The following is a 288,358-nucleotide window of genomic DNA, read 5'->3' as shown; positions in this document are numbered from 1 at the left end:
CTTAAAAACAGTCATTGTCTCACTTAAACTTTCTTAGATAAAAGTGAAAAGTCAGGATAGGTGAGAGTAAAATATTTGGTTTTTCTGTCCAATTTTTGGAAAATTACAGTTTCTAGATTTCTTCAGTTCCGAAGGAACCATATGATGAAGTATGCAGTCTTCTAAAATGTATTGACTTTTTACCATCATTTTGATTCAGTTTCCTGGGGCACATGTGAGAAATGTGTTAGGGGTAGTAGAAAAAGTTCTTGCGAACTGAACATTTAATGGTAGCAGAATATCGACACAGGTTGTTGTGAAAAATTAGTTTCTTAACCTGATCAATGTGCTGAGGTCATCTAAGTGAGTTCAGAGGTGAGAGAAAATGTTGACTATAAACTAGGTTTGTGTATCTTAGTGTGCACACACTATGAAAATAGGGGATGGAATTACAACGGTTCCTTTGGAAATGGAATAATTGTTTGTAATGTTTGATTGTTGAGGGCTAGTTCCAATGATTTTATGATTTTAGTTGAAATGTTTTGTTGAAATATTTACCTATGCTAGCAGTGACAGTATGTTTTGCCGTCTTTTCAATTGTCTTGCTTGCATGACCTGCATGCGTTTGGTGCAAGGGTACAATGTATGGTATGAAACTTTGTTAGACTTGGACCAAGATCTGTTGTACTTGCCCTGCTTACAACATTCTTTTACAGTATGCTTTTTATGTGCTTTCCAATTCTGTTCCCAAAATACCCAATGCTAAGACATTTCTTTCACGATATTGTTCACGAAGCGACCTATTTTCTTTTCTCTCTCCCTCATCAAAGTGTCCATAAATACTGACTTCTAAATCAATCTATCCAGGCTTGGAAGTTTGTACACAGTATTGAAACATTCAGGCCTACTTGCACTGAGCCACATCTTGTAGTTAAGTTGCAGAAGCTGAAGAGCTGAGATCAGTTTGTGATGTCAGTCCTTGTTTGTTTCATTTAATCATTGGATATTCTAATTGATACAACTCAATTGTTCTCCTGGTATGGTCCGATTAAAGTTGGTTTTATCAGCTCTGGTCAAATTGCTATTAACCACCTTTTTTGATTTTTTAGATATTCTTTATTAAGTTTTCTAACTTGTACAAACAATGCACATGATCTGTACATAATACTAGCTGGCGTGTATTTAATTCAGTGCCCATAACCCAACATTGCATCATGTATTTAATGTCCATCTCAGCTGAGGCCTATGTTCATAGAGTGAATGGGGTAAGTGGGAGGTATTATGTGTGGTTGAATGTCTGACCAAATCCATTGGGATGAATCACCGTTGATAGCATCTGATTCATCCTGTACATAGCTGTCACAGTTGTTGACAGTTGATCACACTTTGTATGCTATTGTGAACCTGTGTAATCTTCATTACGGCATCATATTTTATATGGCCTTCGGTCATATCGTGGGTGTTGATACTGTTTGTTCTGACAACAGCATGGTATTTCCTCAACAGCTCAGTTGTGTATTACGGAAATTGACATGAAATTGACGTTTCTCATTTCATATCTCTTTCCACGTGTTGCTGATGTAGAGATGTAATAATTTGGTAGATGATCAGCTGTACATATATCCTATTTTTTAAGTGGTTCTTAACGTTTGGATTATTATTCAACCATGTTTATAGTGTACAATAATATCTGAAGGGTTGAAAACTAATTTGGTGAATGTTGCAATGTGCAACATATTTTTTTGGACCATGGTGTAGTCTCATCTCGACATGCTATGTACAGACATGCTACACACTGAAAGTTGCATCAGTACTCATGGGTTCTACTGATATCTGCTATGTAAGTGTTCAGCTACATTGCAGAAAATAAAATGTAAGATATGATGAATTGTTGTTTTTTGTAATCCTAATTTACAAGAAAGGTGAACATATGTACTACTCCACTTTTGATAGCGATATTATCATCTTTAAATAATACACGAAACTTGATTCTCATATGTCAAGTGTATATTTAAATAGATATATCTGATTGTCCCTATCAAAGTTGAGTAGTATAGTTGTATAGGATGCTTGTGGAGTGATGTATATTATAGAATGCTGCAATCAGCAATATACCAGCTGTACCATATTCATTGTAATAAGCGCCCTGTACTTAGAAAATTGAAAAAGGTGGCGCTTATTAAAACCATACACAAGTGAAATTTGTTTTTAGATATTGAGCAGTTGGGAAAAAAGTTAGTACAAACATCGATGAAATTCAAACGTTTTCAGTGAGAGTTACTTGAAATCATAATGATCAGGATTCTTGTAAACTAAGATTTAGACTGTAATGTTTTTTGCCACTTCTTACAGTGCAAGTGCTGGGGAGTTCATGCTTTGATCACTTTTTACATAAGACAATTTCACTAGTTTCCCTTAGTCCAAAACAGGGGCCGTCGGGTAGCCTAGTGGTTAAAGCGTTCGCTCGTCACACCGAAGTCACGGGTTAGATTCCTGACATGGGTACAATGTGTGAAGCCCATTTCTGGTGTCCCCCGCCGTGATATTGCTGGAATATAGCTAAAAGCGGCGTAAAACCATACTCACTCACTCACTACTTGCAATCATAAATGCCCCTCTTACGCTCTGTTATCTGTAAAAATCTGTAATATGCACAAAGAAATACAGCAGACTCTTATATAGCTGGTCAGGAAGTGTTTTATATGGTTAATACCATATATGTATTGAAAGCTGGAGCAGGGGAGACTGCCTTCGTGGTCTAGTGGTAGAGTGTCCGTCCGGAGAGCGGGTTGGATCCCTGGCAGCATCATACCAAAAGACGTTAAAAGATGGTACTTGTTGTTACCCTGTCTGGTGTTCGGCATTAGGGGCTGAAACATGGACTGGTTGGCTCAGTCAGAATGCTGTGTCTGAGTGGGGTATTCATGTTAAACTGCGACATGGTATCTCAGTGGGCTAGCACTATAAATTGGCATCAGTCTGCACGCACCGCACCGCACCACGGCAAGTCCCAGAGCATGCCAAACTTTTAGCATTGAACATTATATATTGGTTTCTTTGTTAGAAATGACTTTTGAATCCTGATATTGATGTATACCACTCAAAACAAGTTAAGAACACCCACACGTTGGAAGGTAGTGTGTGGCAATACCCTACCAAACAATCAGGTGTTCTTAATCTTCTTTTGAGCAGCATACATCCATTTCATGATTCGAGGGTCATTAGTAACATGTATTACACATTTAAGAATGTGTACCTGGTATTCTTAACCGTCTTCACAATCCTCGCCCAACATGGTATATCCTTGGTAGGTGTTGAGTTCAGTAAAAGTCACAGGTAAAGCAATGTTAAGTGGAGTAGTTCTTGCAGTGTGCATTATGATCTGTATGGTGCAAATCTGGTCAGGACTGATCAGTCAGTTTATTGTATGTAAGTGGGGTAGTCATGTTAAACTGCGGCATGGTATCTTTGTGGGCTGGCACTATAAAACGTCATTTGTCTGGACTTGTAGACACACTGCAAATAGCTATATAAGTTGCAATAATCGATGAACACCATCTCACCTCACCTTAGCATGCCTTAATTGTCAGACAGGATTTCATTAGGGACCACAGTATAAAGTGTTGATGCTCTATGACCAGGATAAATGTTACCGTCTTGCTCTGAACCGAACCTGTTGATGATGTGCCCGGGCAGAGTTGTCCCCCTTTGACTACGCCACTATCATTATACTGACCAAGTTTTAAGCGTTGATCTTGGATCTGAGTGATCTTGTCCAAAGGGAGGGGGGAGGGGGGGAGGGGGGAGAGGGGGGGTGGTATCAGGGAGGGATAACAGATGGACCCTTTTTTGAGACACCTTACATGTTAGCTGTGCCTTCTCACGTAACTTCATGACTTGGGGATTATATGCACAGAGACTCACACCGTTTTCTAAATCCTGGAGTTTTTTATTCAGTTGCAACAAGATGAGAAATGAACTCTTTCAATATACATGGTACTAACAATTAATGGCAGATCCTATTTTGGACAGGCCTCGCAGATTATCACTGTGACGTTTACACACCACTTGCCTTTATTGTTTTTTAAAAATGTGAATATGCATGCCAAATACGATTATATTTGCATCATGCGTACCACACTGCCGAGTCCCAAATATCCTCTAATAGGCCATGGAATCCTGCACACCAAAAGGATGGCAGTGTTGTAATTGATATCAAAAGACATGAGGGTGAGATTCTGTTACCACTTAATCCTCATTTATGACCTGGTTAGTACATGTCATATCCCAATTGTGTAGATCGATGCTCATAATGTCAATCACTGGATTGTTTTGTCAGAATCCATTATTACAGCCTGCTGTCATATAGTTGGACTATTGCTGTAGTTGTTCCTGTATGTACTGCAATCAAGCATGATTTTCTATCTAACTTCCAGGGGGCTCCATCCTCTATATCTCAGGGCTCACAATTCAGTTACCTATACGAGTCTCTGGATCCATTTCCATGGCTCCCATGTTCTCAAAGAACCCGGGTTTGAGTTTCATTAACCAGTTTCATTTGCTACGTTGCTCAGTCTTATTTTTTGGGTTTGCTCTGAGGAAATGGTGGAGAAAGGGCCTGCTTCTCGAGTTAATAATTGTTTTTTCTTAATCCCTCTCCAAAAGGCCTATATAAACCGATTCTTGAAAAAACAATTGCAAGTTTTTGAATATCTGAGAAAGTGAGAACAAGATTTAATGTCAGGTGCAGATCTCAATTTGATATCAATATCACTAAATGCCTGATATTTGTTTGGACATACACTCAAAGACTCCTCTCGTAAACTACTCTGCCACTAAACACTTGAATTCCTTTGTCACAATTAGCTAGCCTCTCATTGATGCGATATATATATCTGCTTAACTGTTTATATATTTAAAACCGGCCTTTCTAAATAATAAACAATATGTTATATTTGTTTCATAAATGTTTTTTTCCCCGTTTGTTATATCTTATAGTAGCCCAGGGCCCAGGTTGTCCTGTGCATAGTTGCTTCCCTTAGTTGTGTCAGGATACACTGATCACTCAGCCAATACATAAAATCTATGAATATATTGTAGAATGATAACATTAGTTTTAATGGACACAGACAGTCACTTAGTGTGCGTAATGCCACACTCGGCAATATTCCATCTATATGATGGCAGCCTGTAAATAACCAAAGCTGGAGCATACAATTCAGTGATTTATATTGAGAGATGATCCCCGCCATTGGGTTAGATGCCACACCATCAACAAAGTCACTGAATCTGACCACTGGACCCATTAAGTCGCCTCTTAAGATCAGCATAGATTGCTGGGGACAAATTCTAACCAGGATCCTCACAGAGGTGTGGACCTGTGTGTTCCTGGAGATCCTGGTGCATCATTGTTCCCACACTTACATCATAAGTTGTAGCAGTACACATACTGACACCGAGCCAACCAGCGCCGGGCAGCGTAACAAGTACTATCTTTTAACATCATTTGGTTAAATGTGGTCAGGGGATTGAACCGCTGAACTCCCGCTCTCCGGGCAGATGCTCCATCCACTACACCATGGAGATGGTCAAAGTATTAAAACACAACACCAAAGTTAAAACGCTGTACATGTTTTATTGATGGTATCAAATACGACTTTTTTAACTGTAAATTCACATCCAAAAGTGCTTCAAATGTAAAACAAAGACAAGTAGTCTAAAAACGATCTGCCATCACAAAACTTGCTACATTAGTCATATGGTACAACAACCAATAGAAATGAGGCTTCCCTAAGGACATGAAACAACACTCACAGACAACATCACTGCCATAGAGCTACATCCCTGACTAAACCTAATGTACAGCAGCAGCATGGTGGGAGAAGGCGTTATCACGGACTCGGGCAAAGGAGCATCATGTCGATTATTGAGGGCCGTCTCACAAAGACAGCACTATGACAATCTTCGACAACACAGTAGCGTTAAGACTGCTTTGTGGAAGCATTCCCTACAGCAATCTCAGTGCTAAGACTGTCACAATTTCCATTCTCTAACAGAGCATTAACAGTCATAGCGTCAAGATTGCTTTTTGCTTAAAGCGATCTCGGTGCTGGGAGAGGCACATCGTCCATGCTTTAGCAGAACCATACAAAATAGACAAAGGTTCATCGATAACAACTTCTATACCGTACGGTATTTAACAACATTTTCTTGCTTGATAACGGTATAAGGATCTATACAGAAACGTTGCTATTACAGTATAACAAAGAAGTTGTTTTTCATAAACCTATGTCTACTTGTCATCTTCTCAGAAGTGCCAATCAAACTGTAGAACCATACAATATTCGTAGAGATTGCTTTAAGTGATCTTAGCCCTAAGACTGTCGCAATTCTCAATCTCTATCAGAGACTTACAATGGTCATAGAGCGAAGATTGCTTTTTGAGAACCTCTGCTCACAGCGATCTTAGCCCTAAGACTATCGCAATTCTCAATCTCTAACAGACACCATGGACCTTGTGCTTCACTTTGTAGAAGTAACATCGGTTACCTTAGAATAATCATCACTAACAAACTATGTCCCCCAAAATAACTGATGCCAAGTTGAAAATGAGAAATGGTACTTTGGAGGTTATGAATGAACAAAATAATATTCAATGCCCCATTCCATCCTTGTGGAACAAGTGAGTGAGGACGGTATTATGCCATGTTCAGAATATCGCCAGCCTTATCTCCATGGGGACTCCCCAGAATTGACCTCCCACTGTACCCCCACACAGAACGGAACCAGGAGTGATGACCTGAACTACTGGGCTAGCCCGCCACCTCCTTCATTCAACCCTTCCCCTCTCAGCTGTTTCAGCATCTGGTACGGATGTAACTGTGGTAATTATCTCTATGCTGCCACCTATAAACGATTTTCATTTTAACATCATGGACGTTTATCGGGAGCAGCGCAAACACACGGTTACCTCAGCTTAAGCTGTTGAAACAACTTTGTTCCTATTGTTCGTATCATGAAGAAGGCAGCTTGTGTGGCATGTACCAAGCACAACATTAAGCATCCCCATTCGTAATCATTCTTCACAGATTCAGTTCTTGAAAGATTCCTGATTGTGAACTGCAGACTGACGGAGATGGGGGTGTGGGGATCCGGGGGCGTGGATCCAGGGGGTGGGGATCCAGGGGGTTGGATCCAGGGGTGCACATCCCTCTTTTTGAAACATATTAAACTCTTTTACATTTGGAAGTTTTATAGTTAATTGTTAAGTGATATCTTTTCCCCAACAGGAATTGCTAAATCAAAAAATGCATTCACAGTATTTGACACTTGACTGCACCCTGGTAGCCATGATTCTGCCAGGCTGGACCCTTAATGTTTGTGACATGATAAAACATATCTACAGATTGCACAAACTTTATGTGGAGACCCCTTCATGTACAGAGATTGTTTACAATTCAGTTTTCCTCATGTCGCTTCCTTTCCCATCCTTAAGTAATAGGCCCTGCCTGCTTTAGTTGTATATAGTGATATTGTTTCTGACTTGTATTCCTCCTGTACACAGACTGAAATAAGCCAACGTCAAATATCAAAATATATAAAAATCATTGTTATAGAATGATGTACAATGACTAAGCATGTCATTCATTTCATGTTTATGCTTCTTGAAGATTTGAATTACATCAATAAAATCTGTAAAATTCACTTATATTTAGAATTTGTGTGTTAAAATCATGTCTTTACAGTTTAAACATGTTCATAAAACATTAGAATAAAATTTCAGCTCACACATTTATGTAATATGGAAAATTACAAAATGTTTTACAAAGCACTAATTTAAATATCACACTGTTCAGAAGATATCCAAAACCTTGTCAGGATTTAGATTAAAATCTGTTCTGCTGCTGTTTCACAGATGCTAAAACATCAACAACATTTAAATGAGTTAAATGATAAACCTGTTTGCTGTGGACTCGGCAAGCACCATATTGTTAAAGCTCACATCTTATGGGGGTTGTGAGCTGGTCAAATACTAAATTATGCTCAGAATACACAAAATTGCACCAAAACACTAACAATAAGCCTCACTAACACAAAAATCACCCAAAGTCTTAAAACCTGGACACAACCATTGTCTTTTCGATGTGAAACAATAAACATTAATCCCTATCACATAAAATGAACCCTCTCGTGCTATACATGGACTCCCTTCCTCATTTGTTGAAAATATCTGTCTGATGTTATCTAATATTTCACCTGCTTTTTTCAAAAGCCTGGCTTTTAGACAAAAGTATTGCTTTTTAAATAAAACAAACAACTTTGCAAACTAGTTTTACAAATTAAAAAAATTATTTTTCAAAAAAAAAAATGAATATAAAAGTGTATAATTTTTTGTTCCTTATTATTTCCCAACATACCATGTCCAAAGTTCCTTTGAATGTTTGTGTTAGAGAGGCTTCCTGTTGACTCCTACTATATACAAGGGTGCCATTCCTTGAAAGTCAGGTCAAAATGAAATTAGCATTTTGATGCATTTTTTGTTTAGCAACTCAATAAACTTGATCCGAATCTGCCTTGATTAAATATGAGTTTTTCTTCTTGAAAGTATCAAACATTCTCTCTGTACAAAAACTCTACAATCACAGAACTTATTTCAAGCTAAAGGCCTGTGTATAAATCGGGTAAACCATTTTCCGATCAGTAAAGCCGTGATGACTTTCACAGGTAGCAGCTCTGATGTTATGTACACAGTAACCATGGTAACATCAATAACAAATACAGATGACAATATACAAACGTATTGAGCTATAAACATACTCTCACAGCACTCTTCTGCTTAAAATGAAGTCCCATTTTCAACTCCTTCCTCCATTTCGTCACTCAGCTGCAGGCGTGTTTGAGTATTATACGAGAGCGTCCGTCCAAGTGTGTCCCAATTTTACACCAATCAGGCGGCCAGACTTTTTGTCTAGACAAGAACCCAGACCAACAGACAACACATATGAATATTCATACACTCTAAATGACGCACATCTCTGAACCTATGGTTTTGGAACTTACCATTCCAATATTTTGATTCCACTCTTAAAATGGCTAGCACTGAACTCATAGACATCCATGAAGAAATAGTTTGTCATCTTCATTTTGACAACTCCTGACACCAACCCTGCCCTATTTTTTGTAATATCAGCTGTTGTGTTGTTGCCATGACAATGGTGGAAGATGGTGCCGAGGCTTGCGCCGAACTGGCAAGAAATTGTTGGTGAACTATTTCAGTTCAGGCTCACTGGAACTCTGTCTCCAACTCTTTGACAGTGTCGAACGTCTGTGTATTGGAGTTATCCTCCAATCTGAAAGTTCCAAAGAAGCCCTTGGAGTTGAGCGTATCGTCCGACTTGAAGCGGATCATCAGCGTCTCGCCTGATGACATTATGTCGTCTGGGATCTGCAAAGCAATTTATACAAATATGTACTGAGAGAGATTTTTAGCAATGTTCCTGCAATATGCAAGGGACGCAAGACACGGACTTCACACACTCGTACTCATGTGGGGAACTGAACCTGTGCATGATGAGTTTTAATATCCCTTTTTTCTATTACCAGATCTTTAAGGCACATGAAATGTACTTCTTTCTTCCTCATTCAATGCCCATGCAGTCTATTTGGATAAGGAAGGAATATTAAATAAATGAATGCATATTGTTTCATGCTCAACAGTTAGCCATGTCCCAGCTATATCCTGATAGCTGGATTTCCCAATTTGACGCATCAGTGACAAAAATGATGTCTGATGCAATTCTTATTTTGACTTGTACCACATGTTCCCGGCTATTTCAGGAGAACAATTGACTTGCCTCTGCATGTATGTGACAGGTGCCCCCAGTGGAGCAGGATGTGCACACCATTGTTCAAATACCTGGTACATGTATCACTATTTGATAGTCATTCATAGATACATTCTCATGACATAACGACTTGTACAATAGACACTGCTTTTAATGGAGATTTCATATGATTTGATAGGGTTTTTGCCACTTTTCTTTATATAATTCAGTCCAGGTCAGGTAAGCCAGTGGTTGACAGGAAGAGCAATGTCCTTGTGGTTCGATGTAATGAGGATGGAAAGGATTCGCAAGGTGAAATTATGAAGCCAATGAAGTGTAGATAATGTCAGACAGAAATTCCAATAATACATTATGTAAGTACTTTTTTATGTAATACTTCAGAAACTTGGCAGTCCTTGACCTATATTGATCTAGATTGTTATTATCGTATTCGACATAATAAGCGCCCAGGGCGCTCTCAAAATTAGAAATAGGGGGCTCTTATTAGAATATTATTTTGGTGGAAAAAACAGAGTTGAAAGATAAATTTCGTGGTTTATGCTGACGGCCTGACTGTTTATATATGACAGATATATTTTTTCAGAATTTAATTGCCCATAATTAAGAGTGCACATAACACACGAGTGAATATGAGTGAATAAATAAGTCTTGTGTACATTGATCAATCGGAAGGGGTGCTAATTGGGATTGTTCACTTGCCAATATATTAGCAAATATCGCTGTGGGCGCTTATTAGAACGGGGCGCTTATTACGTCGAATACGGTAACTATTTTGTAAACAGCACACAATGATGTTCATCGAAATGCCAAAATACCTGATACCCCAGACTAGTGCCAGCCGTTTCGACACGACCCATGTCTCCCCCCACAAACAAAGGACCAACAAGGTCACTGTAGAACGCCCTGAGCTGTAAGCATTTTAATCACGAGGCCATGATCAATTGTGGATCATATCATGATCAGCTGGTATAAAACAAACCCTACTAAGACTGGTCTCACTGTAGCTTATTCTACGCATTGAGTGCAATGACTGTAAACAGGTCACCAACTCATTTATTTTGTTTTACAACTGAATGTAGGAATTACGTGTAACACAGGCGTGTATATTAAAGAGAGACTACTCACTGTAGCACCACAGTGTCTGCCCAAGGTGGGGCTTGTGTCATGGGCACCGTCAAACACCTCGATGGAGTCATAGCTGAAACCAAAACCAAAACATTTAGGTGTTTTATAAAGAGTAATGTAGACTCATCACATATCCATTACAGAGACAAAAGAGATTTCTTTCCTTTCCTCTTGCAATTGAAGAAAGAAAGAAATTTGTGTTGTAATCTTTGGCCCTGCCATGTCTGTCAAAGAGATACCAGACTGGAGTAGATTAGTGGTTTCGATCCCACATGAGAACAATGTCGGAAGCTCATCTGTGTGATTCAGATCTCTATGAGCCTCCACTGATGAGCCTCTCTCACAGTGGGCCTCTCTCACACAAGCCTCCTCCCCAATGAGCCTTTCTCCCAGTGACCCTTATCCTCCATGAGCCTCCTCCCCTATGAGCCTTTCTCCCAGTGACCCTTATCCTCCATGAGCCTCCTCCCCTATGAGCCTCTCTCCCAGTGACCCTTATCCTCCATGAGCCTCCTCCCCTATGAGCCTCTCTCCCAGTGACCCTTATCCTCCATGAGCCTCCTCCCCTATGAGCCTTTCTCCCAGTGACCCTTATCCTCCATTAGCCTCCTCCCCTATGAGCCTCTCTCCCAGTGACCCTTATCCTCCATGAGCCTCCTCCCCTATGAGCCTTTCTCCCAGTGACCCTTATCCTCCATGAGTCTCCTCCCCTATGAGCCTTTCTCCCAGTGACCCTTATCCTCCATGAGCCTCCTCCCCTATGAGCCTTTCTCCCAGTGACCCTTATCCTCCATTAGCCTCCTCCCCTTTGAGCCTCTCTCCCAGTGACCCTTATCCTCCATGAGCCTCCTCCCCTATGAGCCTTTCTCCCAGTGACCCTTATCCTCCATGAGCCTCCTCCCCTATGAGCCTCTCTCCCAGTGACCCTTATCCTCCATGAGCCTCCTCCCCTATGAGCCTCTCTCCCAGTGACCCTTATCCTCCATTAGCCTCCTCCCCTATGAGCCTTTCTCCCAGTGACCCTTATCCTCCATTAGCCTCCTCCCCTATGAGCCTCTTCCCAGTGACCCTTATCCTCCATGAGCCTCCTCCCCTATGAACCTTTCTCCCAGTGACCCTTATCCTCCATGAGCCTCCTCCCCTATGAGCCTTTCTCCCAGTGACCCTTATCCTCCATTAGCCTCCTCCCCTATGAGCCTTTCTCCCAGTGACCCTTATCCTCCATGAGCCTCCTCCCCTATGAGCCTTTCTCCCAGTGACCCTTATCCTCCATGAGCCTCCTCCCCTATGAATCTTTCTCCCAGTGACCCTTATCCTCCATTAGCCTCCTCCCCTATGAGCCTTTCTCCCAGTGACCCTTATCCTCCATGAGCCTCCACCTCCATGAGCCTCCTCCCCTATTAGCCTCTCTCACATGAGCCTCCTCCTCCATGAGCCTCTTCCCATATGAGCCTCTTCTCACATGAGCCTCCTCCCCTATCAGCCTCTCTCCCAGTGACCCTTATCCTCCATGATCCTCTACCACTGTGAGCCTCCCCGCTGTGAGCCTGATCCCCCAAGTCTCCTTCCCTCCTCCTCACCCACAGTCTGTCTCCTCCTCCACCTCGAACTCCACGAAGTGGAACCTGATGTGGTAGCCCTCCCTGGCCTGGATCGTCCACTCACACTCCTCTCTATTGTCGTAGTGCTGGTCACCATATTTGGCATGTGAGAACAGGTTCTGATTGTTTTTTGTAGCAACAAGGTGACCGCCACAAACTACAAGAGAAGAGGAAACATGTGGTGGATTTATGTAACTTAGGGCTTATTAAAGAACACTTATACATAAATCATGATATCTGTCTTTCAAAGTAGTCATGACCCATCAGATTATCTCCCCTTGCCTAGTACAGGCTTGGGTTGTATGGAGAAAAGATGAAAAGCATGTGAGAAAAACAAACTTTTAACATGTTCACAATCACAGCATAAACCATCTGGATTTTTCAACACAAGTCATCTCAAGATGAAGTTAATGCAGACCAACCCATCATAAAATTACAAAAATAGGACAAGTTATCGTTTTCCTCAAATGCAAAACACTTTCTCAATTCTTTTTAAAACGAAATCGTATATCCATTCCCAAAATGTTTTCTCATAATCACAAACCAACATCAACAGCTCATTGTAACGAAGCTGGAGGCTTGTCTCACCTGATTCGTGTTCAGCATGGAATCCCTTGCGTTGTACTGACGCATCCGAGTAGAACACCATGTACATCCTATTCCCACTGGAGGTGATTGGATCTGGTTGTTTACTCCCGCAGAATTTACCCAGACTTCTTGCGCTGTTATCGTCTCCATCGAACACGATGATGTGGTCGTATGTGCACTCCTGATGGGGCTCCAGCTCGAAGTCGTGGAAGGTGAGCTTAATTCGGTGGCCGGGTTTGGTTGTGAAATGCCACACACAGTCTTTCCGACTGGGGTAGAAGTTGGGCCAGTTCGGGCTGCTGATTTCACCATAGGGGTCGGAGATCTCATGTTGACAGCCGCCTGTCAATCAAGGAAGTAAACATCAGCCGTGGATCGTCAAACAACAACTAAAGAGAAAAGGAGGGATGTTTCTGTCCAAAGTGTGTTTGGAGGATAAATATTATGTTATAATGGCTTTCTGATTGTTTGGTTAGACCTTGTTTAGCTCATTAGCTCCATCAGACAGATGTTGTGTACCTAGAATTCACACCTGGACAGTTTCAGGAATACTTTCTTGGAATACTGACATTCTTAAAATGATGAAGGACAAAGTGATCAATATCCCCTGCCCTCTTGTGCATTAAATCACAAAACGTATGTCGCATACCTCATCATTCCCAAAAATGGTTATCCCAAAAGCTTGCGAGTACAACTGACATTATGACTGATGGCTAAACCAAATGATCTCCTCAATTATTTAATATGCTCCAAGTATGTATCAGTATAATTCATACATTTTCTTATGTGTTATAATCTCATGTTATGGACAAGGTCGTGAAACATGTCAGTTTCGTAAAAGCAAAATCATTCTCAGTAAGATCATGTCTGTCAAAGTAAAAATATCCAATATTATTTATAGAGACACTTTTCCTCAAAAACAATATACCAAGGTAGGGCCATTTTTGATAGTCTTAAACATCTTTCGTTTTAACTTAAAACACATCTAAAATCATTCTGCAAGAAACATCCATGCATGATGTTAACAGCCCGTGTGCTGAATGGTCATAAATCTGCTTCACTTGACTCTGTGCAATGGACATATGTTAATATCATAACAAAGTTATCCCAGTGGTATAAAGGAATTCCAGACAGCAGTTTTCAGCGTGACGGACATTATATAAGTAACTTTTAATGCCATTCACATGTGTTGTGAAGCGTACATACACAAGTGCTCATTGCATCAGCAGTGTGTTTGGTGTGAAAACATTCTTTGATTTACATGAATGATATCCTGGTATGCCAAATGTCTTAAAAAGGAGACTGTTTTTCTTGAAGATTCAACTTGCATATGGTATATAGTGCTTTCTGACATTTGAAAGGGGTTTGGGTGCGCCCTGCATATTCATTCACCCAGTCGCCATCTAAATGTAATTATAACAGTGAATCTTGATATCTCAAAATCGTGGGACTATAAAATCAGATCCTAATATTCATACAACATCAGTGTCCAATTTAGGTAATTTTACTAATGCTGATTCTGTTGGTTCCATACAGTTACATCTAAACCATACGTCAAGTTAAAATACAATGTATTATCATGTTATCTATATCATGTTTGTTGCTATTTTATGAGAATTATCCTGGGGCTAGATGTAATGTGTGCTGAAAACTTGGATATGGACCTCCATTGTACTTTGACATTACACGTGTGAGTAAGTTGGGTTTTATGTTGATTTGAGCAATATTTGAGCAATATTTGACATTATGCATCATGCCAAATCTATTGTCAGAAGAATATCAAGTCAAGCCAATAAAATGTTCAGCAACTCTTTTGAAGTGTGAATTTCAGTGTGAGACCACTTGACCACTGGTGCCTCTTCTAATCAAACATGGCTTGCCCACCTTCTTTACAGTCATGCTGGTTCTCGTGTAGTGTGAATCCGTTGTAGCAGGCACACTTGTAGGAGCCCACAGTGTTCTTGCAGATGTGCTGGCACCCGCCATTCTCCACGGCACACTCATCCTTGTCTAGATTAAAAAAAACAATGTGATATTGTTCAAAATGATATTTTTTTAAAGTACTTATTTTCGTAAATTCCGAGAAAATGGGAAGTTCTTATTCAAATTGGGAACTTTTTTTACTATCATTTGCTGCAGAATTGGGGCCGAATATTGGCCTCTTAGCAGGTTTAGATAAATCCCCTCAATGAAACACCACTATCTTGTTTGTTATTGATCAGGATTCTAAAATTTCTCTTTGAATTTGTCTAAAGAGTGATCTTTTTTTCCTACACATTTTGTTTATTAACATTGTTTTGCTGTAAATGATAGCTAGTTGTGAAATGATAGAACTAAAAAGGATTAGATTGAAAAAAAGTATTTAGGAAAGTGACTGATGTCATCTTTAGATGTAGAAACGCTTGCTTACCTGTCATGTATTTGGCCATGAAGCCAGACTTCTGAACTGAGTTGTCAGAATTGAACTCTATCCTCAGTGTGTTGACCTCGGAGGTGACAGTGGTGGGTAGGGAGGCACCACAATAAACCCCGTGGAGCTTGGACTCTTTGCCCACTCCGCTGCTGACTCGCACCGAGTCGTACTCACAGTCACGCTGGAACACAGACATTGGACCTGAATAGACGGACAGTTTCATGCCATGGTGGCAACAACATCAATACTTTGTTGCGTTGATTAACTCTGCACCAAGCAACACTCCAGCCATATGATGATGTTTAATTGATCGAGTCAGAGCCAGACAATCCACTGATTCAGATTATAAGCCACCTTCCATGCGGTCTGGGTACAGTGACATGCAATCAACGAAGTCACCAAGCGAGACCACCCGATACATTAAGTCATCTCTTATGACAAACACAGGTTGATGGGGACCTATGTTAACACAGAATCGCCACGAGGGAATATCCATACTACCCTGGACCCTGGACCCTGGACCCTGTATAGTACCTTGGACCAGGCAGACCAGAGGTCGAGGGTGAGGTCAACTGCAAGTAGCAGATCCATGCACTGCTGGTTAACAAGTGCTGACCCTTGTGGACAACCAGTAGAACCCAGGTCATGAGTGTGAAGACCAAACGCTGTACCCACTTGTCTATCCCACCTCTGTTTAACCCAAGGTATCCATGTTTAACTGCAGATTGGTATCTGAGTGGGGTAGCACTATAGAACCGGCATTAGTTTGGAGTCGTACTAGCAGCCAGCCACCCACCCTCAGACACACTCAGACAGAGACACATACACACAGACACAGACACAGACACACACACAGACACAGACACACACACGGACACAGACACAGACACACACAAAGACACACAGACACAGACACAGAGACACACACACGGACACAGACACAGACACACCGACACGGACACAGACACGGACACGGACACACAGACACGGGCACGGACACACAGACACAGACACGGACACAGACACAGACACAGACACAGACACATACACAGACACAGACACGGACACACAGACACAGACACGGACACAGACACAGACACACACAGACACACACACAGACACACACACAGACACACACACACGTCACAATGTAAGTGTAATATCCCCATTTCACCTCCATTTTAACACTATGGGATGAAAAGTGGCCAGTTATGTATATGAGCATGTTAATCTTGTCCTGCTATATAAGACCTTGACCTTCTAGTTTAATGAAAAGCTTTGATCCATGTTGGACACAGGTCTGCTCTGGTAATACCCAGCATGCTTTGTTTTTTTCAGAGCGATGACTCAGTTGTGTCATCATAACATGTGTTTGAAATAGAAACCGTTAATGTCATGCTCTTTTCACATTATCACTGTTGATTTCACAAACACAGTTGTTTGGCATTAAACCTGCCTTATTTTTTAATGTCTATAAACATAATGTAATTTGTCAGTTTCTAAGTCTCTCACTTTCTAACACTGAGTGGGTTGATGGGTGGGTTTGTGGTTGAGTGAGTGAGTGAGTGAGTGAGTGAGTGAGGGTGGGTGGGTGGGTGAGAGTGAGTGAGTGAGTGAGTGAGTGATGCAACAGTACTTCAGTGATGTCAGTGTCAGTGTAAAAGCCGAAGAAAGCCATCACGCCATAGACATTGGAAAGATTTCCTCCTGAAACTCCTGCTTTATGTTGGGCCTGGGTTAAGGCAACCTTACCCTAACCCGACCCCTACATTAATGATTTAATACTTCCAGCCATGAATTATGATTTTCTTAAATTTCAAAAGGCAGGGATAATGGGTGGAAGTTTTACCTCGGTGTTTATCAACTTAGTGAAACCTACAGGTCCCAAGAACAAATTAAATGGTCCTGCAATTACTAAGGGATGCAATTCAGCACAGCAAACTGTGGTGCCTTTGATCACTAGAACTCCCCATATCTTCTGTGCCCTTGCAAAAGTTTAAAGGGTGCATCCAAAATAGTATTTTTCAATTTTCTTAGGATAGAAATTTCATTGTGAGATTTTCAGGTGAGGTGAAATGGGGTTTAACATCGTTTCCAAGATTACTGCACTTATATAGCAACGTGCATGCACGTGTGTTAGGCTGCTTGTACTAGTCTGGACTAATGCCAGTGTTATAGTGCTAGCCCACTGAGATACCATGCCACAGTTTACCATGAATACCCCACTCAAGACACTGTATACTGACTCTGAGCCGACCAGTCCTTGTTCTGTACCCTTAATGCTGAATGCCAGGCAGGGTGACAACAACTACCATATTTTAATGTCTTTTGGTAAGACGTGGCCGGGGATCGAACCCCAGACCTTCTGCTCTCTGAGGAGATGCTCTACCACTAGACCACAGAGGCGGTGAGAATTTCAAAAGAAGTGGGTGGGGCTATTCACTCCTCCCCTCTTGACCCACCTGTGTTTCAGGGACTTAATGAGATGCTGCATTTAAACATTAAACATCAAAGCTCACATTTTGATATTTGAATGCTTTAAAGTTTAATGTAACCAAATTGATTTTTATTAAAAAGTACGATTGAAGAATTTGTTATCAATAACATCCAAATCAATATTTACAAGGTTCAGTGTGAACGTAGATACACAGGTGGAGCCAGACTGATACTAACTGCTAGTGTTTCATGTCCAACACATATACCCTATGACATTAATTATGAAGAACTTGTACTGACTGGTGTGGGATGTCAGCTGGAATGTCGGTTATGCATGAGTTTCAGCAGATCGGTCTGACCGGTGACTCATCAAGGTAATCACATCAATTATTAACAGGTAAAATTAACGCTTGTCAATTTCATTCAGCTGTATCCCTGTTTAAAGCCAGGATAGTTATTTTCCATATCAAGTTTCTATGGCATCCACAAGATGAGGTTTCATTTTTCAAATTTCTACTTTCAAAAAACCTTGTTTATATTTTCCAACACTGTGGCATCTTGATGTGGTTTCAACAATTTAACTATCCACTGTAAACTTGCCTTACACACATAATCTTAGGTTTTAGTGAGTGAGTGAGTTGGGTTGGGTTTAACGCCGCTTTTAACAGTATTCCAGTTATATTGCGGCGTGTCAGCTTAATGTGGGAGGAAAGCCTGCAGTGATGCAGGTCTCAGATGTTTCCCACTTCGGTGAAACCCACGAACCTAGAAACATAATTAGGGCGAACCGGGATTCGAACCCACAATCATAGGTTTCTGGCGTGCCCAAGTGCCTTAGACGACTGGGTCACCCGTGCCCCCTGTTAGGTTTTAGCTCATAATACTCACAATACAAAATGATATATATTCAAATAAGGAGGAAATATTACAAGGAACACTGTTTCTTATATACTATCAACAGTTCTCAAACTTATTAGACATATTTTGGTCCCCCATAGCTGATGTGGTGATTGCATATCCTCAACATATCCTTAACATACATTGAGCCTTTATCAGGATACTATTGAGGGAGTTTCCTGTTGTATCAAGACATTGCATATTTTTACAGGTGTCAAAATTGACACCATTTTCATAACCATTTGGCAGTTTGAAGTGATGGTGGAACCATGTATAAAACTTACATTGTTTCCTTCCAGGTCAAAGTGGGAGAAGTTGAGCATGATTCGGTACTGTTCCGGCGCCACAATCTGCCAAACACAGTTCTTGTTGGGGGGATACAGTTCTGGGAAGGAGGGGCTCTGGATAGTTCCGTTCTCCTGGTCAATGTAACCTCCACATGCATCTGTAACACACAATATATACATTGACAGGTCACCATTGTCAGCAATACCCAATGACAGATCAGAAGTGTCAGGAAACACACAATACATCTTCCTGAGGCAAGGGCGTTAACTGACCATAAAAGTCCAGTTTTCACCCTTGCCCAACTGGGCTGGAATTTCGGAGTTACACTTTGGCTGGACTAACAAGTCTTAATATTTTGCAAATCTTTTTATGTTTTTAATCAAGGTGCTCAAGAGATTTGATGTACTGGGGTAAGACCCGTTTAATTACAATAAAGATCTTGATTATCGACCAGATTGTCTTGACTGGCCGCAGCCATTTTGTTTTAAGCAAACGCAAGTGATATGAGAGCTGGAATCTGATTGGTCAATAGGAAGGACATAGAAGGGACATAACTCTTACTAGCCAGAGGTGGCGCTAAGATTGAGCATGGAAATTCCAGCCTAGTTCGGCAAGGGTGGGAACTCGACTTTTGCCTCGGGAAGACGAACACAATACCTAATGACAGATAAGTAGTGTCAGGAAACAAACACACAATAAATGGTAGCTTGGCACTGTCAGAAACAGTGTTGAGCAGCTGCAAGGATTCCATTATGGCACTGCCAAGTTGGCTCTCCTGTCCAAACTCAATACTTCCAGAATGACATCAGCTTTTCTCAAAGACCAGGCCACTGTTTCAGGGTTCATTTACAAAGAAATTCAGATTAAAACTGATATAAACTGTCATAGCAACTCATTTACGACAACCATTGTCTGAATGAACATTTAATTCCAAGGGCTAATTACCCTGGAGCCATGACAAATACATGCCTTGAAACACTTAATTGGTGTTATTTATAAGATGCTAATCCCAATTCTTAATCCCCATTGTATTGTACATCGACTGTCTGCCATCATGAACGAGATGTGCAAGTATGTCACTGATGAATTACTGTTGTTTATATCTATGACTTACTAAATGTCAGGTGACCTTGGCTATATATAAGCCTTGGTCCAGAGATGAAAATAAGAGAGAGAGGGAGAGTGGGAGCGACAGCGAGAGAAAGGTCTTACCCTTAGCCTAGCTATGGTTAGGCTGGGTGCTCTGGGGCACCAAGACAACAACCACTACCAATATGTGCTGACCTGGCACATTGTCTTTTTTGTATGTATATCTACCTGTATGAAGTAAAATTGTATAAACCGCAACCCATTGTCTCAAAGTTGTCACTTCCTACCGAGAACCATGCGCCAACCCCTTGCATATACGAGTAGCAACGTCACGTGTGTCAGCAACGCACGTGCACCAGCGCGTTGTTAATAAACAAAAGTTAATGCATATGTTATGTTTTAAATGCCTGATGATGAAAGGGTTTACATTTTATTTACCTCAAAAAGATCTTGATCCAAAAAACCTAAAAGAACCTACAAACAGGTAACATTCGTTGACAATCTGACAACGCTATTATTTCTTTAAATATGAATTCTTATAGGATGCATATAAGAAATGTCTACATGAAAAATGGTTATCTTAAAAAAAAATGTCACATACATTCATTTTTAACACATCCTTGAAATTTTATATTCATCAGTTCTGTGTAATAGGTTAGTTTCTTGACAACTCAAGGTTTGTTTATTCTAAATATAAAACTTCACAGGCATAATAACTGACATTTCATGTGTTTCAGGGCATGATTTGCTCATACACAAGCTGTTTTTGTTTTAAGTGATATTCTGGCCTTTTCCATAACATTTTTTTAAAAGATAATTTACACTGACATTTGCATTGCTGAAGTATATGGTTAGCTGGCCTTTATCACAACACTCTCACATTACAACAATTAAATTCAAACACATTTGTACATTTCACAGGTGTCAATTATTCGATTTTACTAAATTTACAATTCCACAGAAGAAATCTGCATCACAAATAGATGTAAATTCATCCATAATGAGATTCAAACAATTGTTTTAAGATTATTAAGACAGACTGACATTAAAATTGACGACATAATAACTTACATCTGAATTCTACCATACTTAATTGACATTTATACTATAAATATTGTCACCTTCACATCTCTTTCCATCTGAATGAAGCTCGTAGCCGATCCTACACTTGCACTTGAAACTTCCCAGGGTGTTCACACAGATGTGGTCGCAGCCATGAACGTCCGTCGCACACTCGTCGTATTCTGAAATGATATGTACTTGTAATGACAAATATCATAGCAATGTGATTCAACAATTCTCATTCTGAGAACAGGAAGCAGTTGTATATACATATTAATACAAATCCTTATTTTTGTTAGCTCACCCGAACAGGGTTCATATAATAATAAATAAATATCAAATAATTTTGTGGTAAGTAAGGATAAGATATATGGATGAACAACGTTTTTATTACAATTAGGAGCGAGTGTAGGTTCTAACACTGTTATCAAGCTTGTGATTTTGTGGCATTTACTTGGCTTTCCAAGCAATTGTTTTCACATTTATGTTTCAAAGGCCGAAAGCAATTTAGGCCATCCCCCTGAACATACTACCATTTCCAGATTTGGTGATGACAGAAAGGGCGGGGCTTGTTTTGCATCATTGTTGTGTTGAATGATGTCACTGATTCTGTACTGTTGTCTACAGGTTTGTATGAGCTATTTATTAACTAAGCAGTCTGTGAAGTTATCATTGTTGATGATATATCAATAAGAATTCGCTTCAATGTGTTTTTGCGTTTATGGAGTTTTAAACATAGAAACCGGATTTACACAGTATGCACACCAGTTTCTACATACACCTCCTGACTTACATGTTTCGTCCACAATATGACACAACTCAATGATTGTTTATTTGAAGTCGATTTCCCTCATAAAACAACTTGAAGAGTTTTTAAGTACTTACAAACATAAAGGATGTTTAAAAGATAAACACTTCCTTCTCAACTGTTTGTTTACTAATGTAACATCAAGGGTTATCCGTGAAACAAGGTATAAAAGATAAAAAATCAATGAAAGAAATATTTAAAAAAAAAACAGAAGGTCAGGAGGTCAATCAAAGATTTCTATTCTGGCTGATGTTGATCGGCACAAGCCTCACCTCCAACTCATGTCTGTCTTGCAGACCATAGAGAATAAATTAAAAAAATGAATCCAACTAAAGTCTGAAATATTGTGGCAAGTCTAATTTGGTGTAGCTCCAAATTAAGCATTGTAGAAGTCCAGGCTCCATTTGGATTTTAATATTTTATTTTGAAGATATATAGTTTTAATTAAGATAACTTTATTTCTGGGTCTTAATGTTAGTCTACATAACCTCAAACGCAGGATGTACAAATCTTGAAAGGTGATGTAGATAACATCATCAGTCTCAGCTTAGAACTGTGACTGTCACCATGATGCGACACAAAGGATTCTATTCAAACAATGGCTATTTGAATCACTTTACATAATTTAAACGACAACGCCTTCATTGAATTCAAATACACACACAAAAACAGTATCTTCCTCAATACTTCATCATGTTAACAGAACAAAGTTAATTATTTACATGCACTAATATTAGCATGAACACATAATTCTATAATAGTAATATGAATAATTGAGCGCACTTTATCTTAATAGAGCCTCATAAGATAATAAAAATTCCGTTCCAGCACTGAAATGCACTCATTCAAGGTGCAGAATAGTTACAATAGCACAAAGGAATATCCCAATGCCATTCTACTTCCTTAAATTCCAGTGCAGAAATTTCGATGAACTTCAATCATGCATTTAAATTATGCTCTAAAACATTAATAGAATAGAATACAGACTAACGGCCTGGCTGTCCTGAACCCGACTCGTTGTGGAATTATAAAATTCACCAATCAATACCATCATGCCTTGCCATGTTTCTGTCTGCTTGAAAACAATCAAAGATGACACTGTGACACTCTATTGATTAGGATGATCAATTTTGGCAATATCTCTCATTTGATAATTACCATGTTTAATGCAATAAGCATCCTACCAGACAAGGCCATCTTGTCATTCACTTGTTAGTTACAAAATATTCTTAATCCTAATTAGAATTGTTGCAAGTAATTAGAATGATTGTTTGTGATTGACATTGTTTTAGATTAACAGGCAGACTCTGAGGGGCTTTGTGGTTTTATGAATACTGCTGATTAAACAGACAAAATCCCTTTTTTATCTCTGAACCATAAAGCTGCTCTAGTGGTATGAACCCTGAAGAGTCATAGCACTGCGTTCAGTAGGAGAAACAGTTCTTACGTGTCCTGCTTCTTTATGAAAACTTGTCACGAAAATCATCTACAATGGTAGATCATATAAAATCTCTTTCATGCACAGTGTGGATATTATTCAGAGGGAATCTCTAACGGGTAATTCTGCAATGTTACAACTTTTAGGCTGAAGGCCCCATTGTGAATGATCCTGCTTGAGTTCGACAATCAAAAGGCTACCTTTCTTGTGGTCTTATTTTCTCCCATTTATCCTTTTTTATTACTTGACTTATCTAAAACTGAAAGTTGTAAGATGAAATGAAAATGAAAAAAATAAAAAATAAATATGAGCTCCTACGGTGAAAACATGTAAAAATATATGAAAATAATTTTTCCAATGACAAGTCAAAGGTACCTTTCCCACCAAGATAAAAAAATATTTTTAAAACAACTAAAATTAAAATTAAAACTAAAAGTAAGTCTTGGAAAGGAAAACAAACTATCCTTTGGATAAAAAAAGTCTCCAAGCTTCCCACTCATGCACTAGGTTTAAATATATATTTGTGATACTCGCATTGTTTTACTGTCCCTTGACACTAGGTATTATATTGTCTAAATGTATTTATTATTAACCTTTAAGTTACTATATGGCTGGAAAATATGTCGATGTGACTTTAGATTTTAACTCCCTCCCTCCCATTGATGTGGGTTGTATGCTACATTTAACATGTCGACTACGGCACCAGTCCACCAGCCGCAGCACTTCGGAAGATTCAAGTTGGCTGCAGTAACTCTACACATGTTTGCAAACAGGACAAATAATGTATCTGGCGTCCTTATTAATTGATTTTAGCAATTATCAAAAGCCATCCTGTTTTCTCTTGTACGGTGCTATGGATTTCCATTGCCGAGGTCCGCTGGGTCACGGCCCAGTAGTGATATCAGATCAATAGCATGCCTACCACCTCATGGAGCAATCACATTCACAGATACAGGGAGCAATTAGCTCATGTAATTCTAATCCACTGGTCAGTGCCGATAGAACGGATGGAAGAGGGTGTCTATCTGTTGGTCAGTGTGATGCTACTATCACAGTGGAGATTGGGTGGGTAGGGTCACACCCAACTCATATACAGCAGCCCTGACTGACTGATTCTCAATCAGACAAACAAGGCAGTTTGGGTTTTATTCACCCCAGGGAGCTGAGAATTGCCTCCCTCCCTAATACACTGCATCCTCCTTTGAGAGAAAACATTAATAAATCTTGCCGAAATACTCCAGTAGTAAAATGTTTTTTGTTTTTTTTAAAAGCGATAAAATCTTTTTCAAAATCAGAACAGAGCTCTGCTTGAAGCAGAGTCCATAGGACATTTCCGACTATATCATGAGCATGTGTTTATGAATCTTTAGCAAATAGTGATGATACCAGGTGTTTGCGAAAAGGTCAGCATATCCTGCCCCACCGCTGGCACCCAACATACATGCAAAAGCAAGTTAATTATTCTGAATAAAAAAACAAGTAATTGAAAGTAGAATAAGTATTTCAAAATACCTTTCACAAAACTTGCAGCAAAGCCAGCTTTCTGTACGGATCCATCTGACACGAACTTGACATACAGCTTGTTGCTGGTTGACTTGATGTCTTCAGGGATCTTGTAGCCACAGTACTTCCCGATCAGTGTGGACATCTTATCATGGCCGTCACGTACCTCCAGATAGTCGTACACACAGTTGTCGTGATTCTCAATCTGGAAGGTAGCACATGGATTTTAAAGGTGAAATATCACATTCAATTACCTTGTTGACAGGAATATATTACCACTGAGAATATGTGCTTTTACCTTTGTTTTTACTCAATGCCTATCTTCATGAAGGCAACTGGAATTCATGCCGTGTCACTAGTACAGGGAGGTAATACCAATCACAATGGGTTTGTTTGTTGGTTGTTTAATACCGAACTCAGCAATATTCCAGCTATATGATGGCGGTCTGTAAATAATCGAGTCTGGACCAGACAATCCAGTAAATGACATCAAGAGCATCGATCCACACAATTGAGATACGATGACAAGCATCAGCGAGCCAGACCACCCGATCACATTAGTCACCTCTTACAACAAGCACAGTAACCTATGGGTTTCTGATGACCTATTCTTATCTAACCTGAATCTTCATGGATACAATCAAAATAAATAAGCCTGTTTGTATGTTACTTATGATCAAGTGAATAAGTAAACAAGAAAACAATTTGTTTTGCCTCATTCTCATGTCAAATGGTAGAGACTTTTGCACAAAAGCGTAGCTTTTAATCTTGAAAAAGTTGTTTCTGTTTCTTCAAAAATAAAACAATTTTGTAGAAAAGAAACATGTTTGTTACACAGGGCAAGTGTTCTTAAGCACCCAAACAGGTACTCAAACATTATCTTCTAATGGACATTAATTTACTTGTGAATATTTTTACATAGCATATGCAGGCCACCAGACAAAAGAAGGTAAGGGTTTCCAGTGTGAAACGACAGCCAGCAAATGTGAATGAGTTATTGAGTGTGTAATACTGATCTTGTGAATAATAAATTCAAATACAAAGTTTTAACGTCTTTCTTCCTGAAATAGAACAAACATCTTCCCATTTAAAAAACATATATGAAATGCAAATTTGCAAACTATTCATAAAAGGCAACCAGGAAATTAGAGTGAACTTATCTTAACAACACACCAGTCGTCTGTTTTCAACATTAATTTGTTGTGGACCTATTCACCTTTCCAGGATGATATCAACTACAACAGCAGTACTGTTGTGAATTTCATAAAAAAAAAAATTGAAGCACAAATACATCAGTCATGAATATTACCAGGTAATCTCTCCATCAAATGCACAATGATGTCATACTTTCTTCAACAGTTAACTGACTGTACATAATTATCAAACATCTTTATAATTAATGTATAGTTATGTCTCTGGAACCCATAAATTCAGTAAATTCACAAAGACGTTTTTCATTTGAATGCAATCTTCCGATCAGTATAAAAAAATAATAATCAAGGAACAAATTTAATACACAGGAAACAGTATGTTAAAAATAAGTCCAACACTCGTTTAATTCAAATTAAATAAGCATACTAACGAGAAGTTATTAAATCACATGTCTCCGCACAAAACGATGCTCACATCAAGTCCCATTTCATGATTGGCTGTTCAGCCAAAAAACCTACTTCATCATGTCTTTCATTAGTCCCTGAAACTACAGAATTCCCCCATAGTGATTCCCAATCTTTTATCAAATTCATACTAATCAGAACCTCCTAAAAAAGTCAGACAAAATCCTAATATTCTTTACCAGGAATCTCTTGATCCCTGTTGAGGGAAATTAAAGGGCTTGGCTGAGCCAAATTGAACAAATCAGTACCTTTAACTCTATTTGATGTGTGGTATTTGAAACAGAACATGGGGTGTTGGATAGATGGAGATGTAATAAAAAAAGCCTCCATCATTTCTCTTCAGAAAGTAGCTTCAACCTATACACGCTGATGAGAAGAAGAAAGCAGTAAATTGAAAGCTAACGCAGACCATGGAGTAATCATACCACGTTCAGCTAAGAGAATTACATTCAGGGGATGTGTCAAACACCGCAAATGATTTCCCATCCTGGAACACGACATGATTACTGGTGAAGGTTCACTTTTCTTGCTCACAAATTAATTTCTGTATTGTTTTAAAGTGTGTGCAAAGACGATGAAATCTCACCTTGTTCCTTCGTATCCTTCAATGATTTATTTTCTAATGAAACCCACTCTCCTGTCTTGAATGTATACTACTCAAGAAAGTGAAGGACCCCTTATTCTTTCATATAACTTTCATAACTGTCATGTCATTTTGAATTGTATAGGTATGAATGTGGAGTAGTTATATTGATGATATTGTTTATTCTGTCAGCATAATATATTTGTCCTTGACCTTTGATGCTTTTTGTCCTTCACCTTTGACATGAGTGAATGACTGCTAAACAAACTTTAGAAAGTCACCAGCTGAAAACTGATTCTGTGGATCTGCATATTCTCTGCAGTAAATTACAGAAGAGGTGGAAGGAAACTGACTTTTAATTAGCACTGAAACACTAGCTAATAGCATCCTCTGATGTTGTGGCTTTATTGCTTACTATGACTTAAAGAACTTCACCAATCTAAAGACTACGATTTCTTCAGTGTTTCACACCATGATTGAAGAAGCCACCAAAACTGATTTTACTTCAACATAATCCTCCTTAACTAAGTGATCTATCAAAAGTATCTCTAAGGTTGAGACCTGCGCTGTGTTGGTCCTCAACATCAGGAGACACAGAACAGTATGTTACCAGAATCATTAGGTCTTTGTAGAAAACAGATGTGGCAGAAATACTCTTCCTTGATTAACAAATATTATAGCCCACCCTAGTAACAGCACTGTCTGTATGAATGTTACTTTACCATGTCTGTCTACAACATATACAGGGAGTTATCAAGGATTCCAAACAAGGTGCCCTTGACTGGCAAATTGAGAAAAAAACATTATTTTGTTCAATCTTTGGATTTAAAAAAAGTTCTTCCTAATTTCAGACGTGTTTTACTCTATATTGGTCCTGTTATCACTCAAATACAAGTGACCTCCAAAAAGCTATAATGTTAGGTATGACCAAAGCAGTATTGAACAGGGAAATGTTTAATTCCAAATTAGGAATAATTACAGACATTTGGTGCAGATTTGGGGTCTAGACAAATCCCTGACATATCAGAAGCATTCATCATTTCCTCTCAGAATAATGTCTTATCCGGATAATGTTGAAAAAAATAAATGTTCCGAGAAGTTTGATTTGTTAAGCATTGTTCAAATTTAAGCATGAAAGTCAAGGGTACTTGTCCTCACACTATTTAAAGACTGAAAGATTTATACTGTCCCTTGACTCAAATACCACAGCAGCAAGTCTCAAGAACCCTTGGACTCCCCTTAATAGTCCTTATAACTACATGTCGTACAACTGGTTTCGATATGCTTAAAATAAACTGATGGTCCTTATGCTCAAACATAAATACAAATGAAAGTTAAGAAAAATAATATCATCCTTACAACTTTATAACAGCACTAACTAGGTCACTAGGACTAGGTTTGAACTCTGCATTGAACCATAAATTAGTTCCTCAGTTGAGCAGCTTTCAAATTACTTTTCACTACCGAAACCTGATTTTTAGTTAAAAAAGAGCATGATTTATGCACTATTGTTCTGGGTCCGAACTGAGAGATTACAATTAATTTTCTCATCAAGGAATCAAGTCTGATCATGGGCTAAAATGAAGGAAAAAAATACAATCAAATTCTCCAGCAGAAAATCAAAAAGCTTGATAACGAGGTGGCTTAATAGATAATCAATAGAACTTGGGTATAAAACATGATTTTCAATAGCAATGAACTTAACTGAATGTCCATAAAAGTGAATAATTAATGGACTTGTTAGATCGCAACAAAAGTGGAGTACCATCACATGTCATCCCCTCTATTGTAAATCCTTTGTATAAGTTGGAGGCAAAAACAAACAGTCCAAATTGAATTCTTGCTAACAAAGGTCATCTTTCAAAACAGCAACGATATACATACAGAGTAGAAATGGATTGGTATTTCCAATCAACAAGGATAACTTAAGTTTAACTGGTACAATTCTCTTTGAAATGAATAATCAATATGACATATTTGATCTGCTATTTCAGCATAGCGAAGACTGGGTGAGGATAACATGACATCCGAGTAGCTCCCGATCACTAAGTGTACTTTAGCAGATGCTCCCAACACACAATAGACTTTGACCACAGACATATTTTCATAATGTCAATTCATTTTACCATGTTCTTCACAAATGTCAATGTATAGTTCTTTGATGTTTGCGTATAGATACAACAATGGCATGTACTGGAGCTTGTTTCATCTTCAAGTATTGTTCGATACACATTGATGAACAAAAACAAAATATAACAGAACATCCACATAATCCGACGCAAGTCAACAGGAGATAGACAATGCCAATGTTGTTTCACTTGAAGTTGGTACATTCTTCTTGAAAACTCTCATAACTGGGGCATGCCAACATGGACAGTTATTTACTTTTAAGTGAGTAAGGTTGAACACCGCTTTGATGATTTTCATGATAACAAACTTCTATGGCTTCTTGGGAAGGATATTTTTCAACCATTTAGTAATATATTAATATGTCATCATTCACATTATAAGTTGTAGCAGTATCACAAGGGTACATGTGGCTTATAAGTCCCTTATAAGGTTTTATACCACTTGCCGAATGAACCCCCCAAAGATAGAAAAAAGTGATTCGTTTCAGCTGAGGTTAACTTGTGCTGTGTCACGTGCCTTTCGTAGCCTCAGATAAAGCATTCGGCCATTTGCTTTGTGGTGGGGTACAAGGGATTTATTCTCCCGCTCAGAAATGTATTTCCCTCCCAGGCGGTATACATAGTATTTTATGAAGATCACGTGAACAATCACATCTCAACATTCTGACATGGAGGTATGATAATGGCTATTCATAGTTTTCTTTGGGTATGCATTACATGTGTACTCCCTTGGGTCCAGTCTGTTGGTTATTTTTAATACAACTGGATCATTATAGAAATAATTTTGCGTAAACTCCTGTTTCAGGTGACTTCTAATTTGCATCTATTCAAGTGATGCCCCAAGTGTGTCACATGTCGCATAAGCTCACATGACATGACTCAGTTAAAATAAACGAGACATAGCACTTTTGTGCATTATTCATGTGATGCTTGAACTCAATCAGTAAACAAGGAGCTCTGAAGACATACAGTATGTAAGCTAAAAAGGCTACATTGGGCAACAACACGCAGTATTCTATTAGGGTTTTTTTAACGAGTAATTGTGTGCAAGCAACTCCTAATTGACTGGGTGAGCCCTGGGACATGATATACAAGTGTCTGAACATTGTATGAAGCTGTCAGCAATAATCCACAACCACGAAGACTAGGCAGATCAGAGGTTGACAGATTCACACCTTCGGGTATGATGACACACCCTCGGGTATGATGGATGACACGCCCCTTGGGTATGATGGATGACACGCCCTCGGGTATGATGGATGCCACATCCTCGGGTACAATGACACGCCCTCGGGTTTGATGGATGACACGCCCTCGGTTACAATGACACGCCCTCGGGTATGATGGATGACACGCCCTCGGGTATGATGGATGACATGCCCTCGGGTACAATGACATGTCCTCAGGTATGACACGCCCTCGGATACGATGCCACGCCCTCGGGTATGATGGATGATACGTCCTCTGTTATGATGGATGACGTGTCCTCAGGTATGACACGCCCTCGGATACGATGCCACGCCCTCGGGTATGATGGATGCCACGCCCTCGGGTATGATGGATGACATGCCCTTGGGTACAATGATATGTCCTCAGGTATGACACGCCCTCGGATACGATGCCACGCCCTCAGGTGTGATGGATGACACGCCCTCGGGTACAATGACACGCCCTCAGGTATGATGGATGACACGCCCTCTGGTATGATGAATGACATGCCCTCGGGTATGATGCATGATATGCCCTCGGGTACAATGACATGTCCGCAGGTATGAGACGCACTCTGATACGATGCCACGCCCTCGGGTATGATGGATGACATGCCCCTCGGGTATGATGGATGACACGCCCTTGGGTACAATGACACGCCCTCAGGTATGATGGATGACACGCCCTCGAGTATGATGGATGACACGCCCTCTGGTATGATGAATGACACGCCCTCGGGTACAATGACATGTCCTCAGGTATGACACGCCTTCGGATACGATGCCACGCCCTCGGGTATGATGGATGCCACGCCTCGGGTATGATGGATGAAACGCCCTTGGATATTATGACACGCCCTAAGGTATGATGATAGGCCCTTGGGTATGATGGCGCCCTCAGGTATGATCGATGACATGCACTTGGGTATGATGACGCACCCTTGGGTATGATGACACACCATTGGGTATGATGACACGCCCTCAGGTATGATGACACGCCCTCAGGTATGATGGATGACATGCACTTGGGTATGATGATGACCCTTGGGTATGATGACATGCCCTTGGGTATGATGACACGCCCTTAGGTATGATGATAGGCCCTTTGGAATGATGACGCCCGCAGGTATGATGGATGACACGCCCTTGGGTATGATGACGTGCCCTTGGGTATGATGATGACCCTTGGGTATGATGACACGCCCTTGGGTATGATGACGTGCCCTTGGGTATGATGATGACCCTTGCGTATGATGACACACCCTTTGGTATGATGACACGCCCTTGGGTATGATGACACGCCCTTGGGTATGATGATAGGCCCTTGGGTATTATGACGCCCTTAGGTATGATGGATGACGCGCCCTTTGGTACGATGACGTGCCCTTGGGTATGATGACGCACCCTCGGGTATGATGTCATGCACACAGTCACATGGCATCACCCACTGTTAGTCAGTTCTATGGGGCGTGATACTGGGGATTATTCTGCCCTGAAATCCCATGGGATGTCACAGAAAGTGCTAAACTGTATAATACATATTTGTTGTTTAATGCTGCACTAACCAGAATTATACGATGACATTCATCTAACCAAGTCAGCACGCCTGACCTGCCGATCCTGTTGGTTGCCTGAGTCTTACGTCAAGCACATATATTATATGAGCATCACTGAAGGGAAGTGCACAAACTAGAGTTGTCTGTTTGCTTACCTCAAATGACTGGAACTTAAGAGCGACAGAGTAGGTTTCAGGGACTGTGATCTTCCATACACACTCCTTATTTGGCCGATAGTCATCAGGGTAGTTTGGACTTGTCAAGTGAGCCTCAAATTCTCGGACAATCTCTCCACCACAAATAGCTGAAGACAGAAAACTTGACCAGTGAATAATAATATGGATGGCCATTAGTTTTAATATCTATACAAAACATAGCTCTGACACAATATGCAGGGGGTTACTGGTTGTTATAATGGTGTCTTATGGTTGTTTGTTTGTTTGTGCTGCAATATACCAGCTATATGGCATGGCCTGCAAAATAATCAAATCTGGATATCTTTAGAACAGATGTTTGATGCTGCTGCTGCTGCTGCTGCTGCTGCTGATGATGATACACAACATTCTGAGATGTGGAAAGCATCTGCACCTACCTTCATACTCAGCCAGGAAACCCTTGCCCTCTTTCTTGCTGCTCTTGTACTCAATCCACATTCTGGTGTCCGTGGAAACCAGCGTATCTGGCACTAAGTCACCACAGAACCGACCTACAACACACAAACACGGGTCACTCAACATCATTCCTCGGATGATATTCAAACTGGTATATACAAATCTTCAATTTACCTACAACTTTGATTGCAATGGGTACATGTTTGGAAAGGGCCCCTTCAGTGAGACTTACTGTCTGATATTATTGAACCAAATTTCATGGGAATTATTTGAATGATGAACACTGATTAAATTGAAGTATGCATGCAACATTTATCTGATATTTCTATTCCGATAAGAATACAATGAATGTTCTGAAAGTCCAGGTAAGATTCTCTTCACTCATCCACTGTTTTGATTCACACAAGCAGCGGGTGTTCAATAAGTATGCCCGACCTGCCTGACCCGTGAAAGTAAGACATCGGGTAAATGGGAAAATCTACTCTAGTTGCCCTCGGACAAGTCTGAAATCCGTGGTATTGACATTGAAACTTAGAAAATGCATCGTGTGTTTGTCAACTGCAAATGGAGAACCTGACTTGTCATTTTCCTTTTCTGCACATTACCCATAAGCTCTTGCTTCAGTTGATAAAATTGTGTTCTTTATTTCTCTGATTTATCAGGGCAAGTTGAAAATCATACTGGGCAAGTAGGAAATTATGGCATTTCAACACCCTGCAATAAGCATAAGGCATTACACATACTTTTTATTAACTACATGGTACGGTGGTCACCAAGCTGGGACCACCATTTTAATGCTTATGACTCCAAAATGTATTACCAAGTGATCACAGGACATGTGGACCAAGGTACTTGGGTACAGACACATGCATTCTTGTATGTTTATGTATTTACCACAATGACATATTTACCTGTTTGGTAATGGTCAGAATAGTTTCAGAAATTTCTACTTTGACAAAAATAAACATGTTTCAGTTTTTTAAAGTTATCTTTCCTTGCCTGAACACTGCCACCATGGCTGCTGACATGTCTTAGTTTCATTATGAGGTAATCTGATGAGAACCATCCTGTTTTTTGATGACCTATGCTAAGTTAAAAGGATGATGCTACAACTCACCAAGTAGTGAAGACTTGACATAGTATCCGTCCCGCACTTCCAGATAATCCTTCTCACAGTTGTAGGACTTGGGGATGTCCAGCTTGGTGATGTTGAGGACAATCTTCTCTCCGTGGGTAGCCGAGATCCTCCACTGGCATAGGTTACTCTTGGATGTGACAGGGTTATGGGCAAACTTGCCGCTTGATTCTTGTAACGTGCGACCACACTCTGATGGACAGAGGACAACATGGGTTGTGAAAACTATACTACTCAGCTGATTTTTTCATTTGACTATAGCTAATCTGTCATGGGATCGGTTTTCTTTTACTTCTTTTGAACAGTACCTACCCCCCTATTACTTGACTCTAACCGGGTACCCTCTGTTGGTCTCAAGAGATTGGTACAAAATGTCCGATTGGGAAACGTTTGACCGTACTACTGTCAAAATATATTTAGATACATGTATAAACCAATCTGGTCATGCATACACTGAAGTTGACTGAAGTTTTATCTTAATTCAAACATATAAAGTCAGAATGAATGTGTGATTATAGTCAGAAAGAAATGTGAATATTTGTCACTTATAGTTTAACCTTAGAGTTTTTTTTCCATTTAAAAATTTATAATCATGTGACTAACCACGGGTCTGGGTAGTCCTGTGGGTACCCACCAATTCAGTACCCTCCCGACCTGAGTACCGGAGTTACCCGTCCCAGCCCTAAATTACACTAATTCAATACTCTGAGGTTGATTTTGGGGGAAACTTTGGACAGTTTGGACAAACATCATGATAAACTGTGAGTTTTGTATATCAGAATGATGAGGTTGTGTGTGGATGTCGGGACTGGGTGTGGATGTGTATTTATGAGCAGTAGTTCCATTTTAAATACTAAATTATTATGAACCAGATTCATAGAAACAAGATCACACCCCAACAATTAAAAACCTGTTCATCAGTTGTTCTTTCCAAAGTGAGGGTATGCCAACAAACCTTTTCTGTTTTCTAATGTGACTAAATGGCAACATTAACTGTTTCAGATGTTCTTGAATCTTTTAAGAATGGTTATGGATTTCAGCAGTAGAAACTAACAGGTTTAGTCCACTAGTCCTTATAATGATAACATATAGCAAAACCCTTAAAAATGGCAAATATCAACTAGTCCTTATGATACCTTAACTATTGGGCAGTTTAGCAAGGACTATAGGACTAGTGCCAATTTCTAACCCTGGATTTGTTTTAAGGAATTAACTAACAATTAATTTGCTGCAGATCAAATAGCCAGTTGATGCATTCAATGTGAAATTAAGGTAATAAAAGTATCTTGTCCCTATCATCAAATTCTCCTGTTATGCCTGTCTTACCACACTCTGATAAAGAAGTAAGTCTCAAGAACAAATGTTTCTGAGGTCTCTAACGTTTTGTTAGTTAGTTTTCAACAGTTTTGGCTATTCAATATAGGTGGTTGACATTTTTTACATTAAATTTTCGACTTTCAGATTAGTACTGCTGAATGAAAATCAAACTCGAAGGTCACACTATAATGTAAGTATGATGACAAAATTATACCGAAAGATAACTGATTCTTATTTTGTTGGAATAATTATTTTTATTATTCACCATTTCATACAAACAGCAGTGATAAAATTTCTAGGGTTTTTCATTTCACCTAAATGTAAAGCAGAGTACACTTTCAATTTAGTTTTTACTGTCAGTCTGTCTCGTAAACCAACTAAATATAAGGCCTAAAGTAACGTGCAACCCACAAAACTTCAGGTCCTATAGCTATGTTTAGGGTTAAACTAGCAACTCATTTCAAATTTCCATGCATACTTTACAAGGAGCAAAGAGCAATGTATGTCTGACATACATATCCTGCTGTTTGACTTGAATAAACTTGTAAATTAAACATCACTTAAAATACAAACATCATAAACAGTTGAATATGGTTAAAAAACCAGTGGGAGGAGTGTCTTATTTAAACAGCCCTGATCTACTGCCTGACTGCTTGTGATGTGATAACACGAATGCGTGCTGCCCAAACAGCAGAAACAGTGTTCATGCATCCCAGGTGGTGCTTCGTCAATAGCAAGCTGCACATGCATTTATCAATGTCATTTTAACCACAGGACAAAAAAATACACCAATACATGATTCAGCTATTTAAATTTTACAAAAAACTATTAGAATCAGACAGAGACCCCTTCCCGTATGCTAAGACCTTGTGAATGAAATCAAAAATGCATCATAAGCATAACAGAATATTTACCTACACTAAATGAATAGTTGTAAAAAAAATATTAAGGCTATATCAACATTTGAAGAAGAAATCTTTAAGTGCAGCTGTTTTAATGATTATTCGGGTTTATTTACATTACCTTTATGAATGAAATAGGGTTCTTAAACCAGGAGTGCTACTTCAAGTTCACTTACAAATAGTCAATTACACGTTTTTCAGTCAGTGGAAAAAAACACCATTATTTGGGGCTTATTACTCACGTTTGCAAAATGGTTTGTGAACCTTGTATTGTATTGCTAGGGTTCAGTATCTGCACTCTAACACCTGTCTACAACAATGGTGCTATTCATACCTGTATATAATCATATGCAGGGAACATGGACGTACATTTCAAGTTGTCTATTCCCTTTCATCTGTCTTAACCATTAGCATTGTGTTTTTTAGCTGAATATGTGTTTATGTATTGTGGAATATTACTTCAGATGCAATCTCTCTATTCATCCTGAACGTGTTGTTGTAGAGGTACATACAGAGCCAGTATTGCTGAAAGGCCAATTGATCTTGCTTTATTGACAAGTCCACACTGAATTATACTGAAATCTACTTCAAAACATTGCTTCAGTTGTATTTTTTGTCATTTTTTAAAAACCTTTTTATTTTAATATCTGTGTACATAATACATTTCATCATATTTAAAAGGTGACATAAAATTGCAGTGATTGGCAGCAAGCTAAATAATATTAGTGAGTGAGTGAGTTTGTTTTACGCCGCTTTTAGCAATATTCCAGCAATATCACGGCGGGGGACACCAGAAATGGGCTTCACACATTGTACCCATGTCGGGAATCGAACCTGGGTCTTCAGTGTGACGAGCTAACGCTTTAACCACTAGGCTACCCGACTGCCCCCTAAATAATATTAAGAATAATAATTAGGTTTCACCTTTTTTTGTTTGACAGCATTAGCAACGATCCACGCTATCAGTACATGATCTCCACATTAAGTAAAACATGTACATATGCAATTCAGTCTTCTTGAAATAAGACATAATAATTTGTGTTAGTATACGTACTGGGACATCTGTAGAGTTTGTTTGCTTGTCTGATGTCCCCAGGACTGAGTCGTACCCTCTGTCCAATCTCTGGCCGCACCAGCACTCCCGGCTTTCTGCTTGGCAATATCGTGTCCAGGTACGTGTTACGGGCAAATGTGTTGCGGGCATAGTGCATGATGCTGCCGTAGTCGTACTCCTCGCCGAGAGAGTTCACTTCGCTCGGTGTCAGCTTGTTGAAGTTGTATTCCTGGCCTGTAACATGACATACTTACACCATTGTAACTCCAAACACTTTAATGACACCACATAGATGTCCCCTGGGCTGTTGAGGTTTACACAGGGTTGTACGATTACAGTAATATTACAATGCTTGGTTAACTTTGTAAATGTTGCTGTTGGTTTGATGTGACTGCATCTTTCTGGCTATCAGCCTTGTATTTTGTTCTGGAAATTTATTTTATTTCAAATCAAAACACATCAACATGCCAAAATATATCTATTTCATATCTCAGCTTTGTATAGTAAATGGGTACACTGTTTTTATTTGTTTTTCATCAATAATCTAGCTATATGATGGTGGAATGTAAATAATTTAGTCTGGAATATATAATCCAGCAATTGACATCATGAGCATCGATCGACGCAATTTTTTTAACATAACTGGTGTTGAATGGTACCACCAATGCATTATTTGAAGCACATCATATCACACCATGGTGGTGTTGAAACTCAGACAACATACCTGGCATGATATGATTATAGTTGATCTGTACGTGATTGTCACGATCAGGACGTGTGTGTTCATGCCAGAACCCGATCACATGACCCAGCTCATGAACGACAATACCAAACTTGTCACAGTTCTTGCCAATGGATATAGCTTGAGGGCCGTTGCCACGTTTTCCTACGAAGGAACAACATCTGAAACATAGATAACAACCATCAGCATCTGCTTCGTAATAATCATCAAAATACCCACCACAGATGAAACACCAATATCACTCCTTCCCCTCAACATGATCCCTTCCTTGTCATCATCATAATGATCACCATCCTCCTAACCATCATGAACCATAATTATCCTTATCATCATCACCACCACCATCATCATCATCATCATCATCATCATCATCACCACCACCACCACCACCACCACCACCACCACAGCCACCACCACCACCATCATCATCATCATCATCATCATCATCACCAACATCACCATCACCAACATCACCACCATCATCATCATCATCATCATCACCACCACCACCACCACCACCACCACCACCACCACCACCATCATCATCATCATCATCATCATCACCACCACCACCACCACCACCACCACCACCACCACCATCATCACCACCACCACCACCATCACCACCACCACCACCATCATCACCACCACCACCACCACCATCACCACCACCACCACCATCATCACCACCACCACCATCACCACCACCACCACCACCACCATCACCACCACCACCACCACCACCACCACCACCATCACCAAAATCACCACCACAACCACCACCACCACCACCACCATCACCACCACCACCACCACAACTACCATCATCACCACCACTACCATCATCACCAACATCACCACCACCACCACCATCATCACCACTACCATCACCACCAACATTACCACTATCATCATCATCATCATCACCACCACCACCACCATCACCATCACCATCTTCATAACCACCATCCTCATCACAATCCTCAACCTCCTTCTCATCATCACCATCCTCCAAACCATCATCATCTCCATTAAACCATCATTATGTTATTTTTCTGTCACCATCAGTACAACAGCACACTTCTCCTTATCATAATCATTTTCATCACCAGAGAAGGGACATCCTCACCATTGCATTCTAAGTGAATTATTTAATGGCTCCTTTGTAATCTCTGCTGACAAGGGTATAGTAGGGAATCCACCAGACCATAAAGTATTGACAAACCTGACAAGAAAATAGACACTATAGTACTTTGCAGTGGAATGTAATAATGTACATTTCTTAACCTTGAAAGGTCATGGAAAAGGTCATAACATTCCACAGCCCCTTTGGCCAGTCCATCAAGAAACCTATACAGCCATAACAAATGTATTATGCATGGATCCTGTCCTTCTCTGTATCAAGGAGCCATTCGAGAACAGCTTATAATGACAAACATGATATTAGTTCAGTGAGTATGGTTGTATATGTCTCTCAGTTATATTGTAGTCATATCCAGTGGTAGAAACTAACATTTTTGGTCCACTAATGATAAACCCCTTAAAAATGGCCAATTGCTACCGGTCCTTATGATACCGAACTTTGGGGCAGTTTGGCAAGGACTACAGGACTAGTGCCAATTTCTAACGCTGATATCATGGCAGGGACACAGGTCTTTGCACAATATTCCATTGACGGGAATCGACTAGTCTGCCTCACTGTTCCTGAACAATATTATTTAACTTTCGCCCAGCCCTCACAGTAATGAAGTTATTCTAGACTTTCCACAGGTTCCGAAACTCCCATCTCAATAGGGCTCCTTTTCAAATTAAATGTAGTTGCTTGTTTCTATCAAAATCATATCTGTTCAGAGACTGAGTGTCAGTCTAGGGATCAACCAATGTCTACAGTTTGACAATTAGCTTAACCACTACCCTCCATACTTCTTTGGAAGTTTATAATAGACCACAAATTTCAAAATAATTCCTTTGAAACCTTATATAACAAAATGATTTAACCCTACCAAAATATCATAAACCACACAGAAGACATTATGTGCATGCATGTATGCCTTTCACAAAACATCAAAGCTGTTGTAGAGGAACCTTATGCTGGAGCAGCCCTCCTTTCCTTCCAAGTCATGCTTTTCTATCTAGGAACAACTACCCTAGAGAACCAATGCTGGCATAATTGGCAGTAAATTCAATGAGACAATAAACAAGCTCATTATGTGAGCCAGAAAGAGTATACAAATCTCTGCCTCCCAGCAATGACCCTTGCTAATTTGTCTGTTATAGTTTACAGGCCAAGCCAACTGGCTCAGCCTCAAGACAGACTAATTGACTGCATATGTGGTCATCGATGATAGGGGCCTTGAGAGGGGGGAGGGGTATGGGGGGAGATGTGAGGAGAAGGGGGGTGTGAAGAGATGGGGAAGGAGGGGCTTCAAGGCGATTAATTTCTTTCTGCCAATTTGTTGTGGCGGGAACAAAATACATCCTACCTTTCCTTCCCTCCGTGTCTGCTACTAGAAGTGTTTGTCATATCACCAAATTTCCATTAAGTGAGAAATAAACAAGGAACACTTATTCAATTTGGTAAATACTAAACAGGGAACCGTTCATCAATGAGGGCTTTTGACCATTCCCCCTTAACCATTAACTATACACTATTGTACTGTAGATACAACGTAGAAGGCATTTCACGCCACTTTCAACCACAGTATTTCAGATGCATCAGGCATGCAAGCATGATGGAAGCCCAGCATGACACCAGTCACAGACGTATGCCTCTTTGGTGGAACCATCGAGAAGCCAAGGATCATAAGCAGGGCAAGTCCTGAATTCAAACCCACAATAAACAGATGACTAAAACTAAGAACTCTGAACAGTGAATTTTAATGACCGCAGAGCCACCCATGCCCCCAAGTCAAGAGGTTCCTCCAGAGTTGAGTTGAGTTGAGTTGAGTTGAGTTGAGGTGAGGTGAGGTGAGGTGAGGTGAAATGGGGTTCAAGATTATTGCACTTATATAACAATGTGTGAGCCCATTTTGACATGGCTACCCGACTCACATAGATTAATACTGACTCTGAGCCAACCAGTCCTTGTTTTATCCCCTTAAAGACGAGGGCCAGGCAGGTTAAGAATGAATACCATCTTTTGGTATGACATGGCCGGGACTGAACCACCAACATACTGCTCTCCGGATAGATGCTTTACCCACTAGAATATGGTGTAAGTATGCTGAAGGTTGAGGGAGGTGTGCACTTACCCACAAGAGCGTTCTGTGAACTTAATGTAGTCCTGATCCTCCGCCCTTTTCTCTATGAAGGTGATGCATGTGTAGTTCTCCCAGTGTCGCATGGCCAGTTTGAACAACGCCTTGTTGGCACCTACACAAGGAACATAACATTAGTTTACAGGGATCTATGATTTTCACCTACCGTAAGTGCCAAGGAAGGCATATGGGAAAAATATGCGAGGTAATTTTAAAAATGGTAACACAACCAAAAATCTTGTTTTCACAGGTTTCATATCATTGCAATCAAAGCAATAATGTTAAACGCTTTATAATTAATTGGCCCTGATGTCAAGTGAACCTAAGTCGCCTTTGCAAACCTTAACGTATCTGGTATTACAGATTATAATCACAGTTGGGACATTTATAACTCAAATTTTGGGAATTTTTAGGACAAATGATAACAGTAGAATTATTTGATACATGAACACATATTTTGGTCAAACAAATATTGATGAGGCTTTCCTAAAAACTTAAATGCTGTTTTTAATTGAAAATATGCCTATCATAATTAATAATTGTTATAATATTAATTTCTAGAAATATTTTAGCCACTTAATCTCAAGTCAACCCGATAACTGTTCTTTCATTTATTATTTTATTTCCAGCAGTCCAACAGTTAATCCACCTTAACTGATCACACAGTAATACATTTAAACAAAATATATCTCAATATTATAGATATCTGACATTGGATGGCCTTCTCTTGTACATTGGTACATTGATAACATACATGATTAGTGGGCCCTGTGATCTTAGAGTCAATGCATAAACAAAATGACAATAAAATGTACATATATTTGTTGAATTTTCAAAACTTCTACACAGGAAAAATTCCTTAAAAAACATGCAGAGTGGAAACATCGTGGGAAGGTTGATTCGGAGGCAAATTTATGTGTTCAAACCATTACCTGATGGTAGCCCTACCAATGGATACTTAAGTTTTGAAAGTCTCATTCTTGACATTGTAATAGTTCTGTCAACACATATTTCACCTTAAAAGCCCTGGGGTATGAAGGCTTCTCTACAACTCCCAGTGTCCATATCAGAACACTGAACATACTGTTTGCAATTCGATCTGCATTTTGTGCATGAAATATTCAGGTAATGCTACGTTTTCAGCATATACACCTTGCAAGGACATTTTCATAAGCAGACTTGAAAATTGATATGCTGTAAAATAAGCCTTGTTATTTCTGAGTTGAAAGACTTGAGGGAAATTATGCAAAAAATGGAAAAAATGTCCTTAGAAATAATTTTGCTTAACGTTATTCACTTTTGTCACTTTTTCTTGCATACTGAAATTTTGTTGATAAAATGCATGTTAACACTGTTTGCTTTTTTCAGTGCCTGAGAATTCCTGAATTTGACACAACTAGCCCATTGTGCTTCCAACTTGTGAGCAGATGACAAAACATATTACTTCAATTCTTTATCTAAAAGCTCCATACATCAAAAATTACAAGACACTAATTATTTCCAAAGAAGCAACAAATTCTGACACTGTGGGAGCTTTAAATCAGATTTTTCTATAATGTAAAACAAACTTGCAAAGTTATTTCGGCACTTAACCATGTCTATCATTCCTTTAAAAACGTCCCCTTTTTGCAGAGAGCTATCCTATTTACTGAAACGTAATTCCTTTTAAACCTGAACAGTTTACATTTTGTCAGGCAATTTAAGGTTCAGCTTTTTCATGACAATTTCGTTGCCAAATATCACACAACCTGCTGCATCCCACTGGAGCTTGCAGAGTGCTGGCAGATTTATCTCCGAGATTCTCCCACAAAACTCAATCTTGTAAAAGAGTTTCAACTCTGACTTCTGTGTCTGTCAAGTTAGCGAGATAGGCATATAAAATATGTAATATTTGCCAAACAGTGCTCTGCCTCACAGGAAACTGTAGCTCAAGGTTTCAGATCTTGAAGGCAATTGGAAACTGACACCAATTCTGATAATATATTTCATGTGGATTATATTTGGCATTAAAGAAACTGCAACAGCAAGCACAACATGGTTCATGCTTTGACATATGATAAATCTGTATGATGTGGTGAAGTAGGAATTGTGTTTGTGTTTTTCAAATGCTGTTGCGGGCTATGTAGTTCACGTGTTTGTGTGTACGTCAGCACTGTTTGACATACTGACTGATCCAATATCAACTTACCATATTAAACAAGCTTGACAGCAATACAGAGGATCGATGTTAGATAAAAATTCATTTTTTTAATGATGACAAAAACATAAGAAGTTTTATGAAATTGATCCTTATTCAAACAAGTTGATAAATGTTTTATGGCAAACTAACTTTTTCTGATACAGCAAACTTTAAAATCAATGTTTTCTTGTCAAAGTTACACAAATTGTGGCCTGAATAGCTATGCTCAATGATTAAAATGTCCCCAACCCTCCAAAAGAACCCTATCACTGATACAATTGTTTTACGAACATATACATGTGATTCATTAACACATGCTCCAGATGTAATCAGGGGTTAAAAAGAGGACGTCTGACGTCCTGGCGCATCAAAATTAGACATGGACTCATTAAAATTATAGGTTAAAAGTCTGATGACTTATTTTAAAGACTTATGTGTTTCCATGGCCAAGCTTACACCATCAAAAATTGCAGACAATCTTGCTTCTTATATTCATTGTTCACAACATTAGCACCGAGTGGTTCCTATATTTAACAAACCAACAACGTGGCTTGTCCTTTCGCTTAACCATGCAACCATGTTGCCACAACATCCTATGAGAATGAAGAACTGATGTCGCTCACTGATAGCCAATCGCTAGTGAGGTTATATAAAAAGTGTTAATGTAAAGTGGGAAGATTACGTATCATAAATAGAATCAAAATATGTTATTCTATATAAAAAATCAAAATATGTGTAGCTTATTTAACATTATACTTAAAACAACTAGCTGTGTGATTGGTGATCATGATAATTGTGTTTTGGTGAAGAATAATTAATAACAGTGTGTCATTTGTCATGTTTGTCCACGTGAAATAGTTTTTGTATTATCCATGTGCAGATTCGCATTTCTGGATGTCAAAATGAGTTTGTTTAATTTTGAGATTACTAGTGATTCGGTACTTTTACTTTAAAATTTTATTTTTGACTTGATACCTTTGGAACTGGACTTGCTTGAAATCAGTTTTGACTCCTGACAAAATATAGTAGTAAGTCCTGACTCACTAGGGATTGGAGATTCTTTTAACCCCTGATAATCGGAATCTTTCAATGGACTTATGACCATGGAAATGCTTTTTTTTCTTTTATTTATTCATCTTTTTCATTGCTATCATTTTTAAAATAATTTACTCACCAGTAAAATTGGACTCAATTTCATAGGGTATGACTCCATAGTCCCACAGTCGGTTGGGCTTTGCCGTTGCTGCTCGCCGAAACCTCCTCCTTGAGGACTGCTTGGGCTTAGAGGACTTTTTATCCAAGTCATCTTCTTCAAACATAGATTCTCGGTCAATTTTCAAAACTCTGGAAGGATTCTTTTTCCTTGCTTCTTGTCTCAATTTCTTTGTGATTCCTCTTTGACGCTTCAGCTCGGACCTCAGCTTCCTCCATTTCTCTCGTAATTTTTTTATTTCTTCCTTCATTGTATGTCGATCTTTCCGACATATTTTTTTACTCCTGAAATCATAATGTTGTCAGTTAGTTTCATTTGCTCAGGATTTAATAGAAAAAAAAGAGACCTGATGTTCCAAATGAATCCATATTTTTAAACTACATCAAGAATGTCCAGGTTTAGCTCCTGCACCATGACTCTGGAATGTATGTTTTTAATGAAAACAAAACCAATATAGATTTATATTAAAACAAGTCTAGCCAGCTCTATTCCACAAATCAGCATCAGGAAGTTTGTTTTCTAATTTTGGAAGAAAGAAATGTGTTGTGTAATAAAAGATATCATTGACTATATATGTCTACACTTTACATAGACTTCACTCCTCCCAACAAAGACCCTGGTCAAGTTCCTCACATGGGTAGGATGTTGGTTGAAAAAGCTGCTTAAGCAAAATTTTTGCTATACAGCTTAACTTTTGAAATGGATAATCAGACATGTCATTCTATCTAAATATACACTTGACATATGAGAATCAAGTTCTGTGAAATCATGAAAAGAAAAAAATATCCCTATCAAAATTGGAGTAGCATATATCATGGTGTGTCAGCTCGGTGTGGAAGGACTCGGCTCGTGCATGTTTCCTACCTTGGTGAAAGCTACCAGCAAGGGTTTGGTGCTGACAAACGTAGAACCCGAATCAGGGTAAATCTGGGATGTGAACCCATGATCACGTTTCTGGCACACCTACAGGTTGCATCTCTGCACAGTGAATTGTGGCACCTGAGACAACTGGAGCACCAATGACCCCATGTTGGAAGCCCAATACTCCCTGCCATTATGTGGCAAAGGCGCCAACAACAATACCCACTTATCTAAAGTATGGTTTTGTACAGATCTCCTTTCTCAATCCTATGATCTCTGTTTTGATGGCTGGGACATAATCATGTTTACAAACAAAACAGAACTGAAAAAAACCCTAATCAAATGAGCAACACATACGTAAACAAGAACCAGAAACGTTCACAAAATCTACTCATTATTCAACAGTACATGTCAGAACCTTTTTGTCCAGAGTAAAAAGAACTTTTAAAAACTTACAACCAAATGGAATTTTCAAAAGCGCGACAGCACATGTCTGCACAGACAGGTGGTAACAATTAAAGAGTCACTCAGCACTTAACAGGCACCGATTCTATCTGAAAACAATCAACTGCATACATGCAATGACATAGTTTCACTGCAGTGTTTCTTGGCGCCAACGGCCTCTACCATTCTGTCTGTCTGAATTTGTCATGCAGGAGTTGGCCCACATAGTGCATTGTGCACTCCTAAACAATATGCTGAGGTTAGACCTATAAAAGTCCATGAATCAGCTGTTTGTCAACATATGGGCTCAATGTTATTGTTTTGTTGATACTGTGAAAGTTTATTGCAGAGTAAATTTTCCACAGGTTCTGTTATTGAACACTAGCCACCGAAACAGTCTTAGAAAAAGCAATCATGATTTTTCACAAGTGCAAACTATCCAGAGAGTATCATAGATGTATGCATGTCCTTGTGTGAGAGTGTGTATTTTTTTCACTTTTATCAATATTCCAGCAAAATCACAGCAGTAACACAGTAACAGACACAAGAATAGGCTCCATCACTTGTGATATTTCAATTTTTGCCAAGAAAGGCAAACCCTTTAGTCACAACTCCACCAATCATACTAATAAGCCAAAGAATTCAGTGAACAAGGGGTGACCCCAGTCTCAGACAAAAGTCTGTTGCCTTTCATAAATGAAACAACTTTTCTTCATCAAAATTTCAAAGCTCAACCTCCCAACTGAGATTGTATCACACAGGAGCATTAATCAGTGCATCTTGCCTGTCAAAAAAAGTAATTAGGAAGGTATCAACCCCTGATATGCGCTCCCAGACAATTCCCTGACAGGCCAGGCCCCCCAGTGCAGACAGCCATGTGCTGACCATCTTCCCCTGCCCACATGTCCCCACAGAGGTACACACCTCCTCCACCCCTGCCCACAGTGGCACCCAGGGTCCTTCTACAAGATAACCTGCTAGAGATGCTGTAGCACCTGTCTGGGTGTGCTAGCCTGGGTGGGTGTTCAATACAGACTTCTTGATACCATGCTATCTAAATTCTAGGGTTCAGGTAAAGTGAAGACTGCATATGTATATTTTATCAAAGTTCAAAGATGGTGTGCTTCCATCTGCTACATATGTTTTTTCAGATCAGTTAACTTTGGGATGGGAAGCTCGAACTTAACGAATGTTTGCTGCACATGTTTATTTGAATTACTTTTTTACACTAAGTTCTTTCAAAGTGATTGGGGTTGGTTGATTAGTTGATGATGAAGCGTACTTCTGTTGAAAATCAGAACACTTTTTAGTGTGATGACAGACATATTACAGGAATTATAGCAATAATGTATTAGAGGTAGAGCATTTTCAAGAATTGTTCAAGTATACCATTACCAGTACATGATGCCTAACAACAGGCAACCTGACCTAACTCTTGTACTGGACCCAAGTCAAGAGATCTGTGCAATGAAGATCACGAAGACATCAGCTTAGATATAACATAAAAGCTCTTTCAATTTCATACCTATATAACGGAACCTGCAGTGACCCATTCAAAATACTTGGAAATGATCCTACTATATTAAAGACTAGACAGAACCCAGTTGTTCAGTTTATTTTGTCGATTAGATCCTAATTATTGGTTGGATGGGCACTATATATAAAACGTCAACGCCAGAGAATAACCAGGCTCCATTACCTGCCAAAAGAGATTCCATTGTGCCTAAAAGGCAAAACGGTGATGAAAATTATATGCATGGACCACTGTATTCTAAACTTATTAGTGAGTGAGTGAGTATGGTTTTATGCTGCTTTTAGCAATATTCAAGCAATATCACGGCGAGGGACACCAGAAATGGGCTTTACACATTGTACCCATGTCGGGAATCGAACCCGGGTCTTCGGCGTGATGAGCGAAAGCTTTAACCACTAGGCTACCCGACCGCCCCTCTAAACTTATTGAGGGCAGGTGTATTGAAACATTAGAAAAATGAAAGATCAATTTACATTTGCCCTGGGTGAATGTTTGAACCGTTGAGTGAGTGAGTGAGTGAGTATGGTTTTACGCCGCTTTTAGCAATATTCCAGCAATATCACGGAGGGGGACACCAGAAAAGGGCTTCACACATTGTACCCATGTCGGGAATCGAACCCGGGTCTTCGGCATGACGAGCCAACGCTTTAACCACTAGGCTACCCGACCGCCCCCTTGAACCGTTGAAGACTGGTGCCATCTAAACTATTCAGTTTGTTGCATCTGGTTCAGGTAGCACCCTTCCCACACATGCTCAGCATTACCGGGCTGATTCTCACAGGTGGAGGTTAATATCACCTCTATATACTCCTTTAAACAGTTCCCAATGTTGTAATCGGTCCCTTTGGAAGCCTCCATGTCTGGGGTAGACTAACCCAGAGAGTGTTTACCATGCCCACATTCCCCCACCTGCTGCCAGCAACACAGCAGTGAGTGTGTTCTGCTGAGGGGGCTAGGTGGCCTGATGTAGCATGAAGAACAATGACACAAGTACCCTTCTGACACTGCATCGTCCCTGACTCCCCTTCTGACACTGCATCATCCGCGACCACCCTTCTGACACTGCATCATCTGTGACGTCAACAACAGCCTAGTCTGGTTCCCAATGAAGAATACTACCTGTCAGTCTGACATGGTCCCCTTTGAACAATACTGCCTGTCAACCTAGACATGGTCCCCTGTGAACAATACTGCCTGTCAACCAAGACCTGGTCCCCTGTAAACAATACTGCCTGTCAACCAAGACCTGGTCCCCTGTAAACAATACTGCCTGTCAACCAAGACCTGGTCCCCTGTAAACAATACTGCCTGTCAACCAAGACCTGGTCCCCTGTAAGCAATACTGCCTGTCAACCAAGACCTGGTCCCCTGTAAACAATACTGCCTGTCAACCAAGACCTGGTCCCCTGTAAACAATACTGCCTGTCAACCTAGACCTGGTCCCCTGTGAACAATACTACCTGTCAACCAAGACCTGGTCCCCTGTAAACAATACTGCCTGTCAACCAAGACCTGGTCCCCTGTAAACAATACTGCCTGTCAACCTAGACCTGGTCCCCTGTGAACAATACTGCCTGTCAACCAAGACCTGGTCCCCTGTAAACAATACTGCCTGTCAACCTAGACATGGTCCCCTGTAAACAATACTGCCTGTCAACCAAGACCTGGTCCCCTGTAAACAATACTGCCTGTCAACCTAGACATGGTCCCCTGTGAACAATACTACCTGTCAACCAAGACCTGGTCCCCTGTAAACAATACTGCCTGTCAACCAAGACCTGGTCCCCTGTAAACAATACTGCCTGTCAACCTAGACCTGGTCCCCTGTGAACAATACTGCCTGTCAACCAAGACCTGGTCCCCTGTAAACAATACTGCCTGTCAACCTAGACATGGTCCCCTGTGAACAATACTGCCTGTCAACCAGGACCTGGTCCCCTGTGAACAATACTGCCTGTCAACCAAGACCTGGTCCCCTGTAAACAATACTACCTGTCAACCCTGACATGGTTCCCTGTGAACAATACTGCCTGTCAACCCAGACATGGTCCCCTGTGTACAATACTGCCTGTCAACCAGACATGGTCCCCTGTGAACAATACTGCCTGTCAACCAGACATGGTCCCCTGTGAACAATACTGACTGTCAACCAGACATGGTCCCCTGTGTACAATACTGCCTGTCGACCAGACATGGTCCCCTGTGAACAATACTGCCAGTCAACCAAGACCTGGTCCCCTGTGAACAAAACTGCCTGTCAACCAGACATGGTCCCCTGTGTACAATACTGCCTGTCGACCAGACATGGTCCCCTGTGAACAATACTGCCAGTCAACCAAGACCTGGTCCCCTGTGAACAAAACTGCCTGTCAACCAGACATGGTCCCCTGTGAACAAAACTGCTAGTCAACACAGACCTGGTCCTCTGTGAACAATACTGCCTGTCAAGTCAGACCTGGTCACCTAAATTGCATATCCATAATCTCCGTACGACAGATATCATTTCATCACTATGTTTTATACTTTATCAACAGTACATGTCATCCCATCTGTGGCACAAGGAAGAAGACCCAGGTGAGACTTCCCAAACAGAAGGCTCTGAATCAGCAAGAGGTATCTCCAAATAAGAGCCATTGCTATGACTTATAAGTATTGTTTTGCTACCAAATTCTAAATTGTTCAATTCCAATCCATTATTCATGTGAGAACCCAAGAAGAGAACCAAAAATGAGAAACTTTTCACCAAAGGAGGGTTGTGTTCAAAAGCTGTTCGAGTGGGGCGCCCCCCACCTTCTAGTTGTCTGGGGGCATGCTGGAAGCGCACCGTGGCCTTGATAGCTGAACATCCACACCAATTTACCGTTTATTTACTTAGACAGAAGGAAAGCACGCTGCTTCCCACTTCATGACAAGGAAAAACATTCAACCCTGAAAACACAGCTACACCGAATTATCATATAAGCTGCTCGCGCTCTGTTTCCTTGCAAGGCCAACTTTTTCAACAAATACGAACTGCTTTAACAATATTGATGAAGACCAACATTGTTTGTTAATAAATAAAAGTTGCATTTTTCTAACAATGGAATTTGGTTGTTTCACCTATTGTGAAAATAGACATTGGATTGGTATGATAGGGTACCATCTGTCTTGGGCAAGTATTTTGCCACTTTTAGAGGCTTTTGAAAGTCAAAATGTTGTGTCAAATACTTTTGTTAAGAAGAGAAATGGCAAAATAACCTATACCCTGACAGGACATGTTTTGGGAATAAATAAACATATTTTGTCAGATTTGGTTATCATAATATAAACAGTATGAAAATGCATATTCAATTTTAGGAAGTATTTGGCCACAAAAATTAAATAAGTTTTTATGAGTACATCTTTTCGGATTTTGATTTAAAGTTGATTTTGTGTTTTCATTCTGTTTAGGTATATATTGGTATGCACTATTACTTTTCTGAATTTTACGCTACCAGATAAAGTTTACAAATAGTTTACAATATTTGTTTGGATTATATACACACACTCATGAAAATTAGGTATACATAAGATATTAGCAAACTGTCAGTATTTTTTTGCATACACCCAAAAATCCATTACTGTTTTGAAAAGAAACCATTCAGTATGTTCTTATCATATATTTTGACATGTGCCAGTGTTAAACTAAATCAATTTCCACAAATTGCTGCTATCTGACAGAAACATCCAATAATTCATTTACAGGGTGTCAAGATTGTAAAATCATGTCAATCTCTGTATATAACAAGTGAATGAAATTCATGTCACTGACACAGTCCACCGAGAGCCTAGCTCTGAGCCACTAGATTATCACCTACTAATCTTCATCGTCACGATATGGCTGAAATATTGCCGATGTGACGTAAAGCATTAACTCACTCACGCACTAATCTTCGGGGTTTGGTTGAAATCTCGCTAACCAAATGTCAATCAATCGTCTGTTTCAATCCAAGTGTTTATTGCTAATAGCTCAAGTGAAAACAAGATAAGTGAAAATTGCTTTCGCTTGACTTGACCTTTGACTTGTTTGATGTGTCAATTTCTCCCCGCAATTAACACCCTGTTATCGGCTCCAAGGATGAAATATACATCAATACAAGATCTGATATCTTTGGCCTTAACCTGTGGCTGTTTGTTTATTTCAGTGCTGGGTTTACCAGTGGCAGAAGTTAGATAAGCCAGAGAAACATGCATATTTCATTCTGAAACTGACACTTGCATGCTCAATCATGCGTATTTAGCTGTAATCGGCATCTGACATCAACGCATATGGAGGAAAAATAACATGTGTCAAGTGTCATAATTTCTGTGTATGAAATCTCTGCTGATGAAGGTTAAAAAAGTACTCCTGTCATTCCACAAATGAAATGATACCCAACTTGAACATTTTTTTAAACAGTTTCAGAAGATTTTATTGTTTTCAATCAACACTTTATCTATACAAGGCATAGTAAAGATAACTTAGTAACGATAGCGTTTGCAGTTATTTAAAATATCGGAGAATAAAACAAAAAATGCTGCTGATATGTTTGAAATTTATGATATTTAGAAATGTGTGTGCTTTCAGAGTTCTCAGTGAGATTATGAGTTTTGAACAAGTATTCTGGTTGTTTGACAGACTGTCACCATAATTTGTGAGGAACTTTGTTTGTTTGTTTGTTTGTTTGTTGCTGAACGCCATACTCAGTAATAATCCAGCTATATGACAGCAGTCTGTAAATAATGGAATCTGGCCCAGACAATCCAGTGATTGATATCATGAGCATTGATCCATGCAATTGGGATACAATGACATGCATCAACCAAGTCAGCGAGTTAGACCGCCTGATCCCGTTAGTCGCCTCTTACAACAAGCATAGTCGCCTTTTACGAAAACCATGGGTTGCTGAAGACCTACTCTAACCCAGATCTTCAGGCATGAGGAACGAAAGAATGATTGAATGTTGTTTTATATTGCAGTAAGCAATCTACTAATATATCTTTTCTTGGCAAACCAGTGATTGATAGCATGAGTAACAACACCTCACATTGTGACCACTTTACCGTTATATCCCTGTTATCTATTACTTCTATGTCAAAGGATTGATCTATCGACCTGCGTCACACCATAAGACGTTTAAAATATGGTACTTGTTGTTACCCTGCCTGGAACTTGGCATTAACAAGATAAAACAAGGACTGGTCAAATCAGAGTCTGTAAACTGTGTCTGAGTGGGATATCTATGTTACACTGTGACAACGTACCTCAGTAAGCTAGGCAAATGAAATCAGCATTAATTGGGACTAGTACAAGCAGCCACACACAAACGCATGCATGTTGCTATAGAAGTGCAATAATCTTGAACGTGATGTTCAGCCAGAATTCACCGCACCTTATATGAAAAATAGGAAACTGAACTGATTTAGCCCCAGAATACACCCAAGAGAATTTAGAGGACAGAACTGAGTTTTGGTGAAATCCAGGAGCATGCTGACAAACTAAGGACCGAAATGTCACTCCATTAAATGTAAAGCTTATAAACCAAAACAGCTAACTGTGATTGTAGTTTGGATTGACTGTGGTTGATAGTTCTAAAATATGGCACACATTTATTATCCGCATGCTCTCAACATCTGACTCACAAATCATATTTTTACCTGTATGTGTTTTTTCAACATTTTACATCAACTGCCTGCCAAAATCAGCACGCAACATGTTTCAAAACAGGACAACTATCTCCTTATACATTGTATATGCATTTAATAGGATAAAGATTTCATGGTATGTTTTTAGAAAATCTGTAAATGAACTACATACACTGTGTTGCAAAAGTCATCATAACTTATGAATGTTTCTCGATAAGCTGTTGAAGTGTATATTTTCGTATTATGACGACATTATACACAAAAACACATATAAATCACCAAAACAACATACAAATCTGCCATATTGCAAATTACCCTTCGGAGAAAGTGAACATTGTGTAGAAATCCGAGGCCAACGACTTACAAACACACAAAAGATGAAAATAGACAAACACTCCCAGGCTGATGGATCATACACGTCAAATAAAACTACACTATTTTTCTCACTAGCACTAAGGTTTCTGTTTTCTAAATACACTTGACGAAGAAACTGAGTTGTAAACATTCCTAAGCTGTATCGTTTCTCAGATAAAATGACTTTTTCAGACAAGACCCTCGAACACAGATCATAAAAGCTATACTTGATGAGCTCAGCTAGTACTAACTCTTAGTTTCCCCAAATGTTTGACAAAGATATTTCTCTTCAACCAGAGGGGCACCCAGTATAGGACACTTCAAGTTCGTCTTCTGACACGTTGATGTTGGCATCAATCTAAAAACATATGGAATCATTTACGAAAGCATTTTTAACAAGACATGTGGTTTCAATGTTGTTTTTTAAAAATCATCAGCCTTATAATCACATAAATCTATGTTTTTAAAACAAGCCCACCTTCCCCATAAATCAGTTCATCTGTCTTGTGTTCCAGACCTAAATAAAATCTTAAAGCTGATCAGGCTATGGTGTGTCCTCAAGTTGAGGTTTTATCAAACCTAAATCATTTATTAAATTGGAAAAGATATTTGGATTTTAAACATTATTAGTGAAGCTTTGTAGTAAAATATTCATAAATTACGAGCAGCAGGGATTTCTGGTTTATATAATGAGTTGAAATTACTGTCACCATCAACCTTTCTGGAATACATCAAACTCCTGTGTAAATTGCACAAGAACTTGCTTCATGGCGTTCTCTTTGGCTCTCTGACTGAGCATCCCGATCGTAATCTTGTGTTATAGTCACCGTTTCATTACCAATCTCCCAACAAGGTGACATTAATGATGTAGTAAAAAAAGTCTGAATCCACATCCAGGCCGCAAAAAAATGTCTTTCCGTATGGTCCAAAAAGTTTTAATTCCATTTTAAGCAATGTTTTTGTTTCCTTTAACGTTCATGTTTCAGCAGATTATCAAGGCTGGTTATTCTCTGGTGCTGACGTTTCATACTTCACATGGATATTACAATTCGGTTATTCAGTGAAATTAAGGGGGCCAAAATTGGGCAGGATTTCTTTGAATGGAAATACTGCTCATAAAATGAAGACTAGTCAAATTATTCCTGGCTATATACCCTAAGTATCTTCAAAGGAGAACACCAGTTACATAATACCATGAAAAAAGATATTTAAGATAGTTTGTTTTGTCAAAGGCCAGTATGGTGTCTGAGGAACCATGAAATGGTCGTGTTTCTGTTGATGTGGAAGAATTTGATGGCACTATTGTGAATCTGGCATTATAAAGTATACATTAACCTCAACATATCCGTGGGGACTCCAGGTAAGAGCATAGGTCCCCAACAGCCAATGCTGGTCATAATTGGTGATAAAATGGATTGTGTAGTCTGGTTCGGTGACTTGGTTGATTGCGTGTCATCATATCCCAACTGGCTGGACTGATGTTCAGATTGATGTACATAATGTCAAACACTGGATTGTCTGGACCAGATTTGATAACCATATTCGACGTAATTAGCGCCCAGGTCACTCTCAAAATTAGAAATAGGGGGCTCTTATTAAAATATTATTTTGGTTAAATAAAAAACAGAGTTGAAAGATAAATTTCGTGGTTTATGCTGACAGCCTGAAGTGTTTATGAAGGACATATGTTTTTCCAGAATTTAATTGCCCATAATTAAGGGTGCATATAACACACAAGTGTGTATTATACACAAAAATATAAGTCTTGTGTACATTGATCAATCGGTAGGGGTGCCAAATGGGATTGTTCACTAACCTCATATATTAGCAAATATCGCCGTGGGCACTTATTAGAGCGGGGCGCTTATTACGTCAAATACGGTATTTACAGGATGTACGTAGTCCTACAGCTGAACACTGCTGAGTGTGGTGTGAAACAAGAAACACATGAACAAGCCTAGTACCTCCATGTTATGTCCATTCATTTCTCTCATGATATTTATGACAACTATAAACAGTAGTAAGAAAATGGCTTCAAAACTTTTATAACTACCTACCCATCAATATATATCTATAATACTCAAAACAAGTTACGGACCACCAATTCTTTCATATTACCATAATTAATCTGTCATGCAATCGGGGGTCCCAAACTTTTTTTAGTAGTATATTACCCAGATCAGAATTGTTTCGTGTGCTTCTGGAAATGTGTGAAATATTATGAAATTTATATTACTTCAGCACCATATAGAACATTACACACCATAACAAATGTGTTATCTTGTTTTTAGTTATGATATGATAAACACTACTGACCTACATTTCTCTCAGATAATTAGCATGGAACCAAAAACGTAGGTGCACAAATGCTAAGTGGCCCCTCCCTGAAATTAACCTGCGAAATGTACAAGATGAGAGAAATGAACGTGTGTGGAGCAGATGAAATGGGCAAGTGTTCTAGCCAGCCTCTACTGCTGGCACTGCAAAAGCCATCAGCTTCCATGTAAGTGCCTCACCTGTGTCTGACACTCATATCAGTGTCAGCAGACGTGACCATACATACTTCTTACACTAATTAGGCAGGGTGTTAAATCAAACCAACTTCTACGAATGTCGAATATCGGCAGAGATTAACTCGAGCATGTAGTCTTACATGACCTGCAAGTACATCCAGACCTCTCATTTCCATACAAACCACCCATTTCTGTCTATGGAAATAGGATAACTTACAAAATAGGATTCTGTATTCTGGGTCAATTTAGCTATATAAAACATGCACAAGTGAAACCTATTGTTGAAAATTGCAACCTAATGTTTATGACTACATGCATCAAGTGCATGTCAAATTATTTCATTTGTGTCTGACTAACCTACTGAGCCTGTTCAGACAAAATCAAGTCATTGAACACACTAATGACTCCTAATCATATTTAACACTATACATCACTAATCCCTGTGTTACATGTGATTTATCGTGATTTCTTGAGAGTGACATTATCAAACTATGGGTACTTCAAGATATTGTGCACATTTTCCTGTTACGTTTTACAGCAATGCATCATCAATATTTTTGACACTGGCAGCCGACTGGCCTATGTTTCAACCTTGATGAATTGATGGAACCAGGTGCAACCTGGTTTTGTTTGGTGCAACTTGGTTCAAGTTAAATCAAGTTCTTTAATCTAGCTGTAGTATTGAAATTCCAACTTGGGCCAGATGTAAGGATGATCTACCAATGATGCATGACTCTGGTGCTAGTACTTAAGCATTGCACGACCTTCAGCATTATGCAAAGGTCGCCTGGTCATGACCACGGTCCATCAAACTTGACCTTCCTGTCTTTGACATGAGTGTCCCCCTTCCTGTTGCATTCATTGAGTACAGTCAGATCTAAGGATGGTTAGATCTCACAGGATGTGTATGGAAGGAAGTTGATGTCAATGAAACCGGACTGGATGTTCATGTGTTCCAAAGCAACTTGGGTTGTAAAGATTAACCAAACTAAAATCTGAAATTGCCAATTCTTTTAGAATCTGAAGATGTTAATGTCTTGTTGACTGGTATACAAAGTGTTAAAACAATGGCTACAGAAATATTTTCTTGAATAAAAATCTTTGCCATTTCATGGACAATAAATGAACAATCTCTACTGTTTGCATGTACTATCGCTATCAATATGTGTTCATTAAAGCTCAAAATTTCATGAAAGCAGAGACCATATAATATTATATGGTCTCTGATGAAAGTGAATGGATAAAGTAGGCTCATATTAGTTAAAAAGTCATGAGTGAAAGCTATTGAAATAGCGCTTTTGTGTTTAGTACTAGTGCAGTCCTATTGCCAAAGAAAAGCATTCATGCTGTTCCACATGCTATTGAGTGAGTGAGTTTTCCCTGCTTTAGCAATATTTCAACAATACCATGACAGAAGATACAAGAAAGAGCCTTACAGATTATGCCCATGAGGATATGGAAATCGGATCTTCAGAATAAAGTGCAAATGCATAACCATTAGTCAACTACTACCTAGAGAAAACATTCAAGTTTGTTTCAGGCTACGTCAAACATGGTCAACCTGTGACCCAAACTGACTTGACCTAACAGAGATTTATATAGGAGCTTAAACTAAGTGTACCTGCAGGCAACATAGGAATAGATTGTTATCTTGGTCAAAGGTGAGTTGTTTTTAAAGTTCTTGTTTCAGAGGCATTTTACCATTGTATTGTAACATTGCATTTAATGCAATAATGTAAAAATAATGTTCAAGGCTCTTCATCTTTGTTGATCCTGTTATCAGTAAAATACAAGTGACCACATTAGTTATAACAATGCTACTCAATGTTAGATAGGCATACTGAGCTATTTCATACTGTCACAAAGCTGTAACAGCTTAAGGGAATGTCATGCTGAAAATGAGTCCGTTCTGCGGCCATATTGAAAGCCATCTGTATGACAACGTTTCCCAGCAATCATTCATGGTCATTCATTTCCTGCCTGGACACACAATATTCCTATCAAAAGTTGAGTGGTATATATTGACATGAATGAGCAGGTCCAGATAAATCCCTGCCCGACATCAAACACCGCCACCTGTGAAGATCTGGGTTAGAATAGGTCTTCATCAACTCATGCTTGTCGTAAAAGGCGACTATGCTTGTTGCAAGAGGCGACTAACAGGATCGGGTGGTCAGGCTCGCTCAGATGCGCGTCACCGTGTCCCAATTGCGTAGATTGATGCTCATGATATCAATCACTGGATGGTCTGTTCCAGACCTGATTAGTTACAGACTGCCATCATATAGTTACACAACAAACAAAAATTGCCAACTAAAGTGGCACAAAATCTCAATAACAACATGTCATGAACATAGAAATGAAGAATAGAGTACTCACCCTTTTGTACATGGTAACTTCATCTGTTTAACTTTTTGTTTTAAAATTTTCTTTAAATATCTTTTATCTTTTAATGTTTTTGGATTAAACATATCCTTTTTACTGAACTTTTTATCCTCATATCCGTAATTTCCAGGGTCTTCGACTTGAAGTTCCCACAGACCCTGATTCCTCTCACGATATCTGTGTTTTTGTGCTTCATATTCATCTGCTGTCATTGCTATGTCTCCCATGAAGCCAGCTGAAACACAAGTGATTGCCATTTATACACACAAATAGACAACTCACGGACAATATGGACGTCAGGCTGGGGCAGTGAGGTAGCCCAGTGGTTAAAGTGTTCGTTCATCATAAAGGGTTTGATTCCCCACATGGGTACAATGTATGAACACCATTTCGTGTGCACCCACCATGATATTGCTAAAGTATTGGTAAAACAGGCATAAAAACCAGCTCACAGACTCACTCACAGTTTGCTCAGATGGTGAAAATGTCTTTCTGTGAGGTTGAACTGCAGGGCTAGTGGCCCTATTTCTACTAGTACCTTGAAAATGTTACTAGTCATGGGCTAGTTTGCATCAGATTATTCAGAGTGAGTGAGTGAGTAGGAGTGAGTGAGTTGTGTTTAATGCCGCTTTTAACAGTTATATCGTGGCGTGTCAGCTTAATGTGGGAGGAAAGCCCAAAGTGATGCAGGTCTCAGACTTTGTTGAAACCAAAGAGCATTGGCATGGTGCTGACAAACCCAGAAGCATAATCGGGGCAAACCAGGATTTGAACCCACAATCATAGGTTTCTGGCATGCCCAAGGGACGCAACTCTGCACAGCCCCTGAGTGAGTAGGACTTAACACCAATTCTAGAAATATTCCAATCTTATTACAGCAGAGGTACACACACTGTTCTCATGTGGGGAATTGAACCATGTCTTCTATGTGGCAAGCCACCACCGGAACCACTTACTTACAGACCACTGGATTCAGGAGGAATGTATGCATTGCATCTTCAAAAGTTACAGAACCTGACTTATGCTTCTATTAGCAACATTTCACTACACTAACATTTAGTCCCAGAAATATAGTTGGCTTATTTAAAAATCTATAAAAAAAAAATACAATACAAATGGACCCCCAAACAACGCTTAATTTTTGAGCAGAGGCAATTTGGGCTTGATTCTAGACTTTAGTTGAATTCATTTATGATTTATTCTCTAGGTTCTGGGAGACCGACTACTCTTCGGCAGTCATGGATCAGTGCACCATATGGGAATAGAACCCAGATCTTTGCATAACAAGCAAACACACCAACTACTGACCACCACTATGAACAAAAGGGATTGTGTAAGCAGGCTTTGAGTGGAAGTCAGCAACATAAACACTACATCATGGAAGTGAGTGGGGCAGTTGGGGTAGCTAGTCGTTAAAGTATTCGCTCATCATGCTAAAGCCTCGTGTTCGATGCATAATAATGTGTGAAGACCATTTCTTGTGTCCCCTCCATGATGTTGCTGGAACATTGCTAACAATGCCAATATTGTGTTATGACACAATCAGCTAAGTCAGCTTTTAGATGGCAAACCATCCAAGTGTTCAACATGCACACCAGTCACTGTTACCAACCAATCCACTATTTAACCTTACATTAAGTGTGAGGCACATCTTTTCTACCATGGACTTTCCAACAGGAGTGAGAAAGTGAGTATGTCTTTAAATCACTTTTGACAATATTCCAGCAACATCAAGGTGGGTAGACCATAAATGGGCTTTACACAGTGTACCAATGTGGGGAATTGAACCCTTCGGCGTGACTATCAAATACTTTAACCACTAGGCTAACCATCTCTGCCTCCCAAAGGAAAACATAGACGCAAGACTAATTGTGACTATGTGCATGAAGAAAAAAAGCCAATGTAATAAAGAAGATTAAATTTGAAACAGCAGCTGACTTGAGTAACAAAACATACAAAAAATAATCACCACAGAATAAATACCACCATTCTCGCTAAAATAACCAGTCATATTAGCTTCTAATCAGCAGGTGTTTGTGAGATGAGGAAGTCACATTAATACTAAATACCCCAACATATGTGGAAATGTCAATCTGGGGCACAGAGATGATGACCATTAACAAAAATCAACAAAGACTTAATGGATAACAGTCCCTGACATTTGTTGTGACACACTCAAGGGGAAAATGGCCACAGCTGGAGGCAATTTTTTTTGCAAAATGACAAAAAATTATCCATGGATCAGTAGATACATGCTATCACTTATCAAGCAAATTACTTTCATTTTCATTTCAATTGGCAGGAAGAGGGTGCAGAGTAGTTTCACCTTGACCTTAAAGGTCTCTCTGCACTGGAAATATACATGCAATTATAATCATGTCTGGGATATATATATATATCATATACCACATCCGTAGAGACATACAAAAATTGCAAATAAGCATAAAACTTGCTGATATGAAAGTGTCACCATAGATATATATGTGCATTAATGATCATATCATATGTTCGTTTGAAAAGAAATAGCTCATAGAAGAAGTCAAAGAAGTAATTTTTTAAATATTTAAGGTATTTTATGTTCTAGTAGTTCTGATTTTGATAATTAAATTTAGATGGGAGTGTTGATAAAGTTGACACCTGTGATGTTGAATTTAATGTTTGTGGTAATTATATTACATCCTGATCAAAGACCAGATCTTTATCTCATTATATACTGCTGCGCAAAAGAAGCATTCACTTGAAAATTAGATTGGACCAAAAATTACAAAAGATATCAAAACATTACTGAGGCTGCCCAAATACTGCAAACTTAAGGTCCAAAACACCACTATGATGTTTGTGTCAAATACTTCCCCATCAAATAACCATTTCTTATTTGTTTCATTTCAGCCATCATCAAACATGGGTGTATATTTTCTTTTGACCTGTGAACTGGTTGGTCCAATGGGCAATCAATTTACATGTTGTCCAACAATTCAAAGCCCCTTCCCCCATTACACACTCATAGATAAATCATAGCAAGTCATCATCTGAACCAAAACAGAAATAAGTCTTTTACAAAACTTACCTTCCATTAACAAATTAAAACAAAAAAATAAACTGTCTGTTTGCACGAACTGTGTTCTTGACCTAGGTTATAAAGTCGGAGCTAAATAGCACCTAGCTCCCTTAAAACACATCAGGGATTAATAAAGGATTCCAAACTAAGTGCCTATGCAGACAACTTGGGGGAAAAAACTTATTTTTTAAAATTGGATTTTCTTAAAAGTTTTATTTTAATTCAGGTATATGTTAATATTTCATTCAATTTAAAAATGTAAAACTAACGTTAAAGTCTCTGCTTGTTTATTGGCCCCGTTGTCAGAGAAATGCAAGTCACCTCTTCATGACGATAACATTAGTTCTTACTAAAATAAGATGACTTGGCAAATTTTTAATTTTGCTTCATACTTGGGGCCGAATATGGGCCTCTGAGCCTGTCCAGATACATGTGACCCTGCACAGATACATGTGACCCTGCACAGATACATGTGACCCTGCACAGATACATGTGACCCTGCACAGATACATGTGACCCTGTCCAGATACATGTGACCCTGTCCAGATACATGTGTCCCTGTACAGATACATGTGACCCTGCACAGATACATGTGACCCTGCACAGATACATGTGACCCTGCACAGATACATGTGACCCTGCACATTCACATTCTGTTTCTTGTACATGCCTTCCCTCCTCCCAACTTAATGACCTCTCTGCATGTGGGAAATATACTCATCACCAAAAGAAACTCAAATACCATACATGTTGGTTAATATATGAAGACTTACTGATTTGTTTGTTTAACGCAGCACTCAGCAATATTCCAGCTATTTGACGGGGGTCTGTAAATAATCGAGTCTGGATCAGACAATCCAGTGATTGATATCATAAGAATCGATCCACGCAATTGGGATACGATGACATGCATCAACCAAGTCAGCGAGCCTGACCACCTGATCCTGTTTGTCGCCTTTTACAGCAAGCATGGGTTGCTGGAGACCTATTCTACCCCGGATCTTCACGGGTCTCCTTCTGAGTAGCATATACAGAATATTGTTGAGTGGGAACCTGTTCTAAATCAGAATCCGCATGTGTGCAATGTTTATGACCTTCAATATTATGTGACGCTTTAAAAAAGTACTGGATAGGACATAAATTACACAATTTTACATTACATCTGTTATAAATAATAAAGGATTCATTTTACAATGACCACAATCATTAAGTTGATATTGATAAAGTAAGACAACTGCTTTTTTCTAGATGTTAAAGTGTATTATTCTTGTTGTTGCTGACAAAAAAACAGAAACAGAGTCATCAAATGCTTTGAGGTGGGTAGTGGTAAGATGGAGTTCGCTTCCATACACAACATTGTTTTGAAGGCCTAGCATCTTATCATTGTCCCAGATGAGGTGACTGAGCAAGGGTCATCTGCTAATTGCTTTGTGGTGTGGGATGTCTGTTACAAACATGACCCTTCACACAACAGCTTCATTATTCTATAAATAGCGCTTTAACCTCAAGCTGATTACCATGAACTCTGGTCATAACTAATTACATATTCAGAATAGTTATGACTTTGAACTTCAGTCATGGATAATTGGTCAATTTTCACAGACTCTTGAAATTGTTGAGACTTACTTGAAGATCAATTTGTGGATTATAATCACACAGTACTAAACATGTCATGCTTATTAAGTTTTGTAAAAAGGTCATAAAATAAAACCTAGGGAAAAAAGACAACACTGATAGTTTATTTTGGCAACAAATATGCTTTTAACCCAACTTCACTTACAGTATAAATAACTGTTTTTATCCAAAAAAACCCAAATCATTAAATTCAAGATATAGATCTGGGCTAAAGAAAATATATAGTTGAAAATTAGATTTGACCAAAACTTATACTGCAAACACAGGTCTAGTCTTACATCTAGTCTCTGAAATGAACATATTTTACAGAAAAAAACAGTTGTTAAATTATAGTTATAAAATATAATAAAAAGGAGCCCAAAGACTTTCTTCATTTTCAGATACTGCAGCAACCTAGACTTGCCAAACATTATAGACTTGCGTGGGCTGTTTTGGACATATTTGTTTCAGGGTCTGTATGATGACTGACTAACTAAGGTCTAAAACACAACTATGATACCAGTATCAAATACACCACCACTGCATAACCATTTCTTGTTTCGCTTTAGCCACCATCAAACATGGCTGCATACTTTCTTTGCCTGGCACTTACCATAAATTCAACTCAACTGATGGGTCACTGATTAGCAGCTAATAGGCTACCCCATCGCCACTTAAACCAAAAACTGAGCCATTATCAAATAATGTTTAGAATAAAACACCAGGCAAAGAATATAACCCTGACCCAGTCCGCACATATCAAGGCTGAACTGTACCGGAAACAATGACTCTTAATTTCCTTCTGTTTTAAAGAATTAAACATTGTCAATTTTCCTGCAAGACATTTCCTGTGTGGGGGCAACATTTCAGTGAAGATAAATGTTTATAAAGATGCCTTGATTAGACTGTAGACAGACAATGCCAACGCTGGCAGAGAAAGAGCTTTCTATGGTTAATTTCTTTAATCAAAACATTTATATTACATAGAATGAAATACCACATCTCTATCGTCAAGGTTTACTATCCTCGTACCATGTATTTGAAACAGACCTAGGGGTGATGTAGTGTATTCTGTTTTGTCTATGTGTTTTGTCTATGTGTTTTGTCTATGTGTTTTGTCTACGATTAACACTGATGTATATGATCCACATCAAGGATCTTGGCAAGGAAATGTTTCTACCAAGGTTTGAACATATGGTCAGTCAAAATAATCACCCCACCCCTCACGCCAGCTGTTTGGTGTTATCGGCAGACGATCACCTCCCCCAAAGAAATACGTATCTCGTTCAACTCTTTTGGCAGATCTCCTAAGTGATAAAACATCAGACAATTTTGGTCATTATTTTGTTTTCCGTTCCGTATCGACTACCTGTACGCGTCGTGTCTGTACCACTTCATAAATGGTGTATATGCACGCAAATCTGTACGTGACCATGCATATTTATCGGGGAAACTCCTAATCAGCGCGTCAGCTCAGAACCTTTGGGAACCCTACAATACTTTCACTACTGGGTTTTGCAGTGGTTGCCCTTTTAAATTTAAACACAGCGCCACACGGAGCTATCATGGAGCCAGAATTTTGAAGAATGTTTAAAGAACAAAAAGCACCGATATAAACACCTTACTTCTTTGTTAAGATCCCATTGCCTTCTTTCCAATCAAAGGCACTTCTTCGAGGCTATATATTTTGAACGCGCGTGCATTCGGTATTTACCTACAGAGAATTATTTTGTTCCTGACGATCTCGGTGAGTCTGCTGTAGATTTAAAAATAACATTTAAACCTTGTCATTATATCATGTAAATCACGTTTTCGAAATTGCAATTTGTAAAATATGTTTCGAACAATAAACTAAAGAAGTCGCTCTTTGTAATCGTCCTGCTAAACTCCTCTGCGGCGCCGTCGGTTATAAATGGAACAGCTCCAGTCTCTTTATTAAATTTCATGGACATGCCGTGACGTTAGTTTAATAGGCGATGAATCACGATCCGACTTTCAAAGAACATCAACATTTGGGCGTAATGGGTTCCATGTTGCGACCACGTTTACAACTCGGTAATGAATCTAAAACAATTTCAAACAATTTATCTAATAAAGTCCTGATGAATTTTCAGCGACAGTGCGCGCATTCATTAAATAGCACGTTCAGCGTCCCACTTGGCGGGATCGCGCTGTGATGTTTGAATACACACCAGCACGCGAAGATTCGCTTGGTGTCATTGCCAAACTATTAAGTCCTTATACCCCCGAATCCCGGGGGTGAGGATGTGCCCAGTTAACCGTCAGGCTTGCTGGACAAGGGGACGGGGGATGTGTCCGGGGGATATTTGAAGGACGTGGGGTTACCGACGGGTCAGTTCCAGTCAGGACGTGGCACCATTGTCCGCCATTAAGGAAATACAAAATACCAATATGTGGGTAATTTACAAGACGCTGATGTTGAACTTTGTCAATCTGTTATTGATGAAGGAAGATGCTGACATTTAAACTTGTCATAATCTCACGTACATCCGGCTTTAGGCATTGAAATTTGTATAAAAGCTTTTAATGATCAATTTGAGAAGTAGCGCTCTGTAATTGTGTTGGTAATATTTATTCAGCACTTTGCTGTGAGTTAGGGAATGTTGTTTTACACCGCAGTCAAAAATAGCCACGTCATACTTACTTTATTCAATGGTGTGATTCATATCATTAATATAAAGAAACAAACGTTATTGTATTCTAAATTTTACGGTTAATTGTCGTGACCTTAATGTTTGAATGCTTTAACCATACATAATATTTTGTATTGGTACTTTGTGTGGTTATCCTGACTTCTTATGTATCTGTTTATATAGTTTATGAGGGGCGGTCGGGTAGCCTAGTGGTTAAAGCGTTCGCTTGTCACGCCGAAGACCGGGTTCGATTCCCCGTATGGGTACAATGTGTGAAGCCCATTTTTGGTGTCCCCCGCCGTGATATTGCTGGAATATTGCTAAAAGCGGCGTAAAACCGTACTCACTCACTATATAGTTTATGGAACAGTGTCACTGTTTCTACTTGGAATGTTTTCGCAATAAGATCTTGTATCTTGTATCTTTACATCGTGTTTGAAATAAATGAAATGGAATCAGAGGGAAAACTTGTATATTTGATGATATCCATGTCAGCATCCATTAAATCCTCACAGCGAGAGTACTAATGCATACAAGATGTACTTGTATGTTTGTCTAGATAGCTCCAGCAAAGAAACAAGATTACTCTCAGTATGTGGCTGTGTATACACTGAGTGCGACTCGTGTGTCATATTCGATGATTTCATAATGAATTCCGCACGGCTTCACCTCAAGGGGTTAAGAACTTAAGATTTTTTAATATAGAAATATCAAATCCGTTACCGATTTGTTTAAGTTCTTTGACAGTAAACACATACGGGTCATATCATTATCTGATAAACCAAGCAATTACTTAGTGCAAAGATCGCATATCAAGATTTAAGCGTAATCCAGATAATCGCTTTATGAAAGAAATTTAAGACAGTAAAACAAGTTGGTTATGTAAGGATGAACGCCAAGTTGAATACAGGAAGAAAAATATAGCTGACGAATGACAATTTGACTGAGCTGCCGGTGACGAACAATCGTCCTTCTGCACGATTTGCACGGATTGTTTTTCGCGGCGCTCGGAAACCGCTAACGACAAGCACGTGTTGCACGGGCCAAACGAACGGATGAGGTCACTCGGTATAGTAGATCGGAAGCGAAACGTTGTAGCGTAACAAGATTGTATTTGTAAATACGAGCTCTTGTCCAGACGCGAGAGATCTTCTATGTAAGCACTTGAGGATGAGTGGAAGCAAGCCAGGGGGTCCTTACGGGGGGTCGCCGTGTGACCTACATTACATTACCATATGCAAGACCCAACCTTAATTCCATTGTTGCTTATGTGAGCTGGCTTATGTGTTTTCGTTTGTCTATCATAGACTGGTACAGAGCGTAATATATTTGCGATGAGTAATAGTACCCTGTCGTTGAACCCTGACCTAGACTGAGGTGAATACAAAGTAATTCAAGGTAAAAGAAGAAAAAAAACCACCCCAGATATGAATCGGGATGAGTCAGATATATCCAGACCAATTTTCTATTCAAGTGTATTAACTATATGTGAGCAGTAGCGGTTATCCAAGCTGATAAGCCAGGGGATTGAGCAATCAGGGCCGCGCCAGCGTAGTTTTGTAAAACACTTGATTCACCAATTCAAACCGATTCAATGACTGAATTAGTGAAAAGAAGCATTAATTGACGTTAACCTCGATTTTGGCGATATTTAACCTACACTTAACAGGTGGTGTCTACTTAGGCAAGCGATTGTTCGAAATATGCCTCTGTTCACACAGCAGTCAATTGTTACTAGGTATAGGAGGAGATTGTAATGTGATTGATAACAGGCTACTTGGGTTGTATGATCCTCAGGAAGTTGAGAATGAAATTATAGTGAACACTGATACAGTGACCGAGGTAATAATAAGATCTATCATGGCCAAGGCGCATTGAAATGATTATGCTATAATACACTGAAACTTTGCTATTCAGAATCCAGCTTCACAGGACAATGTAAAAAATGCATCTCAGTAGTACGCACCCTCATTAACCCGGACATTTGTAAGGAATGGAAAGCTGTCCGCATTAAGGGAGAACCAGTATCAAATGAGTAAGGGTTGAGTTTGTAACCGAGGTTCAACGCCACAGAATCCAACCAGACCATTACTCTGAATATATCAAGGGCGAAAGTGTCCCTCGTTCAGGGTGACAAGAAACTTTGTTTTTGTTGCTTGAGCGTCAATATCAATGTAGATCGGTGTTCATGATTTCAGTCACTGGTTTCACATGTCGAGACTCGATTAAGCTCAGGCCGTCGTGATATGCCTGGAATATTGACATTAAACAACATTCTCTAACAGTCTGTACTAATCAAAAGAGTGAGTGAGTGAGTGAGTTGGGTTTAACGCCGCTTTTAACAGTATTCCAGTTATATCACCGCGTGTAGGCTTGATGTGGGGGGAACCCCGAAGTGATGCAGGTCTCAGACGTTTACCACTTCGGTGAAACCCACGAGCACGGGTATGGTGCTGACAAACCTAGAAACATAATCGGGGTGAACCGGGATTCGAACCCACAATCATAGGTTTCTGGCGTGCCCAAGGGACGCAACTCTGCACAGCGAATCGCGGCGCCTTAGACAACCGGGCCACCCGTGCCCCCACTACCCAAAAGAAGATAAAGAACACCCGATTAATTCATATTACTATAGTAAATCTGCCATGCATGCAATGCTATTGTAATAGGAAAGAATAGGACCCGTGAAGTTCCGGAGTAGATGAGGCCTTTAGCAACCCATGCTTGCCGTAAAAGGCGACTGTGCTTGTCGCACGAGGCGACTTTCGGGGTCGGATGGTAAGGCTCACTGACTTGGTTGGTGCATGTCATCGATTGCGTGGATTAATGCTCATGATGTCTATCACTGGATTGTCTGGTATGGTCCAGACTCGATTATTTACAGACCGCCATCATATAGCTGGAATATTGCCGAGTGCGGAGTTAAACAAACAAATCAGTAAGTCTTCATATATTAACCAACATGTATGGTATTTGAGTTTCTTTTGGTGGTGAGTATATTTCCCACATGCAGAGAGGTCATTAAGTTGGGAGGAGGGAAGGCAAGTACAAGCCACAGAATGTGAATGTGCAGGGACACATGTATCTGGACAGGCTCAGAGGCCCATATTCGGCACCAAGTATGAAGCAAAATTAAAAATTTGCCAAGTCATGTTATTTTAGTAAGAACTAATGTTATCGTCATGCAGAGGTGATTTGCATTTCTCTGACAACGGGGCCAATAAACATACGGACATACAAAACACATACGGAATGAATCGGGTGTTCTTTAACTTCTTTTGAGTAGTATATATGCCCTTAAAGTACACGTCATGCAAATGTCCAGTTTCTTCATGGTTGCCTCCTCCATGGAGTTCCCATATCCCCATTGTCCACAGTTCCATGCCATTCATGCAACGCAGTGGAATTCCATGTTGGTACAAGTTCTGAGTTACAAAGGGGGAATATATAAATACGGTATTTCCTAGCTCCGTCTCTCACGCGATACTTGGTCTATATACTCACACACAGAGGTGTATTGTGTGGCGACAGCGAGTGAAAAGCTCGAGAATAAGGATCTAGCCACGACAAATACAACATCGGATATAATATCCAAGATATCAAAGATTCCTTCTGAGGCATATTTACCAACTTGTAAAAAGAAAAGGTTCTTGTTCAGATATACTTTCCTGTCTATTCTATTATATGTTCATGTATGTCTGTGTGTGAGTGAACAAGTGGGGTTTTTCGCCGCGTTTAGCTATATTCCAGCAATATCAAGGTAGCGGACACGAAAAATAGCTTCACACCTTGTACCCATGTGGGTAATAGAACCTGGGCCTTCGGCGTGATTTTCAAACGCTTTAACCACTGGACCAGGCAAACCAACGATTACTGTCACCATACCTGGCCACCCAATCCACGCAGTCGCTTCATACAGCAAGCACGGGTTGTTGGAGAGACAAGCACGGGTTGTTGGAGAGACAAGCACGGGTTGTTGAGAGACAAGGCGGGTTGTTGGAGAGAAAAGGACGGGATGTTGGAGAGACAAGCCCGGGTTGTTGGAGAGACAAACACGGGTTTTTGGAGAGACAAGCGCGGGCTGTTGGAGAGACAAGGCGGGTTGTTTGAGAGACAAGCGCGGGTTGTTTGAGAGACAAGCACTGGTTGTTGGAGAGACAAGCGCGGGTTGTTGGAGAGACAAGCGCGGGTTGTTGGAGAGACACGCGCGGGTTGTGGAGATCAGCTCTACTCATCCTGATACACGTCACGTTTATTACATTAGTGAGACCACGAACACGCGATTAGGGCCACTTTGTACCCACGACAAGCAGAGCCTAGGACCTTCCAGTTCCATGGACTCTAGTATCTTCGTCGAGAAACTTGAGAAGCTTTTGGTTCCGACTCCAGCATGACAAGACGTCAACTTCAAACGACAGCAGCAGGCGTCGTCAATGTCGGACAATACCCAGCTCCCTCCCTAATGGCCAGACGTCTTGCTACATCCCCCTGCTGCCCCCTCCCAGCCCCATGTCCAGCTGGTACGTCTCTTGACTGGGTACCGCCTCAAGTCCCACCCGCTGGCGTACCTGTAGCGACACCGCCGGAAGTGAACAATCCTGCTTCGGAGCTGTCAAATATAGGCATGGCTAGCGATCCATAAGGTAAGGTTTGAAACGAGTTGATTCTCTGTATAAAAAGATAAAACCCTTTCCATATCCAACAGGAATCTCTGCATAAAGCAGAGTCGATTTTACTATCAAATAGTAATGATACCCGGTGTTCACCTGAAAGAAAACCATCGCGGAAATCATTTTTAGGTGTTTCGAAGAAGGGTGTAAGAAAATATTAATCCGATTTGTGGTATTACTAGATAATACTAGATTAACGGATTAGGATGCTCAGCAAATGAAATTCATTGTCCAAACCATGGCCTTTGTCATCTGTGTCATACAAGGTGAGGTGAGGTGAAATTGGGTTTAACGTCGCGTCCAAGATTATTGCACTTATAAAGCGACGTGCATGCACGTGTGTGTGTGTGGCTGCTTGTACTAGTCCGGACTGATGCCGATTTATAGTGCTAGTCCACTGAGATACCATGCCGCAGTTTAACATAAATACCCCACTCAGACACAGTATACTGACTCCGAGCCGACAAGTCCTTGTTTAAGCCCCTTAATGCCGAGCGCCAGACAGGGTAACAACAAGTACCATCTTTTAACATCTTTTGGTATGACGCGGCCGGGGATCGAACCCCGGACCTTCCGCTCTCCGGGCGCTCTACCACTAGACCACGGAGGCGGACTGTCATACAAGGCAAGAGTGACATCACAAGGAACGTGACAGTTTTATAGTATCTCAAGATTTCGCTGACGTGTACAAGGTACCAAAGTTAAACTGTCACGGCATTACAAATTACCTATAGGAATATTAATGAATCGCGTGTTTTTTTCACTTCTATTGAGTAGTATATGTGTTAGAGTGGGTTAAAGCAGCTAATGTTCATTTCAATCCCGAACAAACTTGAAACGTATGGGGTATCTAATACCCTTTACCTTTCAGAGAGTGAGTGAGTTGGGTTTAACGCCGCTTTTAACAGTATGCAAGTTACATCGCGGCGTGTCAGCTTAATGTGGGAGGAAAGCCCGAAGTGATGCAGGTCTCAGACGTTACCACTTCGGTGAAATCCACGAGCGCGGGTATGGTGCTGACAAACCTAGAAACATAATCGGGGCGAACCGGGATTCGAACCCACAATCATAGGTTTCTGGCGTGCCCAAGGGACGCAACTCTGCACAGCGAATCGCGGCGCCTTAGACGACTGGGCCACCCGTGCCCCATCTATAACTTTCAGACAACGGGAGCGTACTGTACATATATGTGAACGCGTACAATATCCGTGAAAGTTTACTTTTTCACGTGGATGCCTAGTGAATATAAAAGACAAAAGGCCACGTCAAAAGTTACAGCGTCAAGACCCTCTCGCTTCAAAACAATTGCCCCCCCTACCCTTAGTTTAGCAAAAGATCAAGTGTTCTTCACACCTGTGGAAAATGCAATAAACCTGCCAGACAGATTAATCCACAGTATGGGGTTGTCATCGACCAGAGTGTTGACAGAACATGCCCAGAAAGCCACGCCGAGCGAGGTACAGAGACCGCAAATCGAGATCCACCCTTGGCAACAGCCCTTCCGTCAGGAACCTGGGGACGTTTCTATCCAAGTGGACAACGCACCTGCCCCATAAAGCTAAATTAGTATTCAATACTCTCGTGTACATTGCTCCCTCTGGCCTCAACACCTAGAAACGGCAGATTCTCAAGGGGGAGATTCTCATATCTCGTCTAACGGGATTGAGCAACAAGTGTAAAATCTCGCGAGATCACGCGAGCGATTTGGAAGGACGGTACCCTATATCAGAACACGGTCCCTGCAAAAACGGGGTTCTGGTTCACCTTATGAACTGTGAATGAAAGTGAATTTTCATATCTCGTCTAGCCGGGTCAAGCAGCTGTGTAACGTCTTGGACATCACATGCGAGCAATTTGGGAGAACAATACCCATACAACACAGGCAGGGTCTCGTACAAAGGGTCACAGTTCGCCTTGGGACCTGTGAAAGAATCTGCGAAGCTTCCTATCTCGTCTAGTGGGATTCAGTGGGCAGTGTACCGTCTCGCGAGATCACTGCGAGAATTTGGGAGAACAATACACCTATAACAGAAAAAGGTCCATGAATACATGGCTTCGTCCGCCGAGTGACCTGTGAATGAAATCCTGGGCAGGGCGCAGGGTGCGAAATGAACAAGAGGGAGTCCTCATTGCCCCGGGTGCAATCGTGGCTATAGACAATGCTTCTACAAGAATAAGAAATCTACAACTAACATGTGTGATTTGTCATCGGTTAGAATTGCTGAAAGAACAGTTACCGTGTAGGGAGAGGCGGTATAAAATGGTCTGGGAGTTGGTACGGAATTGGTACGTAACCCTGTCGTATTGTCAACAACTGAAGTCTGTTAATGAAGCTATGCTAAAGTTGCCGAATGTGCAGTTTTAGCATTGGTCGAAAGTTTGTGGATCATACGAAGTGGGTAATTAAACTTTTGAAGACAATTGCAGGTGGTTCGAGTTAAGATGTAGGATTGTGAAGGAAATAACAATGAGGGAGCGATTCAAACCAGCTGCTGATGAATCACAGGGTACAGCGACGATCTATATATACATATATACCTACTGAAGTCCATGACGTCACAGACGTACGGCAATCAAGCCATTTAATAGCAGGGGGCGCAAAGGGTCTAGACTTTATTATTACGCTGTTTCAGCAATTTATAGATCAACAAACACAATTCCAAACACAAACAAACGTGTAGTCCCTTCAGCCCTAAACGGAAAAAAGCAATGCCATTAAGCGCGTATACATTCCAATGTATTCGAAATATGCCCGTTAAAAAGCATGTCGGCGGTGCGCCTTTACCTGCGCGAGTTGCTTGTTCGGATCACAAAGTCGGGCATACCACTTCTGGAAGCAGTTGAGTTCCGGTATTGGCTGTCACATACCCACCAAGTGGAATGGCCTCAAGCCTGGCTGTTCTTTCCCTCGTACTGGTTTCCAGATGAACAATCATGGTACAGCCCGTGTCACACGAGCTGTAGGGAAGTGGATTTACCCCCATAAATGGTTGCGCAAATTGGGCGATGGAAGGCAGGACTGGTGTCGCGCGTTTCTTGCGCAGTCGCACTCAATAATACACTACTACTACTACTACTACTACTACTACTACTACTACTACTACTACTACTACTACTACTGTGTTGGCGTGTTAGCTGTAATATTGCTGACGAGAAGTATTTTATCGTTTTCGTCATATTCAGTGTCAACTCTTGCCCTTAAAAGAAACACTGTGTGAAAGTTCGGGCATTACGTTAAGACAAATAGCATGACATTGACAAACGATGCATCATAAACAGGGAAAATATTGCATGGAAACACGTTTGAAGACCACAAGAAGCAAACGAGCCTATGGCCCCGTCATCGGTATCGTAATCTGCCTACCGGAATGGAATGGAACGCAAGTCTGGAATGTTTTAGAAAGTCTAGAATGCCTCAGGCTGAAACTAATGATTGTTCGCGGCTCCATTTGGATTTTATTTTGGTGATATCGGTATCGTCACATCTAACACAGCTACTCTGGCAATGGCAGAATCGAAACTGCACATCGACAATCTGAAATGCCGTAAGCGGGAATCAAACCCGACCGTGATACCGCGACCGGACTAACAGAGCCACCTTGTCTACACCCAATCTCCAGCAGGTCAATTAGCACAGCGGGGTAGGCTCAACTACGTGGCATCCATTATGCAATTGTGGTGGTCAGAAGACACTATCTGATTAGCTCCACGTGTAATCACGCCCCCGGGAGCGTAGATAGCATCACAACGGTCTCATGTCTGGCGTTACCGACCACATACAGTTCACGTCAAGCCGGATACCATACCTACATTAATGATGCACACAGGCCTCATTAAAGTTGTAACGAGTGTGTGTGTGACAGTAAGGTTCGTATGAGCGCGAGTCAATGGAATGATAGTGGTAAGAATGCAGTATTCATACGTGAAATGTATCTTCCAATCCTCTGAATGCAATGGCATTGGATCCTGGAGTGTCTTCGATGCCATGGAAACGTTAAACCTTCTTGCTTCTAAGGGAAGTGCTTTCGCTACCAAAAGGGTAGACCTGTACCAGTCTCTAAGGCAAAACTTTTAAATAATAAGAACAAGTTGTCCCTATGAGAAACTAGCGTCTTTCTGCTTATCTAGACTTGCTATTACAAGGACAGAATTGCTGCACACCCATAGACTTATCAGTCAGCACATCCTTGGAGCAAGGCTACCAAAAGGGCAGCTGATAGAAATGTGTTGATATTCTGTAAAGCAAACCCTTGCTAAACCAATGGTCTGGTTTAATTCGGAGCTCCTAGTCATCAACAACACGTAGTCTGCAATACCGATGTCTAGAATAAGGTATTTTCGGTTTAATGCATGTCGTGATCACGCCTTCCCACAGCAATTACAATTGTAACACATTCGGTTACAACATCCAAAATAACATCAGATGTTAAGAAGAGGGGGTGGGGCAGTTCCCCCACCCCTCTGGATCCGCCACTACAACTGTTACACCCTAAAATGAATCTTTACTAGACGCCCCTTACCCAGAAAGAACTGATGTGTTTAAACGGTCCAATTAAAACAGCTTTAAATAAGCCCAAGTTAACCGTCATGCCAAGTAACGTTAAACTGCGAAATGCGTTGAAAATAACATCAGTGTATCCGAATGTCACGACAGGTTGATAGCGAGACGCATAGAGGGGACGAGGCTGCAATTGACAATCGTTGTCTATATCATTATCATGTCAATCTCGAACACGCAGCAGATCAGCTGACGATGGGAATGTCTACTACAGTCCCGTTTGCGAAAAAAACATAATCGTTTTGTGTAAGCTAACACATTTGTTTTATCGCTGTGTGTTTTTTCACAGATCTGTGGCCAGCTTGGTGCCAAAATTTCGTTCGCGCTTAACCTTGTGCGTGTTGTGTGGTGAAGCTGTGGAAGAGGTTTTGCGATATGACATGTTTCAGTTGGAATATGAGGTTCCATGTCTCATTGTTTAAAGGATGATGTTACGAGCGAGTGTCCGTTCTTGTAACGCAAAACGTTCTCCGTGGGCAGTGAACTACTCAAGACCGTGAACAGAGCGACTTTATCGCACAGACGATGTCTACGCTTGAAGGCTACACCTTCCAACAATGAATGTCGATGTATGTTATAAACTTATTGTTCATTTATCCTTTACGTTCCTGTTTCATCTACAATATGTACTACCTTCGTATCGCACACCTCGACCCTGATACCGAGTCTGAACAGCCGCACCACGTTAAAAGGTTTTATTTATTACCCGAGAGGAAGGTTTTTGTTTGTGTGTTAACGCCGCACTCAGCAATAGTCCAGCTACATGACGGCGGTCTGGAAGTAATCGAGTCTGGACCAGACGATCCAGTGATTGACAGCATGAGCATCGATCAGCGCAATTCCGAGAGGAAGGTACGGTTTACCATTCCAGGGTCCTCGGCCACGCGTTTGGACTATAACTCCTGACCATGTCTGAGACCGATTCGTACAATGCTCATTGTATTTCGCGTCTATAAGTGAATTTGAAATGAACATGATGAAGAAGATAAATGTCAGGGTAAGACTTGCGCCCGTATTCCCACTAAATAAATAACTAAAGGGATTGATCGGCTATGCATACACATACAACGTTTGGAGGGGGATACGGGCGGAAGTTTTTCCAATGTCTGATTCTAAGAACTTTGGATGAAGTTCCACATTCTTAATTCACCTTCGAAGATCTTGGGGCATTATTTTAATGGGCGACTGCCGCGGACATGCACCGGACACGCTTCTGCTGCCAAGGGTTTCTCATTGATTTTCTCCAGATATTCCATGTGCGATGGAGCACAAGATGCACGTGAAGTTCGTGGAATGATGTATCAAGATTTGTTTCCAACAAGTCTCCCCGAGAATGTTCATCGTGTGATATTGCAGCTCGAGCAAAACGTGCGTCTCGTGACGAACACAAGTAACATGTTTTCTCCATAACTCAGCCACTTACAAGATCCAGTGCCTCCCACCATCCAGCGTCTACTCTCCTCCCGCCGTCCCCACCCACGACTTCCAATGCTAGCTAGATCACTGACCCCATGTTTCACATCCCCACAACTGAGCACTAACAACAGAAAACCTTAACCCTCAAAGCCCCACCGCAACAACTTGTTGTAAGAGCGTTTCTATATTTCCCTTTATAACAAGGCTGAATCCCAGACGAGTTAAAAGACTGCACAGAAACACATTAGTGCCTTTCCAACCTGAAACTCAGCTTACGGAAAACACCATATGCATCCATGCGCCGGACCTAACCAAGCAATTGTTATTCAAACGTATGGCTTATGTAAGTTCGACGTGCAGCTTTAAACGCTCAAGCTCATCCTATGAAATATATTTGACTTTAAACATTTAAACATATAATCCACCCCGTATATGTCACCGTGTCATCGTGCCCCAACCCCTCGCAAATGCCCCTACTTGGATTTACATTACTGACACTACCCCCTCCCTCGAATCCCACCCCGTCTGAGTCACCCACAACCTCAAGTGTAAACTCAATTCAGCTGATTCAGACATTTACGCCCCCCCCCCCCCCTCCCTCCCGTAGACGTGTCACGAAAAGTCAACTAGTATACCCGCCAGTTTCTCTACCGACGGTGCATATTTCATGAATGCATGATATTGATTAGTTGTATATGTCACAGCCAGACCTACAGCGATGTCAGTGCCGTATACAGTGTCAACACCGCCGTGCTGACGGCGCACGTGTGTCACTAACACAGCTCCTTGCTTACCCATCCATTGTCACTTGGTAAAAATCAACACACATGCCACTCTCAGCATAGTGGGAGACTTTACGCGACCCATTCACCAACGCAAGCAATGAATGAAAGCACAAAACAGCCGAACATCCTGCGTCACAAATGAAATCGTTCTATCCACGTTAAAAAAACGCTTCTGCAATTTTCCGGGAAATGCATTCACCATAAAACATTCAAACTACACTAGCAAGGTCTGTTTAAATTTGTACATTTCACTGAAATGTACACATTCATGGTGTGAATTCACATACACGATTTCAGCATGTAGTGCTACGTATTTGTCGATTTCAGTGCAATACACACCATGGTATACATCACTCGTTATAATTGCAACGTACCTGTCGCTACATCCTGTATACTACTCGAGAGCTTGCACGAAGCCGCCTCTCGAGACACTTACAAACACTTTGATATATACATGCTATGTACAACTGTCACTCACCTGCTTTACAAGGATCCATGTATAAATCATTAGAAGTCTTGTGAGGTATCACAGATGTCGCCTGCGCAAAGGAAGAGGACCTCGCACTCATGTCAATATCAAAATATACACATATCACCGTTTGTAAAAACAATAGCCAATGTGGTATATGCCCCATAGTGAAAATGATACGAAGTTACACACAAATCCCGTTGAAACCTCCCGATGAAATGAGTAAGTTAAAAGGTCCAGTTGCACTGTTATGAGTCTGGGTATGTGTCATTGATTTACCCTAACTCGTGTTCAGCTTTATATAGCATATCCAAGACATCCCCGTCTGCTAGACCCACAAGCTTTCAAGACGTGAGTGTAATCCCTCGGTTCGAGCACGCACACGCATGAAACCCAGTCGACCTGTCAATATCAATTAATGCTGACCAACCAGACAGGAGGGGGCGGGGCTAGGCGATGACACACGTTTAGGCGATTAGCGATTGTCGATTTCACAATTTGGAGTGAATGAAGTGATCAGCAAGGCTTTGTTTCTCCACTGTTGTTTAATCTCGCAGTTTTTATTGGACTTGACGGATTTCTACAGTGGTTTAGAAGGAATCTCTTAGCAGACCGACGAAAGAGTGTTTAGCTTTCGATGCCTGCCATGGAGATTCACGAATCACGAGAGCGAGATAATGAGTCCGGTTTGATAATTGACCACGAGTTAATTAGTCTGTCATGCTGTTTTATTAATAATCAATAGTACAGCTCATCTCGATTACGGGCCGCGAAATCCTCACGTTTCGTAAATAATACAGGAAGCCTAATGGTTGTAATATTATGTAACCACTGCTATTATTTGCATACAGCATGTCGCATATAATACTATCAAAATAAGTAAAAGAGTTACTGTTGAGAGAGAGAGAGAGGGAGAGAGAGAGAGAGAGAGAGAGAGAGAGACAGAAAGAGAAAGAGAGAGATATTTTTTAAGAGAGTAAGGGATACAGAAAGTGAGTGAATGAAAATGTGTGTACGTGATTGAGAATTTGTGTAAGTAAATGGGAATTTCTGTAAGTGAATGAGAATGTGAATTAGAATGTGTGTAAATAAATGAGAATGTGTTTAAGTTAATGAAAATGTGTGTAAGTTAATGAGAATGTGTACACGAATGAGAAAGTGTGTCCGTGAATGACTATGTGTAAGTGAATGAGAATGTAAATGAGATTGTGTGTAAGTGAATGAGAATGTGTGTAAGTAAATGGGATTGGGAATGTGTGTAAGTGAATGAAAATGTGTGTAAGTGAATGAGAATGTGAATGAGAATGTGTGTAAGTGAATGAGAATGTGTGTAAGTGAATGGGAATGTGTGTAAGTGAATGAGAATGAGTGTAAGTGAATGAGAATGTGTGTAAATGAATGAGAATGCGTGTAAGTGAATGAGAATGTGAATGAGAATGTGTGTCAGTGAATGAGAATGTGTGTAAGTGAATGAGAATTTGTGTAAGTGAATGGGAATGTGTGTAAGTGAATGAGAATGAGTGTAAGAGAATGAGAATGTGTGAGTGAATGCGAATGCGTGTAAGTGAATGAGAATGTGTGTAAGTGAATGAGAATGTGTGTAAGTGAATGAGAATGCGTGTAAGTGAATGTGAATGAGAATGTGTGTAAGTGAATGAGAACGTGTCTATTTTTTAAAGTGAATGAGAATGTGTGTAAGTGAATGAGAATGTGTGTCAGTGAATGAAAATGTGTGTAAGTCAATGAGAATGTGTGTAAGTGAATGAGAATGTGTGTCAGTGAATGAGAATGTGTGTCAGTGAATGAAAATGTGTTAGTGAATAAGATTGTGTGTCAGTGAATGGGAATATGTGTAAGTGAATGCCAATGTGTGTATTTTTTTAAATGAATGAGAATTGGTGTACGTGAATGAGAATGTATGTGTGTGACGGAGAATGTGTGTGAGTGAATGGGAATGTGTGTGAGTGAATGGATATGTGTGTACGTTAATGGGAATGTGTGTAAGTGAATAAGAATTTGTGTAAGTGAATGAGAATGTGTGTAAGTGAATGAGAATGTGTGTAAGTGCGTCATTTAGGCAAATGGCTGTGCGAGAGAGGGGGAATAATGCGTGGAAGTGAATTTTTACAAGTGAAGTTTCGTTTTAAGGTCGTACTGCATCTGTGTGAGAGCGAGAATGATGTGTGTAAACGTAGTAAAACTTCTTTGTTAAAGAATGAGAACGCGTGTAACTGAAACGGAATATGTGTGTTTTATGAGGAGATAAAAAGTGAATTATTGAAATGACTAAAACACATGTATGTCCGAGAAATAAATAACTTATGCGAGAGAGATTTCGTGACGAAACGGAAAGGAATTGTGTCTGAGATACCATCTGATGCGTAAGAAAAGGACTGCGAAGAAAATACGAGTTGTGACAGGAAGAGAATGTTGGTCAAAGAAGAACGTGGGAATAACAGTGAGAAGGCAATGAATTATATGACATAAGATGTGTACAGGGATGGCGATATGACAGAAACACAAGAGAACGTACACTAATTATGTCAGATCATCCAGTTTGCATCGCATCTATTATGCAACTTCAGGCAACGCCTATTACATCATAGACACAATCCAATAAGTAAACCAATTATGTATTCTCTCGAGTATTGCGTCACATGGCCCTCGAAGTGACAGATGAGCAAGCAGATGGGCGTGGTTGGGTGTATAACTTATCAAATGAACCTGACATAATGCAAACCCTCACAATTGAGGTATTGCCTGGTCGGCTCTGCCTTTGTGCCGCGCTTGTGTGCAATAGATTGTTTGATACCAAGTGTCTCTTGAGATATTATATGTTCTTTACCATCAATCAAAACCTGTACATCTTGGCCTTCTCTTGGTATAATAATATAGGTAGGCAAGTTAATATTGTTTAACTTAGGGCAATGCGCGCTGAGCTTTAACAAAGAACCCACCACTATGAATGATAGGATTACGTTTGGATATTAGTTACGTTTTATGTTTGTTTGTTTTGTAGTCATCCATTATCCAGATACACTGGTGGATTATATATAATATTTACACATTCCTTACATCGTCGGGACACAACTAACAACATTATGATGTGTAAATATTTGCTTTAGATGCATCCTAGGGCAGGCATGATGATATATTGTCAAGTTATGCAAGTCCTGTTTTTCTTACCTGAAGAGATTTGGGGTTTTAGACTACCTATATTTTGACACAAGTTACTTTTTCAACCTTGAACGTTTACAAAACAAATAGTTTCATAATAATCTTAGAGAAGAAATTGCTTTTTGAAAACCTGATCTAAGCGTCGACACAACCTCTGTAACATAGATACGTGACTCCGGTAGGTAGCGCATGTTGAATGTCCCTCCTGAAGGCACTAATTGGACATACACGAATGTGTTCTCCCGACGTTGCACGTCGTTAATATCACGGAGATCAACCATTTCATAACGAACATCTGAGCTCACCAGAAGGCCTGGATATATCCAATATACAATTTATGTACCTCATTCCTGTTCTCACTCGTCCTTAAGTCTGTCTGTTCTCACTCTTCTTTGAATCTGTCTGTTCTCACTCGTTCTGGAATCTGTCTGTTCTCACTCGTCTTTGAATCTGTTTGTTCTCACTCGTTCTGGAATCTGTCTGTTCTCACTCGTCCTTGAATCTGTCTGTTCTCACTCGTCTTTGAATCTGTCTGTTCTCACTCGTTCTGGAATCTGTCTGTTCTCACTCGTCCCGAAGTCTGTCTGTTCTCACTCGTCCTTACGTCTGTCTGTTCTCACTCGTTATTAAGTCTGTCTGTTCTTACTCGTCCTTGCAATGTCTGTTCTCACTCGTCCTTGAATCTGTCTGTTCTCACTCGTCTTTGAATCTGTCTGTTCTCACTCGTTCTGGAATCTGTCTGATCTCACTCGTCTTTGAATCTGTCTGTTCTCACTCATTCTGGAATCTGTCTGTTCTCACTCGTCCCGAAGTCTGTCTGATCTCACTCGTCCTTAAGTCTGTCTGTTCTCACTCGTCCTTGAATCTGTCTGTTCTTACTCGTCCTTGAATCTGTCTGTTCTTACTCGTCCTTGAATCTGTCTGTTCTTACTCGTCCTTGAATCTGTCTGTTCCCACCCGTCCTTGAATCTGTCTGTTCTTACTCGTACTTGAATCTGTCTGTTCTTACTCGTCCTTGAATCTGTCTGTTCTCACTCGTCCTTAAGTCTCTCTGTTCTCACTCGTCCTTAAGTCTCTCTGTTCTCACTCGTCCTTGAATCTGTCTGTTCTCACTCGTCCTTAAGTCTCTCTGTTCTCACTCGTCCTTAAGTCTGTCTGTTCTCACTCGTCCTTGAATCTGTCGTTCTCACCCGTCCTGGAAAGTGTCTGTTCTCACTCGTCCTTAAGTCTCTCTGTTCTCACTCGTCCTTGAATCTGTCTGTTCTCACTCGTCCTTAAGTCTCTCTGTTCTCACTCGTCCTTGAATCTGTCTGTTCTCACTCGTCCTTGAATCTGTCGTTCTCACCCGTCCTGGAAAGTGTCTGTTCTCACTCGTCCTTAAGTCTCTCTGTTCTCACTCGTCCTTGAATCTGTCTGTTCTCACTCGTCCTTAAGTCTGGCTGTTCTCACTCGTCCATAAGTCTCTCTGTTCTCACTCGTCCTTGAATCTGTCTGTTCTCACTCGTCCTTAAGTCTGGCTGTTCTCACTCGTCCTTAAGTCTGGCTGTTCTCACTCATCCATAAGTCTGGCTGTTCTCACTCGTCCATAAGTCTGGCTGTTCTCACTCGTCCTTAAGTCTGGCTGTTCTCACTCGTCCTTAAGTCTCTCTGTTCTCACTCGTCCTTGAATCTGTCTGTTCTCACTCGTCCTTGAATCTGTCTGTTCTCACTCGTCCTTAAGTCTCTCTGTTCTCACTCGTCCTTGAATCTGTCTGTTCTCACTCATCCATAAGTCTGGCTGTTCTCACTCGTCCATAAGTCTGGCTGTTCTCACTCGTTCATAAGTCTATTTGTTCTCATTCGTCCTTGAATCTGCCTGTTCTCACGTGTGCGTAAGTTTGTTCTCACCCGTCCGTTATTCTTTCTGTTCCCATTCTTCGCGACATCATCTCTTTCTGATATCAATGTATCAGTTTTCATATTTTGTCCAAAATACCGGGACTGTGTGGTAACTGGTGTGACAGCCTTGTGGTCAAAGCGTTCGTTCATCAGTCCGAAGACCCGGGTTCGATTCCCCACAAGGTTACAATTTATCAAGCCCATTTATGGTGTCCCCATTTGTGGTGTTTCTAGAACTCACGAACAGTGGCATAAAGTCATACCCACTCAAAACCTCATGATGTCAGATCCAGCTTAGAATTGGGATGCAAGATGCGACTAACGGGATCGGTTGGTCAGTCACGGTGACTCATTTGATGCATGTCATGCTCATGATGTCAATCACTGGATAGTCTTCGTCCAGTCTCGATTTTTTCCAGACCGCTGTCATAGAGCTAGACTATTGCTGAGTACGACGGTAACAACAAACAAAACATTACTCACGTCGCCACCCAACTCTCACCCATCTCGAACGCTCCAGGAATAGCCTTGTATGGTACGGTTAGCTTGTAGATTTCGCTAATCGTCGAGCTGTATTTTACAACCTGGAAAAAATGTCCTCATTTACTTAAATAGTTTGTCGAGGATAAAAAGCGAGGTAAGTCATAAGAGGTGCACGCTGACAACCGCTTTAAGTAAATACAGTGACGTCCTACGCGAGGCCAGAACGCTCACACCCCCTCAACTCGGATACACGGGGGACTCCCAGTCCACATCAGTCATGCCGCCGTGTCTAGGATGTGTCCTGGGACTGTCGACAGAGTATACAGGCTGACCGCTAGGGGAGTACTTGTAGCATGTATTGGCTGCCTTGGAGTATAGGGACTACTTCATATGAAGTGGCAGGCCTGTAATATTGGGGAGACATACGAGTATCACAAAGCGGCAGGTTCAAGAGTACAGGGGGTGCGTCTCATGTAGTGGTCGGCCCTATAGTATTGGGGAGACATACTAGTATCACATAGCGGCAGTCTCAAGAGTATACGGGGTACGTCTCATGTAGAGGTCGGCCCTATAGTATTGGGGAGACATACTAGTATCACATAGCGGCAGTCTCAAGAGTATACGGGGTACGTCTCATGTAGTGGTCGGCCCTATAGTATTGGGGAGACATACTAGTATCACATAGCGGCAGGTTCAAGAGTACAGGGGGCGCGTCTCATGTAGAGGTCGGCCCTATAGTATTGGGGAGACATACTAGTATCACATAGCGGCAGTCTCAAGAGTATACGGGGTACGTCTCATGTAGTGGTCGGCCCTATAGTATTGGGGAGACATACTAGTATCACATAGCGGCAGTCTCAAGAGTATACGGGGTACGTCTCATGTAGTGGTCGGCCCTATAGTATTGGGGAGACATACGAGTATCACATAGCGGCAGTCTCAAGAGTATACGGGGTACGTCTCATGTAGAGGTCGGCCCTATAGTATTGGGGAGACATACTAGTATCACATAGCGGCAGTCTCAAGAGTATACGGGGTACGTCTCATGTAGAGGTCGGCCTGGAGTGTAGGAGGTCTCATGTAGTGGTCGGCCTGGAATGTAGGTGGTCTCATGTAGAGGTCGGCCTGGAGTGTAGGTGGTCTCATGTAGAGGTCGGCCTGGAGTGTAGGAGGTCTCATGTAGAGGTCGGCCTGGACTGTAGGAGGTCTCATGTAGAGGTCGGCCTGGACTGTAGGAGGTCTCATGTAGAGGTCGGCATGGAGTGTAGGAGGTCCCATGTAGAGGTCGGCATGGACTGTAGGAGGTCTCATGTAGAGGTCGGCATGGAGTGTAGGAGGTCCCATGTAGAGGTCGGCCTGGAGTTTAGGAGGTCCCATGTAGAGGTCGGCCTGGAATGTAGGGGTACGTCTCATGTAGAGGTCGGCCTGGAATGTAGGAGGTCTCATATAGAGGTCGGCCTGGATTGTAGGAGGTCTCATGTAGAGATCGGCCTGGAGTGTAGGAGGTCCCATGTAGAAGTCGGCCTCTAGTGTAGGGGTCTCATGTGGAGGTCTATATTAGTATATATATTACTATATAGTATATTACTTTATTAGTTACCTAGCAGATAATATAAGACTATGTTAGTTACCTGTAATAGTCTGCTGAGCTCCAGTGAAATAGGTAACTAATATAGTTTGCTAGGGTCCAGTGATATAGGAAACTAATACAGCCTGATGGGGTTTAGCGATATAAATAGTTTAGTACCCGTGAAGATGCTGGTAAGAATTGATATCCAGCAACCCGGGAAGCTGCTAAATGGATCGGGTGGTCGGACTCGCTGACTTGGTTGATGCATTGTATCCCATTTGCGTAGATCGATGCTCATGATGTTAATCACTGGATTGTCAGGTCCAGAATCCAGTATTTACAGAATATTGTGTGTGGCTTTAAACAAACAAACAGTGTAGATAACTAATGTAGTCTGATTGGATTTAGTTACATTGGTAACCAATATAATCTCCGGGGTTTAGTAATGTAGGTAACTAATATAGTCTGGTGGGGTTTAGTGATATAGGGAACCAATATAATCTCCTGGGTTGTAGGTAACTAATATATATAATCTGCTGGGGTTTAGTGGTATACTGAACAGTGTTATGCTAAGGTTATTGAGTACTTTCATAACATCATACGGCAGAGGTGTTTACAAGGAGAACCTTAACGACACCCTGAATAGGTTCCGGGAATATAATCTCCCTATTCTGTTATATTGTAAACATTTAATATTTTGGCATATGTTACTCGTCAGTTAAGCCACCCCAAAAGTGACGTGCAAGATTCAGGATCTAGGGTATCATATTGCATTGAGCAAGGCGCAGCAAAAAGAAATTAAAACAATCGTTGTTACGTATCCTTGACTTTATAAAAAAATCCATCAATACAAGCCTCCGTTGTGGATATGGTACAGTCACAGACACGGATGTAGGGACAGTCATAGACACAGATGTAGGTACAGTCATAGACACAGATGGAGGTACAGTCATACACACAGACGTATCGGCAGACACATAGGCACAGATGTAGGGACAGTCATAGACACAGATATAGGTACAGTCATACACACAGATGTATAGGGAGACACATAGACACAGCTGTAGATACAGTCATACACACAGACGTATAGGCAGACACATAGACACATATGTAGGTACAGTCATACACGCAGATGTATAGGCAGACACATAGACACAGATGTAGATACATTCATACACACAGATGTATAGGCAGACACATAGACACAGATGTAGGTACAGTCATACACACAGATGTATAGGCAGACACATAGACACAGATGTAGGTACAGTCATAGACACAGATGTATAGGCAGACACATAGACACATATGTAGGTACAGTCAAACACACAGATGTATAGGCAGACACATAGACACAGATGTAGATACAGTCATACACACAGATGTATAGGCAGACACATAGACACATATTTAGGTACAGTCAAACACACAGATGTATAGGCAGACACATAGACACATATGTAGGGACAGTCAAACACATAGATGTATAGGCAGACACATAGACACATCTGTAGGTACAGTCATACACACAGATGTATAGGCAGACACATAGACACAGATGTAGGAACAGTCATAGACACAGATGTATAGACAGACACATAGACACATATGTAGGTACAGTCAAACACACAGATGTATAGGCAGACACATAGACACATATGTAGGGACAGTCATACACACAGATGTATAGGCAGACACATAGACACATATGTAGGGACAGTCATACACGCAGATTTATAGGCAGACACATAGACACAGATGTAGATACAGTCATACACACAGATGTATAGGCAGATACATAGACACATATGTAGGGACAGTCATACACACATATGTATAGGCAGACACATAGGCACATTTGTAGGTATGTCCACCGTAGCAAAAAGATGTGGGGATGTGGTTTCTTGCAACGACACAAATGCAAGTGTAGACACATACATACATATTCACACACATATTCTCAGACAGAGACAGAAGCACAGAACGACGCTCTTGATATCACTTCTTTCATCTACATCTAGACCAGCATTTAGTCTATGAAATTTTATATTACACAATGCCCTTCTTGACTCTAAAAATAATTTAAAAAATTCCTGATACTGATTTCATAGAGCTAGCGAGAGCTTGCTTTTGTATACGTTTCTAGATTGTTGTTTTGTCTCATAAAATAAATATATACCACACTCATGGTTCTTGGCGAATCTACATCCTACTACACATAATACTACAAGCTCTCACTAAGGCAATAATTATTAGTTTACATGATAATTTCTAGATTATGTATAATTTATGAACACGCTGTCCCCATAAGATACAGGAGTGCTCATATCTAGACTTGCCTATAAGGAGGTTAGAATTGCTACACATCCACGGACTTATCTTTCAGTACAGCCTTGGAGCAAGGCTACCAGCTACGCGCCACCATGCCATCACCTACTATAGTTGCTCGCGTTCTACGGGAAATAGTTCACCTCAGTGTAAAAATAAGTTCCCACAGGAGACAAAAATGCTTATGAGCAATTGCTATGTGCAAAACTTTCGTACACTATTTGAGCAGATATTCTGATGATCTAAGCAATAGATGATCAGTGTATTCAATACTTATATCTTGGTGTAAATTAAACTATCTCAGTACGTTTACCACGTGTATGTATACCTTGATTTCACCTGGTGTGTCGTATGTTACATAGTAGATGCGACAACGCTCGGCACATTGATTATCCAGCAAGTAGGTTGAACTAAAGAGGTACATGTAGAGCTATACTTCAGTCTCTGATGGCACATTCCCAGCCCATAGATTTTAGTAGCTTGAAGTTGTTTTGTGCAATGGCACCCTGACCATGCAATATGTGTGAGCAAGCCAAGCATATATTTGCATGTCTCGATTCAAACCTGTTAGGACTGACACGTATCTCCTACTTTGGTTCTCCATGTTAATTTTATAATGTTTTAATAAGGTTTGCCCTGATATACGAACATCACAGGTCTTCGTTACGTACACAAACTACCACATTCTCATGACGCCACGCTACATTCATTTATAATCCCTTTCCTTTACATTCTTTGTGTTATAGATCGAATACCATCCATTTATCGTATCATCGTTAACAGCAACATAACAAGAGGGGTGTCATGCAAGGGTGCCCTTTGCTTCCGCCTCGATCTATATTAATGACTTTATAATATGGAATTGCGTAATAATATTGACACACGCCAGAATATAAGGAATGGGATTAGCACAATGTCATTTTGTAAATGAATAGGGCATTATAACCATAAAAGATTGTATTACCGTCCGCTTTATAAATGTCATATTGTGGACAAACACGGTTTCATACAAACCTCTCTTATGCGTTATATCTCAATATTCTCACATGGTTTACCGTATTCACCGAAGGAAGATTAAAACTCGTAAAAAATGTTTTGAGTGTTTATATTGAAATTATTTTCCGCCCTAGTACCCTTTTTTCGTGATATCAGGGCGTGAATTGGGACCCAGCAGACACCCGTTAAAGTAAATTTTAGGTTTTACGTTCGTGTGAATTTTGTTTGTTCACATTTTATCAAAATCCGAAGTTGAGTGAAGTGTTTAGTATATGATAAGCATTACACTACAGGAGATTCCTCACACAGCAAATATAATATTTACAAAGGGAATTTGTTATATGAATGCCATTAGGACCTTTCACGGATCGTATCTTTACAAACTAGTTTGAAAACGATATTATCAAGAGAAAAATATAATATTAGTGGTGAGTTAATATTTCATCTTTTTTAATAATGACATCTACGTGTAATCAATGTTGATGGTTTAATGGAAGAACATATCAACCTTCATACCTTTATACAAAACAAAGTAATGTTTCGAAAACTAATAATATTTGTTTCTGCAAGCTTATTAGCAATTACTACATTACGGTTAGAACTCTTATTCAGTTTTCAAAACTGTCCACCTTCTTGTGGATCTGGAATAGAGATGCTTTGTTTTAAAATACCAGTATTAGTGAGGCTTCGGTTAAACCCAATATATGTATTGAAGACTGACTAAGTATTCACTACGTTCAAATAAATACAAATATGATATATACTCTTCTTCTTGGGTACTCTCCCAATGTCAGTCAACAGATCTGGAGGTACCAAACCTAAGGCACCGAGAACAATGGGAGTGACGAAAGCGAGGTCTGCATATTTTACATGTTTTTGTCCTGAATCGTGTCAATAACAGTAGTGTCCAAAAGGGACCGAAAATTCAATGCAAAAAGTGATTTCATTGGATTTATCAAAAAGGACAAGATCAGGTTTGTTCCCCTGGATTTTGTATTTATCATTTTCCATGACTGGTGACTGGTCTTGAGCAGCAAAGAGAAAGCCTTCTGTGTCACTTTTCAAGCAAGTCGATTTCATCCAAGCGAAAGACTCTGCTGGGCTGCTGATCTTCTCAACACACATAAACTCGATGCAGTGGTCGTTCATATAGCCTACTCTTGAAGAGCTGAGTTTGGACCGATTTGATATGGCACGTCACTTCATTGACACTCATTTCTGTACCGTCCAGCAGTTCAGAACCATCAACAAAACCAACACTGACATTGGGATTATGTCCCACATCCTTGGCTCGTTTAAGAAAACTGTGGAATGCCTTGTTTTAATCATGAGTCTTGACATGCTTCACAAAAGGATCATCAGACATAAATGTTTGCAAAAGCGCACGACACAATTACATCATGAAGAGACTTCACGTTACTCAAACCACGCTCTCACATTATGATTGGTACATATAATCGATTGAGGGAAATGAGATCTTTTGTCTGACATTTTTCTTCGTGTGAGGGTGTCAATACCCTGGATTCCTTGTTTCGCCCAATCAACAACACCTAAAGAATATGAAAGGATGGGTACTGCATAAGTATTTATGGCTTCAACTTCATCGTGAGCGTTCAACTCTGAACTCCATATTTTCTTAGGTCTACATTTGTACTCTGTCCGAAGTGTTTCCTTGATATGGGCATTCAGGAGTTTGTCCCTAACCTGATAGTACGTATAGGCCTGACCTTCCACGATATGGTAAAAAACTCCTCCCCAAAGTAAACTGACTGATCCTCCCTCTTCTACCTTACCACGTTGAGTGTGGATCCTCCATTATTATTATTCTTCTATACCATAGCTATCCAGGAACTAGAATCTGCTCAAATGCGGTTTTATTTGTCCCCCGACCAGTGGATCCGTTTGCATTCCAGTTATCATTCTCGTATCCCTGGGGAGTATACAACCCACGCTTCCTATTGGCGCTAGAAGGTTTTCACATCCGCCTCACATATCGGGTACCCATTCCCTGCTGGGTGAAATTTACACCTTCTCAGATATCTAAGTCAAAGATCTCTGAACCAGAAAAAAAGATATAATAGTTGAACCATTAAATATTACAGTACACATAATACGTTAACACAGTTGCCCGTGAATGGAAAGATCCGTTATAAAAAGTGTCTTCTTTATACAGTTCCCAGACGCCACCAAAATGCCTAAATGTCACCAGGCAATGTTTACTCTTCATGTCGAAACTCCCCAACATGACAATGCACATTTGTCTGTTTCCACGGACCTCCCTTCCTTTCGTTACTTCAAAATAATTCCAAACAGAAAATAAATACATGACCTCATTTCTCTGATTTACACGTCAGCATTGTTAGTTAGCGGAGTAGTTGATCCTCCCTGCTTGTCTCAACCAACGGGAGTCGCCACGCCTTCTGGTTTCCGCCGTCGTATCCATCCAGGCCGAGCACTTCTACTTTGTCATAACATCGCCGGGTTGCTGAGACAGGATATTTAGGATAATTATATTACTTGTAGGAAATTCATTTGCTTAGAATAACAAGCTCATATATTTATATCATAGTGTCATTTTCATCTTATTAATCATGTCATCGTCCCGTGTTTATTTCAAAACGTTTTCCGATTACAATTGAAATGACAAAGGGTATTCTTGCAAAAATCTTCCTAGATATGTTACAGATTGAATTAAAAGTTTTAATATATGTCGTTTGTCGAGTAGTGTATATATCGGATGTTTGTATACTTATCTAATATCTAATATATTTGCATGTCGTCACGAAGTAATTGCGCACCGGAGTATGATCTCTGCATTATGACTGACCCAACCATAACCACCTCTACTACTACTACTACTACTACTACTACTACTACTACTACTACTACTACTACTACTACTACTACTACTACTACTACTACTACTACTACTACTACTAGCACCACCACCACCACCACCACTACTACTACTATAACTACTACTACTTCTACTGCTACAGCTGCTGCTACTACTGCTACTGTTAAAATTACTACTACTACTACCACAACTATATTACTGCTACTAATACTACTACAACCACTATTACTACTACCACTGCTACTACTACTACTACTGATACTGCTACAGCTGCTGTTACTACTACTACTGTTACAATTACTACTATCACAACTATATTACTGCTACTACTACTACTGCTACTACTACTTCTACTACTACTACTACTACTACTATTTCTATAATTTCTATACTTCTACATACCCGCGAAGATCCGGGTTACAACAGGCCTTCATGACCCATGCTGGTCGTCAGAGTCGACTTACGATCGACTGATTGGGTGGTCAGACTCGTTTACGCGGTTGATGCATGTCATCGTATCCCAATAGGGTGGATCGATGCTCATGTTATCAATCACTGCATTGTCTGGTCAAGACTCAATTATTTACAGACCGTCATAACATAGGTGGAATATTGCCGAGTGCGGTGTTCACAAACAAATAAATTACTCATACAACTACTACAGCTAGTGTTACTACAGCTACTACAATGCGTGTGTTTGCTTGTCCCATGGTGTTCGCAGCTGTTCTGCTGCTGTTTTCACAACACCCACTGACCCGTGAAGATCCGGGGTAGAATAGGTCTTCAGCAGCCCATGCTTGCAGTGGTTGATGCATGTCATCGCATCCCTATTGCATGGATCGATGTTCATGATGTCAATCACTACATTGTCTGGTCCAGACACGATTATTTGCAGGTCTTCGTCATATGGCTTGAATATTGCTGCGTGTGGGGTTAAACAACAACTACGCCCACTACAAGTCATCGATTATCTGTTAGTCGCGGCTTTACTACTGCTTTTGTTACAAGACTCACTACTTCAAGCACATGCTGATGGTGCAATATTTGTTAAGATATAATCCCTCTACCACCTACTCAACTTAAACGACGTATTCGAATGACACATCATGCGCGTAGGCCCATTTCAAGTTTTATCTCCATCACGTCACATTTCCAAGAGTTCTCACTTATCGATATTTATCAGTAGTGATATATCTACTGATACGCGGCAGTGGATAGAATGTCGGCCTACCCTTCCGTCACTGTCGCTGTAAGTAAGTCACTCGGCATAGCCGTCACTGCTGCTTCCTCAAACAGGAAGTTATTGTATGAGGTATTTACACACACCAATATATACTACTCAAAAGAAGTTAAAGAACACTCAATTCTTTCATACTACCAGGGGGGCACGGGTGGCTCAGTTGTCTAAGGCGCCGCGATTCGCTGTGGAGAAACCAGAAACCTATGATTGTGGGTTCGAATCCCGGTTCGCGCCGTTTACGTTTCTAGGTTTGGCAGCACCATACTCGTGCTCGTGGGTTTCACCGAAGTGGTAAACGTCTGAGACCTGCATCACTTCGGGCTTTCCTCCCACATAAAGCTGACACGACGTGATATAACTGTAATACTGTTAACAGCGGCGTCAAACCCAACTCACTCACTCACTCATACTACCATACTTAATCTGTCATTGCATGAATACAACCTGGTGTTTTGGGAACATTGCTGAAATATTGCTGGACTATTGCTAAAGTCGGCGTTAATCAATACTCACTCCCAATCCTCAAATAATTTCCTTGTATTCAACAGAGTGTGATGCTTCACCTGATGTACAGCTAATGATTAATGTATGCTACTTCAAAACACCACATATCATGCAAACGTCCACACATAGTTTCTGTATTGTAGGAATTCTCCACAGAATTCTTTCAACATTCGCGTGATACTACACAATACATGAAGTAAGGCTTACTCTGTGATGAGTTACTGAAAAGCACAAAACATCATCTGCGTACATGGAACTAGTTACAAATACAGACAATTTTAAATTACCCTTTTCAACAAAAGAGTCAAAACCGTGTACATCATTTCAAACGTTACTGTGTTTCCGAAAGTGGGATTGTAAAATGAAGGAAAAACAAAACAAAGTACAATGCTATTTCCTTGAGACGTGAGTTAGCGAGCCACGCATCTTTACGCAACATACTGCCCAACATAAACAAGCTACGTCGTACCTGGTAAAGAACACAAATAAAAACGTCTCTTTGCCTTCACAAACAGCGTTAAATCACGATCAAGATAAACCCTCTGGCTAGTGGTTGACGTAAGTGAAAACACCAGAATCCTTCTTCCGCTGGCCCCGAGTCAAGTTTTCAATGAATCACGATTTCTTGGGATATATGCTATGCTATATGGTGGGGGTTTGTTGTGAGATGGTGGGGATTTGTTGTGAGATGGTGGGAGTTTGGTTGTGATAACCTGCAATTATCGGTATTTATACTTCAGGTTTTTCACAGAGGCAGATTGTTGTGGAAAAGGGCAGTTACAAAATTGAACGACTGTGCGCGTTTGTGTTAATGCCGCTTTGCGAAGTGTTTCAGATGTATCACGGCGTGTCAGCTTGCTGTGGGCTGAAACTCGCTCCCAAGTGATGCTGGTCTCAGATGGTTACGACTTTTGGTGAAACCCATGAACACTGGAATGGTGCTAATACACCTAGAAACATGAAATGATTGACTTATATCACACATAACCGAATCTTTCGAGACGCCAACGCGATAACGTAGTGAGAGCTTGTCTTCGTGGTAGAGGTTAACATTAACTACCTTTAAATCATCTTCATCCTCCCTGATATGTTTAAAAAAGGAACCAATCTTTGAGACAATGCGAGAAATTAAGTTAATCCCTAATATAAATATTATGACTTCACACTAATGTATTTCATTGTGTGTACGTCATCAATTGGCTTATTATATATATATATCACTACTACTACTACTACTACTACTACAACCACCACCACCACCACCACCACCACCACTACTACTACTACTACTACTACTACTACTACTACTACTACTACTACTTTCGAAATGTCACGCTTGCAAGTGACAAGTACCAAGCGTCCCCATTGTACACGTTGCCTTGGGTTTGATACCTCCCAATCTGTTGACTGTCACTGGGAGAGTACCATGGTTTGCTGCCAGGAATTCAGCCCTTCTAATAATAATTACAATAATAATAAACACTCACTCGAAGAATCATGTCAGACAATAGACCCCACCACCCTCGCGTAGTTTGATTAACGCGGAGGCTCTTCATGATATCCATTGTATTGCGCACTTTTGCACACATTTATTTGTCTGATGATCCTCTTGTGAAGCATTTCAAGACTCATGATGAAAGCAACAAGGCATTCCTAAGTTTTCTTAAACGAGCCAAGGATGGGGACATAAATCTCAGTGTCAATGTTGATTTTGTTGATGTTCGTGTACTGCTGGACGGTACAGAAATGAGTGAGTGAGTGTGTGTGAGTGAGTATGCTTTTACGAAGCTTTTAGCAATAATCAAGCAATATCAGGGCGAGTGACACCAGGAATGAGGTTCACACATTGTACTCATGTCGGAAATCGAACCCGACGGGTGTTCGGAGAGACGAGCGAAGGTTTTAACCACTAGGCTACGTAAAGGAATGAGTGTCAACCAGGCGAAGTGCCTTATTAAATCTGAACGACCACTGCATCGTGTTTATGTGCAGTGTGTTGAGAAGATCAGCAACCCAGCAGAGTCCTTCGCTCGGATGGCATTACAAGTGTAACACAAGGCTTTCTGTTTTCTACTCAAGACCAATCACTTCCCACTCGAAACCGAAATGTGTGATTTTGTCCAACACATGTAAGAGGATGCCCAGTATCTTCAGCGACAAGGATCCTTTAGAGGATGCCGAGTATCTTCAGCGACAAGGATCCTTTAGAGGATGCCGAGTATCTTCAGCGACAAGGATCCTTTTGAGGATGCCCAGTATCTTCAGCGACAAGGATCCTTTAGAGGATGCCCAGGATCTTCAGCGACAAGGCTCCTTTATTACCCTCTTCCCCATGCTTGTGGTTTTGACTCCCTCCATGGACCCATGAAAAGTTCTTGGTGGGTTCGACAAGGCAGCGCTTCCTTGGAGAAGTCCCAATTACTATTTTATGCAATATATACATTATATGTTTATTTACCTTTTATGTTTGCAATTGTATTTACTCCCAAATGTAGCTAGCTTGTACTCTACCCTATGGGGTGTTTGGTACATTATTGATTCTTGATTCTTGATTCACCGTTGTCACTTTTTGACATTTTTCTATGACCGTTCATCAGCTAACTGAATTGTTCGCACTAGTCAATGACGGAACTCCCTTTTCCTCCTTGGCGACAATTTCACGAAAGACGTGTGTCACCAGCGGGTTCCCAACCCGCAAATTCTGTACCGAAGGCTAACGATTGTAGTGTTCAGCCACGGCGACATCAGGAATTAACAATGACAGACTAACTAACATCAATACCAAAAGTTAATCCGTTTATACGCGGTGATATTTGTGATATATTCAGTTTGCTTCCTTTTTCATAATCAGAGCTTTGCTTGTTCATGATAGATCCATCAACATGGGCAAATATTGATAAATATGTTCGACTTGGTCCAATGAGAATTATTTACTTGACCCTGAACGTGCATTTTATAACCCGTGTCGTCAAAGTATAAAAGCGAAAGACCGTTCAGGTAGGGGCGCCTCACACAGTGTTCTCACAGTTTAGCATAGAACTCTTGAATATCTTTTTAAATACGGTTATCAAAACAATGTTGTTTTGGGTGCCAGCGTTCTTTGAATGTTCTTTGAATGTTGGCCATGGTTTAAATACTTTAGAGCACTCTACTAGTAATCGCTCTGGTTAATGTTCTAAGCTGTACTTCGGTGTCATTGTGTGTTAGTCTTTTGACGGCGGGTTATACACAGAGCCTGAGCCTGAGAGAGTACCATCTCTCCATCCTCCCCTGAATCCCGAATACCATATACTTTTTCACTCTGAGTATCATTGCCCACCCCTGAATCCTCCATACTACTTCACACAAAACCTAAAAGCATTGAGAAAGGGTGTGATTTTTTATGTTAAATTACTGAAAGCATTTTTGAAAAATCAAATATATGAAGGACAATTTTACGCACACCATTATTGTTTTATAAATGTTGAATCTGTGTACCAAATACGATTTTATTTGGGTCACGTGCACCCTGCTACGGAGTCTTGATTTCTCCAAAATAGACTCCGAATCCCGAGAACCAAAAGGGGGTTGACCACCTGACCACCTGATCTATTGTCATATTGACATTGTTATTGCGCTTATGTTAGCTTCCACGTTTGCCATTTCACGATAATAATGATCTAGAAAATGGTAATGTTGATAAAACGCTGTATATAATATATCATTTCATTTCGGAATCAAGTTCATATAAAAGCATTCGCGATATGTCACATTTCACACCAAAGTTGAGACCCACACTGACTCACAAACATCCATTGTTAAATGTGTCAGTGCGTATAATATTCTTTATTGGGGTTCGGTCCAAGGTGTGGAGACAGAGAAAATGCATGGCAAATTACGAATAATTCATAGAAAAACTCACATTGTGAACACATACGTGTTATGGCACTGAGTGACTCCAGTGACTGTGCAGTATACAATTGATGCTGTAACGCATGTATATAGTCGGGTCATGTTAACGATCGTCATTATGGGACGGGGGTAGGGAAGGGACGTGGGTGTGGTGAAGCGACCCTGGAGAGTTGACGATGAAGTCATTTACCCTTTAAGTCTCACACTCTCCTTGTTTTGCATAGTCATGGAGTCAAGAAAACTCATCATGTTGGGCAGTGCACGGATAGAGGGAGCCTACGTCATCAACTCTCCATCCCCGCCGAGTTCCGAACAAAATACTCGCACATTTAATCCAACCTAAGTTTAAGAAAAATATAAAAAATAGGATGTTAAGCTATTGAACAAAAACAAAACATAGCTAACGCATAACGCACTGCTTGACCTAATCAACCAGCCCACGCAACAAACCCTTTCCCAATAAAAACACGGTAAATAACAGCAACATTTGACATTAATCAAACACATCACATGGGAAAACAAATCGAACCTAGGAATAATGGGATGGACTAAGATGTAGGAAAAGAACAGCCGTGTTCCATAGTATCCGCAAACCAGAGGTTAACAACCCCCCCCCCCCCTCCCCCCCCCCCCCTCCCATCTCCAGCTGTATCATAATACGTTGGGATGGCTAAGGATACACTACAGTCGGAATGAAGTACTTCACCCACACTCCCCATACCCCTGCGTCACCACACTCCCATTAGCCCCCCAACTACCCTCGCACACCACACAACCCTGCCCCACCCAAAGAATCTCATTCCCACCTTCACTCCCGGTAGGTCACGTGTCAGACAGCAACGAATGCTGTCACATAGAGATACAGGCCAACCAGAACTCAGTTGCATGCTCAATCAGGGCATGTAGGTATAATAATACAGCCCTAATCGAAACTGTGTTTCATATGTTAAAGATGTGGCAGTAAAGCCTTGCGACTTAACAGAAGGCTGCCATTACTGAGAGTCAGAGGCCGAACTGTTGGGTAATCTCGGCCGTGTCATATTTCCCTGTAAATGCTTTGTAAATTGATTAGCTGAAACACGCATGTGTTTTGAGTCATTTTCACTCATTTCAGTCGCACTTCCCGGTTCAAAGATAAAAGAACGGATTAACAGTTTGTTTAGAAGACATTTGACGAGGAGTTTTAGTACATGCTGAAATTAGCCACCAGTATTTCTTGTGACGTCAGTCTAGGAAGGGCAGACTACCACCATGTCTCTCGTGGAACGGTGTTCGCAATGGCGACGTGTTTACGCCGTGTTATGTTTCGACTGCACACTGTCAGGACGTGAGAATATCGCAAACAGGGACTGCCGTATCTGAAAACATTTATATTGTCATTTGTTTCTGCATGTATACTGGAACTCATTTCTGTGTTAAAAGGTTTCCATTATTCCAAATGACGTGAACGTGGTAATAAACGAGCGTGTACACACCTACATGTCAACGAGGACCAAACAATATGCACCGGATCTGGGATTCGAACCGAGTGGCTGCGGTGAATAAGGCATGGTCAACTCCACCCTCTGGTTCTTATGTTAAGCTCTCGATTCATGATAGGGAATGGGGTTTGTGGTAGCAACTCAGAGCCAGCACGTGTGAATATCCTCGAATAGGCTACAAGTAAAGCACTATATGGTTCAAGTATTATTCAAGGGCGGTGTGATAGCCTTGTGGTTAAGGCGCTGGTTAATGATGTCGTAAACCCTGGTTCGATTACCAACATTTAGAAGTGATACACAATAGGAAGAGAATTTATGGATGTCAACTTCTTTATTATGAGCAACACAACGTTTCGGAGTATACACTAACTTCATACTCCTTGTGTTCCTCACAATAAAGTAGTTGACATCTAGGAGTTCTCTTCCTTAATATTGCAATGCTTCCCTAAACACATACTCATAAAGTCAGACATGTTTCAGTTATTAAATTTGAGGTGTGGTGGGGTAGCCAAGTGGTTAAAGCGTTCACTCGTCACGCCGAAGGCCAGGGTTTTGATTCCCCATATGGCTCCAACGTGTGAACCCAATTTCTGGTGACCCTCGCCGTTATACTTCCAGAATATTGCTAGATGTTGCGTAAACCCCATTCACTCACTAATAAATGTGAGGTGTATAAGCTTCAACGTCGCGTTCAAGATTATTGCATTTTCATAGTGATGATTAATGTTACCGTATTCGACGTTATAAGCGCCCCGCTCTAATCAGCGCCTACGGCGATATTTATTAATATATTGGCTTGTGAACAATCCCAATTAGCACCCCTTCCGATTGATCAATGTACATTCTGTAAATTCTGGAAAATATATCTGTCGTATATAAACATTTCAGGCTGACAGCAGAAACCACGAAATTTATCTTTCAACTGTTTTTCCCCCACCAAAATACCATTCTAATAGAGCCCCCTATTTCTAATTTTGAGAGCGCCCTGGGCGCTTATTACGTCGAATACGGTATTTTTAGTGCAATACGTTTTCAGAGAGGGTACGGACCCACCAGCACCACCTGTGTACGGCACATTGCTTGACTGTATGGCACATCGCCACGTTCTCCTTGAGCCGACGAGCTCCTTGATTCTGTGCTCTCCTTAAAGCATGGTCATCTTGCTCTGTTATAAACATACTTTATTTTCGAGAGAGACAGATGGATGAGGCAAAAGGTGCGAAACTTACATATTCAAGATGCTAACAAATAATCCTGAGAGTTCTAACTCAACCTCGTGCCGATTCCGTACAAGAACAGGTCCCGACAACCTGTGCTGGTCGAAAGTGCGACCACATGAATGGGGTGGTATTGCTGGATTGTCTGATCCAGACCACCGTCATTTTTGTGGAATATTGCTGTGTGAGACGTTAAACGTCAACTAAACAAAGAAACAAAGAAACAACGTTTAACAAAATAAGAAGTAGAACATAACACACGTATTTCTGAGATCTTCAGTGCAGTTTGTTTCTTGGCATGGGGATACAACCTTATTTGTTTAACTTACATACGTTTTTATACAGTTGATAAAATGTGAAGATCCGGTATAGAATAGGTCTTCAGCAACACATGCTTGCCGTAAAAGGCGACTATGCTTGTCGTAAGAGGCGACTGACGGGATCGGGTGGTCAGGCTCGCTGACTTGGTTGATGCATGTCGTCGTATCTCAGTTGCGTAGATCGATGCTCATGATGTCAATCACTGGATTGTCTGGTCCAGAATCGATTATTTGCATACAAACAAACAAACAAACAAACAAATGTCATGTTGTTGATTATTGAAATACCTGCCAGATTCGGTATGTTATCCTATGACGTAAATGGATAACACTGGTACGTCCCTTTTATGTTACTACGGTAACATTAATACCAACAATGATTCCATAATCCGAAAATCCGTTAATCCGGACGATTTCCTCGGCAACGGTAACGTTCGGATTAACGGGGTTTCACTCTACACCATTTAATGATGTTAGTGCTCTCACCTGTGTGATTATGATTGACACATGTTTTTTTGTTTTGTAAATAGCTGTACTATGTGGTTCATTTCGGTGTACTGTTTCTTAGCGTAAAGTGCCAGACAAAAAACAAGTAAAGGTTTTTTGATGGTATTATCTTTGATATGTGCAGCCCGGTAGTGTCTTGGACCTTGAGTTTGCGTTTCGGCGACTGTTTTCAGCCTAGTAATGTTTTGATAACGTTTTTGGGGCAAAACACGACTAAATTACCTTAATGTCTTACCAACGATTACGGTTAAAAGTACATCATCGCTAAGACATCTAGAGAGTTAACGCAACAATTTAAAAAATGCCATGAGAACCGGGTTAATTAAATATGCTGATTTTCCGTCAACATACTCAATCTGTGCACATTGTTATTAAAGTGTGTATTTCTGTGAAGCAATAATCCTTGGCATAATTTTTGAGTGTGTGTTTTTGTATGGAAATACGTTTGTGTTTGTGCTAAACGGTGTTGATGTTGTCAGAAGAAATTAAATATCCCCGGCCATCTGTTAAGCGAGCGTTGAACAGATAGTTAGATAGGTTTCTTCAACTAAACGTTCTTTCGTTCAGAGTGCATTCTCATTATTTCGTCATCCACGCAACACTGTGAAACGTTTCTTTGCAGCTTTTTAGCAGAGTTTGTGATTCCAACAAATCTAGACAGACAGAAAAGAAGACATGAGCAAAATGCATTAAAGGATAAAGACAAAGGATGTTTCCTTGCTTGACCTCATGTCGTGCAGAGTACGATTGGTTGTATCTTGTCACTAGCCACATCTCAGTGACTTGCACATTTCCCCCAATATGCAGAACATGTTACAATGGGTTATTGGGGTCATTCCTGAACTCCCAACAGCTACCCGTGTGGTATGGATGTGTCTCTCTGCCCACACCTTGATCTCGAATGGCGACACCGCCGTGTGACCTTTAGCGCATAACCTCGGATTAAATTAGGGTTTTACGTTGCCATGAAGTGTATCCGATTGTAATAGGCGCACGACACAGTGTAACCTCTTCGTTGTGGCTCACTATACAATTACACTGAGTTTTATCTCAGCACAAATGGGGTGTTCTCATAAATATTAGCTAAATCCGTTCTTTAACTGGCGGATTAAGAGATCAAAGGGACACCGATAATGACAAGGCTCGTCAGCTCTTGACTTCCAAGGTCGTCACTGGCACGGCAACTAACGTCGAAGTCTCGCGATAACGTTCATTGGCGTTAAATGGAGCGTCCCCTCTTTCTCAATTCGTGCCAAACTAAGCGAAATTACAAGAGTGTTCTTTTGCTGTCCCGCCTATTTAGTGAAGATATTCGATTACACGGTAAACTGTGGCACGTGCACGTTATATGCCGTATGGCCTCGGTATATGACGTCACATTTTATGTCTGGAATATCTGTTAAACTGAAGTCACCAGACAGAGTGAACTAGATCAGAACAAACTGACTCCACATGTGCACGATACTTTATGTGAGAATGTATGATCAGGTGTATAAACTTCTTTAATCTAATAATCGTGTTCATACACTACCATGATTCCTTCTATAGATAAGCTAACCTGCATCTTTACAGAATAAGACTAGACCTCCCATTATACGGAAATTGAAAAGGACACTGGTGGCCCAGTCGTCTTACTTGTAGAAATGCGTTGAGCCGAGGATAGTCCGGTATGCGTACCAGAAACCTATGATCGTTGGTTCGAAACCGGTTCGCCAAGATTATATTGCTAGGTTTAAACCGATACGCCGTGATGTAACTGGAATACTGTTCAAAGCGGCCATATACCCAAGTCTCTCACTCAGTCACTCAACTAACCAACACAATAAAACTAGACCTCCCGAGTTTGGAAATTGAAGGAGACGCGAGTTGCCCAGTCGCCTATAGGGCCCCAATGCGTTGTGCGGAGATGCGCCCCATATGAATGCCAGAAACCTATGTTCGTGGGTTCGAATCCCTGTTAGCCCTGATTATATTTGTTGGTTATCTCGTGGATGGTCTACTGAATGTGTTCAGTTAGGTTTCAGTTTTATGTCACATAAGTAAATCATTTCAGTTCATTTCAAATCCCATAGCTGTAAGCGCCATACTCTGATCGGCCTCACTTCAGGGGAGGTAACCCTCTTTTTTTCATAACACAAGGGGAGATAACCGTGTTGAAGGGAAATATCCACGTTTGAGACAATACAGGAAGGTTACTCATGTTGCAGATAAACACAAGGGAGATAAACGTGTTAAATGGAAATGTCTCACCTTTGATACAATCCAGGAAGGTAAATCATGTTGTCGATAAACACAGGGGATATAATCGTGTTGTTGATAAAACACAAGGGAAATATTAGACCGATAATATTTGAGATCTGGTCACAAGGGGACAAAGTGTGTTCGTAATAGTGAGTGAGTTGGGTTTAACGCCGCTTTGAACAGTATTCCAGTTATATCGAGGCCTGTCAGCTTAATGTGGGAGGAAAGCCCGAAGTGATGCATGTCTCAGACGTTTACCACTTCGGTGAAACCCACGAGCACGGGTATGGTGCTGACAAACCTAGAAACATAATCGGGGCGAACCGGGATTCTAACCCACAATCATAGGTTTCTGGCGTGTCCAAGGGACGCAAATCTGCACAGCAAATCGCGACGCCTTAGACGACTGGGCCACCCGTGCCCCCTGTGTTCGTAATAAGCACCAGGGTATATGACACGCAATGGAGATAAACACCAGGGGAGACAGCCACGTTGAAGATATACACCAGGGCAAATAAGTAGTCGCGTTGAAGATCAGGGGTACTTATTTGAGATAATCAGGGTAGAAGATTTGTGTATGATTGATATTGTTAGGAGGCAACAACCAATACTACTCACACACAACAGTATCCGGGAGTAATTTTAAACTGCAATTTATTTTTTAACATTATTTGTGTTCAGATTCAGTAGAAGCTCATTGCATTGTATTTTGACAATGTTAAGTTGTCTGGAATATAGTACTATTTAAAGCAGTGGTGAGGAAGCTACTATATTTAGATGATAGTGTGATGTGTAAACTTCAGGAACGGCGTGGACTTATGTAGAGCGTTAGAGAGTATTCTGCAAGGTGTTTGGGCTGAAAAGAGGACGAAGGCGTGATTATATCATCTGACATTACATCTGACATTACATCAAGACCAGCGGTTGTGTAGAGATCACTTATCGCCCTGGCGTGCCTACTGTTGCGGAGAGGAGATTCTTCTTCTTGTCGTTGTCATTTCCTCTGCTCTCAATTTGGGTATCGACACGTAACAGAAAATGGGGGTTCGTCCGGGATCGAAATTCAGTATATCACAAATTATTTGTCAAATTATTGGATAAACATTTCATTGTCTTATATTGTGTGGAGCCAACAATCACTATGATGTTAAGTGTAAATGAGGTGGTTAACCAGCCTCCTACGGAACTAGTCTCTTTGCTCAAAAAAGTCTGAACTGGTCGAAATGGCCAAACATTACAAACTTGACATCAAATCAGGCATGCTTAAGGCTGATGCCAACTGAACTGGTTGAGGAGGAAATTTTGGATGATTCGATGATTGTTTGATTCGATATTCTCTATCGTACAACAGAACGCTGGCCCATATGTACTTACAGCCGCAAACGTCTTGCATATATTTCAGGTAGTCAAGGATTTCTTGTGAATTCATATCTCCTGACTTAATCCCATCCATTAACAGTCCCATGTTTGCGTATGCCCACATTTCAGTGGTAACTTTGGATAGATTAGGCAGTTTACGCCCCAAATCGATGCTTACACCTTCACCAATATCTACTGTTTGACTAGGAGTATCAAGGGAGTCAACCCATAAATAGTCCATGAAATCTCTTTGTTTACCTCGTACGCCATTTTGTTGAACTGTGGCGGGAATTCTTGTCACGTGACCTCGCTCTGCCGATTGTAGCTTCTCAATCTGCAATTTAAGATCGTTCTGCTTCTTCTCCAGACTCAAGTGAGGCAGTTCTGCCTCTATCTTCTGACTGTAACTTCAGTACATTTGCCTCAAACCCGTCATCCGCCGGTCTCCCGCCATTAGCACCTTCCAACTCACTCGGCAGACTAGGCCTTGATCTAGATTCTTCATGTGGAGAGTCATACAATCTAAAACTCTCGGTCATAGGACCGTTCAAAGCCTCCATGATCTCAGGCATTCGTTTACCGGCCGTTTTTCGTTTGGGTTTCACATCAGGATTAGATTGCGCCATTATAATAACGAAAAACAAACAAGCCTGTTACGTCGTTCTGTCTTACGTCGTGACGCCATGCATTTCCAACTGCGTCCTCTAATGAATAAGGGGAGATAACTCTGAGCCACTTGGAACACAGAATGCAAATTTGCGGTCTAAAGGGAATAACTCTTAGGTACACCGTCAAAATATATTTTAATTAAAATAACACTTTGAAAGAGAGAAACTGGCTATGAAAATTGAAAAAGAAAATCGGCTTAGAGAAATGGAAGCAGAAAAAGAGAAAAAGAAGAGAGAAAATAACGGCTGAAAGAAATTGAAGCTGAGAATGAAAAATTGAGATTGGAAGCTGATAAAGAAATTAGTCTGAAAAAAATTGAATTTCAGAATGATCGCTCTCTCAGTCTCCAACAGGTATGGATCGTTTGATCCTTCCAAGCAGCTTAGACTTGTTTCTCCCTTCTCTGAACGTGATGTTGAAAAGTTTTTCTTACATTTGGAAAATGTGGCTAACAGTTTGAATCAGTGGGCTATGTTATTGCAAAGTGTTTTGGGGAAAAGCTCAGGAAGTTTATTCTCCTTCACCTATGCATATGGGTTCTGATTATCAGGTTGTTAAGGCTTAAGTTTAGAAAGCTAAGAATAATTTATTGGTTCCTGAAACTTACAGGCAAACGTTCAGGTCTGCTAAGAAAAGGGATGATTCTACTTTTGTTGAGTTTACAAGGGAGAAGGAAACTCTGTTTGACAGGTAGTGTACTTCAAAGGAGGTCAATGGTGATTTTGATGGTTTCAGGTAGTTGGTGTTGTTGGAGGATTTTAAGCAGTGTATGTCAACGGACATTCGAACCTTTCTTGATGAACAAAGTGGATCAGTTACACATTGCTGCTTCTTTGGCTGATGGTGAATCGCGATCTCACGGGGTTAGGTTTGTTTTAAGTAGTCAGGGTTTACTAGCAGGATAGTTCATCCGCTCCTAGATCTAGTTCGGGTTCTGATTTGTTGACAAAAAGTTCTACTCCAGTTCAAAAGATACTTCAGGATTTTCGTCAGAGCCTACCTGTAAATATTGCCGCAAGCCAGAGCAATCAATTCTGAGTGTAGAAATCTCGCTTTCAAGAACAAACTACCTTCCCCGATTGCTTTTGTGAATGTCAGGTCACAGCCTTTTTGTGGTTTGGCTAATGAGGAGTTAGCAGTTGTAGAGTTGTCATGAAAGTCTGTTGTAAGAGAGAGGAATGCTCACCTTTTGTTAGTAAAGGTTTTGTGACAGTTCAAATGTTCAGCTCATTGCCGTTTTTGGGGAATACTGGTGATATTCAAACTCTGATTTTGGATGGTATTTTGCCACATTCTTAGGAGTCATCAGCAAACATTGAGGTTTGGTGGTTTTACCAGTGCACCTCTCCATTTTGTGAATTTGAAGACAGATTTGGTGTCTGGGTGGGTCGGTGTGGGGGTTGTAGAAACTCTACCTGTTAAAGGTGCAGACTTGCTCATTGGGAATGATTTGGCAGGAGGATGTTTGGCTCAGACTTGCTCATTGGGAATGATTTGGCAGGAGGATGTTTGACTCAGACTTGCTCATTGGGAATGATTTGGCAGGAGGATGTTAGTCTTGAGCCTAACTTTTCTGGAAGAACTTGAAAACTTGAAATAGAAATTCCAGGTATTTTTCCTTTGTAACTCGTGCTATGGCTAAAAAAGGAGTTTTTTTCTAAGAATGACTCCAGTTATGATTTGGCTGGGACTGTAATAGATCATTCTCGTGACCTTTCTAGATTTCTAGAGAGAGTACTCAAAATTCTGACAGTATGGCTGTTGTAAGAAAACAGTTCTGGGTAGGGAGGATTTAGTTAAGTTACATAGGGATGATCTAGAACAGGTCACTCTGTTTAAAAGAAGCCAACAAGGTTCCAGTTTGCTATTATTTCAAGGCCAGTGTTTTGATGAGGAAATGGAGGCTAGCAGATGTACCTGCTGAAAATAAACGGGATGTTTTCCATCAAATTTATCTTCCAAATTCATATCGCAAACATGAATCTCCTTTGGCACGTCATTTGGGTGTGGACAAAACTTGTGACAAAATTCTGTCCCATGTCTTTTGGCCTTATTTGCGATATGATGTGGCTGAATTTGGGTGTCAAAAAGTTGGCAAACTTGATCAGAAAATCCCAGCTGCACCTTTGAAGCCCATTCCTGCTTTTGAAGAATTTAGCAGGGTCATCATTGATTGTGTTGGTCCTTTGCATAAAACTAAGTCATGCTTACTGTGTGCTTCCACAAGGTTTCCAGTGGCTATTCCCTTACGAAACATTATAGCTCAGGTTATCATCAAGGCTTCGGTAAAGTTCTTCACCATGGTTGGTTTGTCTAAGACTTTCAGTAAGATCAGGGCTCTAATTTCGTGTCTGGTGTTTTCCAATAGGCTACTCACCAGCTGGGCATATCATCCTGAATCAAGAAGCATTAGAGAGGTTTCATCTGACTCTTAAGAATATGATAAGGACTTATCCTGAGAAGGATTAGGATGAAGACATTCATTTGTTGTTTGCTGTGTGGGAGTTCAGGAGTCCCTAGGTTTTAGTCCTCCTGACTTTGTCTTTAGCCATACTGTTCGTAGACCTTTAAGGCATTTGAAGGAGCATTGGCTTAATGATATGGCTGACATGTCTCATTATTTCGGACTAGACTTTGAAAATCTTGTGAAGACGCTCAGGATAACTTGAGGGAACCTCAGGCCAAACTGAAAGCACATCATGACAAAAAGTCTCAAGAGAGAAATTTCAGTCCTGGCGAAGGGGCGGTCGGGTAGCCTAGTGGTTAAAGCGTTCACTCGTCACGCTGAAGACCCGGGGTCGATTCCCAACATGGGTACAATGTGTGAAGCCCATTTCTGGTGTCTGCCGCCGTGATTTTGCTGGAATATTGCTAAAAGCGGCGTAAAACCATACTCACTCACTCACTCACTCAGTCCTGGCGATAAAGTCGTAGTGTTTTTGCCTATCCCTGGTCAACCATTACGTGCTATGTACCACGTTCCGTGTGTCATTGACGTACGTATCATGACAGATATGACAATGTACCTGCTCAGTGTAGGTGGAAGGTCAGGTACAGCCTGTACCAGCATAGGTGGAAGCTATTTCAATATTCCATGTCCCACAAACAGAAAAGAACTTATGAAATTTGAAAAATTGACAAACATCAGAGAAATTATTCCACGATTGAAAAGAATGCTTTACAACAATTTGAAGTGTCCTTGGGTACTACTTTGTTTCCAATTCAGGTGTACACTGATCACAATCCAGTGACTTTTGAAGATCAAAACACAATGCCTGATGCGCTGGAGTCTTTGCAAGAATTTAAACATCAAGCATATCAAAGGCAAAGACAATGTTATAGCTGATGCATTGTCTCGAGTTGGTTGAATGTGATCAATTCTGACTGCAAACACGTTTTTCATCCTTGTCAACATTTCTCATAATTATCATGTATGATGTTTGCTATTATTTACTGTACTCAGCAGTGTTTGTACTTTCATCAGCCGGGAAAGTTCTCTTGTTCTATGTTCAAACACCGCCTCCGTGGTCTAGTGGTAGAGCGTCCGCCCGGAGAGCGGAAGGTCCGGGGTTTGATCCCCGGCCGCGTAATACCAAAAGACGTTAAAAGATGGTACTTGTTGTTACCCTGTCTGGCGCTCGGCATTAAGGGTTAAAGCAAGGACGGTCGGCTCGGAGTCAGTATACTGTGTCTGAGTGGGGTATTCATGTAAAACTGCGGCATGGTATCTCAGTGGGCTAGCACTATAAATCGGCATCCGTCCGGTCTTGTACAAGCAGCCACACACACACACACACTCACGTGCATGCACGTCGCTATATAAGTGCAATAATCTTGGACGCGACGTTAAACCCAATTTCACCTCACCTCTATGTTCAAATATTCTTTCTCCGAAGGGCCAGAGTATTACATGGCAGGGTAACAATTTGTAATTGTGTTTACTTTTTATCATTATAATCTCGTAAAATAAAATGGATACAAATATTTTTCAGACCGGATTTACACGTTACACTCTAACCATGGATATGGTATTCTCCAACAAATATGTTCCTACCAGGAAACTATCACCAATTACCCCTTGTGGTTTTAACAAAATGATGTCCTATCGCCAGATCTCGAAAAAAACATTATTCATTACGTCGAGGGGGTCTGATAAATATTTCAATACAGTTTTGCAAATCAAACATGCAAACACACAGACAGCGTGAGATATGTACATGAAATTGATATTCCTTCTTCGCACAGTGCCCCTTAAGGTATAACGATGGTCATGTAGGACAAAAGCAATTCACAAGCAACACGCACGGGGAACGGGGATACCTGCATACAAACGCTCCAATTGTTCATTGTTCACCGACTCCTTTGTGTGAGTTCAAAGTCAACGGTTTTCTCTGTCCCTTTATCTAAGCGCATCGACATTTTTGCTCATTTGGGTATGAAAATGCGCAATTTCCTTCTAATGTCCCCTGAAACAAAACCTGTCTGTTGTCTGGGTCTCACAATTGATGTTGTCAATAGGAAGGGATATGATCGTGCATTGTTCCAGATCTAGACGTAGAAGACATTGACCCTCATAATGCCCTTTTTAAGAAGCATATATTTAACATACTATGTGTTGGTAGGTCGTTATGTTTCAGGATGGTCTCGTATAGATTTCACACATGAGCTTCAAAGCGTTAAAATACATTATACATACGGTAACAACAATAATAGATTTCGGTAAGTGTAAACCTCGTGTTAGAGAGCACCGAGTGCGAATTAGTGGTTTAGGGTTGAGGACTGTGTCGATTTAATTAAAAAACAATCTAAGCTTGGTTGGTTGGTATGTTGTTTAGCGCCGCACTCAGCAATATTCCAGCTATATGACGACGGTCTGTAAATAATCGAGTTTGGACCAGACAATCCAGTGATTAATATCATGAGCCTCGATCCGCGCAATTGGGACCGATGGCATGTATCAACCAAGTCAGCCTGACCACCCGATACCGTAAGTCGCCTTTTACGACAAAGCATAGTTGCCTTTTACGGCCAGCATGGGTTGCTGAAGATCTAATCTACCCCGGATCTTCTCCGGTCCCATCTAAGCAACCAACTGGTTTATTAGCAGTGGGGCGTGAGTTTGTCACGCATCTGTATAATTCAAATAATTTCGTTTCACATCCCAGATGTCATTCTGGCAATTACACTTAGTATTATTTACGAGGGAGTGAAATTGGCTCAACGCCGTTTTGAAAAGTATTTCAATAATGACAGGGCGTGTCAGTTTGATGTGGGAGGAAAGTACAAAGTGATACTTTGACGTGTACCACGTTGAGGTTGGTTGGTTTGTTGTTTAACGCCGCACTCAGCAATATTCCAGCTATATGACGGCGGTCTGTAAATAATCGAGTCTGGACCAGACAATCCAGTGATTAATATCATGAGCATCGATCCACGAAATTAGGATAGATGACATGCAAGCATGACCACCTTGGGGAAAACCACGAGGACGGATGTAGTGCTGACAAACCAAGAAACATAATACATATGTTAAAGTAAGGGCGAAGCGTGGATAGTCCTGGTATGTCAACGGGGCACAACTCTGCACAGCGAATTGCGGTGCCTTAGACGACTGTGCCCTGCGTATCATTTATAACAATCCTGATTAGACAGGGTCTGGACTCGAGTCCATTTCCATTTTACTACAACACCCTAACTTAAACTGAGATTGTTTCAATGTAAAGCTTTACGCCGTGTTTCGCAATGTTCCAACAAAATCACGACGGGTCGACAGGAATGGGTTCTATACATTGTGGGGATTCGAACCTGGGTACTGTTCGTGACCGAGCAAACGCTTTAACCACTAGACTCAACCCATTCCCCTGTATCTCCGTGATAGGGCAAACATACTTAGAAACCGAGTGATGTAACGGGGAAATGTGATCGGTTGTTCATACCCTATGCTATATTTGATGACAATTAAACACGAAGTTATACATTCGTCAGTTTCACGGATGTAGTCCCAGGATCAGCTGATTGTGGGTTCGATTCCCAGAATAAAAGCAAAATGATTATGATTATTTTGTTTGTCAGCACCATACCCGTGCTGGTGGGTTTGAACCAAGTTGTGAACATGTATGCTGCGTCATTTCATGTTTTACACATTAAGCTGAATGACTCTAAAATAATTAAAATGCGGTTCGGTGCGGCGTGAAATCCATCTCATTGGCTCTCGTGCACTAAGGTAATGCCTTCAAGCATACTTTTTGCACTGACGTATAAGTGCACTGTCATCGAGTACATACATATTTACACTCAACTGTAAACAAACCCTATTTCCAAGACCCGACTTCATCTGTTTTGGCAATGTACCTAAATATATGTCAAATTTCAGCACAGATGCTTAGTCGTCATATGATCTTCAGCGGAAATGTGATGGGGCGGAACCGGAAGTTATGCCTCGTTTGAAACAAAATAGTTCGGTTGTCTGCAGGTATGTGTGCCCGAGTTATGACGGTGATGGCCGCCCATCTCACGGGGATTGGTCTGGTGTATCTTATCAAGGTATCTGCTAGGAATACTTTAAGAAATAACCCATACGTTACGTGGCGCAGTGATACACAAGATCGTTCATGTCAGTTGGTACGTGAACAGATGGAAGAGAAAGTGCACGTCTTATGAGTGCAGCAATAACCTGCCACTTTGCTTACGTTAAGAGCATGGAATTCTAACCATGGTAAACACACTGTTTTTTACATGATGTAATAGGATTTAAACTACATGTGCACTTTAAGAGAGGCTTCTGCTTCATGTACATTCGATTCATAGATTGTTCCCATATATGGAATCGAATCTGGGTTTCAGCCTGTATTTGAATAACAGTACTTATTGTCAAATGGTGAATATGTGCACGTGTAAATGTTATGTTATTGAAAATGTTTTATCATAACAAATACATTGAAAAAACTAATACCCGGTAACATGACAGAGCGAGACACGAGGGGTGGTGTAACAACTCAGTTCACAGTGTCATTATCAGGTGTGACCACCATTTGCCTTGATACAGGACCGCCTCCGTGGTCTAGTGGTAGAGCGTCCGCCCGGAGAGCGGAAGGTCCGGGTTTCGATCCCCGACCGCGTCATACCAAAAGACGTTAAAAGATGGTACTTGTTGTTACCCTGTCTGGCGCTCGGCATTAAGGGGCTAAAACAAGGACTGGTCGGCTCGGAGTCAGTATACTGTGTCTGAGTGGGGTATTCATGTTAAACTGCGGCATGGTATCTCAGTGTGCTAGCACTATAAATCGGCATCAGTCCGGACTAGTACAAGCAGCCACACAAACACACACACGTACATGCACGTCGCTATATAAGTGCAATAATCTTGGACGCGACGTTAAACCCCATTTCACCTCACCTCACCTCACCTTGATACAGGCGAAGCCAGGCGAGCTAGGGTTGTGTTGTTCCAATGTCAACCAAAGATTGATCCAACTGAGCTAGTAGTAACAGGCGGACAGGACAGTACAGCAATATTATACTGCCCCAAATAGTCTGTTACAACACGTGCAACGTCTGGGCGGACATGATCCTGCTGCAACGTGACGTTACGTCTTCTTTTTGCACAAAATATAGAACAGGGCCTCGAACAATGTCGTCCCGATAGCGTACGCCATTCACATTATCATCATCAATGATGAGTTGTGTTCTCCAATGTCATGCCACCCCATACCATGACACATCCACCCCCAAACTGACGACGTTAAGTAACGCAAGCGTTGCTAACACGTTCTGGACGTCTGTAGACCCCTAGGCCTGCACGATCATCAGCTCTGCCCAGATGAAAGCTGGACTCATCTGTAAATAGTATACTGCCCACTCTTGTCTTCCTCAAATGCTCTCTTCACAAAGCTAGGCTTGCCTGACGGTGACGTGGCACAAACATGGCGCATCGCTTGACGTCGGGGTCGGATGTTGTGCTCCCTCAACTAGAAATTAATCTCAAACCAGGAATTGCCCAAACTGTTTTTTTTTGTATCGATTCCGTAGATGCAACCGAATATGTTTGTCTTGATGACGTGACGTCACACGTGGATGACTAGGCCGTGTTAAGTCATGAGTGTTGCCCTGCTGTAGATAACGTCTACAAAGAGATGAACATTAAAATATTGGCAGCATACCTACGATTATGAATTTTGAAGCCCTGACACAGCGTTATTTACGGTTATATACATATAAAAATCCGCGATTGAATAATAACAAAACATATATTTTATTGAAATATATATTTTATTTCAAAACGAGAAAAATGTATAATTCCCATATCCTCAATTAATATCTGTAAAAATATAAACAGAACACGCAATAGAAAGACGAATCTTTGGTGCATCAGTGCCATAATTCTGGCAGCTCTAAACAATGAGCATCGTCACAACACCTCTATAACACAAGCCCCAGGGGCTGCCCTGTTAGACAGGGATAAATGGAATGACGTTAAAATGTCCAATAACACATATCGTGAAACACTTATGTCCATCTTGAAATTAATGCATAGCAAGTGTTAATAAGTGTCAAAACTTTCAGAGGCCATATGTGTAAATGAGTAAGTTAATGTTTTATTCAAGAACTGTCAGTAGAAAGTTACTTCAGTGAAAAAAGAGATGGATACACACGATGGCACCACGGGGGCAGTTGGTCAGAATCAGTGTTTGGACGTAGAAGACTTGGTTATCTACGTGATGGGAATACCTTGTGTGTCATTTCAAATATGACAAATCAAATTGAAGAAACGCCAAGACGGATATATTTCACTTTTTGTACTGTTGTTTTTCGTTTTGGATAATAAATATTTTTGACAGTTTGGTATAATTATCAAACACTGGGAAAGAAGCATGACAATATGTCGGGCAAAAGAAAGTATACACTTGAAAATTGCATTGAACCAAACCATTACAAACGTTACAATAAGGTTACAAGGCTGAAAACAGTCGCCGAAACACTGCTTATCTAAGGACATCTAACCTTGATATCCTCATTAAATACATAACCATCCAATAACTATTTCTTGTTTGTTCATTATTAGCCACAATCAGTGATACGTGTATACTTTCTTTTGCCGTCAGTATATTGAGTGTCTCTCCTGGGATCCCCATTGGTTGAACATATGTGACATGTGATATAAACGTACTTTACGAATGTCAATATCATGAATGGACTGGAATAAAATATATGGTAAAAAGTGGAAGTAGAAAAATGCAAAACCATGGAATGTGAATTAAATTGTATAGCTTGATACATCCTCTAGTCACCAAAGGTAAGATAATATTATGTGTAATAAGAATTAGCCAAGACTTTCAGCAACAGGTGTTTCATAACGTCAGCTTTAGGTAAAACAACAGATAAATCTTTGCATAGAAAGTAACGAACGGTACTGAACTGTATCGTATAGTCAATATTTCAACCACAGCCAGGCGATTTTGGCTTTTTTAGACACACATGATTAATAAGTGCGGTGTCTCATGCTTGGATATATTGAGCCCATGAAGGAACTACTTATAAGGAAGATTCATCCTCCAGCTCCGGGCTGTTGTCTTCTACATCAAAACAAACCAAACCTCTTCTTCATCTCGAGTTGTTTCCATTTTGGTTTGGAGAGATAGTCATGTTTTGTAATCTTGAAAATCTTCTTGAATTCTTCATCTGACAAGTATTTCTGTTGAGAGAAGAGCAGGTTTTCATCAAATAATGGCGATATTTCATATACCCTACCAAGCAAAAGAAAGTAAACCCCAATGTATGATGGCTGAAATGAAACATACAAAAAATGGATGTATTTGATATGGGTATTATTGTCGTGTTTTGGACTTCAGTTTAACGTATTTCGGTGACTGTTTTAAGCCTCGTAACGTGTTGATAACATTTGTTCTGTTGATAACAATTTTTTTGTAAAAAATACATACATGATCATAATATGTTATCTATTCTCATCACAATGCATTTTAATGTATTGTTTTCTCACATTGATACCATAAAATATGTATGCACTTTGTTTCACTGCACGTTGGGTTTTACAAAGTTTCATGATGTTGATAACATTAAAATGTCCTTGCACAACGCTCCTCAAATTGTCATACAAAGTACAGATCAACAGAAATTGTTCTTTATCTTTCTTTAAACGATCATTTTTTACAATATAAACATAAACTTATCCCAACGTCCAGAGTCAATTCGTAACATGATTTCAACAATGGAATGTACTTAAGCATTTCTTAGTTTTTTCAGGTGAACATTTGACTTGCCTTTGCATGTGTTTGTGACGGGTGCTACCGGTGGGGCAGGATACGCTCACCTTATTTGGCGAACACTATTTGACAGTGATTCTTAAACACATGCTCATGATATAGTCGGAATTGTACAATCGACTCTGCTTTATGGAAAATATTCAATTGGATATGGAAAGGGTCTTGTCGCTTTTATTGAATTACTAACTTTTAATATTTAAAATGTTCACAAATGTACACAGTTCATAAAATCTTTATTTTACTTTCCCCTGTAGATTACAAAGTCAGCTGTCACGTGATACATCTTTCAATCGTTGAGTAAAGGAAACAAACAGATATTTGCCGGTTTCCATCATCCTCATTTAGCCAAACGATTCCTTACCTCAAACAAAATATTTTCTCACAAATCCAATCCATGTTTGCCTTCGAACTTTCGACATTATCAAGTGAAAACAACATATAATTACAAATTATGTAACTGGGGCATGAAATGGACAACAATTATATCCAGTAGGATATATATTTCACAACATAAATAGATATAATGGGTACCTTCCTAATTCACCGAGTGTCATTGCTGACACTGCTTGACATTGCTTGAGAAATGCCTATGATTTATTTACAAAAAATGTATGATAGCTGTACACTTTCAATACATGTTAAATGATGATGTGCACGCACTTCAGAGGCGTAGATTGAATAGGTGAAGTCATCCTGTCAAACGAGAACATTGAGCTTTTTTAAATTGAATCAAACCTCAAAGATAAAACGTGTCTTTGTTAGCTTGTTGTGATGTGTGTCGACAGGTTTTCCCTCAACTCAGTGTACGTGTGAAATAAATACCGATATATTTGTAATCAGATACAGTTTATATAAATATGCCCGCCTTAGTTTCATGTTTCAGTTGTTTTAACTCTTGTTTTATGGGGGACACGGGTGGCCCAGTCGTCTAAGGCACCGCGATTCGCTGTGTAGAGTTGCGTCCCTTGGGCACCCTAGAAACCTATGATTGTGGATTCGCCCCGATTATGTTTCTAGGTTTGTCAGCACCATACCCGTGCTCGTGGGTTTAATCGAAGTGGTGAACGTCTGAGACCTGCATCACTTGGGGTCTTCCTCTCACATTAAGCTGACACGCCGCGTTATAACTGGAATACTGTTAAAATCCAACTCACTCACTAACTCACTCTTGTTTTATGCGGCATATCTTCACCCTGGCTGATATGTTGAGTCATTTTTTACAACTATGGCCGCCTTCGTGGTCTAGTGGGTAGAGCGTTTGCTTTGAAGCGGAATGACGGTGGTTCTATTCCCGGCCGCGTCATACCAGAACAGAAGAAGTCAACGGATGGTACTTGTTGTAACCCTGCTTGGCGCTCAGCATTTAGGGGATAAAACAAGGTCTGATCGGCTCAGTGGGCTACCACTATAAAACCGGCATTAAAACACACATACAAGCACACACTCACAGACACACACACTCACAGCCACTGACACAGCCACTCGCTCACAAAGACACACACAGCCACTGACACCGACACACGCTCACACAGACACATACACAAAGACACACACAGACGCTCAGACACAGATAAGACACACAGACACACAAGTACATAGCCTCACAGACACAAACACCCTCATACAGACACAAACACATACAGACAATGACAGATACACACACTCACGCACAGACACACACAGACACACATAGACACACATGCACACACACGCACACACAGATACACACACTCACGCACAGACACAGACACACGCAGACACACACACACACACACACACACACACACACACACACACACACACACACACACACACACACACGCACGTCTCTATGAGTTCAATAACCGTGATCCCGACGTTAACCACATTTTATATCATCTTATCAACACTACAATGTCCTGGAACATTATACAATGGATTGTGAACATTAAATGTTAAATATCCTACTAGACACGAACATCCACACATTGCAGCACTAGGGGCTATTCTAGGTACACACAATCAGGGTGGCAGCACCCTGGGGCAGCTGGAGCCGTCTATCAATTATACACAAAGATCAACCACTGGGTCTGGCAAGCACCCCTGTACCGTTAGTAGCAGGTGCCACCTACACGTCTTGAAGTCTGCATTGGAAATTTCATTGGCCTTTGCCGACGTGACATTTTCGTATCTTTTCGAGATTCACGCTCCAAAGTAAAAACAATCTTTCTGTATCCTGGTTAAAGTAGAATTGTGGCAGGGATCAAAGTTCTCAAGCTTAGCACAAATGTCTAAAGACGAGATAGGATAAATTACTTTTATGGCCGACGAAAATGTCAAATATTTAAATTGCGAAAGACTCTCCAAAAGTGGTATAAAAACGATCACGCATGTACATAAGTACATTATGGGGCTAAACTATGTGAGTCAGTCACGAAGATGAATGTTTTACCATACATTTGTATTCTTATCATCTACACTTCCTTAGAAAATCGGATTGTATCAAGGACTCGCTCATGTTTCAAGTATTATACAAATGCTGTTGGAAACCAAAATATGATAGGCAGTAAAAGTATCTGAGAGAGGATTTTGATATTTTGGACCCCTCCCTTTTCAAAATGCTGGATCCGCCCTTGACATCCGTTCACGGTACGTGCATTTATTTATATATTGCGTTTTTAAATTGTTTGAGTATATTTGAGAATGTTAAGTCTGCAAATGAGAACAGTTTTCATGATGGCAAAATCCTCCCGTAAACAACTCCTTCCTCTGACGATAATTGCCCGGAAACACTAACACTGCAAACGTCTTGTATCAAAGGGCAACAACAGTAGTGAAGGCATATTACGCAGGACATATTAACTCTGCTGCAACAGTTGAACCAGCGTAAAGATCTACCAGGTTACAGTTTAAAGTAGAAAGCGTTGAGCACGTTCAGCCTAACGTAACATTGTAGCAGAGTTAGAAGGGATATATTGGTCACTAAGTTTTTGAATTACGATATTTGAACTCATGTATCGAAATCTTCATTAAACGTTGTTCATCACACTCATATCACATTATCACACTCCGACATACAACTGAAATACTTGTCAGGCACGTTGAAGCGAAGTTACTCACTCACTCAGTAAATGCCCACTCACTCACGTACTCACTCGCTCACTCATTAATTCAGACTGCACATGATGGGCATATCGTCTGAATTTGATTGTTTAGAATTTTTTAGATAATGTTCGACAAGAGGTTCCCATGGATATGTGGAACTAGATGTAACCACCCCAGAAGACCAGAAAAAAAGAATTTTTTATTTTGATCATTTGATCAGTTGTATATATATATATATATATATATATATATATGTGTGTGTGTGTGTGTGTGTGTGTGTGTGTGCGTGCGTGTGTGTGTGTTTGTGTGTGTGGTTGTCTCTTTCTCTGTGTTTGCGTGTGTCTGTGTGTGTGTGTGTGTGTGTGTGTGTGTGTGCGTGCGTGCGTGCGTACATGCGTGTCTCTGTGTGTGTGTGTGCACGTACGTGTGTGTGTGTGTGTGCGTGCGTGCGTGCGTGCGTGCGTGTCTCTGTGTGTGTATGTCTGTGTGCACGTGTGTGTGTGTGCGCGCGTGCGTGTGTGTGCGTGCGTGCGTGTGTGTGTGTGTGTGGGGGGGGGATTGTGGGGATCAGGTTGGGGTGAGCAGGAAGTAGTTTCAGTGGCTTGACAAACGCACGAGCTATGTCTTTGACAAAATGTGCTTAAAGAGTGAGGGGGGGGGGGGGGGGGGGGGGGGGGCTATGGGTAAGGGGTGAAACAACAAGCACTAGAAGCGGCGAAGGACGCAAGGAATGGGCTTCACACTTAGCTTCCCATGTCTTCACCGGGACAAGGTAACGCCTGGATCTGAGTGGAAAACGGTGAATATTGTTAATTATGCCTTAATCTCAGATTTAGTGTTGATAAAACGTTGTTGAAAGGACCTGTCCCGACAACACTATGTGACACTCGTCAGTTAGAATAACAAGTATAGTAGCTGGGCTACTGGTTTACCACTCCAGACATCTGACAGGGATTTACAAGAACCAGCTATCCTTTCACTGGTAAGGGAAGCAACTCTTCATAGCGAATCACGATGTGTTAGACCACTAGGCAGGCGATGGAAGGCGAAAAATGAGTCGCGTTCAAGCTTATTGCACTTGTATAGTGTGTGTGCGTGTGTGTGTGTGCGTGCGCGGTTGGATGTGTGTGTGTGTCTGTGGATGGTTGTGTGCGTGCGTGCGTGCGTGAGTGCGTGTGTGCGTGTGTGTGGCTGCTTGTACTGGTCTGCGGCTAATGCCGGTTTTACAGTGTACAGTATACTGTAAAAAACGACCAGTTCTTGTTTTATTTCCAAAAAACCAAGGGCGAGGCAGGGACACAACAAGTACCGTCTTTTGGTATGACGCGGCCGGGGACCGACCTACCGCTCTCCGGGCAGACACTCGACTGCTTGACCACGGAGGCAGTCATTGGTCACCGAAAACAAGTTCAAGAATATATAGAAAGAGTTCAATAAAAATGTTTCATTTAATACAAACTTACGGAGCCTAATGTTATTATTAGCTATTCTGTAGACCCTGGGGCTAAATACCAAATTTAATACGACACAAATGCATCTTTTATAACTGTTCCCTTATTTCTGCCCGTCAGCATATACCGTCTCTATTTGACACGTGTTTCCTTTTAGCTTTTTGATTATGGAATCAATCATTTGTTCCAGTACAAAAACGCTAAATGCATCTGTTAACAGGAAATTGTCTGGATCAGCGTCAATGGAAGAGGCCAAGAATTTCTGGAGAGATTTCAAGAAGCTCCAGCTAATTAGATGAACAAACTGGGGATTGTGTGATGGGTAGCAGTCACTTGTCAGGGATGATGAAATATGTCTCTCTGCTAATTGTAGCCAGTCAGTTGCGTCTTGCAGGATACAGCCGAGGATGCTGACACATTGAAGCTATTCACCATGAAGCAAGACACACATGATGCACAGAAAATAGACGAAGAAGGAGAACCCATAAAAGCAATGAATGCACATAACATATATATGAAGGTAGCAAATAATAAAATATTATTTGAATTACCAATGTTATGCATTAAAACATTTAACATTAAAACTATTATGTATATAGCATAGAAACGTTTGTGATAAAGATTGTTTCAACAAGACTCCAATCATTTCCAATCCAAGTTCGAATCCTACAGGATGATATGGTATTGGCGAGGTGAAACACGAACAAGAGGTTGGGAAGGTTGTTTTACGCCGCACTCAGCAACATTCCAGCTATATGACGGCGGTCTGTAAATAATCGAGTCTGGTCCAACAATACAGTGATTGATATAATGAGCATCGATCCGCGCAATTGGGATACGATGTCATGCATCAGCCAAGTCAGCGAGCCTGACCACCCGATCCCGTTAGTCGGCTCTTACGTCAAACATAGTCGCCTTTTACGGCAAGCATGGGTTGCTGTAGACCAATTCTAAATCCGGGATTTCACGGGTCGAGACGGTAACTATGAACAATAGTATGTCTGTACGCATGATGTTTGTTGCTAAAGGTTGATTTTCTGTTATTATGCTACTGGAGATATTACAGTGTAAAAATGATACATTTGTCAGTAGAAGTTGGTTAAACATAGACTGTAGACGTTCGCACAAGCAAGAGGCATGAAACAAGAAGCAAGAAATTGATGAACATTTGGCACATTTTTACAAACATGCATCATTCTCTGACGATGCATGAACTCTCACTAGTATTTATTTTGTAAAATATGTTGATGATACTCTTTAGACAGGAACAGATGATCGTAGCGAATATTTAAGACTTGTCTTCCACTTTGTGTGAGTTCATTGGACTTTGAACCTTCATTCTGTGGACATCGGACGTCAAAATGGCCGACACGATAAACGTGAGGGGACATATTTCAAGATGTTAATGAACCTGTGGCGATCACAAGTGTAAGTCGTCATTAATCAATTTGCCTATAATTGAAATGTAATTATGAAGATGTGTGAAATAGATACTGCGGTAAATTAATAGATCGCTGTAGACTGTCACTGTCAGTCTGGACGCGGATCGGGTCGATACTTTGGATGTGCATATATATCTTGTTCACAAGGATGGGTCGTAGCGAGGATATTCGTGAACGACCATGCATTCAAAATATGAGGACTTTCCAAATGTATAGTAAGACTCTGAGTTCAAGATTAAAGAGCCCAAATGACCAGAAACAACGCCTCTGTATTTATTAGTTCTACAGAATTTATAGAGTTTTCTCCGGGAATTTGGAAATAGTTGGTAAATGGTGACGTCATATGAAGTCATGAATAGTGTCTAGTGAAAAACGTATGAAAGTCAAACTGAGTCGTTTATAAGTTTACGAACGCCAGTTTCGCGATCATCCAACCGGCCTCTCGTCCAACGGAAAGTCGTATATCGTGTAAACTTCACATTAATAAACTATTAGAATATCAATCAAGAAGATAACACTGTCTCAATGTTCAACTATCTACTTAGCAAGTGTTACCTCTTGGATTAAAAGGGGCGATTGGGAAGCCTATCGGTAAAAGTGTTGGCTCGTCACGCTGAAGCCCCGGTTCGATTCCCGACATGGGTACAATGTGTGATGCCCATTTCTGGTTCCCCCGCCGTGATATTGCTGGAATATTGCTAAAAGCGGCGTAAAACCACAGTCACCCATTCACTCTCGGATAATAAGGTCTACGACTCCGTAGAATCGACCTTCATAGGTGGTGTTGATGATATCGTCATGACCAAGACCAGCAGAAATAATATCAAAACCATAATTATGCATTTCATGACAGAGAAATCAATCTCAGGAATTTGATGATACAAGTTTCCTACAGAAATAATTATGCCTGTAGAATAATTCCTAGTACTCCTACTGATAATAACAGCTTGTATGGCTGGATAGTCGAAACAGATTTCTAAAGAACCCCGATATGAAGATGGGGTGTGTATAGCATAGCCAGAAAAGCAATGATCGTCCCCGTAGCGAGTCTAAAAGATTCCTGGAATAGTCTTCTCGGCTACAATTAACGGTTAGGGGTTTCAGTGCAAAGTAGTCCAGGGCAACAGACCATATCTGTTACTGCGCAGAACAAAGGCTTCCCATCGGAGCCTTAATAGCTTGATCGCAATAAAATGCCACCACTGTTACTGAACATATATCAACATCAAGCACCGCGTTATTACAGATCTTGAGGGGCACTAACAAGCTTGGTATTAATTAAGTAAGGGAAAGCCACTAACAAGAATCGATATATTTCGATTTGTTCTTCAACTCCGCCATGTGTCGGGGGAAGATATGAAAAAGAGGCTTTTAATGAAATCTGTGACTGGAAGTAAATGAATGTGGATCAGAAGTAATTGGGGGCTTTCATGCCTAATTGTGTGATTACTGGCCGTGTATTTAACACTGAAATGACAAGTCATAGGGATCGATGGATATCGACAAGCACTGGGATGCTTCTACTAACGATGAGTGATTGGCATGTTAATGATGACTGATTGACAGCTACTGACAATAGGTCTTCTCCTCGGACCTGTCTGCTGGCCGTGTCATTGAATTACTGAGCTGAAACCTTACCAGGCCGCTCTGAAATCGACTAAATTTATGACGGCAAAATTTCATAAAACGTGTTGGGAGTTAGGAATTGAGAATTACTATGTCTGGAACCGGAATTAGAACGTCTGAGAGAATCAGAGCGTAATGGGGAAAGGAGGATAAATTCATTAAGGACTGGTCAAGCGACCCTGGTCATCCTCTTTAGTATTCAAATGGACACCTGCAGTAGACAGGCGAACTAATGTATGTTCTCTTTGCAAATTCCAGTCGTCAATATCTACACCGTAAACTCAAGGTCGCAATCACAATATATAATCATTACTACCACCCTTTACATTTATATGTCTCCAATAGACGTTTTGTCACCAGCCATAGACAATGTACATATATAACGTCAAAGCCAGAGAATAACCTGTCTCGATTATCCTACGAAACAGCTTTGCGTAAAATGCAAAAGAGAGGCATAAATTATAGGAATGGATGACTAAAAATGAATGATGGCACCAGGTGTTTGAGAAAGGGTAACTGGTCCTGCCCTTTTTATGATGTGTAAAAAACATAAACTGATTCAGGAAACAATATTTCCCGTGTCATAAATGTGCTTATATACAAAAACTAGTGAAACGTGTTTCAACCAAATACGCTCACCAAAAGATATATTAAACTGTGTTCAGCGAGGCATGATTTGGAAATATGAATTTATTGTACCTGTATATTGACCAGAGGTCCATATACAAACAAACCTACTTCTACTTCATTCAAGTAAAAATACATCAAATATTAAAACTTTAATGGTATTGCTGAATCGTGTCTCATTTGACAGAGAATACGACTAATTGTGTATCATATTGTAGACTGAAACATGTACACATACACATACAGGTATTGCCTTGCATTCTTTCAACATAATATTTCGAGGCCTCGCCATGGCTCCTTATACATGAATGGTGAACTGGCAAGAAGCCTAAAACGTCGCCAATTCATCTTAATGCTATCAGATTGTAAAGGGCGAGGTGGGAGAAGGGATTTGAAATATTGACATGCAACTGACATATTTTCATTTGCACTCCTGTAGGTTATGGATCCCTGACATTTGTAAACGCGTGAAAAAAAACGATTATTTGCAAGGGAAGCTCTAAGTATGTCCGTGGCCAAAGATGATTTTTTTGTCAAAAGAAATTCAAGTTGGGCCAAAGGCCTGCTCATGTTTAAAAATTAGAAAACACACACACATTTAAGCCACGATTGAGTTTTCATCCCAAACGTGCAATAGTTTAAATGGACACAGTCTAAATCACACAAAACTAAGAATGAACACGAATGAACGAGAATGAACACATCTAATACTAATCATCTTGATACGTCTAAAGGTTTTCCCCATTCTTAATATCCCACGGTCCAAAGAGTGTCATCTTAATACCTTGTCCTTTGGCCTCAGTGACCATGACAGTCCGAGCCAGTGGTCAGCTCTGAGTGGTCTGGTCTGGTTGGACTGTCAGTAAAGGTCGCTCGGCCTTCAGACTGGAGACTCACGGTGTGAGTGTTTCATAGTGAGTCATATACATACTTGTCTCTGATGAACGTGTTGCTGCAGCCGTCGGGAAGACGTCCCGGTTGTAGTTTACACGACCACTTCATTAATGATATCTCAGTAATGGACACCATTGTGATCTATGTATCATGCCGACATGAATACAATACAAGCTTTCAGACAAATCATTATCTATGCTTTGCTATTTTTAGAGTTAGAATAGATAAGAAGATGGCTGTCACCTTACTGAAACAAAATGTTATGATTATGTTTGAGGCATATTTGTAATAAGAAACACGACTGAAAAGAATTATGAAACTGATATCAAGTTTTGTTTTCAGTATTGATTTTAAATCAAATCAGTGTACGTTAGTCCGTTGATGAATCACCATGTTTGGAATGGGTTATAAATTCCCGTGTTTAACCTTGACCATTAAATATTATCATTATATGGACCTATCTTTAGCATTGGTATTTTTAAGATTATATTTAGTTGCCTCTCTCGCATCAGTTGACTGGAATGTGGTCAGAATATTGCATATCTACATAGTTTGTTCAAGACCCACAATGTCTCGTTCTTATTCAGTGGGGTCAAGTCACCTTTCACCTTGTCGTTGACCTTTCGCCAATATATAAGCATACTGATTGATTGGCCATCGAACGTTCTGTGTGCTTACATCGCATATCAATACAGTAAAAAGGTTTCATCTGAATCCCGACTCTTGTTGGTCAGTTGGAGGCTCAATAATGTGACCTCTGACCTCTCTCATATCGATCAATGTGGCTGACTATCAAGTTTGACTTGTGCTAATATAGAGGTTGTCTACCAATTGAATTCCGGTCAAAGCCATCAGTATTTTGGTATCCTCTGAAAACTACTCAAATGTGACATTTGACCTACTTAATATACTGATAAGGGTCATTGAACTCGTCCATGACTATTGAGAACCAGAATTGTTTTTATACTGATTTCATATTTTGTAAATTAATCAATCATCACACTAACGGGACGTCGGGTAAGTGGGTTTCATAATCTCGCCTAAAGTCTCCCATCGTTTGTTGGATGTAGGGAAATTATCGAAATGTGTTGTCTCTCAAATGAACACGAGTATATAAATCCTCCGTTGATTTATTTTCAATACGGAACCATTAGTATAGCATTAAATCTAAGTGACGCCGTCATAAATCACAAATATATGAACAGCTAGGACATATTCCTGTTTCAACAGAAATAACGACAAGATTTATGACAAGAGATCCCCAGATCTCTTCAACCTAACCATAAATACAGGAATCTGATTCATCAACGCCCAGATGGCCGGTGTATATTGCATCGATAAGTGAAAGAGACAGCCTTGCATTCATGTCAATTACGCTAAGTTAAGCGGTGACAGATGATATCCACAGACAACCAAGACTTGATATTAGCTGATACCCAGGTAGACTTATCAATCATTGTTAGGCCTGCTATATTTCATGTGTATTTGTAAATGTGAACTATCGCCACAATCATTTTGTTTTAATTTCGTCATCCATTCATTCATTTTCATTTTCTCCCACCCATTATTTAATTATTAAATATAAAACGTCAACGCTAGAGAATAATAAGTCTCTATTATCCAATAAATTCAAATTGGCGATAAAGACAAAACAGTGGTGAAATTATATGAATGGATCACTGAAACTCGATTGTGACAACAGTGTCCCGTTCCACAAAGCCATCTTAACGCTACGACTGTCGTAAGCCTATGTTTACGTATGGTAATTACGATCATCTTAGCGCTAAGACCGCTTTATGGAACGGGTCTCAGGTGTTGGTCATGGGTTTCTGGGGCAGAATGGGTGACCAGTACCCTATACTTTTAGTATGACCCAATTGCAGTGGGGATCGGGTGGTTACAATGGACCGAGCTCATTGGGTGACGTCATGTTTCGACGACGTAGGAGGTCAATACTTTCAACCATTCTTTTTTCCATTTTGAACTTTCGACCATTCTTTTTTTATATCAAAAGTGGTAGTGCGTCCGCCTGGAGAGCGGAAGGTCCGGGGTTCGATCCCCGGTCGCGTCATACCAAAAGACGTTAAAAGATGGTACTTGTCGTAACAAGGACTGGTCGGCTCGGAGTCAGTATACTGTGTCTGAGTGGGGTATTCATGTTAAACTGCGGCATGGAATCTCAGTGAGCTAGCACTAAAAATCGGCATTAGTCCGGACTAGTACAAACAGCCCTACATACATACACACACACACACACACCCACACACACACACACACACACACACACACACACACACACACACACACACACACACACACACACACACACGCCCTCCTTTACGTTCATCCTTTACATCATCATCTATCCATCCATCGGTAAGACAGATACACTAAATATACTACTCAAAATTTGATAAGGATCACTAGGTGATATGTGTGTAAGTTACCACAAACATAGCAAAAGACATGACTCTGACTCAGAAACGTGTTTAATCATGTTATGAATGAAAATTCATGAACGGCATGAACTTGTATCAATATGGAATGTTTGAAATCTGCAAACACCAAAAGGCATTTCATTAAAAAATGTTAACAGCAAACAAGAGAAAGAATTACACAGTTATGAGGGATAGTCCATCATTACACTTAGTCAATGAAGTGTCAATATCGAGTATGACCTCCCCTTGCATCAATGACGGCCTGACAACGTCGAGATATGCTGTCAATAAGCACCCGGATGTTCCCAATGGGAAGGTTGTTCCAATCTTCCACGAGGGCATGTCCGAGCTCTGCCAAAGTCGTGGGTTGTGCTCTACGGCGTGAAAGGGCAACCTGCAGCATGTTCCAGACATGCTCAATCGGGTTCAAGTCCGGCGAGCGCGCTGGCCAATCCATGCGGACAATTGTCTCCTGCTCAAGGTACTGCTCAACCACCCTGGCGCGATGAGGACGGGCGTTATCATCCATCAGGATGAACTCAGGGCCAACAGCACCAGCGTAGGGTCTGACGTACACATCGAGGATCTCATCCCGGTACCTCACCCCCGTCATTGTTCCTCTCTCCAGGACATGAAGATCTGTCCTTCCATCTCTGTTGATTCCACCCCATACCATGATGGAACCACCACCATAACGGTCCTGTTCACTGATGTTGGCATCATGGAAACATTCACATTGTCGTCGCCACACCCGCTGCCTCCTGTCTGTAAAGTCCAAACAATACCTGGACTCATCGGTGAACAGAACTGGAACCCAATCGTTCCGTGTCCAAGTGACATGATCTTCAGCCCATTCCAATCGCTCCCGCCGGTGTCGAACAGTCAGGTGGATTCGGACACATGCCCTTCTCGAGTAGAGACCTGCATTGTGAAGACGATTCCGTATCGTCTGAGTGGACACATTCACCCCCATGTCGGTGTGCTGCTGTACCAAACGTTTGCTGTCGGGACCAGGTCCTGCTTACAACGCTCTGGCTGACGTTTGGTGCATTGGCAACGTCACGTTGTGAATAGCCAGCATCAAGCATTCCAATACATCTGCCCAGTTGTTCTGTCGTAAGGCGACGCCTTACACGTTGAGGGGGCATTGCGTAGATAAACGTAGTGTAAACACTCAATTGAGTTTACAGTTTCAGAATGAATCAGACACCGTTGCCTGATTGGCAATCGTGCAATGGTAGCGAAAGCATGAACTGTGATGTGAAACGCATTTCCCATGGCATGAAATGCACGTGCACGTGTGTTGGAGACGTTTTTGATTTCACTTGAACACAATATTGCCAGTTATGCAGTTATTTTGTTTTTTTATTCAGAAAAATATCTACGATCCTTATCAAATTTTGAGTAGTATACGTTACTATTGTTTCTGTATATGGCACAAAACCGGCATACCTCCTTGTTGGTAACATCCACTCCCTTCGGTGGCAAGCGCTTGGTCAGTTCGTCGAAGGTGTACGTTTGATCATAACACGCCAGTTCCTACAAGGTAAAGGGCACGTTATAATATCAGGTACATATTACTTAACATCTAAACCTCTCAAGTTCACGACCCAGTTCTAATGTTACATTGTCTCATAGAATTGACTACTAAATATCATTACCGTAAAATTAGGATTCTACTGAGATACTTTACGTCTTTGAAAGGCATTTAGGAGTGATACACACAAGGAAGAGAATTTATGGATGACAACTTTATCATCAGGAACATAATGTTTCGGAATATATACTTACTCTTTCGTCAGGTGAATAAATAAATTCTCTTCCTTATGAGATACAAAAGTTGGGTCAAAATTGCAACGTAAACTTTCCGCGTCTGGGATCACGACGGGTGAAATGGGTTGTCAAAAATTGTACCCATGTGTGGAATGGAACCCAGGCCACTAGGCTACACTACCATCCTTAGGAGTGCGTGAGTGAGTATGGTTTTATGCCGCTTTTAGCAATATTCCAGCAATATCACGGCGGGGGACACCAGAAATGGGCTTCACACATTGTACCCATGTCGGGAATTGAACCCGGGTCTTCGGCGTGACGAGCGAACGCTTTAACCACTAGGCTACCCGACCGCCCCACCATCCTTAGGAATAAAGGGAATTAACTATGATGGCTATCTGATGATTGTCAGATATACAGGCAATACACTGAATTCTCTTGTCACCGAACGAATGGTGAAATAAGTATCGATCTGTTTTTCATTGCATCGGTTGTAAAGCTTGACACTCTCACTGTTTTACACCAGACTTCAGCATGTAAACATGTAAACCGCTAAAAGGCGACTAAATTTGGATCTGATGGTAAGGCTCTATGACACCAACAACTGGTTCATCTGACCCTAACGCAATTGTTTACAGGACGTCATGATATAGTGTGGAATATTGGTCGGGTCAACAAACAAGCAAACAAACAAACATAACGGGAGCTTGCAAATCATAAAAAGTAATTGCGATGCAATCATACTCCCATTTAACCATCTCGTATAACGGGTACTTGGAACGTATCCTATCTCCAGGAGGGACACCGACTGATCAGACAGTGATGTTGAACGCCACAGTCAGCACAAATTCCAGTTTTATCACGACGTCCTTTAAATAATCAACCCTGGACCAGGAAAACCCGTGAGACATGAGCACCGACCCACGACATCGGCCCGCGATCATCCACACCCATAATCATCCACAACAACAAGCCTGATCACACTCCGGTCATTCGTCTCTTTCTACAAGCATGAAGTACTGGGGACATAGTCTTTCCATGTCAAGCCAAACGACGTAAATCTATGTCGTCATCGTTATCTAGTCTTTATGTCAGCACTCTTATCTATGCTCTCTCTCGAGATGATTTCTGATCTATATTCGGAACAACCCAACCCCGAGACAATACTAATCAGGGATAAGGTTCCAATATTTTGAAAAAGAAGCACCTTCGTTTACAAAGTCTTTAGACAGTAAGGGCATCCAATCCATAGGATCAGAAACCCAACAAAATATAATCTCCCCATTTTCATCTGTACTTATTGGTTTAACCTGATATGACCCTTGAACATATTAGGTTAAGATAGAATGGCATCCTCATCACAGGAGTGGCCATAGCGATGTCGCCTATTCTCTACCAGAAACCACAGACATTGCATCCGCTTGTTTCATAAGTTTCCCAATCGTTCTCGCTCTACAGAATAAGTCTATTCATCCATCTCAACACCAACCTCAACACCTCTTCTCAGAGTCTCTTAGTATACCACTACAAGACAAATAATGACTAAACTCGGAATCAACAAACATTGATGTGGTTTCCATCACTGCGCCCTGGCGAAACACCCGCGCGGTATTTAACAATTTGACCAAAGAGGTTTTCCTTCTGTCTTAATTATCCGCCTGCAGCATGGAGAGGATCATCTTCAAGTTTCACGTGTTTTCAGAGGCTGGCAATTAGTAAGCTGTGGTGTATAGGCCGGGCGTAATTGAGCCGCTTTGAATGAGGATTGAGAACGGGGCTTGCGCTGTTAATTTTATCACGGGTAAAGAAATGTCAACAGCATTTGGCTGCTTCGACTGGCGATTAATTGAGATACTTTGAATCATTGATGTCCGAAGATGGAGACTGTTCCTGAGAAGGCTATTGTCTTTATGTCGTTATGAATTCCAAACCTCAGATGTATTGGTACTCGGTGGGAATTGAGGGACGTCTCTTAACTATGAGTCATTAGAATACGCCTAAGATTGACTTAATTACACACGATGAATGTCTTGACTCACCAGAAACATGGACGTATTAAACACTGCACCAGAGCAGAATGGTATGGTATTCAATGAGCATTGAGCAGTGTACATGCGTTGTGGTTGTGGACATTATGCAAATACATTGAGCTTCGATCAAAACGTTGTCAGTGCAATTTAAAACATCGATTGTAACGATGTGAAATCATTGTATAAAACCATACTTTATTTGATCTGCCACCGTCCAGTTCAGACATATGTTGCTAGGAGACATAATGGACACGTCCGTCTTTATGTATCTTTAGGGCCTCACCAGACTCGTTACATGGGAAAAACAAACAATTTTACAACATAAACCTACTAAATGAATCATGCACGCAAGAGTGAGTGAGTGAGTGAGTGAGTTTGTTTTTGCGCCGCTTTTAGCAATGTTCCAGCAATATCACGACGGGGACGACAAAAATGGGCTTTACTCATTGAAACAGTGTGGGGAATCGAACCCTGGCCTTTCGCGTGACGAGAGAACGCTTTAACCACTAGGCTACCCCATCTGACGCATTAAACTTAACCATTGGAAACATGCTGAATGAGGAACCTTTTTGAAAAACGTAACAATAAAACCCATGGGTTGAGGGGAAATCAAGTTTAACATCGCGATCAAGATTATTGCACTTTCAGAGTGACGTGCATGTAAGTGTGTGTGTGTGTGTGTGTGTGTGTGTGTGTGTGTGTGTGTGTGTGTGTCTGTGTGTGTGTCTGTGTGTGTGTGTGTCTGCTTGTACTATTCGGAACTAATGTCAGTTCCATTGTGCAAGCCTACAGAGATACTATGCCGCAGTTTGACATGTATATCTCACCCAGACACAGTATACTGACTCCGAGCAGACCAATCCTTGTTCCTTGTTTTAGCCCCTTAATGCCGTGCGCCAGACAGGGTAACAACAGAGAGGCATTTCATAATGTTTACAAGGACTAGACATCCACCTAAAGACTACGTATGAATTCAGTGCATGCTATATGCTAAAAAACGTTTTCATGGAACCCATGCTGACTAAATTCATAAGAATGCAAGAATTGGCATCCACCTGTATATTAGACATACATCCATTGCATCGGAAATGCAAGGAATTCAATAATATAACGCAAACGGATATAAAGCATTGTACTTGCACGGAACAAAACCATTAATTGTATAACTCGAGTAGACTAAACGGTGTTTACATATAAAACCACGTGGCCAAACCGAAGAGCCCCAGCGGAACACAGTACAATAAACTACGGTTATAACGAACACGCTTATAACGAACCGACGGATGTAACGAACTTACTTATTTGGTCCCGACTATTTGCTGTAGTTATGCTGTTTATATGCTTATAACGAACTAAGGTTATAACGAACTAAAATTAGTAGTCCCTTTGAGTTCGTTATAACCGTAGTTTACTGTACATGACACGTGAGTTCCATTGAAGATCAGAGTTAGAATTGGTCTTTAGCAACCCATTCCTATCGTAAGAGGCGACCTACGAGATCGTGTGGTCAGGCTCGCTGACTTGATGCGCGTCATCGTATCCCAACTGCGGAGATTGATGCTCATGATGTCAATCAGTGGATTGTCTGTTTCAGGTTCGATTATTTACAGACTGACGTCACATAGCTGGAATATTGCTGAAGTGCAGCGTTACACAACAAACAAAATAAACCGAACACAGCAGAAACTGCAACAGACTAAGCGCGTACTGAAAGCGTGTCTCCCCATGTGCTCACCTCTTGCACTTTTGTGGCTGCCACGTTCTCTTGACCCAGCTCTCTCTTCATGTCCTCGTAGGACTTGCCGTGCTGTAATGTACAATAAATGTTGGTGAGTAACTAAGTTTTTAACTAACACCGCTTTGAGTGAGTGAGTATGGTTTAACGCCGCCTTTAGCAATATTCCAGCAATATCACGACGGGGGACACCAGAAATGGGCTTCACACATTGTACCCATGTCGGGAATCGAACCCGGGTCTTCGGCGTGACTAGCGAACGCTTTAACCACTAGGCTACCCGACCGCCCAACATCGCTTTGAACAGAATCGAGCTCCTATCACGACGTTGTGGTCAGGCTCATTGATATCATGAACATCGCATTCCAATTCCGTGAATCGATGTTCATGATATCAATCACTGGATTGTCTGGAATATTGTTGATTTGGGCGTTAAACAACAATCAATCAAACAAACAAACAAACATCATATCATGACGTGTCGGTTTAATGTGGGAGGAAAGTTCGAGGTTATGCAGGCCTTAAATCTACTGATATATCTAGAAACATAATCAAGGAGAATCTGGGATTCGAACCCACAGTTATAAGGAACATAACTCTTTACAATGAATGACGACGCCTTAGACGACTGGGCCACCCGAGCCCCTTTCAACTGTTGTTTTTCAACAAATTAGATCGACACTTCGTACCCATACGGGCAATCGAACCCGGGCTTTTGGTGTGTCGAACAACTGATTTAACCACTAAGCTACTTAGGAATAATAAGGCCATGCTTGCCGTAAAATACGAATATGTTTGTAAGAGCGACTAAGGGGATCGGGTTGTCAGGTTCGCTGACTTGCTTGATGCATGTCATGGTATCCGAATTGCGTGGATCGATGTTCATGATATCAATCACTGGACTGTCTTGTTTAGACCAGATTATTTACAGCTCGCCGTCGTATAGCTTGAATATTGCAGAGTGCGGCTTTAAACAATAAACAAACACAATTAATAATAAGGAACACCTACTCTAGTAGATAATTTATAGAAACAATAAATTTGGAAATGACTTATTTATAAACGTTATGAGTTCATATGACTAATGGCTAAAGCAGGGTTGAACAACCTGCAACGAACATCATGGGCATCGCCCTATAGCGAGCAGCTGTTATTGCTGTCAACACCGAATTCTTGCAATGCTGCCCAGTGCATATGGGCACTGCATATTTCAGGCCTTAACCACGTGATACCTACACTCCATTTGTCGGGATCCCAGGCATGGAAATGGCCGGTGAAATGCGGGGGTTCGAATCCCTGTTTGATCTGCATGGTGAGGGTGTTGTCTGGGGTCCGCCCTGCAGGATCCGTGCGTATGTATTCCTAGGAGACAGCAATTATGATATTATACTGAAGAGTGTGAATGAACTATTATATGATGGAATATATACATATATATAATTCTTCAGAATATACAAACGAACGCTTTAACCACAAGGCTACCCCACCACCCCTCAGAATTTATCTTATAATAATGTCGTTTCATTGTCATTATCTTTCGTAAGACCCCTGCTTGTGCTTGTGCAACTTCAGGGACAGTGGACGTTAAGGCGAAGTTTTCCACTTACAACACATGGGTATTTGGTTGGGATGAAAGGTATTTTCGATTTAGGCAGAAATAAGGACTCAAAGGTCGGTTCAGATAGAATTTTAGACTTTAGGATTAGGTTTAAACATGATGTCAAACTCAGTTGTAGGTTTTAGACAGAATGTCGTACTCAGACATTGGTAAAGACAAAATGTCGTATTCAGATGTTTGTAAAGACAGAATGTCGTACTCAGATGTTGTTAAAGACAGAATGCCGTACTCAGATGTTGGTGAAGACAGAATGTCGTATTCAGATGTTGGTGAAGACAGAATGTCGTACTCAGATGTTGGTAAAGACAGAAAGTCGTACTCAGATGTTGGTAAAGACAGAATGTCGTACTCAGATGTTGGTGAAGACAGAAAGTCAACCCAGATATTGGTAAAGACAGAAAGTCGAACACAGATGTTGGTGAAGACAGAAATTCGTACTCAGATGTTGGTTCAGACAGAATGTCGTATTCAGATTTTGGTAAAGACAGAATGTCGTATTCAGATGTTGGTAAAGACAGAAAGTCGTATTCAGATGTTGGTGAAGACAGAAAATCGTACTCAGATGTTGGTAAAGACAGAATGTCGTACTCAGATTTTGGTAAAGACAGAAAGTCGTACTCAGATGTTGGTAAAGACAGAATGTCGTACTCAGATGTTGGTAAAGACAGAATGTCGTACTCAGATGTTGGTAAAGACAGAATGTCGTACTCAGATGTTGGTAAAGACAGAATGACGTATTCAGATGTTGGTAAAAACAGAATGTCGTACTCAGACATTGGTAAAGACAGAATGTCGTATTCAGATATTGGTAAAGACAGAATGTCGTTCTCAGATGTTTGTAAAGACATAAAGTCTTACTCAGATGTTGGTAAAGACAGAAAGTCGTATTCAGATGTTGGTAAATACAGAAAGTCGTACTCAGATGTTGGTAAAGACAGAATGTCGTATTCAGATATTGGTGAAGACAGAAAGTCGTACTCAGATGTTGGTAAAGACAGAATGTCGTACTCAGATGTTTGTGAAGACAGAATGTCGTATTTAGATGTTGGTAAAGACAAAATGTCGTATTCAGATTTTGGTAAAGACAGAATGTCGTACTCAGATGTTGGTAAAGACAGAATGTCGTACTCAGATGTTGGTAAAGACAGAATGTCGTATTCAGATGTTGGTGAAGACAGAAAGTCGTACTCAGATGTTGGTAAAGACAGAATGTCGTATTCAGATTTTGGTAAAGACAGAATGTCGTACTCAGATGTTGGTAAAGACAGAAAGTCGTACTCAGATGTTGGTAAAGACAGAAAGTGGCACTCAGATATTGGTGAAGACAGAATGTCGTACTCAAATGTTGGCTGCTACAGAATATTGAACTCAGATGTCGTTTCCCGAGATTATCTGTCCCTGATTGCACTGTCCACTGTAATATCGTACATCCATTTGAATTGATGGATGGGTATTCTGTTACATGGACAACATGAGCAAACTGTTATTTAAACCATTGTATTCCCGTGTTCCCCGACAACCCTGCCATTACGTTTGATCCACTTTCAGTGCCAGCCATCTGTTTGTGTTATTAGAACACCTACCATAGCAGTTGAGAGGCTCTCCTTCCGTTCAATCTCGTTTGCTCCTTTGCCAATCCAAACAAATATCTGGATGATAAAAAAAGATAAGTTTTAGGAAAATATTGTTACAGTAGTGTGTTGTGACGTAAGTCATTAGTTTTGCCTGAAGGTAATCATTTTGGGTGTTTAAGGGAAGTAGCATCATTTGATCGAAAGAAGGAGAAGTTTGATTTTAGTTATTTTTCAAGTTAAAAAAAAGATGCATTTACTGTATATTCCAAAGTGCATTTTATCTTTTTTGTTGTTGTTTTGGGCGCTATCTTTGATTTCAAAATGGTTCTCATTTGAACTTTCTTTTCCATCAAGTGTTAACTTCCTTTACCTCGTCAAACGTATCCAGGAGCATGACGTCATCTTCGACCAGATCCTGGAAAGCCATGAAAAAGAAGTCAGATGGTCAGCTCTTCATACAAGACATACATCGTATGATGGAAAGTTGATCCTATTACAAGACGCCATGAAGGCCTAATAAGAACCATTAAAATATTGTTGTGATTACTTTCTTTTGCCCGGCAGGTTACATGTCTCAATGTCTCATGGAAATGGGGATCTGATGGTCACAATGGTTGAATTCATCTTAGATGAATGGCCAACACGGACGACCAAAGTCGACCAAAGGGCGGGTTGCTACATCATCGACCAAGATCCGGGGTAGAATAGGTTCTCAGCAACCCATGCTTGTCGTAAGAGGCAACTAACGGGATCGGGTGGTCAGGCTCGCTGACTTGGTTGATGCGTGTCATCGAATCCCAATTGCGTGGATCGATGCTCATGATATCGATCACTGGATTGTCTGGTCCAAACATGATTATTTAGAGACCGCCGTCATATAGTGCGGCGTTAAACAACAAACAAACAAACAAACAAACAAACAAACAAACAAACAAACAATCAAACAAACAATCAAACAAACAAAGAACACAATCGACAACTGAGTTGACTGACTGACTCACTAACTGATTCTCGGCACTCACTCACAGATTCACTCACCTACTCACTCTCTGACTCACTCACACGCGCGGACACACGCACTCATTGAACAGGTATGGTGATGATGGACCATTAATAATAAAAGGGGCGAATTTGGGACTTCTTTCATGAAGTGTACATAAAAAATATATATATCATGAACACAACATTCATACATCCTGCACCTGACCCGTGAGGATTCCGGGAAAGAATAGCTCTTCAGCAAACCCCTGCTTGCCGTAAAAGGCGACCATGCTTGTCGTAAGAGGCGACTAACGGGGTCGGGTGGTCAGGCTCGCTGACTTGGTTTATGCATGTCATCGATCCCAATTGCGTGGATCGATGCTAATGATATTAATCACTGGATTGTCTGGTCCAGACTCGATCATTTACAGACCGCCGTCACATAGCTGGAATATTGCTGAGTGCAGCGTTAAACAACAAACAAACAAAACATCCTGCACAATCCTACACATTTCCAATAAACAAAAGCGACAAGAATCGTTTCCATTATCATATAGAATATATCTACTAAAACTGAATTCACTGTTATATTTATATTATCATTGTGTAAACGCCTCTCATATCGGATTCTTCCGCGCTGCGTCATAAAGTAAAATCAATAACATACAGGCAATTAGTGTCATATGTGTTTGTTATGGAGTCGACCTGGGTGTTATCACCAAGCTCGGAGAGACACCCTGGACGTTAAAAATATGACGTAATCGTCACATACCATTGATACGGTGTCTTAATTAATATTAGATAACTTATCAAAATGATTGATGGTTGTTTTAGAACATAAACTTTAGCATGTGGTGGGTATAAATCTTTTAAAATCTCTGCAAAAAAAAATCCACACAGAGTCTGCTAACATAGCGAAACCGCGTGTTTACACTATTTGAGGAAAACTATTAAAACGTTACCCATTGCTTCATGGATAAAATGTGAAATCGAATGTTTCCTTTGTTTAAGAGAATCAAGTTATCAAATCATCACATGAAGACTGCAAATTTCAGTTCCATAAATGTTTGTACGAGTTGATACTAACAGTTTAAACCCTAAATGTCTACATGCAGATCACAAATAAAGCCCTATTGATAAATATCAAATCAAGAAGAAAACTCGTTTTCAATGTGCAGCAGATGTACCTAAAGTCAGCACCAACTCGTCAGGGCTTCCACAGAGAACTGAAAATACACGTATTGCCATGTGGAAGACAACTACAAGAACATGAAGACTTGGCGATCCGTAGGTGGAAATACTGTTATGGGCGTCTTTTTGAACCGCCACATTATGTTTTTTGTAAGTACAATTCATTGTAAATCACACGTGAGGAGCTTTGCTGGAACTCGACGCTATATTTATTATAAATACATGTAGATGATCATATTATTATTATGTTAAAAAACCCAAGGAATATGCTTCATCACCCCGTGATAAATATAGTTACTATAGAAATAAGCTTACTTATCTTGAAAACAAATCTCTACATATATCAACACAAAGCTCAATACTCGGAGCGAAACTACTGGGTATCTTGCCAATAAAGTCCACGTTGTGAAAGCCCTCGCCTGGTATACCAGAACGGTGGAACACCCATTTAGCTCGCCCCCCATCCATGCATGATAGCTCTGGCACCATTATTGGCCATAAAATGTCCACTCACGTTCTGAGTGCGTCGTCTGAATGCTTCCAGGGTTCCAGTCTTGCTAAGAAGACCACCAAGATAATGAGCATAACTGCCCTTATAACCAGCCTCACGGAGCAGGATAATTAGAACGTGCGATTGATAATCAAACGAGTTAATGAGAGGGCCAACTCCAGGGTGACCGCACCTATGGTCAGTTTCAGAAACTTGGACGATTTTGAGAAGGTGTTTGTGTGTGTGTGTGTGTGTCTGTCTCTGTGCGTAAGTGTGCCTGTGTGTGTCCATGTGTGTCTGTGCCTGTGTATCTGTCTGTGTCTGTATGTGTCGTTGTGTGTATGGGTCTGAAGGTGTGACTATGTACTTGTCTGTCTGTGTGTCGTGTCTGTGTCTGAGTGTCTCTGTGTGTGTCTGCATTCAGTAACATATGGTGTTTGGTCTTGTGAGCATTGATCCATGCCTTCGGAATACGAGACCACGCAATCAACACGTCAGCAAACTTGACAACAATATTTACATGGTCGCCTCTCACAGCCAACATCGACTACTGGGAACCCCACACAAACGCGAGATTATTCTTAGGCGGATCAGATTGATAATTACATTTTAAAGTAAACGAGATTTGTCATTAGATGGTTTATCGCACCATGAAAACCAGAATGAATGAAGATGATCTGATGACCGAGTGATAAAGTTGTCTGGTCGTCAACGACGTGGTATCGGCCAGTTTGTCTTGAAATAGTATACAGTGAAAACCATTCGTCAAGACGGAAACCACTCCAACGGAAACCTTTTCTTCCTTAATAATAAGGATAATAATAATAATAATAATAATAATAATAATAATAATAATCATCATCATCATCATCATCATCATCATCCATGGTTACAACCCAGAATATGTAGAGGGTGTCATGGAAAATTATAAATACAAAATTCTTTGGAATAGGCCCATATACAGCCGTAGGCGTTTCCAGGCCAACAAACCTGAATCCAATATAATCAGTTCTGTCATTGAAATTTCTGTCTTATTGACACAAATGTAATTAACAATCTTCAGTAAACATGTCAAATATGCAGACCTCGCTTTCGAAATGTTACACTTGCATCCCAGGTACCAAGTTGTCCGACTCCCCATTGGTCTCGGTGCCTTAGGTTTGGTACCTCCCAATCTGTTGACTGACATTGGGAGAGTACCCGGGTTTACTTCCAGAAATACAGCCCTTCTGACAGTCTTGGTAATGCAGAAGGCTGCAGCGCTGGGGAGTCTTCACATTCTCCGGAAAGTTCTGGGTAGGTTTGACTAGGCAGCGTTTCCTGGGAGTCCCATTCGCTGTCTGGGCTGCGTGTAGAGGGGGCAACGGCCCTGAGCTGATGATGAGCCTAACCAGCCTCACTGTGTCAGGATCACCCACACCCTCTTTGTTGCATTTTATATTTAATCTGTACTTAATAACGCCATATATATTGCGCTATATTTCCACACTACACAGGGACCTTCTCAAATCACTACATTATTATTACCCCGCTCAATTGATCAGCGTGCATTCGAATTTCGAACAAAGTCACCTGTCCCAGGAGACACCTGTGTTACATATGCTTTAGCGTGGGGGGGGGGGGGGGGGGGGGGGGGGGGAAGCCCAAGAAACTCACAGGAACCAAGCCGTCGAAGAAGGCCACCCATCCACCTACTCTCCGTCACCGACGTTGCTTGATAGTGACCTGGCCACCAGATACGACGTGCCCTTGTGCCCTCATCAACACATGACGTTGTCCATGCATGGATGTCACAACGTCCAAGAAACTCACAGGAACCAAGCCGTCGAAGAAGGCCACCCATCCACCTACTCTCCGTCACCGACGTTGCTTGATAGTGACCTGGCCACCAGATACGACGTGCCCTTGTGCCCTCATCAACACATGACGTTGTCCATGCATGGATGTCACAACGTACCGCGATTCGTAAATCCGGTATTTTGTATCAGGACAATTTCACAGGGTATAACAGAGTGAAAGGTTGGAATTTAATTGTTCTTAATTGGCCTTCTAGAAGATGTTGAGCAAGTAAGAAAACATACAACTTCACGGATAACAAACTTGCTGCATTGATGATGATTCTTACACCGTTATCAAGCTGGTTGGAATGTAGTTATTAACAACTGATCTATATTATCAGGCAATTGTCTCAACAGTACATTAATCTGACAGTACATTTCAGTCCAAACTGTGAAGCAGAACCAGCTTTCTATGGTATCCCGTCCCCAAATCAAACTAAATATCAACGAGTGAAATAAGGGATGGCTGAATAAGCTAGTGGTTGCAGCGTTCTCTCCTCGCTCAGGAGGCTAGGGGTCGAATCCACAAATGGGTAGTATTTGAGACCCCATTTCCGGTATACTTTGCTGTAATATTACCGAAATATTGCTGAAAACGTTGTAGTAAACACTCACTCGTTTGCTCAAAGGGAAATTATCCGTAATATTTTAAAGATATTCCTGTAAATCCTATTTTCAAATATTTAGTGTGTGAGGTTTAACGCCGCTTTGAACCGTATTCCAGTTATATCACCGCGTGTAGGCTTAATGTGGGAGGAACCCCGAAGTGATGCAGGTTTCAGACGTTTACAATTTTGATGAAACCCACGAGCACGTGTGTAGAGCTGACAAACCGAAAAACATAATCGGGGCGAATCGGGATTCGAACCCACGATCAAAGGTTTCTTGCGTGCCCAAGAGACGCAACTCTGCACAGCGAATTGGGGCGCCGTGGCCATCGGCGCCTTCTTTCAATCACTACTTAGACGTAAGCTCATATTGAATTCACCCTCAGTAAATGTTGAATATTATTGTTTAGTGGTTACTTTTAGTGTGTTTGGGGCCGCCGTAATCTAGCTGGGATATTGCTGAGAACGGCGTAAAACAACAGACAAACAAACAACATGTTACAGGGCAGGACATGCTTACCCTTTTCGCAAACAATTTACTGTCGACATCACTGATTTTTAGTGATCCATTCATATAATTTTCACCGCTTTTTTGCTTTTTACGCTCAACTAAATGTGTCTCGGCGGAAAATCGACACGGGTTATCTCTGGCGTTGATGTTTTAAATTTACTCCCTTCTTAGTAAAAATAAAATCAGTATGTTGAAACACGATACAAACAAACAATAACTTGTTTCTGACGATAATTCAAAACCCCGAAAGCAATATGTCTGGTTGAAGAAAACAAAATATACAAGAGGCTTAAAAGACATATGGATGGTGTGAAAGCGTCAGACAGTATCAGTGTTAAATCAACACCTAACAAGAGTACTTAATATCAGGACCAGTTATCCTTTATAATTATATAAATATACACAGTTTATCGTGCGAACTGATAACGAAGCCAAATAAAATCCTCAGCAGCTTTGCCTAACCCATTGCACCCGTAGGCTTACAGGAACAAGCATCTTTACCCACACATACCAAACCTACATTTACAAACACATTTCTTGAATAATCCATTTCCTGCTAACTAATGGCATTTTGATTACTTTTGATAAAATGTGTGAATAAAACGTAATAAAGCACTGCCCTCATATTTCACATTCAGAACAAGTTGACCTTAAAAGAAATCTGTAAAATACATCACTCTCGTACCAATAACCCTCAGCCGCAGTTGCTCTGGCCATGTGGGCAATGAGTACACGAACGCAGCCGGAGAAGACTTGATATCCCCGCGTCGTATAACGGGATTACACAGATAAGAACTTGAAGTATATTAAACTTCGAGAACGCTTTAATCAAGCAGAAGATTCGGCTCTTGCCACGAAAAATACAAGTTAGTATCGGGATTGAAAGCACAAAACAAACCGATGCCATGTCTAACTTGGAGCCTTGGCTGCAAAACATTTCACTACAATCTGAGCGTTAAATCTACGCGTACCTTGCTTAGGAGCTGGTAAATACGACCGTTATCATTCAGGATTTATTTTGATACACTTAAGCTACCTGTTTGTGTGTTGTTTGATGAGAAGGGTTAGGCGTATTTTAGGTCGCTGTAGATTTGTTATGACTGGGGTGAGCTTATATATTGGGTCAGACCTTTGATGTTGCCAGACACAAGTACATCCTAGAACTTGAGAGTTTGCCGTCGGGAAGCCGAAAATTAAATCGATGCTTATTCCATAGAATCATAATGGTGTATAATGGCTTCACGTCAACATCTGAACATATCTATGTTGCAAACGTTGATTAGTAGAATTAAAAGCATTATCCGGTGCAACGCCAAAAGTGATGTTATATCCGTAAGGGCATATGAAAGATTTGTCTTTCCCTTAGGGTACTGTAACATATGGCGGTGGTAGGATTTGTAGATTTCTCTTTGACTAAGTTTTGTTATGTCGATATTAAATTCATTTTTAAAAAGTACTTATTCACCTCAGTCTTAGTGCAAATCTTGATTTTTCTAAATCTGTTGATCACCTTCCAAGTATTTTAACTCAGTGCACTGTCGTTGTCCTAATTCAGTTTTGTTTACATTTTAATACACTACGCAGTCTAGAGTACATGCACCGACCTCAGATCAGTTCGTTAGAATTCTGTTTGTCGTTCAATGAGTTCGTGGTCAATACAGTTCACATGAGTCATGCACACTGGTCCCTGTTCATCGTTGCGACCTTTGCTTCCAGCTCTCCTGGTCACGGGTTTGAATCCCAGATTCACCTGATTATGATCCGTGGTTTGCTCACAGTATTAAACGCCTCGCACTTATATGCACTTATACAGCACGTGTGTGTGTGTATGTGTGGCCGCTTGTACTAGTCCGGACTGATGCCGATATATAATACTAGCTCACTGAGATACCATGCCACAGTTTAACATGTATACCCCACTCTTAATGCCGAGCGCCAGACTGGGTAACAACAAATACCATTAACGTCTTTTGGTATGACGCGGCCGGGGATCGAACCCCGCTCTACCTCTTGACCACGGAGGCGGTCTCGTTCAGTAACGTGATACCAACTGGGTGCTCTGACGTCAATCTCATTAAAATTAGATCTTATTACTCTGAGGACATCCCATTACGGGTCACAGGTAAACTTTCGCGAACTTTGACCTACCAATGACGTGACTGACAGGATGCCGACATTAGCCAGTCAGAAAGCAGCTTTCTAGAACTTTACGACACTCGTTTCAAAATGGCGACTTCCATTCCAGACTACGCATTGAAATATATTTAACGAGGTTCTCGATTTAAAATTTGATAAAAACACAGTTTGAAGAAAAGAAACTCTGGTATGTCTATAGATGGCCGAGATTGCAGGATAGAACTAACCACGGGCTATGGAAAATCTCTTCCGTTTCAAATATTTGATTCCATTGAAGCGCAAGATCGACGATGACTAGCATTCAGTAAGTCGTACAACCCATAAACGTCGTTACGAATGCCCCGTGTTAACCTTTTCGAGGTTGTAGGATTAGAAAAGACATTCGGTCTTTCACTTTCGCCATCTTGTAAGTGACGTGGCCTGTGATTGGATCCCCGATCTGATTTTAACACGACAGATAAGTTAACATGATATTAAATGCCAGATCTGTTCCCAATCGGTCACAGGGGCGGTCGGGTAGCCTAGTGGTTAAAGCGTTCGCTCGTCACGCCGAAGACCCGGGTTCGAATCCCGACAAGGGTTCAATGTGTGAAGCCCATTTCTGGTGTCCCCCGCCTTGATATTGCTGGAATATTGCTAAAAGCGGCGTAAAACCAAACTCACTCACTCACCCAATCGATCAGTGGTTATAGCCTATTAGCAAACACATAATACGTACATTTAGTACACTACGGTACCAAGGGAGTATACGCAGTATATTGTGGTAAGAAGATTAAACCGTCCCGTACGTGTCGTGTTCCGGTTCAGGGATGAGTTAGCTCCAATAAAGTCCTCTTAAAGATTTCCATCAAAGTTTAGCGATACGTATACCCATCATGCACTGTATCCACAGGTGGTCGTGGATATCGTGGTTGTATCAGCGCCGATAACATAGTTGCATCAAAGTAAAAAAATGATCTGCTTTACACGCGATTTTTGAACAGCTGTTACGGCATCGCAACGCTTTATTATTATGTGCATGGTCTGAGCTGAGGATTGAAAACATCAACAATATCATGCTGGTTGACAACACTGGTGCATGGAGTACCAAGAGAAGATCATCAGCTCAAAATGATGATGACTTCACTTCGTTGATAATACGGGACGGTCGGGTAGCCTAGTGGATTAAAGCGTTTGCTCGTAAAGTCGAAGACCAGGGTTCGATTCCCCAGATGGGTATGATGTGTGAAGCCTATTTCTGGTGTCCCCCGCCGTGTTATTGCTGGGATATTGTTAAAAGCAGCATAAAACCACACTAATTCACTCACTGTTAATAATACATTTTATCAAATAACACACACCGATATATGGTTTTTGATATCAAATAATATCAATAACTCAATACTCAATAACATCATTGTGCCTCATCGAGGTCTTGAACATGCTTTTCTTCAATAATAAACTGGCATACCGTGATGTAACTTCAATACCTTTTTAAAGCGGCGTCAAAACCAACGCACTCGCTCTTTAGCCTACTCTGCAGAGTTCCGTCCCTTAGCTGCCAGGATGCACTGGTTTGTTGATTCGAAAGATTCGCCTGATGCAAGATTCATTGTGTGTACACAGTGTAGCCGCGCTCGTTGATTTTACCCCAGGGACAAATGCCTTCAACCTGACACGCCCTAATGTCACTGAAATACTGTTCAAAGCGCCATTACACGCAACTCACTCACTCACTCCAGCTCAGTGGAGGAATATACTCCTCGGAGCTTTAGTGAGTGAATGAGTGAGCTATAATACCGCTTTGAACAGTATCTCAGTATTACAACCACGTCAAGTTCCAGTCACACCAGGCGGTCGGGTAGATTAGTGGTTAAAGCGTTAGTTCGTCACGCTGAAAACCCGGGTTCGATTCCCGACATGGGTACGATATGTGAAGCTCATTTCTGGTGTCCCCCGCCGTGATATTGCAGGAATATTGCTAAAGGCGGTATACAATCAAACTCACATACTCACTCACTCTAGCCACATCGAGGTGGGGATACCACGAATGCATTTTACCCATTAGGCTCCTATAAATGAGGTCCACAGAAACCATATGCCGAGACCTTACTCTTCCTATTTGTCCAGTGATAAAACATGACGTCCTGCGTCATGGAGTTTTTCTCCCAACACATATATTGCGACGAACGGTGTTAAATTTTACATGGGAATGAAATTATACGCCGCCTTCAGCAATACTCCTGCAATATGACGTCTGTGGTCACAAGGAATGTTTCACAAATTATACCAGATTTGAAAACTTGAATTCGAGTCTTTGGCGTTCTTTACCGCTCAGTGATTCTCTGTTTAGGATACCTTGGTGGCGATGACCTTGGCAAAAACCAAACTGTGTTCGTTTAAAAATGACAATGTGTGAAGCCCATTTCTGGTGTCCCCTGCCTTCAATTTGCTGGAATATTGCTGAAAGCGGCGTAAAACCATACTCACTCACTCGTTTAAACTGATATAATACACCGCTGCCATAATTCAAACTTCGCAAACTGTGTTCGATTAAACTGCCATAATTTAAACTTGTGCCTTGTGAGGCACTCTGTCCCACCCTCACACGTGCATCTCATTTCCCCATGTCAAAACACGTCGAGTTTCGCTTTCTAAACACGACATGAAGATAAGCAATCCATATTACCACTATCCCCCACAAACACACTTAGAGTCCCATTTTATTTGTGCATCTGTTCTCCGGGACCACGTGGACGCATGCGCGCATATAAACATGTCACGTGGAATTGTTAGATGTATTTCCGGGGACGCATGCGCAGTTACAATGAACCTCATACTCACTTCTTGACTGAAGTTGACGATTTCCTCTACAAGGAACCTGCCCGAAGCGTTGGAACATTGAAAAAGACGAGGCGGCATGTCGTTGCCTGGTGTCTGGAAAGGAAAAGCGAACAACATGTCTTGGCATCCAGTAATAATAATAAACCAAACTTCCCATACAGTCAGGGTTATTAAACAAGTTGTGTCTGTGTTCTGAAGAATATGCTCACGAACACAGGCCGGGGTGTCGGAAATTTTATTCGGTTAATCTATGAAAATATTATTTAGCATGGTATGTTGTATGTTATTTATATATATTTGTACCGCCAATCTCTGTCCGGTCGCGTAGTGTTCTTTTCCGCCTAATATGTCCCAGAATTCCGCAGGTTCATCGCCTTCTGGAATTTCCACTGCTGATCTATAATAAAGTCAGTTTAAGAATGACAACACTGGACATGGCAAAGGGACCCCCAGAATAACATTTAGACCCAGAAATAAAGTTATCTTTTAAAAAACCCCACCTGTCTGCAAAATATAAAAAAAGTAAAATCCAAAATGGAACCGACAGCAATGTTTAATCCTGGAGATGAGGCAATCCAACTTGGGAAATAATTCTAGACTTGTGTTGGATTCATTTTTAATTTATTCTCTAGGGTCTTAGAAACAGACAACGGGGCCCTTAATTCGTCCGTTCTACCGAAGTTTGTCACAAGGGCCAATTTGCACAAAGAGTGAGTGAGTATGGGTTTACGCCGCTTTTAGCAATATCCCAGCAATATCACGGCGGGGGACACCAGAAATGGGCTTCACACATTGTACCCATGTCGGGAATCGAGCCCGGGTCTTCGGCGTGACGAACGAACGCTTTAACCACTTGGCTACCCGACCGACCCTTGCACAAAGCGATTTTGGCACTACGACTATTGTAAATCTATGTTATGTGGGCGACACCCAAGTCATACACTAGGATCGCTTTGTGAAAGTGGGCCAGCAGTAAATTCTCTCATTAAGAATTGACGTCGTTATAGCCACTGGCCCAGTCTTTCACTATATCCATCTTTGTTGCATCCGCATGTGACTTGTTTCATACATGAAGTTAAACGAAGACTCGTCATTATATGGTATGTCAGTTTTATACTACGGATATGAAATATGAATATCTACCATCAAATTGAATGTGATATAGTGTAAGGTGTGTCTCTTGTCATGGAATATGGTTTTCAAACACATACAATTCGTGTATATACAGGACGTGTGTGAGTCGTGTTTTACGCCGCAAGTTTTCAGTCATATCGAGTAATATAGTATAAGGTGTGTCACTTGTCATGGAATATGGTTTTCCATCACATACAGTTCGTGTATATATATGACGTGTTTGGGTGTGTGAGTCGTGTTTTACGCCGCAAGTTTTCAGTCATATCGAGGCGGGACACCAAGAATGCATGTTGGGCATTGAAACCCGGGTGTTGGGCGTGATGAGTGAACTCTTAATAGCTAGGCTACTCCAGGTCATGATAAGGAGTCTGTATATATGTTAGTGAGTGAGTTGGGAATAACGCCGCTTTGAACAGCTTCAGGTTCGGTTATACGACGATCTGGAGAGACAAATGCCGAAGGAAAGGTGAAAATGACGCAGGTGTTAAGGCCGGTGCACAGTAGAGCAGTGCTGTAGAAGCGCCGTGTGTAAGAGCCGAGCCGAGCCGAGCCGAGCCGAACCGAGCAGGGTAGGGCAGGGCAGGGAAGGGCAGGGCAGGGCAGGGCAGGGCAGAACCGAGCCACCGAGCCGAGCAACAGCAGAAAATCGTAACATCTATTTGGTGGAATTGGTACTGATTCTGGCACATCTGCAGTTAAGACACACGACAATTCTGCCAGTACCACAGTTCCCCATCAAGGCGGTGGGGTTAGGTGTTCGTGAATGAATCTCAAAAAACAAATCAGATAATTGACATATACTCGGCGTTTGATAGTTAGAAAGAAACTTCCTGGCATATAAAACCAGGAAGTGTGATTATAAATCTTAACAAGAGTTTTCTTTGCTGCATTTTTTCTTGTGTAGTGGATATACGATTACCTCCTTGTTACATGTGAAACTGCTGCTGATGACGATGATATGTGTTACCTGGAGCAAACGGTGGTACATGTTTCATGTATAACTGCTGTTGACGGTGGTATATGTTACATGTATAAGTGCCGTTGACGGTGGTATATGTTACATGTGCAACTGCTGTTGGCGGTGGTATATGTTACATGTACAACTGCTGTTGACGGTGATATATGTTACATATGTAACTGGAGCAAACGATGGCACATGTTACATGTATAACTGCTGTTGAAGGTGGTATATGTTACATGTACAACTGCTGTTGACGGTGGTATATGTTACATGTACATCTGCTGTTGACGGTGGTATATGTTACATGTACAACTGCTGTTGACGGTGGTATATGATACATGTACAACTGCTGTTGACGGTGGTATATGTTACATGTACAACTGCTGTTGACAGTGCTATATGTTACATGTACAACTGCTGTTGAAGGTGGTATATGTTACATGTACAACTGCTGTTGACGGTGATATATGTTGCATGTACAACTGCTGTTGACGGCGGTATATGTTACATGAACAACTGCTGTTGACGGTGGTATATGTTACACGTACAACTGCTGTTGACAGTGGTTTATGTTACATGTACAACTGCTGTTGACGGTGATATATCTTACATGTACAACTGCTGTTGACGGCGGTATATGTTACATGTACAACTGCTGTTGACGGTGATATATCTTACATGTACAACTGCTGTTGACGGTGCTATATGTTACATGTACAACTGCTGTTGACGGTGGTATATGTTACATGTAAAACTGCTGTTGACGGTGGTATATGTTACATGTACAACTGCTGTTGACGGTGATATATGTTACATGTACAACTGCTGTTGGCGGTGCTATATGTGGCATGTACAACTGCTATTGACGGCGGTATATGTTGCATGTACAACTGCTGTTGACGGCGGTATATGTTACATGTACAACTGCTGTTGACGGTGGTATATGTTACACGTACAACTGCTGTTGACGGTGATATATCTTACATGTATAACTGCTGTTGACGGCGGTATATGTTACATGTACAACTGCTGTTGACGGTGATATATCTTACAGGTACAACTGCTGTTGACGGTGGTACATGTTACATGCACGACTGCTGTTGTCGGTGGTATATGTTACATATATATACCTGGAGCAAACGGTGGTACATGTTACATGTATAACTGCTGTTGACGGTGGTATATGTTACATGTGCAACTGCTGTTGTCGGTGGTATATGTTTCATGTACAACTGCTGTTGACGGTGATATATGTTACATATGTAACTGGAGCAAACGATGGCACATGTTACATGTATAACTGCTGTTGACGGCGGTATATGTTACATGTACAACTGCTGTGGGCGGAGGTATATGTTACATGTACAACTGCTGTTGACGGTGATATATTTTACATGTACAACTGCTGTTGACGGTGGTACATGTTACACGCACGACTGCTGTTGACGGTGGTATATGTTACATGTACAACTGCTGTTGACGGCGGTATATGTTACATGTACAACTGCTGTTGACGGTGGTATATGTTACATTTATAACTGATGTAGAGTAGGAATATGGGGGTGTTAGGTGACCAGTGTGTGATCCTCCATCCGGACAACCATATGTTTCCACTTCGATGGTGCTATGTTTAGTTTGTATGATCTCACGGCTTGTGTTGAATCTCGCCATAGAGGGACATTCATATATATATATATATATATATGATATAATATACGTACCTATTTGGGAAGAGGAAATCCAGGAGGTCTCTTGCAACATGTCTCTCCTCTTCGCTGGCTCCCTGGATATAACCAACAGGATGATTACCCGTTACACTCAACAACAAAACCTACGTCACTTGGCAAATCAATACCTTATTACAAAACGAACTGTTGTTGGTTCAATTACTAGTATATGCATTCCTTGTCAAGTAGGACGTGACCACATCTGTACAACACATTCATAGCATCCAAGATACATTTGGAGCAGAACTATTTGGGATTAAATTGAGAATAGAAAACATCACACCTGGCAAGAATTTAAGATAAAGAGAATTATTTCCCATAAGCTCGTGACTACACCCAACCTAACAAAGTAACTGATAAACACACGTACTGTATAGTGAAATACCATTTCAAACACTGACACTGGTATAGATTTGTTTGCGTGTTGTTTTGCCGCATTCTGCAATATTCCGGCTATATCGGTGCACCTGAAATAGTCGCGTATGGTACATATACATGTAAGCCAGTTACTACTACTTTGAGAATCGTCACACGATGGGTACGATGGCACGTCACCAACTACGTCATATAGCCTGACCATTTTTGTCGCCTTGGGACAAGTAATAGAGCGCTTGGGATGTAACCTTGCTCCACTGTTTTATGGAAAACTGAAGCATATCTTACCTTTGAATATGATCGTTTTGAAGACATAATATAACTGGCCAATAATCACATGGACAAGAAAAGAAATAGTTTTACGTTTCTACTTTTGTAATCGACCCCAATTGCGTGGATCGATGCTCATGATGTCAATCACTGGATTGTCTAGTCCAGACTCGATTACTTACAGACCGCCGTCATATAGCTGGAATATTGCTGAGCGCGGCGTTAAACAACGAACAAACAAAACTATTGTGACAGTTTGATTTACTATGATTGAAAATGTTCTGCTACCAATATGGCGTGTGTTCAGCGTCAGACTCTCAGATAACGTCTTTTCTTTAGTCTAACATCTGGAACTTATTACGCATCACGTCTCAAATTTGACACACAAGTTATCATTTCCGGTGAAAGAACACATCAAAAATATCTCCGGGCAGAAACTGCGGACTAGGAGCAAACAATTTGCTCAGCCAATCCAGAAACACATGTACTGAGTGCACGGCTAGTTTTGTTCCATTTTTTAAATCATTTTTTTAAAACCTAATTTGAGACACCAGTGTAAACGTCGAATATGGCATATGCTTTGGATACAATCCAGGATGTAAAGTAGGCATGAAATGGTTTTCGTTCTGGAGTATTTAAAGATCTAAAGACAAGGCATATGAAAATTTAACGTCAATGACACTCAAGCGTTATAATCATGATGAGGTAAATATCGAGAAAGATGTGTCAGTCTGTATTCGTTTATTTATAATTATTCTGTTTACTTGAAAGGTGTCGACAAAATAGTCGTTAACTGCGTTTATGCAACATCACGCGTTACGTTTTTTCGTAAAAAATGAGGTATTTATAGTGGTGTTACCCGGAGTTAGTCACAAACAGTGATTGGTTGCAAATGGAACCACACACTATTCAACTGGCGTGGGTTACAGAAACGGAACAACGTTTCACAACCTTGTGCCCGGTCGAATCTAGATCGACACGTTGTTGCGAAGTTCCCTGTGTGGAACGGAGACATTGTCCCGATGTAATAAGTTGACCATTAACTGCTAGACTGATGGTGGTATGTGATAATAGAATTTCAGTTTGCAAACAAACAGGTATGAATCAAAATTACAAGGATTGCCACTTGAACCGAGTCTCATCCCCCGTTAAACGTTACAGCTGTGATCTAACCAAATATCAACTCATCCTTCAGTTTCGTCAATAATGTTTGTTCCAACATCTTTTGAGGGAAATGGTCCATTAGATGTACCAGCAATAAATGATGGTGGTTCCAATGCCAGATGTGAATGTTTTTTGTTTTGTCAGCGCCATACCCCTGCCCGTGAGCCTCACCAAAGACATCTAAGACCTGCATCACTTTGAACTTTCCTCCCTCATCAACACAACTGAAATACTGTTAAAAGTGCCGTTAAACCAGATTCATTCCTCTTTTGTAACCGACCGCCTCCGCGGTGTAGAGGTAGAGCGTCCGCCCGGAGAGCGGAAAGTCCGGTTTTTCGATCCCCGGCCGCGTCATACCAAAAGACTTTAAAAGATGGTACTTGCTGTTACCCTTACTGGCACTCGGAATTAAGGGGCCAAAAAAAGGATTGGTCGGCTCGGCGTTGGTATACTGTGTTGTATTCATGTTAAACTGCGGCATGATATCTCAGTGAGTTAGCACTATAAATCAACATCACTCGGACCGGAACAGCGACACACACACGCTATATAAGGGCAATAATCTTGGACGCTATGGTAAGTCCTATTTCATCTTACCGTTTGTAACCGTACCACGACCACCAACAACATTCTGAAGTGACAGGGTCCGTGAGAAACTCACCTTTCCAATCCAGAGATACATGTCAGCACCGGTCTCCACGACGAAGACATCATTTGAGTTCAGAGATGCGGCTCTTGCTACAACCTGCAATAGTTGGCCATGGCTTTATTAATTGAATATATATATATATATATATATATATATATATATATATATATATATATATATATATATATATATATATATATGCAAAAACCTTGGACGTTTTTAAACGTCCAAGGTTTTTGCAGAAGAATCATGTTGATATTGCACATTCGGAAAAATCCAAAAATGCTACCCTATAAGAAACGCATACGTGTTTTTCAAGAGATCGAATCAGTCACAAAAGCGATTCGTTGAAGATGTTAGGGTATAGGAAATTACAAAGAGTTCATCAAACGTTAACGTTAAAGTATTCGCATGTGCCGTTTACGTCACCATCTCCAGCAAGCAGTCGTGACGCTTATTTCCGTGTGTGTGTCCACCTTTGGCCTGAATGACTGCAGGACACCTCCTCCCCATGGAACAAAGAAGCCCCTGGATGACATCTTGTGAAATGACAGACAGCCCATTCTTCCTGAAGACCTTGGCGTAATTGCGGCGTATTCTGTGACCTACATTGGCGTTGACGTAACCGTCTGCCTAGTTAATCAGCTGCTCAATTTGGTTGAGATCGGGTGACCTTGACTGCCGTTTGTGTTCTGAGTTCTCGTCCTGACTCGTGTTGTGTGTGTGGGGACGGACATTGTCATGGCGCTCGGTGTTCGGGGCCGGGGAAACGTGAGGATGTATGATCTCTTCACGATAACGCACACCTGTTAAGTTGCCCTGAACACGATCTGTTGTTCGCCCCACCGAATCTGTCAACTTATTGTGCGGAACATCCGGTAATTATTACACATAGATACGCCCATATCTCCTTTGAAGAAGTAACGGGATTCGTCACTAAACCAACGCTACGCCAACGTAGGGTAAGTCGCTGGTGATGTGTAATCAAAACCACCGTAGCCGTTGAAGTCGATTACGTTGAGGTAAAATAACATCATGAAGGGCTTTCTTGCTCTGATTCCGGCGGCTCGTAAAGGGCTATGGGCAGTCTGTGCAGAGATGGGACGTTAAGCCAGTCATTTGTGTTTCAGTGTACGGTGTAGTGATTATCCTGTTTCAAAGGTGTAGGATTCAGATGTAGGCTGCTGTGGTGATGCGGGTCTCCCTGATCTTGGACGATCTCTGATGGTGCCCATTGCGGATCTTTCCAAAATCGGGAGATTGATCTCTAGGCAAGGTCACAACGTCTTGCCTCTGATACCAATATCGTTATTTCTCGCATTATTATTGAGTCTTGTTGAAATGGAAATTTTCAAGAGTCACTTCGTGAACGGAATAATTTATGAAAACATGTTTTATAAACCTGTCAAAATTAATGACAAATTCAAATGTCAAAGGTCATCGATAATAACTCTATCAAAGTCATTAAGCAATAAAACCGTTTTCTGGCATTTTATCTTCAGAAAACATGTTGACTTTATTTTCATGTAGCAACGCAACCTGGAAGACTTCCAATCCGCGAAATAAAAAATATTAACATGTTATGCGTTTCCATTTTGGGGAGAGCATGCAATTTAGTTCAATGTGATTAAAAGGGATTGTTTAATACATTTGATAAGACATGATATGCATGAAGTTCTGAACATAATATAACAAGTTAATGACAAGACATACAGAACACAACAAAGGTGTCATGCCAATATTGCTGGATTGCGGTTACTGTTACTTGGAATGTAAATACCATATTTCAGATTTGCAAGTGTTACAGGTTTTACGCTGAAGGAGCATCGGAGGTGAAAAGCAGGTCTGGTTTCCCCGGCTGTGGTATTGCTGGAATAGTTAAAACAGGGAAGTAAAGCTATGTTCATTCGATCAAATGCTGAAATCGCCGCTCATCAAATACTCAGTTAGTCCGCAAATCTGAAAACACATTATATTTATTTACTAAGTTTTTCTTCTTCTTCTTCTTCTTCTTCTTCTTCTTCCTCTTCTTCTTCTTCTTATTCATATTATTATATACCGCATGTATCCGGGTACAAGTATCTGCTCAAATGTGGTTATATTTGTTCCCCGACCAGTGGATCCACATGCATTCCAGTTATTATTCTCAACTCCATGAGGAGTATACAACCCCGGCTGCCTAGGGGCGCTAGAAGGTTTTAAGTAGCAGTAACCACAATCCTGCAATATTGAGAGACAGTACATGAAACAGAGAACCGTTATCAGTGATTTGCCGTTCAAAATGCAATGACGTCATGATACGAATGCTGACGTCGTATGCTTCCGCGTAACATGAACCCGTCTTGTTAGCAGATCCTGGGAACAAAATGCACCTTAATCACAGTAGTTCTGATAAATATTGATTAAACGTGATCAAGAAAAGTATCCATTCGCTGTGAAAAATAGAGAAACAATCCCACGTGTGTCAACGAATAAGACCAAATACACTCCGTCTCGTGTTACAATACACTATAACATTTTTCATGAGCGTGTATCCTGTGCATTGCTATCCTTCGGGGAAATTAAAATATTTGTTGCCAAACACATGCTTCCTATAACTCTTTTACCGTTCCCTCATTCAATTCCATTTGTATAGATGTTGTTACCTAGATTCTTTTATGTCAAGCGGAGAGAGTGACACTTGCCACAATGGGTATTCAATATGAGGAGAAAGTGGCTCCTACCTTAATGGGTATTCAATGTCAGGAGAAAGTTGCACAGACCGACAGTGGTATTCATTGTCAGGAGAAAGTGGCACATACCTCAATGGGTATTAAATATCAGGAGAAAGTGGCGCATACCCCGGTGGGTATTCATTGTCAGGAGAAAGTGGCACATACCTTCAGTGGTATTCAATGCCAGGAGAAAGTGGCACATACCTTCAGTGGTATTCAATGCCAGGAGAAAGTGGCACATACCCCAGTGGGTATTCATTGCCAGGAGAAAGTGGCACATACCTTCAGTGGTATTCAATGCCAGGAGAAGTGGCACATACCTTCAGTGGTATTCAATGCCAGGAGAAAGTGGCACATACCTTCAGTGGGTATTCATTGCCGGGAGAAAGTGGCACATACCTTCAGTGGTATTCAATGCCAGGAGAAAGTGGCACATACCTTCAGTGGTATTCAATGTCAGGAGAAAGTGGCACATACCTACAGCGGTATTCAATGTCAAGAGAAAGTGGCACATACCTTCAGTGGTATTCAATGCCAGGAGAAAGTGGCACATACCTTCAGTGGTATTCAATGTCAGGAGAAAGTGGCACATACCTACAGCGGTATTCAATGTCAAGAGAAAGTGGCACATACCTACAGCGGTATTCAATGTCAGGAGAAAGTGGCACATACCTACAGCGGTATTCAATGTCAGGAGAAAGTGGCACCATCCTACAACGGTATTCAATGTCAAGAGAAAGTGGCACATACCTACAGCGGTATTCAATGTCAGGAGAAAGTGGCACATACCTACAGCGGTATTCAATGTCAGGAGAAAGTGACACCAACCTACAGTGGTATTCAATGTCAGGAGAAAGTGAAATCTACCTTGTTGATGTTGTATCTCAGGATGTATTATTGATATCATTCATGTTATTAAATACATGCTTATTAATGTCATTATACTGCGTTAACAACAGGGGATGGATATGTGTTTGTGACGGGAGCCTAGGTGGAGCAGGATATGCTCTGCTTTTCGCGAACAAATGTTATCACCACAATGTGACTGTGATTCTAAACACATGCTTATGATACTGTCAGATTAGCACAAAGGATTTTGTCGATTATATCTATATGGTAAACAATGAAAATATGAAATAGTAACACAATGAATTTGATGAACAATGTACAGCCAAACCTTGTTAATCCGGTAAACTCGCTTTCTGGAGGATGACCGTGCATTGAACATGCTACATTATAAAGGGACATTATTACTATGTGTATTCGTTAATCCGGACGTGTTTGCCAGGAAAGTCACCATCCGGATTAAGTGGGTTTCGCTTTACTTAACCATTGGAGAAACGTAATTAGCCAGCTTGATGTTAACCTTACGATCACATTAACTTGAACGGTATTTCTTCCACAGTACTTGCCTCAAGTGCTACAGAAAGCCACTTCGCTAGGATTCACACTAAGTCGATAGTGATTAGTTAAGCAGACGGAGTAACCCCTTGACCTACACCTGGTACCAACATTCAGTGACGTGCGAGTTGGGATAGGAACCTATTTGCAGTGGTATTCACTATCAGTAGAAAGTGGCACCAACCTGCAGTGATATTATATATCAGGAGAAAGCGGTACCTCCCGAAAGGGGTATTCAATATCAGGAGAAAGTGGCACATTTTCTACATGTCAGTAGAAATTGGCACCTATTTTCAGTGGTTTTCAATGTCAGGAGAAAGTGGCATTTTATCTTCGGTGGTATCAAATATCAGGAGAAAGTGGCACATTTTCTACATGTCAATAGAAATTGGCACTTATTTTCAGTGGTTTTCAATGTCAGGAGAAAGTGGCATTTTATCTTCGGTGGTATCAAATATCAGGAGAAAGTGGCATTTTATCTTCGGTGGTATCAAATATCAGGAGAAAGTGGCACATTTTCTACATGTCAATAGAAATTGGCACCTATTTTCAGTGGTTTTCAATATCAGGAGAAAGTGACATTTTATCTTCGGTGGTATCAAATATCAGGAGAAAGTGGCACCGACCGTAAGAGGTATCCAATTTCTGGGTTAAGTGGTACATTTCGTCACTGGTGTACATATCAGTTTAAATTTGTACCTATTTTCAGTGGTATTAAATTGTCAGGAAATGGTATTTCTTTTCGATATAAATTGGCACCTATAGTTAGTGGTATTCAATATCAGGAGAAAGTGGCACCTTATCTTAAATGGTATTAAATGTCAATAAAAAGTGGAACCTATTTTCAAAAGTATTAAATTTCGGGAGAAAGATGCACCTATCTTCAGGAGTACTCAATATTAGTAGAAATTTGGGTGTTACCTGAATAGCTCGTGTGTTGAACTCATTAGTTCCTCGAATGTGATACACCTTAGCTGGGCTCTCTTCCATTTCGTTGTTAATGCCGCCCTGAAGAGAAACAGCGACTTGAAATCAACTCGTACACAGCTGAATCCTGTTTTGTTTGCCTGAGTTGGTTATAAACCGTAGAGTTCCAACAACAGCCAGGCTTGAGCGCCATCAGTACTACGCACCATTACGTCTCGAAAAGTGGTTATCTCAGCACATACATGTACTCGCACGTGGCTATTTTATAGACATGTCCAGGATTGAGAGGTTAACGCCATTTCGCTTCACCCAGAATTTGACTTTAGGACGAGGTAGGATAATAACACTTTTGGTCCATTGAGAATATAACAGAAAACTTTGAAATAGTGTGGTGCCAGACATTTCCAATGGCCGAAACTAGCCTTTAGTCTCTGTTACACTTGGCATAATCAAGAGCACAAAAATAGCTAACATGTGGAAAAAATGTCATTTTTACCAATTAAAATCTAATTACGAGCAAGTCCGTGACCAAAGATGTATTTTTAAACTATGTGTTTCTCCTGACATCGTGGTTCAAAGACTTGCTTATGTAAACTATTACAAAAAATATCTTCCTGAAAACCTATCATAACATAAGTCCTTTTAACCCATGTTAATTCTACCTATATATGTAGTGTTGTATACGTGCTGCACCAGTATATATAAACGTTTTATTCTCAATCATATGAACACATCTGAGAAGGCACATAACTTTCCAAAACTTTACTCGTTTTTTTAAAATTTGCTTATCCTGTGGGCTATAAGGTGGGCAACCTCTTCATCTAAATATGTAAATATGTTCTTTTTTTGAGAGAGTTTGTTTGAATAAGGGTAAATGGTGAAAATTTACTAACCCGGTTAAAACTTGAAATTCATGTGTACCTATTCACTACATATTTGTTTTTGTTTAGGATTTATAAAGCTAGAGCACAGCCATGTCACAGTGATATCTTCACGCATCCAATACTTACCAAGAATATAATCATTTTCCCCTGAAATAACCGCAGGAAGTGCTCAGGCTCTTGTCCCTGTACAACCCGAATCTGAATAGAAGTAAAAACATGAGTGAGCTCCGCAATAACAGTAGAGGTAGAATTCCTATCCCGGGCTGTCAGGTTGATGGGGGAGGAAATGCCATCATGAGGCATGTCGAAGATGTCAGCGACTTGAAAAGCACGGGGATGATGATGACAAAGCAAGTATCGCACTCAGGATAATTCTGAGATGAGAACCCATCACCAATGGACAATGTTCCTGCTATGCGACGGATGTCCGAATAGCAAACTGTGGCTCTGTTCCCTTTTGGTATGATTTAGTAAGGAACACTACACAACCTGCCGGGCAAAAGAAAGTATACACCCATGTTTGTTGGTGGTTATTCAATGAGGATGCATTTGACACGGCTGTCATACTTGTCAAGGTAGACACAATTTTATGGATAACAACTTCTTTAATACTGTAAAAGGCGAAGTGTTGGTATAGATCCTTATACCGTTGTCAAGGAAGACTGAATAGATTTGTCATAGTTGTGTTTTGGACCTTAAGTTTGCATCGTCTCGGCGACTGTTTACAGCCTAGTAACGTTTTGATTTTGTTTGTAGTTTTTGGTCAAATCCAATTTACATGTAATACTTTCTTTGGCCCGGCAGTGTATTCTGCTGCTGCTGATGTGTTTTTCCGCTGAAAAAGAACATGAGTGTTACCTGCTTGCCAGCAATCAATGGCGCACTGTCAATAACATTGGCCAACCAAGTCGACCATGGCGTCAATGTCTTAGTGTTCTTATCGGGATTCATGTAGAATGACAACTGGACACTGCTAGTGGGAAGTCGACCATTACCTGTATAGCTTTACCGTGGAGATCATTGTCGTCCAGTCGCTGGGCAAGTATTGCGGATCCTCCCCTCTCGTCGATGGTGCTCTTGCTTCCCTGTAAAGACAGATCGGAAAGAGGTTGAAGTGGCCCTCACTTCTTCCTTACACTTGTGTGGTTCGTTTTGGTTTATTCCACCTTGATATCTGAACGGTTACATACCTTGCATGAGGTTCTGTGTTTCTCTATTTCTATGTTTGTCTACATGGATGTCTACCTGCTAGCTAGATCTGTATACGGCCTATAATTTTTGCCTTGCCTTGATATAATGTACGGTTTGACATGTGAGATTATATACCTGCTATACCTGCTAGCTAGATCTGTATACGGCCTATAACCCATGCTCATATTTTCGGCAGTTGTGATATGCAAAGGGGTTTGCCGCTTTTATTTACATACACAATTGTATACAATGTCTTTACCTCGAGATATGTTAGGGCTACTACCTTACTTGGCATGGATAGTGCATGTGTTGTACACCATGTCTTTACCTTGCTCGGGGCACGGGTGGCCAAGTCGCCTTAGGCGCCGCGGTTCGCTGTGCAGAGTTGCGTCTCTTGGGCACGCGAGAAACCTATGATTGTGGGTTCGAATCCCTGTTCGTCCCGATTATGTTTGCACCATACCCGTGCTCGTGGGTTTCACCGAAGCGGTAAACGCCTGAGACCTGCATCACTTCGGGCTTTCCTCCCACATTAAGCTGACACGCCGTGATATAACTGGAATACTGTTCAAAGCGGTGTTAAACCCAACTCACTCACTCACTCACTTTACCTTGCTTGACAGGCCAGAGTGTATGTGTTGTATTTATACCTTGTCTTTACCTTGCTTGGCATGCAAGAGTGTATGTGTTGTACACCATGTCCTTACCTTGCTTGGCATACAAGAGTGTATGTGTTGTACACCATGTCTTTACCCTGCTTGGCATGCAAGAGTGTATGAGTTGTACACGATGTCCTTTCCTTGCTTGGCATGCAAGAGTGTATGTGTTGTACACCATGTCTTTACCTTGCTTGGCATGCAAGAGTGTATGAGTTGTACCCGATGTCCTTACCTTGCTTGGCATGCAAGAGTGTATGAGTTGTACACGATGTCCTTACCTTGCTTGGCCTGCAAGAGTGTATGAGTTGTACACCATGTCCTTACCTTGCTTGGCATGCAAGAGTGTATGAGTTGTACACGATGTCTTTACCCTGCTTGGAATGCAAGAGTGTATGAGTTGTACACGATGTCCTTACCTTGCTTGGCATGCAAGAGTGTATGAGTTGTACACGATGTCCTTACCTTGCTTGGCATGCAAGAGTGTATGTGTTGTACACCATGTCTTTACCTTGCTTGGCATGCACGAGTGTATGTGTTGTACACCATGTCTTTACCTTGCTTGGCATGCAAGAGTGTATGAGTTGTACACGATGTCCTTACCTTGCTTGGCATGCAAGAGTGTATGAGTTGTACACGATGTCTTTACCCTGCTTGGAATGCAAGAGTGTATGAGTTGTACACCATGTCCTTACCTTGCTTGGAATGCAAGAGTGTATGAGTTGTACACGATGTCTTTACCTTGCATGGCCTGCAAGAGTGTATGAGTTGTACACGATGTCCTTACCTTGCTTGTAATGCAAGAGTGTATGAGTTGTACACCATGTCTTTACCTTGCATGGCCTGCAAGAGTGTATGAGTTGTACACGATGTCTTTACCTTGCATGGCCTGCAAGAGTGTATGTGTTGTACACCATGTCTTTACCTTGCTTGGCATGCACGAGTGTATGTGTTGTACACCATGTCTTTACCTTGCATGGCCTGCAAGAGTGTATGAGTTGTACACCATGTCCTTACCTTGCTTGGCATGCAAGAGTGTATGAGTTGTACACGATGTCTTTACCCTGCTTGTAATGCAAGAGTGTATGAGTTGTACACGATGTCCTTACCTTGCTTGGCATGCAAGAGAGTATGAGTTGTACACCATGTCTTTACCTTGCATGGCCTGCAAGAGTGTATGAGTTGTACACGATGTCTTTACCCTGCTTGGAATGCAAGAGTGTATGAGTTGTACACCGTGTCTTTACCTTGCATGGCCTGCAAGAATGTATGAGTTGTACACGATGTCCTTACCTTGCTTGTAATGCAAGAGTGTATGAGTTGTACACCATGTCTTTACCTTGCTTGTAATGCAAGAATGTATGAGTTGTACACGATGTCCTTACCTTGCATGGCCTGCAAGAGTGTATGCGTTGTATACCATGTCTTTACCTCGAGATATGTAAGGGTTACTGAATTGCTAGGCATGCAAGAGTGCATGTGCTATATACCATGTCATGACCTTGATATATGAAAATTGTTTAACCTGTGCATGTAAGATTGTGTGTGTTTTGAGCCATTGAAGATAAATGATTGGCTATATGCTTGTGTAACACCGTGTGGGCGTACGGGACTGTATGTATCGTATGACATATCAATGTCTCGTTTTTCTATTCACTGAATAAGTAATCACTCAGGTATATATTCCATCTATGGTACATGAATACATGCTAGTGAGATATCAATGTTCTTGCATTTTGTTCCTTGGCAAATACATGTAAGTGTCATGCAATGCCATGTGTGGTGTTGTGCAACAAACACACTTTTTTTAAGCATATTGTGTGACTGGTAGGTGCAACAGGTAGGACAGGACGTGCTTACTCGTCACTGATTTTCAGTGGTCCATTCCCACAATGTACATGCATTTTACGCTCAGTGGAATCTGTTTCGGCAGATATTCGAGACTGATACTTTGGCGTTGAAGTTTTGAACTGCTGCAGTACTGACCTGCCAGAAGTAAATGATGTAGCTCTCCCTGTTGCCGACCTTGTAGGTGTAGAGGACGATGTAACAGTCGCCGGTGTAGAACACGCCGTGCATCTCTTCGGGCAGGATCACCATGGCGTTCTGTTCTATACGCCAGATCTACGGGGAATTTTCACAGTGAAACATAATTGATCCATGCGTTGCTTAAGCTGCTTGTTGCCGAGTTGGCAGATCACCCGTGGAACAAAGCACGTTTGTGTTCACGAGCACGAGGATGTGTTAAATGAATCCATGGAATCGAACCAATATCAGAGTTCCTTTTGTTAATAAAAACGAATTATCAGGTAACTGCAGTTAGTGGAAGACTGTCTACTCTGTCCTCAACAGTGTGATGTAATGCATGTGTTGTAGGAGATGAGAAAGCAATCAATTATTGAGGCACGAATTACCTGTTTTGTGCCCAAGCCATTGTCGGGGATGAAATCCTTCTTGGATTTGGATGTCTTTTTATGTAGTCCAGTGGCATCAAATTTCTCATTGCTGTATTCTGGAGAAGAGGAAGTGTAAAGGATCATGCTGTTACAAGTGGAATGTAGGAACCATGTGCTCGATTTGATGAAGGAATTAATGACATTACTACTACTACTACTACTAACGCTACTACTGCTACCGCTACTACTACTACTTCTACTACTACTACTACTACTACTACTACTACTATTACTACTACTACTACCGCTACTACTACTACTACTACTACTACTGATACTACTACTACCGCTACTACTTCTACTACTACTACTACTTCCACCGCTACTACTACTATCACTACTACTACTATTACTACTACTACCGCTACTACTACTACTACTACTACTACCGATACTACTACTACCGCTACTACTACTACTACTACTTCCACCGCTACTACTACTATCACTACTACTACTACTACTACTACTACTATTACTACTACTACTATTACTATTACTACTACTACTACTATTACTACTACTATTACTACTACTATTACTACTACTACTACCGCTACAACTACTACTACTACTACTACTACTACTACCGATACTACTACTACCGCTAATACTACTACTTCCACCGCTACTACTACTATCACTACTACTACTACTACTACTACCGCTACTACTACTACTACTACTACTACTACTGACCCCTGAAGACCCGGGGTAGACTAGGTCTTCAGCAACCAATGCTTGCCGTAAAAAGGGACTAAGCTTGTCGTAAAAAGCGACTAACGGAATCGGATGGTCAGGCTCGCTGACTTGGTTGATGCATGTCATCGTATTCCAATTGCGTGGATCGATGCTCATGATGTCAAACACTGGATTGTCCGGTCCAGACTCGATTATTTACTGCTGTCATGTAGCTGGAATATTGCTGAGTATTATATTTAGATGCTCGAATTATCTGTAAACTTCCGGAATAGCATGGATGGACGTCAAGCATCATAGAGACATGTGGAATATTCTGTGATGTTCTTGTGACACTGGACTGGTCTGGCACTGTGTGGAAAGTGTTGGAAGCCTGTCACCTCACATTTCATCTGACATTACATCAAAACCAGCTTTGTGTGAAGATCACTTATCACCACAGATTGACCTCTGTTGCGGATGGGTATATATGATTATCACTGAACTTTTTGCTATCAACACTGCCACATATGTTGAATTTGATACTGCCTTTGAATATTGTACTACCACTCTATTGTGTACTGTCATTGTAATTGCTGTGCAGTAATTTGTATTGATTTGTAAACCTAGTTAATTGTGTAATACAATTGTTGATTGTATACCATTTATTGGTTGTGCGTTAGTTTAACACTAAATTCTTTAACGTACAGATGTCTGGTTAACATATTGTTTCAATTTGACAACTGTTACGTCTTCGTCTACTACTTCTACTACTGCGCGTGTGTTAGGTGCTATGTCATCGTAAACAATAAACGCACTGGCAATTCTATTGGTCTTGTAGACCTGTCCCAGCCCCCTCTGGGCGTTAGGGGGTGCCCATAGGGAGAAGTATTGTTTGAAGAGGGGCGTCTCCCCTCCCTCCACCAGCTGGGTGATCGACGTCCACTCGGGGTACCCGCGCATAGACAGGAAGTCCTGAATAAACATAAACACTGGAGTCAGTGACCAAAAAATACATATTGGCATTAATTTTAGTTACATAGTTACTTATATATCATTGCCTGGAAGCCATTTCACTACGTCACAAGGAATACTGTTCAAAGCTGCACTCCACCCAACTCTTTAACTCACTCACTCACTCTGGAAATCAATCAAGATGTAAGACGTATAAGTATGGTGGTAACATCGGCGTGAATCGCCGTGAATCAAATTGAATTGGTTTGAATCGGCATTCCCAGTTATAAGTACCACACAATTATCATGCTTAGGGACGTCGAAGTGCAGGGGCTGCACATTTGCTAAAGGAAGCGTAAAAGCTCCCCCCTTAATAATGATAGTACATAATTCTTAATCAAGTTTCCTTTTCCTCATTTCCTAAGTTCCCGTGTTTTGTAAGTGAACAATTGACTTGTCTTTGCATGTGTTTGTGACGGGTGCATCCCATGGGGCAGGGAAGGCTCAACTTTTCGTTTTCGCGAACACCTGATATCATCAATATTGTGTGTGTGTGTGTGTGTGTGTGTGTGTGTGTGTGTGTGTGTGTGTGTGTGAATGTGTGTAGCTTTATTTATAACCACTTACTCGTGATAGTCGGTATCGTACAATCGACTCTGCTTTTAACTGAGATTTTTCTTGTGGCTATTGCAAGGATTTTGACGCTTTTTATTTATTTGATGTGATGAGGTCACTTGATTTTTTTCTGAATTTCTTTTAACAACTGTTGCTGCAATCTCTTAACAAAATAAGACCAAAAACACAACTCCAGTAAACACTCAACGTCGACAGGGCTGGTCCCATTAACCTGGATATCTTACATCAATGGAGACGAATTCGACATCTTTATCAAATCACATAGATATTTAAGCATCCATATCTGGCCCCGAGCGAACCTTGGTGCTACATATAATCTGCTACCACGCTTAACACTCCATGAATAGTTATTTTGTTTCTTCTATTCATAAAATGCCAAAGATACTGCGCATGCATGTTTGGGTTTGTTAACACCCAGACGGCTAGTTGATGCATCCCGCACGTGCAGGGCGAACCTCCTCGACCTCCCATGTTATCTCATCTATCTATTTCTAACAACCCAAAGCTCAAAAAGTCGATAATGTGGCGTAGTTATTTTTCCTACAAAGTTTCCCCATTTCTGCATTCCGATGAAAAGGTAAGAAAACAGGTAATGCTAGCGTAAGCATGGTTGGACTTTTTTTTATTTTCATCTTCAAGGCTGCGAGCAATACGTAAACAGAACACCATTGATATCCCAATGCCAGCTTCGCGTTACCTAGCAATGGGAGCGTTACGTCTGGCGCATGAGAGAAACCGTATCATCGAAGGTTTATTTGAGTACGAAATGTCGTGGGTTACTTTGTTGATTGGGTTGCATACTGAATGTAACAGTGCGCGACATTTCCTCGGGTGCTACGGTAAGGCAGGACATCGCTTACCCTTTTAACCTGGTGTCATCACTGAGTTTCAGTGATCCATTCGTTAAGTTTTCATCGCTATTTTGCCTTTTACGCCCAGTGGAATCTGATTCGTCGAATAATCGAGGTTATTTTCTGGCGTTGTTTCATATTTCTGTAGACATCCTAGTGTACCGTATACGTGTATCGTGTAAGGATTGGTCGGTTGGTTTGTTGTTTAACGCCGCATTCAGCAATATTCCAGCTATATGACGGCAGTCTGTAAATAATCGAGTCTGGACCAGGCAATCCTGTGATTGGTCTCATGAGCATCGATCCACGCAATTGGGATCGATGACATGCATCAAACAAGTCAGCGAGCCTTACCACCCGATCCAGTTAGTTGGCTCTAGTCGCCATTTACGTCAAGGATGGGTTGCTGAAGACCTATTCTAACCCGGATCTTCACGGATGTAGTGTGTGAGGGAGGAGGTCATGGGGTACAGATGATGGAACATATTTGATTTGATTTGAACACTATCTATTGTTAGGATTACTTGGAAAACCGAATTCCTTTAAGGGCGTAGTTCCTATGGAATCAAACAAACCAGCATTTCTCAACCATTAGCGGTTTTGTATGTATCCTTTCTTGAATGTGTCAATGAGCATACGTTTTGCCCTCGGATGGTAGCTGAAGGTGTTGATGGGAGACAAAACTCGGGGATGACGGGTTGGAGACCACAGCCATGATTATGGTCGATGGTTGGAATAGGTCGGAAAGAAAGTAATGGCAGAACGCACTGGCAGGAAGTTGGAAGGCGAATCGCCATCGTCGACGTAGTCGTTGGCGAGGCTGCGGCCGTAGCCGACGCCACGACTAGCCGTGCAATCCGTCCGTGGTGCAAGGTCAGTGACCTACGTACAAATGTACATGCACATCCGGCGACGTATGGATGTGTTAACTGACATAGATAGCGCTGGGGGTTAAGGGACTATATGTAGAAGGGATACGTCGAATGTTTGCTGAATACATTAAATAGACAAAGAGAGTAGAATTTCGGTGTACTTTGGAAACATATTGAAGCAAATAGGTACTTGATGAATGAAGTTTTTCAGAAACGTATTGAAATAGTTTGCACTTTAACAAATGCATGGACTGCTGAGCCGCCTGATGGTAAAGACGCCAGAGACGCCAAAGACGCCAAAGACTGGCGTGTACATTGAAGCCTGCTTGTGGTGTTCCCCTTCTTAAGCTTCCGTATTGCTGGGAGCGGAGTGAAACCAATGGATACGTTCATGGTGAGGACATGTGAAGATATGGGAAGACATGGTGAGGACATGGGAAGACATGGTGAGGACATGATCATGACATGTGAAGACATGGGAGAACATAGTGAGGGCATGATGAGGACATGGGAAGAAATGGAAAGACATGGTGAGGACAGGTGAAGACATGGGAGAACATTGTGAGGACATGTTGAGGACATGGGAAGGACATGGGAAGACATGGGAGGACATGGGAAGACATGGGAGGACATGGGAAGACATGGGAGGACAAGGGAAGACATGGTGAGGACATGGGAAGACATGGGAGGACATGGGAGGACATGGGAAGACATGGTGAGGACATGGGAAGACATGGGAGGACATGGGAAGACATGGTGAGGACATGGGAAGACAGGGAGGACATGGGAAGACATGGGAGGACAAGGGAAGACATGGTGAGGACATGATCATAACATGGGAGGACATGGGAAGACATGGGAGGACATGGGAGGACGTGGGAAGACATGGGAAGACATGGTGAGGACATGGGAAGACATGGGAGGACATGGGAGGACATGGGAAGACATGGGAGGACATGGGAAGACATGGGCAGGACATGGGAAGACATGGGAGGACATGGGAAGACATGGGAGGACATGGGAAGACATGGGCAGGACATGGGAAGACATGGGAGGACATGGGAAGACATGGGGAGGACATGGGAAGACATGGGAGGACATGGGAGGACATGGGAAGACATGGGAAGACATGGTAAGGACACGGGAAGACATGGGAGGACATGGGAAGACATGGGAGGACATGGGAAGACATGGGGAGGACATGGGAAGACATGGGGAGGACATGGGAAGACATGGTGAGGACATGGGAGGACATGGGAAGACATGGTGAGGACATGGGAAGACATGGTGAGGACATGGGAAGACATGGTGAGGACATGGGAAGACATGGGAGGACATGGGAAGACATGGTGAGGACATGGGAAGACATGGGAGGACATGGGAGGACATGGGAAGACATGGTGAGGACATGGGAAGACATGGGAGGACATGGGAAGACATGGGAGGACAAGGGAAGACATGGTGAGGACATGGGAAGACATGGTGAGACATGGGAACACTTGTGAAGACATGGGAAGACATGGGAGGACATGGGAAGACATGGGAAGACATGGTGAAGACATGGGAACACTTGTGAAGACATGGTGAGGACATGGTGAGGACATAGGAGGACATGGGAGGACATGGTGAAGAAATGGGAACACTTGTGAAGACATGGTGAGGACATGGTGAGGACATGGGAAGACATGTTGAGGACACGGGAAGACATGGAAGACATGGGAGGACATGGGAAGACATGGTAAGAACATGGGAAGACATGGGAGGACATGGGAAGACATGGGAGGACATAGAAAGACATGGGAAGACATGGGAAGACATGGGAGGACATGGGAAGACATGGGAAGACATGGGAGGACATGGGAAGACATGGTGAGGACATGGGAAGACATGGGAGGACATGGGAAGACATGGTGAGGACATGGGAAGACATGGGAGGACATGGGAAGACATGGGAGGACATGGGAAGACATGGTGAGGACATGGAAAGACATGGGAGGACATGGGAAGACATGGGAGGACATGGTGAAGACATAGGGAACACTTGTGAAGACATGGTGAGGACATGGGAGGACATGGGAAGACATGGGAACACTTGTGAAGACATGGTGAGGACATGGGAGGACATGGTGAAGACATGGGAACACTTGTGAAGACATGGTGAGGACATGGTGAGGACATGGGAAGACATTTTGAGGACACGGGAAGACATGGTGAGGACATGGGAATACATGGTGAGGACATGTTAAGACATGGGAGGACATGGTGAGGGCATAGGAACACTTGTGAAGACATGGTGAGGACATGGGAAGACGTCGGAAGACATGATGAGGACACGGGAAGACGTAGGAAGACATGGTGAGAACATGTCAAGACATGGGAAGACATGGTGAGTACATGGGAAGACTTGGGAAGACATGGTGATGACATGGTGAGGACATGGAAATACATGGGAAGACATGGTGAGGACATTGTAAGACATGGGAGGATATGGTGAGGACATGGTTGAGGAAATTAGAAGACATGGTGAGGACATGTGAAGACATGGCGAGGACACGGGAAGACGTGGGAAGACATGGTGAGGAAATGGGAAAACTTTGGAAGACATTGTGAGGACATGGTGAGGACATAGTGAGGACATGGTGAAGACAAACAAGGTCTAGTACATACCGTGGCTTTCTGCCACGCTGACTTCTTTTCATTCCGAGTGCACTTCTTCCCGACCCACACGTATATCCCGCTCGGCCCCGAGTCTAAGATGAAGCAGTCCTGAAAGATGATTATTAGTAGCATGAAAGATTCGACTGCGTCTATGAAAGTGATGTTTCAGCCATGAAGGCAGACACAAGATGTTGCAACTGATGCTGTGTCCAAGGGAGGCTATTTGTATGCTGGCGTAATAATCCACTGTCCATTTCTAGAGTGGGGATTTTGCATAACATAACAGTACTTTTTCAATTAAATTCAATTTAATCTTCACTTGATGTTTTTCTTTAGTTTGATGTTGTTTGTTTGGTATTTAACGTCGCAATCAGCAACATCACCAGCTAAATCATGTCGGCATGTAAATAGTCGAGTCTGAACCAGGGAAAACCTTGACAGATATTATAACGATGACACGCAATCAGCCAAGTCACCGAGCCCATGTTTGATGTTTCTTTTCAGTTCAATACTAGAAACTCTCACCCGAGTGTCTTTTGATATCAAATATATCAACACCAGTCGATAACAAATTCTGTCCATCAGCCCAAATCATTCTCCTTCCTTTATCAGTTTGTAAACAGTAATAACAGTGTCGTGAGTGTAAAACATACAGATAACCAACTTCTGTGGCAGAGAGATTAGTGATGTCATTTGATTGTGACGACATGGTAACGATGCATTGTGCTGCATTTTCATTGAACCGATATACACGTATCCTGGGAGATATCGTTCGATATCACCTAGCAATATCTCCCGTGGAAGCCAGTTTTGAATGATAAATGATTATATCTATCGTTTAATTTATGTCTTCTGTTAACATATGTCTTAAGATGCATATGACAGCCTAATTTCCATCTTCGGTTTGGTACTAATATGAGGTAGTGTACTATATACCTGCAATTGGATATAATTATATCTTCAGGTTGATGTATAGTTTCAGCCTGAGACAACTACGAATGATATGATTATAAAACATAAATGTTTCTCGACCAAACAAGTAGTAGATCATACTTCATGATGAGACCGCGTCCGCCCGGAGAGCGGAAGGTCCGGAGTTCGATCCCCGGCCGCGTCATACCAATAGACGTTAAAAATGGTACTTGTTGTAACCCTGTCTGGCGCTCGGCATTAAGGGGCTAAAACAAGGACTGGTCGGCTCGGAGTCAGTATACTGTGTCTGAGTGGGGTATTCATGTCAAAACTGCGGCATGGTATCTCAGTGGACTAGCACTATAAATCGGCATCAGTCAGAACTAGTACAAGCAGCCACACAAACACACACACGTACATGCACGTCGCTATATAAGCGCAATAATCTTGGACGCGACGTTTAAACCAAATTTCACCTCACCTGACCTCACTTCACGATGAGCGACCGTGTCAGTGTAAAAAACTGCCGGGCAAAAGAACGTATACTTTTGAAAATTGGATTTAACAAAAACTACAAACATAATCAAAACGTTAATAGGTTGAAAACGGTCGCCGAAACTACGTTAAGATCCAAAATACATCTATGTGCCCGTATAAAAAAAACATCACCATCGAATAACCGTTTCGTGTTTATTTAATTTTTAGCGACCATCAAACATAGGTGTATAGTTTCTTTTGCCCGGCAGTATATATATTTGTCATATACAGTATGACTGCACCGAGGAACAAAACAGAACAACGGGATAAACATAACGAATAAACATCTATAAACAAAGGCTTGTTGAGAATGCTGCTCACGACAGTGCCTTCACTTTGGCACAACGTCTGGCGTTAAAACATCAACAAGTTTAACACGGCTAATTGCCCAGTATTAATCTTTACCACACGAAATTCGATAGGCGTGTTTAAAATGCCACCAGTGAACAGAACACATCTTGTTTTGGCGGACAAGACTTGAGTCTCTAGAAAGACGCCATAACACGTGCCTTTTAATCTCACAAATACACTCTCACACGATTAAATAAAATGAAAAGCAATCCCTCTTTTGTCATTATCGCGTGACGTCATTTGACGTAAATAGTGTCCAAACTGTTGAAGAAAATAAACACCCGGTATCGTAACTGTAAATATATCCAAGATACGCGGCCATGTAAAGTTCACATTGTCTGCCAGCAGGACGGTGTCTGGGAGTTGTATGACATCAACACCGATAGGTGGCGCCCCCTGCTATGACGGTGACAGCTGACGCACACACTTCACAACGCCCTAGCGGACACAGGAAGCTACTTACACAAAGGGTGCTACCCTGGATCAAGAGTGCGCAGTATATCATCCGTATCTGCCTTGTTTTTGTATGAATATTTCACATATATAGGTAGGAAGTCCCAATTTCATAGGGCTGTTTAAGCAATGACAGGGTGATAGTTAACGAGGCGGTCGGATAGCCTAGTGGTAAAAGCGTTAGCGCGTCACGCCGAAGACCCGGGTTCGATTCCCGACATGGGTACAATGTGTGAAGCCCAGTTCTGGTGTCCCCGCCGTGATATTGCTGGAATATTGCTAAAAGCGGCGTAAAACCATACTCACTCACTAATGGTGAACCTAGTATATATTGTACTTGATAAGGGCGGTAGGGTAACCAAGTGGTTTAAGTATTAGTTCACGTCGAAGGCTTTGGTCGATTCCACACATGGGTACTATAAGAGAAGCCCGTTTCGGGTGTCCCATCTGTAATATACCCTTGGACTATTAATAAAAACAGCTCACTCACAATAATCTGATATAATCGAAATAGGGCGAAAGACACGTTTGTAACTATTTTTTAGAATTAAGAAAATCGATTTGCACTTGATTACCTTACATGGTACAATGCAAATGAAGTTTCTTAAGTCTTGCCGTACGAAAGTACGTCACAAGTACTTGATGTGAGACATATATATGACGTCACTCTTGACAAAATATTTATCTTCAGTGAAACAGTATCAGAAACAGTTTATCGATATTGTGGCAAAATTCCAATGAATGTATATTTCTTAACCCGGAACATAGGGACATAATCGAGTATATTATGACGTCATTCCTTTGACCGGGTGACGCACCCTTTATCCTTACGCGCTATGCTTTTTTCACCAATAGCTCTATACAGCATACCGGGGGCTCTTATCAGCATAGGATACAGGGGCCCTGTATTGTCCAGAACAGCATACCGGGGGCTCTTACCAGCATAGGATACAGGGGCCCTGCAGAGACCAGGTGCTGTTGTACAAAGCGATCTAAGCACTAAGGTTGTCGTTACTGCCATACCTTAACACTGAGGTTGTTTTGTACAACGACACCGGATGGGACTCCTACCACAATGGCCAGCAGAGGATACTGAATTCCTATACTGACCGGGACTCCATACAGGTGCTCTGTCATTATTATGATGTTATATCAGTAACATTATGTATATTTATGAAAATTAAATGTTCGTTCTTACATTTGAGTCCAGATCTTCTCGTTTCAGCGGCTTTGACGCTACTTCGTTCACTTCCAGTTTGCCACTGGCGTCCGTCACTCTGAAACATGCAGGCGATATGGACATTATCCACAATATCTGAAATGTCTGTCTCTATGATGAAAGTTAGTTAAACCGATTAAGATAGGTACGTCGTAACGTTTTGTTCCTATCAGGAATCTTCCGAGTTTTCAATGAAAGTGGGGTTGTCAGAAATATATTCATTGCCTGGCTTGCCTATATACTACTCAGAAGCAGTTAAATAACACACGATTATATCATATACCTATAGTTATTTGTCGTGACAGATAAACTAAGTCACGTGAATAGGGGCACGGGTGGCCCAGTCGCCTAAGGCGCCGCGATTCGCTGTGCAGAGTTTCATCCCTTGGGAACGCCAGAAACCTATGATTGTGGGTTCGAATCCCGGTTCGCCCCGATTATGTTTCTAGGTTTGTCAGCACCATACCCGTGCACGTGGGTTTCACCGAAGTGGTAAAGGTCTGAAACCTCCATCACTTCGGGCTTTCCTCCCACAGAAAGCTGACACGCCGTGATATAACTGGAATACTGTTAAAAGCGGCGTTAAACCCAACTCACTCACTCACTCACGTGAATAAATAGGATGATGTTTAACTTCTTTTGAGTAGTATATTTTGTATTGAATATAAATGTCAATAAATCACACCAGGCATTTCTGTATCATTAAAACTATCAAAGTTTGTCATATATGCATAAGTTATTAAATATTTTCTTACACACGCCTTCATCGTTTAAATGTAAAGAGATGTAAGAATACACCCCCATCACTCCCAATACTGCGTAAATAGAAAAAAACCCATTTATTAACAGTTGAATTTTCTTTTTCTGATTGTCCTGTTTCTATAAAACGTCAGATTTAGAACTGAACACCATTTTCAAAGAGAAAAGAAAGAGAGATACTAGCCTGTCATATTTACATGGGTAGAATAGTTCCGTTTGATGTGGCACCTGTCGTGTATGTAACAAGCCTGACATTTGCAATACGATCAATGACACCTTTTTTAGCTCCCTTAATGAGCCAAAGGCACGACTGCAATCACATGTATATTGAGCACAAATGATGAATTACTTTGCAGGGGAAGATAATTCGAAGTCATTTTATAGCAGGTCGTGGTACGTAATTGTTCAAACCAATGTTTCGCATTTCATAAAGGATTATTAGAACAAAACCACAAGCCATCTGTAATATGATAGTGTTTGTTCGGGAAGGAAACAGTGATATTTTTGTTTGTTTGTTTGTTTGTTGTTTAACGTCGCACTCAGCAATATTCCAGCTGAATATATATACCCCTCTGTCAAGTGTAAATTGGCACGTCTCCCATGGCCGAAAGCTATGAACACACAATGCCATTTGGAAAGTGGTCAAATGTAACAAATGTTAAATTTGTGATGGCACTTTCTTAGTAAAATATAGATTCTCGTATTTTTTACTGTTTTGTTTTGGCTGAGGGGGTTAGATCGCTGACTTTGTCATCCCAATCTTAACATTTGTTATATGCTTCATATAGCCTTGGTTCAAGAGATGGAGAAACGGATATTGTATTGTGGCCGTACATTGTTGCAAAGTATTTCTCGCAATGGTCAACGGCAGCAGATGAAGTGTCGTACAATGTCGGGTATTGTTGTGACTTCATGGGTTTTAATGGCAACATTGGTCGAAGGCTATTTCATTGGAAAATGTTCGTCAGGTGACGAAGGCTGGCTATACCTATATAATCGAGAGACGAGGGGATTGTGGGCCTACGACCTGACTTGGGTCCTATCTACTTGCCAAGCGCGGACAGGACACTTGTCCGTGTACACCCATTTCCGGCCAGCTTCCAACACTGTTTCCGGAATCAAGAACGGAGCACGTGCCACTTTCAAGACATTCAACATTGACACATTCTGGACATTCGTGAGTGCAGCAACATTTGTGATTGTAAACCTAAAACTGTATGTTTCAATGTATTTTGTTAATTATTTATTGATCATGTGTCGTCATTTACTGCTTTCACACTTTCTGGGTTAACCTTTGCATTTCTATTTGGAAATCACCACGTGACAACACAGTAAACTACGGTTATAACGAACACGCTTATAACGAACTGACGGATATAACGAACTTACTTTTTTGGTCCCGACTATTTGCTGTAGTTATGATGTATATATGCTTATAACGAACTACGGTTAAAACGAACTACGGTTATAACGAACTAAAATTAGTAGTCCCTTTGAGTTCGTTATAACCGTAGTTTACTGTATATAGTCTTGACTCATCTGACGGGGAAACCTAATGTAACCTTCATAGAGTCTTGGTTCAAAATGATGGAGAAACAGATATCTTAAATTACATATAGCCGTTGCGCATATGACAGAAACATCTACCTCAACCGTTGTGGTTATATGAAGGCGACACAATTACTGAACTGTCATATGGAGTGTCGGAAAACGGTATGAACCATAACAGCACAGTAGTATCCCTACCTGAAAAGAGTGACTGTGTCTTGTGCTACCCGTTCAAACTCCTTGTCATCGCCCCCTTCATCGGCTGACTTGATAGAGCACTGAGAAACAAGGCTCCCTAAAGCGTTGAAAAACTTGGGATCACAGTCCCATTTGTCATCTGAAATAAAAGGATAGTTAATTTCCTTCAGTTTGCTGGACATTCACTGTAAATCTTCATGTTTATCAGGGTGATGTTGTACAAAGCGATCTCAGCGCTAAGCTTGTCCTTACTTCCATACCTTAACATAGACTTACGGCAGTCGTAGTTGTTTCGGTTGTTTTGTACAACGGCACCCAGGGCGGTTGATTAGCCTATTGGTTAAAGCGTTCGCTCTCCACGCCGATAACGCGGGTTCGATTCCCCATATACACCGGTACAATGTGTGAAGCCCATTCCTGGTGTCCCCCGCCGTGATATTGCTGGAATAGTGTTAAAGCGCCGAAAAACAATACTCACTCACTAACGTTTATCAGACAACTTATGTGCCTTAAACATAGCGATTGAAATTTCACTGTCAATTTCATTGGTATTACTTGCATTACCGACGGTATTGATGATATTCATACCAACGATATATCTACATATTCGTTATATCTGACGATCAAAATAAATAAAAGCATGTAACGGACGAATTCAATAAATACACGATCCGATGTTGGGATGAGTTCTTTCATCACCAGTAAACGACCTGGTTGATACGATCGCCCAACTATGGACTGGACCACATGATCTCACGAGCAGGTAATGTTTGTTTGTTGTTTAACGCCGCACTCAGCAATATGCCAGCTATATGACGGCGGTCTGTAAATAATCGTGTCTGGGCAAATGGGGTACGATGACATGCATCAACCAAGTCTGGGAGACTGACCACCCGAACCCGTTAGTCGCCTCTTACGACAAGCAAAGGCAATATTTACGCACGCATGGGTTGGTGAAGACCTATTCCATCCCGGATTTTCACGGGTCCGAGTAAGAAATGACCTGGTAACCAACTCACATTATTGTGTCAAAATGATGTCGCACAGCATGAAAACTATGTTTATTACTAAAACAATCAAAATGGTCCCATTTTTGAAAGAGGCCAATCAAATGTGATGACACACTTATTGCACTTAATGAAACCTTATTTTAAGAATGAGGCTGTGTTGAATCTTGAGAATACTACATCAATGAATTTGAACGTCAAATCCACCACCAAGTAACTTTTAGCAATATTCCTGCAATATCACTGTGTGGTACACCAGAAATGGGCTTCACGCTTTGTACACATGTGGGAAATCGAAAACGGAGTGTTCGGCGTGACGAGCGAACGCTTGTACCACTAGGCTACCCGACCGCCCCTTTAAAACTCCGAGGATTGTCGACGAGTTTTAAACATTTCATATCAAAAGACACAGGGGTGATATTTTAGTTTCCATCCCAAATCATTTTTCTGACTGTTTCAGTTTTCAAACACTAATTAATATTTTGAGTGTCACAAGTACAGGGATGTTGTGTGCTTGTGAGAGGATTGTAACCTGAGACATCCCAAAGGCATGCAAAGCATTGTGATGCAATTTCGTAGTAGCGATATCTCCAAAGACATATCGCTTGATCTCACCTGAGCAATATCTCCTGCGGAAGCCAGATTTGGATGATAAATATTTTAGCCTTCTAAAAATGGCTTTTCATACGCTTGCGAATTTTCTCATTTATCGTAATTGACTCTTCTTTCAACAGCTGTACAAAACATACATTTGTCATATCCCAATCACTAAAAACAGCCACGATCACATGTGCTGTTGTACTTACACTAACAGACGGAAGTTATTACACGTGCATTATCTTTCATCAATAGCTGTCAATCAAATGTCATTATCGCGTGGGGTGTTGGTTTACGTGGTGTGTATAGCATTTTAAGTGAGTGTGGTATATATTTCCAGTTCAATTTGTTACACACTGACAACCACACAACGCCGAAATACTATGCATTTATCCTATTCGTCAGCACCTCTGAGCTCGTTTTTCAAAAGATCTTTCAACAAGAGGTCATTATGATGCTGTGACTTCATTATTGGAGAACCAAAATAGGTAACTCTATATTGTAAGAGGCTCAGATAGGCGTGCGATAAGGTGACATTTTACTTCGTACTGTTTTCGTATATAGCAAATTAACAAAGCGCAGCGAAGCAGTATTTTACACTGAATGACCCTGAATGGTAAGTCTCACACTATGAATATATAACCGCCGGGTATAGGGAAGCATACCGTACATACACCACCGTATATACACCACCGTCATCATCGTAAATACACCATCGTATATACACCAGCGTACCTACACCAGCGTAAATACACCACCGTACATACACCACCGTACATACACCACCGTATATACACCACCGTATATACATCATCGTACATACACCACCGTATATACATCATCGTAAATACACCATCGTATGTACACCATCGTACATACACCACCGTACATACACCACCGTAGATACACCATCGTATATACATCATCGTAAATACACCATCGTAAATACACCACCGTATATACACCACCGTATATACACCACCGTATATACACCACCGTATATACAACACCGTATATACATCATCGTAAATACACCATCGTAAATACACCACCGTATATACACCAGCGTGTATACACCACCGTATATACACCACCGTATATACATCATCGTAAATACACCATCGTACATACACCACCTTACATATACCACCGTATATACACCACCGTATATACATCATCGTAAATACACCATCGTACATACACCACCGTATATACACCACCGTACATACACCACCGTAAATACACCACCGTAGATACACCACCGTATATACATCATCGTAAATACACCATTGTAAATACACCATCGTATATACACCACCGTATATACACCACCGTACATACACCACCATATATACACCAGCGTATATACATCATCGTAAATACACCATCGTAAATACACCACCGTATATACACCACCGTATATACACCACCGTATATACATCATCGTAAATACACCATCGTACATACACCACCATACATACACCACCGTACATACACCACCGTCATCATCGTAAATACACCACCGTATATACATCATCGTAAATACACCATCGTATATACACCATCGTACATACACCACCGTACATACACCACCGTATATACATCATCGTAAATACATCATCGTAAATACACCATCGTAAATACATCATCGTGAATACACCATCGTACATACACCACCGTATATACATCATCGTAAATACACCACCGTATATACATTATCGTATATACACCCACGAACATACACCACCGTATATACACCACCGTACATACACCACCGCATATACACCACCGTACATACACCACCGTATATACACCACCATATATACACCACCGTATATACATCATCGTAAATACACCACCGTATATACATCATCGTAAATACATCATCGTAAATACACCATCGTAAATACATCATCGTGAATACACCATCGTACATACACCACCGTATATACATCATCGTAAATACACCACCGTATATACATTATCGTATATACACCCACGAACATACACCACCGTATATACACCACCGCATATACACCACCGTACATACACCACCGTACATACACCACCGTATATACATCATCGTAAATACACCACCGTATATACACCACCGTACATACACAAGAAAGTAAACACCTATGTTTGATGGTAGTTTATGATAAAACAAACAATATATGGATATCCGATAGTAATGTATTGGATACGGGCACCAAAGATGTGTTTTTGACCTTAGGTATATAGCCACTGTTTTCTGCCTAGTAACGTTTTGATAACGTTTTTAAATTTTGGGTCAAATCTAATTTTCAAGTGTATGCTTTCTTTTGGCCGGCAATTTGGAACTCAACATGGCTAAAACAGAAAAAAACAATAATTGTTGCTGGTTATCCTAAATGAATAATTCTTCTGCAATGTGATCAATTAGCAGTCCTTATGGTATATCCTCCATTGTATTACCGCATAAAGTGTATTTTTCAGCTCCTCTAGGCATTTTTAAGATGACGAAAACGATCCCAAATACAAGTACAAAGAGGCGAAGTGTCATCACAATTTGGTCTGAGCTGTGTATTTGTGAATGCTTGGGAATAACAAGACATTCGGGATGACTCCCCAACACTGAAGTCTTCTGCGTTACCCAGATTGTCGGAAGGGCTGTATTCCTGGCAAGAAACCCGGGCACTCTCCCAATGTCAGTCAACAGATTGGGAGGTACCAAACCCAAGGCACCGAGAAAAACGGGGAGACGGACAACTTGTTACTTTAAATGCAAGCATAACATTTCGAAAGCCATTTGCCATTTGTATTCCTGAATCTTGTCAATCACATTAGTATTAAAAGGGATAGAAAAATCAATGACATAAATTATTTCCTTGGATTTATTAAAAAGGACAACATCGGGTTTGTTGGCCTGGATAGGTCTGAGGCTGTATACGGGCCTATTCCAAAGAAATGTATATTTACCATTTTCCATGACGCCCTCTACATATTCTGGGTCGTACCATAGATGCACCTCTGGGTCAAAACCACAAGCAAGGCGGTGATAAAAAGATCGAGACACTCCATCATGTGGCTTAAAATACTGTGTTTGTGCCAAAGCTGAGCATCTGCTGACAATGTGCTGGACAGTCTCGTTAAATCTATTGCATAATCTAATTTCATATTTGCACTTTCATGCAAAATCACACATTGACGGTTTCAAGTAGGAAGTGATTGGTTCTGAGCAGAAACAGAATGCCTCCTGTTTCGCTTTTCAGGCCAGCCGACTTCATCCCAGCGAAGGACTCTACAGGGCTGCTGATCTTCTCAACTCACTGCACGTAACCTCGAGGCAGTGGTCGTTCAGATAGCCTCTCCTTTTTGACATGGCACCTGGCTTGACACTCATTTCTGTACCGTCCAGAAGTACAGAACCATCAACAAAATCAACATTGATATTGAGATTATGTCCCACATCTTTGGCTCGTTTAAGAATCTTGACATGCTTCATAAGAGGATCATCGGAAAAATAAATGTGTGCAAAAGTGCACAGTACTATTCTATCATGAAGAGGCTCGACGTTAATCAAACCACGCCCTCCTAATTCTCCTGGTAAAAATATAAGTGATTGGGGGAAGTGCGAGGATGGTAAGATCTATTATCTGACATGAGTCTTCGTGTGAGGGTGTCAATACCCTGAATTTCTTGTTTCGTCCAATCAACAACACCAAAGGAATACAAAAGGACGGGTACAGCATAAGTATTTGTGGCTTTGACTTTATTCCGAGGGTTCAGCTCCGAAATCCAGATTTTCGTAAGTCTACATTTGTATTCCCCTGAAGTTTGTCTTGATATGGGCATTCTGAGGTTTGTTTCCCTCTCCTAAATACCACGTTTCAGATGAAGAATGTAGCATTTGTCGAGTCCAAAGTACATGCCTATATCATCCGAAAAGAACTCGACAAGGAAATATGTTGTTTTAGAGTGGCGACTCATTTGGCAATAAGTTCAAGGTCATCCATGTAAAGGAGGTGAGTTAGGGGTGTTAGAGATCTGTGCTGGGGAAAAACAGAAAAACCAAGGACTAAAAGTATCGCCCTGAAATATTCCTCTTCTAAACAAAATAGGTTCTTTATTTCCGCCAGAACTGAATCATTAGATTTTACATAGGCAAATACATTATTTACAATACATCCATTAGATTACTTGACTGCATACAATGAAATCATGTTATACATTATCAATAGATATAATAGTTTTAATATTACTTTTTTCAATTTTCTGTTTCAGCATCTAGTTTGACGTTCCTTCAATCGTATAGATAATTCGATGCCAATCGGTTAAACTTGCACCACCTGACACATCGTACTCTGAAACCGTTATGACCGCCTCCGTGGTTTAATGGTAGAACGTCCTCCCGGAGAGCGATGGTCCGGGGTTTCATCCCCGGCGGCGTCATACCAAAATACGTTAAAAGATGGTATTTGTTGTTACCCTGTCTGGCGCTTGGATTTAAGGGACTTAAACAAGGACTGGTCGGCTCGGAGTCAGTATTCTGTGTCTGAGTGGGGTATTCATGTTAAACTACAGCATGGTATCTCAGTGAGCTAGCACTATAAATCTGCATCAGTCCAAACTAGTACAAGCAGCCACACACGTGCACGTGCATACACGTCGCTATATTAGTGCACTAATCTTGAACGTGATGTAAAACCCAGTTTCACTTCAGCTAACGTGACTTAGCCCTTCTTTTATAAGATTCTTCATAAATGTCGCCAATTGTACATGAAGATGTATTTGGATAACACGTATAGCATGACCTACAAGGCCGTTAATTCATGCAAGACATCGTATACAAGAATGTGGCTTGTTGTTTTCGATTTTGAATGGTGGACTCATTACATTTCCATTTTAAAAAAAGATTCCTTGACATTTATAATATATGAACTATTTTCATTTGAAAGAAACAATACCTTGAGGAGAACGGGTCTTCCCGCAAAATGAAACAAAATCCCGCTGTTAAAGAAAAGATGTTTGTACAGAACAGAGTGATTTATTTCAGTATATTATAAAGTGAAAATAGATATTTCATTCGAGGTTTAACATGATGCATTGTAATATGAAGCAATAATTGTCACAGTTTAGTAACATTATGCGGCCCGGTGTTATTACCGAGACATACGGGGCGTTATATATTGTCCGACCCCTCATTTGTCTTTACGCTAGTAGACTGGGCTACGCCAGGTGTCCCCGCGTAGCGATAAGTCTTCAGGTGAGGCCTTAGGACATTATACACATACACACTAAAAGACACGATAGGCAGTGTGAAGCGTGGTAACGATCGCCTTATGGGAATGGAAATTCGTTGTCAATTATGTGCAAGAAGATTTGTAAAATAGCGTCAATTCGACCGAAGTCGGGCAGTAATAAAAGATTTATGTCCCCATTTTGATACAAGCGGCATCTCGAGAGAGCTACGCCATCTAATACCGAGCATGTAGTATGAAATATCGTTGTATTAAGTTGAATATAAAGTGTCAATTTACAATGTTAATTAGTTGTTAAAACTTAAGGTGATAAATTAAAACAATGAAATATAGACGAATAATCGAATGTTTGTTTTCCTTTAAAATAAGATCTTATCCGACATCGGATTAATCGAAATCGAGTTAACCGGGTCAAGTAATGACTAAGAAAGGAACATCAAGCGGAAAGCACATGTTGAGGTAATAGGTTCGACGTGACGTGTCATTGTAGATATATCAGTGCCCGCAGCTATAGAATAATGCATAGGGCATCATACATTAAATAATTAATAAATCATTTCTGCAGTTGTGATATATTATGGGTGAGGTGAGGCGATAGGTAATTAACATCGAGTTCAAGATTATTGCAATCATGTAGCGACGTGCGTATGAGTGTTGGTGTTAGTGTTAGAGTTAGAGTTAGAGTTAGAGTTTGTTTGTTTGTTTGTTTGTTTAACGCCGCACTCAGCAATGTTCCAGCTATATGACGGCGTCTGTACATAATCGAGTCTGGACCAGACAATCCAGTGATTGACAACATGAGCATCGATCCAAGCAATTGGGATACGATGACATGCTTCAACCAAGTCAGCGAGCCTGACCACCCGATCGTCTTTTACGGCAAGCATAGTCGCCTTTTTACGGCAAGCATGGGTTGCTGAAGAACTATTCTACCCCAGATCTTCACGGATACGTGTGAGTGTACCCCGCTCAAATAAGTTATACTGCCTCCGAGCCGACATGTCCTTTTTTAAATTCTTAATGTCGAACGACAGTAATGACAAACACCAAATTTACCATCTTTTAGCATGACGTGGCCACTAGACCACGAATGCAGTTCATATACACTCGTGACACCCACTGTTGTTGCCTTCTCAAGTTTGAATGTATGATTTGCATATTGCTAAAATCGGCTTAAAACAATATTCACTCACTCATTGATTAGACACATACACGGCAGAACGAGACAGCCACGTTTACACAGAAAACGACTAGCTGCCTTGTGCACCGATTCTGAGGAAAACAACTGAAGACAAATGATAAATTATGGTGGTAGTTCGTTTCCAAATCAGTTTCAATTTAAAGTTCACTGAGTGTAAACACGTTAGTGATCTAACGAAAGAGCAAATTCGTGATGTCGGGAAACAATCAAATGTGTAGTTTGTTTGTATATTTGAAACACCAGGCCCAAGACACTTAACAGCACCCTCCTACCCGCCATCGCTGAGGCTGGATGGAAACCATGGCGCTGTTTGTTAAGACTACGTGCTGTGATGGAATCATGGGCAGCGTAGAACTGCGCAGAATCCTCGGAATTGGATAACTCTGTAGAGATGTGCAGATTGAAGTAGGAATGATCACACTGCCAGTCCAATTAGGTAAGAGTTCTTTGAACCCGTCATTGGCGTACAACAGGAGGGTTATGATCACTTTAGCGGACTTCAGCGGAGATGCAAAGGTTTCACGGACAATGTTTGTGAACGTAATGACGTGTATCCTAATGTGATGTTGCTGATTGTATCCTGACAATGTGTGCTGGCGCTCTACCCTATAGGCTAGCATTAGCACTGGTCTGTATAGGGTCTTGGTTGTCGTGATGACGTAAGGCTATGATGCTATGCAGGGCATCACGACAACCCGTACCATCTTAAACCAGAGAGTCGGATGTAAGGCAAACGGAGAAAGGGATGTAAGGCTACCAGACAGAGGAGTGTACGGCAACTGGAGAGTGGGATGTAAGCTACTTACACCAGCTACTAACACACCAGCTACACACACACCAGCTACTCACACCCAAACCAGCTACACACACACTCCAGCTACTTACACCCCAGCTACTCACACCCCAGCTACACACACCAGCTACACACACCCCAGCTACTAACACCCCAGCTACTTACAACCAAGCTACACACACCAGCTACACACACCCAAGCTACACACACACACACGCACACCAGCTACACACACACCAGCTGCTAACACCCAAACTACACACACCAGCTACTATCACACCAGCTACCAACACCCAAACTACACACACACACACCAGCTACTAACACACCAGCTACTCACACCTAAAATACACACACACACCAGCTACACAAACACCAGCTACTAACACCTAAACTACACACACACTAGCTACTCACACCTAAACTACACATATCAGCTACTCTAACATCAGTAACTCGCGTACCAGCTACTACAACTCAAACTAAACACACCAGCTACTAACACACCAGCTACTCAAACAGCAGCTACGAACACACAAACTACACACACACCAGCTACTCACAAACTACTCTACTCATACGCCAGCTACTCTACTCACACAGCAGCTACTCACAAAAAACTACTCTACTCATACACCAGCTACTTACACACCAGCTACTCTACTCATATACCAGCTACTCACACACAAACTACCCTACTCACATGCCAGCTACTCTACTCACACATCATCTCCTCACAAACAAACTACTTTACTCACACGCCAGCTACTCTACTCACACAGCAGCTACTCACATACAAACTACCCTACTCACACGCCAGCTACTCACACAGAAACTACCCTACTCATACGCCAGCTACTCTTCTCACACAGCAGCTACTCACACACAAACTACTCTACTCACACATCAGCTACTCTACTCACACGCCAGCTACTCACACACAAACTACCCTACTTATACGCCAACTACTCTTCTCACACAGTAGCTACTCACACACAAACTACTCTACTCACACGCCAGCTATTCTACTCATACACCAGCTACTCACACACAAACTACCCTACTCACACGCCAGCTACTCTTCTCACACAGCAGCTACTCACACACAAATTACTTTACTCATACACCAGCTACTTATACACCAGCTACTCTACGCATACACCAGCTACTCACACATAAACTACTCTACTCATACGCCAGCTATTCTACTCACACAGCAGCTACTCACACACAATTTACCCTACTCATACGCCAGCTACCCTACTCACACGCCAGCTACTCACACACAAACTACACTACTCATACACCAGCTACTCTACTCAAACACCTAGCTTCTACTCACACACTACAAACCCTACAAAATACTCTCACGAACTACTCTATTCACACATCAGCTACTCTACTCTATTCACACAGAAACTACTCTACTCACACACCAGCTACTCACACACAAACAACTCTACTCACACACCAGCTACTCACCCATAAACCACTCTACTCACACAGCAATATACCAGTTAGGAATTATGAGGGACACTGAGATAGTGGCGTAGCTCGCCACAGATGGAAAAGCCGACATATTTTGTCGAAGTTCTGATAAACCAGCATCGTATTGCAGCAGGCGCAGACAAGTGTTTTAACGGCCGAGTATTTAGCGTGTAAAGTGTACTGAACATACCATGAGAAGGTCTCCCTTACAGTATGTTAGCTCCAGATAACATTTGCGACCCACCAGGAGAAAAGGGACATTATTGGTGAAAAAATCACATTTTGACTTCTCATTATATTTCAGAACTACAGTATCGTAGAAACACAAAAATACAATTCATAAGCTTCATTTTATATGTATTACAGAGATACATGACATCAAACATTTGGACTCATTTTCTGCAAAATCCCATTTTCAGACTTATTCCTGCTTAAGTAATGAATTCAGCTTTTAGATATAATGTATGATTAACTGAACGTAGACATGCATGCTGAAATGTTTTGAAATAATGGTTATATTACATTACGAACTAACGAGAGAAAAAATAGGATATGTTTGTACAGTCTGCACACATGGCCCTTTTTACGGAGGTAAAATGACGTCAAACGTCCCTCTTTATGACGTCACAGCACAATTGTTTCATAGCACCCTTTTCCCTTTTCACCCGGTGGCATTCGTGACACTGTGGAAAGTCAAACCGTGTTCTTCAGCGGGACGTGCGAGCGTGTTTACCAATGGGCAACACCGTCGCCCCTGCCTGAGAGCCGTGAAAACAGCGAACAAGTAGCAATGATTAATCGAAAAAAAATCATAAAAATATATTTCAAACTTTTTCTCAAGTTACAGTTTTAACTAGCAGAAACTAAGAACTAAAGTGACAAATCATGTTCTCGAGATAAAACATTTCTTTCAGACACGATACACTGTAGACTGTTTTGTTTTTATAAACATCACGATTGCATAAATTGTGGATCATTAGTTTAGCAATCAAACCTACGTATTGTTAGCAATTTCATCCAGACACAGTCTGAGCATGTCAGCGTCTCGGCCTCGGAGTCAGTGAATGATAAGTGGTTTTGCGACACATTGTGACCAGAGACCATATAATAGAATATGATCGCCGTTGTGACGGACAAACGCCATGGCAGCTTCACACTAATCTTTGCAAATAAGGAGCCTGGAGTTGTCTCCCATTAGTAATCTTTGTAGATTTTACTACCGTTTGTTAGAAAAGACTTTGTGAGTCTTACTAGTATGTTCGTTGAGACATGATCATGAATAAACGCTACATGTATGTTTACGTCTCTCTCTCTCTCTCTCTCCCTCTCTCTCTCTCTCTCTCTCTCTCTCTCTCTCTCCCTCTCTCTGCGTGGATATTCACATCGGTTTTATAAATATCCACATGCAGTATTTGCATGATACGAAGGCTTACGTGTGCATTATGATGAATACAAATACTCTTATGTTTTCTAAGACCTGTATGATTTCTTTCTTCAATGATCAATTTGAATACTCACATGCGTTCTATGAATACTCATATGTGTCATATGAATACTCACATGTGTTCTATGAATACTCGTATGTCATATGAATACTCACATGTGTCATGTGAATACTCACATGTGTTCTATGAATACTTACATGTGTTCTATGAACACTCACATGTGTCATATGAATACTCACATGTGTCATATGAATACTCACATGTGTCATATGAATGCTCACATGCGTTCTATCAATTCTCACATGAGTTCTATGAATACTCACATGTGTCACATGAATACTCACATGTGTTCTATGAATACTCACATGTGTCACATGAATGCTCACATGCGTTCTATCAATACTCACATGAGTTCTATGAATACTCACATGTGTCACATGAATACTCACATGTGTTCTATGAAAACTCACATGTGTCATATGAATGCTCACATGCGCTCTATGAATACTCACATGAGTTCTTTGAATACTCACATGTGTCACATAAATACTCACATATGTTCTATGAATACTCACATGTGTTCGATGAATACTCACATTTGTTCGTCGATCAATGTGAATATTCACATGTGGTATATGGACAGTATGAATACTCAGGTGTGGTATATGCACAGTATGAATACTCAGGTGTGGTATATGCACAGTATGAATACTAGTGTGTGCTATAAGCTTAGTATGAATACTCAGGTGTGCTATATGCACAGTATGAATACTCAGGTTTGGCATATGCACAATATGAATACTCAGGTGTGATATATGCACAGTATGAATATTTAGGTGTGATATATGCACAATATGAATACTCAGCTGTGGTATATGCACAATATGAATACGCAGGTGTGCTATATGCACAGTATGAACACTCAGGTGTGGAATATGCACAGTATGAATACTCGGGTGTGGACTATGCACAGTATGAATACTTATGTGTGTTATATGCACAGTATGAAAATTCAGTTGTGGAATATGCACAGTATGAATACTCGGGTGTGGACTATGCACAGTATGATTACTCAAGTATGGAATATGCACAGTATGAATACTCGGGGGTGGTATATGCACAGGATGAATACTCGGGTGTGGACTATGCACAGTATTAATACTCAAGTATGGAATATGCACAGTATGAATACTCGGGGGTGGTATATGCACAGTATGAATACACAGGAGTGGTATGTGCACAGTATGAATACACAGGTTTGTTATATGCACAGTATGAATACTAAGGTGAGGTATATGCACAGTGTGAATATGCAGGAGTGGTATGTGCACAGTATGAATACTCAGGTGTGGAATATTCACAGTATGAATAATCAGGTGTGCAATATGCACATTATGAATGCTCAGGTGTGGAATATGCACAGTATGAATACTCAGGTGTGGTATGTGCACAGTATGAATACTCAGGTGTTGAATATGCACAGTATGAATACTCAGGTGTGGTATATGCACAGTATGAATACACAGGTTTGTTATATGCACAGTATGAATACTAAGGTGAGGTATATGCACAGTGTGAATATGCAGGAGTGGTATGTGCACAGTATGAATACTCAGGTGTGGAATATTCACAGTATGAATAATCAGGTGTGCAATATGCACATTATGAATGCTCAGGTGTGGAATATGCACAGTATGAATACTCAGGTGTGGTATGTGCACAGTATGAATACTAAGTTGAGGTATATGCACAGTGTGAATATGCAGGTGTGGAATATGCACAGTATGAATACTCGGAGGTGGTATATGCACAGTTTGAATACTCAGGTGTTGCATATGGACAATGTGAATACTCAGGTGTGGTATATGGACAATGTGAATACTCAGGTGTGTTATATGCACAGTGTGAATACTCAGGTGTGTAACGGACACTGTGAATAATCAGATGTGGCATATGGACAATATGAATACTCAGGTGTGTTATATGCACAGTATGAATTCTTAGGTGTGGTATATGCACAGTGTGAATACTCAGGTGTGGTATATGGACAAAGTGAATACTCAGGTGTGGTATATTCGCAATATGAATACTCAGGTGTGGTATATCCACAGCATGAATACTCAGGTGTGGTATATGGACAAAGTGAATACTCAGGTGTGGTACATGCACAGTGTGACTACTCAGGTGTGATTTTTCCACAGTGTGAATGCTCAGGTGTGCTAAATTCACAGTGTGAATACCCAGGTGAGTTCTATGCACAAAATGAGTACTCGATTCACAACCACCCTACGCACAAAATGTGCAATAGATATGTCAGCTCCCTACGCCCGTCCACAGATGGGCGCGTTGATCTCGAAACATACCTCAGTATACCACAACACATACAGCTTTGACAACGTATGACTTAACAGGCCACTTATATCTCCTGTGGAAACCTGTTTTGGATTATATTTGTTTGTTTGTCTGTTTATTTGTTGTTTGTCAGCAATATTCCAGCTATATGACGGCGGTCTGTAAATAATCGAGTCTGGACCAGACAATCAAGTGATTGACATTACGAGCATCGATCCACGCAATTGGGATACGATGACATGTATCAACCAAGTCAGCGAGCCTGCCACCCGATCCCGTTAGTCGCTTTTTACGGCAAGAATGGGTGGCTGAAGATCGATTCTACCCCGGATCTTAACGGGACGTTTTGGATTATAAAGTGTGGTGGCAAATATTCATGAACGAGTTGTGACAAATTAAGAGAGACCATATTCACTATAAACTCATCTGTGCAAGAGTGTGGTGTAAATATATTTGTTGTTTAACGCCGCAGTTTAACGCCAGCTATATCACGTCTGCCGCTAAATAATCGAGTCTGGACCAGACATATCATGATCGACGTCTCACGCTGTCGGGGTACGAAAACAAGCTATCAACCAAGTCACCGAGCCTGATCACCCGCTTTTAGTAATGTTTAAGCAATATCACCGAGGGGAACGAGAAATGGGCTTCACACAATGTACCCATGTCGGGAATCGAACCCGGGTCTTCGGCGTGACGAGCGAACGCTTTAACTACCAGGCTACCCGACCCCCCACGATCCATTAAGTCGCCTCGTACGACCAGTATAGGTTACAAAAGGGGCCGCATGTAACGCTAAGGGACAGGTGTAAATATATTAGGGGCTATAAATATTGCTGGATATTTGTGTGACACGGTATAAATAATAGGCCTTACGCTATATTTTTGGAGTCCATAAATCAGTGAATCGGAAGCTTGGCCTTAAGGCAAGACGTAGAGAAATAAACCTTCACGGATTTAATCGACCAGATAGTAACGTGGAGAAACAAAACTTGAAAAGCAATATTTATTGTATTTCGTCGAATAAAACTCGATCATGTGTAATTATATTACCATATACTAGGCTAAACGGCAAGACAGCTCACATGGCAAATTATCATACGAAACAAATTAATCTGAATTGTCTTTCCGATAAATTTTCCTAACCTACTGACAATGATATATTTTATAAAATCCTCAAAGCAACAATTTAAAAGTTTGGCCTCAACTAAGGTGTGTATTTAGGCTTCTGGTTTTGTTAGCCTGTGTGACCTGGCCGTCATTCATCTTGTTGACGAGGGCAGATATAGGTTCGAGAACTTTTATCAGTGTTTGTGTCAGGCTTATGTTCATACGACGTGTTGGGACAGACACGGGTTTCACCACTTACTGAGGGCTAATATCGTACATGTATGTTGCAAGTAAAAGGTTTAGACAGTTAATCGATGCGACAGGGTGTGTCATTGTTATGTCAAACGGGGGTAACGAGTGCTCAGATGATAAATTATACATGATTTTAGATGGCAGTAAAACTGTCAACGCGGTTATGTGCAATGTGGTGCTTATACAGGCATGTTAAATTTTATATGTGAGTTAAAAATTTGATTCTGTCACAGCAAAATTCTTCCTATATGCGTACGTTGTCTATAGAATTTATTTTCGTAATAACGAATCCTTTTTCCGTTACAACGAATATATGTTCGTAATAACGAATCTTTTTTCCGTTATAACGAATTTCTTTTCGGATCTTTTCCATACTTCAATTTTGACCCTAATAGGCTTTCGTACCCGCTGAACTGCAGGGAAAAAAAGGTATGAACTCATGTTTCATGGTGGCTGTACAAGAAACAAACAAGAAATGGTTAATTCGATGAGGATGTATTTGATACGCGTATCTAGCTATGTTTTGTACCTTAAGTTTGAAGTGTTTCGGCGACTTTTTTCAGTCTACTAACCCTTTTTAACGCGTGTAAGTTTTTTGTTGTCAAATCCAATTTTCAAGTGCATACATTATTTTCCCCGGCAGTTTGGATAGACATGCAGCAAACAAGTTGATTTTTAGCGAAGGTTGCGAAAGCATGTCGTTTCACTCTAGCTTAACCAGATTTATGTCGAATTAGAACAAGTGCAATAAGCAAATATCGGTAACAAACACATTATGGGTATTTAAATTTGCAACTGTGATTTAGATCATTTCCCCCGTTCAATGACATGTGTGAGTAAGTTGAATTTTAGGTCGCTTTTAGCAATATTCCAGCAATATCACGGCAGGAGGGCAGCAGAAATGGGCTTCACACATTGTACCCATGTAGGAAATCGAACCCGTGTCTTCTTCGTGACGAAGGAACGCTTTAATCACTAGGCTATCCCACCGCCCTCAATGACATGACCGTAGTGAATATGTCAATCTGACAGGTTTTGATCATTACGTGTTATGTCTGAACCACATGCAGAATCTCTCGCTCTGTCAGTGTCCAAGGCCGTAGTTAACTTTTTTGGGGGTGGGGGTGGGGGTGGGGGTGGGGGTGGGGGTGTGTGGTCGGCTGGATACGGCACTGGTGTCTCTCTCATCCTCGCATTCCGTCACGGTTATTTCTATGTTATCCGTGGGCGCCGCAACTCGCTGGCTGCTCTGAGTTGTGTCCCTTTGGCACGCCAGAAACGAAAAATTGTGGGTTGGAATCACCATACCCGTGCTCATGGGGTTCACCAAAATGGTAAACCTGCATCACTTCGGGCTTTCCTCCTACAATACGCAGACACGTTGTGATGTAACTGAAATACTATTAAAAGCGACGTTAAACGCAGCTCACTCACTAAATATGTTATCCGTCGAGTAAGCGTTTGTAAAATATACCTTCATGCTTGATACGAGGACAAGGGAGATAACTCGTGTAGGTATATTAAAAGACTACAAAATTAGTCTTGAGGACGTATGAACAGCCATATAGGACAACCAACGTGACGGAAGGGTTGGTATATACATTAAAACACAATGTAAGATGCAAATCCAATAATAGTCTTAAATATACTGCTTGGTTGAATGACTGATGACTCGAGTGATGTACAAGGACTTACCGATTATGTTGATTGTTGCTCGCCCACCTCGCTCCTCGTCTTTGATTGTCTTTGCAACTTCTGCAGCCTGTAAGCATCCGCCAAATTAGTCACTATCATACAAAAAACATGCTCATCATGAAACCTGCGGCCCTACTTGGTAACCAACACTGTACAGATTGGTCAACGCTATCGGAGTAAGACCACACACTGCACCAGCCAGACCACAACAGAGGTGCTCAATCACAACGCTGTTAGCGAAAGAACTACCCATGATCAGCAGCCACTCTGACCATGCAATCGCATGACCACTCTGCATATGACTAGGATATGATGCTATGCCATGTCTCTATATCGGACTTTACACATATGTTTCAAACTAAATAATGACATTTTTTGTATAACTGACCCTCTCCACAGACAAGTGAAAACGTTTTTCCTTAAAAAATGTAAATGAGAGTAATGTTTTCATATCCTTCGCAGCCAGTTATATTTCAGCTGTCGGTCGGTCTGTAAATAATTAAGTCTGGGTTAGGCATACAAATGATTGAGAACCGATCCACGCCGTCGGTGCACGATGAAATACAATGTGCAATGACGTCATTGACTGTCGCCACTAAGTCTTCGTTATTCAGGGTAAAAATACCGGACCCCAGTGTCTGATGCTTGTCGTAAGAGGATCGTCTAAATGGATCGGGTGGTCAGACTCGCTCACTTAGTTGATGCATGTCATTGTATCCTAATTGCATATAGTGATGCTCATAATATCAGTCACTGGATTGTCTAGTCAAAGCTCGATAATTTATAGACCGCCGTCATATAGCTAGAATATTGCTGTGTGCGGCGTTAAACAAAAAAAGGAAGAAGTTTTCATTCGTCCACTCCTTCGACAGTCATGGGATGCAGGGGATCTGTTCTATCCCAAAATTCCAACGGTGCTAAATATATAAGATGGGGGCAAAGGAGATGGCGGTGCACCAGACTTTCCAGTAAGTCTTACTTTGATTCGCTCCATCTTGCTGCTTGTCGGGCCGTTCCACACGTACATGATGAGGCCACAGTCAAGGATGAAGACATCCCCTTGGTTCAAGGAACTGGCGTCACACTTGACCTGGCCAAGAATGAAGGACATTAGTTCATGAAACCTATCCTCAATAATGTACTTCTCGCAAAAACAACATACATGTATACTCCAAATAACGACCATGCATATCTGCTATCCCTCAACTTCGACATTTATGCTTGCAGCGAAATTTCCATCTTTGATGCATGATTCAAGAAAATGCACTGAGGGACAAAAGAAAGAATTTTTTTTTTAAATGTCATTGAAAATTGAAAGAACTGTTATTAAAGCTGATTATGTTTACTTAACCATCACATTCATTCCTGCAACAGTATATTTTTTGTAAAAATAAATAGGTCTAATGAATAGCCATGTTAAAATGTTATAAACTTGAACCGAAAAATATTGATTTTCAAAGATAAGACGTCTAAGATACCCATAAGCAGTTGTGTACTATGTGTTTTTTTAACTTTTAATAGTTTTAAATCAAATTATTTAAAAAGAATAAAACCATGCAGAAGAAGTTGTGCGACAATATGGTGAAACTCAATGTATATATAATGCTGACAAACTATGGATCATATCCAAAAGAATGATGAATGTGTGATTCACATGATACCTGATTAGCCAGTGTAACCAAGTTGATTAAAGCAATGGCGTAGATGTACAGGTAAACCAGTAATTCAGAATCCACAAAATAGGGATAACAATAGTTCGGAGTTTAACCCCATGGGGATCCAACAGGTGTTTGCGTCAGGATGAACTACCAAGAAACTACCGGACTGTTTATATGTAAAGAGACGACAAACACCCTACCTGCCTCACTCTCACGTTCCTTTTGCCCTTGATATGGAGAAGCCGGGTCTCATACTTGTCTCGCTCGACTTTCGTGAAGCCAGAGTCCACCCCGCCATCTAAATATCTAGAAAATGGACTCAGGAGTATTGTACATATAACGTGATACAAGAAACCTGACTGGTTATATTGTGCCTTAAATAGAGTGAGTGAGTGAGTATGGTTTTACGCCTCTTTTTAAAGCGATAGTCCAGCTATATCATGGCTGGGGACACCAGAAATGGGCTTCACACATATACCCATGTGGGGAATCGAACCCGGGTCTTCAGAGTGACGAGTGAAAGTTTTAACCACTAGGCTACTCTACCGCCCCAGGATATCATGAAGTTACTTTTAACGTCTACAGAGCTAAAATGACTAAGGTAAAGTGATATATAATTATCGTATGAATTCTCTTTGTATTCAGTTTATGGGTTTCACGCTGCTTTGAACAGTATTTTCAGTTTTTGTGTTTCAGCTTATTGTGGGAGGAAAACCCGAAGTAACTCAGAAAATGTAGGTTTCTGACTTTGGTGAAACCCACAAGCTCAGGTGTGGTGCAAAGAAACCGCAGTTAAGATTTATATATCATTGGGGCATATCTGGGATACTGGATCCTGGTAGAGATAAGGGAAACAACTAAACACAGCGTATTAGACCACTGGGTCACCCGACCCGTGCCCTAAATTGTTTTAAAAATAAATGATAAAAGATATGAATTCTATATGGATTCGTCGTTTTTTTATAATTTGGTACGATTAAAAGTATGTCGTTTCCTATATGGTACCACTCAAAAGAATATTAATAATGATGCAGTAGACTATATACGAGGCAGTGATGTATCCCGATCTATCTGTTGTTTCTCTCCTTATCTTTATGGTAATACAGTCATTCTTAAGATCGTACTTATGTGGGGATTCGAATTGGGTCTTAGTCAAGACGAAACTGAACATTAGCCACTAAGCTAACCGACTGCATCAGAACGTATATATACGCCAGTAGAAGATGATGTCTATGTTCTGAATCAGAAAGGAGTGATATTCACTATCAAGACTGCACCACTCATTAACTGTTCTTCTTTAACATACCAACATCATCGTCAACATCATTTTTTTTATCAAGGTTACAACATTCAAAGGCCCTAGAAAAGCTTTCAAAAAGTTGTATGGTAGACATGTAGGAGACATTTCCAAATTTGACGAATCAGTGACAAAGATGATGTCCGATGCAATTCCCTATTTTGACTTGTACAATATGTCGCCGTGTTTTTTCAGATGAACAATTGACTTTCCTTTGCATGTGTTTGTGACGGGTGCCACCGGTGGGGCAGGGTGCACCTGGTATCCTAACTATTTGATAGTGAGTGAGTGAGTATGGTTTTACGCCGCTTTTAGCAATATTCCAGCAATATCACGGCGGGTTAACCAGAAATGGACTTCACACATTGTACCCATGTCGGGATTGAACCCGGGTCTTCGGCGTGACGAGCGAACGCTTTAACCACTAGGCTACCCGACCGCCCCTCTATTTGATAGTGATTCATAAACACATGATATAGTCGGAATCGTACAATCGACTCTTTCTTCTTTTGCCGAGATTTCTTTTGGATATGGAAAGGGTTATGTCGTCTTATTTATATACACGATGCAGATGTATATAGGAAACGTGTTGCATGTTTGTTACACAATTCTGTTCTCTATTATCCGAAAAATAAGAAAAAATCTTCTTTGATCTTTTTTCAAACAATTCTTACGATATTTGAAAGAGTACAAATTAACCGATGTCTTTTTAAAGAGCGTAAATTAAGCCCGCAAAGCTAACTATGTCTTGCAAATAGAAGACTATGTTTCGTTAGCGGTGGCGAAATGCAGTAATGAGTATGTTTCGGAAGACGCAAACAAATTCTGTGAAACACATGTTTACATTTATTGTGTAAACACTGACAATACTACAGTCCATTATTGTAATCCAACTCTACAAGATTTTTGCAGCCACAAAGAACAATGAAAGAACAAGTTTAAAAATACAACGAAATGTATCTTATGCCAAAGACGCTTTGATGTCTCTGCAGCTACTGGACACCACGGGTTCGTAAGCTCTGTTCAGTAGTTGTATATGTATCAGTTTTCTTGTTATGGTTTTGGCAATTGGCGTTGCTGGCAGCGACGTCTTCAGCGGCATGGTCGTTTCACCTGATGCAATTAGAACGTGGTCCCAGGTTGTATAGAGACTAAGTCACAGCCGGAATGTTGCTAATTGCGTTTGGACTTGAATACATCCTTCAGTAAAACACATGTTGTTAACATGTACATTTCGTTCCAGCTTGAAATGTACATTTCTGACACGTGCTTTGCTTCGTATCCACTAGTAGGTTTAACTTGTGTTTGTGCTGCATGTGAAATATTCCTACTTGAAGCCCCACTAAGAGTAACTCGTTCTTGCCAAACTGCATAACCTTATGACTTGACTAAATCATTGTCCTTTCTTTGAAGACATGTACACAGGCTTCAACGGGAATAAGGCTGAAGACATGTGACGCTTCTGTGACTAATCCGGTTTAAATCACCTCCTCTCAACAACTAAATCTTCAACATGAAAAGCCCTGAATTAAAAAACGCAAGCTCATGTTCCCAGATTTGAAGCACAGATAAACAGTTACATGTTAATTTTGAAGAAGACTGAAATTTCGTTATTTAAAGCTGAACATACATGTAATTATTTATCGGTAGTTAACTGCATCTGTCTGAAATGGGCGTGCTTCTTTAGAAGTTCTAATCGCAATAGGGGCGGTCGGGTGGCCTAGTGGTTTAAGCGTTCGCTCGTCACGCCGAAAACCCGGGTTCGATTCCCGACATGGGTACAATGTGTGAAGCCCATTTCTGGTGTCCCCCGCAGTGATATTGCTGGAATATTGCTAAAAGCGGCGTAAACCCGTATTCACTCACTCACTCTAATCGCAATATATGAGCCAGTCTAATGAACAGTTATCAGTTTTATTATCTCGCATGCTATACGTGTAGGTAGTTTACTGTTTTATTGCTCATGCTATCAGTCACTGGTTTGTATGTCCAGATGTAATATCATTTTGTGATTTACGTCAATTAACATGACAGCTGATGTAATATTCAGTGGTTAATACAGATTGTTTTTGCAGTAACAAATATATGCAGTCGTCATCTCCCTTGTATCACGTGCTTGTCTTCAGGTCAGACCCTGGAACTACGTGTCATGCCTGGATTGTTGCTCATGCTATCAGTCACTGGTTTGTATGTCCAGATGTAATATCATTTTGTGATTTACGTCAATTAACATGACAGCTGATGTAATATTCAGTGGTTAATACAGATTGTTTTTGCAGTAACAAATATATATAGTCGTCATCTCCCTTGTATCACGTGCTTGTCTTCAGGTCAGACCCTGGAACTACGTGTCATGCCTGGATTGTTGCTCATGCTATCAGTCACTGGTTTGTATGTCCAGATGTAATATCATTTTGTGATTTACGTCAATTAACATGACAGCTGATGTAATATTCAGTGGTTAATACAGATTGTTTTTGCAGTAACAAATATATGCACGCGTACGTTTCATCAGTGTTACATAAACTAGTGTAACTTAAAGATCGACGCTGTTCAGTGTGTGAAGAGTGAGTGGGTATTTTAGGCTTATTTCGTTTTGGTAATGGGTAAAGCCCATAGGGACACAAATCCAAGACGTTTAACACTTTAGCGAAACCCACGAGCACGGGCATGACACGCACATGGCAAACCAAGGATCAAGAATCTTGGCTTCGAACGCACTACTTGCAGAACATGACAACCACAAATCATGCTGGCCATTTGGTCTCCCGTGTCCAAGAGGTATCTATTAAATGTTTAATATTATACTTTGTGATATGATTGTATTGCAACCTTGCTGATTGTAGGCAGAGATATAAAGTCATTATAGCCAGATCCTTATCACCACTACACTTCAGTGTACTTAATTAATCCTCTCCTGTGTATCCCATCGGCTTCGTCATTATATTGTTATCATTGTATATTGATCCTATGTCTATGTCATTGGCTTTGTCTTTATGTTGTTATCATTGTATATTGATCCTATGTCTATGTCATTGGCTTTGTCTTTATGTTGTTATCATTGTATATTGATCCTATGTCTATGTCATTGGCTTTGTCTTTATATTGTTATCATTGTATATTGATCCTATGTCTATGTCATTGGCTTTGTCTTTATATTGTTATCATTGTATATTGATCCTATGTCTATGTCATTGGCTTTGTCTTTATGTTGTTATCATTGTATATTGATCCTATGTCTATGTCATTGGCTTTGTCTTTATGTTGTTATCATTGTATATTGATCCTATGTCTATGTCATTGGCTTTGTCTTTATGTTGTTATCATTGTATATTGATCCTATGTCTATGTCATTGGCTTTGTCTTTATGTTGTTATCATTGTATATTGATCCTATGTCTATGTCATTGGCTTTGTCTTTATGTTGTTATCATTGTATATTGATCCTATGTCTATGTCATTGGCTTTGTCTTTATGTTGTTATCATTGTATATTGATCCTATGTCTATGTCATTGGCTTTGTCTTTATGTTGTTATCATTGTATATTGATCCTATGTCTATGTCATTGGCTTTGTCTTTATGTTGTTATCATTGTATATTGATCCTATGTCTATGTCATTGGCTTTGTCTTTATGTTGTTATCATTGTATATTGATCCTATGTCTATGTCATTGGCTTTGTCTTTATGTTGTTATCATTGTATATTGATCCTATGTCTATGTCATTGGCTTTGTCTTTATGTTGTTATCATTGTATATTGATCCTATGTCTATGTCATTGGCTTTGTCTTTATGTTGTTATCATTGTATATTGATCCTATGTCTATGTCATTGGCTTTGTCTTTATGTTGTTATCATTGTATATTGATCCTATGTCTATGTCATTGGCTTTGTCTTTATGTTGTTATCATTGTATATTGATCCTATGTCTATGTCATTGGCTTTGTCTTTATGTTGTTATCATTGTATATTGATCCTATGTCTATGTCATTGGCTTTGTCTTTATGTTGTTATCATTGTATATTGATCCTATGTCTATGTCATTGGCTTTGTCTTTATGTTGTTATCATTGTATATTGATCCTATGTCTATGTCATTGGCTTTGTCTTTATGTTGTTATCATTGTATATTGATCCTATGTCTATGTCATTGGCTTTGTCTTTATGTTGTTATCATTGTATATTGATCCTATGTCTATGTCATCGGCTTCGTCATTATATTGTTATCATTGTATATTGATCCTATGTCTATGTCATTGGCTTTGTCTTTATGTTGTTATCATTGTATATTGATCCTATGTCTATGTCATTGGCTTTGTCTTTATGTTGTTATCATTGTATATTGATCCTATGTCTATGTCATCGGCTTCGTCATTATATTGTTATCATTGTATATTGATCCTATGTCTATGTCATTGGCTTTGTCTTTATGTTGTTATCATTGTATATTGATCCTATGTCTATGTCATCGGCTTCGTCATTATATTGTTATCATTGTATATTGATCCTATGTCTATGTCATTGGCTTTGTCTTTATGTTGTTATCATTGTATATTGATCCTATGTCTATGTCATTGGCTTTGTCTTTATGTTGTTATCATTGTATATTGATCCTATGTCTATGTCATCGGCTTCGTCATTATATTGTTATCATTGTATATTGATCCTATGTCTATGTCATTGGCTTTGTCTTTATGTTGTTATCATTGTATATTGATCCTATGTCTATGTCATTGGCTTTGTCTTTATATTGTTATCATTGTATATTGATCCTATGTCTATGTCATTGGCTTTGTCTTTATGTTGTTATCATTGTATATTGATCCTATGTCTATGTCATTGGCTTTGTCTTTATGTTGTTATCATTGTATATTGATCCTATGTCTATGTCATTGGCTTTGTCTTTATGTTGTCATCTTTGTACACTTATCCCACCCTGTGCTGCGTTAACGTCTGAAACATCGTACTAAGAATAAAAGAAGTTGCTAGCCATAGAAAAGCGTCATGTATTCATTATATTTTATACAAAGGCCCCATTTGAGTGTTGAGTTATATGACTGTTAGCAATCTCTGGCTTCTTCAAATCTCAATTCCGCGCAGGTAACTAGTAGCATTAATGATAGCGTGCATATGTATAATGCGCCACATCCACACTCTTCAATATTACCCTGATCAACATATAAGTGTGTATTTAATTTTCATTCTCAGCTCTCTAAGCCGGCTAAAACCCTAGTTGCTATTCACTGCTCATCCTCCCGAGGCAAGAGAGTTAACTGACCATAAAAGTCCAGTTTCCACCCTTGCCGAACTAGGCTGGTATTATGGAGTTGGGTTAATGCAGTCGTCATCTCCCTTGTATCACGTGCTTGTCTTCAGGTCAGACCCTGGAACCACGTGTCATACCTGGATTGTTGCTCATGCTATCAGTCACTGGTTTGCATGTCCAGACTCGGTTATATACAGGTCGCTGTGATACATTTGCCACTATACCCTACTATTTCCGACTTCAATGAATAATTCCGAATGCGGTCTTAAAGAATGGTCCCTCACAAACTCAGTCGACATCCATCTACAAACCATGAAACAGGTGAATCTATTAACTCACCTAATTCCTTTTTTGAAGTAGGATAGAAACAGCTGAGATTCGTGATCCTGCACCTGAAAGACAAACACACCTGGTGATGAAGTCAATCGTTTTCAACAGTTCTCTTCACAGAATATCTGTTTGCAAATACAGCAATCATTAATCGAAATCAGCATGTAATTTCTTTCTTTGACAAGTGTATCTAACTTGATTGACAACTGTACATGTCTGCCATATCATATGTCAAGATAAGCTTGATTTAAACGAGATCTTTATCCATGGTATCTGACGATCCGGGTTCCGCTGTATTATGTAGAAGCTATTAAGATATGCTTCAGAAGCATATTCTTTTTAATGAACTAGCCTACCAATGCAATTCATTCAGTATACTGTGAGATAACTTCGATGAGTATATGAGTACATATACCACTGACTTAATGCTGTTTTATTACATGTATACAACCGTCAAGTTGACGTTGTAATATTAATGTACATGTATACAACTGTCGGGTTGACGTTGTAATATTAAAGTACATGTATACAACCGTCAAGTTGACATTGTAAAGTTAATTTACATGTATACAACCGTCAAGTTGACGTTGTAATATTAATTTACATGAATACAACCGTCAAGTTGACGTTGTAATGTTAATTTACATGTATACAACCGTCAAGTTGACGTTGTAACATTCATTAACATGTATACAACCGTCAAGTTGACGCTGTATTATTAATTTACATTTATACAACCGTCAAGCTGACGTTGTATTATTAATTTACATGTATACAACCGTTAAGTTGACACTGTAATGTTAATTTACATGAATACAACCCTCAAGTTGACATTGTAATGTTAATTTACATGTATACAATGGTCAAGTTGACATTGTAATATTCATTTACATGAATACAACCGCCAAGTTGACATTATCATATTGATTTACACGAATACAACCGTCAAGTTTACATTGTAATGTTAATTTACATGAATACAACCCTCAAGTTGACGTTGTAATATTAATTTACATGTATACAGCCGTCAAATTGATTTTGGAACATTTATTTAATCGTCAATTTGATATTTTGATTTTACTTAACATGTTTATATACCGTCAAGTTGATACTGTGATATCAATTTACATGTATATATACACTGAAGTTGATACTGTGGTGTTAATTTATGTGTACACATACCGTCAAGTTGATATTGAAATGTATATTTACATGTATGTATATAATGAAGTTGATATTGTGATTATAATTTACATATTCATATACCGTTAATTTGAGACTGTGATATTCATTTACATGTATACACTGTCAAGTTGACATTGTAATATTAAGTAGCATATATATATATACCGTTAAGTTGCTACTGAGATGTTAATTTACATATATAGTTTTAGTCAAGTAAATATTGTGATTATACTTTACATGTATGTATACTGTCAAGTTGATACTGTGATATTAATTTCTATGTATATATAAAACTGATATAAAGAAGATGTTGGACTAATGTGGATATATATATATTATTATATATTACATGTACACCGAGTGAACATTTGCCTCCTTGTTGTAATTGTGTGTGTATATATATATACATATATACATATATACATTTTACTGTATATTATAAGGTATTTTTGCAATTGTGTGTGTGTGTGTGTATATATATAATACCTTATAATATACATTAAAATTACAATATATACTGCAATGTCAATGTCAATGTATGTTTGTCTTCCGTCAAGTTGATACTGTGGTGTTAAAAAAAGTAAAGGAGTTTAGTACCATTTAGAGATAGTATCAGTCTTCGTAGCATGTGTAGCGACGACTGTCATTTCTGTTCACTAGAACTATACAGATGGGTCAGATTAATAAACATTCAACAACTACGTGAAGTAATTAGCGAGTCTTGTTTGATCTGAGATGGATTTCTGATGGCATCAGTCAGTTAATGTAAAACAGACGCTCATATTTCGGTCATTTCATTTCATCCTACTAGTCACGTCACGAAAAGACTGATTTTACAGTCTGGCGTGAACATACACACGGCCAAGTTGATGCAGCGGTGTTAATTTACATGTATACACATGGTCAAGTTGATACGTTGATACCCTGTTCTGCCTGTAGTCAATCGGTCCACAAATTTCCAGATAGCGTTAGGGGAGGAATAGATTGTCGATGAGAAACAGGTGAGATGTCGAGATATGGAAAACCGATCTCAGTCAGCACAAATGGCAGACCACAATCGGCCTCGCCTTTCAGAAACATTCAAACTAATCTCAATATCATTACGTTATCACAAACACATTTGCTAAAGATAGGTACTGACAAATGGCAATTGTTTGTTATAAGCTACCCGCAAAAGAGGCATTGCAATCCCTGCCGAACTGCATTTGACATTACTACCCATCTACATCAACACAACACATCTACAGTGTGAACGCTGTCATGCACGAACTGCTAAAGAAAAACACATGTCATTTACTTCAGCAGTTGTAGATTGATATATGGCCAACATATAAGTAACCTTGACCTACAGTCGTGGCAGAACCCGATACACAGACACCTGGTGTCAACCATACCACTACATAACCATATTTGCAGCTCGAGATCGATTATATTTCACTCCATTCTTTTGCATTTGCATTTTTGCATCATGTGACAGAGGTATTAAAATGATTTATTCTGACATTTAAGAATAATTAAGTTCTGTAATTGTTTTCTTCAAAGCATTAACATAGGGAAATATGCATTACCTATAAATGTTACTTCTTCTATGTAGTTGTATTCTGGGTATTTGACCGCGTCAAACCAAGCTACGTTTAAGTATTGTACTTGTTGTTACCCTAGCTGTCGTTCGGCTCGGAGTTTGTATATCTTGTGTGAGAAGGGTATCCATGTTATGCAGCGGCGTGGTATCTCAGTCGGACTAGCACAATGAAACTGGCATTAGTCCGAACTAGCACAGCAGCTACATTAGATTGTGTCTCTATTCCAAATCTGATGCTTAATATTGAAATGATATGGAGCATGTGTTCACCTCTCTGTGCTGGACTGGGGCTCCCCCAAGGCTGTCGTCTAGCTCCACTGTTTTGTAGGCGGCCACGCCCTTCTCGTCCTGGATATAAGCACACAATGTCAATGTGAGGACACTAACTATAAAAGTGAGTGAGTGAATGTTGTTTAACCCCGCAGTCAGAAATTTCCCAGCTATATGACGATGACCTGTAAATAATGGAGTCTTGAACAACCAAACCAGAGGCTGATTTTATGAGCCACGTTCCACGTCGTCGGCGTGCAATGACACACAACCAAGATCCCCCGATCCACTTGTTTGCCATTTACGACAGTTATAGTTTACTAGGGAGCTATACTAACCCGTAATCCACACGTTATTACAATATTTAAGAGCAGTGATCTCAAAATATTTTCATAAACGACATACACTTATATTCACAATAGAGGGAATAAATGAAAACCCAAAGACTCCAATTCAACTATTAACTCAAATCCGGCTGTAATGAATTATGAATTGGAAATATGGAGTAACGAATTGTGAACTGTTGTATTAAATCATTAATATACACAGTTATGGACCTTCGGATATGGAATTAATTTACATGTCGCTTCTTATCCGGTATATTATAAGATAACTTCATTTCACTTCGTCAACGGATTGTACTGTAGCTATATTCTGTTTTTATCGTTATATTTTTTAAACGCTTTGAAGGGCTTAAACATTTTTCGCTTCCACTATTGGACTCCGTCACGGATTCAAAGATACAGATTTCAAGACCCTTACAGAATAGTACCGACTCCGGGTAAGAACATATGACGCAGCAACCTCGTCGTAAGAGGCGCTTAAATGGATCGATAGTCATTGTACCCCAATTGCATGGATTTATGCTCATGATGTCAATCACTGGATTGTCTAGTCCAGAGTTGAATATTAATGAGATGCGTCGTTAGACAACAAATATAAAAAACAACAAAATCAAAACACAAACCAAAACAAAACAAAAATAAACAATACCCCGAATCGGTTGACGTCTTTTACACCTTTGACCTTTCTTCCATTATCTGAGGGGTTATTTACTAAAATGAAATCCTTGGGTGTTATTTTATTATCTCATATGATTCCTCAATTGTGGATATTGAGACTAACGCTGATTTAAGGTATATGTCACGCATGTTTCAGAATTTCAAATCCAAGGTCATGACTCTCATTGACTACTTTTTAAGGCCACTGTCTATACACTGCATAAACCATGACGTGATTAACCCCTGTCCAGCCAGCCCCATTGTCTGGGGAGAGAGTGACCATGCATGTTGTTAGATTTAGTTCATCTCATATCTGACAAACTGTATATTCACGTGGTATCAGAACATATAGATATACATGCAATTGTTTATGGCATGCTGACTGTAAGATCTTCATCTGATGCAAGATGACGTAGATATGTGGAGGACATGTCCCAGCTTGACGCATTAGTGCCAAACTTAATGTCCGATGCAATTCCTTATTTCGACTAGTACTATATATTCCTGTGTTTTTTTATGCAGGTGAACAAACAGGTGACTTGGCTTTGCATGCGGTGCGGACAGTTGTGCAGTCATATAAATGTCTTGCAAAGGGAAGTATTGATAGCTATCTACCCATTGTGACTCAACAAACACATGTGGTACATTCCATTAGCAGCGTGCCATTATCTGATCTCATTGAAGATATACTGCCATGACCTAACATCTGCCAAACATTTAAATGTACACTGTCATACCTGCAATATAAATCCATCTCTGAATTGTCATGCAATCAAACCTGGCCTGTATTGACGTAGTCTCACCTTTGCAATGTCATACTCCCAGCTGTGTACTCAGGCATATTCATATAAATCATTAATGATACAAGAAACATAACTGTTAGTAGAATTATAAAATCTACGAATTCAAACCTGCGAGGTGCTGTCTCCTAACCAAAAGTGCACGTCCCACTGGAATTTGTTTGAGTTTGGCACTTCCTTTGTCTGAAAGAAACAAATGTATCATGTCAGGAATGTGCGATATAACAGTGAGATTGTCCAAACCCAACCTTCACAATATGAACCCATTGCTGAACCCTAAAACACAACATTTAGTTACACTAGAAGGTGCTTTTCATAAAAGCGTTTGTAATTTCAAGAAGGACCACTTACCAACAGTGTGAGTGAATGTTGTACGCACGGAAACATGTATATAATGGACAGTGTTTCGTTTTTCATATATTCAATATATATTATTTTATGAAAACATGTGTCAAGTATACAAATATGGACACTATATTAACATTTTTTCCAAAGTCAGTCAGCACAGATAATCATCAACAATTCATTTACAAAAACGGTAAGTGGAAACAGAGTAACATAAAAATAAATTATTCTCTTCATGATATCTGAAAAGATGTCACGCCAAAAATACCCCCTTACTCTATCTCCAGGCCCAACCTCCATAATACCTTTATGTCAGCTTAGTACACATGCTTCCACTTGAAGTGTAACAGATTCCTTAAGAACATGACAAGTTACAGGCCCAACCTTCATAACACCTCTATATCAGCTTAGTACACATGCTTCCACTTGGTTTGTAATATATTCCTTAAGAACATTACAAGTTACAGGCCCAACCTCCATAACACCTCTATATCAGCTTAGTACACATGCTTCCACTTGGTTTGTAATATATTCCTTAAGAACATTACAAGTTACAGGCCCAATCTCCATAACACCTCCATATCAGTTTAGTACACATGCTTCCACTTGGAGTGTAATGATTCCTTAAGAACATGACAAGTTACAGGCCCTACCTCCATAACACCTCTAAATCAGCATAGTATACATGCTTCCACTTGGAGTGTAATAGATTCCTTAAGAACATTACAAGTTACAGGCCCTACCTCCATAACACCTCTATATCAGTTTAGTATACATGCTTCCACTTGGTGTGTAATAGATTCCTTAAGAACATTACAAGTTACAGGCCCAACCTCCATAACACCTCTATAACAGCATAGGACACATGCTTCCACTTGGTGTGTAATAGATTCCTTAAGAACATCACCATTACACGTTACAGATACGAGTGTAATCAGTTAGCACCTCATGAACAAGTTAGACGATACTTAACGTCTTCATTCTAGATACCACTTTAGGAAGATTGAAGCACACTTAACACACGTGTGCTGCTGTTTTCTCAACATGTATGTTCTGCACACACACACACACTTTTTTTTGACATAGCTTTTATCCTCTAATCAAGACCTAAATACTCTTAAATGATTACTGTATCAACTTTCAGATTATATAATGTTTCGCTACATGTAATAAGAGGGACAAATCCCTTTCCACAACCATATGAAATCTCTACCGAAAGAATCATTAGGATATCATATTCTTGAGAAATATCTGTTAAAACATTTTTGAACGAAATTCGATGGGTCCTGGGAGTTTCTAGGGCTTCGGTCCTGCCCCACGCTGAAGCACATGCAGTATATGTGGTGTCTCCTCAGGCAAGTGATTTTGTTCGAAATGTGCCTCTGTTCACCCAGCAGTAACAGTGGGTACCCGGTGGGATCAGATGTCTATTCATCTTCTAGCGTCTGACAAGGCAGCTTGGGATTAATGCTCCTTAGGGAGCTGACAATGAAAAATCGAGTGCACACTGATCCAATGTCCGGGGTTATAATGTAGCGCTTTGAGCATGCAGCGAACGTTTGGAGGCCAGAGCAATATAAGTACCCTGCATTATTATTATTATTATGATGATGATGATGATGATGATTATGGTGATGTACACCATGTACAAATGCAGCAAAGAGGGTTTGGGTGATCCTGCCACAGTCAGGCTGGTTAGGCTCATCATCAGTTCAGGGCCCTTGTCCCCTCTACTCGCAGCCGGGAGAGCGAATGGGACTTCTCCCAGGAAGCGCTGCTCGTCAGACCCACCCAGAACTTTTCGGAGAATGTGAAGACTCCCCAACACTGTAGCCTTCTGCATTACCCAGATTGCCAGAAGGGCTGTATTCCTGGTAGCAAAACGGGTACTCTCCCAATGTCCGTCAACAGATTGGGAGGTACCAAAGCTAAGGCACCGAGGACAATGGGGAGTCGGACAACTTCGTACTTGGGATGCAAGCGTGACATTTCGAAAGCGAGGTCCGCATATTTGCCATGTTTGTCCTGAATATTGTCAATCACATAGGTTTTCAAAAGGGACAGAACATGCAATAATATAGATGATTTCATTGGAATTATCAAAAGGACAAGATCAAGTTTGTTGTCCTGGATACGTCTGGGGCTGTTTACGGGCCTATTCCAACGAAATTTGTATTAATCATTATGACGCTCTCCACCAAATCCGGGTCGTATCAAGGATGGACCTCTGTATCAAAACCAAAAGCATGGCGAAGACGTTAATAAAATGATCGAGCTGCACCATCATGTCGCTTAAGATACTGTGTTTGTGTCAAAGTTTGGCATCCACTGACAATGTGTTGGGCTGTCTCATTAAATTCATTACATAATCTCTATTTACATTTAGATGCAAAATCACAAATTGACGGTTTCGTGTTGGGAGTGACGGGTCCTGGGCAGCAAACAGAAAGCCTCCTGTTTCACTTTTCAGGCCAGCCGACCTCATCCAGGCGAAGGGCTCTGTTGGGTTGCTGATCTTCTCAACACACTGCAAATAAACTCGATGCAGTGGTCGTTCAGATAGCCTTGAAAAACTGAGTCAGGGCCAATTTGATATGGCACTTCACTTATCATTATCATCATTCGTGTAGTATGTGTAATGTATATCCGTAGGCTCTGTAATTTCGATGTGGATATCAAGATCATGTTGACATCAACTTATTGTCCCAGATGCACAATGTTATTGACATATGTTCATATCACTGTGGCACGTGCCAATAACGATATTGACATGTGGTGAATGGATCCATAAAAAGTTAACCAGGATGGTAATAGAAGATGACATCAGAGAGTGGTGTGTTGTACCGGCGTCGCGTTAACGATACTATTTGTGAGCTGACGTTTCTGTGGAAGTGAATATACTTCGCGTCCCATTTGTTATATATTCAAGATGGTTCACCTGCACACCTTTGTCATACACTCTGGAACTATGGTTTTGTCCTGTTCATCTATTTGCCAGATACAGTGCCATAACGTCACCTGTCAATTGACGTTAGCCAACGTTACAATTGTATACCTGTAGAGCGGTTAAGACCACTGAGCAAAACTAAAGGAAGATGTTTTTGTGAATGATTTTTGTACGAGAGTGTATCTAACACCATGCCTTATCCCAGAGCTATCACAGAGTCTGTTATCCTCATATCCCAATACATTCTGTACAGCCAGTTTTTGGAGATATGCATTCAAGCTTCTCTTACTTAATTTGCTCATTGCAAACCGACAAAGCATGTCTCAAGTCATCTTGACATGGTTGTTAAAATACACACAGCTTATGCCCACGAACAGGAAAGAAGGCCTATGGTATTCGTGCACTGATATCTTCTGTTGTGAAAGAAGCAGAGGGAACTAGAAAACTTTCTAAAACAAACCATTCCCGTGAGAAAATATAACTCAGTCAATTTACACTGTTCACCAAAACGTGAACGCTCAATCTCCAGCAATATTTTTTTCTGGCTCATCCTGGAAGTAACCACATTCATTCATCAGTTTGTCGCTGCTTCGGGGTAGTATGATGTTTAAAATAGGACGATTGGCACCACTTTGGCCCGTCTCCTAGACAGAAAGACATAGAAACAGGTAATAGACATGGACGAAACTGGGTAAGGATGGGAAAATTGGTGGCAACTTTAATTAATTTCGTGCAGGTGGCCTCGATATTCGTGGTTGCAGATAATACGATATGTAACTGAATCTGGCTGCACTGCTGAGATTGGTTAGTGGAATTGGGTTTTAACGATTGTACTGTTGCGATTTTTTGTATGGTATATAAAACTCACGGCGTATGTGAATTTGCTTACTTCACCGGGAAGATCGGGATATTCGTAACTAGTAAGTATTGTCGACACAGGGTGCATCGATAAAACTCCGCTGAAATGTGTGTTTGTTTTCTGCCATTGCTGACCCGATAACCTGATGCAATGCACTTGAAATGTGTCAAGGGTTTTTTGGCAGAAAATGAACGTTGACAAAAACAATTTCTGGCAGATAAGACTGTGTTATTGCACTGTCAAGAGCGATTGGTTGTCTTCCACGCGACTGCTCCACAAAGAGTTTCACAGCTGCCATTTTTATTCATCACACACCATTAATGACAGTAGAAATTGTTGGATGCAAAAGATCAGTTGGTAAGAAAACTGCACACATACTACATACCAAATACAGACCTGACACAGTGTCCTACAAACAGATAAATTATGAAACAATTACCTTCCAACAGATAAAGTATGAAACAATGGTCTACCGACAGGCAGAATATGAAACAATCGCTTCCAACAGGTAAAGAATGAAACAGTGGCCTACCAACAGATAAAGTATGAAACAATGGACTAACAAAAGGTTAAGAAAGAAACAATGGTCTACCAACAGATAAAGTAAGAAATAATGGCCTTCCAACAGATACAGTATGAAACAATGTTCTACCAACAGATAAAGTATGAAATAATGGCCTTCCAATAGATAAAGTATGAAACAATGGACAAACAAAACGTAAAGTATGAACTTTGACCTACCAACAGATTAAGTATGAAACAATGGCCTACCAACAGATATAGTATAAAAGAAATGCCTACCAACGCTTTATCCACTAGACCACGGATGCGATCATATACTAGCACACGATACATTGTATGTATTTGTGCTAGCATAAGATACATTATAATAGTATTTATTTGTGCTATCATAGGATACAATGTATGTACTTGTGCTATCATAAGATATATTTTATGTATATGTGCTATCATAAGATATATTGCATGTACTAGTATGTATTGCATATAGTACATGATAGGATGCATGGTATGTACATTATATATAATTATCCATAGGAGACATTGTGGATGTACATTGCATCAAAAGGAACATTGTATAGTGGACCCCTGAAGATCCAGGTTATCACTGATCTCCAGGAACTCATGCTTGTCTTACGAGAAGACTAACGTTATCGGGTGGTCAGACTCACGGACTTGGTTTATACGTGTCATCGTATTCCAATTGCGCAGATCGACGCTCACGATATCAATCACTGGGTTGCCTGGTTCAGACTCGATTATTTACAGACCGCCGTTATATAGCCAGAGTACGGCGTTAAACAACAAACAAGCAAACATTGTGTAATATACTATGTATATTTCAGGAATATAAATTCAGCTAGCCCAAGCGATCAATAAAAGCAATAAAGGACACATGTGCATCTACATACAAGTAATTGCTCTATTACAAGGTATACACTGTGTCTACGGTTGAACACATTTAGCATAGTATGTTAATTTGTGTTGTGTTTAATTAAATCGATTCCGTTGTTAAAATGAGCATTAAAATAATGGAGATTAGGCCATCTGGTGTAAATGGAAGATACATTTGCATACATACATTGCAGCCGTTAAAAGAACTAGTTGTAATGCCCAGCAGTAATAATGTACGGTTCGTTTCACGCGAATATCCAAGTTGATATTAAGAGTCAGCAAATGTAAATAATCGTGTATGCGCGGGGCAAACCAGCAATTGAAAGCATAAGCAAGGTTCCTTGCCATTGGTAACGATGACCTAACTTAAGATATTTGGATCCAATTTTATTCCTGAATCCACTTGGGTCATATAATGAGCTGCTTCGAGTTCGTTATTTCCGGATATCATAGTTGCGTAAAAGCGTGTATCACACCGGCCACATAAACATTTAATTATATATGTCGAGTATTTACAGGCAGGAGTTGCGGAGTTAGGCAACCAACAAACACTTACATTTGAATGCATTTGTATTTGTGTGTGGAGGGTGCTACCGGTAAGGCAGGACATGCTTACCCTTCTTGCTAAAACCTGGTTTCATCAATGGTTTTCACTATTTTGCATTTTACACCAAATGATCACTATCTGGGGTTAACGAATATTAACATGCACTTTAAACACATTTTCTTTACCTAAAAAAATAGAATGAAGCAAGAAAATGAGAAAGGTTTAAGTAGTTATTATCATTGCCTTTTTATGACTACATGCACACCTCCTCATTACCAGGACTATGTGACGAGGAATCCAGGCAAACTTACACTTAAAACAATGTAGGAGTCTCCAGTGTAGAAGGATCCATAGGTTGATGGCTCCTGTGGTACCACCTTCAGTTTCTGAAATGAATGAGAACATGTTTGAGTATGTTTGCCTACAAGGAGGTCTATAATTCGACATATTATATGGCACAAGTTGTAGACGCTTTCGGCTTTGGTGGAAGACCGCCGCTGGGGCCTAGTGGATAGCGCGTCTGCCAGGAGAGCGGAAGGTCGGTGGTTCGAACCTCAGCCGTGTTATACCACAAGACGCTAAACGATCGGACTATGAAACCGGTATCAGTCCGGACTAATGCAAGAACAATCCCAGTAGCAATGACAAATAATTTTGGCCATTTCGTCACAAGCGGAGGACATTTCCATATTTGATACGGAACAGAGACAAATATTGATATCTGATGCAATTCCTATTTTGACTTGTTTCATTTGCTGCATTTGTTTCGTGTTTGTTTATCAGGTGAACAGATGACCTGCCTTTGCGTGTGTTACGAGTGGGGCAGAATATGCTCACCTTTACGGGAACACCTGGTATCGTCACTATTAGGCAGTGATTCATAGACACAGGCTTATGATATAGTTGGAATAGATCAATGGACCCTGCTTTAAGCAGAGCTTTCGTTGATCATGGCAATTTTTAATGAGTATCATGTTGATCATTTAATTATCAAAGTATAACCTGCGCTCTGCAGAGTTAACAATCAATTTTCTGTAACGGAAAACGGACAAAGCCGAGGAATGCTTCATGATTCGAGCGTAAGATGAACTTTTATTGAGAATGGAAGCAAGCACTTTGAATGCAAGCGAGGAACTGCCCTGAACCACCACCCCTTAACCATTAATGAACGTGTAACAACACACACAGGTAATGGAAATGACATAACTATAAAATATCACTCAAGGATCTGCCACAACTTATTCCAACGGGAGAACTTGATACACCTGACGATGGTGGGCGTCATGGAGACACATACGCAGAAGCAATCAGAAGGTCAATGTCACCGAGCATCACGTGACCAAAGCACGTGCCAGATTGATCATGAGGTTGAGTGCTACCGAGAGGTAATTTGCCACAAGTGATGCATGCCGTTTCCAGATTGACAGATTATTCCAGTTCTGGCTACAGGAGGACCTAACTTACTGTCAGTACATTTGTAATCTGTAAGTGTTCTACTTCATGAAAAGGTGTTTCGTGTAATTTATATACTCAGTTATTGCTCCCTAAGTCTAAAGAAAATACGTAAGAAGTATATTGTGTTGTCTTTTAATTTAGTTTTTGCACGTTATCGTTGAAACGGTGCATGGATACATACTCCAAAAAAGTGTTGTCTACATTCAACTGTTATAGAACTTTTAGTGTGTATAAACGACAGCCACCAAAGACACGATAAGACATCATGTATGCGTACAAATTACTTGCACTCATAATGTCAGGTCATACGTTAAAGAACTGAGTCAATAACACATTCATAATCTGTTTGTAATTCAATATTTATTCTCAATACGCTACCGACAACGCAGAAAACAATTTAGTTATAGTCTAAGTCTATAAATTTCAATAAAAATTATATAGTCTATTTAGTAAACTGTCGTTTGAAAGTGAGTACATTCACTTCTTAAGCATATCATATAGTGCCCCTCAAATATGTATTATATTCTACAAAAAAGTTCGGGAAATATAAATGCAGCATGAAATATGCACAACAGCTCTTCCCTGTACGTATACATAGTATTGCTGATTTGCACTTGCCACATGCTCCGAGTGTGGATAGGTCCCCAACACATATGCTGGCTGGAAGAAGCAATTCAATATGTCGGCTGGTCAGCACCGTGACTTGGTTGATTGCGGGGCATCTTACCCCGACGGCGTGGGTCGTTGCTCATGATATCAATCACTGGTTTGTATGATCCACATTCGGCTATTTACAGATCGCTGTGATATAACTGGTATATTGCTGAGTGCGGCGTTAACACCCGGTGTCGTTAGAGCCGAGTATGGAAATCGGGTGGTGACAGTGACCTGGATGGTTGTGTGTGACGGTGTCCCGGGGTAAGACTGTTGTGCATAGAAACAGCTACTATGTCATCGTATCACAGTTGTGGAGATCGATGCTCATGATGTCAACCATTGGATTGTCCGGTCCGGTCCCGTCGTCATAGCTGTAATATTGCTGAATGCGGCGTTCAACCAACAAACAAACCAACCAACAAACAAACAGCTACTTGTATTCTTGTCCAAGACTGAAGAATAAACTGACCTCTGCAGTGCTGACCTCGACGTATGACCATATTCACTCATCGATAATGAGTGTCGAAAATATCAAAACCAGTCTCCGCCTCCCTCCCCCCATCCCCTCTCCTCCACGAAGAATATGAAATGCTGGTTCTCTTATACAAGTAGCATAGTTACAGGTAACAGCTGAGAGAGGTTGGTACTTAGATGTAAGTATCAAATGTCACAGAAACATTCTCAGAACTGTCTGGTTTCCTACGGGGCAATATTGTGTGGAATACCGACAATGTATATTTTGGCTTTGAAATGGGCTCGTGTCGGAGAAAATGGACAGCACAGTATGTGTGTTCCAGGTCGACTGATTAAGGTTCTCCTGAACAAGTCCGGTCTCTGATGTATAACCACACTCTGTCCATCACAGGCTACTTATTAACATTCCCACATGTTCTAAACAAAGTATCGCTTTGTATACTCTTATCAGCATGAACATTCTGAAACACCTGTTATGCATTGAATAGTGATTCGATCCCTAGGCTGCGTCATACCAAACGACGTTAAACTACGATACATGTTGTTGCCCTGCCTGACGCTCGGTATTAAGGGGATAAAACAAGGAATGTCGGCTCGGAATCAGTTTACTGTGTCTGAATGGGTATTCATGTTGAACTGCGGTATGGTATCTCAGTAGGCTAGCACTATAAAACCGCCTTAGTCTGGAGTCGTACAGGCAGCAACACACAGACACACAAACACGTCGGTATATTTATGCAAGAATCTTGAACGCGACAATAAACCCCATTCTACCTCACTGCAAGGGACACGGCTAACATGAGGGAGACTATGTTCCCATTGTGCCCATTGCCCGTCTAGTCGTTGTGATTCGTGCAATGTGGGGAGTCAATGTCTCTCTGTAATTAGTGTTCTCATGCAGTTATGTCGACATGCATTTCATTGAGTCGGCAAACAAAAAATCGAGTGTGCTTCGGTGTACCTTAATTCAAACTAAGTAGAACTGCCGAAAGCCGCAGTCTTGTCCTCTGTAAAGAAAATCAATAATATCGATCCATTGTTTGATAGGCATTACTTAGAAGTTGACGTATGCAAGGTAGACACAACTTTACGGATAACAACTTCTTTGACACTGTAAAAAGCGACGTTTCGGTATAGATCCTTATACCGTTGTCAAGCAGGACTGAATGAGGGACTAAGTACAGAATATATATAGTAGGTGCGGGATTAACAGTACAGGATTAACAGTAACTACAATTGCATATATAAGTGGGATAACATAGGTAGGTGTTGACAATAAAGGGATAATACTGTCACAACACGATATCGATCAATTTAGTTATCACTGCACAAGGCGCTTTGATTGTATCAGTACTGTTTTAAGTACTTTTACAGACTCAATTATTTACAGACCGCCGTCATATAGCTGGGAAATTGCTGAGGGCGGCATTAAACAACAAACAAACAAACAAACAAAGTAGTTTTAATGTTACAGAAATACTAACATTCCTATTATCTACAAAGGCATTGGCGTAACGTGACATTCATTGTGAATGTCATCACCCAATGGTTCACATTTGATTCTTATAGGGGCGGTCGGGTAGCCTAGTGGTTAAAGCGTCCGCTCGTCACGCCGAAGACCCGGGTTCGATTCCCGACATGGGTACAATGTGTGAAGCCCATTTCTGGTGACCCCCGCCGTGATATTGCTGGAATATTGCTAAAAACGGCGTAAAACCATACTCACTCACTGATATTCTTATAGATCGGTCCCTGAATAACACAGAGGCACACTTAGGTGACACCGCCTGAAATCGGTCAGAAGCACACTTAAAAACAACTTTTACAACAAATGGTAAAAGTGGAGCACTGCTAGACCCAACGGTGATTGTTGCTGATTCAAACACAGTCACTACCACAATCAAAAGACGAGTTACAAAAAGCGAACTGAGTAACTCATCAAGCGTAAGGTGTACAGTGGCATCATTGCTACAGTACTGCACTTCATGGAGATCACCAGCTGTCGTGCATACACGTCGAGTGAATCATAGACATCCGTGTACAGCCTGGTGCATGTCTATATCCCATTTCATCATGTCAGTTGCACTGTTCAGTGCTGTACTGAATATGCATCATGGTCATACATTTCATTTCAATTGCTGCAGACTGTGATAACACGCGAACAAAAGCGACAAAAGCTCTCCATGTTTATAAGAAATCGAGTTGATTGTACGATTCCAACTATATCTCAAGCATGTGTTTATGAATCACCAATGTCTATGTCCCCTGCCCTATAATTACTTGAATATTGTTAAAAAAGAGAAAAGCTCACATGTCTGGCACGCTTCATTATATGACGAAGCACATTGTACTGACAGTTTTATGCCTGTTGAAATTAAAATTACAGTGTACATGTTTCTGAAACATGATGCAACATGACAGAGACAAGGCTATATGTTTTGGCTTCCTGTGGCCACCATTACTAATGCATGTAAACGATATGTACGCTGTGTTTATAACCATTCGAGGTTTAGGGAGGCAAATGGTGTCTTGACAGACTTTGGAATTCGTACATCCTATCTCAGTACAATCTGTTGCAGAATTTATTGGACATATTGACTGCGGGTATAAAATATCACCTCTACCTGAACAGGTAGTGCAGGAAGGTTGTGTCAACACAACATTATTTGAAGAGCAGCGAGGTTAGTTGTTGGGATGCCGTAAATATTCTCCCAGGTACTGGCTGGGTATCGGTTTGGTTGTCTGTTAGCATTATGGCCATGTTCGAGGGCAATAACGTTTAAGTTTAACTTCCACAAGATGGTGTTCTGGTACAAATTTCACTTAAGAATACCATCGCTTTTAAAGCTTTTGCATTTATATAAAGTTTATAATACTCCTTATGCTAATTACGAGTGAGTGAGTTTAACGCCGTTTTCAACAGTATTCCAGTTATATTGCAAGGTGTCAGCTTAATGTAGGAGGAAAGCCCGAAGTAATGCAGGTCTCAAACGTTTATCACCTTTATTAAACCCACGAGAACGGGTATGGTGCTGACAAACCTAGAAACATAATCGGGGCGAACCGGGATTCGAACCCACAATCATAGGTTTCTGGAGTGCCAAAGGGACGCAACTCTGCACAGCGAATCGCTGCGCCTTAGACGACGGGGCCACCCATGCCCCCTTGTTAATAAAGAAGGAAGAATCGAACAAAATTATTTTCTATTCTGTCTATTGCAAATACAAAATTGCGATACTATTCGACATTTAATATGTATACGAAACATATATTTAACATAAATACATTCAATACTTCAACGCTAGAGAAAAATCAGTCTTAAATATGCAAAAAATGGCACAATTGTGATGAAAATTATATTCATGGATCACTGAAAACCAATGTTGCAACCAGGTGTTCTTGAAGAGGGCAAGTCACGCACACAATGTTTATTATAGTGAGTGAGTGAGTGAGTGAGTTTGGTTTTACGCCGCTTTTAGCAATATTCCAGCAATATCACGGCGAGGGACACCAGAAATGAGCTTCACATATTGTACCCATGTCGGGATTCGAACCCGGGTCTTCGGCGTGACGAGCAATGTTTATTATAACAAATTGAGTCCGGAGGTATTAAATACGCCCTGACAATCGCTGTGTCATGTTCAGGAAATTCATCCGAATGACCACATAACATTTCTGGAATGACTTAATAAAAATCTCGGTTGGAAGCAAAATGGGTCTTTCCGTGTAATTTGTACTTCGTAATTTTATGTTACGTTCACAAACCATTGCAATTTTGAATCTGGCATGTCCCACGATGTCTTGAAGGATGTTGATATAAAATGTCAACATCAACAACGTGTTTACATGTACATCAACAAATTCCCCTGAAGTGTTTCAACAAGGGTATGAGTAATGTTGTAACAATTTCACCGTGAAATGATCAACATTTTAGGCCGATAACTAGGATACTAAGCACATCTTCATCATGTAAACCCTTCTCGCTGCTGCCTCCCTGGGTCTTCCTCGTAATAAATGAACACTGTCGGTTTTACGAGTATGTGTCAGAACGTATTATATAACTGCTGCTCTGTTTCGTCTCATGCAGCAGCAACAACGACAGTTGGAGAGCCTCCCCCACGGCTCTGATGCAACTTCAGGCACAGCACTGACCCCGGTGAGGCTCATGTCGATGCACATACTTTCACATGAATTATTTTCCTATAAATGTCATGACGCTATTTACACTATCTATATTCGGCTTCGCATTAAATTAAAATAAAATCCATAAGAACTGTGAAAAAAGCAACGATAGATATTCTAAGCTGTTTGCTATTTTTATAACTTTTAAGGCTAGAAATGTACTGGAGGGAAAGTATAACGGTTATATATTATTAAAAAATGGTATCAATGAATAAAATATTGAATAAATATGATTAAATTCTACATATTTTGAAGGCAGTATTTTTGCATCAATTTTGCTGCTTGTCATGTGGATGGTATACCACAGAACACTGCTGCAGCGTTCAAAATATGCGACATTCGTTCCATGCACTCAAACAATCGCTCACTGCTGTTACCTTTTGTAAATCATGATGGTGACGTTGCATGACTGTCTCGACTCATTTTATAAATATGTGATCACTGTCTGCTTTTTCGAGTCACAGTTACTGAAGTCGCGGTGACAAAACCTATATATTGAGACACCGATATCAACGTGACGTCTTGGGACCCGCACTTGTATGTAAGTGGATAGCTTACCCCGCGGGCAATGAGGGGAATTTGGTCCGTACGTTTCTATCTGCTTCCGGAGGATGAACGTGATTTGAAGCTTTTCTTCTGCCACGTAGACGGAGGACAATTGGTTGAATTTAGTGAGTTTTCTTACACCGTGTCACTGCATTTGGCCTCGATGTCACTTGTCACATCTATACGCGGTGTACTCTGTTGGATATCTGATACCCGTTTTTTAAAAAAAACTAAATACAATTTATTTAGAACAATTTGGTTATGGCATTGTCACTGGAATGTTTCGCCGTCTAAACCAAACGACTAAGGTTTCATATTGCATTTCACCATGGTGCTAAAACTACGGACCTCATCTCGGGGTGAATATTTATTCTGAAATATCAGGTGACAACGTGATCTATTCAGAGATATCTTGTTATAGCATGCCATCAGTATGCTTCGCTATTTTAATCAAACGACATAGATATTAATTGCATATTGCGGTGGTACTAAAACCGCAGGCTACATCACAAGGTCAAAGAATCACACTGTCATATCAGGTGACAAAGTGACGACAAAGAACATGGAAAGGATAATTCGTCACGTAATATGTCAAATGTGGGCGTCAGTTTAGAACCTTTTGACTTAGGAAGGGAAACCGTGACCCTTTTACCCCACATGTGTTGCACGTGATTACACAGCCCCTGTACCGTTACCAGGTACCGTTATTGGGACATGAACAGTTATATCCCGAGAGTTCAAGTTAATAATTAAATTGGGATACTTTTCCTGTTTTGTCGCAGAAAATCAGTCAGAACGTACCATTTAAGTGACAAATAAGGAATGAAGGACAATTCGGCGATTTGCACGCGAAATGATTTATACATGTATGAATATGCGTATAAATTCCATGACGGAACTTGATGTTCAGGTATTACACATATTATAGCTCCTATATCCATGAAGACCGCCTCCGTGGTCTAAGGGTAGAGCGTCCGCGCGGAGAGCGGAAGGTCCGGTCCCCAGCCGCGTCATACCAAAAGACGTTAAAAGATGGTACTTGTTGTTACCCTGTCTGGCGCTCGGCATTAAGGGGCTAAAACAAGGACTGGTCGGCTCGGAGTCAGTTTACTGTGTCTGAGTGGGGTATTAATGTTAAACCGCGGCATGGTATCTCAGTGTGCTAGCACTATAAATTGGCACCAGTCCGGACTAGTACAAGCAGCCACACACACACACACACACACACACACACACACACACACACACACTTGCACGTCGCTATATAAGTGCAATAATCTTGGACGCGACGTTAAACCCCATTTCACCTCACCTATTTACAGTCCGCTCGAAAAGCCCTTGACAATGTGGTTCTGGCAATGTAAAATGCGCGTTATACAAGTATGAATATGAGTAGTGAAGGAACTTACTCATTTCTTTCCTCTCGTAAGTGTTTAAGAGGTCGCCTTCTGGTTTAGCAATATCCCGTTCCCCCTTCGGACTCATGTGTATTAGTATGGTGCGTATATTCAATAGGATTAGTATTGATATAATTTATGTTTTTGTATAGATGTGACTTTTTCGTACTGATATTAATGAGTATATGACGACACCGAAAGTTTTGACCTCATGAGGCATCACTTACATCTGGTAGTGTCTGATGGGTGCCCTTGAAAAAGTACCACATACAAATAACCCAATAATAACCTGGTGTATATGATTTGTTTATAAAGATGAAACGACCCTTCTGGGGTTTCATGAATATTTGGCAGACACTCTTACAAAGATTCGCTCAACTTTGAGTGACACATATCGAGGAGTCTCTGGATTATTTTCTTACATTTAGAAGTATTACAGTTTCCTAAAATATGTAGTTACCATGGCTGGAATAAACATTTAAGATACGTCTCGTGATATTGGTCTCGTGATGGGGGAGGTCTGGTGATCAGTCTGGAGGTATTATGAAACATCGCCATGGCCAAAGACCTTCTGTTGTTGCCTGGATGAAGTTGGCTCATATAACCACCAAAGAATTATTATGCCAATACATCACCATCGGATGTTCCAAAAGCTCGTGTTGTTCTTAAAGACGTAATTAATACTAACAGCCGTTGGTTAAACAGTCCTTGTAGTGACAACGTGGAGGAACCTGTCCCAGGGCCAAACCAGGCCATGACACTCGCCGCTCACTCAGCTTCAGCTTGACTGATATTTGGTCCCAGAAATAAAGTTCTCATATCTAAAAGTCTATATCGTCTAAATATGAAATAAAATCCAAATACAGCCAAGAACAATCCTAGAGCTGAGGCAGTCTAGATTTACCAAGTCATTCTAGACTTGAGTTGGACTCTTTGTTAAAATATTTTGTTGGGTTTGGGAGACAGATTAAGCCACAGCAACAACGCTAACATCATGACGGCGATAAACCGTCACTTAAGTTTTTCGCCCGAGTGTGTTAGAGGAAGGGAGGGTAAAGGGAAAAGGTAGATATAAGGGGAAGGCAAAAGTGGTAAAACACAGTACAGTAAACTACGGTTATAACGAACACGCTTATAACGAACTAACGGATATAACGAACTAACTTTTTAGTCACGACTATATGCTGTAGTTATGCTGTATATATGCTTATAACGAATTACGGTTATAACGTTCTAAAATTTGTAGTCCCTTTGAGTTCGTTATAGCCGTAGTTTACTGTAGTAAGGAAAACAATTGCAGAAATAGACACTGCCTCCTCTGATGTTTAATTGTGCAGCGTAACTTTGAACTCAGTGTGCTTTTGACCCACTGGGTTTGTACATCAGTAGTAAAGAGGTTTGCTGTTCGAACTTGCTTTTGGCGGAGTGGTGCTGAACTTCACCCGTTTGAAGGAAACAGGAGTCAAATTACAACTAACTCGCTACAATAGATGTCTTCGATGTTTCTCCGTCATAGTAGGTCTTCTCCCAGGCTACATTTTGATATACGATATGCGCACACACGACACATTCTGTACGTCCCGCATAAGTTGGGTCCATCCGCGTCTGCCTTCAGCCTAACTTCGTATGGCTCTAGAGGCAGGTTAACGTGGGACACTCTCTAGTATCATTTATGCCATGAAAGGTGAGACGTCGGGCTCTCCCTCCATAACGACCACGTTGCTCCGTCGTCAATGCACGAAAACCGAGAACGACGCGAAACGTTAACACCCGCCGTGATTTCGACCAGGGACGTCCTCGACGTGCCTCGACGTCTTCCCCTTGACACCATCATCAGACTCAGCATCCATATGCGATGAGTGAAATGCAGTGTTTATTCTACGTGATGTTAAGCAGTCATCACCCCCCCCCCCCCCTCCTCCACCCCCACCCCCCCCCATCTCCGGCTCATGTCCTATGTTGTATCCCTACACGTCATATCCAAATATTGTATAGTATTGAAAGATGGCATAGATGTTTAACAGCCTATATTAAATTGTATGAATCAATACAATATATATTTGTCTCAATATTGTTAGGTATAGAATTCACTACACAAGCCGGTGCACCCATACTCACACAACACGCACGTGGTATCAGTGACAGTTTTCAATGCTGAGGTTATTCGAATTCGTATCCATTCATCACATTTTTTTTGCAAAGTAAGCAAATTATTTTGTGAGTGGGTTATCGTTATATTGAAATCTGCATTTTCTCTATCACTAATAATATAAAATATGTTGTTCACATGATATGCCCTACAGCCATCGCCCCGTTATAATGTGGAACGGGAAGGTTTGTTTCAATTCAGAGAATCCGTATTAACATGTCAACTTATATTATTCGTGTTAACACTTTGATGGAAACAACAATAGCGAAGAGTGTTTTCTTTGTAACATACATATAAGTAGCTATATGGATGCAAGAGAAATGTGACTATGATTCACAACTGTATATTGATTTATGTAGGCGTGTGGATCACAACCAGCTAGATCAACACGTGCATCTGCATTGAGGAGCACGGTCATACAACTGGGGTACATTTAAACAGCATCGATTTAACCCTAAAGGAGTATCAGGATATTCCCGATGCATGACGTCGCCGGCACCCTGTAACTCCGTCTCTGATTTAACGGTCGTGATTAAACTGCACCTATAACATCAGGTAACCGATTTCTGATTAATCGGGATTATCACACTATATCAATAGTGTATAAATTACGCATCATTAAATGCAAAATAATCATATATGAAAAACTAAATGCCCACCTCAATCCTCCATATTTCTAATCCAGGGATTTGGCCAGATTTTGCAAATGCTTCATCATACGCTGCCATATTGTTTTGAAATCGACCCACATGTATATCCAATCACTTGTCAATGTCTGTCAAACTGCAATGGACTTGACATGTACTCGTGCCGTTGTTGGTGTCACCTATTCCATCTGGAACCACTGCTCGGTGACCACAGATGAACAGTCACAAATTTGAATATTCATCATAATGAGCACGTGTTGCCTCGACTACTGGCTGGGATATTTCATGATGAGTAACATGATCGCATGTACTGTCTCATTTAAATACACGACTATCACGTTGCTATCATTTTGTGTGGAAGTAATTGTGTCAGTCGGATTGCTTGTATGCAGTACATGGTTTCAGTTTACAGTGACAAACTAACTGATGGATATGAACCCGCGTGTTTTCACGGCACTGCATTTTTTCAAGTTTTTTCCTTTTTTTCCTTTTACTAAAACACTTTAGTACGATTAGTCAAAATCATGGATCCTGACCACTGGCTGCAACAAATATAGTTTTGGTCATCTGATAACGATTCGTTTAAACTTGCAGCCTTGATCTGGTTGTGCTTGTGTGTCACTGTACCCCTACGGGTCGAGTTTGATCGCACTGCTACCATTGTGGTGTGATTGATTGTAAGGTAATGTGATGTGACTGAGATAATGTAGAACATTGTAAGTGAGTGAGTAGGGTTTAACGCCGCTTTGAACGGCACTGTCGGCTTAAAGTGGGGGGAACCGGGAATCGAACCTACAATAATAGGTTTCAGGTGTGCCCAAGGGACGCAACTCTGCACAACAAAATGCGGCGCCAAGGACGATTGCCACCCCTTTCTCTCGTAGGACAATTGGGTGCGGCTGAGCTATTGTAGGACAATGTTTTGGTGAGATCTAGTATTTTAGGTCAATGTGTTTTAGCCGTTACCATCTTGACGATGGTTATAGTGTTTTCCGCCAGACCGACATACGTATCCTACTGCTGGTAACATGTTTCTGTCATTCGGCGTGGTACTAATTAACTAGGTGACATCTCAGATGTTTCGAGCAAAGCTGTAAACCGTATTCATTCTAATACGGCCCCTGAACCTGCGTTCCAGACACACTTGGTTAGCCATGAATTCAATGTGAATCCTTTGTTATTGAATCACATGTGACACATACGCTTCAAATGACCTCAGCACATGATAATAAATGAAGCAGCGTTACATTTGCTTATCCACCTCAAACGCTGCGTATTAATCGTTAAGCTACATCCTAACCTACTGAAGTTCTGCAGTAATTAAAAGCTGCTTGCACATGAACAACTGTTGCATTAACACAAAACCGGGGTCGCACTAAATCCATCAATCAATAACTAGAACTGACTTCCCTCTGATAATGACAGTTGTGAAGGATATTCATCTCATTCATGTGACGACCACCAAACTAGTAAGGTCACCAAGAACTAATGGCATGTGTAGATTCAACTGATACAGTAATAATTATCATAAGTACTTACAATGAACTATATATATGATAATATTCACCCAGTTTGACGTTGATAAAATCCCTACATGTTGTGTAGCACCAAGATGGATGAGATAGCAGTAGTCCTGCATATCACATCAGGGGATACCGAGAATGATTCTCAGATGTTTTAATCATGTTGGGAGTACACAGATGAATACTGCAAAAAATCAACTTTTGGTATATCGAACTCGTATTTAGCGAATGCCTGGATATAACGAATAATCTTTTGAGCTGTTATTAAATACGAACGTTATTTATCCTTGTTCGTTACATGATGATTTGAATATAGCTGAATTTTATCTGTTCACAAATAAATGACTTAAAATGATCCAGTGGGAACCTTGGAGATGATCCCATGATCAGCGGCCACTAACGGGATTAGACTCACGTACAATCTGCTAAAGAACGAGGTCGGTGTAATTCCAGCTTTTGAATGTCATCTTGTACAGAAGGTCTTGTTAACAGGGTCAATACCACCACAGCCTTAACATACATGAAAGGATACTAACTGAAGAAAACATTTTTTTTTTGTTTATCACGTATTTATTTTCGGTTTATTTTTCAACAAAATTCCAACTACGCGGTAGCTTGAAAAATGATTAAGCTACAATTTCCTCAAGACATTGCTGGTGAATACGATAAATTTAGTGGTAAAAGGAAATGACAGGGTTTGCAAATATTTATATACCTGCATAATAAAAATAGAAATTAATAACATGGAAGTTTGCAGAAGTATCTGGTACATATCTGCTTCATTCAAGTTATCAAGTTATACACCATGAAAAAATAATGTTTATATATGAATGAGCGAACACGTTAGCGATATTATTACTGCAGTTTTACCCTGGACTTTTGTAAACTGCAGTTCGGAGTCCCTCAGTCCTAGTCCGCAGAAAGACGTGATGAGTGGCAAGTACAACAGAAGCAAAGAAATTATCTTCATTTTTACTTTATCATCATGAACTGTTCGAATATTACGGTTCATAAGTAAATATTCCTGAAAAGCGAATGAGTAAAGAGTAAAGTCAAGTTCGGTGAAAAGCTTTGTTTGTTTGTCGTTTAACGCCACACTCAGCAATATTCCAGCTATATGACGGCGGTCTGTAAATAATCGAGTCTGGACCAGACAATCCAGTGAATGACATTATGAGCATCGATCCACGCAAATAGGATATGATGACGTTCATCAACCAAATCAGCGAGCCTGACCACCCGATCCCGTTAGTCGCCTCATACGACAAGCATAGACGCCATTTACGGCAAGCATGGGTTGCTGAAGACCTATTCTACCTTGGATTTTCACGGGTACACAGATGTAAAGTAATTAAAAGTATAGTTTGGTCAAAACGGAATTTAACAGAATATAACGTCTTTTAGAAGAGTTTTTCAATCCAACGTGGTTCTCTTGTAAATATAGGTAAACGAAATACATGGATGACGTTCTTCGATTGCATAACTTCCCGAGAAGCACGGTGTTTGTGTACACTCAGTATTACGTAAGCTGCGTGCAAACGATTATGCATATGTTCCACTGGAGCATATAATACGTAGATACTTAACCACAAGCGTTATGGTTGCACATTGAAGTGTGATCCTTCATCCAGCGATGGCGTAGTCGGCTGCTGATATACTACATCAAAGTATGCACATACTTTCTTATATCTGGTTTGTGTACTAGATTCTATCCTTATGCCATTGAACAGTGCCTTGACTCGAGTCTAGTTGATGTTTATATCATATCCCATATGCTTAGTTTGAGTTAATTTAACAGGTATGCGTGTGAAATTATGTAAAGCTTTGATGAAATCACTTCTGAAGATAATTATGGTGGTCGTTTGATTAAAGGAGTTTTAAAGGATCTTCTTGATTACCGGGTTGATGCTGAGGATGATGGTGTAAACTTGATTTAAAGAGATAGAATCAGCCTTGAAATTTACGTAACAGAAAAGTGTAGAATTCTGTTTTTACATCAGCCTACATGGTATATTTGTTTGCAAGAAGTTTTGTGGTCAGGTGTGGGTAGGTATTTTTTCCTTCTCTATACGAAGTTAAAAAATGTTCCGGTGTTACATGCGATGCTACTGTTAGACCGAGGGGTGGGGGGTGTCTTGCCCATGTGGCCTTCGGTCGACAGATACACTTGCGGGAAGCGTACATGAATGAAAACCTTCGATTCTGAGCAAACCCCTAACTATGTGCATGTAGAGGCTTTTATAAGAAGGTGCAGTTCATGTGCATTGTCTACAAGCACAGGCTACATCATGTTCTTTCTCTCGGACGCATATTATGTATCATGTGGTTCAGTGCCAGGGTTGTTCTTTGAGTGAGTGGGTTTGGCCAGACTCTCACATAAGATCCCACACAAAGCTCCTGCTGATTAAATACAACGTGCCTATTATGAACCCTTATATCACAGTGCGTCAGCTTCAAATGTCCAGGTTACACAGGTCGAAATAAAAACTACAAAACCCTTTCCATAATCCTAAGAAATCTCAAAAGTAACAGATTTATTAAAGTATTATTAGTGCTGACAAACCAAGGAACATTATTGGTATCAATTGGGATTCGAACCCACGGCCACCAGATGCTCCTGCCCGCTATTGGATCTGTGCATAATGAGCAGCACTGCTATAGGCCTTATTTGACATTCTCCTTAACTTCCCAAATGAGATAAAATTGATAACACGTATGTAGGTGGATATTAAATAAATATATTTTTTGTTTGAAAACCATTTTCAACCAACTAGATATTATGCCATTTAAACAACTTAATTTATATAAATATATTACCTCTCACCTGTAGTTATCAAATCTGCATTTGTTGTGTTGTGTTGCACGGTATAAAAAAAAGACAGTTGTTCGAATGGCCGTGTGAAAGTGAGTCAAATATACGGGAAGCAAATGAGATTATTTAACTCAACCACGCACCCCACCCCCAAAAGAAGAACGAACAAAAAAAACCAAACGAACCCACTTATGCCAGTACACGCACAAGTTTCTGAGAAAAGTTATCTCCTAAACCCCAAACAACAATAACACTAAAAGTTTATTAACAATAAACGTGTAAATGCCCAACTCATTTCATAAAAACAAAACCTTAACCACAGCCATATGCAAGAAACCATAAATGTCAATAACACCGATATGTACAATTACGGGAGGTTTGTGAGGCTCGCTGTGCCTGTTTACGAATATATTGAAACTGTCAAAAGAGGTTTACACGAAACTAAACATAGTGAGGCTAGATATTAGTTCAATCAAGGTAACCATGGTGTATGGCACTGCGCCATGGGAATCTGATTAGCTCCCTTGAAGGTGTTCTCTACAAAATGAGGTAAAACGCTCAGCTAACCTATCGACGGTCAGGTTCATTGGGACGGTCTGACAGCCAGGTAAGATCATCTTCTGTTTCACAGATGTACTTGCCTTGTATATTATCTTTGCCATTGGAGCTTCGCCACTCATACTAAATATATAAGTGTAAATTTGCATTGTTGAAGTGTTTTAGAATAGTATCACCATTCTATGCAGACATAATGTCTTGGAAATATATCATAAAGGAATATCATAGCAGTAAAAATTAATACAAATAGTCGTTTGTTCACCTTCATAAATATAGACATATGGTACAAGTCAAATAGGGAATTGCGTCGGACATCATTTTTGTCACTGATGCGTCCACTTTGAAACTGTCCTCCACTTGTCTAAAGTTTTTGCAAACTTTGCTGAGGCCATGAATGTTGAAACCCTTATCAAAAAACATTTGAGCATGAGTCGTATAACGCTGTTTGAAACACTTCGTGGACAGAGCATGCTCGGTTGTACCTCAACAGTTGTGAATTGTTGACATCAAATGTTTGAGCTGCTGCATAATAGTGCTCGACACGAAGGGAAAGTTGGCGATTGGAAAGTTGAAGTCATCCCTCTTGTCATATTGTCTTGGGAAATGTTTTTGTCACTCTTAATCCTTCAGATCTAAATATCAACAGATGAGGCGGTTCACTTGGTCTTTTTATTTCTAGGTAGGTAAATCAGTGGAAGGGACTTGGATATTTCACCAATATTGAACTATATCAGATCATAGATATTCCTGAAGTTAAAGTTAAATTTCCTTGTTTTGACTTTGCAAATCAGATGAGAAATTCCGAAATCATATGACTACAGAAACTGATCAGCATGATTGGGAGCAACATTGGTGCCCATGAGGATGCCTATTTCCTGCCTAAATCCAAAATTTGACATACATGTTATCAATACGTAGGTCCAGCATTTCACAAATTGTTTTCGCAGCGAACTTCAGGTGACATATGCTTTCATTTTCAATACATTGTCCTGAACCTCTGCCAATAGAGAGGTAACAGCATCTATGGAAACTATGGTTGGTAACATGGATCAAGGAATGAAGTTTTTGCTTCAGTTTGTCGTGCAGGAGAGCGCTGAACAAAGTTGAACAATCAACTTGGTTCCTTCCTGAGATTGCTCAAAATCATGCAAATTCATTTGAGAACCCACATGGTAGTAATTCCACTTAATTGCACAATTACTCGATAGTGTCTCTGATAGTGCTAGCCCACTGAGATACCATGCCTCAGTTTAACATGGATACCCAACTCTGACATAGTATACTGATTCCGAGCCGACCAGTCCTTGTTTTAGCCCCTGAATGCCTAGCGACAGGCAGGGTAACAACAACTACAATATTTTAACGTCCTTTGACGCGACCTCGAACCACTTAACGTTCTGTGGACAGAGGCTCTGTTCACTAGACCAAGGAAGCTGTCCATTAGCATGAAACCCCATGTTCTGAAGATGTGTGGCTTCAATATATCTTCTGCACGTCAGTATACAGACTTCACTAAGTTTGTCATCACCATCAGGTCAATCTTGCTACTTAACCTGGCGATCCTGGCCACGATATTAGACAACCGATCTCTACTGCAACAACCAGGACAGTCAGTCATTATCACATCTTTAACCTGTTTCCACAATGAGACTGAAGCAATGTCAACATGTGTCTAGGAATGTTTAACTGTAGCTGTAATTAAACCCCTCTCACTGGAACAACCTACTCTTCAGCACCATGAAACAGCATTATTGTGTATTATGTCCAGGTTCGTTAGGAACAAACTCTGAGAGTGCTTTGAATTCTTGACCATGGATGTGCGCCATAATAAGCCATTAGGAATGTGTTAGCACAGGACCTGTTAGCCTAATTTCGTGATACCGTCTCCATTAGGGATGAGGTATTTAACAAATTGGGCATGTACTGAAGATGACTATCGGGACCATTTATGTATCATTGTCATAGTGAACACCACTGTCGTGGTGCTATTCTCAGGTTTGGACAACTGTTTATCACTGAAATAGCATTGCGCTTTATAATGAACCACCACAATGTAGGTTGAAAACAGAACAGAATTTAATGTTATCCTTAGACAACGTCTCAGACGAAACACCTTCACGCATTATATAACCCATTCTCTCTGATTGTACATTCCGAAAACATATACTGCATATTTTTGCACTATTTCGATCGTAGTTAATCATATGTTTGACACAGTTATATTTTACTTTCTTTTCGGCTTTCGGTCAAACCTGTAGTTTGGGTTCACATAAATGACGATGAGTGAGTGAGTGAGTGAGTGAGTGAGTGAGTGAGTGAGTGCCCATTGTCGGGAATCGAACCCGGGTCTTCGGCGTGACGAGCGAACGCTTTAACCACTAGGCTACCAGACCGCCCCTAATGACGATGAATGTAGGAATAACGACCAGCTTACATTTTCACATTTCATAAGCTGCTTATCACATTTATGTGTGTGAAACAGTCGAAATCGTGCAACGGATTCTGCTTTTCGCGGAGATTTATTACGATTATGGAAAAGGTTTCGTCACTTTTAATTAATTATGAGGATTATTCACCATTTACCTCAAGGAACATGACGATAGGCTTACAATCGAATGGTATACACAACATACCATATGTGGTCAGCAACAATTTAATCACGACAGAAAATCTAAAAGCACAAAAATAAAGATTGGCACGATAACACGTTCCGTTTTAGTTCCGGAAACCAATGTGTCTCAAACGTTCCTCGCTGAACCTTTCCTCACTCTCATACATGCTAAAGCAAGAACAAATACAATTTTTCTTTAGAAAACTCAATTTTTTCACCAGTGTTGGTTTCGTAAAATTTAATGGAATAATACTTTATTATCGAAGGGACATATATGATAGTACAGTGAGTCCTTTGTGACTAGTACAAGAAAAGAAGTGTTTGTTTGTTTGTTATTTAACCCCGATATGTTCTAGCTATATGACGACGATCTGTAATTAATTGTGTCTGGGACAGACAGTCCAGTGATTGACATCATGACCATCGAAGTACGGAAATGGGATTCGATGCATAAATCATGTCAGCGAGCCTGACCACCCGATCCCGTTTGCCGTCTACCAGCATGGTTGCTGAAGACCAAATCTAACCCGGATGTTCCGGGACGAGTGAGGATGGTTGTACGCTGTTTTTCGCACAATGCCAGCATTATCGCGGATAGTGAAAATCTTGAAAACAAATGATGCAAAATGGCATACTGAAGACGACCTTGGCCTGTCCGGTTGTATGCTTTGAAGTCTGGCCAGAAACTGATTGCTCGACCACACTGTCGGCATGACCACTTCTCACCTTCCCACCATCCATTTGCACATAGATTGAACTCTCCACAGGGCGGGTCTTCCTGAAGATGTAGTTGAAAGGTAACACCTGGTTGCCGACACCAATATAAGCTTCATACACGCTCTTTTCTCAGGGTCTGCGTAAACAGGGGTTATTTTTGAAGACTAAGGCCGCACGGGTCACATTTCTGTATACAAATAAGTCCTAATAATTTTGATTAGCACATCATGTAAAATGTTATCTATGGTGCAGACATAATAACAAGCAATGTGTAAAATAAAATAATATTTCCAAAAATCGAGCAAAACTTCATCATAACACCATTTCAAACACAAATATTGCCATATGAATTATCTGTTGATATTGTAGGCCAATTGATAATATATGGTTAATTAAAACACATACACATATAATTGACGTTATTTTACTTTACGTTAAACTCAGATGACATTATATAACCTTTTGGTTTAAGAAAAATGTAAACGTTGTCAATAGATTTATTTTCTCTTTGGTAATTAGAAAGTTGTTTAAGCTCAAACCAGCTTAAAATTACATTGGACTGTGATTTAAACCTACCATATCATCAGACAAGACTTTGGGTGTAAGTGTCTGCTGTGCAAATACATCGTACGTCTACACTTTGAAAACAGAGCCTTAATTGTGTTACATGTCTTGTGTTTGTGTTGTGTTATGTCTCCACAATATGGGGGTTGGGGTGGGGGATGGGGGCTTTTTTCCGTCTAAGACACCGCGATTCGCTGTGCAGAGTTGCGTCCCTTGGGCACACTAGAAAACCTATGATTGTGGGTTCGAATCCCGGTTCGCCCCGATTATGTTTCTAGCTTATAATCTTACACTTTGGTTTTTAAAAATCGGGTTCAAGCTGCCCAGGCCGTTTTCGTAATGTCAGTGCCTCATGATGGGGTTAGTCCTCAATAGGCCTGCAAGCATTAGCAGTATGCTACAGAGTGAGTGAGTGTGTTTAGTTTAGCTTGAACAGTGTGTCAGTCATATCACGGCGTGTCAGCTTTACATTAGATGACAGTGATGCAAGTCTATGTGTACAATAGGATGTAAACGGATGAAGTAACTGATCATTCCGACTGTTGTCAATCTTTCTTATACTGTAACGTTATTCAAACACTTACTACGAATTCTTTTCTCGCAACGGGTCCTTGGTTCAATACGATGGCCTGTCCTTTATCTAGAGAAGAACGTGCCTTTAAGAGAGGAACATAGTCCTCTTACTTATCAAGATCTCTGTGCCAACCAACGAATGTAGGATTTAATATTCGCAACTAGTACATGCAGCCGGAGATAAATAGTATATGCAGCCATGTATAATGTACACACAATTACAACACGATACAATAGAAAAATATCTGAACGAATTGGAACACCTGGCCATATTTGCCCTAAAATCAATTAGTTATTTTGCCTATATCTATTATTAATTGTTCTTTAAGCTGTTTATTTTTCAACGGTTGCATGGCTTCAAAAGCTTAACCAGTCGTAACACGTGCATTATTTGTGTGTTCTCTATTACATCATGTTATGAGATGTCACAACTGACAGCGTCCTGACCCAAGATATCAGAAGCTATGACTTAATGCACATCATGTCGGACACAAGGCATTGAAGATTACATTAGGGAATAAAGTATAAAGTTTCTGTCGGACTGATACTTATGGTGAATTCTGAGACACTGTTTATGTATTCAGAAACGCCACGTCGGTGTAAAAAAGTACATTTCGGCCAGATGTTGTCGCTTCAATGGCTCCATAGTGGGTGAAATGAACAGTGCCATGTGCTCGTCTATTTCACCACGCGCTCGTATATTTCACTGCGCCGCGTGGTTTCCATGTCTGGCATAGTTGTTGATGCTGTCGAAGCCGTTCTCTCTTCAGTTAGTCTTCCTGGCCTGATACTACAAAAAATCTTAGATTATGCAGAAAAAGATGCTATTTTTAATCATTTCGGGATTTATAGTCTTTAACTTCAAATTTTAAAGCTGAGAAACATGAAACATTCTGTTGAATTTATTACATAAGACGTTAAATCTTCGAGATAGCGTTTCAAGATATGCATGTCATGTTTCAAATCTGACATCTCTAATTTATATCTCATGTCATGGCTCATTCTATGATCTCAATGATAAGAGCATTTGTGTTTTCAGTATATTTTTTCTTGAAGGAATTCGTTCTTAACGTAACATGAAAAGTACATTTTGTAGTATTTCGGTTCTGTAAATATTGTCTTTTTCATTATTTTTGATAAACTTTTCATCTGTAAAAACAAAGAACACATCAAAATATTTGAAAAGAAAATTGTGTACGAATCAGTCTTGGCCATTCATAGTATTGTATTTATTATGTACATATACATCGTTATTAGATTTTTTATGCGCATTAAGAAGTTGGATGTAGACATGCCAGTGAGTACGAGTATGATAACAACTTCTTCATTGCCCATACGACCGCCTCCGTGGTCTAATGGTAAAGCGTCCGCCCGGAGAGCGGAAGGTCCGGGGTTCGATCCTCAGCCGCGTCACACCAAAAGACGTTTAAAGATTGTACTTGTTGTTACCCTGTCTGGCGCTCGGCATTAAGGGGCTAAAACAAGGACTGGTCGGCTCGGAGTCAGTATACTGTGTCTGAGTGGGGTATTCATGTTGAACTGCGGTATGGTATCTCAGTGTGCTGGCACCATACATCGGCATCAGTCCGGACTAGTACAAGCAGCCACACATACACATGCATGCACGTCGCTATATAAGTGCAATAATCTTGGACGCGACGTTAAACCCCACCTCACCTCACCTCACCTCACCTCCCCTCATTGCCCATACCAAGGGGTTTCGGGGTAAGAAGGAGCCTGACATGTAGGGTATGTATAATAAAGAAGTTGTTATCCTTAATAATATACATTGTCATCTCTAGCAAAGAGTTAAATATGTATCAGCACTATCATGTGATTTGTTTGTGTACTGTGACACTGTAGCTAAGGTATGAACTCAGTTGTTAATTGCAACATTCCGTGAGTGAGTGAGTGAGTATGTTTTTGTAGCAATATTCCAGCAATATTACGGCGGGGGACACCAGAAATGGGCTTCAAACATTGAATCGAATCCGGGTCTTTGGCGTGACGAGCGAACGCTTTAACCACTAGGCTACCCGACCGCCCCTTTACATTCAGAGTGGTATTATCTATAATACATGTATGTGGGGTGTTGTAATCAACTGTCTCAAATGAGTGTCGTTAGTTCATGTCATTATTGTTAGATTTTAACTTCACACCTGATGTTATATTACTTCCCCAAATTCCAACATTCAAACAACATGCAAAAAAGTATTCTTTTGTAGGAGATTTCGCAGATTGTCCCACTAAGGATAATGATGATGATGATGATGATGATGATGAAGTGTATTAATAACGCGCTTAGTTCAATATTTCAAATGTATGCTCAAAGCATTCACATGATGAGCGAAATAAAGATCAGATGAACATATATACTGAGCAAACGTTATAAACTGATTACCTTGTATTATTTCCTTCAGTGTTCCATACTGGTGAGGTGAGGTGAAATAGGGTTTAACTTCGCGTCCAAGATTAATATTATTGCACGTGCTTGTACGTGTGTGTGGCTGCTTGTACTAGTCCAGACCGATGCCGATTTTTAGTGCAAGTCCACTGAGATACCATGCCGCAGTTTAACATGATTACCCCTCTCAGACACAGTATACTGACTCCGAGTCGACCAGTCCTTGTTTAGCCCCTTAATGCCGAGCGGAAGACAGGGTAACAACAAGTACCATCTCTTTACGTCCTTGGGTATGACGCGGCGGGGATCGAACCCCGGACCTACCACTAGACCACGGAAGCGGTCTGTTCCATACTGAATAATACTGAACCGAATATTGGATATAGTAGCAAAAAATCTGATTTAAAAACTGTGTCCAAAAGAGATTGTTCCTGATGAGTGTGTCTGCTTCATCTGGATCGGCCTTGAGTGTGTTACATATTACAGCTGGTTTCCGAAAGTGTGTCAAGGTCGGCAAGGGTCATCGTACTTCGGCTATTGTACTATCAACTTCTTATATGTGTACATCGGAAGCCATTAACCTACTTTTGGGGACTGTGGAAACCAAGCATGATAAACAAAGACATGTGTTCTCAGTGGCGGGAAATGTATGCATTTCTTTAAGGCTGTGTATCGGCATGTGTGCCTGGGTGCCGCTGTACAAAACAACCTTAGGGCTTCCTGTAGTAACTTAACTTTATGTTAAGATATAGGAGTTACGATCACCTTGGCGTTGAGATCGCTCTGTACAACGCCACCCTGAACATGAGTGAGTGAGTTGGGTTTAACGCCGCTTTTAACAGTATTCCAGTCATATCACGGCGTGTCAGCTTAATGTGGGACGAAAGCCCGAAGTGATGCAGGTCTCAGACATTTACCACTTCGGTGAAACCCACGAGCACGGAAACATAATCGGGGCGAACCGGGATTCGAACCCACAATCATAGGTTTCTGGCATGCCCAAGGGACGCAACTCTGCACAGCGAAAACATCCCCATATAATCATAATAGACTCCACAGGAGGAGAACGCTTCACTTGCCACGTTACCCACGGTTTGACTATTATATTATTGTAAACTTTCATCGGTGGTTGGATGTGAATAAACCATTGATCCGCGAAGTGACGCATGGTTGAGCTGCTCAATAATATGAAAATAATTAATAATCCTACAAAAACAAAATTTGCAAAACAACATGAAAATATCAGAATATTGATTTGGGCTCGGGAGGGTAGCTGAAGGTTATCTGCCCCTGATATTACATCAGGAGTGACTTCCCTTGGAAAATCATGTCCGGATCGGAAACATGACTGAGACTGAGACTTAGAGCGGTCCTCCATTCAGTAAAGATGAGGTGAAATGGGGTTTAACGTCGCGTCCAAGATTATTGCACTTATATAGCGACGTGGATGCACGCTTGTGTGTGTATGGCTGCTTGTTTTCGTCCGGACTGATTGATAGTGATAGCCCTCTGAGATACCATGTCGCAGTTGAACATGAATACCCAAATCAGACAAAGTATACTGACTCCGAGCCGACCAGTCCTTGTTTTAGCCCCTTAATGCCGAGTGCCAGACAGGGTAACAACAAGTACCATTTTCAACGTCTTTTGGTATGACGCGGCCGGGAATCGAACCCCGGTCCTTCCGCTCTCCGGGCGGACGCTCTACCACTAGACCACGGAGGCGGTCGTCATTCAATAATCAGTTCCATGATACATCATTCAGGACAGGGTTACAACAATGAATGTTTATGATACGCCTATCCTGGTACCTTCTACGAATGTGGAATATATTTCATGTAACCTGTTATATTAGTAATACGACTTACGAGCAGACAAAATTTGAAAAACGTCGTATTTGACTAAATATACTCTAAGAATGATCCAGACCTGTACCCACAGCTTATATAAAATTCTCAAACTATTGATACTGGAGAAACCTCAACAGACTATTTAGAACTACAAATAACTTTCAAGGGTGTACATGTTTACTAAACACAGAGCTGCATTCCCCAGTCTGAACACGTTCCACTCCTGCGTATCTCGCTCTGTAGTCAGTTCCACCTCGCGAGATAATACACCAAAACAGTTCCTATCATTTAACACAGATACCTCGAATACTTCAGCTGCAATATCAGGCTTCACGTTGACAAGCGGTATTCATACGCCGCGAGCTACATGAACGATGACGTTGGGTTTATATGTTGTGGTGGTCTTGCTTAAAAAGAACAATCCCCATAAAATGCACATTATTAGTAATAATGACTGCCTATTTTTGAAATTTGTTACACAATAGATAGAGTGAGTGAGTGAGTGAGTATGGTTTTACGCCGTTTTAGCAATATTTCAGCAATATCACGGTGGGAAATCGAACCGGGGCCTTCAGTGTGACTAGCGAACGCTTTAAGCACTAGACTACCCGACCGCCCCACCGAAAATTAGAATAACTAGAGGTCGCTAAGATTTTGGACGTAGATATCATACACCAAATGTATGACTGTGTAATATTTCAACTCGTGACATAGCAATGTCGATTATCGATTATCGTAAGTTATGATTTAACGTTTGCATCGGCAATAATCCAGCCATATCGTGACTAACGATGTCGATTATCTTGTCATGTTTGGCGAATTAACATTTGCATGTAAATGTTTCTCCCCCATCAGTTCAGACTGTCAACTCCGGATAATATTCAAAGTGACCTGTAAAATCAATTCGTATTCTTCGAAGTTCGTATTTACTTGAGCAATGGCGTTAATTTCAACTGTGTTCGTAACAGCCGTCGCTTCGCTATATCTAGTGTGAAAATAATGATATTGGATGTTGGAATTCGAGTTAGCAACAGCTGTTTCTTGACTTGTATTAGCTTAATGACTTTAAGGAAACTAGCACATATTTTGACACAGAACACAAAATACATATGAGACGGGACAGCACTTTACACATATTCAAAACAAAATACACCATCAATTTTTTGGCCGAAAAGTCGTCTTACTGGTTTAAGTTAAGGAACAGTTTTGTTAACTCGAAAATATTTCCTAAAATGACATCTTAGTTAGAAACAAGCTGCAATGCAGATATTACGTACATGACACGTGGATTGAGAGCCGTCATTTACGTGTTCCCACTGTGATGACTTGATGGTATATAAACAGTTCCTCGGTATAAAAATACTACAAAAACAAATTGGGCGTTTTCTCGTTAATACCAAACAAATCATCTCTGAAGTTTGGTTTTGTGGACCGCAAGAATTGTTTGGACGACTTGTGATCATTTAAGCTCGAAAAAACTCCTCCGACTTTAAATGATAAAGTGCTGTAGTGCGTTGTGCGAAGTTGCGGCCTGGAATGTGATCATGCGCTGTGATCCGAAGTTTGCCAGACGTATACACTGGCTCCGGGGTTTTACCAAAAGCGGGAAATAAATACAACATGGAATTTCCTCTCACATCAAGCTGGCACGCCATGACGTCACTGTAATACTGTTCAATACGGCTTTAAACTCGACTCATTCACTCTTTTATTGCATTAACACGTCAATATATGAATACATGCTTGCTTCGATTCGTTGCCATATCAACACAAACGATAACATGAAGGGTGTGACAAATATATTCATACTCCGGTTGTCCCTGTCGAAATGAAAAAAAATACCACAGGACAATCACTCTAAGCATGATAAAGGCACTTCTATCCGTGAATATAGAATATAGAAGTGGGGTTTAACGTGGCGTATAAGATTCTGGCAGTCAGTGGTGACGTGCATGCGCGTGTGTTTGTGTGGCTCCTTGTACTAGTCAGGACAGGCCGGTTCTTTTTCCTAGCCCACTGAGATACATACCATGCCGCAGTTTATCACGAATACCCCACTCAGACATAGTATACTGACTCTGAGTCGACCAGTCCTTTAATGCCGAGCGCCAGGCAGGGTAACAACCAAAGCCATCTTTTACCGTCTTTTGGTATGACGCGGCCGGGGATCAAACAACCGACCTTCCGTTCACCGGGCAGACGCTCTACCCACTTCACCATGGAGGCGGCCTAATTGCCTTAAGGTAATATGAATATGCCTGGTCACGTGACAGATCCAACGATGTGCTGCGAGACGGATACAACACATGTCGGCGCTAAGTGTCAACATGGTAACGCTGCACAACAATATTCACAGCTGACTCTATGTAGATATGTTGTGTCTGTGAAATAAACATGACGTTTCGAAGGATTGCATGCAAAAGAGCAAGTAAACAAGATACATAATTATCAAATCGAAAACACGTTGGAATATACAAACGAGATAAGGAGGGTCGATGATGTAATTTCAAAATCGCAAAAAGATCTAGGAAGTGGCGAGGACTTTTTACTGCATACGCCATGTTCTCATGATGATAAAAACAAGAGGACTTATATTTCCCATCAAGTGCCAGGCGTCCTTGTATACAGTGTTTATTTTCCGACATCATCTTCCAGGAAAGGATCCAGACAGTATCTTTCATCCCCGAGCTTCACAAATTTAAGGGTATCTCAAATTTAATGTAACAAATAATATCTGCTTCCTGTTTATAATTAAAACATTGGGAAAATGTCTAAACAAGAAAAATATGTTTACCGGAAGATTAAACACTTTTATCTCTATTCGGTCGTTTCGGTGTGATAAACTTTCTTCCAATTAAACATCACAACTTAAAATCCATAACTTTCCTCTGTAATTTAACATGCTCGCGAAAACGTTATGATCGTTGTTGATGAGTGTTCAAAGAATGCAGTAATGGCAAAAGAATTTGCCAAGCTGCCTCGCGAAAAAAACAGGCGGATATATTTCAGATAATCAAAGCAATTCAATTTCACGTCGGGTTTCGATTAAGAGATTTGAGATTTTGCTTGAAGATGGCAGCAGACGATGACTTGTGAAACGGCGCACGTGCTATGACGAGTCCACGATTAATCGCCTGCTCGTGGATTTCGTGGCGCGCGCGCGCGTGTTGATCCGCCAGCTAGTCAATCACTTGTGGTGAGACAGCTGTTGGCAATTTCACACAAACTGAGCTATGGCGTCTGCTCGCCTTAAAATGACCGCAGGATTACCTTAACCTTCGCTAACTCATCGTCTTGGTAAATTGGTGATGCCACAAATAAAGATTATCAGACAAGCCACCTAGATTGTATTCTCGTATTCTCTTAACGAGAAGAAAATTTATGTATTGAAGCCGACAGCAGTTATTGCCCCTTGTATGAAACGGATACATGTAATTAGCACACGTGGGCTTCAGACTTGCTCATAGTCAAAAAGGAAGTGACGAAATATGTAGATTTATTCATGAGACCCCCGGTCCTATTTGTCGCGTTAGAATTCCCCACCATACCAAAAAGTTTCGATCTCTGAATACGCACGGAAGGGGAACCATTTAGCAGCGGTCACGTATTGGGCTAGACAATACTTATGTAGCGTGACTGTGCACGACTGAAAACCTGTCTTGCATCTCATAACAGGTAAATGATGTTATATATTATCACCGATCCTTGCTTCCAAGCTGCTTGATTCCCATAGCGAGTTCCTTTTATCTTTACCTTCTTTATAAATTGTTCACCGTATCAACTATAGTCTAAAATTTATTTATAATAATAGAGACATATCGTTCCAAAAGTTACTCAGAATTGTCTATGTCCATTCAAAATTTCATTATTACACTTCAGCAATATATTCTGTTACTTTAGCACAAAAAAATCCTACCAAACTGTTTGCCAAAATCAGATCTTATCTGTCTCGTAAAGCTTATCCTCAAACTGACTAAAAAAAGCTCTTCCCATGTCAATGAAATCGAAACCTGCAACTTTCCATTTTTACCTGCGATGTGATTCCCATGGCACAGATAAGATGTTTAAGAGCCCCTGTTCTTTTTGCCTCCAGTGCCCAATCCTATAGTTTATAATCCACACAGAACATGTATATTCCTACTCGGGGCGTCTCGAGCTTAGAGAGAGATCCATTCACAAATCTCTCCCTGTACCATCTCTCTGCTAAAGGAAGGATATAGCGCTGTTCTGCCTTCCGCTTGTGTTTGAAAGGTACCGGCGTTGAGAGATCGGTTTATGAGCCGTTGTTTGTGGAAACGCAGTTCTGACTTCAGCTGTCTTAATTTTCAGGTAGTATAATATGTTGTTTTGCACGTCATTTATTTTTGAAATAGTTATCCCTTTGTAACATATATTATTCTGACATTTTTAGCCAAAATGCTACACCTGTTGGGTGATGGAACGGTGAATTCACTTTCAGCCATGCTTATGAAATGCACCACCTTTACAATTTATCCGTAAATGAGCTTTCGTAATTAAATTCCATTTCAGATTAACTGGAAAATGATTTATTGGTATTTTATATGTAGACTTGCGACTACCATGTGCTGAAGCAGCCTGTTCATTATAATTGGAAGGTTTTCATCTTCATAAAACGTATCTTGACAGATGGGTTTACGAACGAAAGATGTGTTCAAAGCATAATCTCGTCTCGTATGACCATTTGTTTTAACTTATTGCTCCGAACTGCTTTATCTGTAAAAAACCCATTCAATCATGGTTATTGTTGCTAGTCATCGCATGTTCTTCCTAATCGTCAATGGAGACATGTTCTTCCTAAGCTTCAAACGTTCTTCCTTAGCTTTAATGGAGACATGTTCTTCCTACAGCTATAATGAAGACATGTTCTTCCTTAGCTTTAATGGAGACATGTTCTCCCTAAGCTTCAAACGTTCTTCCTTAGCTTTAATGGAGACATGTTCTTCCTACAGCTATAATGGAGACATGTTCTTCCTTAGCTTTAATGGAGACATGTTCTTCCTAAGCTTCAATGGAGACATGTTCTTCCTTAGCTTTAATGAAGACATGTTCTTCCTAAGCTTCAATGGAGACATGTTCTTCCTTAGCTTTAATGAAGACATGTTCTTCCTAAGCTTCAATGGAGAAATGTTCTTCCTTAGCTTTAATGGAAACACGTTCTTCCTTAGCTTTAATGGAGACACGTTCTTCCTTAGCTTTAATGAAGACATGTTCTTCCTAAGATTCAATGGAGAAATGTTCTTCCTTAGCTTTAATGGAGAAATGTCCTTTCTTAGTTTTAATGGAGACACATTCTTCCTTAGCTTTAATGGAGACATGTTCTTCCTTAGCTTTAATGGAGACATATTCTTCCTAAGCTTCAATGGAGAAATGTTCTTCCTTAGCTTTAATGGAGAAATGTTCTTTCTTAGTTTTAATGGAGACATGTTCTTCCCCAGCTTTAATGGAGACATGTTCTTCCTTAGCTCTAATGGAGACATGTTCTTCCTTAGCTCTAATGGAGAAATGTTCTTTCTTAGCTCTAATGGAGAAATGTTCTTCCTTAGCTTCAATGGAGAAATGTTCTTCCTTAGCTTTAATGGGGAAATGTTCTTCCTTATCTTTAATGGAGACATGTTCTTTCTACAGCTTCAACAGAGACATGTTCTTCATACAGCTTCAATGGAGACACGTTCTTCCTAAACTTAAATGGAGACATTGTATGAAAGCACTCACATTACACGTATATATGGTTATACCGTCTTAAGGATGATTCTGACAAGATGTCTAATCTTATTCCTTTCAAGGCAGACAGTCAAATGGATGAATGTGTGAATTACAACATTTTCTCACCGGTCTTGAATATCTTTGTCCTATACATTAATCTGTTTTCTTAGTTATTTGATAAAACAATAGGTATACTGGTCTGCAAAGGATAAAATTCAGAGCATACCCACGGCAACGCGCAACCAGCAGATGAGACTGGTTACGGTTTGTCCTGGATCAAAGCGATGCCAGAGATATCGAGACTGACACATGTGTCTACATTTCCATTAAGATTGGCATATTAGCTCCGGTTTCAACTCATGCGGGCATACTGTTGCTTCATGATGAAATGCTGACAAATATCTTTCAATTTGTTTCCGTTAGCTAGCATTATGTGTGTACTAAATGACATGAACATCAGTCGTCATTTGTACATATTATATAGATTATCGTCGTGTCAATAGCTTTCCTGTAAATAGGACTGTCACGTTCATTCGAAGGATGCCATGTGGGGATTCCGTGACACAATCAGTCCGGGAAGTCATGACTCTTAATCCGACTTACATGGGATTAGGACTGTCACGTTCATTCGAAGAATGCCATGTGGGGATTCCGTGACACAATCAGTCCGGGAAGTCATGACTCTTAATCCGACTTACATGGGATTAGGACTGTCACGTTCATTCGAAGAATGCCATGTGGGGATTTCGTGACACAATCAGTCCGGGAAGTCATGACTCTTAATCCGACTTGCATGGGATTAGGACTGTCACGTTCATTCGAAGGATCCATGTGGCGCTTCATCCGACTTGCATGGGAACAGGACTGCCACGTTCATCGGAAGGACGCCATGTGGGGATTCCGTGACACGATCAGTCCGAGAACTTGTGGCGCTTCATCCGACTTGCATGGGAACAGGAATTCGACTGCATGTCCCCGGTGGTGTGGATGATGCTCCTTGTTTCAGTCACTGGTTTTCCTCGTCCAAACTCTATAATGTATGCACCCTGATATGGCTGGAATTTTGCTGATTGAAGCGTTGAATAAAAACAATACTCAGTCACTCACTCATGTTATGATCCTACCCTGTCAGACAGACCCTGAAACAAATATATCAAGTAAAGAGGGGCGGTCGGGTAATCTAGTGGTTAAAGTGTTCGCTCGTCACGCCAAAGACCCGGGTTCGATTCCCAACATGGGTACAATGTGTGAAGCCCATTTCTGGTGTCCCCCGACGTAATATTGCTGGAATATTGCTAAAAGCGGCGTAAAACCATATTCACTCACTCACTGTCAAGTAAAGCCCATGCAAGTCTATATTAGTGGGCAAGCCTAGATTACTGCAATATCAGGAAAGGAAGAGTGTTTCTGGGCTCCTTTCCTATTATTTTTGTATTAAGATGTTTCACCAACTGTTTTTTTCAAGATATGTTAATTTCAGAGACTAGGTGTTAATCTGGTTATGAATCGTACCTTTCCTTTCTTCACAGATACGTATTCAAGGGTGTATATTTCGGCGATACCAAGAAGAAAACTTCTTTCTGAATGGCGGGTGTGGTAGAAATCGATAGCGAGTTTCAGATGAAGGAGTACTTTCGTATTCTGGACACGAAGATTATAGGGTATATACCATACGATGAGTTCCATCTGATCATCAAAGGCTTCCAAGGGGAAATCTCTCTGACCGATGAGGAAGTCACCAACGTTTTGGACGTCGTCGACAACAACAAAGACGGAAGAATTACATTTAATGGTACGTACCTTAGACATGCATGAGGTACACATGTATTCTGGAGAACATTGTGTGGGTATATGATATCTCAATCCATGTGTTATTTGTAATGAAAACAATGCGTTGCAACAGAATACTGGTCTCAGTGGGACTAGGTAATGTAACATATATGTATAGTGGTGGTGTTCTAGCATCGGTCATAATTTGACCATAAAGGTGACAAATATCAGTGAAAACAGTAGGAATTCTGTGTGATGATCATTTTGCACAATTTGACGTGCTCATTCACAACACTATCCATTAAGAACCAATTGTGCCAACTTCTAGCCAGTATTCTGGAACGTGAGTTCTTACATGTGTGACAATGTCCTTGTCTTTCAATACATGTATGCACTAACGCGTTTCGAAAGGGGAAGATTGTCATCTGATGAATGCGTGTTGCTGTTTATTTCTCATATATCCTAACGAAAAACAACTTTCTTGTGATAACGACTGTTTGTATGTTGTGAGACAATTCCGATGTGTTCATAGCCGATGGAAGAATGACATAGGTATTTGCAAGAACATAGAGTTATCATCGTTGCTGCAAACACCATCTTTTCCCCATTGCCAAGGAAAATCACGTCTTGTTTATTTCTGCAAAAAAACTCTGATAAGCATGCTATTTTTTTCCAAGGCAAGATACTTTATGTTAATCTCTGCAACCAAAATATAGGAATCATTGCGACTGAAATGCCACATGTAATACAATCGTAGTTTCTGTGTAAAGCAAACCCCCTATCAATACGGACGGTATTGCTCAAAGTGGAATTTGCCGATTAAGGAATGACGGTTGAGGAGTAATGTCTCTCAATACCCTTTCCGTGATGTTTTGTCGTTTAACAAAAGAAAGGAGTATGGATTAGCGAGGCTTAACTACAGTAAACTACGTTTATAACGAACTCAAAGGGTCCACTTTTTTAATTCGTTATAACCGTAGTTCGTTATAAGCATGTGTACAGCATACATACAGCAAATGGACGGGACCAAGAAATAGTTTGTTATATCCGTCAGTTCGTTGTAAGCGTGTTCGTTATAAACGTAGTTTACTGTATTCATTTATTCGGGTCTTCTTCGTGACATGCAGCCGGACATGCTTATCTTTGTCCCGAACACCTGGGAATCCATTCATGTAATTTGAACTACTATCTTGCCTTTTGCGTCCAATGGAATGAATCTGTTTCGCCAGATGATGGAGTTATTCTCGGGTGTTGACGTTTCATAGGATACATAATTGTCAACTCAAACGCCTTGTCACAACAATGTATAATGAAAGCAAAGATATGTAGACAACATACCAGAGTCATGCCGCCATGGAGATATCGGCTAAATTACACAGGTGTCATAACCCTCTTGGAATAGTGTCAGTCAAGGACAACACCATGACCTCTAGGCACCGACATAGTTCTTTTACCCTGTCAACATATTTACCCTATTATCAACACCAAATTCTTAGTTGAAGATGATCTCTTAAATAGGCTTTGTTTTATTTCAATCGCTGTATGATTTATTACTTTTAAATGAGATTTATATTTATATTTTTTTTATTGTTGAGTAGTCATGGCATAATTTCAGACACGAGGGGTTTTAAAGTTGAAGTCAATATTGGCTTGTGGATTTCTTCTTCGCTAATGTTGCATTGAACGGATGAAAGAAGGGTTGAAATCCACAGCTCAACTTTGTCTCCATTGTTACTACAGCTTTCAATATTCCTCTTAAATATATTCAAAAATTGAACACACCTCTGTGTACGTTACTTCATGTCAAAACAACAACATATCTTATCGGATTTCACGATGGTGCTAAGGTGATATCGTGTTTTCCCTTGCTATCATGTTATCAAGATAAACTAGTTCTCTGTAGCGTATCAACCTGGTAGCCAATCTTAATATGGACTAAAGACGAATCAAGTTCCAAGGTCATAACTGGCACAGAGTATCATGAACAAGCTTTGATAGTTCCTCCCAAGGGATTCCCTATGCTTATATGCAAACACAACATTTATCTGAGTTCACCGACACAATTGTGGTAATTACAAGAGAGTCCTCAATGTATTAACAAGTAGCATGCGATAAGAGGCTTAACGGTACCCCATCACCCTCAGATACCTCAGTGATTACTGGCACTCGTTATCGCTCTCTGTAATTATGACTGCAAAGTGCTTATACGTAGGTCGAAAAGTGTATCTAAACAGCTGAAGTGTTCCACCTCTAATCGTCAAAGAATTTAAAAGCCATTGTTTACCTCACGCATAGGACAAAAACAAACAAATGAAAAAGGTTCACGTTGAACAGGTAAACGCGACGGGAAAGCATTTGGCTATAATGAGCACTTGCTCAGAGAACAAGGGTGTTGAACTGCCATACTGGAAGGTGATTAACGGAAGCTGGAGAGAAAGATGGAAGGTCTGGTGTTCCATCACAGTGATAGATCTAGAGTGTGACGGATGGAAAATGGATGGTGAGGTGAGGGGAAATGGGGTTTAACGTCGCGTCCAAGATTATTGCACTTATATAGCGACGTGCATGCACGTGTATATGTGTGTGTGTGGCTGCTTGTACTAGACCGGACTGATGCCGATTTATAGTGCTAGCACACTGGGATACCATGCCGCAGTTTAACATGAATACCCCACTCAGACACAGTATACTGACTCCGAGCCGACCAGTCCTTGTTTTAGCCCCTCAATGCCGAGCGCCAGACAGGGTAACAACAAGTACCATCTTTTAACGTCTTTTGGTATGACGCGGCCGGGGATCGAACCCCGGACCTTCAGCTCTCCGGGCGGAGGCTCTACCATTAGACCACGGAGGCGGCCGGAAAATGGATGGAAGCTGTACCTCCCAGTGACCTTCAAACAGCACCTTGGCAGTTTTATTTCTATGTGTCGACTACCTATGATGTTGATTTTGTAATCAAATAACGAATAACGGTTACTATTATTCTGTTTTATTATAGTGTATGAGCAACACCTTATGCTAACAAATTGAAATCTTTGAAACTTCATTAGTTTCATTCTTGTGTACCGTGAGACCCCGTTTTTAATCCGCACCCTTCCCTGTCAATTCGTCCGGATTAACGAATGTCTGGATTAACGAAACATTGGTAAGTAGTAGTGTCCCTTTAACTTTATAGACGTTCCCAAAGTAATCAATCGGAATACAGGATGTCCGGAATACCGAGTGTCAGGATTAACGGTGTCCGGAGTAATGAGATTGGTCTGTAATAATCTAAAATATATATCTTTAAACTTACATTATATGACTATGGGATGGTGAATGTGCTTTCTTTAAGGTATTACAGCAGTACAGTTGAGGTGAAACATGACTAAGTATCTTATGGTCTATGTCTTCATTTTACTTTCGTTTTTATTTTATATAAAGGCCGTATAATGAAAATGGAAGAGTCTTACTTTAAACGTATGTTTGAAATTACACAACACCATTTTTTTTAAACAACCATGGGATCTCTACTGTTTCCCCATCTTCATTCTTACGGTACAAATGCAGTAATCAACGTCAGACTTGGGCAATAACTCCCGTATCCCCTTGATCTCACTCACGGAGCGTGTTGGATAGCCTCGATGTTCTTTACCGACAAATTACAGCGGCAAAATAAAACACTCGCCCACTTCACTGTCTTCGCACCTGACTAATACAAGTCAGAATTAATGAGGATGTGGTACCCACTAACCGGCTGCATCCCTATGATGGATGGAGGCAGTGCAGGAGAAGCTATTCCCACACTGCCCATGGGAAACAGTTCGTTGATTAATGCCACTTGATAGTTCGTACTTTTTTACATATTTAGCATGATTGAGGATTGTTCTTTTGCAGAATAAATGCAATTTATTGAATCATATGATCGAAGTGTCATATTGATGGTGCGATATCACTGAAGTGGATTGGCGTTAATATTCATGACTTGCTCTGTAATATGATTTTATCAGCGCTATCCGGCAGATATGTTGCCGATGCGAAACTTAATTTTAACTCACTCACTTACTCACTCTGTAAGCAGGGTTGTAAGTTGTTTTGCATATATTAACATAGGTCGCGGTGATTGACGGAGTACAACCTTGCCGATGATGGTTATTATTTATTATTTAATAAATACATATTATTCGATTTTTACATTCGTTATATTCAAATCGTTATCATTGCTGTTTAAGCTTTTAGTCATATCTTCAAACGCCACTCGTATCGCTTCAAGTAGCTTTTTTCCTTTTTATGGATAAGTTATACACATTTTAAGAAAGCCTGAGAGCAACGACCTCATCACCAACGCATCCATCGTCACCCCGCGCCATCGCATGTTCATACACTAATAATGACTTCATGAATCACCTTGGCCACGAATATACCACCACCGTACTGTGACGTCATAATCGACCGATTCTTGCAGGGAAGTGTTGTATTTCGTCGCGATGTCTGTATATTCGGTGTCTAGCCGGGAGCGCCACATTTCAGAAATGGCTATTGCCGGTAGAGCCACATTTTCAGCTGAGTGCATTTCACCTATTCTAGCGGGTAATTAATTAATCCGATTACCGATACCTTTAAATGAGTGTCCCACATTTAAATTACTAAGCGTGGTGTTCTTTAGAGATACCTTTAAATGAGTGTCCCACATTTGAGTGTCCCACATTTAAATTACTAAGCGTGGTGTTCTTTAGAGATACCTTTAAATGAGTGTCCCACATTTAAATTACTAAGCGTGGTGTTACTTACTTTGGAGATTTAACGTGCGCTTTCCGACTGATGCGTATTTCGCACACGGGAGAAGCCCCATTTGTCAGCCCATTGTTGTATTTTATTAAGAGATTTTTGGAGTAGATTTTTGGCCATTTTCATGCTTTTAGTGCGGATCCAGATGGCTCCATCATCCGCGAATTTTGATGTGTCTACTTTAGGGGATAGACCTTGATGCCATTGCTGACTCTCCTGCTGGCCCTAAAGTGACTGCTTTCATGGACTACGTGACAACCAGTTGGGTTCAAGGACAGGCCTTCATGCCAGAGATTTGGAACCATTTCGAAAACCAAGGCCACCGTACCAACAATCACCTGGAAGGGTGGCACAAGATAAAGAAACTTGCTAAGAAGTGCCACCCGAACATCTACGAGGTAGTGAAGCTATTTCAGCGAGAGCAGTCACTCAAAGAGGTTGCAGTCCTGAGACTCTCTCACCAGTGGTCAGAACCTTCACGAAGAAAGAAGTACAAGGCAATCGATGCACGTATTGCGTCCCTCAAGATCCAGCTCCTGAACCAACACCTGAGTGAGATGGAATATGCTGACCACGTGGGCGACCTCCTTCATCTGCAGTTATGATCCATTATGATATTCATATGCTATTCATATTCATCATTGTAAAGTTCTGATGAATATGTTATCCTTGTTGAATAAGAAATGAGAAAACAAGACTTGTTTTGTTATATACGGTAACCTGTTAGAATCACAAAGCATGTTTTGACAGCATAGCCGTGAGAGCCACATTATACAATCACGCAACCATAACCATTGCCGGGAGCGCCACATCAATTTGGGCTATCTATTTTCGAAATGTGGCTTTGCCGGCCTGTAACCGTATATTCAGTACCTAGGACTTATATCTATGCCTTATGCCACGAGTGCTCATCTGGGGCCCATGTACATGCCAAAATCACATGGCATTTTTTGCAAAGTGTGTTGGTGCATCTACATGCAAAATAAACGCAGCTTCATATTTCACTGTATATTTGCATGGTACTTGGGACTTACCCAGCAGGTTCGGGCAAGGAATGTTATCAAGATATGTCAAATTCATGATAAGATAATCAGATACCATGTACTAAAATGTTTCATTAATCTAGTGTCGATGTCAGTATTAATTGCTAAGGATGTTTGAGATAAGCAACTCCTTGTTGAGGTACATCATGTTGTTGAGAAAGAAGTTAACACGTCATTCCTTTGTCACATTCAAGAGACGCTAGCAAGTTTTTTTTACAATGCATGCATTTCCTCACCCCGGTGATTCCATACAGAATACACATGTCTGAACCTAATAAAAATCCTTTGTAGGTTTTAACGTTCATGAACATTACCATTGCGAATCATTTGTTTACTACCCCACTGAATGCTTCAATTGTATTAGGAGGTCGGAGGGGTAGCCCGTGGTTAAAGCGTTCGCTCGTCATGCCGAACGACCGGGTTCGATTCCCGAAATGGGTACAATGTGTGAAGCCCAATTCTGGTGTCCCCCGCCATGATATTGCTGGAATATTGCTAAAAACGGCGCAAAACAATACTTATTCATTTTATTATGTCATTTCTGTATAGATATGTTTACATTAATATGTAAACAGCAATATTTATGATTGTGTATAATATGCAAGAGAACAATGGTTGTTGCAGTGATTAAATAAATGAAGACAAAGACATGGATTTTAACTTCCTTATTCTTTCATTTGCGGTTTCGGTACATGTGCTACTGTCTTTATATAATATAAGCTGAAATAAAAACTTTATCTTCATTGACGCTACAGTTTCTAAAGTGCCACTTAAAGCTACTGATCAAATATGCTGCAATATGGGTAGCATGATTCTAAGTGGAGTCATAACGCTTTGATCACAGCTGTAATGTACATGATATGTAGATACACGTGGGAGCCGATACAAGAGATACTTCACACCGACGCAAGCCACGACGAAGCACGGCATACCCACGGACGTGTACATACAAGTGCATATTGCAGATATCGACATGCTATGGACATGCGGCAATTTAACTCCATGTCCTTGGTAAAGCATGGAATGTTAATAGAGCGACTATTTCGCAAATCATTACCTTCAACATGCAATTACACTTTACATCCAAGATTACATCTATCTGAAGGAAATAAACTCCTCGTTCTACGGCCTGTGAGCCTGGTGGTAGAACCAGGCCCACTATTAACTCGGGTTTAGAGGACTTAGCGGAAGCTGGTGTGTGTTGGAACGTTTACAAACGCCTTGCAACCTGCTTCACTGTTTGACTCGCTGCTCTTGGGGAAGGAGCGCAGATTGAAATTATGTTGGAAGAGGACGTAAGACGTAATTGGCAGATTTTATTCTTGGCACCTTAGGACCATTATTAGGTTTAGATGAAATAAAGGACGGGTATGCTTGGCGGTAGAAATTATCTTCGAGAATCTAGTGACGTCTTTAATGGTAATTCATCATAAGAGGTATGTGGTTTCTAACGCTGGCAGGTTGTGCAACCAATGCTATATGTATGTTAATTCTCTTTTACTTCCATCGAACAAATGGGTTTAAACAACGGTAATGTAATGATCCGCCTCGGAATGCCTTAAGAATTGCCAAGCGGGTTTAGTTCACTGAATTAAACTTTGAACAGTGGTGGGACAATGACAAGGCTGGAACATTCTTCTTATTCTGTATCTATTACAATGCTGTTTTATATTTTGTATACGTCAACAAGTTGAGACCGTCTCCCTGGGCTATAAAGAGCTTCTGTCCAGAGAGTCATACCAAAAGAAGTTATTTTATTGTTTTACTTCACTGTGAAAGACCGAGTTTTCCGAAGTTGAGAAAAGCGATATTTTCATTGAAGTGAACATAACACTTGATATTTCACTGCTGTGAAAATAACACTTTGACGGAACTATTATCATACAAGCGTTACTTCCCCTCAAATTGTCTCCCTTTACCGTATTCTTTTTGGCCTACACAAACTGTTGACTTCCTTTTCATGTTAGGTTCGGCGTAGCCACTCGTGAAAATATTTCCTCTCCAACCCCGTCACTCGATGAAACATGATATTTCACTCGACACATGAGATATTGTCTATATATGTTATTTGTTGCTACCCTGCCTTGCGCTCGCTCGACATTAAGGGAATTAAACGACTAAACGAATTAAATTGCATGCACTTTGCTATATGTGTGCAAAGATCTTAACGCAACGTTAAACCCCATTTTCCCTTACCTTACAAGTTGATAAAAGAATATATCTACTCATCAGACATTGGAACATTTGGGTAATTCTGTATTAAGAGCAGTACATTGCTTGTGTGCTTATATGGTCTCATATGGCCTATTCTATCTCCAAGAGGAACATGCAAATGCTTAGTATGAAACCTTGGATGATATTGCAATCAAATGAAAGAACAGATATTGATATGAAGAAGTAACCACCCCTTGCTACACGTGTGGAACCGTTCCTGAGGAATAAACCTTTTCAATTGTATGAGGACACATATTGTTTCAATCTTCTTCCTTCTAAATGTTTGAATATTTAACACCAAACCATGCGTTAGTGATTAATGTGTCAGTGGGAGATGCATCATGTTTGTTTGATATAACCAATCGAGTTAAACTGAATACTGTAATTTGTCCATAAAACAAAACAGTCTGTCGCTCATAATAGTTTTAATGGACATGTGGTCGAACATTTCGCGATGATATACTTGTCCTGATAATAACACATAGAACAATCGGTTTCATTTGCCTCCTTAGCAATCCAGAGTAGTCTTTCGACGAAGTCAAGATGATTAGGAAAGCACGCGCTAAGAGCAGCTGTTCGCACGCTGGGAGGGATAGATGGATGACTTATTATCACTGTTTGAAACGTAGCATTTCGAGTTATAAAAAATACTAAAAGTATAACAATGTGTTAGATTGAGCTATAAATCTTTTTCTTGATACATGATACCAATAATATAAAAATATCCCCTTGAAAAAATATTTTACTTTATATAGATTCGTTTTGAAGTTTACTTAATCTCCATGGAAGACACTTAAGTAAATGATTTAGTGTCCAAAGTATGAATATATATACATATACACACACACACATATATAATGTCAAACAAACATGCGCTATGATGCAAAGTAAACTTTGTTCCTAACTATAATGTTTACATTGGAACGTCATCAAGTAGATGGATTGGATTGTAAAATATAAAAAGTAACAATCCTTTTTTATTAACAAAACATGCACATTTATTTTTATGTAATGATTAAAGAAGCACTTTCCTTAATATTAATAGCATTCCAAGGAGAAGTCTAATCTGTATTTCAGCTAAGATTGAAGAATGTGTTTACCTCAAGATTTGGAGCATGTAGAAATACGTACTTCTCACGGGTTACCTTTCCCCGCATGCTCGTCGCATATATATTGCCTTGACAGACAGCACCTGATAACTCATCAACATAACTGAATGTATTATGCTTCAAGTATGTTTATGCACCATGTAGTCATGGTAAAGATTTTGAGATGCAGTACGTCTGTCTTCGATGTAGGCCGTGGAGAACTAACGGTATATACATTCACTTCGTCGTTAATTATATCATGCAGGTTCGAACAGTGATTCAAAGGTGCGTTTATCTTGCTTGATAGACGAATACACGCCTGTATGTTCAGCCATGTGTTCGGGGAGTGTGTGAAGCTGATGGCACGTCGCTTTTAGCAACATTCCAACCATATGACGGCTGAGGGTACCAATAATGAGCTTCTCACGTTGTACTGATGTGTGGAGTAAAACCCGAATCTACGGCGTTACGAGTCAATGCGTTAACCACTATCCTAGCACATCACCTATAGGTGAATTTCAACACTTGCGAACGTTATATGCATTCCTGTAATTATACATATATCGTTTCTGAAGGCATCAAATAATCGGTTATAACAAAGATGGATTTCGCGAATAGTCGGTTACACTGAAGTCGGATATTGCGCATACTCGGTTATAACGAAGACGTATATAGCAAATAGTCGTTTTAACGAAGGATGGTATGGCGAAGACGAATATATAACAAAGCGGATATATTTCGAAGCAGCTCTGTCCCCTGATAGCTATGTCACACACAAAGTTCGGACATGATGATTGTGTGCGTGATGCATCCGGAGTGAAACAATCAGTGTTATTAATGCATCAATGTATATGATGTATACCCTGTCGAGATCGGGTTAGAATTGGATTTCAGTTGAGCATGTCACCGTATCCCAAATGCGTAGATCGATGCTCGTAATGTCAATCACGGGATTGCCTGGTCCAGAATACACTATTTAAAGGTATTTGTTTATTTATAGCTGGAATATTTTTGGGTGCGGAGTTAAACAACAAAGAAGTACAGTAAACTACGGTTATAACGAACTCAAAGGGACTACTAATGTTAGTTCGTTATAACCGTTGCACGTTATAGGCATATATACAACATAACTACAGCAAATAGTCGGGACCAAAAACGTATGTTCGTTATATCCGTCAGTTCGTTATAAGCGTGTTCGTTATAACCGTGATTTACTGTATATGGCTCGCATTTATATTTCATTTGTCAGTGATATGAATATAGAAACACGCATGGCATTGGCATTTATCAACGCGGAAACTCGTGGCTTGCATTTGCCACTTGAACCTTGACGTGAAATTCCGAAATGGAGCCCTGGACTATTTCAACAGAAAGACATCCCACTCCAGTCTCCAGTGATCCTAGCTCCCCGCGTGTTATACATCGTTAAAGTATTCAATACGGACAACCCGTTTTTACTTAAACGCTGTGTGGGAGACAGATAGGGCGTTTACTGGGCAGGAGACTGAATGATGTTGATGCTAGTGTTGTGGAGGCTTGTGCAACTGGAGGACATTCACAGACTATGTACCGCGCCTATACAGTTTATATACATGCGGTAACATTGGTGGCCATTCGGTACAAATTGGATATATTTGGAGACTGTTTTGTGAGTTCTTTGGGTATACGTTTACGTTCGGTAATAAAGAGAAGATACTCCGTTCACCATATGGACATATATATGTGTATTTGTATCTGTATATGTGGACATAAAATGAGTATTTTAGAAAATATACAAACAACGTTTCTGGACTGACAGACTTATGACAAATTAACTTTCAGGTAAGTCTATCTTATCCATCAAATGTTGGTATCGGAACTCAACGTGTGTGCACGTGTTTTGCAGAGAACTTGGGACATTGCCCAATGGCTGGAATGTGTCTGTGCATGTCATGTCAACAGATGCCATGGAGAGTTTTCAATGACATGGGCTACATTCATACACAATAATGGTATATTGTGCGATTATATGTTAACGTACATGTGAGTGAGTGAGTTTTACGCTGCTTTTAGAAATATTCAAGCACTATAGCGACGAAGAAATTAGATAAGTTAACATACATATAAACATCATTATAACACTGTGATTTATTTGATGTTTATCCATTTTGTTATAAAACCAGTTTCTCTATTCTTCCCAAGGAACCAAAAATATTGTAATTACGATGTAAACCTAAAAAAATTTCGTTTCAATTTAAGTTTTACTTTAACAGTTTTTTATAACGTATTTCAAGGTCGTGCACTACTTGAAGGTCAGGCGCAATGTTCTACAGGTTCATCACAATCAGCAGCTTCTTTCGACCTCAGCGGCTTTTCTATAAAGCGCACACACATCAAACGTGATACCGATCCGAAGTCGACGAGATAACTTTGTTGCAGTATCCGGGCCAGACTTTCTCCAGCATATATTTTCTTTAAGAACACACCTGCTTTTGGATATCCTGAAATGAGGCACATTCGGGAATCTAATGTATTAAGATGGTTGTCTTTGGCAGTACTGGAAGCAGACTCAATAAATGTTCTACTCTGAGAAGCATATTGCAACAACATCTAGTACTACATAGAAGCAGTCTAACTTGGCAGCGGCTTACGTAACGGAACTTCTGTAGAACCCTTGGTATACATGAGATGATAACACATCTAATGTGTGGATGTTATTTCTGCAGTAAGCAGTATTACAGTTATATCAAGAATGTGCACCACAGCAACCAGTGACTGATACCATGAACACTGGTCCAGGCTGACACATAACCATTTCAAAAAGGGTAGTAGTTTCATTCCAATGTCATATTTATATGCACTTGGACCTGGGTGTGAGTGGGTGAGTGGGAGTTTTGATGCCGCTTTGAACAGTTTTCCAGTCATGTCACGGCTTGTCAGTTTAATGTGGGAAGAAAGCCCGAAGTTATGTAGGTCTCAGACTTGTACAAGTTTAATGAAACCCACAAGCACGGATGTGGTGCTGACAAACCTCTAGAAACATAATCGGGGCGAACAGGGACTCGAACCCACGATCATAGATTTCTGGCATGCCCCATTCGTCACCACTCGCCCCTTTCCGTAACCTGCAAGAAGAATCGTCCCCCTATCGATGAATGTTATGTGCGAAAATACGACAAACCAATCAGAATGCGCGTATAATTATAAGTTCTTCGTCAAAGAATCCTTCAGAAATATGTTTGTATTTTACATATGTCTTGCATATAAAAATATACCCAAGACACAGTTAAATGTGTTCAATCATACTGTATAATTCCGGAAGTCACGATGTGCTTTAAATTGCATTTGAAAGACATATAATGCATGGGGAAATATATGTGAACCATTACCCAACGAGTTGACAATTGTTTTAGGTATGCCCGTTTGCGCTAAGACGGAACCCGGTCTCACAAATGGCCACGAGAGGGGCACGAGTCGCTATTCGGCTTGTCCCGGAATAACACGAGTTGGTCACGAATGTGGCATGCTCGAGGGACGCAACTCTGCAACTGGTGTCCCCCTCAAACCTGCAGTCTTAGATAGGTTCTTTCACATGAATTAATATCCTTGAGTGATCATTGTTTCAAAATTGACAGCAGGGGTTAAAAAGAAGTTTATAGAATGAAACTGAAAACATCATTTTATCAGACTTAATGGGCAAAATGCTATTTTTCACTGGTGTTTAGGTTCAACCTAGAAAAGTTACTTCTGAATTGGAAAAGTAAAAATGCGTCCTAGTATCTGTAATGACATTACAATGAAATGGTTAAAAGCACAACTGATGTTTCATACAAGATGTACAACAAAAACGCCCGTTTAGCCAGTTAAGTAATACACCGCCTGGCAATAGAAAGTTTACACCCATGTTTAATGGTGGCTAAACATAAACAAACAAGAAATGGTTATTTTATGGTGACATATTTGATACGGGTATGATAAATCTATTTTGGACCTTAAGTTTACAGTATTTCAGCCTAGTAACGTTTCAATAACTTTTGTAATTGCTTGGCCCGATCCAAATTTCAAGTGTATACTTTCTTTTGGCTAGCAATTGATATTCTTAAGAGAAATTGGAAATGGCTCATCGTTACTTCCATAGTCATTAGTCATTACAGCCTCACCTAGTCCAGTGGTACATCGCATTCAAACGTTCAGTTAACGCAACAAGCGTCACTTAACATATCACATGCATCAACTTGCTTAGTTGCATAGTTGCTTATGATACAGAAAGTAATTAGCCGAGTGCTTTGCACCGTAAGACACGAAAACAACAGATAACGATTAATTCAGCTTCATATCACAACAGCAGGCGCTATATGGCTCCAAATATGTAACACTACGAAACCTCACAGACAAGGCATCAGGCCAACCAAGTGTTCCAAGTGAATTGAACAGGATCAGATACAGGAAGCTATAAAACAGCATAAACCGCCCTGCCATGGGTCATTGTATTAGCTATCTGGCTAACGAACAAAAAACAACCATATCGGGTTTGGTATTTTTTGCAACGGCCACACATCAGCAGAAAAAAACAGCTGACCGTTTCCTCTGGGGATGAAACAGTAGCAGTAGTACTAAGGTCAGATTTATATCTGAAGGTGAAAACAGTCTCTCGTTTGACCAATCTGCTGGTGCATCTGAGAACTTTGTTTATAATTGGTCTTTGATATAGGATTGTTTTATATGAATGGCTGTGTCCTGGATGCATTGATAACATTGCTGCAGTGACCCAGTGTGGTCCTGGAACGGTTACTGCCTCCCAGAGGTATGTCTGCAGGTTCATGTGAAATGTAAATAAAACAGATGGTGCTTCAATGGAATGTGGTACTGTTTCTCTTGCTTGTACGCGGACGTAACATGGTGTTCACACTGTAATTCGTTTACATTAGAAGGTTCTTAAATCAGGTATGAAATAGTTTCATCAACATGGTATCGGATTTACGATATCCATACACCCCCGCCGCTAAGCATATGTCATTGTAGCGATATATCTCCGAGGAGATTTCTCTTGATCTCACCCAAGCGATATCTCCTGTGGAAACCGGTTTTGAATGATAAATGTTAAGTTTACATATCTGTTTGAATAATGTCATTTAAGAAACATTATTAGACAAAACGTATCTTAAAACTTAATCCGCAATTATGTAAGTAACACAAATTTCCTTAACGGGTACAAAATGTTAGTCTTCTGTCATATTCACAGCTACCTATCCAGTGAACAACATGCACATGTTGTAGGATATCTAACTGGTTGTAATTCGGCATCAGTACATACCTCGACAGAGTAATGGTATATACCGGATGACTGAATATGTTTCCATATCAATCATAAAACAATTAATATCATATCATGGTTTAGCATTAATTATCATACCATGATTCCAGTATGGCATATGTACTGATACAGATTAAATTACATTGAATACAAGGCACAATATACAATACAAGGACTACAATTACAAGATTTAGGGATTACAATGCACTAAATGCAAAGATGTTAAATCTACAAATAAAATGACGCATTGTGATATGAAAGAATAAATTTATGTAAATAGAATCTAAATTAAGTGCATAATAATACGCATTTACTGGTAATATTTCTGAACCAAACCGAACTGTCCTTAATCGCCTTCATGTTGAACCTTGCTGTTTTCTTACAAGGGTATAGGCTAATGCCATGCTTATAGTTCAGGCTAATGGATGCCAGTCTCCGATTGAGGGTAAATAGTTCTGCATTCTCTGTTTATTTTTTCATGTCTTTGCTGCTGGTTTTCTCCTCAGCTAGATAAGCTCTGTTCCCCTGATAAGCACGACTAACTAGATGACAGCCCAAAGGAGAAAGTGTTTTTCTAACATAGCATACGCAGGACACATGTGGCAATATGTCATACACTTAATGGTTATTTGAATAAAGAGGATATATGCGATTGAAATAAAATACACTATACAACATGAAAAAGTAAAACCATTTTATTTTTACTGATATTATTTACTCATGCCAGGCATGTGAAGCATCTTCAGTTGAATTTCGGCATGCGATTAAATAACGAAAAACAGCAGTAAATCTAGACACGCTTCACAGACGGCTGTGTTCTGTGATAGAGACAACGAATAGTTATACTTATATACTCAGTACATGCATGCTATAGCTCCTTGTTGGCACAAATGGATATCACTTCATCACTGGTGTCAGAAAATATTCGAAACTGTTATCAAGAAAGATTCACGTATTGCAATGTTCTAAGATTATCTGATGACTGTAATCATATTTTATTCCCCGAAATACCTAATAATAGTATATTTAGAATCATACATGTGGACAATTTAGGGAACAATGAAAGCTATGTATACGTATCTGGGAATAATCATTTGCATTAACTGTCGATGAAGGAGGTCAGTTGAACAGAGGACAACTACTGTTTGTAATGCCTTGAATGATAGCGTTACCTACATTATAGCTGACGGAACTTTTGTTAACCAGTTGTCATTCTCACGAAGAACAAAAAAGACGTCAGTCTGATACTGGCCAACATGGATCGCATCACTATCCACTTGACGTCATTCGACCTTTGACTTCCAAACCGTCAACATCGCGCGGCGGGAGAACTTTTGCGAGCCAATTCGAACGTAAAGTTTCTGAATTTTTGTTGACATTGAGATGATTGTCAGAGGGTAGGGGGTGTCATCTAGTTTTGTTAATATGCAAAACACGTCATCCACTCTAAGGTGGAGCTATACAATATATTTTCACAACACATGTTTTTCAGGACACCCAAGGGGCGGTCGGGTAGCTTAGTGGTTAAAGCGTTCGCTCGGGTTCGATTCCCGACATTGGTATAATGTGTGAAACCTTGATATTGCCGGAATATTGCTAAAACCATACGCACCCACTTCAGGACACCGATCATGCCCGCCGGAACAATCTTCTTATTTTGGTGTAACCTGAGGACAAACATCTTTTCCACTTTACCTCCAAATACCTTACCTTTTCGGAACAAATAAGTGTTTTTTTTAAAATACATCCCATGCTCTTTTCACTTATTAGATGTCACAAAGCCTGTGTGGAACCACAACATCGCCACAACATTTCCTTTAACTTCTTTTAGTGGCATTTAGAAGTTGGTGTGATGAAGAAAGACAAGTTCTATGGATGAACAACTTCTTTATTACAACTAGTGACGTTTCGGTGTAGATCCTAACACCTTTATCAAGCAAGTGATTGATAGTGCTGAACAACATAGGTATATATACTTATTAACATCAAAGTTTATACAGTAAATTGATTGATGGACACAGAGAGCTGATTAAGATTATTGGAAGCCAGTGAGTGACTAATGGGGCAGGGTAAACAACCACGGAAGCTGATTGGGATGATTGGAAGCCAGTGCACTAATTGTAATAAAGAAGTTGTTCATCCATAGAACTTGTCTTTCTTCAACATTTCCTTTGTACCTACTTGTTGTAGTTCAACATTTCCCCTTTATAAGTTTACAGGTGGTTTACTTTAGACTTAACAAGTTCACTGAACATAGACACAACCATGCCAACACATCAAGTCATTACAGCTGTCACAGACACGTAATCAGCTTTATGCTGTGTGAATGTTACAATCAGATAAGCTAAATGTATAACCATGAACGCCCATCTGCTACCATTTCGATTCCATCTTGGTTTCGTTATATAGCTATAAATACCAGTTTAAGCTGGGACTGCTGTCAGGTAAATTTTCTAACGCATTGCATTTCTTTTTTAAAAAAAGCTGGGCAGCTCCATCTCCAGTGGTGTCAGTTTCGCCGATTTTCTCTACTGCCGCTGCTGGTTTGTTGTTTTAAGTCTTTGACGTAACATGGGGATTATTTCCTCTGCAATTAAAATCCATCTGGTGGCCATGGTACGAAACACCCTAAAACCATATTCAAAATTAGATCCGGGGTAGAATAGGTCTTCAGCAACCCATGCTTGCCGTAAAAGGCGACTAACGGGATTAAGTGGTCAGGCTCGCTGACTTGGTTGATGCATATCATCGTATCCCAATTGCGTGGATCGATGCTCATGATGTCAATCACTAGACTGTCTGGTCCAGACTCGATTATTTACAGACCGCCGTCATATAGCTGGAATATTGCTGAGTGCAGCGTTAAACAACAAACAAACAAACAAACAAACAAACATTCAATTTTTTTATTCCTGTTCGAATGTAGACTAATCCATATATGCCCTCCTAAAATACCCTAACCCTGTCACCATACAGTAAAGATTAGAATATGTTTCCTCAAGTAAATTAATTGCTGAAAGACGAAGGTTCTAATAAGCTGCAAATACGTCTTCAAGACTCTGGATAAGTTGTCTTGCCAAGCGTTCTCAACAACATAGATCTTAGTCTTTCACTGAAAGCTCACTGTAATATGTTTCAAAGAGGTAATTTTTGTGCTCGCAGGTCTTGAAGAACACATTCGTCAGTGACTTGATCATCAGTTTATCTATTATTCTGTTATCACTTCCCAGTGCTATACTCGTGTGCGACTACCAACAGAAATACAGTGCACTTGAACACTCTGTTTGTCACTAATAGAGATGCAAGTCCAAATGAGTTTCAAATATGTCGATCCTTTAAGATGCACATACCTGAGTTTTGTTCAGCTAGAATCTCTGTGATAAACGTTGTAAGACGGGAAACAGATTGCCGGCAATTAAAGCCATCGCATGTTTCCATAATGTACGTTAGCTGAAGTGCGTTAAGTATCTTTCAATGTAGTAACTTAAATGTACGGCATACAAGACGAGCGAGTTAAGTCATCTTACGTTTTTTTCAGTTCTTCTTAAAGTCAGTAATGGCGTCCATTATCAGGGCTATAGATGAGGGTGTGTCCCAACATTTGCAGTAATACTTACACGTCCTCGCATGTGTCCTGTTCTAATTGCGAAGGTCTGTTTATAATGCACTCTGTGAAAGATGTAATTCGTTGTATTAACATTGCTAATGTAAATAAAAATAACTAAAGCCTTTCCAAAATCATAAGAAATCTTTGCTAAAAAACAGAGCCCATTGTACTATGCCGACTATATTATAAGCATGTGTTTATGAGTCATTATCAAACTGTGATGATTGCGGATTTTTGCGAAAAGGTGAACGTACCCGTCAAAACAAACTCCCCTCGGCATCTTTAGGTCATGATCGAGGATACATATATTTTGTACAGCAGTATAGATATGGTGTCACCTTTTAAGATGCAGTGGATCGTACGTAAAGGCGTTTGATTCATCACTTCGAATAATTAACTTGTAGTGTTTTCATACAGAAGATGAGGAAATTATGCATGCTTATGCCATCGACAAAATAAATAATTGTATGTGTGTGTATTTGACGTCACGCAATACTCCTGCCGTACGATGTCGGCCTGTAAACAATCAAGTTATGAACCATACAATCCAGTGACAAGAGAGCACATTTACTGATTGTCAGGTGAGAGCACATCAAAACATTTTCTGACTTGAAACGGTAAAAATTGATTGAATATTCCTTCATTGGAGGCTGTCTTTAGTATTGACAAACTTAGGTCTGAACACAATGACAAGTTTTTATTATATACCCTGTACATGGACAAATCTGTATTTCTATCGAAAATATTCCTATTATGAACTGATTGTAGATCTTTAACATGTGCCATCTGAACGTTTATGTTTTATTACAAAAAGCGCTTTCACTCAATAGAGTTTGTCGGCATAACATCTCTTCACCTAACAGTGGGGGCACGGGTGGCCCAGTCGTCTAAAGGCGCTGCGATTCGCTGTGCAGAGTTGCGTCCCTTGGGCACGCCAGAAACCTATGATTGTTGGTTCGAATCCCTGTTCGCCCCGATTATGTTTCTAAGTTTGTCAGCGCCATACCCGTGCTCGTAGGATTAACCGAAGTGGTAAACGTCTGAGACCTGCATCACTTTGGTCTTTTCTCCCACATTAAGATGACACGACGCGATATAACTGGAATACTGTTAAAAGCGGCGTTAAACCCAACTCACTCAAGCATCTTACAATGTAGATGGTATATGTTCTCGAATGTTACATTCGACGCCTCCATTCACCTGACATCCTGCTGAGCAACAATCGCAAACCACGACTCGGTTTATACAAATGCCACGAAGCGGTGTTAACTCGAGAGACATATGTTGGTAACTGTATGTGTACTTGTGTGTACATGTCTGGCTGAGTTACAACAGAGGGATACAGATATACATGTTGACTGGTAACCTACTTGTTTGTTAACCGTTTACATTATGCTGTCTGCGGAATGGCTTCATTTCTTGTAAATCCTCCTTTCATCGAAGTGGACGCAAGTGCCTTTTGATAATTTGATAATAGTTGCATCCTTTGCAGATTTTTGAAAATATAGTTTGTACGTATGCGTTATGTTTCATATATATATAAAGGGTCGTCACTTAGAGTCGATTAGTGTTTAGAGTCTTCACAATTTGAAATTGAATTAATGTTGTTTTGATCCACAGTCAGTATTATTCCGGCTATATCACAGTGGAATGTAACTATTAAGTCTGGGCCAAATGAGGGGTTGATAGCATGAGAAACGATTATCGATGACAACCAACCAGGTCACTCAGAGTAACCAACCGATCATTTCAGTTGATTCCTGCAAGCATACGAGCGAGTTCTTTTGCCCGACATCACATCTGAATAGCACAAAACGACTTTAATATTATATATTTATCATACTTACTCGCATAATGTATACTTTATATAATCATTTTCTGATAGATTTATGTTTTAATTTCACATCAATAAAATGTATTAAAACGAATAAGTATGGTACGGTGAACAAATACTGACAATATGAGGCAATGGTATGAACTTAAACACTAACATGCTTAGGTCACGTACCCTGAAGAATAGTTTCCATGTTACAAACTTGAGGCATTCTAATTCTGACTCGGATATAAAATATCAATACGTTGTGTAACTTCGCAATGAAGAAACAGGATTATTAAACTTAGTGAGTCGCCATATTTGTAAAATTTGGTTTAATTCAACATTCCCTAATAAGCGCCACATTAATCAACCAATCACAAGCGAACAATATACTTGGCAACCAATCACATGCTAACATTACATTTGACAACCAATCACATGCTAACATTATACCTGACAACCAATCACATGCTAACATTATACTTGACAACCAATCACATGCTAACATTACATTTGACAACCAATCAAAAGCTTACATTAGGCTTGACAACCAATCACACGGTAACATTACATTTGACAACCAATCAAAAGCTTACATTAGGCTTGACAACCAATCACAAGCTTCCATCATACTTGACAACCAATCAAATGCTAACATTATGCTTGACAACCAATCACATGCTAACATTACATTTGACAACCAATCAAAAGCTTACATTAGGCTTGACAACCAATCACATGCTAACATTACACTTGACACCCAATCAAAAGCTTACATTAGGCTTGACAACCAATCACAAGCTTACATCATACTTGACAACCAATCAAATGCTAACATTATACTTGACAACTAATTACATGCTCACATTATACTTGACAACCAGTCACAAACTAACATTATACTTGACAACCAATCACACGCTAACATTACACTTGACAACCAATCACAAACTGACATTATACTTGACAACTAATCACATGCTAACATTATACTAAAAATCAATCACAGTGTACCGACTGAATCTCTCTGTAAATATAATCTATGAACAATAGATTTGGATTGACTGACATCCACATCCATGCATGTCTATTTACAATGACACCTGTCAATGGTGATTATTTCACTTTGAATTTATCAAAGGTTATGATGCACGTACAAGCGAGATAAGATGTGTAATATATACATGTACAGTGTATATTTAGAATGTGTTTCGGGAACGCGCCCTCTACATGCAAACCGATATGTATTACCTATGTGCATTTCTGGTTCACGCCAATGCATATTTCCACAAAGGTGTGTTGTTAAACCTGCAGTAAATGTGCAGAAATGTGGTTGTGTGGTCTTCCATTAATTAACGGCAGTCCTCCCAGGTGTGCACGCTGGCTAATGTTACTTCTTCATCATGTGTTGCTTTAAACTGTTCATCTGTTAACGCTGCAAAGGAAAACACGACTGTTCCTGTTTTCGTCTATTTGCTTAGCTAAATAAAGTGTGCGTGCCCATGTTTATATGTCTGGGTATCTCGTGGGAGTTATTCTGGGCTGTTACTTAAATAGCAATATCATCTACGTTATGCCACTTGATCAAACGCAATTCATAAGTGTACACTGCATCTCGTTAATCTATTTGAAAACTCGATGGCTTGATAGCAATGCTTCGTGGGGATCCTGTGGCACAGTTCTTGTGGTAAATGGTGATTGGATGGTCACAGTGTCTGACCTTGCTGACAGCGTGTAACCATGTTGCGGAGGCGTAGTCATCAACGTTGCTAATGGCATAAATAAATTGCTTGCCTGGCTCGGAAATAGTCAGGCCCCTGTGAAATAGCTGGAATGTACTACCTGTGGCACAAGACATCATTTGCTCGCCCGTTCACTCGATATTACTTCCACCTACTGTCCTAATGCTTATTAATAATTCCAACGTGGATTCGATATCATCCCTGGCCTTCATCTTTTGAACATTCAGAAGGTCATATTTTTCAAAGCAGCGCATTCTCAAGGACGTCCTGTGTGAAACAGTACATCGAGTTTCTCTCAATATAGTCTTACTATTATTTACCTGATTGTCACATTCCATCAAAGGACATTAAGTCTAACCTTCATCCATACCTTACATTATAGAGAACAACTTTATGCAAACGTATTTGAGTTTGGTGTAGTTGGTGTTGGGGAAGGATGTTGTCCTGTTCTTCGCCAACATGCCAATGTGTTTGCTTCTTTTGTGTTTGTAATTGTACATGTAACAGAGAAATGAATATGGTTTTCAAAAGGATTTAAGTGAGTGAGTGAATATGGTTAACCCTGCTACGGGACAGAGACATGTCCTTGGGGGCCTTGAGGGCTCAGCGCTTCTCTAACGAAGGTGGCGTTTATCTGGTTGATCCTTCCAGTACTTCAGTGATCGCCTCAAAGAGTACGCCATGCATGTCTAAGTGGCAAGGCAGCTTGATGAGGCCAGAGATCAGTGGCACAGTAGAGCCTGTGCAAGGAACATTGTGAACCCCAGCCCTTGATTAGAGGACTGTAAAGATTTAGCAATGTTTATATGTAATTGGCACTGGCCGTGGCGTTGACCAAATTGTTTGGTATGAACAAAATTCAAGTAATTGTGATTTTTGTTGTGTGAGGTCAAACACAATACAGATATCATATGATCGTAGTTAGGTGCAATCGTGAAGGCATCACGGACATATCCCCCAAAATAAAATGTTTTAGTTGCAAATCGATTTCAACCGGCATAAGTGGTGTGCCTATAGACAGCATAAGCATACACGATGTTGACAATTTAAATAAAATGTGTTACAAATTACCGACTAAGCGGTAATTACCAAGTTTACATGTTATTAATATACATCTGCTGATATGCCTGCAACGCATCACAAGGGCGTTGATATTCAATATTACCAGAAGGCTTAAAAGTCCCTTAATGTTGCTTGAAACCACGTACTGCAATTATAAAAAAATCGAAACTCCAAATGCACTTTTTTCCACAATGTGTCTGAAGATGTAACCAGTGTCACACCCCATGAATATCATTTAATGATATGCGTTGACTGCGGAACCGAGGCAGATGAATGCCGCATCATTCTAGCTCCCTGTTTCCTTTGATATATGCAGCATCCCATTCTGAGGGAGTAAGGTATTTCCAGAATGCCGACAGCACTGCTAGCGAAGACACGTTGAACCGATGAACGCACCTACACCTGCAAAAAATGTCCAAGGACATGTAGGATGTTCCAGAGCTTCTGTCTTCAACCGACTGTGAATCACAAATAACAAACATGTGGGGCGTAATGCACATCCATACCGTTTTTGTGTGCAGTGTGTTGTTTCATGACTTTGCATTGGGAATTAACCACACATGGAAATAGTGTTACTCGATCGGTTGTCAACCTAGGCATTAAGCTTACAGCATTCCTCGAAAGCGGAAAGCGTTATGCATATACCGAGTTCAGAGAATATTCCAGTCTCATCTATACGTACACACATTGAGTAGTGTGATTTGAAAATCAATATATTTATTTATTTATATATAATTATTTTATAACACATGATATTCAAAAGAAGTTAAAGAACACCCGATTCTCTCATATTATTATTAATTGCGTGTTGTATACTCCTGATAGTTACATTTTGTTACCATGGTTACTGCAATGTCACGTGATCAATACTAACCATACTCATACATACGAAATGATTGGCTGAAACTAGTTTATTGACCAAACTATTTACCATATAACGTATCACGAGGCTGTCTTTACATATATGCTCTATTCATTTAAAAGGAACTATGCCCTAATGCCCCATATGTACAGACTAAAGCATATATTGCATGATATGGGTAACGCTCTTCTCAACATCTAATCGAAATCAGCCAATGCTATTGGAATTATCATTTCTATAAACGTCTTGGAAAGACCTACAGAACAGGGAAATAACTTCGTTATCTGTTGTTTATTTCACACGAAAGACGGGACAGATGTCATGCCAAGACGGTTTACACAAGAAATGAAATCACAAAGCCACACAATTGTAATAAATACCTTTGATATCAGATAATGATTACCTTACACACAACAGAGCAACATGCGAAAATTCTCCCTGTGGGATATTTATAGCAGCCAGAATATAACATCACGAAATGTTTATGCCAAGTTTATGTTTTGTTAGGTAAAAGACATAACCTTAAGAACAGATTGTGTTTATATGTCCTGGTAAAAGACGTGCTTGCTATTGATATTAACATTGATGTTCAACACTATCTAAAAGGTATGAGCAAGGGGGCAATGGGTATCTATTTAGCACAATTTAAAACAATTCAGCTTGAACCATTATCGAAAAGATAGCGAGTTATTTGGGTATGGTGATTTGCTTTTAGAAGTGCAACCTTGCTCAACGTATCTTGTAACTGAAACATCTGTTGACTGATGGCGTGTCGCTACTGATATGCTGAGGAGGTAATGTAACATCTCAGATCATCCCTTACGTTCATCTGGCATGTGGGAAAACGATCAATCGTGTAGTAAATCGTGGGCCATTTTTTAGAATAGAAACATGGATTTGCCTTTTTTAGAATAGAAACATGGATTTGCTTTTTTTTAATACCAGTGAAACATTAAGTATCAACTCCAGAGACTAAACGGGCTCGATTATCTGACGAAACAGATTCCATTCGGCATAAAAGGCAAGATGAGAAATATATGAATGCATCATTAAAAATCAGTGATGTGTTCGAGAATGTAATGTTTCCATGTCCAGAGACGTTTTTTGATTTTTATCTTACATAGAATAACATAAAATGTCAAATCCAGGGTCTAAACAGCCTGGGTTATCTGACGAAACAGATTCCATTCGGCATAAAAGGCAAGATGAAAAACATATGAATGGATCACTAAAAACCAGTGATGTGTTCGAGAATATAATGTTTCCATGTCCAGGGACATTTTCGTTTTGTAGCATGCTTAGAATTCATGTAAACGCATTTCGACTGTAACGAACTGGAGTTGACCAATATCGGAGTACGTTACATCATGTGGGATACTGTGCATATTGCAGAATGTCATGGAGAATTAAGGAAACTGTCAGCAGGACATGTTGCACAATGCACAATGAAACAGACCGATGGGGCAGGACATGTCCACCTTTTCGCGAATACCTTGTGTCATCATCATTGGTAGTGTTTTATAAACACATGCTTTTGGAATCAGAATCGTACAAGAAACTTAGCATTTCGATGATTATGGAAAGGGTTTTGTAACTTTTATGTTAATATTTACATTTGGAATGTTACCTATTTCGTTAGTAGTGATCACTCTTAATGTTTGTATGCTCATAATTCAGGCTTTCCTCCCCCATTAAGCTAAAACGACGTGATATAACTAAAACAGTTCAAATCGGCGGTAAACCCAATTCACTCACTGACCCAACAGCCATATATAGAAAGTCGAAGGTATAATCATAACGTGCATAACAATTTGGCATGTACAAAGGACGTTTGATGTTGACAGTATAATCCTCAATGATGCCTTGTTAACAAAATGTGGCACTAAAGTCACCCCAAATATTTACCAAAGATTAACCAACATGACCCTGCTCTACATAGACAGTCCAGAGATATGCCTTTCAACCCTCATGTGTATAGCACCGTGTAAGATAACGACAGGTGTAGCAGATAACTGATCATGGTAATGGCGTTAAGGGTCCCGGAAGCGTTTGTTGTGCAATAGAATTGCATTCGAGACCCATATTAGGCACTTGGATAAACACGATACCTGTGAGTTGTGATCCTCCCTCACCAGGCTGGCCTATCAAGTGTTGTGCTCGGTGTTCTGCCCTGCAGGCAAGGTTATATCTGGAGGTCAGATTAAAACAAAGTGGGACTTGATGCTAGTCGGGCATGCAATGTTTATTTAACGTGGTGGATCAAAATATCGCGTTTCTTTTTATGCTGAGTTTGTTTATAGTTCAGGAAAGGGACTGTCAGTGTTTGTAAAATACTGATTTGGGTTTGTAGGTCAATGCCTGTATGCTTCAATGTTCTTCGTAATGTTTTGTCTGAAGGTTGAATTGGTAGAACCATGTCTGTCTGACAAGGTAAAGTCGAGACAAACCTGTCCTTACATGTAGTCATAAGAAACCTCTGCTAAGAGCAGAGTCCATTGTACGATTCCGACTACACCATTAACATGTGTTCATGAATCACTATCGACTAGTAATGATACCAGCTGTTCGCGAAGAGGAGAGCGTACCCTGCCCCACCGACGACGCCCATCACAAACACATACAAATGACTCATTATGGTAAAACGTGTTAAGCGTAACATTACATCATGAAATGAAAACAAATAGAAGGGACTTCAATCTTTCCATAATCATTAAAGATCCATCTACTGATGAGGTTCCATTGGTGTATGTAGGTGAACAGTTGAACCAGGGAACGCGGCTTCTGTTGTCTTTGTAAGGAATTATCTGGTGGCATCAGATGAGGATTTGGGTGACAAGCCTTGAATGACCGCATGACAGCCTTAACTTTATGTCGGAGGAGACACCAAAGTAATTCAGATGAGAGATTTTTCAAGTCATGGATACGAACCCGAAACTGTCCGATAGTGTCAACTAAGGGACACAACTCACGCCTAGTTGATCCCAAGGTGGTCATAATGCCACTCGTATTTAATTGTATTTATATGGCTACCCGTCAGCTTAATGTATGAGGAAACTCCAAAGCGTGAAGATCCGTGTCAGAATAGGTCTTCAGCAACCCATGCTTGCCGTAAAATGCAACTATGCTTGTCGTAAGAGGCGACGTACGGGATCAGGTGGGGTCAGGTTCGTTGACTTGGTTGAGGCATGTCGTCATATCCCAATTGCGTGGATCGATGCTCATGATGTCAATCACTGGATTGTGTGGGCCAGACACGGTTATTTACAGACCGCCGTCATACAGCTGGAATATTGTTGAGTGCGGCGTTAAACAACAAACAAACTTGGTGAAACCTATTTGGAGCTGTCATACCAAGGATAATAAATAGTCAGGGCGAATCTTGGACTCAAAACCACCATCAGCTAAGGGCTGCGGCCAATGAACAATCAGAGCATCTTGTTCCAAACATGAAACGCCAAACCAAAGGCCTTTCTTTCATAGGAAAGGCACACGTAATTTGATCTTATGTTAACACAGATACATATCAAGATTGACACATAAACGGAGTAGCTAAATGCACATAAGCCTCCCTTGCCTCTCTTGTGTCAATCAGTCTTAAAGGAAACTTATCGCTATGATAGAGTTCATAGTAAGTACGATGGACTGTTTTATACTGTACAAAAGACGGTTTAGACACCAGGGTAGTTCTTGAACACTTCACCAATAACATCATGTAATCCGTATGTACAGTTTTATGCTTTCAAACTCAAACGGTACATGTTCGTCTAAATACATTGGTTACATCAGACGAACCATGTTATTTGCTGCTCCTGTAGATATTATCTAACGCCAACGGAGTGGAACAAAAACTACAATTTACAGTCTACCATAAACGTTGAAAATGCCCGTAACCACAGAGTGAGGATGCTTTTTGTGCAAGCTTATAATAATAAATCATTCCTAAATTCTACATTTGAAAGAAATATGTACATTTGCAAAAATAATTTTTGGATTCGCATGACTCACGTCATCTATATTACATGTATATATGAGGTAGCGAAATGGGTTTTTAACGTCCCGTTCAAGATTATTGCATTTATATAACGATGTTTATGCACGTGTGTGGCTGCTTATGCTAGCCTGGAGTAATGCCGGTTTTATAGTGCCATCCCATTTATAGATACCATGCCTCAGTTTTACATGTATACCCCGCTCAGATGAAGTATGCTGTTTCCAAGACGATCAGTCTTTGTCCCTCCCCCTCCTTAATGCCAGACAGGGTAACAACAAGTACCATTTTTTAACGTCGTTTGGTATGTCACAGCCGGAGATCGAACCACCGGCCTTCTGCTCACCGGACAGATGATCTATCCACTAGTCCACGGTGGTAACATACATGTATGTGTACTGCAGTAGTTAAAACAAGTGTGTAGTCAACACGTTGATGAACGAACCAACTGTAAATGCCTATGAACGTCTCGCTACACGCAGGTTCTCAAGCGCGCACTGCAACACATTCTCTTTAAACCGAGTAAGGCCCACACGATGTCATCCCCAAGTGATCTCCTACTCGTAATGAAGGCTGTATTCCTTCGCAGCAAAACATGCCTGATACTCGTGGCTAGGTTTAAGTGAAGTCAGCTGCTATATATCACTTACCAAGTCAACACTCCTCGGGGCATGTAGGTATTTCTGTCCATTTTCATCTGTACATGTTCGGATTGTTGTCGCCTATCGCAGACAGGGGTAGGCTAGAGTGTCCAACCTGATTCATACCACGTATCTAATCCTATCTACACTCATTCGTTTAAACGAAGACAATTTTAATCAAACAGTATAATTTGCAATCAACTGAATTACATTCATGTATGTATCGAGTGGGATTAAGGTCACTGTATTCTCCATATCCTGTCAATGGTTTACATTTACATTTCTCTTGAGATTACATTTGCATGTAATAACAATTTCGAATATTGCAAAAAAGACGAAAGAAGAAAAAAGTAGGTATTTAAAAAAAAGTATATCCTCGTCCAGATGTTAATTGTCACTAAATGCTTCAGAGTTCGTAATATCCAGATCTGAAAAAAATGTGGTGGAGATATAACGAAAGAACAATAGAGTAGTTTTCGTCTGTGTTATCCAAGTCATGACAAATGAACATGCCAGCATACCTATAATCACATGTCCCATGCTGTCTGAGCTATGCAAGTAGCTGATAACATCTCGTGTGATTACCAGCATCATGTCAGGTATGTCTGACATGCATCATTCTGAGAGGACCTCTTCTCTTTGCCACAGGTATGGTCGTCGTACAATCACGAGAGAATGCTAGATTATATGGTATTCGTAAGAAGTTCTTCACACGTGTTGACATTAATATCTTTGCATATATTACAAATATTTCCTAGCATTGTCTGTCTCGTGTCACAGTTGTTTAGACTATGCTATAACACCATCTGCTCAGCTGAAAACTTTTTGGTGAACTGCCTGTAATTAACATTGCTGAATGCTGCAGCAACAAAAAATATATCTATTAGGGTATTTCCTCCAAGGCAATATTGTAACAAGGATTTGATGCTCTTACAGTGAAACATTCATTCTTCTTATCAAGAGTAAGGTTACGTTTCAGTATGTCTTCGACAACGCAAAATGTCACTTCATATCTGCTTTGTTATATTAAAACGAAATGTCCCATTCACATCCGTTCAGTGTCCATATCTCTCATTGACATCCGTTCAATATTCATATCACCTATTCACATCCGTTCAGTGTCCCTATTTCTCATTCACATCCGTTCAGTGTCCCTATTTCTCAATCACATCCGTTCAGTGTCCCTTTTTCCCATTCGCATCCATTCAATGTCCCTATCTCCCATTCGCATCCGTTCAGTGTCCCTATCACCAATTCACATCCGTTCAATGTCTCTCTCTCCAATTCACATTCGTCATGTGTCCCTATCTCCCATTCACATCCTTTCAGTGTCCCTATTTCTCATTCTCATCCGTTCAGTGTCTCAATCTCCCATTCACAACTGTTCAATGTCCATATCACTCATTCACATCCGTTCAATGTCCCTATCTCCCATTCACATCCGTTCAATGTCCATATCACTCATTCACATCCGTTCAATGTCCCTATCTCCCATTCGCATCCGTTCAGTGTCCCTATCTCCCATTCGCATCCGTTCAGTGTCCCTATCTCCCATTCGCATCCGTTCAATGTCCATATCACTCATTCACATCCGTTCAATGTCCCTATCTCCCATTCGCATCCGTTCAGTGTCCCTATCTCCCATTCGCATCCGTTCAATGTCCCTATCTCCCATTCACACCCGTTCTATGTCCCTATCTCCCATACACACCTGTTCAATGTCCCTATCTCCCATTAGCATCCGATCAGTGTCCCTATCACCCATTCACATCCGTTCAATGTCCCTATCTCCAATTCACATTCGTCATGTGTCCCCTATCTCCCATTCACATCCGTTCAATGTCCCTATCTCCCATTCACATCTGTTCAATGTCCCCATCACTCATTCTCATCTGTTCAGTGTCCCTATCTCCCATTCACATCCGTCAATATCCCTATCTCTCATTCACACCCGCTCATTAACCCATTGTCTTCACTTTATATCTCGTGCAAGCGCAAGAAACATATGCTCGTTGGTTCGAATCCTCGAATTTCCCTGTCACGTTTCTAGGATTGTCTGTACATTCCTTATCCGTGCTCGTGGGTTTCATCATAGTGGTAAACGTCTGAAACCTGCATCACTTCAGGTATTCTGCCACATCAAGCTTACATGTTCAGTTGAAATGCTGCTCAAAGCGGCCTTTAACCAAACTCATTCACTCACACGCAACGACAACCAGAGGAATATCAGAACAGGCTACCAGAGATGACGTCGGATATAGCCTACGCCAGCCACTGCGCCAAGAAAACAAATGACAATGTATGACGTAGACGTAGAAGATAAGACGTATAGACATTTAGTCTATAATGGACCTTATTTATCATACTTCAGCTGCTAATGATGAATACAAATGTAACTAGAGTGTATACGATGTAAATGCTTGTTAAAATGAATGAACTGCCTTACCTTTAACTAAATTTTCTACCAGTGCCAAGTATCGTTGTTTTCAAAATTTCAATGAAAAATATGGCAGTTCACATAACTCAGTTTTTGACCTTTGTCAAGTAACGTTGTCTGGAAAATGTCAATGAAAAGAATGGCAGTTCACATAACTCAGTTTTCACCTTTGTCAAATATCGTTGTTTGGAAACTTTATCTTATAGAATGGTAGTTCACACAATTAAATTTTGTAACTATGTCAAGTATCGTTGTTTGGAAACTTTCATCGTATAGAATGGCAGTTCACATAACTCAATTTCCTACCAATGCCAAGTATCATTGTTTTGAAACCTTCAATGAACAGAACATACATCTATCTTGTAATTCAAAGTGGCATACAAAACATCCACGTTTAGAGAGCTGGAATTCCAAGATCGTACCACCATGTGGAGAGATATTGACAGAAACCATTCATTCCAGACCATGCCTCAGCGCGTGATGTTTGTATGCCTATATTGAGTACACCTCTACACTCATGTTCAAAACAATATTCCCACGAAGTTTATAACTGGCGACTGATATTTATAGAAACAAACATCCAATGTGCGTGTGCTGAACAACGTAATCAGACGCTTTGGCAGTTTCCTTATATCTCCTTTGTCATAACAAAACTACATTTTTTAATGTTTTTTTATAATATCTTCGTACACTTAGGATCGCTTATTTCAATGTTCATTGCACGTAACATAATAATACCTTTAAAGTTAATACAAGACGAAGACGAAATGCATTTGAAACAGTGAGTTCTTGAGTGAGTGAAGGAGTATGGATTTACACCGCTTTTAGCTATATTCTAGCAATATCCCAACAGGGGACAATCGAAATGAGCTTCACACATTGTACCCATGTGGGAAAACGAACCCGGGCCTACCACATGAAGAGCAAACGCTTTAACCACTTGGCTAACACACTACCCGAAACAGGCGAAATACCAATGGTATATAAATAGCTAATTCTGTGGTGAATAGAAACTCACATATTTTCAGTTTCCACCAGCCAGATGGGAACTATTGAATGACGAAATGACAATAACTCTTTTAAAACTTACTGCAACAAGCCATGACCGGATGTGTTTCGTGCAGTAGTGTGACGTCATACCATGCCTCCTTCAACACGACTGGCTCAAGGTGTTTGGGTAGTTCTTACAGCTTCATTGCAATGCGTTGTGGCAGCCCATTGACCTAGGGTTCTGTGTTTGGAGTCTGGTCATTGTATTTAGATTTTGGGTCACTGAGTATGGTGAAATGTGTCAGATTGGCGTTCATGATCCTTTGATGTATAGTCTAATGAGCACAGGTGTAGCCCAAGTCGATGAAACGGTAGAAAAAAACGTTAAAAATAGATTCCTGTGGAAAGACGGGTAGTTTTGACATCTCAAGTAGAATGGGATTTCTCGTGGCAACTGTGAGTAGCCTTGGTAATACATGGTAATTTGGGTGATAAATCCCAGATAGTAGATTTTTAATGCATACATCATTGGTATTTGAAACAGGTATATACAGGATACATAGCATATGGTGTATGCGGGCTATATATAATATTATCAGTGTTACCTTGTCTAATACTACAGTCCGGTATAGCTTCACTAAAGTTTGAAACTGCACCTTGACAAATATCACTGAGTCGTAAATGTGGATACTCGAATTTGTTGCTTTCATTATAAAAAGAAACTAGTACATCCTTGACCTTCTTGACGTTTTTACTCACAGGTTGACGTTACCCATATACGCCTGCGACGTACGGGCTGTTTGTTGGATTCTCGTTAACTTCATCATGTGCACATATCTTTTATAATCTGAGTTGGTCGTTCCTCTCCATGTTATCAAAGTACCTGTCCATACCAGACACAAGACGCCGACTGCAACCATTAACATACATAGACTACGTAATGCCTCACTATCTTTGCATATTTCAAGAGGAAGATTGTTTCAAGTGAAAACATGCAGGTGCTATGAAATATAATAAACTGTCCATATGGGAATTGATATGCTGTACACTGTTTACATTGGATTCCGTCAGCATGCATGCCATCATGTCCGACGTCCTGCTAGCGCGCCATGCAACTGCATGAGTATATATGTTTAATTCATAACATACGTTTATGCATGTGGCAATTAACGGCTTCTTCGTGTCCCTTAACACACGTGCCAGACAAATTAGCGGGATGTATCAAGACACTAAGGAAATGATTCCAGAACACATAGAGCCTTGTTTTAATGGTAAACACCATTGAGACGTCCTTCAGTGTATTTCAACATACACTTTGTAAGTGATGAACACCACAACAAGAAACATATGTATGCGGATACCTCTCAAGACGACCACTTCATACCCTTGAATGAATTTGCAAACGTTTATGTCTCCGAAACGAAACAATTTGATGTATATGTATGTATGGTGAATTTAAATTCTGAATCGTGTATCCGAATTTCAACATTCGAGATTTATTTTTTTATATTGTTCTACAGAATATGTTGTACGATATGTTCAGCACATGTGAGAATTACTATAACAAATGTTCCGCATATGTGTTCACTCGCATACTATAGGTTCAGCATATGTTTGCATTACTACACTATATATTCAGCATATGTGTTCACTACCATACCATTGGTTAAGCACATGTGTATGCATTACTGAACTATATATTCAGCATATGTGTTCACTCCCATAATATATGTTCAGCATATGTGTTCACTACTACAATATATGTTCAGCATATGGGTTCACTCCTATACTATAGGTTCAGGATATGTGTGCATTACTATACTATATATTCAGCCTCTGTATTAACTCCCATACTATATGCTAAGTATATGTGTTTATTCCCATACTATGTGTATGTTCGGTATATGATGCACTATAATACTTTATGTCAGTATATTTTTTAATTTGAACCATCATGTTAACACGTCAACTTATATCTGTACTGATATGGTTCATGTACAATACCAGTATATACTATTGTAAGTTACGTTTAGCATATTTTTGCACAATGAACTACACAGTATACGTCTAGTGTATGCTGTTCTGTTATACTATTAAAACATCAGAGTTAGGGAATCAGCTGGCTCAGCAGAGGTACCAATGTACACGGCCAACCCACACAACACAAGACCTGAGTAAATAAACAGTCAGTTTGTACAGCCACTGAATGTTTGTATAATCAGTCAACAATAGAATGCTTACTATCAATTATTAGAACATATATACAATCAGTTATAGAAGTATATATATATATATATATACGAAGAACATCAGATGAACATGAGACACTGTTAGAAAGATTACACAAGATACATATTCCAAGGTACACAAAGTAATACAACAGTTTACATATGATTGAATATAATATACCGGTCACACTCTAATTAATACATTACCGGAGTGGTATTCACGCAAGATGCATTCTAGTTCAGCCACAATACATATTTCAGAAGGTACATAAGTATGACTGTTTCCCTTACCAAATAGACTTGCAAGTATTGCAAAGGGTATTAACATATAGTTCAGTTTTAACAAAGTACACGAAGTAAGGTTTCTTACCTGAGTGAATAAAAGGTTAGTTTTTTAGACAGACACAAAATTATTTGTGACTCAACTGACGATAAAGTTGTTATTGCGAACTTAAGTGGCGTTATCTCGACAAAATTATATTATTTAGTTTGACCGAGGCATTGACAATAAAGATATTTCTGAGTACATTTTAGTATAAAGGGTTATAGCTTACCAGTTGCTGGTATGCCATGAATTTATACATGGTACGTGTGATTTGATAAGGGTGGATGATAATCAGCTGCAGATACAGGTAAAGGTATTAACGCCTTAAACTTGTTTGACTCTATCTGACCATCACAATGAGAGATACTGGTCCTGGATATGTCCGATGTGCGTTATCGATTTGACCCTTGTCAGGTTTAAGATACTGGAACATGTTCTTAGTTGTAATATTGCCTTATTTCACAATTTCCAATCCTTAATATGATGCATGTATCGTGATTAGCTATTTGTAAAACTTTCTCCATGTTCCCCATGTTAATAATACCATACATTCAACTTTGTTTGCACTATCATATAAAATGTAGCGTATGTATGTATTAGCAGTTCACATTCAAAATATGTCGTCAATATTATACCATACGTGCAGCATATATTGTAGTATTATACTTATCTAATTCATCATATGTTTGCACTGGTATTGGCAATGTTCTGGATTTGTTTGCACCCGTGTGCTTTCCGTTGAGCCTTAAGTTTACATTAATATAGGTTCATGTTTAGTAATTATTTGCATCATTATGCTGAATAATATTACGCAACAAAACAACTGTACAAGCGTGCTGTGCCATATGTCGCCACTTATAACACAGGTCTTCTACACTATGTTGCACTGTTATAGAGTGACAACAAAGGTAAGAAGCAGTAACGTCCGATTCCTTATATCTGTGTACATTAAGATCCGCAGAACAGGTGATTTCGTCTCTGGAAAGATGAAGAATTTCTAAAATGCGTTTCGTCAGGACACAATTACGATCAGTCATCAAATGAGGAACAAGGTATTTAAAATAACCCAGTGTGGCGGAGAGGGGCTACTTTTTCACTCCACGCCCCTCGCAAACCGCGATAAGGAAAGAACACCTGGGACGATTCTTCATCATTGTGGAATACGGTACCCACTATACGGTTAATTTGGATTTGTTTATACGGTGTTTCCTTCCCCGAAGCGTGTGGTTTGCTGGCCTCATGTGAAGAGTTTTCGCAAAACCAGTGTTGTAAATCCTCACTGTGGATCGGGTGGGTCAGTAAACGTTTGGTAACGTTTGTATAATTTGGTTTACTAATTCTCTTCTTTAATGTAATAGTGTCTGGGAATGACACACGACATATAATAGGAATACATGGTTAGGTGGATATGATATCCTACATATGACCGAACAGAGCTAGCTGTCTGTGATTGCTTGGCTAGAACAGCCACACGTGTCACTTCTGAACTCAAGCAGGAAGTACGATTGAGGAACTTCCCTACTGCTAAGCAGCAAGGAATATCATAAACCCATCATTTGTCAAGTTTGGCTGCCTATTTAATGACGCATGCATATACCATGCTTAAGTTAGGTTTGAACATGAACTGACTGAATTCCTTTATGCAATTTTTTTACACAATACCGGTTTAACGCCGACTAAAATTTCGGTCGGTTGGTTACAATGAGGTACACATTGCAGCCGTATGGGGTACAGAGCATGTATCTTCATGATGATCGAGCAGGGACTTAATCGTCCTCAGTTATGGATGATTGTCCTGCATTTCTACATAAACTCTTTTTTCTTAGATATTATGCCAAATAGATCCTATTTGTGAGCAAATGGATAGAAACATGAACATACTGTCGTTGACACCATATTGTGCTATGACGTCACGCAACAAGGTTATAGGGCAGCGACGTCACAGTTAAAATATCGTTACCAACAAACAACCGTTAGAAATGCGCGACAAGTCGTAAATTTGGAGTGTGAGTGCATGGTACCTGACGTTATTTAAACATAATATGATTTAATAGCGATGATGTTCTTATTAAGATTTAATCATATTTTCGATGCCTTATGTCGACAAGATGTTTTGATTCGCATTTTACAAGTATTTTGCCTGTGATTATTGATACATATATAACATTGAAACAATTTGGAAATAAATTTCACACATATACGGCATTTTCATTATTATGAACTTTCATATACCGTGGTTTACCCAGGTGTAAACTATGTCACGTTTTGACACGTATACAGCCTATTTGTAGTGTAGGTGGAGCCCTATGTTGTGTTAACGTGAAAAGATTAAAATTAGAATATACACCTGTGGCAGAGGGGCCTGGAGAGTAAGAACAGCTGTTCTCGTGCAACTCATTTTAAACTATGGAAATGAACGATGACAGATCGAGTAACCATTGTGATAGAGAGGCTTGAGACTTCATCACCCTCAAATGTCCTGTGATATTGGGGTTCATCTAGTGCGAAGGGTAGCACATCATTCTTACGTTGTCAAGGTTTGGGGTTAAATAGCGAAGAGGTTATTATATCATCTTACATTATCAATGGTTGAGGTTATCTTGTTCAGGGTTATCACAGTATGTTTATAATAACGATATTATTACATTTCCAAAACTACTTCCTTGAGAGCTATCAATTTCTACATTATATCATTTCATTATGGATCTTGGGGTGTTTCTTTTCCATTGGTATCTGCAGTTTGGCAATTCAAGTTTAGTGTGCTGAACAACATGTTAGCACGTACTGACCAATGTACAGGCACCTATGGTTGGTAAGAAATATTGCAACACTTTCAGAAAAAAATCACCTCCAATTACATTTGTTTGTTGTTTAACGCCGCTCCATGCATTATTCAAGCTATATAACGACGGTCTGTAAATAATCGAGTCTGGACCAGACAATCCAGTAAGTGACATCATGATCATCGAACCACGCAACTGGGATACGATGACGTCCATCAACCAAGTCAGCAAGCCTGACCATCCGATCCCGTTAGTCGCCTTTTACGGCAAGCATGGGTTGCTGAAGACCTATTCTTACCCGGACCTTCATGGGTAATGTTGTGGTAAGAGTCACTTTGAGACACATGTGGGCCTGCTTGCATAAAGCAGTATTGGGGCTTACAAGGTGTATCGTGGTGAGGTGAGGTGAAATGGGGTTTAACGTCGCGTCCAAGATTATTGCACTTATATAGCGACGTGCATTCACGTGTATGTGTGTGTGGCTGCTTGTACTAGTCCGACTGATGCCGCTTTATAGTGCTAGCACACTGGGATACCATGCCGCAGTTTAACATGAATACCCCACTCAGACACAGCATACTGACTCCGAGCCGACCAGTGCTTGTTTTAGCCCCTTAATGCCGAGCGTCAGACAGGGTAACAACAAGTACCATATTTTACGTCTTTTGGTATGACGCGGCAGGGGATCGAAACCCGGACCTTCCGCTCTCCGGGTGGACGCTGTACCATTAGACCACGGAGGCGGTCAGGTGTATAGGTGCTATTGGCAGGACAGGACATACGTCAATTACAAACACCCGATGTCAGTTTTGTACTTCGCTTTGATTTTATTTGAATTCTCTTGTGACAGACAAATGATGTGAACACCCCTAGGGTAATGCCGTGTCTAATAATGTACTACCACTGTTTAATCCAGGCTTAGAAGCGTATTTGAAAGATTCACATTTCCTATGTATGGCATCTCTCGAGTTAGACAAAGAACTGTACTCTATAAGTCAATAAGGTTCAAGGTAGTTTGTTAGACTCGCTTAAACACATGCAGGTGTAATTAACATTGCGGCGTGGAAAACGTCGATCCAGACTCTACGTCGCAACAAACGTTTGATAAAGTCAGATCTCATTGGTTAACCTGGAATAAGTTACCGCAATCGCCTGTCATTCTCCTATTATTCTCACATGAACGCTTTCACCTGCTAATCAACATGGATGGGCAGCGTTCTCGCTGTTGTAGTGATACCGTGTCCCGCAGTGTACCTAGGGATGGCAGGCAGAGCTGGTGGATTCAGCTCGACAGGTAAATGAATGCTCTCCAAGATAACACAGAATTGATCGTCATGCACCTGTGTGCAATATCTCACAAACTTAACAAGGCAAAAAAAATTGAACATATCGCGAAAACTGTATTACAGAGACGGAAAAAAAAAACCCGCCACGGTTCATTTCAACCATTTGACGTCTACGATAATCACTTAAGTATTTGCAGACAGTGTATGACATTTTAACTGTAATTGCTAACATAAACATACATAGGCTTGTTGTCAATCAAAGAGAATTACTAATATTGTAAACCGTCTTGAAAATACGTCGTTTCTTTATGTCACTAGAAGCATATTTCGCTGGGCAGCGTAACAAGAAGAAGAAGAAGAAGAAGAACAACAACAACAACAACACTAAACACAATACAGTAACCTACATTTATAACGAACTGGATGATATAACGAACTGTTTTTGGTCCGGTCCAAATGCTGTATATATGCTGTATATGCGCTTATAACGAACTACGGTCTTAACGAACTTATTTTAGTAATCCCTTTGAATTCGTTATAACAGTAGTTTACTGTACATAGTCTTGTCCCAGATTGACGTCATGACGTTTAGGTAAATCTCAAGGTGACGTAATTGTAACTATGACGTGACACTTACCCCACCCTTTTCTCGAACACCTGGTGTCATTTTCAGTGACCCATTCATATACTTTAAAACACTATTTTGCTTTTTACGACTGCATTATCTTTCGGAAGATAATCGAGACTGGTTGTTCTCTGGCATTGACGTTTTATATTTACCTCTTCAGCAGAACTGATGTGAGAAGGCTAACACGGTTGCCACAGCTTACCCTTGAATATTCATTGACCATCACATAGATTGTTTCAATTGGTTTTGTCTGAGGTTCAAACCAAGCAAGATATTAAAATTATCGATCAACACAAAAATAATAAAAGCTTGTCAATGCAGCTTGTCCCATAAAACGACGGTTATTGTAAACTACACATTGTGCTAGTATGCTTGGACAGTGAAGACTCAACCAAACGCTTACATTTTTATTGAAAGAAGTTTATCATCCCCCAGCCAGAGAATAGCATCATTTTACGTCCACAGCAAACAGCTGTGTCATGTTACAGTAAAGGGTTACAGTACATTGCACTTGTGTAGCTGTAACTATGTAATTTCAAGGGGCCATGACAATGTACGTCTATTGTTCTCATGTAATGTGTACCGTTTATTTAAGGAAGTATACGTTTGAGTTATGACACCTAGATTGGAATATATATACATACAGTCAACGTGTAAAATGATTGAAATTTTCATGTAGGCAATTTACAAAACGCAAAACAAATTCAATCATTTTACAAGTAATTTTTAGTCGGATTGACTTAAAGTTATTAGGAAGTTCAATAGGGCTAAAAACATCACAACAGACAAATTGTGCTAGGATTAGAAGCAAAATTTAAATATATTGACGTTCATTGGGCGATGAAATAAAGCATACACATGTTTGGAATTCGTTATTATAATATAATAAATGGAAAAACAATGGTAAAATGGCTGAAATATTGGCGTTTTGCAAATAGCTAAAGTGAAAATTTCAGTCATTTTACTCTTTGACATTGAAATGCATGTGATTGTAACGTTTCCCGCTATGCATTACTTCGCATATGTTACAGTCATACTCGGAAGTGAAGAAGTTGTCATTAGGTTATATTGTGCACTGGTTTATGATTTATCTGAAGAATTGAATGAGTTATGGTATGTGTTTCCTTTGTTTCAGAGTTTTACAAGTTTATGTGTGCTGACTAGGTGAGACGCCATGGATCCCGCAACAAGGCCAAACAGTGACAATGACACTCTCATACAACTGCGATCTGTGCTAGCTGAAAGTGGGCATGTACTCATTACTGTTTAGAATTCAAGATGGCTGATAACTGTGTTCACCTTGTCTTCTGATTGGCTACCCTCGTTATCACGTGACCCCGCCTCAATGACGTCATACCCTCGGAAAGTTACCGATTCCAGAATCTAGCCCGAAAACACTCCTGCATCACCTGTTGGATGTTTCCTCTATTTCCATGGTTATACGTTTATATTATATATTTTATACCATTTTGAAATGAACATAAGCTATACACATATATATTGAAACGTTAACGCGAACTAATACGAAATATATTTATGTGAAATTAACCAATTTAGATTATCAGTGTATCGATTTAGCACGTATTTGTGTCTTGATCTTGTCCTGTAAGTCATGAATTGTAGTACCCATGTATGTTTGTGAATATAAAATTGACGGATTATTGTTGCAAGAACCTGATAATTACAGTATGTAATACATATAATAGACCAGTTTCCGCAGGTGTTGTTTCGTTTAGTGTCAATGAGCTGAAATAGAATCTGCATGACACGGAAGGATACGTAGTCTTTTGCCTGTCACCAATAGCGAAAGGACATGGTTTGAACTATGTACGAGATGATAACATTATTTTGTATAAAATGCACTTCTCTACAAAAACTGAAAAACAAGAAGTACAATTCCTTATGACTGAAAATGTCATACGCAAGTCTAACTTGCCAGTCTCATAGCTGTGAGTTATATATGAAAACAAGTGACAGTATGTTTGTTTCAATAAAAAGGCACAATCTTTGTATGCTGTAAATGACCACGCATGCAAGGGACGACAATGTATGCTCATGTTGGAAGGACATTGCTGCTGGAGATCATATTATATATTTATTTTCGAGGGTTTTGACTCGGATGTAAACTTACCGTCAACAGAACCCATGGTACATACCCATTACGACGACAAGTAAATATTTAGAAGTACATTAGTCTCATGTCTTTTATTGTTGTCATGAAACAAACCTCGGATGACGAAGTATGTGGTAAGGTGTGTTCATCTGGGCATAGGTTTGTACGCTTCTCTTTACGTTGTATTCTTTGTTTTCTGACGTAGAATATACACTTCTGTTACAAAGAAGCGTCACCTACATCGCTACCAACGTGCGAACATACTGCGAAAATGGCACGTTTGTTTCCAACTGTACAACCACCTATACTCGTTGAACTCCCTAGAATACTCCCTAGAACGCGACCTGGGCGCGAACTTTTCGCATCAAGGTCACAATCTAGGGGACGTTTGTTAACAAAATTAGTACTCGAACAAGGCTACAGAAAGCAGTAGCAGGTAATATATGTTGTTTCTGGACTCTGTCCAAAATATTTGCTTGGAACGAGAACCATTTCACCAGTTGAATGACTAGCATTTTACCTTTCTGCGGGGCACGTTACTTATACATGTGAACTGCCTGAAGTAGAGTGTTTTTCTAACCTTCATTTAACACAGAGCTGCCTTACAGACGAACATATCCAATAGAATATAGCTTATATTAATAGATTATTTCCCAAACCACGTTACAAGCTTCCGATCCGAAAACAATTAAGATGAGTGTATTCCGACAGAGTCAGCGTTCCCATGACGTAAAGAGACTCTGTAACCTAGGAGTGATGTGTACATCTCATATCGTGCAGTGGTTCGTTTAGAAGTGTGAGTGAGGTTTGTTTAAAGCCACTGTGAACGTCACCATTTCAGTTATATCACAGCGTGTCAGCTTGAAGGTTAAACACAACCCAAAGAGTGAGTGAGTATGGTTTTACGCCGTTTTTAGCAAAATTCCAGCAATATCACGGCGGTGGACACCAGAAATGGGCTTCACACATTGTACCCATGTCGGGAATAGAACCCGGGTCTTCGGCGTGACGAGCGAACGCTTTAACCACTAGGCTACCCTACCGCCCCACAACCCAAAGAGTTCCCACAGGAAATTACTGATAGATATTCAACAGTCATCTACATGTATGCATAATCTGGCATTTAATCTGCAATAGAATCACACATTTTGGCAAGCTTAGCCATGTTCTTTTCCGAGCTAAACACATAACCCCAGTTCCGCACCAAATGTCACCTTGAAAATATATGTGATCACATTCAGTGTAACTCGTTATGTTTAAAATGACAGTACTAAATATTGAAAAACCTGAATGTACATTTAAAACAATCTGACACAATGACATCCAATCAAAGCTACCTGATATCAAAGTCTTCTTTTTGAAAAGGGCTGTCCGAACAACTGAGTCTGATTTAGTGCAGGGGAACCTCGGTGTGGGAAGAGAGACCGACGAGATGCAGGTCTTTGACGATTGGTAGCATAGGTGTGGTGCTGACAAACATAGAGAGGTAAAATCAGGGCGAATCTTGGATTCAACTATCATAGCTCCTGGTGCTAATAAGGAACGCAAAACTGCAAACGCCTTAGACGACATGTTCAGAAAGAAGAAGAGATGTCAAACGGGGATTAACGTCGTGTTGATGATTATAGCACATATACAGCGACGTGTGTGTGTGTGTGTGTGTGTGTGTGTGTGTGTGTGTGTGTGTGTGTCTGTGGCTGTGTGTGTGGCTGTGTGTGTGTGTGTGTGTGTTGCTGTGCGTGCTGGTCTGAACTAATAACGGTTTTATGAAGCTAGCCCACTGAGATACCATGCGGCAGTTTGACATGCATACACAACACAGGCACAGGATATTTGCTCCGAACCAACCAATTCTTGTATCATTTTAATAACGAGTCAGGGTAACAACAATTACGTATTTGGGTATGACACTTACGAACAAAAAGAGTTATCTCAAGAATATAACACCCTAGTCATACCAAAAGATTCCAGGGTGAACTGAGCTACGACAGCTTCTCACCAAAAACGAGTTTACTGGACAGTCACTGTGGTAGCTTTACATTAACACCAGGTATACGAGACCGTCACTGTGGTAGCTTCACATTAACATTGGGTATACGAGACAGTCATTGTGGTAGCTTCACATTAACACTAGGTATACGAGACAGTCACAGTTGTAGCTTCACATTAACACCAGGTACACGAGACCTTCACAGTGGTAGCTTCAGATTAACATTGGGTATACGAGCCATCATTGTGGTAGCTTCACATTAACACTTCGTATACGAGACAGTCACCGTGGTATCTTTACGTTAACACCGGGTATACGAGACAGTCACTGTGGTAGCTTGATATTAACACCGGGTATACGAGACAGTTACTGTGGTAGCTTCACATTAACACCAGGTATACGAGACAGTCACTGTCGTAGCTTCACATTAACACCAAGTATACGAGACAGTCACTGTGGTAGCTTCACATTAAAACTGAATATACTGGAGAGTCAAAGTGGTAGCTTCACATTAACACCCGGTTTATGAGACAGTCACTGTGGTAGCTTCACATTAACACCGGGTATACGAAACAGTCACTGTGGTAGCTTCACATTAACACCGGTTATACGAGCAAGTCACTGTGGTAGCTTCACATTAACACCGGGTATACGAGACAGTCACTGTGGTAGCTTCACATTAACACCGGTATACGAGAGAGTTACTGTGGTAGCTTCACATTAACACTCGGTATACCAGACAGTCACTGTGGTAGCTTCACATTAACACCAGGTATACAAGACAGTCAATGTGGTAGCTTCACATTAACACGGGGTATACGAGACAGTCACTGTGGTAGCTTCACATAAACACCGAGTATTAGAGACGGTCACTGTGGTAGCTTCACATTAAAACTGAATATATTGGACAGTCACTGTGGTAGCTTCACATAAACACCGAGTATACGAGACAGTCACAGTTGTAGCTTCACATTAACAACGGGCATACGAGACAGTCACTGTGGTAGCTTCACATTAACAATAGGTATACGAGACAGTCACTGTGGTAGCTTCACATTAACACCGAGTATAGTAGACAATCACTGTGGTAGCTTCACATTAACACCGGGTATAGGAGACAGTCACTGTGGTAGCTTCACATTAACAATAGGTATACGAGGCAGTCACTGTGGTAGCTTCACATTAACACCGAGTATTAGAGACGGTCACTGTGGTAGCTTCAGATTAACACCGGATATACGAGGCAGTCACTGTGGTAGCTTCACATTAACACTGGGTATACTGGACAATCAATGTTGTAGCTTCACATTAACACCCGGTTTATGAGACAGTAACTCTGGATGATTTACATTAACACCCGGTATACGAGAGAGTCACTGTGGTAGCTTCACATTAACAATAGGTTTACGAGACAGTCACTGTGGTAGCTTTACATTAACACTCGGTATAGGAGACAGTCACTGTGGTAGCTTCACATTAACACCGAGTATTAGAGACGGTCACTGTGATAGCTTCACATTAAAACTGAATATACCGGACAGTCAATGTGATAGCTTCACATTAATACCGGGTATACGAGACAGTCACTGTGGTAGCTTCACATTAACAATGACTATACGAGACAGT

General features: G+C 40.5%; 4 protein-coding genes and 1 long non-coding RNA gene across 5 annotated transcripts in view; 2 read left to right on the top strand and 3 right to left on the bottom strand.

The window, feature by feature from the left end:
* Positions 1–893, top strand: part of LOC139468430 (transmembrane 9 superfamily member 3-like) — a 23,161-nt gene extending 22,268 nt beyond the window's left edge. The window contains exon 15 of the mRNA XM_071250390.1: positions 1–893. This exon is cut by the window's left edge and continues 767 nt beyond it. The gene's annotated coding sequence lies outside the window, so the exon portion shown is untranslated.
* Positions 894–7,287: 6,394 nt separating this feature from the next.
* LOC139468428 (bone morphogenetic protein 1-like) lies at positions 7,288–77,901 on the bottom strand. Its single transcript, XM_071250388.1, has 18 exons — positions 77,542–77,901; positions 58,303–58,543; positions 44,536–44,858; positions 41,177–41,297; positions 37,908–38,086; positions 37,184–37,417; positions 33,893–34,102; positions 32,757–32,870; positions 32,320–32,468; positions 25,082–25,277; positions 21,383–21,505; positions 19,169–19,329; positions 15,549–15,732; positions 15,023–15,148; positions 13,139–13,480; positions 12,530–12,707; positions 10,950–11,022; positions 7,288–9,424 (listed from the first exon to the last, which is right to left on the bottom strand). Exons 1-18 carry the CDS (start codon positions 77,696–77,698, stop codon positions 9,263–9,265), a joined length of 3,273 nt encoding a protein of 1,090 aa, XP_071106489.1. The 5' UTR covers positions 77,699–77,901; the 3' UTR covers positions 7,288–9,262.
* A 6,174-nt stretch (positions 77,902–84,075) lies between these two features.
* LOC139467758 (snake venom metalloprotease inhibitor 02A10-like) lies at positions 84,076–84,582 on the bottom strand. Its single transcript, XM_071249265.1, has one exon. It carries the CDS (start codon positions 84,580–84,582, stop codon positions 84,076–84,078), a length of 507 nt encoding a protein of 168 aa, XP_071105366.1.
* Positions 84,583–112,565: 27,983 nt separating this feature from the next.
* Positions 112,566–222,870, bottom strand: LOC139469532 (advillin-like). The gene is made up of 27 exons (XM_071251720.1): positions 222,736–222,870; positions 211,528–211,602; positions 205,217–205,288; positions 203,305–203,382; positions 200,277–200,329; positions 193,577–193,682; positions 192,698–192,808; positions 191,719–191,785; positions 174,539–174,677; positions 172,013–172,091; positions 168,571–168,669; positions 163,409–163,565; positions 161,871–161,968; positions 161,443–161,580; positions 158,605–158,694; positions 157,736–157,807; positions 156,720–156,806; positions 151,696–151,779; positions 149,220–149,281; positions 145,707–145,800; positions 145,404–145,496; positions 135,196–135,240; positions 134,835–134,900; positions 132,870–132,995; positions 131,634–131,705; positions 127,548–127,634; positions 112,566–113,944 (listed from the first exon to the last, which is right to left on the bottom strand). The coding sequence occupies exons 1-27, from the start codon at positions 222,802–222,804 to the stop codon at positions 113,831–113,833; spliced, it is 2,433 nt and encodes an 810-aa protein (XP_071107821.1). The 5' UTR covers positions 222,805–222,870; the 3' UTR covers positions 112,566–113,830.
* A 16,992-nt stretch (positions 222,871–239,862) lies between these two features.
* On the top strand, positions 239,863–284,817 carry LOC139469530 (uncharacterized). Its single transcript, XR_011653734.1, has 3 exons — positions 239,863–240,010; positions 243,589–243,851; positions 283,765–284,817. It is a non-coding gene; the product is annotated as an uncharacterized lncRNA (long non-coding RNA).
* The last annotated feature ends 3,541 nt before the right edge of the window (positions 284,818–288,358 follow it).

Source organism: Haliotis cracherodii, unplaced genomic scaffold (assembly GCF_022045235.1).
Source record: "Haliotis cracherodii isolate W230 unplaced genomic scaffold, xgHalCrac1.p SCAF_2, whole genome shotgun sequence".
NCBI lineage: Eukaryota > Metazoa > Mollusca > Gastropoda > Lepetellida > Haliotidae > Haliotis > Haliotis cracherodii.
The sequence above is the reverse complement of the archived record's forward strand: the minus strand, read 5'-3'. Positions and strand labels throughout refer to the sequence as shown.

What these genes read in the sequence shown, in the direction of transcription:
- LOC139468428 (XM_071250388.1), bottom strand. Translation starts at nt 77,698, where the DNA reads ATGGGGCATATACCACATTGGCTATTGTTTTTACAAACGGTGATATGT. An exon ending in TTCACAGAACGCTCTTGTGG is followed by an intron (nt 38,087 to 41,176) that starts GTAAGTGCACAC and finishes TCTATGTTTCAG; the next exon opens with ATGTTGTTCCTTCGTAGGAA. An exon ending in CCAGCATGACTGTAAAGAAG is followed by an intron (nt 13,481 to 15,022) that starts GTGGGCAAGCCA and finishes CTTGATTGACAG; the next exon opens with GCGGCTGTCAACATGAGATC.
- LOC139469532 (XM_071251720.1), bottom strand. Translation starts at nt 222,804, where the DNA reads ATGGCAGCGTATGATGAAGCATTTGCAAAATCTGGCCAAATCCCTGGA. An exon ending in TACTTCAAAAAAGGAATTAG is followed by an intron (nt 193,683 to 200,276) that starts GTGAGTTAATAG and finishes TCCATTTTCTAG; the next exon opens with ATATTTAGATGGCGGGGTGG. An exon ending in GGAAAATGATTATATTCTTG is followed by an intron (nt 156,807 to 157,735) that starts GTAAGTATTGGA and finishes GTTTCTCTTCAG; the next exon opens with GGCGGCATTAACAACGAAAT.
- LOC139467758 (XM_071249265.1), bottom strand. Translation starts at nt 84,582, where the DNA reads ATGGGACCTCCTACACTCCAGGCCGATCTCTACATGAGACCTCCTACA.